The following is a 282,678-nucleotide window of genomic DNA, read 5'->3' as shown; positions in this document are numbered from 1 at the left end:
GATGGGATTCTTCATATTAAATTCTGTGAAAGTGAAAAAATTTTAACGTAGTTTAATTTAATTTAAATTAATTCTGCAAAGGTTATTGGCGCGGGTTCTGTTTTCTGGCTGGACCCCGGTGAACACATACATACACCATGGACCCTGATGTAACGACATCTTTCCCTTATTAGTAAATGGGGGGAGGAAAAAAAGATTTCAGAATTAGCGTCCCCACCATGAGTTCAAATTCCATGAACACATAGGTTAGGATGGCGACAAGTGTGGCCGGCCTTTTCCAAATCATGGTTGGTATTAGTAACCAATTACTGCCAATCACCCTAAAGCTTAAGTGTCTTTAACCAACTTCTGTTATCTCGAAGCTTCTAAAGGTCATGAATCCCAGTGCAGCTTAGCTGAGTCCTCTGTTCAGGGTCTCTCTCCGGGCCACCAAGGTGGTGTCCTGGGCTGTAGTCAGCTCAAAGCTCCACTGGGAAAGCGCCAAGCTCACTCACGTGGTTGTCGGCCGGATTCAGTTCTTCATGGGCTGCTGGACCCACGGCCTTGATTTCCTCACTGCCTGTTGGTGGGAGGGCTCCTCGGCCCATGGGCCCCTCCTAAAGCCGCAGCTGGCTTCAGCAGCGCGCAAGGGAGAGAGGAGAGTCACAGAGTTGGGTTCAAGCAAGATGGAAGTCACAATCCTTGCTCGCCTAATCTCAAAAGTGACATTTTTTCACTTTCGCCATGTTTTATTCATTAGAAGCAAGTCACCGGGTCCAGCCCACACTCAGAGGGAGGGGACTACACAGGGACGTGCGGTAGGCCTACCACATACTTGAACACTTTTAGCATCTTCTCAATAACAAAAACAGTATTTTCAACATTACTTGTCTAATATGGAGATTTTCTAAATCTGTCGGCAAACTCCCACACCCTTTTTTCCCCCACAGACTGCCGTCCAACCTCCCCTGCCCCCACCGAGCTAACGTCCATGCTGTCGTGGCATCTGATTCCCACCTCACCTAGCAGAAAGGCCCAACCTTCGGGGAGGGGCAGGGCAGCCATGTGGGGAGGGGACAACCAGATACTTGCAGAAGCCAGCAAGGCCTGGTCAGAAGTGGCCTCATCTCTCTTGGGTTCAACTCCTCTTTCCTTTTCAGCCCTCTGCACTCCAGCCACACCGGCCTCTTCCCTGGTCTCAGACAGGCCAGACCCTTCGTCCTCCCTGCGAGAGCTTGTGCTCTTGCCTCTCCTGGACGCTAACCTGCCCCAAAGCCTCGCCGGCCTAACCCCCACTGAACCTTCAGCCTCCGCCTGGACGTCATCTCCTTGTGGCGGCCTCCCCTGAGCCTCCATCCCACGCCAGGTCCCCTCCCTGGAGATTTCTGAGGCTGACTCCGTAGAACATTTTCTCCAAGCCCTGGGGGATTTGTTAAGGAGTACAGGTTTGGGAGACCCTGCCCATGGCTGTCACAGGCTCCCACAGCACTTCCTTCTCCATCTCAGTGGGCACGTGGGAGACTGATTAAGTCGTTGCCGGAGAGCCGGGTCCACGTGTGTCTTGTCCAAGCCCAGTGGGGGTGAATGGGGAAGAGAAGGGGCAGGCCAGGGGGAGAAAGGCCAGGCGAGGAGGGAAGCAAAGGAGCACTGATCTCTCCAGGGCAGGTGGGAGGGAAGGAGGCTCAGCTTGGTCCTGGAAGAGGCGGGCCTTGCAGGACATCCGGGTTCCACTGAGAACTTGCAGGGTGCTAGGGGAGAGTCAGGGATCTAAGACAGAGAGGTCTTCCAGAATTCCTGCAGAAAATCAGGATCTTTGGGTTCTTTAGGGTACAGTGTGGGTTGCCCACAGCCCTGAGACTTAGGGTGGCCAGCTTCAGCAAATAAAAATACAGACGTCCCATTAAATTAGAATTTCAGGCAAGCAACAGATAACTTTTTGAGTAGTTCTATCTCGAATAAGACACAAACATCTTGTATTTTATCTGGCACCCCTGCCAAGGTATGAACGGGGTCTGAGGCACTGAGGCTGCGACCTGATTGCTCCAAGGGGTTTCTGGAGAAAAGAACTAATTCTAGGGCTCCCCTCTCCAAATAGGGTCAGACCCCAGCCATACTGCTCAGAAAATGGAAGCAGTCACCATGATTACCACACAACATTAGAAGCAAGCCAAATACCCTTCAAGAAGGGTATTCATGGGGAGCCTGGGTGGCTCAGTGGTTAAGCCTCTGCCTTCGGCTCAGGTCATGATCTCAGGGTCCTGGGATCGAGCCCCACATCGGGCTCTCTGCTCAGCAGGGAGCCTGCTCCCCACCCCCAATCTCTGTCTGCCTCTCTGCCTACTTGTGATCTCTGTCTGTCAAATAAATAAATAAAATCTTTAAAAAAAAAAAAAAAAGAAGAAGAAGAAGAGTATTCGTTTCCTAGGGCTGCTGTAACAAATACCACAACCCGGGTGTCTTAAAATAAGAAAGATTCATTGCCTAACAGCTCTGAAAGCTAGAAATCAAGGTGTTAACAGGGTCATGCTTCCTCTGGGAATCTGGGCAGAATCCTTCCTTGCCTCTTGCTAGCTTCCAGGGATGGCCGTCAATCCTTGGTGCTCCCTGGCTTGTGGCTGCGTCTCACCAGTCTCTGTCTCTGTCATCACATGATGTTCTCCCTGCATCTCTCTTTCTTGTCTTCCTCCTTTTTTTTAAATATATTTTTTAAAGATTTTATTTATTTATTTGACAGAGAAAGAGATCACAAGCAGGCAGAGAGGCAGGCGGGGGGGGGGGAAGCAGGCTCCCTGCTGAACAGAGACCCCCCCCCCCAATGCGGGGCTCCATCCCAGGACCCTGAGATCATGACCTGAGCCTAAGGCAGAGGCTTAACCCACTGAGCCACCCAGGTGCCCCTCCCTCTCTTGTCTTCTTATAAAGATATCAGTCATACTGGAAGAGAGCCCATCCTAATCCAATGGGGCTTCATCAGAACTCAATCCCACCTGCAAAGATCCTATTTTTAAATAAGTTCCCATTCCCAAGTACCGGGGATTAGAACTTCAACATACGTTTTGGGGAGTGAGGGGTCACAATTCCACCCATAACAAAGAGAACAGATAAATTAGGAATCAGAACATGGAAGGAAGTTCATTATGGACTTTTGAGTGTTAAAAAAAAAAAAAAAAACCAAGGCCAAGGGAAAAAGCATACGTCACGTGATCCCCTTCATGATCTTCTACAAAACCTATATTTGAGCCTTTATGTGTGATTATTACTTACGTGTTAACTCATTCAATGAACAGTCACTGGGCACCCACCAGGAATATTGCAGTGAATAAGGCACATCCCACCCCTGCCTTCTGGGAGCCTCCAACTGGGTGTGCAGCTTGATGGAAGGAAACACATCTACCCATTGTTTTTATTTCCAAGTGAGCTTGGAGATGGAGAAGGAAAGATGTTTTCTCTTCAATTTATTTTTTCTGTACTGCTTGAATTTTTATAACAAGCATGTTATTAATTTGTAACTTTCAAAAAAGTGCTTAGCCATGTTTTAATCTGAAAGGTCATCCCTTTGGAAGCTGCTGTCTTCTTGAGCCCAGTGGTTCTAGCACAGTCACAAACCTTGTGGCACCGACTTGTGGGGCTGTCGGACCAGCCATCAAGGCTTTCCCTGGGTGTAGATAAGTGACACCCGGGAGGAGGTCTCTATACAAATTGTCACTCATTTATTCAAATTGTATTGATGAAGAGCGAGATCCTTGGAACTGTATACATTTATTTATGTGCTTATTTTATGTCTGTCTCTCCTACTAGATTCTAAACCCCAAGATGGTGGGGTCACCGCTTTTTTTTTTTTTTTCGGTACAATATTGTATAACCAGCCTCCATCTCAATGTTCAACACATATTAATTAGCTCAATAAAACTGTGCTGAATGAATGAAATAATATCAAAGCTCGGGTTGGCTCCTACCCTTCACCTAGTCTAACCCACTTACTCTATAACTGGCAAAACTGAAGCCCCGAAAAGTCAAGCCACAGAGCAAGTGAGTGGTAGCAACACTTAGAAGAGACTCGCTGCTCTCAACCCAGCCTCTGTCCCTGAAAAACAAAATGTACGCATTTTATAGTGCGATCAAGACATAACCAATTAAGTATAGGGAAGCACTGTCTAATAATTATCAAAATTTTAAACCACTGTTTTCATCTAGCTGTGGCTTTTCCCACTGGGGCTTAGTAGTCAACAGATGTGGGGTATTGCGGGTGCTAGTTAATCACACCCCTCGATTTTCCAAGTTCTGGTCCAATTGAGAAATAGTCACAGGAGACAAGTAGGGATTAAAATGTCAGCTTTATTGCTGGTCCAGATGGATTGGAGGATGTGGCTTGGACCCAAGACCCAAATGCGCTTCCTTTTCCTTCTCCCCTGATTTGACCTTACCCACCCACTCACAGCAGAGCAGCTGGACTATTGAAGTCCTCTCGATCTAGGGCCTGCCCTGGTGCACATCGCCTAGAGGAGGCAGGACCAGAGAGAGCCACATGCCGCTTGCACTTAGGTCAGTCCCAGAGCGAGAGCCAGGAACAGGTTAAGCAATGCACCCTGGATCCTTTTTCCATGCCACGCCAACCCAAGAGGTCACTCCCCCTCTCACACCGGAGGAACCAGGAAGGGGGTGGCGAGAAAGTCGGAAGGTTTCTTCCCAATACTTCCAACGGGATGTAAATTCCTGTTTTATGGGCAGATGAGAGAATGGGGAGAAGAGAAAATTGTCCTCTTTAATGACAGCCTTCAATTCACCCCAATACCTTTTCATAGAACCCAAACACCTCTGTGTTCCAGAAAGCAGTTCTGAGGTTAAAGATGGGGTCAATTGAAAGATGAATTTGCTGGGGGGTTAAAAAAAAAAAAAAGGCACAGAAAATTGAACTTAAATAACAAGGGATACATTTTCCCTATGCAACTGGAAATGCAGAGGTGGGAAGTCCTGGGTTGGTGTGCAGATCCACAGTGCACCCCAGACCAGTGCTCATTCTGCCTTGCGGCTGCACTTTCTTAGCAAGTGAAAGGTCATTCTTGAATGACCTTTGTCCTCGTGCTCACAGGATTTCTACTCCATGTCTAGGCATGCCATCTACATTCCAGGCAGAAGGGAGAGGGCAAAGGGACAGGTGAGTCAGGGATAGACTGGTGACAGTCTCACCTGTCCCTTTTATCAGAAAAATGATCGCTTTCCCGAGAAGCCCTTTCGGTACATGTGTGTTTTCTCATTAGCCTGAACTGTGTCATTTGCCCTACCTTCCTGCAAGAGGACATATGAAATTTAATTTCTAACTGGGCAAAATTGAGTTCTTTCAAATAAAGGAAGACTGAGGTCCAATATTGGATAGCAGAATGACCTGCCACAAAGGTCACCAAGCAATGATGAAAGAAAGCATGGAAAATATTGTCAAAGAACTGCTTCTTTAAAAAATAGAACAGAAACCTGAAGGTGGTGGCTGGCTGAGTTGGTGGAGCACGAGACTCTTGATCCTGAGGTCATGAGTCTGAGTCCCACATTGGATGGAGAGATTGCTTGAATGGATGGGTGGATGGATGGATGGATGATGGGTTGGGTTTATTGAGGAGGGGGCAAACATTCAAGAGAGAGATTATCCCCTGTGCAATAAAAAGATTGGAAATTTAGTTCATTTTACAATTGCATAACCTTGTTGCCTAAACCTAACAAAAAGAAAACATAATTAATTAATTAATTAATACCACATACCAAGCTAACCTGCAGGCTGACAAAAATCCTATGTTTTCCCCTTACTTGGTTTCCCCTGTTTTACTTCACCTCATCCTCAAATAATTTCCTAAGAAAGAGTATATGGCAAGTAAACTTCCTCAGTAAATAAACTTCCTTATCTGTCACCATATGTCTTTGATTTGCTCTGGTGCTTAATAGACAGTTTAGCTGGGTAATGAATTCAAAAGTGAAAGTCACTTTCTTTCAGAATTCTGAAGATCCTGTTCCACTGTCTTCCGTCACCCAGCACTGCTAGTGAGAATCTGGTGCCTTTCTGATTTTCATTCCTTCACAGATTACTTTTTTCTCTCTCTGGAAAATTTTAGGAGATGGCCTTCTCATTTTCCCGAGTATTCAGAAATTTCCAAATCTTGTGTATTCATTATGCAGGGGGCTTGATGAGCTGTGTTATTCTGAAGACTTGAGACTTCTTGGTCTGGGAAATTCTGTTCATTTATTTATTTGAAAATTCTTTCTCCTGATTGCTCCCTTCTCCCTAAAATACTTACTCATCAAATGTGGACTTCCTGCATTTTTTTTTCTCTTATCTATTCTCTAATAAAATTTTGGTTATTTTCCATTATGCTTTATTTTCTGAGCAATTACCTGGACTTTAACTTTCAACATTTCTACTGAACATTAGTTGTGTTTTTCATGTTCTGGGGCCATTATGTTCCCTAATTGTTCTCTTTTCTTAACACTAATGTTTTATAAATTCAGTGCCCTCTTCAATTCTCTTTTTAGCTTCTACCTATAAATTGTTTTTGATTGCCTCAGAGGTCTTATTTTCAGTTTGTTTATCTTTGTCTTTCTTTTTCATATTTCAGCTTTCCTTAAATAGCTTCTGGCTTGTGATTGTCCATTCATATTTAAGAATCAAGCAGTAGAAAATTTTCCTGGAAGCTTTGTGCACATGGGTAAAAAGAGATGAATGGCAGGCTTTGTTTCAGAGTGAGCTGGTCTTTATGCTTTGGGACGTCCAAATGTCAGCCTACAGTGTGCTTTACTGGAGGATACCACTTTCAAATCCAGCTTTCCTAGTCTTCCTCAAACCATTCAATTTCTTTAAAGAAGGCTCTCCATTTTAGGGGGAAGGAGTAATTATTATAGGGGTATGAGGTAGGGCCAAGTATTCTGCATGCTTGGCTGAGCACTTTGCATACAAGGGTCAAGGAAGCTGATTGCCCCATTTCTAGACTTTCAATTAAGCCCCCATCTTCAACCACATATCCCCTTGCCACCCTCCATTGCAACCAGCAATTCCAAGTCCCAAGCTTCTTCAGGCTTCTATGGGCAGCTCAGCCCCCATCTTGGCTGCAGACTCTGCCAAGTGCATTTCAGACTGCAGCTCCCTCTATCCTGCTTCCTTGGTCCCCACTCCTCCATCAAACCACTCCTCCAGAAATGTGCTGAGGTTTCTCTTGTCCACAGGTACCCTTCCCCTAACCCTTTTCTTTGGAAAGGTGCATATGTTTATTATTCTTCTAAGACATTTCTGAAGAAAGAGGAGACCATGTGCGTTTAGCTGACTATCATGGACTAGAAGTCCCATCTGCCTTGTAATGAAGGGTGGTGGGCGTGGGCGTGTGTTCTCTTTCACAATTTTTCATGGATGGACCTCAGCAGACTGTGCAGTCTTCCTAATCAATGACACATTTACAAGAAATTCCAAAATATGCACACACATGGAAGGAAAACTTTTTTTTATTACACAACATTTGAGTGTGTGTTGATTAAAATACATTTTAAATATGAAACTCAAATCAGACACGTCCCTAAAGCACTTCCTCCTCAGAATCCTAAGTTTTGTAGAATATGCTCAAGAAACCACTGGTCTATTAAAAAGAACATGATTATTTGGATTCAGACCAACTTGATTCAGAACGTGGCTCAATCATCTGTTCTCTCCAAATGTTAGTTTCCTCGTCAATACCTACCTCCTTCATTCCTGGGAGGATTTGATGAGATAATACATGAGCAAAGCACCTAGTACAGAACGTGAAGATTGATAGGTGCCCAGCAAATGTTAATTACTCTTCCTCCTTCCCACCTCATGCTGAGCTATTCCCCATGCCTCCCTTTGTTTGCACTATTCCCACTTCTCCACCTCATGAGTGCCTGCTCAGTCTTCAAGGTTCAGCTGAAACATTCCCACATTGACAAGAGTCTTCTCTGACCAGCCAGAAGATTCATTGTTTGCACCTCTGTTGTAGCTCCCATCTCTCTGCTACAGAAATTGCTGTGCACACACCTGTCCCTCTGGTGAAGCATTCCTGAAAGACAGCATCTTGATCTGGTTCTTAAGATTCCTCCCTAGCACCCAATTTGGTAGCTGGGACATAGTAGGCACTCAATAAATGTTTAAATAAATAACTAGTTGAATTGCAACAAACTCCGCTGGATTATGGACAACCTTAAACAACTGCCAGGCGGAGACTCAAAAACCAAGCCGTGACCCAGACAGACAGATTCGAACTTGTCCACGTTGCAAACATCCCGTTCCTTTCTTGCAGGAGTTTCTGAGCTGTTGTCATAAAGACCTGGGCTTTCAACCCTGCCACTAGGCCAAACACAAGTAAACACGTTCAACTCCACGAGACAGAATCTTGGTTTGGCTTGGCCCTTGCCCTGCCCCATGAGACAGAGTCAGGAAGACTAGACAGAGCTCACCTGGATTTATGAGAACCCACTGGGTGGGGATAGGATTTTTCATTCTCAAGAATGACATGTTTTGCTCTGGGGCTGGGCTGAGGCAGGACACTTTCTCTGTCATTCTCTTTACCTTCCCCGGGCAGCATATGGCGGAAGAAAACATCTTGAACCTGGACCTCTCCCTTCTTCTTCCCTCTACCTTCCCCTCCTACCCAGGCAGGGTCAGGCCATTAGTCAGGCAAAACAGAAATGTGACACAATCTGTAAGCAGGACCCTGTTCCAGGGCCTCACACAGAGCCTGGGGATGGAAGAACACGGCCCACACTGGGAGTCGCTGGCCTAATGAAGAACGCAAAGTCCCTACTTTCAAGAAGCCCCCAGTCTAGGGGCGCCTGGGTGGCCCATTCAATTAAGTGTCCCACTGTTGATTTTGGCTCAGGTCATGATTTCAGGGTTGTGAGATGGAGCCCCACATCAAGCTCAGCACTGGGTGTGGAGCCTGCTTAAGATTCTGTCTCTTCAGGGCGCCTGGGTGGCTCAGTCCGTTAAGTGTTCGCCTTAGGCTCAGTTCTTGATCCTAGTGTCCCCAGATGGGCGGGCTCTCTGCTCAGCAGGGAGTCTGTTTCTGCCTCCCCTCCCCCACTCCTGCTCTCTCATTTGCTCTGTATCTCAAGTAAGTGAATAAAATCTTTTGAAACAAAATTATCTCTCTCCTTCTCCCTCTCTTAAAAAAAAAAAAAAAAAAAGCCCCAGTCTAATGGGGTGAGGAGACAAAACATAGCTCCCAGGCTGATGTGGTCACACCCACATTCAGGAAACACCCAGGGCAGAGTGGGAGACAGTGCGCATGCGCACAAGAGTCATCCAAAACCGAGTGGACACCGCACAGGTCGCGGTACTTCCTGTGTCCCTGCCCTGTGCCAAGCATTTGACATATGTATCACTTTCAAGGTCCTCACCGAAGGGGTCCAACCTCCAGCCGTATCATCGTCCACGAAGGCAACCCTAAAAAACAATAATTTCAAAATAACTCAGCTTGTCGATTCAAATGCCTTAAGCCCCACAGAAGGGGTTCCCAGGCCACAGCACTGTCCCTTGCTCTCCCAGCCTCTCCTCCTGCAGACGTCCCTCCTCTCCGAGCCCTGCCCCGACCCTCTTTCCTCTCCATTCCACATCGCATATGCCTCAGGGTTATTCTGACAAGTCGGCACCGTCCTGAGAGGCTGAGGGAGGCAAAGCCATGGAGTAAGCCAAGCGGGATCTGCTCCAACGCGCAGGGAGGAGGGAACGCCTGGGAAGGAACACTCATGCCCTAATAATTTCCACCCTGTCACACACATATTATCGCATCTAAGTCTCACAACCACTTTGTAAGGTCGGAGCTAGCATCTCTGTTCCATAGATGGAAAAACTTGAGGTTAGCAAATAACCTGTGGCCAGCGGCGTGCCACTGCAAAGTGGCAGAATGAGGACGTGCCCCCACTGCGACTGTGGGGCTCCCTTGCCCAGGGACACGTGGTCACTCAAAGCACAAATACCAGTCAGCAGGGTGCCCAGAGTGCAGGAGTTGGGTGAATCAGGACTTTGAGGGAATGTTTGGGGAAGAGCCTTCTCTAGGGTGCGGCAAATTCTTCAAGACCTCAGGCAATGTATGCGTTTGTGTCTGTATGTGTCTGGGAGGCAGGTGAGATGACCAAAGGGAGGTCCCCGCAGCCACGGTCCACTTCTTACAGCTCACGGGGTGGGAGGACATTTCATGCAGAGCCACTCATCCCCGGGAAATGCAGGGAGGACTGTGAGGACACCTCCCACACTGAGGAAGATACGCAGGGATGCTCACTGAGGGGTCAGAGTGGGCCAGGGGGGACTCCTGAGAGTAGAATTCACTCAGGGCATCTTGTCACAGAACGTGGAGACTCCGTCTCTAGAGGCTGGTGGGGCAGGGAGGGTTTTTACAAGCGAGGAAGCTGGGGCCTATCGAAGTTTCATTGCTGCAGAGGACTTGGGGCCCAGCTTCTACCCAGACCTTCTGATCCCACCACACCCTACAGCCAGCCCAGGCCGCCTAGGAGGAGCAGAGGGTTCTACAGCTCACTCCCACGTCCCCAAACCCACCCGAAAACCCTGTAGGTCAGACAGGGCTTTGACACGTCTGTCTTTTCTTTCAGGGGCCGTCAAGTGACTCTGGACGTGGGTTCATTGGGTGGTTTCATGGTTTCTTGCAGGATCTGGAAAGAGAAGGAACTCAGTGAATGGAGGGGTGCAGGGAGTGACGACGGATGGTGTAGGGAGACGGGTGCTGAGCAGGAGCCCATAGGGACCTCTTCCAGCTCTACCCCAACCCAACACCCAGGACGGCCTTCCGTCACTGCCTGGGAGGAGGCAGGAGAACGTTACGCTGCACAGAACCCCTGAGAGGGGGGAGGATGAGCAGGAGGATGGAGCGGGCCAAACAGTTGGGGTGCCTATGCTTTTCTTCAGTGCCCACCCCCCTTCAACTATATTAGCTTTGACTTAACTGGTTTACTCATCCACACTCCCTGGCAGGCCTCTGTTTGAAGAAAGGGTCTGGCGTCCTATCTTCTTGCCTAAGAAAAACTTTGTATAGGGTTTGTTGGCAATCCTTTTCTGTTGCATGTGTTGAAACCAGGAGTCCCCTGTCCATGTAGGAGGAGGGTCCCAGGTGGGGGGCTAGAATGGGCCAGGGCAGTTTTCTCACCTTCGCTGCTCCTGGGTTCCCCCACTGTCGATCTCAGGAGTCTTGAAAATGTGGCTTCTCCTTGAGGTCATCTCCGCCAAACACCTCCCCCCTCAGTATCTGAAACTTCTGAACATCTCTCTCTTTTTAAAGATTTATTTACTTGAGAGAGAGAGAGAGAGCAGGAGGAGGGGCGGGAGAAGGGAGAATCTCAAGCAGACTCCCCACTGGGCACAGAGCCCAAGGCAGGGCTCGATCCCACAACCCGGAGAAACCAAGAATCAGATGCTCAACCAACGGAACCATGCAGGCACCTCTGAATGTCTCTTTTTTTTTACTCCCTGTGGTCCCTCTCTGCCAAATTTCGGTACTATTCCCAAATTTTTTCCTCTGTCTTTCAAGAAGGGAGTTTGTGGGGGATACTGCTGATACTCAAAGACATAGGCTCTGCTTGGGCCCTCAGATGTTCTCACAGCCCTTTATGCCTCCCCCATCCCACAGGGTCTTCTGGACTCACCTGCACATTGACGTCTGTGGAGCTATCTTCCGGCCCCACTACTTGTAGAAGATTCCAGTCGAATGCTTGTTGGCAGTTAATTCCCTTTTCTCTTCATCACCTCTGCACAGCCGTTAAACCCGTTGCCTTCTTGAAAGTCCCACAGCCCCATGATACTCCACCCAAAGATGCAAATACTGGGGAAAAGGGGTGGGGAGCCAGATATCTTATTCTCCCAAGTCCCCCTCTCCCTGTGATCTGAGGAGGTTGAAGAGACATCTAAAGGCAGTAAGACCAGAGCAAGAATTGGAGGGCACGTCAGTCCACAGCTTGCATTGCAAAGACTCCGTCCCTGGCAGGAAGACAGAGAGCTAGGTAGGATAACCTTGAACTCTTAGCCCTGGGGGACAATGGTGGGGCTGCCCCAAGGCCCTGGTGCTGGTCAGCAGAGTTTCTTCTCCCTCTGACCTTCCAGAAGGTAACTCTTCTTCTCCCTTGCAGGTCTGTTTCCTGGTCTAAGAAGGAGGCCCATGAGGCTGGGCAGGAGGTGAATGAGGGAGTGCATGCTTCAGCACCCCCAAGCAGATATAGAAGCCACCCTGAGATCGGAAGCCTGAATATCATGCCATGCATCCCTAGCAGTCCCATAAATCCTGCTCCCTTTCCAGTCACAGCAGGGAGTGGGTCCTGGGGCTTTATGGATGAAATGGGCAGAGTGGGGAAACACCCCGAAGGCTGCAAATGCACCCTACAGCCCAGGCCCCGAGTGCTGCTGGAACCCCCTGACAGTCCAATCCTCAGCACCCAAAGGATAGATGGGCCTCTGGGAGGGAACTCTCCTCAAGGCCTTGCAGGAGCCCCCGTTTCAAAGCAAAGAAACATCCCTGCCCTCAGGGAGCTCCCACTCCAAGGGGAAGACCCAGGCCTGACTTGGAGTAGGAGGCCAGGCTTCCCCGCCCAGACACCCCAGGCCCTTCCACCGCTCCCCCCCCAGGAAAGGGCAGGGCTGAGGGTGGAGACTGTGAGTAAGCAGGTTTGCCAAGGATGGCACTTCCAAGGAAAGTGACTCAGAAGCAGGAAGAGAGTGAGAACTGGGCTAGGCCCTCACCTGGCCTGATGCGTGCAGCTGCCCAAGGCACTTGGGGGGACCCTGTGTCCTCCCCTACCTTCAGGCTCCCCTATTCCCAGGGCCTCCTCAGGGAGGGGTGCCAGGGAGATTCCTGGGGTCAAGACTCCTGCAGATGCTGGCAGGCCGGAGAGGGGACCTTAACAGATCCCTCGCCAGAACCCTGCCCTCTCTCCGCCGGAAGCTCAGACAGCATTTGCAGATAGCACCCACTCTGGGTACCCACTCCCTCTGGGCGTGTGCCTTGGGGCATGTGCTGTCTGAACCTCCTAGAGCACTTTGGACTTTCAACCTAGCTGAGATGCCTCTGGCTTGTCCTTTGAGAAAGACTGAATTACCCAAAGGCAGAGACCAGCCTGACTCTGGCTCAAGGTGCTTAGTACAGAGCAGACTCCCGGTAGGTGTTTAAAAGTGCTGAATGAGTCAATGACTCACCAGGGGCAGTTTTCCTTAAAGCCGTATTTCTCCACTTCATCTCAGAGATGTCACAGCCTCTGAACTGGTCCCCTGGTTTCCTCACTTTGACCACCACCTCCATCCTTCAGCCATAATATAGTCAAAGGATCTTGCAAAACACAGTGTCATTTTACTTCTTCAAACACTGTTGCTTGCCACTACTCTTGGGAGAAATCAAAAATCTCTAACCTGGCCCACAGGGACTGATGCCTGGCTACCTGTCCAGCCTTGTCATTGTAAGCCCCTCATTCTTTGGGACACTGAGTTTCCTTTGGCACGTCAAGTGAACTGCTAGCACTCCTACCTCAGGACCTTTGCATTTACAGTCTCCTCCCTACCAGCTCTTTCTCCGCCTTTATTCCTCTTCACCTGCCTAAATCCTGTCATCTTCAGATCTCAGATGAATTATCTCTTTCATGGGGAAGCCCTTCCTGATGCCCCAATGGAAAGTTCCCCATTACATATCCTCCAGGCAACCTCAGCTTTTCCTTCAGAGTATTTTTCAGTTTGTAATTATGCATTTGCATGGTTATTCCATCAATGTCTATCCACCATCATTGTGTCATTCCTACCCCAAAGACCATCAGCAGCATGTGGTCCAATGCCCAGCCCAACCCAGGGAAGCACCTGACCTAGAAATGCCCTGTACCACAGGGGGATGGAATTCGGGAAGTACCTGAACCAAGAGGTCAGCCCCACCCTGTGCCAAAGCTGTGGGGTGAAGGAACTTGGGGGCGGGGTGTGGAGGTTGCTATGCATACTCACCCCGAAAGGGAAAGCTGCAGAATATTTAGAGAGAGAGATAAGGTGGCCAAAAAGCAGGAAATGAGCTGTGGGGAGCTGTTGGCTGAGGCAGGGCAGTTTAGAATGAAGGCTGCAGATCAAAGCCACAGGAAGTGGGCTGGTTTTTTCAGTAACGGAAGAATCTGATCAAAGCCACACTTTCCTGTCTGGGTGGGGTAGACAATTCATTCACTTATTCATATGTATTTGTACATTACCATTCGGTCATTCGACAAATATTGATGGAGGACCTTTCTCCATGCCAGGCACTGTACTATGCCCTGCAAATACAATGCGGAATGAAAATGGGCCTGGGGCTGCCTGGGTGGCTCAGTTAGTTAGGCATCTGACTCTTGGTTTCCGCTTAGGTCCTGGTCTCAGGGTCGTGAGATGGAGCCCTGCATCGGGCTCCCGCTGGGAGTCTACTTTGAGATTCTCTCTCTCTCTCTCTCTCTCTCTCTCAAATAAATAAATCTTTTTTTTTTTTTTAAGTAGATCCAACCACTATCATCTTGAGTTTACAGGCATTCTGCTTAGTGTCCAGATGAGTTTCAAACTGCGAACCTGTAGTCCATTTAGTGGGTCACAGGCAGCATATTTAAAAATGAAATACAGACTGGAATGGAATGAGACAGGATGGAACAGGATGGAAAGTATCAGCATACCCCACAGAGTAGGGAAAAGCACTGTTTCAGTTATTGATGTATTATGTGAACTGGGTCCCAGCATAAAATGTATTTCCCACTGTGCGTCACAACCAAAAAGTTCAAAAAATCCAGTCTAAACATATTTAAGTAATTCCAGAAGCCTGGAACTCACGTGTCTGCTAGGGAGTGTGCAGAGGTACCCAGAGTGCTGTGGGGGAGTAGAGCAGTAGGACCCTACTGGGCTGGGTTGGGCTGGAGAGGGCGGGACAGGGATGTCTTCCCTGAGCGGGAGTGCGGGTGGGGACGACTTGAGCAGCTTGCTGAGCGATCCCTCGACCTGGCTGTCCTGGTGCTGGAGGCACAGAGGGGAACACACTTGCAGGCCACCTTAAGGCCCACTGAGAGTTGGGGTACTGGTAGGTGGGAAGCCGTGACTCCAACAGGCAGACTCCTGTCCTGTTTCAGTAAACCCATATCTTGGGTTGGGTTCCCTCGGAAGCCGACTCTAGGACAAGAATGAGCATGCAAGTCATTTGCTTGGGAGATGAGCCCAGGAAGCAGTGACAGGAAAATGGAAGTGGCCCAGAGCTGGGCAGGAAGCCCAGACTGGGGGGCCAATGTGAGAACTTCTGGGAGATGGTGAGGGGCAACTTCCTAAGGGGCAGGAGCTGTCCCATACACAGGCCGGGCCACTCCCACTGCAGAGAAAGCCATCTGGGGAGGTTGCAGGGTCACTGTGCCAGAGGGATATGGACAGGGCACTGACCATTTCTGCCAAAGTCATCCTTTACTGCTTCCAGAGCATTCTGTGGTCCGTTAACGCATCTGCATTTGATTTAGGGATTACCCCCAAATCTCTAACTCCACTCCTAACTTTCCCCCTCATTTTCAAGTCTTTATATCAACCAACCATCACCCAGACCTCCCTCTTTAGATGTCCCACGAGCACCTGAAATCATCAAACCCTAAACTTAATTCAGATGAGTCCCCATCCCCACCATCAGACCTACCCCTCCAGTTTCCCTGTCGGGAGGTACGGCACCTCAATTTCCTTGTCACCCAAGCCACAAACATACTCCCTTCTCCCCAACCAACAGACAACAGCCCCTTGGGCCTGCCACTCCCTTGTCCACACCACCACTGACCAGCCTGAGGACGCCTCCCCTCCTTTCAACCAGGTCACATCAGCTCACTGGCTGCCCTCCTCACCCCCATCAGGCCATCCCAGCTCAGCCTTCCAAACACAGAGCCGGTTGTGCCAGTCCCTTGATTAAAATCTCTTGTGCCTCCTCACTGCCCCAAGGACACCTGCTTACACACAAAGGCTTCCATGTGGGACATCACCCCCAGCCCTCCTCATGTCCCCACGCTGTTATTACCATCGCCCAAACTCATCCACTCCAACTACTCAGATAATCCCTAATTCCACCTCGGATACCCGTTCTTCGGCACTCGTACCCCCACTCTCAACCCGGCAGCCTCTACTTTGTCCACCTGGCCAGTGATTTCTCTAGTCTCAACGCAGGCCTGCGTCCTCTGGGGAGCCCCTTCTGGCCTCCCCCCACTGTGCCTACACGCCTTCCTGTAAAGCAAGGCTGTCATGAAATTGTCATGGTTTCTCCGAAGATCTGCCTCCCCCACACCAGACCGTGAGCTCTTTGAGGCCAGGGACGTTATTTCAGCTTTGTTTCCCCAGCACCTGGAGTGTAGACTGTTCCCAGAAAGCCCTCCCTAAACACTGGCCAACCCATCAGGTGACCAGGCTCAGGTGACACTTTCAGACAGTGGCTGAGCTGAAGCCATCAGCACAGGTGACATACACCTCTGAGGACAAGACAGCATAGAGTGGGCCCTCCTCCACCAGCATTGCCTTCCAGAATCCTGTCCACCAGAGCTGGAATTGTTGCCATGCTGGTGAGGCCAGTGTGCACAGAGCCGACCACACTCTCCAGGACCGGAAGTAGGATCAGACCAGCAGACAGGCTTTGAACCCGGCAGAGGAAAAAGTTTCTGTCCCACTGAGTATTACAGACAGCCTTGGACACTTCTCTACCCATGCGGGCCAACTGGTCAGTAAGCATCGGACAATGGATCAGCATGCTACCTGGTGGGTGACTCTGGGCAAGTCCCTCCCCACTCTGTGGGTCTCAATTTCCCTGTCTGTAGAATGGCAACATGCACCAGGTTCTATTCTAGTTCAAAATCATTGGGACTCTGACTGTTATCCCAGCAAGAAACAAGCCTGAGGACCGAGTCGGGTACCCACGACAGGGTGTGGAGAGAACAGTATCTGGGGACGACAGCCTCTGTCCAGCCTCTGGCTTTGCAGCCTGCTCCTCTGGGTGAATCCCTTCACCTTCCTCAGGTGCTTTGTCTATAAAAGAGAATAACGGTCTCCACATCGAAAGATGGCTGTAAGGAGAGACGCCGTGAATCAGTAAAGTGCCTAGAGCAGTGCTCAACCCATAAGTGAAGCCACAGGCTATGCGGGTCCTTTCCCCTGATACTAGACATCACCTGTTAGTGCTGGGTGCGTCCCAGCTCAGCCTCCAGAGCACCAGCCTAGAAAATTCTTCCCTTGTTCGCCTCCTCCCATGTCTGCCTCTCCCCCCACCCCTTATGTGGCTTCCCTCACCCTGAAGCTCAGCTCCTCGCCTCCATCCGGCTGAGGGCCAGAGCGTCCAGGTGAGCTTGGTGAGGCCCAGATGTGACCACCAAGATCCTAAACCAGAGTGGCAGAGCCTGGATTCACCCTGAGTTCTGTGGCCCCCAAGCCCAGAGCTCCCATGCCGGGACAGCAGACCCCCGTGTGACCCAGGCTTGCTGCCCACTCACGGTCCAGCCACCCTCCCTCTGTCCCCAGGTGACCCCGCTGCATTCTTGTGGTTTGCGGTTTGCAGTGGTGGTGGCCGGTGACCAAAGGCTTGGCACCCTCCCACCAGCAAGTGGGGAGGGGGCTCCAGGGGCCAAATTCTTCTTCAAATGAGATTCCCGTGGTTTCCTCAGCTGAGGCGTCTGCGGAGCAGAGAACAAACAATGTGGAATTAAATTTCTCTGGAAAATGGGCTCTGCGAGTGAAGATCTAAGCATCCCTTTGGGCGTGGGGCCGACTTCGCCGGGTGCCAGGCTGGACTCCCACTGCCTTCCAGGCCCAGCAGTTGAGCAATCCTAGCTCCTGAGGCCACACACCCCCTTCCCCCCAGCAGCCTCCCTACCCTGCGTGACCTCAGCACTGTCACCAGAGAAGGCCTCCAGCTTTCCCTGGACTCAGCTGGGGCACCGTGATCCAAGACAGCCGAGAATCCCCCAAACAGGAGGATCCTCCTGGGATGGGTCCACACCAGCTGCAGCTGGGTCTGATGCTGCCACCACGGGGCGGGATTTCAGGATCAGGTTGCAGAGACGAGGGGACGTGGTGAGACTGGCTGTCTCCCTGGGTCCCCAGGCCCCAGCAGTGTATTCTAGAGTGACAGATCCCAAGAGACACAGAGAAGAGGAGAACAAAGAAGCAGAGCCACCAGCTGATTTCCCCAATCCCCTGTCCAATATCATCTTAGATCCTGGCAAAAAAAGCAAAAAAAAAAAAAAAAAAAAAAAAAAAAACACAAACCCTGCAGCCGTGATGTATTCATACAAGGGAACATCCTTTGGCCCTAATAAGGTGTGATGTGCGGATACGTGCTTCAATACGGATGGTTCTTAAACTCATAATGCTACCTGAAAGGAGCCAGTCACAAAGACACATATTGTGTGACTCCCTATATACCAAAGATCCAGAAAAGGTAAATGAATGAAGATGAAATTCAGGTCGGTGGCTGCCAGGGCTTGGGGGAAGAAGGAATGGGGAATGACTGCTTCGTGGGAATAGTGTTTCCTTTTGGGGATGATGAAAGTGTTTTGGAACTAGGCAGAGAGAATGGTTGCACAACGTTGTGAGTGAACTAAGTGTGTCCAATGGTAAGTTTTGTATTATATCTATTTTACCACATTGAAAGGAGAAAAGAAAGGCCCTTTCCCTGGGTCTCCCGTTGCAGAGGGATCCTGCTCTATCTGCCCCCTGTGGAAGGATGGGTCCAGAGATCTAAGTGGATGTATCTACCAGAAAGCCATGGCCTCCCTTCTAGACCACAGTTGATGCACTTGATGTATTTTCTGCCTAAACACCCTGAGATTTCTCCAAGTTCCTTTTCCCTAAGGCAAACTGCACCCTGGGCCCAAGGGGCAGACAAGGGACAGCTGTTTGCCGGGGAGTAGCTGGAATTTAGCTTATCTGGCTGGGCCGTCCAGCCCTTCCGGTGTAGGATGGAGCCAGGAGTGAAAGAGAAGAGGGGTCATACCACAAACCAGGGACTGGGACCCAGGCGCCACCCCTCTCTGGGCAGCTGCCTGCTGGCACCGAATTTTAAGTCATCAGAGAACTATGAATTTGACCCTGGCCTTCAAGGTCATTATGAACATATATATGTCAAGATGGATGGATAGAACATATTTTATTAACAGCGTGTAAGCTTGACTTACGGCTTTTGAATGTTTAGACTCAGCGTGCTTGGGTACCTGTGTTTGTCCTCTATTGCTGTGTAACAAATGAGCACAGACATGGCCGCTTCAAAGAACATCCATTTGTTAACTCACAGCTCCACAGGTCAGGAGTCCAATGGACCTAACTGGGTTCCCTGCTTGAGCTCCTACAAGAACAAAACCAAAGAGTCAGCCGGGCTGGGCTCTCCTCTGGAGGTTCTGGGGAAGAAACTTGGAGGCTCACTCAGAATCCAGTTCCATGGGGTGTAGGACTGAGGTGGTCCCCGTTTTTTTACTGGTTGTCAACTAAGGGCCACTGGAGTCAAATCCTTCTCTATTACTTCCCATTCTGCTATCGGATGGGAAAAAACTCTCTTCTTCTAAAGGACTGGTCTCCTAAGGCCTGGCCCATCTAATTTACCTCCATATTTTAAGACCAACCGACCTAGGACTTCATATATATAAAATCCTTCATAAGGGACCTAGATTAGTATTAGACTGAGTAAGCAGAGAAAGGGATCTTGAGATAGGGCCATCTTAGAAATCTGCCTACCACTGCATCTATCAGGCTTCTTTCTCCAGGCCTTGAAAATGTCAGGGGCCAACTGCTTCAGCCAGGCGGGTCCAGTTCCCTCTACCTCTGGACTTATCTCATGGGAACTCTGCTTAACCCAGAGCAACCACGGCCCACCTCCGTGCTCCAAATGCTAGCCTTGCTCCTCCAAGGACCTGTTGAAATGCCACCTCCTCCATGAAGTCTTCTGTCTGAGCCTCAGGCAGAATTAATCTCTCCCAGGAAGCACTTTGCTGGTACCCCTCCTCCTCTATGGCATGCCCCCACCTGCCTGGGGTTAGAGCTCTGAGTCCTCCTTACCCACTAGCCAGGAGCAACCCATGGCAGGTGTCTCCAGGCATCTGACACTGTACTGCGCCCAGCAGGGATCCAGAGAGATGAACCAAATGTGGTCCCTGCTCTGGAGGAAGCCAAGTCCAGCAGGACCTATCAGCCTAATAATAGTTACCGTGTATAAATGCTTAGTGTGGGGGAATCAGGAATCCTTACACATACCTTTCAAATATCCCAGAAAAATGAGGCTCGGGGACATTGATTAATATTCCCAGAATCACATGGCCCACCAACTGGAGAAACTGTAGAGTCTAACTCCTACACGGTGTTGCCTCACAAGATCCTGTTGAATTCAAGCCCCTCCACTTCTCACCTGGGATCAGACGTGGGGTTAGTCAGGTTGCCGCTGCTGTACCCACTCCAGCATTCCCATGGCTTCACACATAAAAATTCTTTCTCACACAGGTCCAGTGGGTATGGGCTCCGCTCCTCACAGCCTTGCGAGGACCAGGACCCTCCACCCCAGTCTCATGAAGGCCTTAACATCCTCGCCTGGGTCCTCCACATCCAGCCATTGGACAGGCGAGAAAGTGAGCCAAGGTGAGTTTTTCAGGGGTCAGACCAGGCAAAGACAGGGGTTGACATTTCATTAGCCACCTCCCACTGGCCAGAACTCAGTCCAGAGCCCCGTTTCACTGCAGGGGAGGCCAGGAAACGCAGCCACACTATGTGCCCAGGAGGGAAAGGAAATTGAATCTGGGGAACAGACAGCATGGTGTTGCCGAGGAAAACACGCTCTTTGGCCACATGTGGCTCCAGGGATGCGGCGGGGAAAGGGCTGGCCAGGTGCAATCCATGGCAACAGAGCTGAGCACGAGAAGTGAAGACAAGGGTAGGCATGCTGGCAGGGGTTGGTGTAGGGAGGTGTGAGAGCACAGTGTGTCCTTTTACTCACCTACTAGGCTCAGCAGGAAGCCTTGCTCATGCAATGAGCTCACTGGGCACCTAGGGCTATGCAGGATCACACAGCACCCTTCCCCCTCCCCCTCCAGCTGCCTGGGGATCTCTTTGCGGATTGGTTTTATCCAGATCAGGAACCATATAAGGTTCATCTCTCTGGATCTCTGCCGGGCCCGGTACAGTGTCAGATGCCTGGGGCCACGGGCCACGGGTTGATCCTGGCTAGTGGGTAAGGAGGACTCAGAGCTCTAACCCCAGGCAGGTGGGGGCATGCCATAGAGGAGGAGGGGTACCAGCAAAGTGCTTCCTGGGAGAGATTAATTCTGCCTGAGGCTCAGACAGAAGACTTCATGGAGGAGGTGGCATTTCAACAGGTCCTTGGAGGAGCAAGGCTAGCATTTGGAGCACGGAGGTGGGCGGTGGTTGCTCTGGGTTAAGCAGAGTTCCCATGAGATAAGTCTTGAGGTAAAGGGAACTGGAGCCTTCTGGCTTGGGTCACTGCTGTTCCTGGTCAGGGATGGGGCACAGACACCAATGTCCCTAGGAGTGTCCCTCCACCTCCACTCCCCCAGGGAGAATGAGAAGCCCACCCTGGACCCCAAAAGGGTAGGAATTCCTAGAGCCACAGGACCTTGGGCAGTGGGGATGTGGACTGCACAGACCAGCCTGCATGGCTTTCACGTGCCTCTCTTAGGATCAGGGGAGAGCCCTAGTGCACAAGAACCTTAGTTTCAGTCTGACTCTGTCACCACCTGCCATGGGACCCTCAAGTCACCCTTTTCCCTTCTGGTGTCCCTCTCTGAGCCTCAGTGGCACACCATTCCAGCAAGATCCAACCTTCAAAGTAAAACGTATGGGGGTGCCTGGGTGAAGTTATTGTCTGCCTTCAGCTCAGGTCACGATCCCAGGGTCCTGGAATCGAGCCCCTCATTGGGCTCCCTGCTTGGTGGGAAGCCTGCTTTCCCTCTGCCTCTCCCCCTTCTTGTATTCCCTCTCTTGTTCTCTCTCTCTTTGTCAAATAAATAAATTTAATTTAATTCAATTTAAAAACAGAGTAAAACATACCCCTAGGGTAACACAGAAAGATCTGCTCACATATGGGAAGAAGAATTTTAGAATACAAGGTATAGGGGTGTCTGGGTGGCTCAGTGGGTTAAGCCTCTGCCTTCAGCTCAGGTCATGATCCCAAGATCCTGGGTTTGAGCCCCACATCGGGCTCTCTGCTCAGCAGGGAAACTGCTTCTCCTTCTCTCTCTGCTTGCCTCTCTGCCTACTTGTGATCTCTCTCACTCTGTCAAATAAATAAGTAAAATCTTGAAAAAAAAAAAAAAAAGAATATAAGGTATATGCAGTATTCCCATCTAAAAGTAAGAAAGGACTTCGGCCGTCGTAATAGTTAACACACAGATGTTATGTACCCCTTCTTGGCTAATCATATCCCCATGCATCTGTCAGTATCTGGAGAGAGGGGCAGGTGCCCCCTCCAGCCATGACTGGAGAGGGGCACACTCTCTCTGTTGCTCACTTTGCAACAGATTGTAACAGACTGACTCTTACATATGCCCAGTTCAGTGGAATTTGCAGATTGTAATGTCTGATTCAAACTAAATTAGCCATCCTTCAGGAAAAAAGGACAAGTGACCTAAAAAGATTTCTGCAAAGAAACAGCAAGAAAAGAGCAGTGCTTCCCCCTAATCCTAGGACATGATTTCATGTGACATTTCATAAAGAGAAAACAAGGGCTCTCTGTTGAGTGCTGTGGTTGTGGTTTCCAAAAACGCAATCTCTTTCATCAGGATAAAGGTGAACTTTAAACAGTTGTTGAGGAAGTAACTTTTTTGGAAGGAAAATAATATAGAGAGCATTTAGAAATAAAATTTGAAAGCGTTCCCATTGTTGCAAGATTTTGTTGCTGAAAATCTTGTGTGTGCCATGATCTTTCATATTGGCGCCTTAAAAAAAAGGAGTTTTTTTAACTTGCTTAAAAATCTTCCAAATGAAGAGTTTGAGTGGGTTTAAAATCCATTTGCTGGAAGTATTAAAATGCAACATATTCCAATTTCTTTGCAAGAACAACTGATTGACATGAGAGAAGATGGAAATTTGAAAGTCAATTTTGAACAAAACCTTTGCATAATTGGTGGATGGCACTGAAAACTGAAAAATGAATGTCAAGACTTAATGAGCGGAGCCCAAAATGCACCCCACCCATCTGGATCCAGGTATCTCTGTGAGGCCCCCTTTTCAGCTGTGACAGCCTTGAAACCTGAATATTAAATAAACCGAATTTAGTACCATTCAAGTCACTGCTCTACAAAGTGTTAAACCAGGCTTTTCAAAAATAAAGAAGCATCTTCAAAGGCATTGCTCTTGCTGTGAGAACAAAAAAAGGGATTCTACACCATGATTAAATGAAAGGCCATAAACATTACTTTAAAACATGGTTTTTATTTATCACATTTTTTCATTTCTATGTATATGGCTTTATAATATACATGATATAATAATATACATGATATCTGACTTGTACATATATGAATAATGTACATGATGCATTTTGTAATGTCCATAGGTTTATGTAATATACCTACTAACATATATTCATGTATACAGTTCATATGTAAAAAGATCTACGTATATAATTTATAAATTCATAGTTACCAGGGGTGCTTAATATTTCTTACTGATGGGATGTATGAACAGTAAAGTTTGGGTTCAAGGATGTCTGCAGGGCTGGGGACCCCCTCCTCTAGCTCTGGTGTTAGAGACAGCATGGGGCGCCCTCTGTCCTGGGTAGGGGTATTCATAACAAAGATGTTCCTGGACTGGGCCTCACCTGGTCTGCTGGTGGAGTTTCGGGCATACACATTTTGTAGCTAAGGAGCCAGAGGTATGGAAGAGTAAGACCTGAGCCCACCCCACCTTCTGAGGGCTGTCCCTTCATAAGGATCAGAACGCCTACCCCTGCCTGAGAAGGACCTCACTTCTCTCCTCCTCATCCCTCCCACTGTAACAGCGGAAGGAAAACAAAACTATTCTCCTCCTGCTCAGAGGGAATCGGGAGGTCTTGAGAGGGTAACTGTCTTTCCTGGAGCATCACAGCAAATTGGCGATGGAGGCTAGGTGTGAATTCAGGGATCCAGAGGGCCAGGTCCCGCCTTTTACCTGATTTGGCCTCTCTGGACCTTGATGTGGAACCTGATTTTTAGGTACCAAAATTCTAACGATCATCTCTATTTGGGAAGCCCTTCCTGCTCTTAATTTTGGTCTTGCATGCTGCAAATAAAGCCTAGAATGTTCAGGATGCTAACCACTCAGGTCTGTTCTCTGCCCCCACCGTAGCAAACAACATCCCTCCCCAGCATCTTCTGCATCTGTCTTAACCCCGAAAAAGAAAGAGTTCCAGAGAAAAGTGAGGCCTGCCCCTGTGCCATGCTATCCGGGCCCTCAGCACCCCCCTGAAGCAAATACCTTTCTATGGCACAAATATGTTCATGCTATTCCTCCCCTGGTCCTACTCTGCTTCAAAGCATCCCCTCGTATCTCCACTGCCCACAAGAGAACAGCCAGGTGGCTTAGGCCAACCCACATACCCTTCTCCCCCGGCCCAGCATCACCCACTGGCAGGAAGCAGAAACCACACTAGCTAATTTAAGCATCAAGGGATTTCATGTGTTCTGTGCTTACAAAATCATCAGAAAGCCTAGAGGAACAGGCTGCACCTGCGGGAATGGTTCCCAGGAAAACATGAGGCCCCCGCTTAGGAACGGCTCCCTCTGCCCCCTTCAGGAAGGTAAAGAATCAGGGGCTACCCAACGTCTGTTGACCTCAAGAACCATCACCTCACTGATTCAGGATCAGGAAGCTGTTTCAGCAACAACCTCTCCACACCCATAAAGCCCAACCCTGGATGCCAGAAGACAGCAGCCCCAGCATCCCAGTGTCTCCCCAGCCATGCTGGACCGGCCAGCAACAAGCCATATTCCCAAGACCACAAGACTGACACAACCTGTTGTCTAACCAGGACTTCAGAGGCAAAGGAATGTGAAAAATACAGAAAAATGCGTGCTCTGCCTTTTTGAAAATCAATCAACATACTCCATCCCACCCACAAGCTGAAGAAGAAAAATCACACAATCATATCCATGGCTGTATTTCTGTCCCACCCCTTGGGGACACTGACCGTGTCAGGGGGAAGGAGAGGAGCAGAGAGAGGTTGGGAGAGAGGCAAGGTGGCATGGGGACAGCAGCTGAGACTGGAATTGGTGTTCCTAGGACTGGGTTAAGGTGTAGGAAGCAGCCAAATGTCAACAAAAAAGCCGCACCTTCCAAGAAAGACTATGACCTCAGGCACAGGGTCATCAGGGTAGGGGGCCGGTGGCCCTGAAAGACTGCCCTTTGTGCCAGCCCCCAGGGTTAACGGAGAACCCTACAGTCCTGGCCCAGCACCATCAGCTCCCCGTGACCTGCCCTTTCCCTCTCCTCTCCGCCAAACCCCCCTCTCCCTCCCACTCCGCATCCCTGCCCCCCCCCCCCGTCCTGAGCTGCAGCCCCACGAGGGAAGCCGCTGTGTGCCATGCACCCTGGCGTGTCGCTTGCAGCTTGCATCCTCCCCACTTTCTTTGTTCAAAGACACAACTGCTCACCAAGTCACGTGCCCGCCGGGCTGCATGGATGTCCAGAGATGACTTTCAGTGCGGCCATCAGGAGGGAGCACCTTTTTATAACTTTGCCAGCTGGGCTCCCTGGCCTCCTCCCATGACCCTGGCTCATCAGGCCTCCCCAAAGCCACGGGGTGTCAAAAACTTTAAGGCTGGGGTGCCTGGGTGGCTCAGTCAGCTAAGCATCTGATGCTTGGGTTCGGCTCCGGTCAGGATCTCAGGGTTGTAGTAAGATCCCACCACGATGGGGTTTGGCTCAGGGTGGGGTTGGCTTGGGATTGTCTCCCTCTTCCTGTCCCACCCCTTCTGCAACCCCTCCCTCCCCATCCTGCTCACGGGCTCATGCACTCTGTCTCTCTCTTAAATAAATTTTAAAAATCTTAAAAAAAGAAAACTTGAAGGCCAAAAGCCTTGCCATTGAGCATAATGGGGGCACTGAGCAGCCCACCCCCCTATCCCCGAGACCAGCCACTGCTGGGATCACCATGAGTCCCTGAGTTAGAGATTTGGCCAACTCCGTCACTGCAGACCAACCTGCCCAGATCTGGCTCAGCTCTAGCACCAGGGCCTTCCCCTTGCAACACTCTGGGACTAAGGAGAAGGGACGCTTAGACTTCCTGTCTCTCTGCCATCGCCCTCACAGGGAGCTTCTGCCCTGAGGCACAGACCAGACCATGCAAAAGGCTAGCCGTGTGTGAATTAATGAAGTGAAACAAAGCTACACGCCCCTTCTCAAAGTCCTCCGGACACTCAGAGCCTCCTTCCCTTAAGTCAGAAGCCCCATTCCCCTGCGAAGAAAAAAAAAAAGAAAAGAAAAGAAAATGTAAGATCTGTGCCCAGTCTTAGTTCCAGTGGGCCCCTACCCTACGCCTGCTGCAGGGCAACCCACCCCGGACAACACAGGAGGGGGGTGTGGGAAGGGGCTCCTGCCCACTGGCATCCTGCTTTCCTAGGCCAGCGCCTTCACTGTCTGCTTGTTCTGCACCCCGTGGTGCTTTCCCTGGCTAGCACATGGTGGACAGAATGCCCACATCGCCCCTTAGTCCTAACAAGGCCCTGTCCCCATGACAGAGCTTGTCTCTAACAAGCAGGACTCTGCTGACCATGCGGTGCATGGACCTCTCTCCCTGCCACAACACAAGGCAGTTAGGAGGGGTGAGTGGGACAGGCAAACAAGAAGCTTGGGAATCATGTACACACACATACACACACACGCAGGCACACACGCACACAGCCCCAGCAACTGCCAGGGATGGTGCCTGTGCCAGCCCCACCTGAGCTCATCAGCCACAGAAGGGGCGGGCCTGCAGGCTATCAGCCACGTGTAGGGCCTGGAGGGGAAGAGGGAGGGAGGAGAGCCGTCTGCTCTTAAGGCAGGTCTGGAGGTGAACCACACCTCCCCGTACTCCATACCTGGACTTTGAGCAGCCTTGGTCCCAGGCGCCAGGAGTGAACACAGCGATCTGCCTGCCCGGACTCCAGGTATGTGCCTTTCTTCTCCAAAAAGAGAGGGAGATTCAGCACTGAGGCCAACCTGACTCATTTAACCCTTTGTCCTCAGCTTTTCCACCTGTCCTGGGGGCTAGAAGTCAAAGCAGAGAGAAAGGGGAGGAGGCCAGAGATGAAAGAGGTGGTCTCAGGACCACAGACCCTGGAGGTCAGCGCTTTAAGAGAATGAAATCTGTGCCCCTCAGTGCACAGATGAGAGAACCAAGGTCTGGGGGGGCAGGGAGAGGGATTTGAAAGAGGCTTGTCTGAGGTCACAGAGTCTTGGGAAGGGAATGGACGCAGAACCTAGGCCTCCTGCCTCCCAGCACAGAGCCCAGAGCCTGGCCCTGAGTGCTCCCCCTGGCCCCCCTTCACCCCTGCTGGGCCCTTTCCAGGCTGCCAGGAATCCAGGGGTGGGGGCTGTGGCCGGGTTCTATTTCACTGGATCTGGGTGGAGGAGATGAAAACAATCTGAAGGCACTTGTCAAGGATCGGGGGAGGGAGGCAGTGGGGTGGGCTACTGAGGCAAAAATGCTTTTGAGGAGGCTCAGGCTTCACCTTCTGTCCCCTCTCCCTTCCCTGAGCTGGGCTTAAGATAGGAGGGAGAGAGTAAGTCAGTGAAGTGGAAACGGGAGTTTGCCAAGGTTTCAGGATCTCTCTGCCTCCAGAGCCCTTGGGAACAAAGAAAGATATTTGAGTCAATCTGAAGGGAGAATACACGGGAGAGACCTATGAATAAGGCAGAGCTGGCTGGAGCACTCCCATGTACACAGGCAAGTATACACACATACACACACCCCCCCCCCAAGTCTGGAGCCCCAGGGACCCTCCCCTCCACCTTAGAGCAGGAAAGAAAGAGCTAGAGAAGTGGGCTGGTGAGGGTGCCCAGGAAAAAAGGAATGAGACGCAGACTCAGCCCCACACCACTGGTGGTGTGATTCAGAGAGTATTCAAAGGGAGAAGAGCTTGAACAAGAAGCCTGAGTGCTTGCCTTTTGCTCAATCCCAAGCCTGTCCAGGTTTGTCTGGAACCCTCTCTGGGTTCCAGAACACCAGAAGGAGCAGATGTGAAAAGGGTCTTAAATCTATGAAGTAGCGATATAGGGTTAAGAGTTTGGGACTGTGGGGGCGTCTGGGTGGCTCAGTGGATTAAGCCTCTGCTTTCAGCTCAGGTCATGGTCTCAGAGTCCTGGGATCGAGCCCCGCATCGGGCTCTCTGCTCAGTGGGGAGCCTGCTTCCCCCTCCCTCTCTGCCTGCTGCTCTGTCTGCTTGTGCTCTCTCGCTCTCTCTGTCAAATAAATAAATAAAATCTTTAAGAAAAAAAAAAAAAAAAGAGTTTGGGACTGTGGAGCTACAAGCCCAGGTTCAAAGCCACTGGGTTCAAACCCACGTTCCACCAGTGGATTCTTCAGGTTCTGTGACCTTAAGCAAATCCCTGAACCTCTCCAGCACCACAGTAAGAGTACCCTCTGCACAGAACCACTGAGAAAATGTAACAAGTAAACTTAAAGTTGTTATTATTATATCCCCGTCATACGGATGGGACAACTGAGGCCTGTAGAGGAAAGGGTAGCACAATAGCAGTTTCCAGTCAGTAAGCAGGCATTCTAGATTCTGGTCCTGAGTGATGACCCAGGCCCCCAGTGTGCTCTCCAAGTCAGTAACCTCCTCTGTGGGGCCCAGCCAAAAACCCTATAGGATGCACTGAGATCCTGCCCCAGACCCCTTGGAGGATGTGCGGAAAGAGCCACAGCTCCGTGTCCTCAGCTGCCCCCAGGAAGTTGCTCGGAGGCCTAGTCCCTTCCACTGCCATTTATAGACAGGCCAGTGCCCGGGACGCACCGCCCGCTCCAGGTCTCAGCCAAGGAGAGGTCTGGCAACAGAGCCTACAGGAATCATGGGGAACAAGGGAGCCTGGCTTTTCCCATTAACTTAAAATGCAACCTCAGGCAAATCATACGCCCTCTCTGGACCTTAGATATCCCTCTGCATTTGAACCCCATGAGGTATATGGAGTTAGGAATCCAGGTCCCTTCCTCCAGGAAGTCCTCCCTGACCTCTGCACCAGTGCTACAGAGTCTCCTGTTTTGCCCCTCCATGGTAACACTGTTTATAATTGCTCACCTGCTTACTTGTCTGTTTCACTAACTGGCCCACACACAATAGTAGCTATTAAATGTGGGTTCCTGACATCAGGCAGCCTGAGGTCCAGGCCTGCTCTGACACTAGTATGACACAGCATGACGCTTGGGCAAGTTACTAACCTCTCTGTCTCTCCATTCACACATCATAAAATGTAAAATAATAGTATCTACCTCAGAGGGTTGTTAGGAGGAGTTTAAAAGACTTTATGTGTAATATAGGTGCCTAGTAATCATTCAATAAACATTAGCTGGTATTTATTTAATAAAGAAGGCTGTAACAGAGCAGATATTCAGTAACCTTTGTTGAAGCGATTTTATTTGACAGTCACCGGCATAGTGCTTATTAAGTGCCCTGCACCATCCTAAGCACGTTACAAATCTCAACATATTTTATAGTTAAGGAAAACTGAGGCACAGAGAAGTTAATTAACTTGTCCAACATGGCACAGCTAGTAAGTGGTAGAGCCAGAATGCAAACCCAGGCAATCTGGCTCCAATACCCATGTTTTTAATGAATGAATAAACATGCCTTTGCTTGGGGGGAGGAGTGGGAGAAACTTCAACTACCAAAGTTACTCAGTTCCCAACCCTGACCTCTTTCAGATTCTGGGAGCTCCTGGTTGGCAAGTGACATATCTGGGGTGTAAGTGAGGCTGGTTTGAAGCTAGAGGCAAACAGACAGCCACTGCCCCCACCATGTCACAAGTGATGTCCAGCCCCCTACTGGCAGGAGGCCATGCAGTTGGCTTGACTCCCTGTGAAGAACCCAGGAGGACCCTGCACCCAGCACCCAGCCCTGGCCTGCCACCCCAATGTCCTTACTACACCACAGAAGGCTGGGGAGCCCAGGGCCTGATGGCCTCCACGCCTTTCAAGGGGCCCCCCAGCAGGCTCCAGCAGGGCCCAGAAACTGGAGCCAAAGCCAGCCGCCTCCTACAGTCGCCCGCTGAGCAGACCTCGGGGACCCTGGAGGACCTCAACTCCTACATTGACTTCTCACTGGAGAGCCTCAACCAGATGATTCTGGAACTGGACCCCACCTTCCAGCTGCTCCCCCCAGGAACTGGTAGCCCCTGGACTGAGTCCACCCAGAGCACTACCTCAAGGAAAAAGAAAGATGACGCTGAAGCCTTGGGTAAGGATCTGGGACACAGTGCCAGGAGGGGGTGCTTGGGGACCAGACATCATGAGGAAGAAGGACTTTTCTATCAGATCAGAGGAGTAGGAGACAGTGTCCTGTTGGGAGGTGCTGTGCAGCCCTGAACAAGTTACTTAATCACTCTTTTCTTTCCTATATCAAAGAGATATATACAGGCTTCCCTCACTATCCAATGCTATTTTTGTCCCTAAGTTTGGAAAAGTGATGAATGCCTGTTTTATGGGATCTTTCAGGAACTTTAAATAAGCTAATGTGTGTGTATATATATATACACACACATATATATGTATATGTATATATACACATATGTATACATATATACATATATACATATACATATGTGTATATATACATATAAACATATACATATACATATATACATATGTGTGTATATACATATATACGTGTGTGTGTATGTATAAATGTCATACAATGCCATACATGTAAATAAGAGGTCAAGAAATGTGAAGTCCCTGAACCTCACTGTTCTATAGTAGATCTCTTTAAGTCCCAACCTGGGTCCCCTGAAACTTTCATAGGATTGCTCTCTGGGCCCCTGTCCCTTTTTAGGGGTTATCTCTCTGGAGAGCTGGAAGCAGTAGGGTTGGAAAGACACAGAATTCAGTCTGTTTAGGGCAGGACCCTGCTGTGGGTAAGCAGTGGTGTGCTGGTAAAAGTTTAACAACGAGCTCCATGCCGGGGTGCTAAAGGCTCCAGCTGGAAACATCTACCAAATTTCATGGGATAGGCTCTCTCACTGTGGCCAGTCTCAGGCTACCAGCATGATGTCACCAAACGTAGCACTGGAAAGAGATAACCTGTAGACAGCCATTATGGTATATACAGTATTTCTACCAAATAACCTCAGGAGTATAGATCGTACTGGAGCACCTGACTGGCTCAGTCGGAAGAGAGTGTGACTCGTGTGGATCACGAGTTCAAGCCCCATGCTGAGGGTAGAGAATACTTAAATAAATAAAATTCTATTTTTTAAATATTTTATTTATTTATGTATTTATTTATTTGAGGGAGAGTGTGAGCACATGAGGATACAAGGAAAGGGAGGGGCAGAGGGAGAGAATCTCAAGCAGACTCCATGCTGAGCGTAGCTCAGTCTCACGACCCTGAGATCATGACTTGAGCGGAAACCAAGAGTCGGACACTCAACTAACTGAGCCAGCCAGTGCCCCCCAAAAGAAATAAAACTTGAAAAAAAAAAAGAATCCAGGTAATAGCAGCATCTAGTTAAATAACTGGTATATGATGAATTGTATTTATTATTTTTGTTTTTATTGTAAGTTATTTCATTGTAGACTTATGTAATTTAATTTTTAATAACATCTGAGTTTAGAAATCAGCTGGACAAAATCCTAAAAATTTAACAGTCTGCTCTTACGAGCTGGTACAAGTCGACTTCAATACACCACTGCATCCAAGGGAGTCTAGAAATCTCTACATCTGGTGTCAGTTTCTCAAACAAAGGGTTTCAGGTATATTCTGAGGATGAGGATCAAGGAGAAGCCGTCCCAACAGACAGGCTAGAAGACTGAGGTCTCCGGGATTTTAAAGGATCAGCATGGATTAAGGGGTACAATGAGGATCAGTGATAGGGTCCATGAGAATTTCCCCTTACTGAGATCTTATAATATCCAGACTCTACTAAGCACCCTACAGGAGAACATTTAATCCTCCCAACCTATCCCCATGAAATATTTCATCACCATTTTAGAGACGGAAAAAACTGAGGCTGACAGACTTCAATAAGGAGTAAGTCTAGCCTAATCACTGGAGGTGGGCAAACCTTTTTTTTTTTTAAAGATTTTATGTATTTATTTGACGGAGATAACAAACAGGCAGAGAGGAAGGCAGAGAGAGAGAGGAGGAAGCAGGCGTCCTGCTGAGCAGAGAGCCCGATGCAGGGCTCGATCCCAGAACCCTGGGATCATGACCTGAGCCGAAGACAGAGGCTTTAACCCACTGAGCCACCCAAGCACCCCTGAGGTGGGCAAACCTCATACAAGCTAGTGACCTCGCTCCTCTGTTTCATATTCTTCATCAGTAATACAGAGATGAGTTCTTACCTCCATGAGGTTTGCAGGGTTTAAAAGAAATAACACTTGGGTGTTTATCAGAAATCCTGACATGCTGTTAGTCATTATAAATGGTAACTGTTTTCATTAAACACTGGGGTGGCATTTAGGACCCGCCCCAGGGGAAGCTCAGGGACTGGGGTGGAGGTGAGCCCAGCACCCAGGTCCTTTGGTGTCCCCGTTCCCAGTCTCCGCCCTGCCTTCTGCCCCTCCCACTGAGCATTGCCTGCCAGGGCTGTTGAAAGAACCACCTCTACCCCCCAAGATCTTCCTGCCTCTTGAGGCCAGTCACAGGCATGTCTCTGCAGGGAAGGTGGCTTGGGTCTAATTATCACTGGCAGGAGCAAGCTCAGGGCTTTAATGTTCATGCCCCAATGTAGGGGTTCCACACACTCAGGGCCTGCAGGGGCAAGACCAGCCTCTGTGGAACATCCACATGTACGGGGTGGAGATATGAACAACATCCCCTTCCTCCAAGGGGCCAGTGGTCAGTAATCTGTGTCCCCTGATGCTCTGGACACGACCTGCCGTAGTGGGGAGGTGTCCACCTGACTCTGGGTGGCAGAGGGGTTCGGGGGGTGAGCGAGCAGCCAACAGTGGTCAGAGAGCCCTGATGAAGCCCCCCAGTTCTGCCCTAGCATCTTCTGATGCAATAAGAAAATCCTCTCCTCTAACCTCTGCCTGAATGGCAGTGACACCTGGGAATTCACTACATCCTGAGACAGCCGGCGCAGTCAGCAACCCTGACTGCGTTCCTTGTGATACCTAATAGCGCGTCACTGTGATGGGTGGCGCCTGTCCCAGGCATCTGAACCTGCCAAAACCCTCCCCTCAGACCACCACTACCGGTGACAGAGCGCTTGCCAGCCCATGGCAGCGTAACTCGTTCTGGGCACCGTGATGAGCTTTCACTGGGCCAAACATATCCAAATGTGTGGGACGCCCTCCCTTCGCCTCTCATCCTTCCTTCTCTTGGGGTGTCAAAGGGAAGGTGTTCTATAATTGTGGTGCTAGCAGATGTTCCCTGTTTCTCTTTGTCCTCACTTGGCAAAATTAAAAATTAAGCATTGGCGATCCTATGTTTCTCCCTCCCTTAAATATATATAGATAGATTTTGTAGTGCGTGATCTCAGCCTCTGCCTGAGAAGGAAACAGCAGTAGCCTCATTTTACAGAAACCAAAGTGAGGCTCAGGGAGAAGAAGTAATGATCCAGGGTTACACAGCCAGTGGGTCGTAGGTCAGGCCCCAAAGCCTTGGATTTTGGCCTCCAAAGTCTGTGTTCTTGCATTTCTCTCTCTTTTTTGGAGCCAGTTTCCTGCCCTCCGGAGCTTCGAAGAACAGATCTGTTTGGAGGCAGCCTTCAGGCTCCTCTTCTGGGGCTCCCCCTCCCCCAGTGCTCACAAACCTCCCCCAGCTTCCCTGCCCCTGCCTCTTGCTTACCTTCCTTCAGACTGACCCTGGGGGGCTCCCAACCCACAGGGAGAATGGCTATTCCAAGCAAACACCATATCCGTCTCTGCCACTCCCTCCCCTCGCCGTCTTTGGAACAGGCACCCACATTTCATTTTCCAGCAATTTTCCAGCAATTTCTGCCAGGCAAGGCTGTTTGCCAATTCCAAGGGAAGAGTGTTTAATAACTGTCTCTCTGCCCCCCGCCCACGTGCCCCTTCCACCAGCCCAGCCTGGCGCTGGCGCCTACATCCACCCAGCACTGCTGGGACTTGCCCCACGGGCTTGTAAACAGCGGCTGCACCCAGGTGAGGGTGTGCGGGGGCCTCCACCTCCCCTAGCCACATGCACCTCGGGGCAGCAGGGAGAGGTGACTCACAGCTCCAGGACTTCTTCCTTCCTCCCTTCCCACCCTGCTCTGCTTGCTCAGTCCCCCGAGCAAGGCCTTTGGTCAGTGTTGGAACCTGGTAAGCAGGAGGCCCAGAGCTTCACCACGAGGAGATACCCTCCCTCAAAGCAGCCAAGCACCTTTTCAGAACACAAGGCCTTGGGAAAGTATCCTGAGGAGTCCCTTGTCCTGGAAGAGGCCCTCCAAACACAGCACAGGAGCAGCAGTCAGATTCATCCACTCTGGCTGTGTGGCATCGGATCACTCCCTTGACCTTTCTGAGCCTTGATTTCTCATCTATTATATGGAATTCATAATATTTTCTAGTTCAATAGAGTTGTTGTGGGGGTTAAATGAGCTAGTACAGGTAACATGTTTGCAACAGTGCTGGCACACAGCACTCAGTAAATACCAGCCTTAAAAATTATGCAGTAAATGCCAGCCCCATTGCCACATTTCTCTGAGCCTCAGTTTCCTCCTGAGGAATGTTGGCATTGGGCATAAGGGCCGAGAGGATTATGGGTAAAAACACGATGAAGTCCTATAAAAATAGAAGTTGTGCTTGCCAACCTTCCAGAAGAATCCACCCCATTCCAAGACCTCTACTCTTTCAGAACCCACAACACATTGTGCTAAATAGTCTTTTCTTACCCTTGGCAGAGGGACTCCCCTCTTAGCTGGACAGTGTCAACCTCTGGCCAATACTGGCCTCAAAAAGCAAGCAGGCAGGAGGAGTTCTCCAAAGCTCACCATGGGCCAGGATCCAGGCACCATTCATCAGTGTCTTTTATCCTTACCACAACCTCAGGAGGTTAGCTTTAGATTCCCACTTTGCAGATAAGAAAACTGAGGCTCACAGTGTCTAGGAAAGTTACCTGATGCCTCTTGGCGGGAAAGTGCAAAACGAGGACTAACACCCAGGTTTGTCTGATGGCAAAGCCAGGCCTGTTCCTACACCCCTTGGAACAGCATGCCCGGGTCAGCCTGCCAGCACCCCCTCATCTGATGTAATCCTCCACCCCCACCCCAGCCTAAGCAGGCTCAGACAGAAGCAGTAACCGCCAGCAGGCTCTGAGGTCCTACCCAGGAGCGGGCTGGGGCAGGCAGGGATTCCACAGAGTAGGAGGGAGTTGGTTCATGGCCAAAGCCCAAGGGGGATAGGAGGCTGGCAGACAGGGGCTGAAGGTGCAGTTTCCTGCTGACTTTGCCCCAGTTTCCATCCTGGGAAGCCAGAGACAGGACTCGACAGGTCTCTAGGAGGGAAGCTAGGTTGCCCCCATCTTCTCCCACTTTTGCTGGAACAGCACCAAGGACAGTTCCCCTCCCCCAGGTCAAGAGGCGGGGTGTCCATACTCACCATGGGGAAAACCACAGGGTACCCCACTCCAGGGAGGAGCAAGTTCTCAGAACAAGAGCCCTGGGTGCCCACACTGGGGAATAGAAGCAGCATTGGAGTGAGTCACCACCCTGGGCCGTGTTTGATAACCATCAACTGCATACCAGCTAACAGCATGGCCTGGGAGGTCCACAGCTGGATAGTACAGCAAACCCTGGCCTCTGGGAGCCCCTGCTCTAAAGCAGAGTTCTCAGACTCTAAAGTGCTCTCAGATGCCAGGGAGTCTAGCTAAAATGCAGATTCTGCTTCGGTGGGTCTGGGGTAGAAACAGATTCTGCACATCTGACCAGCCCCCAGGTGACATGGCACTGCTGGGCAGGGGGCCCCCGACCTGTGGCTTGGTGCCCAGTGGAATCGGCTGGGGAACTAAACCAGCCTGACGTCTGGGTCCACACTGGAGATTCTGGTCTACTTGCCGCAGAGGGTAGCCTGAGTATCGGGACTTTGAAAAGCTCATCGGGTGATTCTAGTGTGCAAACAAGCATGAAAACCCCTCTGTGCCTTGATTGTAGGCACAGATGTAGAAACAGCCTTCACCAGCCCTGAACAATGGAGCCATCAGAAGATGTGACTGGCACCCTCTATAAGCAGTTCTTTCAACCTGGGGAGGGGGGACATTCACACAGTAAAGGATTTGCTATTTTTAAAGTATTTGCCGTGTGCCAAGAACAGTGCTATGCCACCTGCATTCATCTTGTTTCATCCTTACTTACCAAGAGACTGGATATAGTCAGCCCCGTTCACGGGTGTGAAAGCTGAGGCTCTGGTTGGTGAAGTCGTTTGGCCAAGTGCTCTAATAGTAAGTGGCAGAACCAGATCTGAAACCCAGACCTATCCCAAGCTTGTGTTTATTCCACTGCATCCCCCCACCAGAAGGAGGAATCACAAGGAGGGTGACTTTGGAACTGTGCCTAGAAGGGGGAGCCGGGTGCTAATCCTAACCCAGCAAACTTGTCCTCTCTTGGAGACTTGGTTTCCTCTTCTGCCTAAAGAAGGGGTGACCAGAGGTTCTGGAAGACTCTTCTAGAATTCTTCTTCTGGCAGTCCAGGCTCCTGGGTTTCACCAGTGCTCTGCTCTCTCCCCAGACATAAAGTACATCGAGGTGAGCTCCACCAGATCAAGGGGTCCTGATGGCCCCCAGTGCTGCTCCAACCCATCTGCCACCCCGCCCTTTGGCTCCCCACGCAGTGGTGGCCTCCTCCTTTCCAGAGACATCCCTCGAGAGACCCGAAGCAGCAGCGAGAGCCTCATCTTCTCTGGGAGCCAGGGCAGGGGGCACCAACGCACCCCTCCTCCTTCAGGGGCTCCCTTTTCCCATCCTTCACCCTCTCCCAGCATCTCCATCCCCTGCATGAGGAGCAAGGCCTCGGGCTCCCACGGCTTGGGATCCCCACTGGCGGCTTCTCCGGGCTTGGAGAAGGGGCTGGCCCCACAGCGAGGCAGCCGGATCTCTGTGCTGTCAGCCAGCCCAGTGTCCGATGGCAGCTATGTGTTCGGAAGGTAGGTCGCTCCCACTATAGCTTTGATATTGTCTCTGCAACATACACACTCACACTCAGGCACACACCCTAAAATCCGACAGGCACCCTGTTCTAGCTGAGCAAAATCAAGGTGCACACCCAGAACAAAAGAGTGAATAGTCTCTTTTATGCCATCAGAGCCATTTGGACCTCAAGCTTTCCTTAAGCACTTAAGACGATAACTCAATATACAAAATTGTTGATTTATTCTGACCTCTTCAGTAGGAGAATGGTTACATTCATGAGGCTCACCTGTATCCTTTCCAGCACTCATACAACCAATCTCAAAGGGGATTTTTTTCTCTTCTTTTTTTCTTTTAAAGATTTTATTTATTTATTTGACAGAGAAAGATCACAAGTAGGCAGAAAGGCAGGCAGAGAAAGAAGGGCTTTTTTTAAAAGGTCAAAACACAGGGATGTAAGTAAAATTTGGAGGCCTAGGGTAAACCATTAAGGAAAGAAAAGCCTCCTTCCTTCTTCCCTAGCAGGAGGGAGGCAAGCTTGCCTGGGCATTATTTGTTGCTAGCAAAACCTAGCAGGAAGGAGGGGAAACTGCCCAGTTTGCTGGCCTCACAGTAGAGCTGCACACACACACATACACCCAACCTGCGCATGAGGACCACACCACAGGACCTCTGTCCCCCACACCGACTACAAAGCCGAAGTGCCAAGGCAGTCCTTGGCAAGGAAGCCAGGATTCCACAGCCATGGCCGTTGGCATGGGCCTCCAAGCTCAGAGGAAAGTCTGGCTGGATGCAGAGCTGGCCTCCTCCTCTTCCTCCAGCTGGGGAGTTCCCTCTGCATCCGCCATGGACGTGGTCCAGCCAGCGTGCAGGGCTCTTGCGAATTTCGGGTACTTGTGTGATAGCTCAGTCAGACCTGCCCGGCTGGGAAGGCAGAGGGAATCCAATCCAGCCTAAGCCCACATGACCTGCAGAGGATCAGCTCATTAGCTACTTTAAATGACCAAAGACTCTGCAGTACAGGGACATTTCTGTATCCTTCAGCATCCCTTGGGGATGAGGTGGGCATGTACTTTGCTCTGGGCTGTGGGGGATGGAGTATGCAATACTCGATTTAACCAGAGCTGTGGGCACCCAAATCAATAGATTCCGGAGCCTGGCTCTGGCTCCTGCGTGTCCACTGACACCCTAATACCCTGCCTGTCTGGTGTCTTCCTTGCAGCAGCCAATCCCTCATCCACTCCAGCGTTTCCAGCCATCAGTCATCTTCTAGATCCTTGGAAAGCCCAGCCAGCTCTTCCTCCAGCCTCCACAGCCTGGGCCAAGTGTCCCTGTGTACAAGAGCCAGCGACTCTCAGGTCCCCAGCAATCCCACCCCAAACATGGGCCAACCCAGAACAACTCATTCCCCGCCAGCGGCCAAGGAGCATGCCAGCAGCTGTCCGCCATCCATCACCAACTCCATGGTGGACATACCCATCGTGCTGATCAATGGCTGTCCAGAACCGGGGTCTCCCCCCACCCAGCAGATCCCAGGACACCAGGACTTTGTCCGACCTGGGGCCACTTCTTCCAGCAACTCTTGTCCAGCCACCAGGAGCCACAGCCAGACCCTACCAGATGCCTCTCTCACCACACCCTCGGAGGGTATGTTGTAAACCAGTCCTTCAGCCCTTGTGAGGTTTGGCTTGGGGGCAAAGACAAAGCATCAGTGGGTTTCTTCAACAGCAGGTCCATGTGCTGAATACCTACTGTGTGCCCGGCAGTTTGCCAAAGAGTAGAGAAAGAGATGGACACAGCTTCAAGAGAGACAAATACCAAGGATCACTATAGAGTAGAATAAACACAGAAGTAGAGGTGTCCTAAGTCTTATGGGGCCACAAAGGAAGGGGTGATCTTTTTTTTACTTGGAGTTTTTTTACTCCTTGGAGGAAGCGACATCTGTGTTGGATCTGGAAAAGCGGATCAAATGTCTAGAGCCAGAGCAAGACAGGAGGGGCCTTCCGAGCAGAGGGAACAAGTTCATGGTCATGGAGGTGTAGAAGGACAAGCATGTTCAAGGAATGACTGGAGTGTTGGGTGTGGGATGAACTGGTTGAGAAATCTGGAGCCAGATTGGGAAAGGTCTTGAACACCAAGCTAAAGGATGGATTTTCCCTATTAGACTGCGGGGTGGGGGGTGAGGAGGGGTCTAGCAGGGAGTCTCAAACAGGAAAGTGATGGGGTCAGAGGTATACATTTAATAGATCACCCCAGCAGCTGGCAGTTGACTTGCAGGGCCCGGCCTGGACAGGGAGAGCAGCTTTGTTTTGATTTTCATCATGAAGTGGTCCAGACAAGCTGTAACGGGGGCCTGCACCAGGGCAGGGCAGGGCGGAGGGGAGAAGACAGAGCCAGGAGACCCTCGGGATATGAAAACAGCAGGCTTGATGACTAACCCAAGAGAGGGAGAAAGAGAAGGAGAGTCAGTCCTACCTCTGACGTTCGTGGATGACGAGTACACAGAGAGCCAACGGAGACAATGCATTCCAATTCAGACAGCTAAAAACCACAAAGCAGAAAACACCCTCCTTCCCGTAGTCTGTGACTACAGGCGTCCAAAAAGAACAAAACCAGCCAGAACCCAAAGCAGTAAACACAGAGGCTCAGGCTTAGCACCCGCAGGGTACACGTCTCCAGAGTAGAGCAACCCCCACCACTGGCAGAGCCCCAGGGACACTGTCCCCCATCCCCCGTCGCTCAGCCACAAGCATCAGGGTGACTCCTAGGGGTGTGAGGTTCAGTCTGGCCCGCACTGCCATGCAGGAAGCCATCCATGTCAGTGTAAGCAAAAATGGCAAGACAGGTGTGCCTTTGAATCTGCTCTGATCGTTTTCCCAGGACAAATCATTTGCAGATTTTAGTACTTTTTTTTTTTTTTTTAATAATGAGTTACTCTCAGCTGGCCACAACACATCTTTTCAAGGTGCCAAAATTGAGAACCACTGTTCTCTGCCTTAGGGACCTGGGGAGATGACCATTGTGTCATGGCAGAGAGCACATTTACTTAGTCCGGTGATATTCCCATCCTGGTTTGGTGATGCCCCGGGATATCACTAATTATACCCTGGGGTCTTATCAAATTCCACAAACTGTTCTCAAAACAAAATCCACCCTAATTGCCTAGGCTATTGGAACGTCAAAAACCCTCAGAGACTGCTTAGTACACTCAGTCCCCTCTGGGCTTTAGAAGCAAGACTGTTGTCCCAAATCAGAGTCAGGAATCCTGTCTCCTGACTTCCGCTCAGGCTCATTCAACAAAATCTGCCGCCTTTCTTTCCTCAAACTTTTCTTTCATTTTCTTCTCCAAACTTAATATGCACCCCAAAGACCCTTGTAGGATTCTTAAGGGGGAAGAGAGGGTAAAACCAAACACGATGCTTCTCAGAATCCCTTGTCTCTTCTTTCCATCCGCACCAGACAACACAAGGTTTGAGAAACTGTTTCTCATTAAATTGAGATTTTATCTGTTTGTGATTCATTACCAAGGATACAAGGGGAGACTCCTAGGTCCTAGATGTGCCAAGCCCTGAATTCTTCTGTTGGATTTTGCCTCTTGTAGGCAGATGGAGATACAATGGGGTTGGGATAGGGTAGGATGGGTTGAATGGGACCACTGGGTAGAGGTGGGTGAAGGGTGTCTCAACTCCCCTCTGTCCAGCCTAAAGTGTTCCCCCTCTCTGTCTCCAGGTCCCACCAGGGACATGCAGCCCACCATGAAGTTTGTGATGGACACATCTAAATACTGGTTTAAGCCAAGCATCACCCGGGAACAAGGTAAAAGGAAGTGCTGTGTTTCAAGGGATGAGGGATCCAGGAGTCAAGTCTGGGTCTTGACTTGTATCAGGTAGATGGGGCCCCGGGTCACGGTAGGGGAGGGAATGGCAAATGGTAGATCCAGGGAAGGGGGATATCATGCAAACCTCATGTCCTGAGGAAATAGGGGCTGCAGCAGGAAGGGTGGAGATTAGACAACAGGAAGGACTTCCTGGGAACGCAAGGTGATTCTGTAATGTCTGCTCTATGAAGATTCTATGGGGCTGGGGGACAGGGGGTGTCCCCTGCAGGTGGGGGTGGGTGGCTAACTCTCTCTGACTCAAGGATTGTTCTAGCAATCGAGCTGCTGAGGAAAGAGGAACCCGGGGCTTTCGTCGTGAGGGACAGTTCTTCCTACCGAGGCTCATTTGGCCTTGCCTTGAAGGTCCAGGAGGTCGCTGCTCCTGCCGCGAACCGGTCAGGTATGTACCCACCTCTTTATTCAAGGCCTCGCAGAGGCAAGGGGCTGTGGTAGGTTCTAGTCCTAGCTTCCCCGCTACCTTGCAGCTGGCCCGCAAGGACTCCTGGGAGGAGGGCCCACCTCCGTGCTCTTCCAACTGCCTTCCTGCACCAAGGTTCCGTAAGGAACTCCTTCCACGGCAAGCCTGAGCTTCCTCTGCCTCTGGGAGTCCCCAGATTCCCTGCTCTGCTCTCATGGGGGCAAGAGAAGGGAGTTCCCAGCCCCTCTTCAGGATGCTCTCCTCCGCACCCCACCCCGCTCTCCAGACCAGCCTTATTGTGAGGGAGACTGATGTGGTCATAACGTGTGTGTCCCAGCTTGTCACATGTATGCGAGGGTTTCTCACGTGTGACAGCTTATCGAGGGTATGCCCTGGCTTTTTCCACGTGCATGATAGCTTATCACATATGTGCTGGTTTATCACACTTGTGATAGCTTATCCCATGTTTTCCCGTGGTCTCGCATATGCAACACACATCTCTGGGGCGTCCCTCCTGCCCTGGGATACCTCGCTGGGGAAAGAGGTATAATGAAATGTACTATAATGAAAGTTCATTATAGTACAAGGTACCTAAGTTACAACCCCTCCCCAAGTCCCAGGGTATAGCTCTCATGTAACAAAAGGGTCAGGTAAACGGGGCTCCAAGAGTTAGTTAATGACGGCCTGCCACACCCCCTCCAGAGCAAAGACAAAAACCCCAACTTTGTGCTCTCTACACTATGCCGCTCTGGTTAAATCAGAACGTGAGATCTGGAGCAGGGCTGGTTTTCAAGGAAGCCTTGCCAACAAGCCCAGAGAGGAGGAAACCATGGACTGGTGAAGAAGAGCAGAGGGGTATGGTTTCCCTCCAGGGCCAACCAGCTCCAGTAAGGACCATCTGGTGGAGAATAACAGCCCCTGGGAAGGACTAGGTAGACAGAGAGAGAGATCAGGCTGATGGATTAAGATTTCATCCCAGTAGTTGTTGGGACCATCCCCGGGAGCCCTTGAGACCAAGAGAAAGTTCTCCTAAAAGGAGAACTTGTTCTTCCAAAAGCAGAAGCCTTGGAGCAAACATGTTGGGACCTCCTTTGTGGGAGGCCTTGAAGATAGGGTCCCACCTAGCAGTCCCACCCCGAGGCAGGTGACGAACCAGTTAACCTCTGGGTACACCTGGAGGAGGCGAGTCAGGGAATGAGTGGGTCAGTGTTCGTCGAACACTGGGCTCTGGAACTCCCATCCACATGCACTCTTTCCTCTGTCCTTGTCCAGCTGAGGACAACAGCGACCTTATCCGCCACTTCCTCATCGAGTCTTCTGCCAAAGGGGTGCATCTCAAAGGAGCAGACGAGGAACCCTACTTTGGTGAGCCTCTCCAGCCTGCAGACCTCTGGGGGTGGGGGGCACTCTTCTGCGGTGGGAGACTGGTCTGGGGAAAGCCTTCTCACACAGGGCTATCTGTTTCCTTGCAGGGAGCCTCTCTGCCTTTGTGTGCCAGCATTCCATCATGGCCCTGGCCCTGCCCTGCAAACTCACCATCCCACAGAAAGGTGGGTCTGGGCCCCAAAGAGGCAACACCGGGGCACTAGAAAGACTCCTAGTGGTCACGTCCCACCTTATTTATAGATTAGTGAATTGCCTAGCATCCTCTAGCATCTCCACTTCCTGGCCTGAGAATTTGAGACTGTCGACCTCTGTGAACCTCTGTTTCCTCCTCTATGAAATGCAGACAGCCGTCATCATACTTACTGACTGGATTGGCTGGGGGTTAAAAGAGCTGGTCCAGGCAAGGCTCTTATCCCAGAGTATATATTTGATAAACAGGAGCCTTCTTCGAGAGGATGAAAGAAGCATAAAGCAGCCAGTTTGGAGAGGGCAGGGTTTTTTCCTCCCAGGTCCAGCCTTTACTGGGCGCTCCCTCGTTCACCCGTCCCTTGTCCCTCGCCACAACTGTGTCAAATAGGTGTTGTCCCCATTTCACGGATGAGAAAAGGAGAGCTCGTGGAGCTGAGTAACTTGCCCAAAGACACACAGATCAGACCCCAAACGAAGCTCTGGAAGCCCCATCCAGAGTCCCCAGCCCCGCCATGCCAGCAGCCAGAGTAGATGATCTCTGAGTGTCCAGGAGAAGCAGCTGAGGGGTTCTGGGAGAGGACACAGAGCAGGGGGATCCCCCGGTGTGGGGATGGGGAAAGCCTCCCTACGTTCCACAAAGAAAGGTGTGGGTTTGGGGTGGGCTCTGAAAGAAGGATCAGAGGCATCTGAGGACCCGGTGACGGCCCGGTCCTGGGGCTGGAGGAGTATGGAGGGGAAGGAGGGATCAAAAGGCTTGTAAGTCAGGCCTCTGGGGAGCGGCAAGTGGCCCTGTTTGTCTAATTAGGGTAATCACACCAGGTTTCTCAACGGCTTGCTTCCTGGGGGCGGAGGTGGGAGATGTTCAAAGGGATTCATGTTCCTTCGTTCACTCCACCTCCCCCTCCACCCCCACCCCCACCCCCACCCCCACCCCGCGCCTGTTACTTGCTTTGGCTCAGAATTGGGAGGTGGAGTCTCCTCGGACACTACAGACAGCCGGGCCTCCTGCCTGAAGAAATTTGCAGGTGAGCGGTGTGGGGGAGGCTCCAGGCTTGCCTGTGTCCCCGGAGGGTGCCTCCCAGCACCCCCCACACACATGTGCACGCACAGGTCCACACATGTTCCCACGCCAGCTCTGTTTCTTCGTCCTTAAAGAGGTGCCCCCGCGGTCCTCCCCGTCCCTATAAACCTAGAGGTGAGAGGCTGCAAGCCTGGGGGTGAGGGATGCAGGGCCGGCAAGAGGGGGGGATGGTGGGTTTACACCCCATCCTGGACACACATGGGCACATATGTTATGTGCTGGGCTCTCTAGGGCAGGTTCTGAGGGACCTGCCCTAGAGGAGATCTCTGGGTCCGGGATCCTCTGTGGAGTGTTGGGTCCAAGTCTTGGGGGTTTCAATAGGGGAAAGGTTGCTCCTCTTCACAGCCAGACGCCAGGCACAGATCAGCGCTTGTCTGAGTGCCTCCACCCCATTCTTGTCTTTCACCTTCTCTTGACAATGAACCAGGGCCACAGGGTGGGTGGAGGAGGTGGTGGCAGGGCCAAGCATGCTTCTGGACAGAAGGAAGATTTGCCTGGACATCCCTATACAGAGGGCAACAGCCCCTCCTTTACTCAGCCCCAGAGGGCCAGAGGCCAGAGCAATGCAGAGCAACGTCCGCTGGACTTGGCCTTGAATTTCAGTCACTTCCACAACTCCTGCCTGCCTGCCTGGTGGCTCGGAGGAATCCCTGATTCCTGAACAAGGAAGAGCCCAGACACCTGGCTCTGGGCAGAGGGAGGACCAGGGCTGGGGGAACACTTCCTGCCCCTGCATAGTGGATCCTGGCAAGGCCTGAGCACAGCGTTTACCTCCTACAGGCTGCCATGCCCTGTACCTGACCTCTGTGAGCGTGGAGACCCTGAGCGGAGCCCTGGCCGTGCGGAAGGCCATCTCAACCACCTTTGAGAGGGATGTCCTCCCCACACCCACTGTGGTCCACTTCAAAGTCACTGATCAAGGCATCACCCTGACCGATGTCCAGAGGAAGTAAGGGACTTACTTCCCTTGCCCTGGGGCTGCTGGGAGGGGCAGGGGGATCTGGAGGGGATAGCTGAGATGGCTGTGGATCACTAATGAAGGTACGATCCAGGATCCCGGACTCCATATGGTCGGTGGCTTGCTGAGTGACTCCAGAAAAGTTCTCTGCCCTGTCTGGGCCTCATGCCAATGACCTGCTTCCCCTTCCCCGAAACTGATGGAGATGGAATTTACCAGTATTCGTCGGGCACTGGTTAAATCGGCATCCCCTGATGGAACGACCGCAGAAGGCCAGACTCTGGCTGCCCACTGGGACACAGTGGATGGAATCCCTCCTTCCCAGGGCTCAGGGCTTCCCAGTCTAGCAGGCGCCTGGTCCTGGGCTGGAGGAACAATAGATGAGCAAGACATCATTCGCATCCTCAAGCCGTTAAATGACACCGTGGGCAGAGGGCGGAGAGAGGGCAAAAAACCTAAATACCTAAGACACAAGACAGAGTCATTCCATGAAAAGACAGAAGTTCAGGGCACCTGGATGGCTCAGTCCGTTAAGAGTCTGCCTTTGGGCTCGGATCATGATCTCGGGGTCCTGGGATCCAGCTCTGCGCCGGGCTCCCTGCTCAGCGGGGAGTCTGCTTCTCCCTTTCCCTCTACCCCTCCGCTTGAGTTCTCTCTTTCTCTCTCTCAAATGAATAAAAAAAATTTTTTAAAAAAGGAAGGGCACCTGGGTGGCTCAGTGGGTTAAAGCCTCTGTCTTTGGCTCAGGTCGTGATCTCCGGGTCCTGGGACTGAGCCCCACATCAGGCTCTCTGCTCAGCGGCGAGCCTGCTTCCCCCTCTCTCTCTCTGCCTGCCTCTCTGCCTACTTGTGATCTCTGTCTGTCAAATAAATAAATAAAATCTTTTTTTTTTTTTAAAGAAAAAAGGAAAGAAAAGAGAGAAGTGTAAACATGTGCCCCAGGGCCCAGTCGTGGGAAAGTATGTGCCAGGCTGTAGAGCGGGGCATCTAAACTTTGGGAGAGCTGGAGATGGTGGAGGTAGGACATGGCACTGGGACAAACTCTCACCAGCTGTCCTTCTCTTCCAGGATGTTTTTCCGGCGCCATTACCCCCTCACTACCCTCCGCTTCTGTGGCATGGACCCCGAGCAACGGAAGTAAGTTCAAGGCTGGGCCAAACTCAAAAAGCCATCCAGGGCCCAGCTGCCCACTGAAGTTTCTTGCTGACTCTGGGACTGGGGTCACAGACAAAGCCTGTGAACCTGGAGTGGCCAGGAACAACAGGATGAAGGGAGGGGACCCGGTGGGGCGTGGCCACAGCTGGCCATGATCTCCAGCTGCTCAGCCAGAGTCCTGTGGAGTGCAGAGAAGCCTCAGTACTCATTCCTGTCCATCTTCCTTTCCCACAGGTGGCAAAAGTACTGCAAGCCCTCCTGGTAAGGCCTTCCTGTGCCCTGTGAGTCACCCTGAAAGGTCTCCCTGGGCCAGAAACAGGGACCCAACAAGAGGAGGAACTCGGGGAAGGAGGGAGGCCCTATCCTGACCTTAAGAGAGTCTGTGGTTTTGATGGGGGTGGCACAGGTCCCCAGAGATCCTCCAGTCTGAAGGGGGAGACATGAGCCTGGGAGCCCTTGGTCTTAGGTAGGAGGCACAGGCTCTAATCTCAGGGAGCCTTCACTGATGGGGATGCTGCAGTCTGATGGTCAAAACACATCCTTGCCCTCAGGAAGCTTCTACTCTGATGAGGAATACATAGGTCCTGTCCTGAGGGAGCTCTCAGTGAAAAGAGAGAAACCCAGATCTTGAACTCAGGGATCTCCCAGTCTGACAGAGGAGGCGAGGAGGTCCATCCCACTCTCAGAGGGCTGGGGAAGGGGCAGGGCAGAGCACCGTACTGATCTCACCCCTCCCAGCCTCTCTGAGACCCACCACTTCACTCAGGCTATTTTCTCCCATCAGGATCTTCGGGTTTGTGGCCAAGAGCCAGACAGAGTCACAAGAGAATGTGTGCCACCTGTTTGCGGAGTACGACCCGGTCCAGCCAGCCTCCCAGGTCATCAGCCTCGTGCGTGCCCTGCTGCAGGACACAGAAAGGATGTAGAGGAAGGGGGCTGCCCACGCACCTTCCCGGACATCCCAAGGGGGCTGGAACCCCTGAGCCGGAGCTAATCTATTGGACTGGAGGAGAACGGTACCAAGTGAAATCCTGGAAACGCTATGACCATCAGCAGTGACTTTCATCCAGACCCAGCTGTCTCAGTTTCCTCAACCATAAAAAGAGGCCAATAGACAGGACCAGCTATGCTTCTCAGACTTTGATGAGACCTTAACAAGCTCCCTGCAATTCGGAAGCATGCCCTCATCTGAGGACCCTGCATGGAAACAACCTCTGAGGACGCCTGCCTCCATCAGCTGGGACACTACCGACATAGCACAGAGTTAGAGACCTGCGACTCTCTGTCATGGTGAACAGCAGGTGCTGGGTCAGGACCCATGGGCCCCTCACCCAAGGCTGACCTGGGAGAAATGATATGCAAGGATCGACCGAAGGATGGGTAGATGGACTCTATTCCCCTCCAGATCTGTTCCTTTCCCCATTCCCATAATGGCTTCTTGGGCAGCTGTTCCCAGGACAAAGCAGAATCTGTCTGCCCTGGACTCTTTAGGCCAATGTGGCCATGGTTGTCAGGGCAGCTTAGCAAGGGGGAACTTGTCCCCAAGATCAGAGACCACCCAGCTGCCCTCAAGTTCTTGAGGTCTAACCCCCACCACTGCAAATGAGGACCAGCCCCATCTTTTCTCTCAATTTTTTGGTAAGCAAGTGTTCCCCCGCAGGCGTCACAAAGGCCCTCATGCTGTCTATGTAACCCACAGGAGGCAGGTAGGGGCAGGGAGACCCCCCACACACACACTCTCCGGAGCAGACACAAGGACCAGCTTTCTCTGGTTCTGCCTCAGTTCCAGACCTGCTGATTGCCCCCTACTCTCCAAAACACACACATAGACACACAGACAGGCCCAACAGGAGGGCATCTACCGTCCTTACAGCCACACGGGGGCAGCAGAGAGTCATGAATGCGTGCAGACAGCCAACTCAAGAAGTTCGGAGAAGCTGGGCGGTCTTTCCCCCACCCCCACTTCCATCAAGATTCCCAAGAAGCTGGAATCATTTGTGCAACAGGTCTGGGGTCCTAGGTAAACCATACCGTGAGGATGGAAGAGGAGGCTCAGAGAAGAAGCCCACTTTTGTTCTACAAAGAGCAAGTGCCCGCCCCCTCCCAGCTGTGGGCCCTGCCACCCATCGTTATCATTATCTTTGGCCAAAGTTGGGTCTGACGGATTGTGATTTCAACCCAGGAAACCAAAACAGACTGAGGCTGCCCTGGGCTGGCGCGACTGGCTGAGAGAAGCCCACCCAGTCTGTGCTCAGGAACTGTCCCATCCCTGGAGAGTAGAAAGCACTAGACAGGTTCTCAAGGTCATATTCAGGAGGCGGGCAGAGAGCCCCCCTTTTACCCATGGGTGCCTGTGTAGTTCCCGTGGAGAATAAAGCGTCTGTCTTGGCATAACAATCGGCTCTAAGACATTCAGGGCAGCCCACTCTGAGGTGGAGACCTGAGTGGAGAGGGGACGCGAGATGGCAGGCGGAGGCTGTGTCACAGAGAACACTCCCTCCAACACCCCTGGTCACAGCTATACACTGTGCAGCTATACACTGCACTGGCTTCCCTTCATAAACCATCTCTTCAAACCATTCCGTGCCCCCGCATGGCCCAAAGATGCGGTTTTCTTCCTCATGACTCCCTGCTCGCCTTTCTGCCAGGAAGACAAGTTGAGATCTCCCCCATGTCCCAGAGCTGAGTCTGTGTGGCCCCCCTGTCAGGTTCCAAGTTCTCACTCGGGCTCCCTGAGGGCCAAGGAGAGGCAGGTAAAATACGGGCAGGAGTTGGGAAGAGTTTCGGAACCCAAATGAGCCCTGAGCGACCAGCTCAGCCCTAGAGAAATAGACAATGGCTTCCTCATCCTGCCCTGGGCCTGGGGGTTCTACCACCAGCTTCTGCCAGCCAGCAGTCCAAGTCTTGCCAAGTGGTATAAGAGGGGCCTCAGGAAATCTACTTTCCGAAGAGCCTTAGGAAGGAGAGCTGCTGCTTCTGTTTAAGCCGGGTTCTATGACTCAGTGGCAGGAGCTGCCCTGGAGGGCCTTCAAAGAGACCCTCCCAATGGCCTTGAATGGCTGTTGAGGAGACTTCCTCCCCTCCCACGACCAAACTTGAATTCCGTCCTCCCACCCCAGCCCCCTCGACCTGGCCATGGACCCAGTCCATGGAAGGTAATATCTCTGCTCCATTTACAACAGTTCATCTTTCCTCCAGGAAGATTTAACAAAGAACTTGACTTGGACTTTTGCCGATGGACAGAGCAGCCAGCCCAGCAAGGATATGAGGGGTGGTGTGCAGAGGAGAGGAAAGGACAGCCACCAAGCCTGGAGCCAGGAGGAGAGGAGTCTGCATACCCCAAGATGTTTCTGTTCAGGAAGTCCCAGGCCTTGGAGCCCTTGTTCTAAAGCCTCCCTCCCCAGTACCTTCTAATGTCACCCCTCCCAACTTTGTAGCTCTCCGCAACCCGCTGCCCAGTCCTCCCTCGTCCTCCCCGCCCAGTTTCTCCTCTCCCTCATCTTTCTCCAACTCATTCCTTCTTGACCTTCCTGCCTCAAACCTGTCTTTTCCCTCTTTACAGAAAAACCTTGCTCCCTCTCCCTCTTGTCCCCCGTAATTTCCGCAGGTGGCTGGACCCACAGCAAAGCCTAGCTCGAGTCAATGGGAAGGAACAGGGGCAGCTACCTGCACTGCCAACCATTTTGCAAGCCTCCGATTGCCACCCTCTCTGAGCCCTGCCTCCTTTCTGGCTATAGAGTGACCTCCCCAGAAGGCTGAAACACCCTCACCCCTCTACCAAACCTCACCCCACCCCCTCTTCTGTCTGCCCATCTCTTCTCTTTCATCTTCTGCCTCCTGTCCTGGACTCTCAAGCTATCCAACAGGCCCAGGGCTTAGAGCCAGGACAGGCCTGGGAGGTGAAGGGCCCCCAACCTAGAGATTGGTGCTTTGCTTCATGCAACAAGGGTTTTCTGGCTGGATGCTTTGTTCATGTGAGCCAGGAAAACAGATCAGTACAACAGCTTTCTAACAGAGGTATGTGAGTGCCATGTGGGACTGGCAGGAAAAGTAGAAACAGGGAATGTAAACTTTATCCATTTGGAGGGAATGAGGGCAATGTTCCCAAGGAGGTAATATTCGAGCTGGGTCTTCAAGAATGAAAAGGAGTTTAGCACACAAAGAAGTGAGGAAACCAGCTTTTATTGGGAGACTCTTATGTGCTAAGTGCCATGTGAGTCCCATTATATATGTTTAATCCCAGTTTACTGCGGCTTGGAGGGTTAACTTGCCCATATCCTCCTAGCTGGGAAATGGCAGAGAAATGGGATTCCAGATCTGGGCCCGCGCTGCCTCAGCAGTCTCAGACAAGCTGATGGATGAATTTGTGTGTGAAACACACAGGTATGACACAGTACCATGTTCAGTGTGGCTAAAGTATATGGTACCCAAGGAAATAAGTAACAGAGGAAGGAAAGGGGAGTCTGGAGCCAGATTATCAAGAACCTTGGGTTCTAAGCTGAGAATGTCTAGGGAATGAACACTTGTTAAATGAATGGATGAGTGAGTGAATGAATGAATGAGGTTGAACTCAAGACCCCTCATGCACCGTTGCACAGGTTGTGCAATGCACAATCACACATGGCACCTTCCTTGGATTTCATTCTGTAGGCAATGAGGAGACATCAGAGGCTTTTCAGTCAAGGAGTAAGTGACCAGATTTGTGCTTTAGAAATATGGCTATGGGGGGCAGGAGACAAGACCTGAGGCCTGGGTTGAGGAGAAGTGTGATCAGAAGAGAAAGCTGTGAGAACCTGGAACTTCAGGCCAGGAAAAGAATAAAAGCCTAAGGAGATAGGCTGGGACAGGAGCCTACTTGATCTAGGCCTGGGTCCTGGGTTCTTCAGGCCTGAAGGGCAACATGGGAAAAAGCAAGACCGGGGCCTCCCAGCCCCCCTGGTGTTAGTGTCCTCAGGCACCATAACACAATGCTAAGCGATTTAGACAACAGATACCTAAACTTTGTCCCTGTTCCAGAGCCTGAGGTGACAGCATGGTTGGGTTCTAGTGAGAGCTCTCTTCTCGGCTTGTAGATGCCCACCTTCTCGTGTTTGCACACATGGCCTTTCTTCAGTATGGGCTCCTAGAGAGGGAAATCCCTCTTCTTCTTAACAAGGCCCCAAGCCTCTAGCATTAGGACCCCACCCTTCTGATCTCAGTTGACTTTAATTAATTCCTAAAAATACTATTTCCAGATACAATCACACTGGTTGTTAGGGCTTATGAATTTAGAGGGTCACAATTCAATCCTGCCCCAGCCACATCCCCCACTCCCATAGCTCCCCTGTGCTGGCTGGGCAAGGGCTGTCTTCTTTCTGAATCTTGCCCTTAGAGGCAGCCAGGGCCTTCTTAGTAAGCTTCTGCTTCCTAGAAGGCAGCTCAGTCTTTACCTTTCTGCAATCGGGTCTTATTGAGGAAGTCAAGTGGAGCGTGGCTTGCTGCAGGCCTGGAGGTCAGGGAGGAGAGCCAGGAGGAAGGAAAGGAGAAGGGAGAATGCTACTCACTTCACTCATTCACCAAACATTCACTCATTCACCTCATTCACTCATTCACCAAACATTCACTCATTCACCTCATTCACTCATTCACCAAACATTCACTCATTCACCTCATTCACTCATTCACCAAACATTCACTCTTTCACCTCATTCACTCATTCACCAAACATTCACTCATTCACCTCATTCACTCATTCACCAAACATGTGCTGAACAGGGTAGCATTAGCCATACTGGGGCTGGGCAAGGAATGGAGAAGAGGTCTGCATGTGCCCCACAGATGTTCTATCCTCCACAGCATGAGATGTGACACCCGTGAACACTGAGATGGGACATATCATTTGTCCAGTTCTCACCACTCTCACCTACAAACACACACACACACACACACATCACAACATCCCTCTTCTGCATCAAGAATTAGAAGCCTGGGAGGTCAGGCAGATGTGGGTGGCAGGTCCCCTCTGCCATTGACTAGCTTCATGATTTATCAAGAGTCGGACGCTCAACCAACTGAGCCACTCGGGCGCCCCATCTCATTTAACCTGGACAGCAATACTGTATAAATACTCTTATTTATGCTCATTTGATGGATATGGAACTGTGTAGTAGAAACTAAGTCAGCCTCTTGGGATCCAACCATAATAAGTAGCACACTGAGATTTGAACCCAAGCAATCTGGACCCAAACCCATGGTGATGATGACAATAAGAATGATATTTGGAGTTTGTTGAACCCAAGGTCATCAAGTTCAATCCCCACATACCCCAGGATAGGGCTGTCTGCCTCTCCTCTAGTGTCTCGGCCAAACCCCCCCTCTCAAATCAGGGATTAGGTCCCCCACCCCAGGCTGCTCAGGATATTGACAAAGTCACCCCTCCTCCTTCCTGCCTGGAAAGTGGCACATCTCCCCCTATAATCTCCCACCCAGAATCCCAGAATCTTCCCCCAGGGCCACCTTCCTTCCTCTCCAACTAGAGCCCTTAGTTAACTTCCCCTTTCTGGTATCTGAAGAGTTTCCTATGGAAAGGGTAGGTGCCCAAACATTCCCCCTGCACTCACTAGGAGATGGTGCAAATAGAATATCGCCCTGAGTTCTAATCCACTTCTGCCACCAGCTCTTTTATGGCTTTAGACAAGCCAGTCGCAGACCCCAGTAAGCCTCCATTTCCCATCTGTGTAATGGGTGAACTGGAGAAGAACTTAAAGGCTGCTCCCAGCCCTAGTCTTCTTGATAGTGACCTTTCTCAGCCACCAGGCTGGAGCCATCCTCTCTCCCACCACATGTACCCCCTCTCCAGTGAGATACCGCCTGGCTCTCCCCAAAGCTTCCTGTGTGGTCTTCCCCATCGCTACCCCCCACCCTAGGGCAATGGAATCTGCCTGTGGACAGCCTCTGCTCTCCCCCCCATTCCAGACCTGCCCTCTACTTTGGATTGTGCTGACCCTCCCTTCCTCTGCCAGAGCCCAGAGTCCCCTATAAGGCCACCATCTTCAGAGAACACAAAGGGAGACTAGCCCTTCCCTAGCCTGTGGGCCGGTTCCCCTCATTTGAACCCCAAGAATATAATCCCTTTGCATTTTAAAGGCAAACTTCCCCACTCCTCTCCCAAAAAAAGAAAACTTATCAAAACTTTCAAGGTCCCAGTTTACATTTCTTACATAAACCCTTCTGGGCCTACTGCCTGGGATTTGGGACTCACCCACCCCTAAATTCAAAGTCTCTTTTGGGGAGGGTTTTTGTTTTTACCAAAACCCCTCCCTCATTGCATAGGGCAAGCACTGCCCAGGGCTTTTGGAAGTGGGGGTGGTCACAGTTCCGGGCTGGCCTGGCTTGACCCCTCACACAGCCAGCGATCAGGCCAGGGTCACTGAGCAGTCACATGTCACTTTGAATGGAAAGCCTTGAACTGAGGCTGAGAAATGAAGTTGGGAAACAGCTCGGCCAAAGGCAATTGGACTTTTTTTTTAACTTATGTTTTTTGGGGGGAAAAAAACCTCTATTGTCCGGCTAACCTTCCATGATGCTGGAAAATTAAATTTATTTCCTGAGCAGTCTGGTCCAATTTCCCCTGGGTGGGGACAAGACTGGGCTTCCCTCCCTGCTGTTCCAATTTAGAAGCTCTGGCTGCGCTCAGAAACCGGGACCCTGGAGGGAGGCAGGGACCCTGAGTCTTGGCCCTTCCAGGAAGCACGACCCTCCCCCACCCCACAATCCTTTCCCAGGAAGCCCCCATTCCAGCCCCTGCAGGGTAAGGAAGCTCCTCCCCCAACCCGCCCTGCATTCTCAAGGTCCCAGTGTTCACTGCCATTCTCACTTTCACAGCAACCTGGGTTTGCTGGGCATCCGTCCTGGCCTGTCCCAGACCTACCCCACAATCCATGTGTGCCCCTCTGTGCCCCCCCAGCTTCCTGCCTCTGTCTCCAGTCTCTGCGGGGCAAGCCAGTAGAGGTACAGCTGTAAGGCATTTGTGCTGGCCGCCAGGCTGGGGGGGAGCCATCTGCAGCTGAGGAGCTGCCAGGCCTGCAATGACGAGAACCCTGGGCCCCAGCCCTTCCACCCCAACCACCAACACAGGAACCTCTCTGTCCACCAAGGCCTAGGAGGCCAAGGGGAAGGGGAATGACCTTGAGGCCACTGCAGGAGGCAGTGTACAGACCTAGTCAGCCCTTACTGGGCAACCTGCAGCTGAGCGTCACTGCAGAGGTGGGGGATGGGGTTCTACTCCCAGAGGAGGCTGTTGGATGGTCGGGGGTCAGGGGTCGGGGATGGAGGTCGAGGGCTACCCCCCAAGCCTCGTGACAAATGTGTCCTCTTGTCAGCGCCCCACTGCTGCCCTTCCTGGGCTAACAGAAAAGTTCCCAGGGCAGTAGTGGGCAGAGTAGCAAAGAGGGAAAGGACTCTCTCCTAGCAGGGGCACAGAGAACCCCCAGGTCCCCACTTCCCCTAAACTACACCCACCTCCCTTCCTTGGGTGAGGGGGAAGTTGCATTGAGTGAATGGACTTCTGCGATGCCTCCGGCCACAGCAGACCCATTTGGTTCTCATCAGAGCCGTTTCCCAGATCATAGAGGGCACATGGGGGAGGGAGGCTGGGCACAGGAACCGCCCCCCACTCCAACCCCTCCCCAGAGTGCAGCTCCTGTCCTATTAGATCTCCTTTTACCTCCCAGGTGGGTCTCACACAGCAACTGGAAGACTCGGTGAGACAAATCTTAGGGGGCAACAGTATAGACCCCGGAACTATGTCCATGTTAGAAAGACAGACTACAGAGGAGAGTGGAAAACTGAAGGAAAGAGGGGCCTGGAAAGAGGAAAAGGGGCTGCAAAGAGAGTCAGAGCAAGCAAGGTCCTGGAAACCATGAGGCCCCCACCTGGATCCTATCACAAATGAGGAAGCAGAGGTCCTGAGAAGCAAGTCTAATAGAATCACTTACTGAATTCAGACCCAACCCCTGTTCCTGCATTCTGCCCAGCAGTCTTACTAGGAATTACAATCCCACCTTCAAAAGATGGGAAAACTTTGGCTCATAGAAGTAGAAAGTTCCACCTGCCCAACCTCACCCAGGTGGTAAGCAACCAGGGCCACCGTTTTGTCTTCCCAGCCATCTCTAGACTTGGATCAGGTGGGAGCCCAGTTCTGGAGACATCTACCCACCCCAGCTAGGGAGGTTCCCCAACCCTCACCTAGCCAATCCCAACTTCTGTCTGGGATGTGCAGGATAAAAGCCTGGGGTTGGGGGGGACCTTCCTGGTCATGCCTTGGTGCCAGGGTCCTAGGGTCCTAGTTCTGGCCTGGATGACTTTGGCACTGGGGTCTCAACTTCCCCATCGATAAAATTAGCCAGTATTGTCTAAAACTGGATGGGACAGTGATTCCCCAACCCTCCATTTCTATCATCCTAAACAAACTCAAAGGTTTCCCTTGGCTTGGGTGGTCTTTAGGAAGAAGGTCAATCCCAATTTCAGAATTTAGAGCTGGCAAGGGAGCCAGCTCTAAAGAGAACAAGGGGACCCAGCCAGCCATGGAAGCCGCTAATCTCCATCTCTCCCTGGGGGGACTTCACTGCCGCCTCCACTGAAAGCAATTTGTCATGCCCTGAATTAAGTGATTCCAACAAGGGTTTAATTTCAGTTTAATGGCTCTGTTTTTATGTGTAATTAAATACCATTGCATGGCGAAAATATGTTGTTTGCACTTCTTTAGAGACTGTGTAAGGGCCCAGGAAGCCAATCCCACCGGGTTTCTACTCCCAGGCTCCACCAGCCCCTCCCCTAGTCTGGCTGGAATTGTCCAGGTCTCGGAGAAGGGGGCTGGGGACCTGGGGAGGAGAGGGGGACCGTGAAGGGGAGAAATGGTCCTGGTGGCGCCTGCTCACTCAGTAGAGCATGTTTCTAATTATCCTCAGCACCCCCACTTCTACTCCCTGACCCTAACTCTCTCCAGGCCCTGGGGCCTCAGACATAGAGGGGACAGATCACTCTGACAGTGAAGATCTAATTAGACCCTTGGCTGGCTGAAGTGGTGTCTACGCCCACATGGGTATACCCAAAGGTCTGCCCCATTGTCTCTCCTCCACTTATTGTTCTCATTAACTCTCTCCTCCCCCATGAATATGCTTCCTCCCCATTGATCCTCTCCCCTGACTCACAAACCCACCCTTTCCTCCCCTCTTCCCTGAGAGGACCCCCGGACCCAAAAACTGACCCAATGTCGCAGCTGCCTGCCTGCCTGCCTCCCACATCATCTTGACTTTCTCTTTCTAGGTCAGAGGTGACAGTGCCATAGGGGTCTGGAATGCAGGGGGAGGTTCTCTGGCTGGGAATGTTTCAGGGTCATTTACCACACAGTCATATCCTCTCCAAGGAGGGGGGGCCAAACAGGCACCCCAAGTCCTGCATACCTCATAACATTCCTAGAGCAGCTTGGTACAGCTGAATGTGGCCCAGAGGGCAGAGGGGTTGGGACAAGCAGCCTTTTCCTGGAAGGAGCTAAAGGGATTGCAGTAGCTGGAACCTAGGGGCCTTCGTAGGAGGAGGGGCCAGGAAGCTTGGCCAACTCTCCAGAGATGCCCCCGCCTGAATCCAATTCTGGAGTCAGTCCAAATCTCCCCTTTTTTCTCCCTACTCCCACCCTGCTGGCTTGCCAGTGGAACACCCAGCCCCCAGTCCTCAGCGACAGGAGGGCTTGATCTCAACTAATGAGCTGGGAAATGGAAACCAAATGCCTGAAGTAGATCAGCACCAATGGGCTAAGGGAGCCTGGTGGGGAGCCTCCCACCCGCCTGCTCCAAGCCACAGTGGAGGGGAATAACATTTCTTGGGGAAGCAGAGCAGAGCCCTCAAGGACTTCAGTTTTAAGTGTATCTAGGTAAGTCCCAACAGGACACAAGAGTTTAGTCCTTGCCCCCTCCTCCCTTCCATGTCTGCCAGACATACTGAGGCCCTGTGGCTACTAGAGCGACCATCCAAGGGTATTTGGAGGCCACGGCTGGGCAGGGAGGGGGTGGGGCTAGGTGCAAACTAGACCAGCAATTCTCCTCTGAAGCCTGGTTCTCCCCACTGTGGCACTGCCCAGGACAGTGCACTTCCTCTAGCCTGGGAGTGGTAGAGCGTGCCCACGCCGACACAGAGCTGCCTTGATTTCCTTCTTTTTGGACACCTAGGACCTGACTCCCAGATGGTGGAGGCAAGCGCCAGGCAGTGTTTCCGTGGGATGTGTAATTCCCTCTCCCAAAGTGTGTATCCTCTATTCTTTGATGCTTGCTTAAGCTCCCCACATATCCTGCAGTGGGGACACCTAATGAGTGAAGGCCATGCGTTCATAGTCGGCAGGGAACTACAGACATACTCTGTGAATTTCTCCATTCCCTCCCGCCTCACGTCGCATGCATTCGCAGATTCACACAGCCCACATAAACACGCCCCTCAGATTAGCATCTCCCCTACACACACCCACACCCAGGACACATGCGTTCACATCTCACCTTGTATATTCGCTTCGTGTATTCAGAAGTAGCACTTTGCTGTATTTACACACGTGCATGCACCCACACTCAAACCCACACACACAGGTACCACAAATATGCAGATATAACAAAGGTTCATCCCAGGCCACATAGGCAGCTACTTCCCAAGCAGATCCAGCTCTTTTCGGAGGCCCCCGAAGGAAAAAGGACCTCTTAGTACTCACTACCAATGGTACCAGGGGTAGAGCATTGAGAAGGGGGGCTGGATAAAGAAGGAAAATTTAAAGAGATGCTTTAGGGAAAGAGATACTCTCTCTACATTTATTTGCTTTAAGGACCTAAAGCTTAATTGTCAGCCTACACCTACCTCCCACCCCAACAGGCCTTGGCCTCAGCCCAGGAAGTAGGGGGCTCCATGAACGGGGGTCAGGGGGCCCAGGTCACTTTGTTCTTTAATCTCCTACTGCTGGCAGTGGCTTGCGGTGCCTCAGGGAGACCAGATGGCTGCGGGATGCTGTCACTGAGGCAGAGCTAGAGAGATGAGGATTGCAGGCCCAGATTTAAGATACAGATAGCACAGGGGCCAATTCATCAGGAGCCAGAGAATTTAAAGTCTGAGAGTGCCTCTGGAACTGGAAAGGGGCTAGGAATCCAGAAGACAACCCAACAGGAGGGAACCCCTTCCCCCCACCCCTGCAGAGCACAGCAGACTTGGTGCACAGGATGTTCAGGCTGCCTATGACCACCTGAGAAGGGGCCCCCACCCAGGAGATCAGCGTACACACACACACACAGAGCACAGAAGTGGTGGAGAGGGGTGACCAGAAATCCAGTCATACCACATGGGCACAAATTCTGGGTCTGGCCCCAAGAGCCCCACAGCCTGCCGAACTCAGGACAGCAAAATCAAAGATGCCCCTACTCCCAATCTCTCAGAATCAAATAACGACACAACCACCCCATTAAGGAATCTAGGCAGCGGGAGCTATGGAATATATTGGAGCTTACCCCCTTCCCTCAACTTCAGGGAAGTGCCTCCCCCACTAAATTAATACATCAAATCCAGATGCAAATCCAATCTGCCTGATGCCCTAGGAAATACCCCAGCTTCACACACCATATGATCCCAGAAATAGCTCTGGCCCAGCAGGGCTGTCCTTGCTTGCCTTCCTTCAGAAGCCATTATTTGCCCACCAGGAGTCTGAACACAGACAGTATGACTTTGGGGCCAGGGAAGCTCCCTAGGAGGAGACTGCAGGGAAGAGGAGGGTGAATCGGTTGACTCTGCAATCCTCTTACCATGGAGGATAGGTCTAGGGACCACATGATGACCCACCCCTTCCCACCCCTGGTGCATCTCTGTCTCTAATTATAAATAAATCAACCAAACACAATTGTCTAGATTTTTTTTTGTTTGTTTTGTTCTGTTTTGTTAAAAAAAAAAAAAAAAAAAAAAAAAAAGACAAGACATCATGGCCAACTGGTAGGTCCCTAAGTCTCCTTCCATCCAGTCAAGTCAGAAATGCCTGGAGGATAGGGAGGTACAGGGAGGGAGGCAAAGCCACAGGCAGTGAGCCACTGGAAGGATGGAGTCATCCTGGTGACTTTGTGACTGTGACCACAAACAGGGGAGGAAGCAAGACCCTAGACAAGTCCTTTACCCCCCAGCATGTGTGTCCTCTGTTCCATCTGGCACATGCAGTCCCATTGCGTATCCTTTCCTCCCACTCTGAATATTCAGAAATGGGCCCCACCTCCCCAGCCCTCTATCCCGCATGACTGCTTCTGACCTTCCTCCCTCCCCCACAGCAGGGTCTGGGCAGCCAGGCAACAAACCATGTGACACACCAGACCCAAAGGTGGGCTTGTCTTATAGGTCCTTCCCCGTGGAGGGGCCTGGGGAAGAGAAGAAGGGGAGCCTGGCAGGTTTGAGCTTTCGAAGTGGGTCTGGACTCCTGACCATCGAATCATCTGCCACCCCACACTTTCCCTACGGCCTCTACCCTCTGACTAAATTGAGGGGAAGGACAGTAATAGTACAAGGTACAAAAGTTAAGGTACATGTCTACTTTACTTCTCTGATTCTGGAAATGGGACTTCTCTTCCCCCACAAGCTTGTGCTCAGCTTATAAGAAGTGGCCTCACATGCCCAAATCAAACAAAGTCAGTATAAGAGCCCCCAGGACTAAAAAACTAGAGCTGGCATGTATATGTTGTCAATAAGTGTTTTTAGATGGCTGAATGAATGAATGATTGAATGAATGAATCCAGGATCAATTTGGAGACACACCAGGGCTCCCCGTTACCACTCTTAGACCTCTCTGACTATCTAAGCCCAAAGATACCACTAGGCTTTGGCTCACCCCAAGGGCACACCCATGCACACACACATACACACACAGAGAAAGGGAAACTTCTGGGCCAGAGACAGAGCTAAGACTCAGACCCAGGCTCCAGGTCAGCTCTATAGCCTCTAGGGGCTGGGGGCCGCAGGGGGCACTGAGCCCCCTGCCTCCTGGCAGGGCTCACTCGCGAAAGCTGTCAGCCAACTGGTGGCAGTCCAGCTCCCCTTTTGGCTCCAGACCCCCCGGAAGCTTCACTCCCGTCTTCCGGTCCACACACCAGCACTTGCCGCGCTGCCCATCTAAGGCCGGGTGACACTGCCAAGACAAGGGTGTGAGAGGTCAATTCCCAGGCAGCCTGCCCCCCGTCCCACCCCAGCTCAAGTCAGACAGCTGATCCCAGATGGCCTCTGAGGGCAGAGGCTCTTTCATGAGTTCATGGAGTAGACAGAGCTTGGCCAAGAAATGAAGGTTGTCTCAGGGGCCAGCATTGGTCTAGGGATAAAGGGCTCAAGTGTCAGAATGTTCAGTGGGAAAAAAACTGGGGGAAGAAAACACATAGAACTATACAACACAAAGAGTGAACCCTAAGGTAACTTATGGACCAATTTTAGTTCCTTAATTTGTGGTAGCATATGTACCACACTAAACCAAGACGTTAACAGGAGAAACTGGGGGTGAGGAGTAGATAGGAATCCTGTACTTTCTGCTCGATTTTTCTGTAAACCTAAAACTGCTCTAGAAAATAAAGTCTATTAGCTTTTTTTAATGAGGGAAAAACATTTTTAGAAATTGGTCAAGGATGGGGTGGCCTGGGTGGCTCAGTCAGCTGCGCATCTACTCTTGGTTTTGGCTCAGGTCATGATCTCAGGGTTTGGAGATGGTGCCCTGCGTGGGGTTCCTGAGATTCTCTCTCTCTTTCCCTGTCTCTCTCCCCCTCCCCCTGCACTTGCTTGCACTCTCTCTCAAATAAATAAATAGAATTTTTTTTTTTTTTTTTAATGGGACAAAGATAAAATTGGTGTTGGGATAAAGCTTGCAGGTAGGTTTGGCACTGGTTTGAGAGGCCCTTTTTGGTTCTGCCCTCATAACCTCCTCATGCCATCCTGGGATCTGCAGACCTGGGAGCAGCCCTGCTTTTCCTATCTAGGTGTCTAGCCCACTTTGTGGATCTATCTATAGAGCACAGAGTGGGAGAATGTATGTATCTATGCCCACAAAGAGCTGAAGAAAGACCCAGGCCAGGACTCCCCAGGTCACACCCAGTATAAGGCTCTGCCCAGATGTGCCACCCTGCCAAGTAAGCCCACCTCTTACAGGTCAGAGTTGGGGCTGAGGCAAGCCAACCTTGCCGAATATCCCAGCCTCCTGCGGGCTTATGAGAGGAACCCATGTTCCAAGGGAATGAGGGAGTATGGAGGTTCCTACGTTCATATTTTCTCTCCTGTCCCACTCCTTCCTCTGCTTCCATCCAAAGCTCCCTTTCCCAGCTGTCAGATCTGGCTTTACCTCCATCCTGGCTGTACCCCAGGTGGTTTGGGGGAAAGGGCAGGCTGAATTTCCTCCTTAAATCTTCACGACTGAGCCCCTCCATCCCCAAATGAAACCTGAGACATTCTGTGGCAAAGGAGAACTACTCATAGGACGGAGTACAGTACAGGGAGTGGGAGAGTGCGGGGAGGTAGAGGTTGGCAGGAGTGCTAAGTGGTAGATCCAGAGGTGATGGAAATAACCTTGGATGGGGAGACAGGACAGCTGGTCTGCCGTTAACTCACGCTGTGACTTTGGGCCTCAGTTTCCTCATCTCCAAAATGAGTGTGGTGGGCAAAATAAGCTGAAACTGTAAGGCTGGGGGAGGGTCCAAGGGGTTAGGTGTAGGTGGGAAAGTCTTCCCTTTCCTGAGATCTCCATCCTGGACCATCTCGTGGAGAGACCAGGCATGCCCCAAGAGCTGAAGTCAGGATGGAGCCAGCGGGGATGAAGACCCACCTGCTTCGGGTGGAAGTTGCCATTGCGATCGCAGTTGGGAATGGGGATGATGTAGAGGTCCTCGTGGGTGCGGCTCTGTGAGGCGGCCAGCCGCTCCAGGGCCCGGTGCAGCTCACTCTGGCAGGAGCCCTGGGGCTAGAGGAAGGGAGGATGAAACCGCTTAGCAGAAGGGAGAGAGGCAGGAAGACCAAGGCTGGGGGTCAGATCAGAACTAAAGGCCCAGAAAGGAGGCTCAAGGCCCAGAGGCCAGGCAGGACCCAGGGTTCAGGGGACCCTGGTGGACAGAGCAGGACACTAACGAGAGGATCCTGAGCCAAAGAGCTTCTAAAAAGGAAGGGTGTGATTGGAAGGGACCTTGTAGGGGAAAGTGGCTGTGGAAACCAACAGAGATGGTTGGGAAGGGAATGATTTCTAAGCAGGAGGGATAGCGGACATCATACAATTAACAACTTGGTAAGAGCATGGCATGGATCCATCAGAACCATTCATCAGAAAGGACATTAGCCAACTGTGGGGCAGGGTCTCCAGGCCCCCTGCTGTGGCCAGCGTTAACCCCTTAGTTACTGAAAAAGTCTGCATGGAGAATCCAAGAGAAGAAACACCAGGAAGCTTGGAGCAACCACTATTTTTACACACCAGTACGGAAGTATTTCAGTACTTAACAATTACTTCCACTGCAGCAACATGTAGCACTGATGAACAGGAAAGGAAGTTCAAGGAAAGGAATGAGGATTGTTTGGGTCCTGATGATGCATTCTAGGTGCCTCTTGCACACAGTTTGGCATCCAGTGAACATTTGCTGAATGAACATAATCCAGATCTAGTGGGGAAGGGTGTGCACATGTGCATTTGTAGGTCAGAGGTCCTCACCACAGGCCGAGCTTCCTCCCGGGGCACCCCGATGACCTTCATCTTGCCCCCGCTGGTGCTGCGGTCTCGAATTTTGGCGAAGTGCTTCTGCAGGCACCTGCGGTCGTGGGCGCTGCAGGGACTGAAGCTGTTGTTGGGGTGGTCACCCTCATCCTTGTCTGCAGTCAGGCCGAGATAGGGAGAGGTCAGCACTGGGAAAGGACAGGGCAGCACACCCACCCAGCCTCCCACCTTGCTTTTCTCTTGGGGATCCTCCAGCCTGGTTCTGGGAAAGAATAGGGGACCTTGGAGTTGTGGTGGGGGGGCGGGGAGGGGGATGAAAGCAACACCCTCGTCTCCTCCCCATTCTCCCGGGATTTCCTCAGGAGAATATTCTTCTTAAAGTCCTTGACTTGTCCCTCACCCCACCCAGTCCAGCCCTCAGATGAGTCACCAGCTGCAGCTGCGCAGACAACAGGAGTGTCCCCTGAGCCCTGCAGGGAGGTCTAAGGCAGGCAGGAGCCTCCCCACCAGATCTCACACCCTCCTCCATTCAGCTCCTCCTACCATCCCCCACTCCGTCTGCTCTCTTTTCCTGTCTCCTGTCCTGTTCTTTTCAGCATCTGGCTGAGCCAACCAGGGGATCCTCAGATCTGTTGGCTCTGCTACCCCTCTTCCACATGGCCAAAATCAGAATTTCCGTGAGTGATGAGAAATCTGGCCCCAAAGGCTCTCCCCACTGGCTGAACAGGAGAGAAGAAGCAGGAGTGGGTGTGTATGTCTACATCTGAAAGTGTGAGTCCGTGTGTGTGTGACCCACTGTGTGGCTGCAGGACCAAAAACACCCTCACACCTCCCTTCAGTTCCCCCACCCCAATTTCTTCCGTCCTTAGACTTTGGACTCCATCCGAAGTCCATGTCTATTGCCCAGAGTCAGGGCACTCGGGATGTGGAGATGGGGGTGGTGAGGCTCGACCTGCACACTCTCCCTGGGATCTCCTGAAGACTCTATCTGAACTCAAGAATAACCCGATCCCAAAGTCCCAGAATCCAACCACTATTCCAACCTCCAGACAGCCAAAACCGGGATTCAGGGCTGAGCTGGAGAAAGAGGTTGCAAGACCTCTCTGCAGATCAGAGTCACCTCTAAAATGCTTGGGCTTGGCAGCTTGCTGCTGGCCTGAATGCAAAGCCCCTGCCAGCATTCCAGATGTTGGCAGCCAGACAGAAGGTTACATCTGGTTTGCGTCAGGATTTTTTTCCTGAGGAGTTAGCAGGTTCCTCCACGCATGGCAGCAGTCCCAGAGCTGCCTCTGGGTCAAATGGTATTTTTCCGTCTAGCCAAAGTTAGTTGGGGGGTTAGTTCTCTTTTTATTCTCCTAGTTCTGGCGGTGTGGAGGGAAGCAAGTAGATAAAGGGAAACCAGGCAAGGAGGAATCTAGACTTTCAGAAAGTCTTTGTCAAGATTCCATACCCAAAGGTTATTTATAAAATTGAGTCACCAAGGATGGGAAGGTTTTGTCATGGGTGGAGGGCGGGTTTAGAAAGAATCAAAGGTAAGGAAATAAATGAAGCAGATAGATATACTCTGTCCTTCTGCATATTTAACATCCCAAGAAAGACAGTCCAGAGGGGACTCGTCTACAGAGATGACATCAAGTTCTTAAGGGTCAACCGAGGAGTATCCACTATAGCAAGACCTCCCAGCGATGTGGGCAGTAAAAGATGTGGGTAAATTTCGGAAGACCAGGATTGTCAAGGGAGCCATAAGAAGATGGACCCCAAACCCTTGGTCAGAACCAGAGAAATGATCTGGGATCCAGGCTCTACCCTAAAGACCCTCCCAAGGAAACTTTCTGGCCAAAAGGCCCAGAATAGCCAGCGATCCCTGCCCCTGCATCCACCTTGCACAAAAGCATAAGACTTTTGGAAGGGCTCACAGTGTTGCAGGGGTGTAGGCTGGAGGTAGATAATGGAGAAGAAGAGGAAATGGAAGAAAAAAAAGAATTAGAGCCAAATTTTGAAACAACAGAGGCTGAGCTGAGCTGAGCCATGGACAAAAGCACCACCATTTAACCCAGAAATGACTGGAAGGAATCAAAAGGACTCATGTGCCACAGCCCATGATGCTAATTCAAGCGGCACCCTTGGAACCTGGAAAAGGTTTTGGTCTTTCCTTTAAGCTTGCTTTCTTTTCATGGCCATAAAGGGAAGCACTACTTTGCACAATAACACTTGTTTCTCTTGGTAAGTGGGCAGAATGTTCTCAGGTTCAAGAAGTAAGCAAGAGTTTTCTTAACAAACGGAGGTAGAGAGTCTCCCATCCTGAAAGTGTGGCCCATCAGAGTGGTAAAGGCCTCAAGAACCTAGAGATCTGGAGTAGAAATGTAACCGCAACTAGGCTTTCCAACATTGAGTTTCCATGAGTTGAAGTTCACAAATGACTAACTCTTGGGGGTTATTAATGAATATATGGAATATTTTTTCCCTTAACTTAGGAGGCATGATTAAGGAGAACAACTGTTGGAAGCATCTGGGTAGCTCAGTTGGTTAAGCAGCTGAGCATCTGGCTCTTGGTTTAGGCTTATGTCATGATCTCAGGGTTGTGAGATCAAACCCCAAGTAGGGGTAGGACTCTGCACTCAGCACATAGTCTGTTTGGGGTTTTCTCTTTCTCCCTCTCTCTCTGATTGTGGATGCTGTCTCTTTCTCTCTCTCACTGAAACCTGGAGCTCTATGGGCCATAGGGCAAGGCTGGAAGCATAGCTTATGCTCTTGTGTGGGTAGGGCCCCATGTCACACTAAGGGGGTTATCTGGGAAAGCTAAGCAGGCAGTGTGCCTGGCCTCCCCTTCCTTGGTTTCCCCACTTCTTTGTTGTTGCTAGGCCAACTTCCTTTTTTATTTTTTGAAGAACTGAAGAATCCTACAAGCCTCCAAAATACACATACTTGAGTCCAGATACGCATCCATGCCATACTCGGACCCTTCCTGTCCAAGATCAGACTGCTTCACCCCACCAAAAGGGCACTCCACAGAGGAGATCAGTCCTTCATTAACACCAAGCAGGCCAACTTCCAGCTGTTCTGCCACTCTGCAGATCTGGTCCCGGTCTGTCCCTACCTCGAGTCTAAGCTCAAGGAAGAATACACCAGAGAGGAAGAGTAGCGGCTCACTTACTCTCACAGGCACACAGGTACACAGAGTATATCCGTATCTTCCCACTCAGACACAGACGGGCCAGGATTCAAGAACCACAAACATATACAAACAATCACGTGTCTGGGCACACTGGTCCACACAGGCACACCCACATACACTTGGGCACCTTGACCCTGCCCTGGGCAGAGACACAGAGACTGGGGGCAGGGCACTCTGCCTGCCCCATCGCTTGTTGACTTTCCATTTAATCTGTAACTCTTCCTTTCTCAGCCTTGCTTAGCAGGCGGACTAAGGATCCACCCCAGGATCCACCCCTAGACACTGGGTTTGGGAGGGTGAGGGTCATCGTAACCTTGGGCCTCTGAAAAATGTTAACCTTCCACTCTCCAAAGCTGGCTAAATTCTTGCTACTTCCCCGCTCACTCAGGAATTCCATCCCTCTGGTCGTGCTCACCCAGGTGGAGCCCTCAATCCCTGTGGGCCCCCCCAAAGTCAGACCTAGCCCCCTGAAAGATCTGACTTTCGGACTTCCAGAAGGCTTATTTAGGGGGTGGGACTTCCAAGGTGGGCCAGGTCATCTCTTCCAGCCCCTGCATGGGGCTAGGCCAACAACATGCAACCACAGTGCAAACCTCGGTCTTTGCTCTAGCAACTAGGTGCCCAGAGAGAGAAAAGACTTCACAGCTTTGGCACCAATGGCTGAAAAGTTCATGGTCAAAGCTAGAGGATTTCCTCTTTCTGGAAGCCTGATTCCAACCCCATGATTCCTCCTCAACTCCAGCCCCCATCCCCTTCAAGACACCCAGGGTGAGGCTGTGACGTAGGTGGGCCCAGCCACCCAGACACAGGCGTTTCAGCTCACCCCTCCTACCCTGCAAGAAAGGCTTTTTCTTTCTTCCCCTGGACTCTCTCTAGAGAAACCAAGATCACCCATCCCAAGTACCCAGCCCTTACTTCAAGGTCAAGTTCAGAAGGCGTCCCCTTCACCATCATGCCACGCTGCTTGCCTCAGACTGGAGGAAAGCTGATCTGTTCTTCCCTTGTTTACAGCATCAAAAAGGACCAAGTTCCTCCCCACCCCCCTCAACAACTCTGAATGTCCCCCTACTTTGCTCAGTTGCCCTAATGTCCCTCAAAAATCCCAGCATCAGAGGAGGATTTAAGTTTGGACCAAAATCTTCTCAGCTTCTTCTTCTTCTTCACCATCCTCATCATGGCTCTAACTGATGAAGCTCTTACTCCATGCCAGACACCCCAAGCCTGTGAGGCAGGTCCCGTTGTCATCTCTATTTTACAGATGAGGAAATGCAGCAGCCTGGGTGGAGGGGAAGGAGGACTTATCCCTGCAGCTCCTATGTCTTTAAATGGAAAGACTCCTGATACCCGAGGCACCAATAATTCTGGCTTTGCCAATACTAAAGAAAAAATGTTAAGCAGCCATGCTCCTCCCCCTACCTCCCCCAAGGCACAGAACTTCTGGGAAGGCCCTGTTCCCATGACATGACTGAATTCCCAGTACTGAAGTAAGGGGGACAATATTTGCTGCGTTGACTAAAAATTAACCCAGTCTGTCTGTGCCCTAACCCTGTCCCAGAGAGACCCAAGAGCACAGTTTAGGAGCTCCCCAGTCCAAGCACCGATCTTCGTACTGTCCACTCCCCCAGATTCCATGGGTCAAGGGTCAGTCCACTGATGCAGAATTTTGGACTTCTGACGCACACGTTCCTTCCCACCCCCACCTCCGGGGGCCCGAGCAGTGTTAACCCACAACATTTCCTGGCTCAGAAAGCTGGGACAGGAGGGCTCTGGAGAGGTTAGGGGCAAAGGCTTAAGATAGAAGGAGGACACCTGCTCCTGGGGCACGTAGTAAGCAGCTGGACATAGCAGACCAAGGGAAGGGACATGCCAAGTGATTGTCTGCCCCCAGTCACCTGCTGAAGCTTAGCTCTAAGAGGAAAAGGCAGAAAGAAGAGCCTGATACTCTCTGCCAAACTATTCCCAAGGCAAGAGGGTCCAAGTCTTGGGACCTAGGAGGGACACTGGCCTATTGACAGTGAAAGGTTAGAGAGAATAGTGGGGATAAGGGCTGAGCTCTGGCCATCTTGTCACACCAGAGACCCTGCAGGGCTGTTGCACAACTCTAGGGGGCACCTTTCACATGGTGCAGGGGAAGCTTCTGTGATGACTAGGAGGTGAGAAGGCACGGACACAGCTTGCCGAGTCGGTACCAAGTTTTCCCCAGGGTTCTCCAGGCTTGCCCTTTCCCTCTCCAGATCTTCGCATACCCTGCATGGGTGGAGGACAGGCAAGGAGGGAGGGGGTGGGCATTAGAGACCTGGACCCTGCAATCCCAAGGGGACATAAAGACCAATTCACATGATGTCCACAGGGCAATCACGAACTTCATACCGTTTCCCCCAAAGCCCCTAGGGGATTAGATTTTCCCCCACTACAGGATGAGGTGCTCCTGCTCAGCCGGGGAGGAAGGGGTACTCAAGACCCTCTGAGAGCTCTTTTGTCCTGAGTTCAAGTCAGGGAGAGAGGAGAAGCACCCGTTCTAATCTGGTGCCAGATACATACGCACTGGCCAGTGGAGGATGGAGATATGAAGGAAAAGAGATCCCATTATACTCAGGGAGCCAAGGGTTCAGTCCTCACTCCCAGTCTGGTCTGGTACCAGTTCCGCTCCTCTCCCACTCACACCAGCATCTATGCCCCAGGATCAGTGCCTTATTCCCTCAGGACCACCACCCCCGCCCCCCGGCGCCCCCCGGCCCCCACTTCCCAGATGTGTCGGGTGCCAGGCTGGCATTTCTCCTAGAATGTTTTTTGCTGACCCATCTCTCACTGCCTAAGGACAGGAAGGGCAGAGAGGCCTGAGGCCCAGACCCCTGGGGTCCACCTCCTTCCTGTTTTCCCTGCATCCTGCTTTCCTCCACTAACAAGCTGCAGAGGATTGAGGAAGTGGAACAGTCTGGGACCCGAGGCAGGAAGCTTGGGGCCAGAGTCCCAGCATCCGGACTGCAACAATGGAAGCTTCAAGCACCAGGAAAAGAGACAGACACAGACAGAGGCACAGGGAGAGCAAAACAGTCAGAGAGGGAACAAGAAACAGAGGCAGAGATACAGAAAAGCAGACAGAGAGAATCCAAAAGTAACAGAAAGATAGGAACAAAGACAGAACGAGAAACAGTGACAGAGACACAAAGAGAAAGAGCAACAGAAAGGGGCTGAGGAGAAAGTGAGAGAAGCAGGACAACAAAAGCAGAAAGGGAACAACGTAGAGAAAGAGAAACTGGTAACAGGCAGAAGACATTGAGGAAAAGAGAACCAAGGAGAACTCAGGCATGTTGGTAGTGAAACTAGAGACTGCGAGATGTAGCAGGAAATAACAAAAGAATACGAAAGACTGAGAACGATTAGAAGGAGAAACTGAGAGGCTCACTGAAAAATGGAAAAAGAGAAAGTGTAAGAACGAGTTTAGAGCAAAGGGCCTCCCCCTCTCCCTCTCTCCCACCTCCTCCTCTCCCTCTCTCTCCCCCTCTTTCTCCTTTCTCTACTCCCTATCCCACACCGTTAGGTTCCTACAGCTCTGGGCTGGGAGCCAAGACTTGCTTCTCCTCCGCCACCTCAGATGACACCTGCCAGAGGAGCAAGGTGCCCATATACCAGAGCAGGATGAGGTGCCCAGGCCTGGCAGAGAGACCTCTGTCTTCCCAATACCTCTCAAACAGCTAGGTGAGCTGCCTAGGGGCTTTGGGGAGGGGCAACTCTGATGCCCCCCACCACCAAAGCCCCCCTGATCTGCATGTCCCACTCCACCCCACCCCACCTCAATGTCAAAAGGCTTCTTAGACCCCTTGGGTTTCAAGTGTGGCCAGGATGAGGGACATTCCAGGATCAGGAACAGAAAGCCGCCACCCCTGCCATCGCCATCCTCTAGTTATCTGACCCCAAGCCGCTCACTTGCAGGCTGCTGGCTGGACCAGGTCACTCCTGCAGCAGCAGCCAGGACTACCACCGAGACCTCTCTTCCCAAATAGGCACCCTTGGGAGGTTTGGGATGGAGGGCTGGGACAGTCTTCCTTGCTGGTGGCAACAGGCTGCTAGGGACTCTACAGCAGTTTCCCTGGGTGAGCCTGTCCCATGCCATTCCAGCCCTGCCAGGTACCTGTCTCCTTAACTCACGAAAGATTTTCAAGGGCTTTTCGGACTAGCTTGAAAGGGGAAGGGGTGTCTAGGAGAGGAGAACACCAGGTAGGGCACGCAAGGACAGGGGCACCTTACCAGAGGGCTGCAGGCTTTCCTGGATGGCCTCGATCTCCGCCAGCTCCATGCACACGCCCTGCCCGTGCATCAGCGTGTGCAGGGGCTTCTCCACCCCCCGGGGCGGGTAGCAGCGCAGGCCCGAGCCGCAGCGAGGGGTATACACCCCGCAGGGCATCCCCTTGCCCAGGGCGCAAGTGGCGCAACAGCCGCAGCCAGGCTCCCGCACCAGCTCCTCGCAGCCCACGGGGGGGCGGCAGCGCGCCAGCTTCTCCTCGGAGCAGGGCGGGCAGTGAATGGCTTCGTCGCCCAGGCTCGGCCAGGGCCCGGCGGCCAGCAGCAGCGCGGCCACGAGGCAGAGGGGCAGCATGACCGAGCTAGGACGGGGGCGCGGGCGCGGGGCGCGGGAGCTGAGAACGCGCGCGCAGACTGGCAGCAGGGACCCAGGGAGACAGCGCCTGGCGCGCCTGGAGGACCCGACCCGGAGGGCGCGGGGAGACGGGGCGGCCCCGCGGGCGGACAGGGACGGAGCCAGGGAAGTTAGCAAGCGGACCGGAGGGGAGCGAGCCTGGCCGCCGATGCGCTGCGCCGCATCCTCGGCCGGGCCCAGGCAGCGGGCGGTGGGGCAGGGGGGGCAGGGGTCTGAGCGGCTGCTTGGGACCGGCTCCCCCGGACTTTATACCGGCCCCTGGCCACACCCCCAGAGCCTTCCCAGAGGTGGGGGAGCGGGGGCGCCGGGGGGAGAGGGAGAGGCGGCCGTTAGGGGGAGGGGGCGCTGTCCTGAGTCGCCGCCGCCGCCGCCGCCGCCGCTACAACATCTGAAAGTCCTTTTCTGCTGCAGAAGGAAGCGGAGCAGTTTGGAAGCCGTGGCAGGAGCCGAGAGCGCCTCTGAACCGGAGCCTGGGAGGGGAGAGAAAGGAGAGGAGACGCCAAGGGGCTGCTCTTTGGACCCCTCCTCCGACCTTGGAGGATTCCTCCCCTTCCCCGCCAAGGCGGCTGCAGCCCCACCCCCCGCCCTCCAAGAACGCGACCTCCTAGCCCAGACTCCCGGCTCCGCGATTCAGTCTCTCGGGCCAGAGTCCTTTCCACCACCCCCCCAGTGCTTCCAGTCCCAACCACTGGAGACCAAGTCGGGTGAAGCGGGGAAAGGGAAGCAAGCACCCAACGAGGGACCCAGAAGGGCCTCATGGCCCTAAGAAGTTAGTAAGCTCTCTTCCCACTTGCCCTTCCAACTCCCCGCCCCGGCCGCGCGCGCCCTGTCTCCGCGGGGCTCATCTGGGTCCTGATCTGCTCTACCTTCCTGAGAACTGAATCCACCGAACTCCTGGAGAAGGAGGTGCCCAGCCTCTTCTTCCTCCAGGATGCTTGCTTCTACTGCCCTACTCCTTCGCCAGAGGAGGACTGGCTGGGGAGATTGCCACTCTCAGTGTGCAAACTGTGCATAGCACAACTCCAGGGGGCAACATTTCTCTTGTGGGTATTGTAGGTTTGTGTAGCTGTTAAGACAGTTTTCCAGCAGAGGGCAGTCAAGCATTTCGAGGAAGGGGTGCCTTCTAATTCAGCCAGCATTGTGCGTGGGGCTGGCTAGGCCCTCTGTGATATCCTATTGGTGCCTGTTTCCCTCACCCTTCCCTCAGTCCTGCTGCGATCCAGAGAGACCTGGAGTAACATTTGAGTAGAGACCCATCTCCTAGGTTCTCTCTCGGTCCCGCAGGTACTCACCGGTCCTCCCCCACAAAGGCTTCTCCTGTCCTGGACCTGGTTTCAGGGTAAGAGTGCCTGTCAGGGCACAATCAGTGACACACTATGGACTTTTTTTTTTTTTTTTTTGGCTTGGCTTGGCTTGGCTTGGCTTGGCTTGACTTAGCCTAGAAAGCGGCAAGGCAGCCAAGCCAAGTACAGATCAGAGACTGTTTTCCTGCTTCCTACTTCCTTTCCCAAGGCAGCAGTCTTTCATTTCAGTCTCACAGCCGTTAGGCCCTCTCCTACTTTCTCCAAGTGTAGACTGTCCAGGTGATAGTAGGAAGAGAGGAGCTGGAAGCTGAACTTGCCTGGACAGAACCAAAAAGTTGCAAACTGACGGCACCTACTGGCAATCATCAAGACTGCAGAAGGTCTGGAGAGCTCTGGCAGGGGACAAGATTGTACAATCCTCTCCCTGCCATCTCGCAGACATATTGGGGTCTCTTCTGTCTTGGAGCACAGCAAAGAGAGCCAGGATCCTCATGTCCCTGGGGGAAGCCCAGCTGTCCCTGATTCAGAAAACTTCCCCCAGCCCTATCCCCCTCAATCATCTTGAACCCATTTCTGCCACTAACTTATTGTATGAAGTTGGACACCACTCCTTGGAGTTTGAATGTCCCTAACTGTAAAACAGAGGTAGGTCATCTCCACCTATTCTGCCTCTTAAAGCTCTTATGAGAGTAAAATGGGATCAGAAAGGACAGTTCTGGGGTGCCTGGGTGGCTCAGTGGGTTAAAGCCTCTGCCTTCGGCTCAGGTCATGATCCCAGGGTCCTGGGATCGAGCCCCGCATCGGGCTCTCTGCTCAGCAGGGAGTCTGCTTCCCCCTCTCTCTCTGCCTGCTTCTCTACCTACTTGTGATCTCTGTCTGTCAAATAAATAAATAAAATCTTTAAAAAAAAAAAAAAAGAAGAAAAGAAAGGACAGTTCTGATACCAATGCCAGACTTGCCTCATAGACAGCAAACTTGGGAGAGCTAAAGACACTGGGACACGGAGGAAAGCGTGCAGGAGAGGCTGGACTCAGAGCAAAAAAGTACCTGAGGTGAAGCATGAGTGCAGGTGTGAGAAATCCAGAAAGGTTTCCAGGTGAGACAGGTGCCCAGACCTCTACCCCAGCAACCCCCATCCATCTGCTGGTGCCCACCCACCACCCCACATCACCGTCTGGGATAATTCTAAGGAAGCAGAAAAATAGACATAAGTAGGCCATCCAAGCACCTCCCCATCATTCGTGCAACACATATTTACTGGACAGTGATTTGCGCAGGCTTTGTGCTACATACTGAGGACACAGAGATGACCAAGATCACTCTCTGCCTTCAAGGAGCTCACTGCCTGGTGAGGGGAGACAGGCATATAAATAAAATGAACCTAAGAAGTGTGCAGGTGCCCTGGGAGACATTCGTGTGGGGCACCGTGGGGACCCAGACACATAAGTGGTCAGTTCTACGACCAAGAAATGGAAAAGCTTCACAGAGAAGGTGACTGATGAGCCAACCATCTGCCACACTAGAGTAAAAAGCACTGGTATTAGCATTAGGCTGACCTGGATTCTAATCCCAGCTTTGCCACTGGACTCACTGGGGAATCTGAAACAAGTTACTCTGAGCTCACTGTTCTTACCTGGAAAATGGGGCTTTGTGATAAGAAAGATAAAAGCATAAGGAGGGGAGAGAGAGAAAGACTGGATTGTGCAAATTGTCCAGCCTACGGGGGCACTGAGTGTTTGCTCCTTCCTATCAGCCACCCGGCTGGAAACTAAGGATCTTTGTCGTCCTGCACCCCCCATCCCCAGCCCCGGCGGACTGGAGGCTCTCAGAGGACTAGAGATTTAGTGTCCTCCTTGGGCTTGCTGGTGTCTGGGGATAAGCTACATAAAGGGCACAGGATTTGGAATGAGAAGACCTGGGTTCAAGTTGTAGCACAGCCGCTTAAGGGCTATGTGACCTTGGATACCCACTTAATGTCTGGAAGGGTCATTTCATCCTCTATTTTAAAAAGAGAAAAAAAAATTCTGAATTCAGTTCTTCTGTGTTTTTTACATGCTCCTGAAACAAAGATATAACTTAAAAAATTAACCTGAAAAACATATAATAAAAATAAGAAAAAAAGAGCAAGAGAGAGGTAATTGGGCTTACCCCACAGGATGATTGCAAGAGAAAATGAGACAATGGATAAGAAAGGGTTCTGGAACCCCAGAAATGGGGTACAGAGGCTGCTCATTGATTTTCTCCAAATGATTGCTGCTTCCTTGAGGACTGAGAGCACCTCCAGGAGCCCCCGGAGACAGAAACATCGCCTTTCTTCCCTGTCATCTTTTCCAGCCCATGGCTCTACCAGAAAAGGAACCTGTTTGGGGCACCGGGTGGCTCAGTTGGAAGATCATGCAATTCTTGATTTCGAGGTTGTGAGTTCCAGCCGCACACTGGATTACTAAAAAAGAAAATAAACTTTTTAAAAAGAAAAAGAACCCCTGCCTCCCTCTCGCTTCCTTGTCTGTCCCTAAGCTCCTGCGTACTCAGGATGCCAGGAAGATGCTACGGATGGAGAAGTGAGAATGATCCCCACTCCCCGCCCACTTCTTCCAGCCCACAATCTCCTTGGCTTGTTGCTTAGAGTCTAATTAGGCTCCTTGTTTGTTCAGTTTCAAAACTCTACTGCATTCAGGACGGGCTTCTTAGAGAATTGACAGTCCTGCCTTCAAGCTACCCCCAATCTCATGGGCTTGTCCTATAGAGTGTCTTGTCTGATGGAGTAGGCAAAATATGCATAATAATGAGGGTTAACACTTAATGAGCATGAGTCGTGTGCTAGACGGTTCCAAGTGCTTCACGAGTGCACTTCACAACAATCTCATGAAGTAGGGGCTATCATTATCCCCTTTTTAAGACAGGGAAACTAAGGCACAGAAAGATATGTAACTTACTTAAGTCACACAGCAAGTAAGTCAAAGAACAGGGTTCTGAACCCCACCAGTCCTGCTCCAAAGTTTATATGATAAACCTTTATGTTTCACAGCCTTCTGAAAGAGCTGTCAGAAGTATCCTAAACAAATGCCAAGGGCAAAAGACTACTGTAGAGAGTGCAAGATGGGTGTAGGGGGTCAGAGTGGAGGAGGCGGTAGCAGAGAAATAGACCCCAGGCCTCCCCATACCTTTGGCTTCCCAGCCCTTCCCTGGTTGCCCTGGACTTCCCACAGTGCCCAAACTGAGTAGGGGGCTCAACTCCCCTCCATGTCTGCTGATGTCCAGACCCCAGGGAGAACATCCTTCCCAGTCACTCCAGGTGTGAGCTGAGCAATGGCCCATCAGTACAGCTGCCTCCTTGTGCACCAGGGCCCCATACTTGGAGAGATCAGATCAAGAGAGCTAGAGTCTCCATAGAGACCCCACAGTGCAGAGGGAAATCTGGTTCAGGAGCTAGAGCCTGGGTCCTTTCCTCAGGACATGTGGCTCCAGAAATGAACTCCCAGACAGAGGATGCAGAAGGAACAGGAGAGCCCATCTGTAGTTGGACTGGGCAGGATTCAGTGTCTTATCTCCAATCCAACCAGCTCCACTACTTGCCAGCTTTGTGACCACTTCCCCTTCCTCAGCTTCAGTTTTCCATCTGTAAAATGGGGGAGGGGAATACATTGAATTGGGAACCCCCTTCCAGCTTGGGCAGTTGAGGAATCTAGAACCTCTGGAGTCTTTACACGGTCCTAGACCCCAGGCCAGCATGGCTCCCAACACTCCAGAGTTTGCGCCAAGACAATTGGCACCCGTGGAATCACTTTCTCATTAACTCATCAGCCAAAGCCTGTGTAGGAGGCAAGTCAAGGGAATGATGTTGGGTCCTTTGAGAGTTCTGTCACCGCCCAGAAAGGTGATGAGTTTCACCAAAGGGCACACAGCTAGTAATTAATAAAACCAAGATTTAATATATTTATATTAATATTTTATTAATATGTATTATAAATATATTATATGTAATACATATTTTATATATATATAAATATATTTACTACCTGCTACAGACTTAGTGCCCTGAGCCAGGCTGCCTCTGCTGCCAGAGCATTTCCAGTGAGCCATGGGCTAAGGGCTCAAGGAAGGCGTGAGTGGGAGGAGAGGGAAGTACAACCTGGGAGAATCTATACAGACAACACTTGCAAAAGTACCGATACAGAGGGCACTCTGGGAGGAGGGTGACAGATGTTAGAAAGCCCCCCCCGACAGCTGTTGAATAAAAGAACAGCATACCTGTTTGCCAGGGTGCCTCTTGGCCTGACAGATCAGAAGCCCAGAATCAGAATAGACCCCAGGTTCTTCTCCCACATTCTCTGGAGGGCCACTAGGTCCTGCCTTTTACTCCCCCAACCATGGAGAACAAAGTGTTACCTACCTCTTAGAAAACTCCCAAAAGACTCTACTAAGGGACTGCTGAACCCAGAGTGACCCCTTAAATGGGCTCTAAGCTTACAGAGACCCCACAGACTCCTCTGACTTAGCAAAAACCCCAGAAAGAGGTCCTGGGATCCAGAAAAATCCCCAACATCCATACACACGTGGGCTCATATTCCCCGGCTACACAACTCCTCTTTCTACACCAGCACTCAAAATTCACAAATATCCACTGTCGTGCCTTCTCTCTATTTCCAGACCTCTCTTCTGGCCCCCTCATCCATGCCAAGAGCCAGAATCTCTTCACATCCCTCTTTATGCCTCATCCTTTCTGTCCTACCATCCCTGCCCACTTCATCCCAGCCTTCCTCTTTTCCTTACACAGGAGAACATCCTGACCTGAGGGCCTCCCAAACTTGGTGGGAACCAGGCCTCCCAATCCTACTGGGGAAAGTGGTGAAGGGGCCTCCAGGAAAGGTGAGTGGATCATGAAAGAGGAAGGGGAAAGGAGCAACTGTGGCCTCCATTCCTCATCTGCAAAATGGGAATGATACCTGCCCTCCTAGGGTTGTCAGGACAAGCTTACAGAGTGCTTGCTTTCACCTCATTTAATAAATAGATATGGAAAAACATACTGAGATACCACTTTATAGCCACCAGATTGGTAAAAATTTTAAATACTGACAGTGCCAAGTATGAAATAAGGGACTCTCATATAATGCCAGTAAGAAAACAAAGTTGTACAACTGCTTGAAAGCAACCAACAATTCTACCCTGAGATATATACCCACTAGAAATGTATGTGTGTGTGTGTGTGCGTGTTTGTATTCCAAAACACATATACAGTGGTCATAGCAACATTATTCAGAATAGCCAAACACTGGGATCAACAGTGGAATGGATAAATCTATAGTTGAATAAACTATTGCTCTACCAACAGCATAGAGGAATCACAAAGCAAGCAAAAGATTGCTACTGTAGGATTCTTTCCATAGAATTCAAGAACAGGAAAACTAAGCTATGGTTCAGAAATTACGATAGGGGTTACTTTTGGGGAGAATGGAAGTTACTAGAAAGTGCCTCATAGGGTACAGGTGATGTTTATTATTTTGTTACATAGTATATTTACCATATGAACATTCATTGAGCTAAACATTTCTTATTTCTGCACTCTTCTGTATGTACTTTCATTTTTAACTTTCATTATTTTAAAGATCTTATTTACTTATTTATTTATCTATTTATTTGAAAGAGAGAGAGTGAGAGAGCACAAGCAGGGGAGCAGCAGAGAGAGAGGGATAAGCGGACTCCCCATTGAGCCAGACGAGGGACTCCATCCCAAGATCCGGGAAATTATGACCTGAGCTGAAGGCAGACACTTAATCGACTGAGCCACCCAGGCGCCCTTTAATTTTTTTAAGAAAAAACTTCTTTGTTTATTTTTTTTAAAGACTGCTGGCTTTCAAGTAGCCTGCCTGGACTGGATTCTTGGCAGTAGGTTTAGGCAAAGTTAGCACACCTCTCCGTGCCTCAGAATCCTCAGCTTTCACGTTAACTGACTATTATATAGAGTGGCTATAATGATTAAATGAATGAATCTGTATAAAACACTTACCATAGTGCCTACTATATAGGAAGTACCCAGAAGGTGTTGGTCATTAGCCATGACCAATCAAGTGAGTGAGATGAAGAGCTTGGAGCCAAAATGCCTGCACTGAAACCTGGATTTGCCATTTACCTGCTCTATAACTTTGGCCAAGTGACACCCTCCCTCTTATCCTTAAATACCCTCGGTTGTGAAGGAGGGCTAATGGCAGCCCAGTCTGATAGGGCTGTATGAGAACTTACAGAAACAATGCAGAGAGGCACTTAGCACAGGGCCCGCCACAGAGTAAGGCTCAACCATGCCAGCCATTATTAGTATTATTATCACCATGGTAACCTAGACCCATTGTATAGATGGTCCTCCAGGTAGTAAAAAGACTGGCTTAAGGCCACATGCAATTAAATGTGCTTTGAACCCATTTGTGTCCTGATGGATCCCAGGCTCCAACTGGCACCTCCACACTACCTCCAGAGGCACCATAGCCTTGAAGAATTTTGCCCAAACCCAAATAGCACCTCTTGCTCCTGCTGGCCTGCCCTTTTGCAGCTGAAGCTCTTATCTTCCTAGCCCCAGTTTTCGGGGTTCTGTGCTCCCACAGGCTGTTGTGCCTTCCCTGCCTGCCCAGTTCTAGCAAAAATCTGATCATTCTGGTACCGTCCATTGGAATGCTGGTGATGCAGCCTAGAACCCAGATCTAGCCCCACCTGTGGGAAGAGAGGGTCTCAGAGAGAGCCACATTGCCCACCAGGCCTTCCATGCCAGGGCCCTCTTCTGCTGCAGTCTTTGATTTTCCTTGTCCCCAAAGAGGTAGGGAGAGTCCTATAGATGGCCAGTGAGGACTGGAGAGAACTTGAGGGCAAAGGGACAGGCTGAGTGAGCCCAGAAAGAAGGGCCATCCTGCCTGGAGCCCCTAATTCACATAGCCTCCACCTTGCCTCTCCTGAAACCTGGATTCCTCCCACCCTCACCCACTCAGTCATCACTGTTTCCAGAGGCTTGATGTTTGGAGCCAGTAATCCTCAAGATCTGTGCAATCTGTTCCTCACCCCCACCCAATCTTTATGATCTAAAAAGCAGGAGAAGTTGGGCCCCAAGCCAGGGGAAAGGCAGGCTGCCTGCCATGGAGAATTTTGCCCTCAGGTTAGAGTACACAAGCTGTGAGGCAGAGAGCTCTAGTCTTGCAGTCAAAGCTAGGGGTTCAAATCCCAGCTCCGTCTTTATAAGCCATGTACCATGTGCTTTTCTCTTCACCATGATGATCCTCAATTTCTTCATCTGTAAAAATAGGGATGTCAGTCCCTACTTCACCCTAAAAGGCTATTAAGGAGCATTGGGTGAGGCTACTACCTATGTAAGTGTCAGGATATGTATACCTGAAAACAGGTTACCAATGATTGGTGTCGTTATTGTGACCTTTTTTGATTCTAAGATTCTATGATCCTTTGAGGTGGAAGGATAGAAAGAAGGGAAGAGAATAAGGCCAAGAGAGGAAGGGACTGAATAAGGAGTAGGACACAGAGATGGAAGGCAGAGAAAGATGAGTAGATGTGATGAAATGAAGAACTTGGAGAGATGGGAGAGATTTATAGTTATGAGACCAAAGATTCGCAGTCCAGACTCCCCCTCTCCGTTCATTCATTCCTTCATTCACTCATTCTGCAGCTCCAGGTGACCTCTTCCTCAGATCAGACCCCTGGGGTTAACAAACCAAAGTCAGAGGTAGGGAAGCAGCTAGCTCCTAGGAATGTCTGTCCTCTCCCACTACCCCCACCCTGACTCTCATTAAGGAATGGGACAGGGATCCCAGTGGACAGGGTTCAGAGAACTCATTGTTTGATGGTGTTGGAAAACCCACACATCAGAATTGGTATCGGAATCATAGAAGACTTTCGGGTGGGGCCCAGAAAGAGAGGAGGAACCCCATTTTTTATGGAGACTTTATTACAGACGCATGATTAATTAAATCATTGGCCATTGGTGATTGAACTCAATTTCCAGCACCTCTCCCCTCCTCAGAGGTAGGGTTTTGGAACAGTTCCCACTCTCTGATCCCTGGGGTGGCTCCCTGGCAACCAGCCCCCATCCCCAGGTTACCTAGGGGCTTTCTAAAAGTTGCCTCATTAACATAACAAAAGACACATTCACGGCTCTGATCGCTTCGGAAATTCCAAGCGTTTTAGCTCAGTGCCAGGATCAAAGAAAGACCAACATATTTCTTATCACAACATCACACCTCCCAAGGACATTTTCTGGGATTTATGCCAATTTCAGAACTGTGTAGAAGATGACAGGTCCAGGGGTGCCTGGGTGGCTTAGTCGGTTAACCTATCTTCGATTCAGGCCATGATCCTGGGGGTCCTGAGATCCAGCTCCAGGTCACTTCCTCTCCTTCATTCTTCCTCTTTCTCTCTTTCTCTCAAATGAATAAATTTAAAAAATCTTTTAAAAAAATGTGATCGGTCTAGGTGATCACATTCCCCACCACATTAGGAGACATACTAACTTTTTCACCCCATCCTCCAGGCCAGCTTGTTGCCCCATTGCTGCCACCTGCAGTTATAACTCTCTCTGAGCCTCAGTTTCCCCATCTGTACAATGAGAAGGTTGGTAATCTAAGAGCCAGTTTGAATCTCCTCTCTTCCAAGGAGATCCAACTCTGCTCCTGTCACATATTCTAGATGTGTCTGTTTCGTTAAATCCCCTGAATGTCAGCTAAGTTCCTGTCTGGGTAGGAATTTCAGGAACTCTGGGAACTTTGGGGATGACAGTGGGGGTGGGATAGGGGAACAGAAGGAAGATTGAGAAACTGGACCGACCTAGAAAACTCACTCTCTTCTACCTCTACTACGTGCCCTTCTGTCCCAACAGGGAAAGCAAAGGGAGAGGAGCACCCCAGGACTAGACTCCTGGCTCTACTGATGAGAAGGGGCCTGTGGGGAGCCCAGGACCCCCTAATCCTCCAGGGCCCCCAGCTATCCCCAGCCTCTCAGCACATCCCTGTAGCCCCAGATCAGCCTCACTTTTGAAGGGAGAAGTCAGACCAGAGGTAAAGGGTAGAGGTAAAGGGTGGTGGGAGGTGAGTGGTAAGTAGATGGTGGGGTGGGTGGAAAAACAGGTAGATGGATCGTGGGTGAGAGGGTAAGTGGTGGATGGGGCTAGATGAATGGTACGTAAGTAGAGAAGGTAATGGGTAAATGGTCAATGGATGAGAAATGATAGTGTTCTTTGGGTAGAAGGCTGGTTGAGTCCTTTGAGCCAGGGGCTAGGGTAAAGTTGGCAACGGGAATCTCCAACTGAGAACCCAGATTCCTTCTAAGACATCCTCTATATGTGTGTCCAAGTACTGTAATAGGGCCTTGAACCCAGAATTAATGATTCTGTGGGTGATTCAGTTAATGTCTCTCCCCCAGGATATCTCAAAAATCTCTAAATAATTCCGGGGCCATGGGCACTTTCCCAAGTACACAATCTATTCCATCACAGTTTCTGGCTTGGCCGCATTGCCTTTCCCTACAAGAGTCCCCCACACCCAAAATATACATTGCCAGCTCTGTGGTTCACCACCATCCTTCCTGCCTCTCATTCCAGATGCAAGATAGAATTGAACCTCCTGGTCCCCCTGGTTGCCAAGGGTTTCCAGAACCCCCAGGACCTCAGGACTTCCTTGCCATGAAGACTCCCAGGACCACTGTGGATACCTAGGGACTGGGACTGATGGGCTTGAAGGAACCCCAGGGACCCTGGGCCTTCCTGGACCTGGGGCTACCCTGGCCCTTCAAGGCTGCCAGGCCCAGATGGAGCTCAGGGATCAGTGCGACCCTCTGGGTAAGGATCTCTTCCAGGGGGCACCTGGGTAGTTCAATCAGTTAGGTCTCTGACTCTTGATTTCAGCTTGGGTCATGATCTCAGTGTCATGAGATTGAGCCCCAAGTCAGGCTCTTCACTGGGAGTGGAGCCTACTTGGGATTATCTCTCTCTCCTTCTCCCTCTGCCCCTCCGACCCTATCTCTCTCTCTCTCTTAAAAAAAAAAAAAAAACAGAAAAACAAAAACAAAAAACAAAAAACAGTCTCCTCCAGACCAGCCAACCCAGCCTGGTCCACAGGTGAGAAGAAGTTCCACTCTAAGGGCACCTGGCTGGCAAAGTTAGTAAAGCATATGTCTCTTGATCTCAGGGTTGTGAGTTCAAGCCCCATGTTGGGTGTGGAGCCTACTTAAAGAAAATACCTTCAAATATCCTTTCTTTTATAAAAAATAAAGAAAAAGAAAAAGAAGAGGAGGAGAAAACCCACCCTAGCCCAATTCCTCTATTCCAGGCCTTCCTGCATCCTCCATAAACATTCTTTTTAACTTCTTTCCAGGGATGCTCACTTTTTAGCCAGCTGCCTGCCCTATTGCTATAACTAGAATGTGAGTTATTAGACGTTAACAACTCTGCACTTCTTTCCTCTTCTTCCCTTTATTTCTTTACTCCCTCTGTCCTTTTCTTTAGCAACCCCTCTCCCATCCTTCCCTACACCCTTTCCTATAATAAATGTGCTCACATGGAAAACACAGTGTTCATACATCCTGTGTGGTCTGGGGCTGGCACATGATATATATTCAATTATACTCGTTGATTCACTGACCCTCTACCACTCCTCTGCTTGTATCTCTCTCCCCTTAGGGGTCTTCCCCTAGAGCTAATCATTTGTCTCATCCTATGTCCTTCCCCCCCTTCCTACTACAGAGCTAAAAGGGAAAGAGAGGCTCAATAAGTGGCCCAGTTTTGCCTGGAGAAAGAAACTTGCAGGGGCCTCCTAGAGCCCCAGGTCCAAATGGGAAAAAGGATCCATGCTTAGATGGCTCTTCCTGAGAGAAGAGGCCAGAGCATCCCTCCTTCATGGCTGTTCTTCCTCTTTCTCTTTTACTTCTTTTCCTCCCTGAAGGAATATCCTCATATGCCTCTTAAGTCTCACCTTCCATCATTAATTCTTTTAGCTTTGAGGAGGCAGTGTGTATAGTCAAAAGACTGGGAATTGCATGTAATCTTGGACATGTCACTTCTTATATGTCAGTGAAGCTTATGAAAATATTTTTATTTTCTCTGGATAAATGATTCCAGGTGCCTCCCTTACTTGTTCTTCTCTCATCTGTTTGCTCAAAATTTAAGTCATCGGCAATACTGTGTCATTCCCTCATTCCTTCCCCTGTTCCACCTCTCTCAAAGTGCTCTGACATGACTGGATTCTCTCCTGCCTCTTCCCTGCTGCCCCCAGTACTGCCATGACCACCCGCCCAAGACATACTTTCTGCCTCCTGGTAGCTTCAATTAAGAGAAGTAGGAGAGTATCTGCAGAGACCCCCTGTGACTGCCCTGTCTGTACTACAGACAGAGACTTGGTCTAAAATCTCTGTGTTGAGCTCAGGTTAGACACACGGATGTAGGAGCCCCTCACCTGTCCATACCCCCAGCTCACCCTATCCCTAGAAGTGATATAGGAAGACCAGAACAACCAAGAGAAGGTTTGGAAGTAAGGGGCTTGTGAATGAGGTTGCTTGGACTTTCTCATTACCCACTCCAGTTGGGAGCAGGGTTCATTCAGCCTACTGCAGAATTCTCTTCCTCCCCTTTCACCTCATGGGGATACAGCCTTATTCCGGAACAGTCTCCTCAAGTAGAACTCTTGCAGCTGATCCTTTCTGCCCCCTCTGGGTTTTCATTCCATCAGCTCGCTCACTGAATCTTTGAGTTCAAGGTGCAAAAGCCCTGGCAGCCCAGCTAGTGTCAACAATGGCTACTCAGTCTTCAACTGAATCCCAAAGGGATGGAGCAAACTGTTGGTACAGTGGGTCCCAGGTTCTAGCAGGTAGTAAACAGAAGCATGTGTGGACCTTTCCTTTCACTTTGGGGTTTGACTTTATTAGGCTATCCCTCCAAAGTTGTGCATCCTGCATAAGGGGGTCTGCGGCTGGGTATGCTCCCCCCAGGTGGACAATGATAGTACTGATAGCATTCACAGAGAGTCTTGGGGAGGGGGCATTGAAGAACTAGGTGTTGAGGCTTCCAAAGGGGCAGACAAATCCTTGCCTTCAGAAGAGCTTGTGAGCCAAAGAGGGAGACCTGCAGGTAAACCCACCATGATCAGTATTATGTAACACAGAGAAATGTTCTAGATGCCAAGAAAACAGAGAGGAGCCCAGAGTGGGTGGTTAGGAAGAACTTCAAAGGGAAGTGATGTTGAATCTGTGTCTTGAAAGATAAGTAGAATTTTACAATCTTGGGCGCCTGGATGGCTCAGTTGGTTGGGCAACTGCCTTCAGCTCAGGTTGTGATCCCAGAGTCCCGGGATCGAGTCCCACATCGGGCTCCCAGCTCCATGGGGAGTCTGCTTCTCCCTCTGACCTTCTCCCCTCTCATGCTCTCTCTCACTCTCTCTCTCAAATAAATAAATAAAATATTTAAAAAAAAAAAATTTAAAGCCTTGAGGAAATTACCTAACCCCTCTAATCCTCAGTTTCCTCAGTATAAAGTGTTGGTATAAAGATTAGGGTGGAAATTATGTAGAGTGCTTAATACTGTGTCTAGTACATAATTGGCACTTAGAAAATTTATATGTAATAGGATTTGGTTTTAGGAATTGGCTCTGATAGTGGGGTCTGGCAGGTCTGCTATCTGTAGGCAGACTGGCAACTGGAGACTTACGGAATTTCTCTTCCAGTCCTGAGGCAGAATTCTTTTTTTTTTTTTTTTTTTTTCAGATTTTATTTATTTATTTGACAGAGAGAAATCACAAGTAGGCAGAGAGGCAGGCAGAGAGGGAGGAGGAAGCAGGCTCCCTGCTGAGCAGAGAGCCCTATGTGGGACTCGATCCCAGGACCCTGAGATCATGACCTGAGCCGAAGGCAGCGGCTTAACCCACTGAGCCACCCAAGCGCCCCTCTTTTTTTTTTAGAAGTTTTTTTTCTTAAAGTCACCAGATTTTAAATGCTAATTACACCTACAAAGTAATTTCACTGCAACATCTAGATTAAACTACTAGATGCCATAACCTAACCAAGTTGACATAGAAAATTAACCATCACAGAGGTCATTTCAAGCAGACACTACTCCAGACAGGGACGATGGCACATTTTTCTGCTTGGTTATGTTTTCTGAAAAATCACTCTTTGTTAAACAAGTAAAATATTAATGTTAAATAAGACAATGTTTGAGGGGTGCCTGCGTGGCTCAGTGGGTTAAAGCCTCTGTCTTCAGCTCAGGTCATGATCCCAGGGTTCTGGGATCAAGCCCTGCATCGGGCTCTCTGCTCAGTGGGGAGCTTGCTTCCTCCTTTCTCTCTGCCTACTTGGGATCTCTGTCAAATAAATAAATAAAATCTTTTTTTAAAGAAATAAATAAATAAGACAATGTTTGAATATGATAAACAATTTAGAGCACGATTTATGGAAACAAACTCCTAGGTAAAATCACCCTAACATCTTTTTTTTTATTATTATTTTTATTTATTTATTTGACAGACAGAGATTCCAAGTAGGCAGAGAGGCAGGCAGAGAGAGAGAGGGAAGCAGGCTCCCCACTGAGCGGAGAGCCCGATGCGGGGCTCAATCCCAGGACCCCGAGATCATGACCCAAGCCGAAGGCAGAGGCCCAACCCATTGAGCCGCCCAGGCACCCCTCACCCTAACATCTTAAAGTCAGAAGGATCTTATAGCTCATTGAGTCCAACCCTCACTCTGGAGAGATCTCTCTTACAACATATCTGGAAAGTGGTCATCTAGACTCTTCAGCATTCCAGTGGTAGAAGTTCCTATGTCCTCAGAATGTCCATTCTTGCATAGCTCTAATTGGAAACTTTTTCTTTACATGGTACTTTCTTATATCAACACCTCTCCTATAAATTGTTCCTTTTTATAGGAACAATTTTTTGTCTTACCAAAGACAAATCTTATCCTGGATTTTTCCCATCCTGAAATAGAATACTTCCTTACTTGTCTAAATGTGTATTTACCAGGTCAAAATTCTTTGTTTTAACAAATTTTTAAATTATTTGAATTTCAGTATAATTAACGTAGAGTGTTATATTCGTTTCAAGTATACAATATAGTGATTCGATAATTCTATACATTACTCAGTACTCATCACAATAAGTGTACTCTTAATCTCCTTCCCCTATTTCTTTTTTTTAAAAGAGTTTATTTATTTGACAGACGGAGATCACAAGTGGGCAGAGAGGCAGCCAGAGAGTGAGAGGGAAGCAGGCTCCCCGCTGAGCAGAGAGCCCAATATGGGGCTCAATCCCAGGACCCTGAGATCATGACCTGAGCCGAAGGCAGAGAGGCTTTAACCCACTGAGCCACCCAGGTGCCCCACCTTCCCCTATTTCACCCATCCCCCCACTCACTGCCCCTCTGGTAACCACCAGTTTGTTCTCTATAGTTAAGAGTTTGGTTTTTTGTTGGTCTCTTTCTTTCTTTGTGCTCGCTTCGGCAGCACATATACTAAAATTGTCTCTTTCTTTCTTTGAACATTTGTTTTGTTTCTTAAATTCCACATATGAATGAAATCATAAGGTATTTCTTTCTCTGACTGACTTGTTTCACTTAGCATTATACCCTCTAGATCCATCCATGTTGTTTTAAATGGCAAGATTCCATTCTTTTTTATGGCTGAGTAATATTCCTCTCTCTCTGTGTGTGTGTGTGTGTGTGTGTGTGTGTGTGTGTATACCACCTCTACTTTACCCATTCTTTTATAGATAGTATACTTGGGTTGCTTCCATATTTTGGCTGCAAATAATGCTGCAATAAACATAGGGTACATATATCTTTTCAAATTAGTATTTTTGTATTCTTTGGGTAAATACCCAGTAATGGAATTACTGAATCATATGGCTCTATTTTCAATTTTTTGAGGAGCCTCCATACTGTTTCCTACAGTGGCTACTCCAGTTTGCATTCCTACCAACAGTGCACGAGGGTTCCTTTTTCTTCACATCCTAGGCAACACTTGTTGTTTCTTGTGTTTTCAATTTTAGCTATTCTGACAGGTGTGAGATGATATCTCATAATGGTTTTGATTTGCATTTCCCGGATGATTAGTGATGTTGAGCATCTTTCCGTGTGTCTGTTGGCCATCTGTATGTCTTTTTTGGAGAAATATCTTTTGCCCATTTTTAACTGAATTATTCTGGAGTTTTTTGATGTTCAGTTGTATAAGTTCTTTAAATATTTTGGATATTAACTTCATATCAGATATGTCATTTGCAAATATCTTCTTCCATTTGGTAGATTGTCTTTTTGTTTTGTTTTGTTTTGTTTGTTTCCTTTGCTGTGGAGAATTTTTTTTTTTAATGTAGTCCAGATAGTTTACTTTTGCTTTTGTTTCCCTTTCTTGGGAGACCTATCTAGAAAAATATTGTTATGACCAATGTCAGAGAAAATACTGCTTGTGTTCTCTTCTAGGTTTTTTATATTTCAGGTCTCATATTTAGGTCTTATTTCATTTTGAGTTTACTTTTGTATATTGTGTAACAAAGTGGTCCAGTTTCATTCTTTTACATTTTGCTGTTCCAGTTTTCCCAATAACATTTGTTGAAGAGACTTTTTCCCATTGCATATTCTTGTCTCCTTTTTCATAGATTAATTGACCATGTAATCATGGGTTTATTTCTGGGATTTCTATTCTGATCCATTGATCTATGTGTCTATTTTTTTAAAGGATTCATTCATTTATTTTTGAGAGGGAGAGAGAGCGCATGAGGGCAGAAAAAAATCTTTACACAGACTTCCCACTGAATGTGGAGCCTGATGCAAGGCTTAATTTCATGACCCATGAGGTCATGACCTGAGCCCAAACCAAGAGTCAGATGCCTTTTACTAATTTTCACAATATCATTTCATTCCATGCTGCCAGTTCTTTTCTAACAAAAACAATATGGCAATAATTTTATATACACGCACAGTATTCCTAGAAGTTAGATTACTGAGTCAAAAGGTGTGTACACTTTAAAAAGTTTGATACATACTGTATTGCCAGACTGCTGAGGGATACCCCTGAGTAGACTTACTGGGGACTAATCTCTGGTCTTGAGGTCCTCCCCACTGTAGCCTCCTTTGCTCTCTTCTCAGCTTTGTTTGGTGACCCTCATTGTCCCTTTGCCTGGGGCCATTAATGGTCCAAGAAACAGACCTGCAGTGCCACCAGCAGGGAGAGGCTGAGCTCTATGGGACATTTTGGGCTTTCCTGGCCTCCTCCAACCCAAAGCTGGTATCCCTGGTAAAAATGACTGATTGGACCCTGCCAGTCATTAACCTCAAGGTAAACAGGGCCTGTTGGCCCAGCCCTAACCACCCAGACCTGGGCCAGCCCAGCCTCATTCAGAAATTCCCAGTGAGCTCCAGCCTAACCAGCTCCACCTCCCAAATCCAGAGCCACACTTTCAGCCCAGCCGCATTCATCAGCCAGCTAGAGGGAAGAAATAATGCACTTTCAAGAGGAACTTCCAGGTGGAGGATGGAGACACAGCTCCTTTAGGACCCCTCCCCCGCCCCCTGCTGCTGAGTGGAGAGGCAGAAAACAAAAATACCCATAAGAAAACCAAAAAATATTTATCAAAGGAACTCATCCACATTTGCAAATGTACTCCAAACAACTAAAGGAAGCCTTGGGAAAAAAGGTCTAAGAAGACTCCCTGAACTAGGGGAATTTTGAATTGGTTTTGGAGGAGAGGACTTGGAGAATCAACAAGGAAAGGTGGGAAGGGGAGGGAGTCTTGAAAAGGAGTAGAGTAACTGCTAAAATATTTTGTGCATTTATTATTTGCCAAGCAATACCATAAGCACTTTACACATGTTATCTCCTCTATGTGGGGGTACTCTCATTATCCCCATTTTAGGTAAAGAAATGGAGACACTGTAAGACTGAGTGACTTGTCAAGGTCATACAGCCAGGCAAGTACTGTGGCCAGGAATCTGACTCTAGTGTTTAATGTTGCTCCCAGGAAAGGGTAGGGTTGGGGCAAAGGCAAAGAGTAGCTAGTAAAGTTGGAGGAAGGTAATGAGGATGTGGTAGCTGCTCCCTCAGCCCACCAAAGCCCTTGGAACTGACTCCCAATCCCTTCTTGCCTCCCAGGAGTAGTGGCTAGCAGGCACCTGGAATTCCCTCTTTGTGGACAATACCTCCCAGGCCCACCCATCTCAGACATCCTAGTGGTCCACCAAAAGTCCTGTAGAACACCCTGTGGTAGTCTCTGGAAAGGAGAGGGGCTGACAAACAGCTTGAGTTCAAGAAAGAAGCCCAACTCCACCTCCTACAAGACCATCCTGCTAGAGGGCTGGAAGATTGTCCCAAGTGCTTCCGTATCTCATTTAGCTCTCTGTACTTTTTATTTTTTTTTTTTAAGATTTTATTTGTTATTGGACAGAGAGAGATCACAAGGAGGCAGAGAGGCAGGCAGAGAGAGAGGAGGAAGCAGGCTCCCCACTGAGCAGAGAGCCTGATGCGGGGCTCGATCCCAGCACCTTGGGATCATGACCTGAGCCGAAGGCAGAGGCTTAACCCACTGAGCCACCCAGGCGCCCCTGTACTTTTTATTTTTTTAAGATTTTTGTTTATTTGGGAAAGAGACAGAGAGAGTGAAAGAGAACACAGCAGGATAAGGGGCAGCAAGAGAAGCAGACTCCCTACCGATATGGGAGCCTGATGCTGCTTGCTGGATCCTGGGACTCCAGGACCTGAGCCAAAGGCAAACACTTAACTGAATGAGCCACCCAGGTGCCCCATAGCCCTCTGTACTTTTAATAAAGGATGAAGACATGGGAAAACTGAGGTTCAGGAAGGGTGTTGTTGTTGTGGTGGTGGTGGTGGTGGTGGTTTGGTTTGGTTTTGCTTTACTCAAGCATGTGTGACGCCAGAGTCCTTTTGACTCCACAGTTCTTCTTCTGGGTTTTTGGAACAGAGCCTCACATAATCAGGATCCAGCTCAACAGCAGGGTCCCTGAAAATAGGACTGGAACTGTTTTTTAAATTTCTGTTACCTCATCCCCAGATGAGTCTTACAAGGTACTGCAGGCTGAGATGAGCTACAGGGTAGAGGCCAAGAAAGGCAGAGGCTGGGCTGTCATCCTTGGGAAAGCATGCCCACCTCCCCCTACCATATGGGGTCTCTGTGTTCCAGGAGGCAGAAGGTAGAATAGCTGGTCTCTGTCATGGTCACCTTCTGTTCTGGGGAGACTACGGAGAATGAGAGGCTGCCCTGGAGCCCAGGCATGGCCAGCCTTTTGGATGGGCAGAAGCTACTGGATTGGGTGGGCTTCCCTGCAACTGCTCTGAGACTGTGGGTGATCCTGTGCATTGGAGGTTGCCTATTTGTATCAACACATGTGGTGAGGAGATTGAAATACTTGGAATTACTGGAGGCCAGGTGAAAAAAATCACCCTAGCCCATAGGCTTGACTTCCTGTCACACCACCACCACCACCCCATCCCTCATCCCTCTACCCCCAGCCTCCACACTGGCCCTCTAGGGCAGAGTCGGCAGTAGATATGCTGGGGTGATTTAATAATAGGTTGACCTCTGATTTCTTTTAGAAAGGGGGAAAAAATTAAAACGACAAATTTTCACGCCAGCCTAAGGAAGATTCCTGCTTCCTGATTCTGTTAGTTAGCCTACTACTCTAAACACCTTACATTTATCTAGGGTAATCCTCACACAGTTCTTGGGCACTAAGTTTTGGGTTTGTTTGGGGGGTTTTTTGCTTTGTTTTTAAGATTTATTTGAGAAAGAGCCCAAGAGACAGAAGAGAGCAAGCACAAGGTGGGAGGCGGGAAGGGCAGAGGGAGAGGGAGAAACAGCTACCAGGAAGCCGGAGGAGGAGGCGAGGCTGGATCTCAGGACTCTTGAAATCATGACCTCAGCCAAGGTAGATGCTTAACCCACTGACCCACTGAGCCACCCAGGCGCTCCTGAGGCACTACTGTTTTTTGTTTCTTTTTTCATCAGAGAAAACAAAAGCACCAAAAGCCTGCCTCCATCAAGACCACAGGACTGGCCAATTGCCCCGCAGGGACAGACACTCAGGTAATAACGATTGAAGGTGGTTCAGATGACAGAATTAGCAGTCATTCAAATTGTGCAGTTCTTTTTTCAAGCATCTTGTGGGGGAGGGGTGCATTCTTTTGTCATTTAACATCGTGGATTGACAAGGACAGAATAAACCCACTCGAACATTTATACGGCAGAATTTTAAAAAATTTGAAAAAAAGAAAAAAACTTCGGTCTTTGGCAAGTTCTCGTTCTGGACAGAATTCAGGGAATTCTCGCTTTCTGAGGGAAAAGTTTCTGTCCTAGAATGGCCCCTAAACCCCATCCTCCGCTCCTGAGGCGGGAACTACAAACTCTTCCTTTTGACCGACCAGCTTGGGGCGCCCAACGCCGCTCTGCAGGGGGACTTGAATGCTGCTCTCTATTTTGAGTGGCCCCGCCACATCCTTCTATTATATCCCCAAAGCACAACTGCGGCGCTTCCGTTTCTTCGAAAATAAGTTCTTGGGAGGGAAGGTTGAGGCAGACGCCCGAAATCTGTTCACTTCACCAAATCGCCTGGCTGCCAGTCCAGAAAGCCCGCGCTCAAATTTCCTCAGGAAAATTAAGCTAGGACTCCTGTTTCTCTCTTTAAAAGCCTCAGGACGGGAGACAGTTTATAGATTTCAGCAATTTGAAATAAGCTAGCAGCTCCTGAGGAACCTTCCTTGCACCGGAGCGGGCTTCTCAGAAAACCCTTTTCCGCTAGCATCGCGAGTCTCTTCAGAGCAGTCGGCTCCGAGAGAACAAATAGCCCCCACCTCATTGGCCAGGTTCCCTGTCGGTCTTTCCGCGACGACTCCGAGTGGTGCCTTTTGAAAAGCCTCTAGTCCCGCCTCCCTTGCCTAATTGGTTTGTTCAAACAGTCCCCCGACAACTCAGGCGTTCATTGGTGAATATGAAAAAACAGATACGATTGGTTCTTCGGGACGGAGCCGGTGAGAGAGAGTCAGAGATTGGCTTACTTGGTTTGGGCGGGCTACAGGAAAGTTCAATTGGGACGAGAGGCGTTCTTCTAACCGACGAGCGTCTGTGGAGAAGCGTCTTGCTCCACGGTGGTCTCGAGGGTCCCGCCGGTTTAGTCGCTTGCAGGGTTCTCGAGCCCCCTCACGACCGTCACCATGGAGGTGTCACCATTGCAGGTACAGCTCGCGGAAGGGGCGGGTCGTGGAGCCTCAGCGCGGCCCCGCATCTCTCTGGCTGCCCGCGAAGAATTAGACTCCTGGGCTGTGGTCTGATCGCCGCCGGCTGGGAGCGGGTCTTCCGGGTGGTCCCGGGTCTCCTGGACTCGGTGTGATCGTGAGGAGGATATCCCCCCCCCCGTATGGTGCTAGTAATGAAATATTATCGGCTACAGTGGCTTCTGGGGTGTTGGGTTCTGTTTTACTGTTTCTAGGGCCAGTACTCAACTGGCTTATATTTTAATGGCCCGCGTGTGACTTTAAGCAGCACAGATACGTTCCTACCCTCCGGCGGAAAACGGGATCGAATGCCCCTGACCTTGGAAGGTGCAGAGCATGGCACGTTGTTCCAAGTGAGGAGCCGGCAGGCCCGAGTTACTCAAAATATGTCCTTCCTCTGTTCAAAACGTTACGGTGGCCAAAGAAAGGATTGACTCGATGAGCTCCCAAACTGCTGCTGACTAGAATCTGTTATGTGCCTGGGACATAGCATGCACTCAGTAAATATTTGCGGAATGTCTGAAAGGAGTGTGTGTATTTTATTGATGACATTCAAAACATTCAAGGAAAATAGTTCCATGTTACATGCACTTGATGAGATAATACATGTTTATTCAAACTGACACCTGGGAACTTGGCTACTGTTAGCTTAAATTGCCGTGTTTCAACAAAACGTTGTAAACTCTGCCAATACCTGATAAAAGATTGTGATTGCACATCACTATGTGTGATGACACATAGTGCATAAGCCATTACGGTGGGTGATTTGTTTATAGTTTTTAATATAACCTCCGATTAAATATCCCTTTTTTACAATTTTCCAACATTGCTAGCCTGTAAATGAAAATATGCAAATCAGCAAAACAAAGAAAAATGAAGATGCTAAGAAAAGATTGTCTATTGAAAGAATCTATCAAAAGAAAACCCAACTGGAACATATTTTGCTCCGCCCAGACACCTACATTGGCTCTGTGGAATTAGTGACCCAGGTAAAACCAAGTAATTACATGCAGTTACGAAGTAGTTAAAATGTATGCTTTTCCAGGTTAATTTTCTATATAGTCCACGTACTCTGAATGTCACTGGAACAAGCCTTAAGCTATCATATGTATATTGTAGTATTTAATCCAGAAGACTTTACAGTAATGATGATGACAAAACAGAATAAATAAGGTAAAAGTAACTATATCTCCTTGCCTTATTTCTAGCACATGTGGGTTTACGATGAAGATATTGGCATTAACTATAGGGAAGTCACCTTTGTCCCTGGGTTGTACAAAATCTTTGATGAGATTCTAGGTAAGTAAACTCTTCCACATAAAGATCTACTAGTAAAATCCTTCATAAGAAGTATTATTTCTAGCAAACCCTCTATAACCAGAGCTCCTTTCATTTCAAACAATAGTTGACAAGGTGGAGCAGTTTACTGGTGTCTAGCAAGTTGAATTCTTTCCTAGAAACAGTACTGTGAATAAATGTTAATGCCTTGTTAATCTGACTTTTTTCTTTCTATATCTTAATGTTTTCTTTTTAAATTTAATTTCTTACAAATGTGTATTTTCTTTCAGTCAATGCTGCAGACAACAAACAAAGGGACCCAAAAATGTCTTGTATTAGAGTCACAATTGACCCGTAAGTCTCTTGAATGGTCTTTTGTTTGTTATAGTTCATTGTTACTGTTAGTTGCATTTACTTTGATTTATACTAATATTGGCCTTTTTTTTTTTTTAAAGATTTTATTTATTTATTTATTTGACAGAGAGAGATCACAAGTAGGCAGAGAGGCAGGCAGAGAGAGAGAGGAGGAAGCAGGCTCCCTGCTGAGCAGAGAGCCCGATGCGGGACTCGATCCCAGGACCCTGAGATCATGACCTGAGCTGAAGGCAGTGGCTTAACCCACTGAGCCACCCAGGCGCCCAATATTGGCCTTTTTAAGTAATGAAATTCTCCAAAAGCACAGAAAAGCAGAATGCTAAAATGAACAATCTATGATACCTACCACCTAGATCCAGCAGTTATCAATGCTTTACCATAGTTGCTCCATCTATGTTTTTTGAGTCACTTCGAAATAAATTACAGACATTATAACATATCATCTCTAAATTTTTCGGTAAGCATCTCCAATAATTGTTCAGTCTAATAAGCATTCAGGAGTCTAGAGCTTTTACTTTTTCTCATGATGCTATTCAAATAGTAAACCAGCAGATGGTGATAGAGAATAATTGGATCTAACATTTCTGGTTATAAATGCTGGGTATCCCTTTGTGGGTACGCAGGATGCTTGTATCACCTTTTTATTAGCCTGATCAGTTACGGCGTAAACTATGTTTTAGTTTCTTTGGGAGAAGTGTGTTAATGATGTACTTGAATGCTCCTAAGGGCTTGATATCCTAGTCTAAAAACATGTTGAGCTAGTTTTAGTCTTTTTTTGTAGATAATACTAAGCACTACTTGGAATAAAATCCAGTGTTTTGTCTAGTTATAACTAAACTGTACTATCTTATGAGAATTAACTTAAAATAACTAAAAGAAATAAATCCAAATAAATTTTTAGCTTTTTTTTGGCAAGCAGGGAAGTTTACAATTGGTAATGTTTTTCTCTTTCATATTTGTTTTGCAATGTGCCTTGCTGGGTGAGAAAGCTAAGGGAGCTAGGACAGTTCAGATAGATAATCCTCTGAAAACGGTATAAGAGGGGCACCTGTGTGTCTGACATTTAAGTGTCAGAATCTTGGTTTCAGCTCAGGTCATGATCTCAGGGTTCTGGGATTGAACCTCAAATAGGGCTCCGCCTTCCAAGGAGTCTACTTGAGGAATCTCTCTCCTTCTCCCTCTGCCCCCACCCATCCCACTCAAGCATACATGGTCACTTGCTTGCTCTCAAATAAATAAATCTTGAAAGCAAGCAAGCAAGCATAAATAATTTCCAAATTTTTCCTTTCCATTCGGCATAAATCATTTCCCTTTGTTTATCCTGACATTTTAAAATTTCATATTTTTTCAGCATTATCAGTGTCTGCCCAGGTGTTGGAAAAGGATTAATTTTTTTTCCCCTCTTGGCTTCTATTTCAGGATTATCAGGAACTGAGCATGGTGGGAAAGGTAGTTGATGCTGAATTTCAGAAAATATGTATGAGAAAGAGTCAAAGAAATTGAGACTTGTGAATTTCTGTATTTTAAGGATAATTTAAGTATAAAAAATATCAAGCACTAGTTTACCATCTGTTTTACAATAAAAGTTTCATTCTTCTTTTCTTAGGGAAAATAACTTAATTAGTATATGGAATAATGGGAAAGGTATTCCTGTTGTTGAACACAAAGTTGAGAAGATGTATGTCCCAGCTCTCATCTTTGGACAGCTCCTAACTTCTAGTAACTATGATGATGATGAAAAGAAAGTAACAGGTAGAGTATGGAGGAAAATAACACATTTGTTGCTTAAAAAAAAAAACACATCTTTTAAATGACTATGACATAAATGTTTAAAACACTGAAATAAATCTCTATAATTGATTAGCATTGCCAGTGATAACAAAGTATTTTAAATTTATTTGCTTAGGTGGTCGAAATGGCTATGGAGCCAAACTGTGTAACATATTCAGTACCAAATTTACTGTGGAAACAGCCAGTAGAGAATACAAGAAAATGTTCAAACAGGCAAGTAAATACGTATCTTCTGCCTCAGTTATAACTTGTACTTTAACAATTTATAACAGTTTTCGTGATTGGTTTAACATAATTTATAGGCTGTTAAATCATGGAAAGTTATTCATGAATATACATTAGTTTATTTTTTAGGACTTAGAAATTTGTGTTTAGTTCTAGTTTGTTGTGAATAAACTTGAATTTTTTACTTCCACAGACATGGATGAATAATATGGGGAGAGCTGGTGAGATGGAACTCAAGCCCTTTAATGGTGAAGATTATACATGTATTACATTCCAGCCTGACTTGTCCAAGTTTAAAATGCAAAGCCTAGATAAAGATATTGTTGCACTGATGGTTAGAAGAGCATATGATATTGCTGGATCCACTAAAGATGTCAAAGTCTTTCTCAATGGAAATAAGTTGCCGGTAAGCATTTTCCGGGTGTTAAGGGCCATGAGGGAATTTATATGATCACTATCAGAGGCAAAACTTTTTTTTTTTTCTCCTCCCATATATTTTTTAATCACCTCTCAGATACATTCCTGAAAAGAAAACAGTATGCCACATTTTTTTACTTAACTCTTTTAAACTCACTAAAGGAAATGTCTTTCTCAAACAATCTCCTAAATGAATACTTTTGTGCCCTTTAATGACCATTCTCTTACGCCCATCAGTAAATGTCATTTCATTAGTTTTGAAAAATCCTCGTGGTCTATCATCGAACACTTTTTATAACTTTTTTCTAATACCATAACTCTTAATTCCTGTACAGGTAAAAGGATTTCGTAGCTATGTAGATATGTATTTGAAGGATAAGGTAGATGAAACTGGCAATCCATTGAAAGTTATCCATGAACAAGTAAACCCCAGGTGGGAAGTATGTTTAACAATGAGTGAAAAAGGCTTTCAGCAAATTAGCTTTGTCAACAGCATTGCTACTTCCAAGGTAATTTTACTTTTGTATTAATCATAATTTATCTTTACATAAAAGTGTTATTGTTTTTAATAAATAAAATGAACTTGAATATTTGGCTGCTCTGGCATAAAGAAAGCTAAATTAGATTTTTAAAAATATTTGATCATTATTATAATTTTGAGGGGTCCTGAGCTTTACAGTTTGGTATTTTTCCCTATTAGGGTGGCCGACACGTTGATTACATAGCTGATCAGATTGTGACTAAACTTGTTGATGTCGTGAAGAAGAAGAACAAGGGTGGTGTTGCAGTAAAAGCGCATCAGGTATGGTATTTCAGCACAGTTTTCTTTTTCCAAAGTCAAGCAAGAAGAGAAAGGCTATAAATAAAGCATGAGTTTTTAGCAATTTAGTAATATCAACTTTTCCTGCAGGTGAAAAATCACATGTGGATTTTTGTGAATGCCTTAATTGAGAACCCAACCTTTGACTCTCAGACAAAAGAAAACATGACTTTGCAAGTCAAGAGCTTTGGATCAACATGCCATTTAAGTGAAAAATTCATCAAAGCTGTGAGTACTCGGGCCCCTGGGTAGTTCAGTCTACTGGGAGTCTGCCTCCAGCTCAGGTCATGATCCCCGAGTCCCAGGATTGAGCCCCTCGGCAGGGGGTCTGCTTCTCCCTCTCCCTCTATTCCTCCCCTGCTCATGCTTGCTTTCTCTTTAAAAAGGCTGTAAATACTTACAGGGACATAAGAAATAGAAGCACCTTACTTTATTGTCCATTGCCCTTCTCTGCTCTGCAAAAACCAAGATTCCTCCCGCATGCCTTCTGCCTCTGAAAAGGAAATAGGAAATAGTTTTCACCTCACTGCTCTTACTACAGACTTAATTACCATCCATATGCCTATATTTCCCCATTACATTATCACTATTCAGTTTGGATCACTTCTGAATTCAGCCCATTTCACTGCTTTCCAAACATTGCCTAAAGTTGGTTCCCTGTCAACACTGAATTAGTTCTCTCCATACTCACTGACTTCTACACAAGGACCTTCCCCACCCCACAAAAACAAAATCGTTTCCTGTCTTAGTAAAAGGCCCCAACCAACCTAAGTAGCATAGACAAAGCTGGGAGCTTTCTCTTTACCCCTGCCCCCCCCCCCCCCCCCCCCCGGTAATCCAATCAGTAAGACTCATCTTTTGGATGCCGCAATAGCCTCTCATTGTTACCTCTTTTCTGTATTACTATAATGATTCTTTTTTTTTTTTTTTTTAAAGATTTTTATTTATTTATTTGACAGAGATCACAAGTAGGGAGAGAGGCAGACAGAGAGAGAGAGGAGGAAGCAGGCTCCCTTCTTGAGCAGAGAGCCCGATGTAGGGCTCAATCCCAGGACCCTGAGATCATGACCTGAGCCGAAGGCAGAGGCTTTAACCCACTGAGCCACCCAGGTGCCCCTACCATAATGATTCTTAATGTTCATAACCTTTCAGTCCTTTCTTTGCAATGCTATTAAGTAATCTTTTTGTCTTAAAGCACACATTTTTGTCTTCAGTCTCTTTTTGAAGTCTTTCGGTAACTTCCACTCTTAGAAAAAAAGTCCAGAGGTGTCTGACTGATTCATTTGGTGGAGTAAGTGACTCTTGATCTCAGGGTTGTAAGTTTGAGCCCCATGTTGAGTATAGAGATTACTTAAAAATAAAATCTTTTTTAAAAAAAATGAATTGGGGCACCTGGGTGGCTCAGTGGGTTAAAGCCTCTGCCTTCGGCTTAGGTCATGATCCCAGGGTCCTGGGATCGAGCCCCACATCGGGCTCTCTGCTCAGCAGAGAACCTGCTCCCCCTTCTCTCTGCCTGCCTCCTCTGCCTACTTGTTTGTACTCTCTGTCTGTCAAATAAATAACTTTTAAAAACATTTTTTTTTCTTTTTTAAATGAATCAAGGGCACTGGATGGCTCGGTTGGTTAAGTGTCTGACTTGTGATTTTTGGTTTAGGTCATGATCTCATGGATTGTGAGATGGAGCTGCACATTGGCTCTGTGCTTGGTTGGGAGTCTGCTTAGGATTCTCTTCCCCTGCCCCTCCCCCAACTTGGACACACTCTTTCTCTCTCTCAAATAAATAAATAAATCTTTTTTAAAAAATAAGTCTTTAAAATTAAAAAAAAAAAATGTTTTGGGTGCCTGGGTGGCTGGCTCAAGTCAGTTAAGTGTCTGCCTTTAGCTCAGGTCATGATCACAGAGTCCTGGGATCTAGTCCCGAATTGGGCTCCCTGCTCAGCAGGGAGCCTGCTTCTCCTTCTGCTTCTGCTGTTCCCCCGCTTGTGCTCTCACTCTGTCAAATAAATAAATAAGCTCTTTTTTTAAAAAATGTTTAAATCCAAATTCTTCCATGTGGCCTACAGGACCCTGCCATCTACAACCTCATCTTAGTACCACTTTTTCCTGTGTTGTCTAAGCTTCGATCCTACTGCCTTCAGATTACCCAGAAGCATTTGTACTCTTCTCCCTCCTTAGAGCTTTTCCATGTGGTAATCCTATCTGAAATGCTTCTCACTTAGCTAGCTACTTTAGATCTTCAATGTCATTTCCTCAGGAAAGCCTTTACTTTCTACCCTTCTCTCTAGATATATGTTATCAGATGTAGCATACTTTTATCCATAACACTCATCACACTTGCAATTTCTCATTTTATTTCCACCTTCTTTATTTTTTTTCTTAAAGTCCATGAGGTCAAGGACCATGACCAACTTGTTTTAACCACTAAATCTCCAACATGGATCTCAGTGCCTAACACAATGTAAATATGTAATTAGTAAATATTTACTGAATGAATGAACTCAAGGGAACCAGTTCCCTCAGTTATGATAACCTAAGACAGGAAGACATGTCACCTTTGTCTGAAAAAAAAATATATTTTTTTACCTCTTTTCAAACTTTGAATTACTTTTATAGGAGCTCATCTGTATTCTGTATTTCTGACAGAATTCTTCTTCCCTAACATGAATCTTCTCATTTTCAGGCAATTGGCTGTGGTATAGTGGAAAGCATACTAAACTGGGTGAAGTTTAAGGCCCAAATCCAATTAAACAAGAAGTGTTCAGCTGTAAAACATAACAGAATCAAGGGAATTCCCAAACTTGATGATGCCAATGATGCAGGTACACATTTAATAATGCTTCTAAACTTTTAGTCTTGTTCAGTTATTTGTTTTATTCATTAATAGCATACTGTGGATACTTTCCCCTCAACATGTAATATTCAACAGAATATTTTTACATGGTTAAAAATCAACCAATTACTGTTATCAAACGTTTAGATCATTTCTAATTTTTGGCTGTTATAGTAATGTTGAGATGACTAAGAGTATAAAATAAGGGGGCACCTGGGTGGCTCAGTGGGTTAAACCCTCTGCCTTCGGCTCAGGTCATGATCCCAGGGTCTGGGATCTAGCCCCGAATCAGGCTCTCTGCTCAGTGGGGAGCCTGCTTCCCCCTCTCTGTCTCTGCCTGCCTCTCTGCCTACTTGTGATCTCTGTCTCTCAAATAAATAATTTTTTTTTAAAGAGTATAAAATAAGAATTTGTAGCGATCTGGGGTCTCTGGTTGACTCAGTTGCTTATACAACTAACTCATGATCTCGGCTCAGGTCTTGATCTTGGGTCATGAGTTCAGACCCTGCATTAGGCTCCATGCTGGGTGTGGAGACTATTTAAAAAAAAAATGAAGAAGAAGAATATGTAGGGATCTGTAGTGATCTATTACCTAATATAGGGGAGGAAAAATTTTTCTCAACCCTCTTAGTTCCTGTCTGGGTCTGAAAATTAAACTGACAAAGATCAGTTAATTGATGAAAAACATAGAAATTTATTTAATATAAATTTTACCTGACAGGCCTTTCATAGGGAAATGAATACCCAAAGAAGTGGTTGAACCTGAGTGTTTTTGTTAGGTTCGAGGAAGAGTGGAAAGATATGATAAGGACAAAGTATGAACTAAGTATAGTAAACTGGGGTAAACTCAATGAGGCCTGTTCATTCACATTCTTTTCAGTGTCACTCTGAGAGATAAGAATGTTCCCTTCCTCTGTGGTATATGGAGGACACTTCTCACATGAGGGTCTTGTGACCTACTTCAGGGTAGAAGGCTGGGAGATGAGATCAGAGAGAACTTGCTTCTAGCATTTTCTCAAACTCCCTTAGCTTAAAATATTCAATATGCAAAGTGCTCTGTTTTGAGGTAGTGTGTTCTAAACCCCATTAATAACAAAAATTTTGTTAAGATTTTATTTATTTGATAGAGAGGAATCATAAGCGAGGGAGAAGCAAACTCTCACTGAACAGGGAGCCCAATGCAGGACTCGATCCCAGGACCCTGGGATAATGACCTGAACCAAAGGCAGACGCTTAACGGACTGAGCCACCCAGGCACCCACTATCAAATATTTTTTAACATAATATGATCAAAAGAATGTTCAGCAACAGTATAACTGTCACAAGAAATTAACATAAAAGAGGCGCCTGTCTGGCTTGGTCATTGGAATACGTGACTCTTGGTCTCAGGGTTGTGAGGTTGTGAGTTCAGGCCCCATGTTGGGTGTGGAGATTACTTAAAAATGTTTTGTTTTGGGGCACCTGGGTGGCTCAGTGGGTTAAAGCCTCTGCCTTCGGCTCAGGTTGTGGTCTCAGGGTCCTGGGATAGAGCCCCGCATTGGGTTCTCTCTGCTCAGCGGGGAGCCTGCTTCGCCCCCCACCCCCGCCTGCCTCTCTACTTGTGATCTCTCTCTGTCAAATAAATAAATAAAATCTTTAAAAAGGAAAAATGTTTTGTTTTTGGGGCGCCTGGGTGGCTCAGTGGGTTAAGCCTCTGTCTTCGGCTCAGGTCATGGTCTCAGGGTCCTGGGATCGAGCCCCACATCGGGCTCTCTGCTCAGCAAGAAGCCTGCTTCCCCCCCCCCCCCCCCCCCCCGCCTACCTCTCTGCCTACTTGTGATCTCTCTCTCTTTCTGTCAAATAAATAAATAAAATCTTTTTTAAAAAAATGTTTTGTTTTTGTTTTTGTTTTATTTATGTAAATCATCTCGACACCTATTGTGGGGCTCAAACTCACAATCCCAAGATCAAGAGTCACATACTCCTCCAGCTAAGCCAGCCAGGTGCCCCAATGTTAAATGTTTTTATTTTTTATTTATTCTTTTTTTAAAAGATTTTATTTATTTATTTAACAGAGGGAGGCAGGGGGAATGGGAGAGGGAGAAGCAGGCTTCTGGCTGAGCAGGGAGCCCAAAGTGGGGTTCGATCCCAGGACTTTAGGATCATGACCTGAGCCAAAGGGAGAGGCTAAACCAACTACACCACCCAGGTGCCCCAAAAATGAATTCTTTCAAAAAAAAAAATAGTCTAAGAAACTAGGTTTGTTTTTTGTTTTTTTGTTTTTTTACTATGAACATTAGTTCTAGTATCTATTGTGGTTTTATCACAAAACTATTGATAGCACATTTGAGTTAGTATTTTTGAGGTTGAACTAAATGTGTCAATATTAATTTGTGTATTTTTATTTTAGGGGGTCGAAACTCCAATGAATGTACACTCATCCTGACTGAGGGAGACTCAGCTAAAACTTTGGCTGTTTCAGGACTTGGTGTGGTTGGGAGAGACAAATATGGGGTTTTCCCACTTAGAGGAAAAATACTCAATGTTCGAGAAGCTTCTCATAAACAGGTAGAGCCATCTTTAGAATCTAAATATAGTTTTATAATACAGGATTTCATACTTGTGTTTCATTGCCTCACTGGGCATTTTGAAATATGTTTTAGTTTATTGTTATTATTTTAAGAAATTGGGTACACCGTAGCATATTTTAACAGATCTTTCTGACTAAAATGTAGGCTAATAATAACTGAAAATACTGGAGCTCAAGAAAACCCAAACAATGTAAACTGCCCTATTTCTTTTCAAATTTACAAACAAAACGTTACCTTTTTTGGTATATGTCCATTTCAGATCATGGAAAATGCTGAAATTAACAATATCATCAAGATTGTGGGTCTTCAATACAAGAAAAACTATGAAGATGAAGATTCATTGAAGACTCTTCGTTATGGAAAGATAATGATTATGACAGATCAGGTTAGATTTGCTTTCAAATATTTTAGATTGTTATACTAAACATCTCTTAATCGTTGCATTGCTTTCATGCTGTGGAAGGAAATTACTTAACTTGAAGCTTTATTCATCACATGTGTGTTACATATACAGATTAAGTGAGTGGATTTAAATAGCCTTTTTCTTTTTTTTAATCCCCACAGAAAATTTTTAGAGAAATCACCAGTAGGTCAATCATAATTTTTTTGAGTTTTTAAATAATTCTTTTGTGTTTTGGCTTTCCAAATATTTTTAGGACCAAGATGGTTCCCATATCAAAGGCCTGCTGATTAATTTTATCCATCATAACTGGCCCTCTCTTCTACGGCATCGTTTTCTGGAAGAATTTATCACTCCCATTGTAAAGGTATATTAACTTTTAAATTACCATAATGGATATTTTAAGGCCCCTACTCAATGTTTTATATGCATATAATCCCAGTGATATATGGTAAAGGGGGGACTCAGCAGTGTGCAAAACCACAGCAGCATGTTCTTTACCACAGGTGTCTAAAAACAAACAAGAAATGGCATTCTATAGTCTTCCTGAATTTGAAGAATGGAAGAGTTCTACTCCAAATCATAAAAAATGGAAAGTCAAGTACTACAAAGGTTTGTAGGGAAACCCATCAAGTACTTCTCATTTTGTTATATACCATTATACAAAATTGTATGGAGTAACTTGATATTCTTGGTTGTATAGGTTTGGGCACCAGCACATCAAAAGAAGCTAAAGAATACTTTGCAGATATGAAAAGACATCGTATTCAGTTTAAATATTCTGGTCCTGAAGATGATGCTGCCATTAGCCTGGTCAGTTTGAGTTCTATTTCATAGATATATTCTAGTTTTCTAAATCACTATTATAGTTAGTCAATGGAAACATATAAATTTTTATATAATAAAATGTTTTATAGAATATAGAATGTTTTTAATAAGCATATCATAGAGAAAGGGACCATTTGTTTTAGGAAACTCAGTTTATTGTTTGTTTAGTTTTTATACAACAGATTTTGGGAGACTGTTCGTACTGGTGACATCTTTTTTATCTCCAATGTGTAGGCCTTTAGCAAGAAACAGATAGATGATCGGAAAGAATGGTTAACCCATTTCATGGAGGATAGAAGGCAACGGAAGTTACTTGGCCTTCCTGAGGTAAAAATCTTATACATCTTGACACCTGGGTGGCTCAATCAGTTAGGCATGTCTGACTCTTGATTTTGGCTCAGGTTGTGATCTCAGGGTCATGAAATCTGTGGGGCTCTGTGCTGGAAGCTTGGGATTCTCCCCACCCCCACTCACATACCTGCATGCTTGCACGCGCTCTCTCTCTCTCTCTCAATCTAAAAGAAAACATTTTTATATATCCTACAACACAATGACTGATTGCTCCAGAAGAAAATTTAATAATATGTAACTATATATGAATGTGCTGCTGCATAAATGTATGGGAACTGAAAAATTTAAAAGGCAGTGCAGTTTTTCCAAATTGTGCAGCAATTAAATTTGCTTTATCTTTAAAACCTGTACAATAGGGGCACCTGGGTGACTCAGTGGGTTAAGCCTCTGCCTTTGGCTCAGTTCATGATCTCGGGGTCCTGGGATCTTGCCCTGACTCAGGCTCTTTGCTCAGCAGGAAGCCTGTTTACCCCTCCCCCTCTGCCTGCCTCTCTGAATACTTGTGATCTCTCTCTCTCTGTCAAATAAATAAATAAAATCTTAAAAAAAAAAACCCTGTAAAATATTTCTACATAAATCTGTGTCTTTGAGGGACTTCAGAATTATCATAGAATTGATATGCTGAAAGATTGATTCCTTTGGTGTTAAGCATTGTTAAGATCAATTAACTTTTTAAAATTAGATCATCTAATAACTCTCTTTGGTCCCTCAGGATTACTTGTATGGACAAACTACCACATATCTGACATACAATGACTTCATAAATAAGGAACTTATCCTGTTCTCAAATTCTGATAATGAGAGATCTATCCCATCTATGGTGGATGGTAAGTTCCACTATGTTAGCCTTTTTTTTATCATACATAGAAATCAATGTCCATAAATGATTAAGTTGAGGATACTAATATTTGTACTTCTTCCATTTTGAAGGCTTGAAACCAGGTCAAAGAAAGGTTTTGTTTACCTGTTTCAAACGGAATGACAAGCGAGAGGTGAAGGTTGCCCAGTTAGCTGGGTCAGTGGCTGAGATGTCCTCTTACCATCATGGTGAGGTAAACACACAATCCATACAATCCATAATGTTTCTAGAAAGCATTATAGCAATAATACCTGCAAAATTATTTTCCAAACACATAGTGAGAGTACTTGATGACATGAATACTGGTTCATCCATAGTAGAGGACAATTTGGTGAAATCTGGTAAAATCTGTCAAACTATAAATATGCTTACCTTTGGCTTAACAAATCTATTTCTAAAAATAATATTCCAATAAGGAGACTCATAAGTCTGTAAGGATCTATGTTCAAAGATACATAGTGATGTTTAATATATCTTTGTGATGCCAAAATTTAGACATTAAAAATGTCCATCAACTGGAAAATTGTCATTGATTATGATACATCTATGCCTGGAATCAGTTATATAACTGAAGTAAATCTGTGTACTAACATTGAGAATATCCATAATCTATTGTCAGTGGGGAGAAAAAGAGCCAGAACATTACTTAAACCAAAAACCTAGAAGGGTTTGCTCGAAGTTATTAATTTTGGTTATTTCTGTTGATTAAAAAGGACAACTTCACAATTTTTTGTATTTCTCAGTTGTTTGATTTTATATAATCATATATTCCTTTTTTTAATTTTGGGATTAAATTGTTTTTTGTATTCATTGTATTTTAAAGAACTAGGTTGTCTATAGGTTTCTAGAACTTTAAATGTAATGATTGTCTTGTTTGTTGCTTTCAATCAAAACATAGTGGGCATGTAGTAAATGTTCACACAGCAAACATTTGTCAGATACTTACCATGTACCAGGTATATAAAGAAATCAAATAAGTTCCTTACTTCAAGGTATAATCACAATTTAATCAGCCAACCCACACAACTATCAAAGTGACTCAGCAGGGAACCTCCTTCTCCCTTTGCCTGATGCCCACCCTCTCAGTGACAATAAATAAATAATCTAAAAAAAGAAATGAGTAAAGTATTAGACACAAAAGAGGAAATATTTCATTCTGCTGAGGGTGAAGAGAAGAGCTATGCCTTCAAGGTTGAATAGGACTTGGTAGAAATTATTAGAAGGCAAGAGCCCTAAACTTGGAGCCAGAAGGCTTGAGTTTAGGTATATCTGCCATCTGCCATGTAATTATCTAGGAAGAGTCAATAAACATCTATATCTCATAAAACCTTACAGGATTATAGTGAGGCTTAGTCATAATAATGGATATATATTATTAGAAGCCTACAGCTTAGATTAATTAATCTTTTTCCACCCCCAGATGTCACTAATGATGACCATTATCAATTTGGCTCAGAATTTTGTGGGTAGCAATAATCTGAACCTCTTGCAGCCCATTGGTCAGTTTGGTACTAGGCTGCATGGTGGCAAGGATTCTGCTAGTCCTCGATACATCTTCACAATGCTCAGGTGGGTATGCCTACAATTTCTGGTGAATTCATCAAAAACTAATGATGTACTATATGCTGGCTAACTGAACATAATAAAAATATATATATTGAGGGCGCCTGGGTGGCTCAGTGGGTTAAGCCGCTGCCTTCGGCTCAGGTCATGATCTCAGGGTCCTGGGATCGAGTCCCGCATCGGGTTCTCTGCTCCGCGGGGAGCCTGCTTCTTCCTCTCTCTCTCTCTGCCTGCCTCTCTGCCTACTTGTGATCTCTCTGTGTCAAATGAATAAATAAAATCTTAAAAAAAAAAATATATATATATATATACATATATATATATATATATATTGAACTTTTAAAAAAAATTTCTAGTGAATTGCCATTACCAATTTTGAAGTAATGTGACATTTAGTTGACCAAAAATATAAAAATTCAACTGATCTGGGGTGTCTGGGTGGTTCAGTCAGTTAAGCCTTTGCTTTTGGCTCAGGTCATGATCCCAGGGTCCTGGGATCGAGACCTGCAACTGGCTCTGCTCATCAGGAAGCCTGCTTCTCCCACTCCTACTCCCCCTGCTTGTATTCCCTCTCTTACTGTCCGTCTCTCTCTTTGTCAAATAAATAAATAAAATCTTTTCTTTTTTTAATTCAACTAATCAGAAAATGTACTTTTGATGTAGATTTTACAGTTTTAATTTTTTAAAAACTAACTCCTTAAATTTAATTATGCTACTTCTTATAATAAACAGAACATAAATTCTATTTCAGTTTGATAGCTGTGCCTTTGAATTTCTGAGAAATATTGTTTCCTTTCCAAACTACGTGTTTTTACTTCAATTTCTGATATTTTCTTCACTTTCATTATACAGAGCAGTGGTTCTCAACCAGGGTAGATTTTGCACAACCACCCCATCTCCCAGGAGACCGTAATGTCTGGAGACATTTTTTTATTGTCATGACTAGGGGAGCTGTGCTACATCTAGTGGGCAGCAGCCAGAGCTACTGCTAAACACCCTACAATGCACAGGATAGCTCCCATAACAAAGAATTATCTGGCCCAAAATACCAGTAATGCCCAGGTTGAGAAACCCTGCTGTAGACTTGGGATCAGAGTAAAGCAGAGCTTAATTCTTCCTAAATACCGCAATTGAAATTTTACTCTATGGAAAGTACATTATGAATGGTCAATTTTCTGCGGTCATCTTATTCAAACTTTCAGCAGCATTAACTAGTTAATCACTTCATCCTCCTTGAAACTCTTCTTTATTTGGCCTTTGGCCTCCAAGATACAAAACTGTTGGCTTTCTTCCTTATTTATCATTTTTCCTGGGTCCCTCTCATCTCTCCAGACTCTAACTACTGGCCTGCCCCAAAGCTCCTTCATTTGTTCTCTTTCCACTAGCTATACTCACTTTCCATCCATGGATGATAACCCATCCACCTAGTTTCTTTTTTTCTTTTTTTTTTTTTTTTTTAAGATTTTTATTTATTTGACAGAGATCACAAGTAGACAGAGAGGCAGGCAGAGAGGTTGGGGGAGAATCAGGCTCCCTTCTGAGCAGAGAGCCCAATGTGGGGCTTGATCCCAGGACCCTGGGATGATGACCTGAGCCAAAAGCAAAGGCTTAACCCACTGAGCCACCCAGGCACGCCCCATCCATCTAATTTCAACAGCTCCAATCCTGAATCTCTTATAGCTGACTACCCTCTCAATATTTACTAAGGCACCCCATTTATCTAAAGTACTATAATATACCATCCTGCTTTCTTATGGCAGCCAACTGATATTTTTAAATAGATCATTCTGGTTCAGAACCTTCCAACTTTTTCATTTAGAGTAAAATCTAAAGGACCTACATGATCTATGTGCCCACTCCCCATATCTTTTGACTCCGTCTCATACTGTCTCTGGTCCAAAAACACCTGACCTCTGCCTATATTCAAACATGCCAGTCACACTCTCTCCTCAGGGCTTTTTACTTACTTGTCCCTCTGCTTACAATACTTTTTCCAGATAACCACATGGTGGTTCATCCTCTCAGTTTCTTCACTCTAATGTCATCCTTTCAGAAAGTGTTACCATTCCTTAGCACCTCGAATCATTCAATCACCTCTATTTTTTCTTTTTCCTTAGCATTTACCCCACCTGACAAAATGTATGTGCATTGTCTATCTCCATGTATGTGAGCTCCTTAGAGATTTTATGTCTGCAGTAACTGGCACATACAAAGGGCACAGAAAATACTGTTAAATGATTACAGCCAGCAAGTAAAGCCAAAGTAATTTTCGTGCATAGATATGAGCTAACACATGTCCTTTTCACAAGTTAAGTACAAAGTCAGTGTTTTTATAAAATAACATTCTTTGATTATTTATTTTAGCCCTTTGGCTCGGTTGTTATTTCCACCAAAAGATGATCACACATTGAAGTTTTTATATGATGACAATCAGCGTGTTGAACCTGAGTGGTACATTCCTATTATACCCATGGTGCTGATAAATGGTGCTGAAGGAATTGGTACTGGGTGGTCCTGCAAAATCCCCAACTTTGATATTCGTGAAGTTGTAAATAATATCAGGCGTTTGATGGATGGAGAAGAACCTTTGCCAATGGTAACTATTCTGTGTATATTGGGATCCCTTATTTTCCTCTGGCTTCAATTCAGTAGACTATATAGTCAGAGGACACATAGAAAACTTATTGTTTTAATGTTCATCAGATTTATTTTAATGTTCATCAGATTTATTGTTTAATACTGTTGGGATTTCTGTTTTTAATGTCACATTTTAAAGACCTACTCTTCTTTAAAATACCAATTTAGCTTCCAAGTTACAAGAACTTCAAGGGTACTATCGAAGAACTGGCTCCAAATCAGTACGTGATCAGTGGTGAAGTGGCTATTCTTAATTCCACAACCATTGAAATCTCAGAGCTTCCGATCAGAACATGGACCCAGGTAAGCTACTGTGGATTTCTTCTTCGATTTTTGTGATCAGGGAAACACTTTGTACTACTTGATGTATACTCCTAAGCCTGTATTTTAAAAAGATTATCTCTTTCTTTAGACATATAAAGAACAGGTTCTAGAACCCATGTTGAATGGAACTGAGAAGACTCCACCTCTCATAACAGACTATAGGGAATACCATACAGACACTACGGTGAAGTTTGTTGTGAAAATGACTGAAGAGAAACTGGCAGAGGCAGAGAGAGTGGGACTACACAAAGTTTTCAAACTCCAAACTAGTCTCACATGCAACTCTATGGTATGTCTTATTTTATGAGAGGTGCCCATGTTTCAGTTTATATTAAAGTTTAATATCAGTTTTAAAAGGAAATCCTGGAATACTTTTATGTTTTTGAAGAATAAAGTCTTTTCTCTAAAACCATTAAAGTTTAGCCAATTCATCTGTTCTTGGCTTTATAATCTTGTTTTTCTTTTCTAGGTGCTTTTTGACCATGTAGGATGTTTAAAGAAATATGACACGGTGTTGGATATTCTAAGAGACTTCTTTGAACTCAGGCTTAAATATTATGGATTAAGAAAAGAATGGCTTCTAGGAATGCTTGGTGCTGAATCTGCTAAACTGAACAATCAGGCTCGCTTTATCTTAGAGAAAATAGATGGCAAAATAATCATTGGTATGTTTTTAGATCAATAACTGTACTAAAACTACAATTATGCCAAACTTTACACATTTCTTTTAAATACCTAGTCATTTACAGTTTGGAAAATATAGCTTTCCTTAGATTGAACGTCTTGAGAAATCAAGATTTAGTTGACATGTAGATAGAGAATAGAGAGATAGAAAGGTACCTGTGTAAACTGATCAAGAGAAGAATTATTAAGTCTGAGAGGGGAGAAAAAGTCCAGAAGGAAGATTATAAATGGTTTATATTACAACTAAATTGTGTACTGGAAGACTGAAAGAGTCATGTCTTGGGTTTTTATGTATTTATTTATTTTTAAAGACACTCTAGAAGCAACTAAGTCAGGGTTTAAGTTACCAGGAAGGAAACAGTTTTGATAAAAGCTGGGTTGTAAGGAGGTTTAAAAAAAAAAAACAAAAACTCAACACTGGCCAGTGCTAACTAGGAAGGCTAGGCAACTAACTTATGGGTCATAGTAGCAAGTCCCAAAACATGGCAACATGAATTCCTGGTGATCACAGAATAATTTTCTGGTCGTACACAAAAATGTTTAACTTGATAGTTACATGTTCAAATTCATGAATATTTTTTAACAATACTAGCATAAGCACCCCTTAATTTCTTAGAATTATTGCTTAAGGCAAAGCTAAAATGAGTGATAATGGACATGATTCAAAGAAAACAGAAAGTAAGATTTGTGTCTAGTTTACCAGAATTTAGGGAATAATAGGACTATGCAGTCTTCTTGAGTATAAAAATGTACGGGGCCTACACATGTAATCTGTATCAAATTAATTGATAAAAAATGGTGCTCAGAAATTCATCCCAAAAGACCTTGTAGCTAGTAACTCAATATCCCTCAAAGTGTAATAAATTGACTACAGTAGTCACTGGAAGAAAGGTACTCTAGAAAAAGGGAATGGGTATAACACAGTTGGATTGGTGGCACGAATTATTGCCCAATTAATGTTAAATTTTGAAAAGGGAGCATAATTGAGGTAGAGACTTATCAGAAATAAAGGTTTGATTGCCTCCTGTTCTTTTAAGAATTATAATTAGATCAATTTCATAATGTGATTTGACTGTCCCACTTGTGGTAATTTACATTTTGTCAGTGGAAAAAGACTTCTCTGTAAACCAGGATGTATAGATTTATGCAAGATAAAGTTTAATTTTTAGTTTTAGTCTTTTGAATTCATATGGTAAAACTTACTCCTTTCCTAAAATATTCCTCAAAACCATTATCTCTGTTTACATTTTTTAATAGAAAATAAGCCTAAGAAAGAATTAATTAAAGTTCTGATTCAGAGGGGATATGATTCAGATCCCGTGAAGGCTTGGAAAGAGGCACAGCAAAAGGTAAATTCTCGGTTAGCATGTTCTATATTATCGAAGACTATGTAGAATCTAATGTCTCTGTTTCAAATTTCCTGTTAAAGCTACATTTTAATTTCTCCTCTAGGTACCAGATGAAGAAGAGAATGAAGAGAGTGACAATGAAAATGAAGCTGAAAAGAGTGACTCTGTAAGAGATTCTGGACCAACCTTCAACTACCTTCTTGATATGCCTCTTTGGTATCTCACTAAGGAGAAGAAGGATGAACTGTGCAAGCTGAGAAATGAAAAAGTGAGTTGTTGGTGGAGGGTAACATTGCTCAGTTGTTAAAGTGGTGAAAGTAAAAACTGTGCCTCATGAAAATTTATGCTATTTAACCCATAAATTAACTCTTAATTTTCTGACTCTCTTATGAAGGAGCAAGAGCTAGAAACATTAAAGAGAAAGAGTCCATCAGATTTGTGGAGAGAAGACTTGGCTGCTTTTATTGAAGAGCTGGAGGTATGTAGTTTATAAGTGCTAATGTTAGAGTTTTTATTAGTGAAATAGTACATTCTAACAATATACAATATACAATTCTAACAATATACCTCTTGGTCAAGAAATTTCAAAATTAGGGGTGCGTGGGTGGTTCAGTTAGTTAAACGTCTGCTCAGGTTGTGACCCCAGGGTCCTGGGATCGACCCCCGTCTCTCAAATAAATAAATAAAATCTTTTTACAAAAGGTGTTTTTAAAAACACCTTTTTGGGGGGCGCCTGGGTGGCTCAGTGGGTTAAATCCTCTGCCTTCCGTTTGGGTCATGATCCCAGGGTCCTGGGATCAAGCCCCACATTGGGCACTCTGCTTAGCGGGCAGCCTGCTTGCCCTGCTCTCTGCCTGCCTCTCTGCTTACTTGTGATCTCTCTCTGTCAGATAAATAAATAAGAAATCTTAAAAAAAAAAAAAAAAAAAAAAAAAAAACCTTTTGGGGCGCCTGGGCAGCTCAGTGGGTTAAAGCCTTTGCCTTCGGCTCAGGTCATGATCCCAGGGTTCTGGGATCGAGCCCCACATCAGGCTCTGTGCTCAACAGGGAGCCTGCTTTGCTTCCCCCCTGCCATCTGCCTCTCTGCCTACTTGTGATCTCTGTCTGTCAAATAAATTAATTAAATAAAAATAAATAAATAAAAAATAAATTTATTTTTATTTTTATTTTTTTTTTTTAAAGATTTTATTTATTTATTTGACAGAGAGAGAAATCACAGGTAGGCGGAGAGTCAAGCAGAGAGAGAGAGAGAAGCAGGCTCCCGCTGAGCAAAGAGCCCGATGCGGGGCTCGATCCCAGGACACTGAGATCATGACCTGAGCCGAAGGCAGCGGCTTAATCCACTGAGCCACCCAGGCGCCCCTAAATTTATTTTTAAAAAGACATTTCACGATTAGCAATAGAAAGAATAAGGCATAAGAAAACGTTCCAAGATAACACATAAAAGAACAGATTGTTAGAATAAAGTAAATGATGGCCAGAAGCATACTACTAGAACTTTTTGGACAAAAAGAGAAAAGGGTAGGAGTTGATTTTTGACTAACTGGGAATAGTATGGAATAAGAATATTTACTTAAATATGGAAAAAGACCAACCCAATCTCCCAACTCAATCTAAAATGACAAAGATGTTTACCTTCAGGGCTAGCTCATCAATTTCAAAAGATACTTTGTTATCTAAATCTCACTAATGTTTTGTTTTCTAACATTAAGATTAAAAAAAGCATTTCATAAATTAAGCTAAAATGTTTTACATGCAGTTTTATATTATTACACTTTAGTATGGATGCACAAGTAGAATCCCATCCTTTCACTTCTTTTTTTTTTTTTAATTTATTTACAAATCTTTTTTTTTTTTTTTAAGATTTTATTTATTTATTTGACAGAGATCACAAGTAGGCAGAGAGGCAGGCAGAGAGAGAGAGGAGGAAGCAGGCTCCCCGCGGAGCAGAGAGCCTGATGTGGGACTCGATCCCAGGACCCTGGGATCATGACCTGAGCCAAAGGCAGAGGCTTTAACCCACTGAGCCACCCAGGCACCCTAAATTATTTTCTTAACATATAATGTATTATTTGCCCCAGGGGTATAGGTCTATGAACCGTTATGCTTACACACTCCACAGCGCTCACCATTTCACATACCCTCCCCAATGCCATCCTTTCACTTCTTAATTTGAGTTTACAAATATGTGTATATAAATCTATGCACTTGATCCCTAACACAGTTTCCCCTTTTTATCTTCGGAAAACTTAAATGGTAGAATCAAGAGTAAAACCCAGTCTTCTGTGTCCACACTTATCAAGTGGGCCTTAATTATATATATCTTCAATGGCAATGGCATACTTTGTTGTGGCACAGCTATTCACAGATTTAAGATGTGGGGTGCCTGTTTAGCTCAGTCAGAAGAACATGTAACTCTTGATCTCAGGGTTGTGAGTTCAAAGCCCACACTGGGTATAAAGATTACATATATACATAAATTAAAGAAAAAATTTTATCTTAAAATGTAACAAATTGAAATCAGTTTAACCAGCCTTTTATTCTATTCCTATAAAGTAGCCTAGATTTTATAGTGTCTTTGTTGACTTATAAACTTGCTTTCTCTTATCCCTTTTGTAGGCTGTTGAAACAAAGGAAAAACAAGAAGAACAAATAGGACTTCCTGGGAAAGGGGGGAAAGCAAAGGGGAAAAAAACACAAATGGCTGAAGTTTTGCCTTCTCCGTGTGGGAAAAGAGTCATCCCCCGAGTGACCGTAGAGATGAAAGCAGAGGCAGAAAAGAAAATTAAAAAGAAAATTAAGGTACTACTCTTGAAAAGTTATACATAAATACTTAAGACTTATTTTGGCTTAAAATTAAACAATGATATAAAACTTCTAATCCCATAGTTTGTAGTTAATCCTGTATCTAATCATAACTTTGCTTTCCTATGTGCCTGATTTTTTTAAGATGTTTAAGTATCTTGAAAAAGTCATACCCATACCTTTATTCAGAGCTCTTAACCAAAATTTAAAGAAAAAAATCACTCTTTGACCAGATAAATATTTGTATATTTGACCTTACATTATTCCAAATTATAAGTTACCAGAACTTGACCATCTTTGTCTTGCTCTTTTTTAGAATGAAAACACTGAAGGGAACCCTCCAGAAGACAGTATCGAACCAGAAGGTCTGAAACAAAGGTTGGAGAAAAAACAGAAAAGAGAACCAGGTATGAAAAAATTTTAAGTAAAATGGTATAGAATTGAGATTAAGTTGTGTCTGTTACCAAGTACATTCTACATAGATGTTTAGTAAGTCCTTACTGAGTAACATGATGGAAGGCTATATCTAAAGTTTACTTGAACCTCCCTAATACTGTCCTTGGATATGATTTATGTTAGCAGAGATCATTTTGAGGGGCACTTGGGTGGCTCAGTGGGTTAAGCCTCTGCCTTCATGCCTTCAGCTCAGGTCGTGGTCCTAGCATCCAGGGATCGAGCCCCATATTGGGCTTCCTGCTCGGCGGAAGCCCACTCCCCCTGCTTGTATTCCCTCTCTCGCTGTGTCTCTCTCTGTCAAATAAATAAATAAAATCTTTAAAAAAAAGAGAGACAGAGATCATTTTGAAATAGTTTGTTAATTTGGCAATTTGAGTTTCTTAGTTGGGATCTAAAGAAAACACAGTTTATTAAATTCCACTTTTCTAGCCAACTATAAGGCTCTATATTAATATATAAAGCTTCTTGAGAACAGTGAGCACATCTTAGTCACGTTTGTATTATCCCTAAAGTTGAACAAAATGCCTAGAATATAAGTAGCACTCAGTAAATTAAATAGAATTAAGAATTCTACTAACCATTTGATTATACCTTTACTGAGTATCTACTTTTTTTAATAAGATACTAACATACCAAGTTCATCCACTTAAAGTATACCATTCAGGGGCACCTGGACGGCTCAGTCAATTAAATATTTGCCTTTGGCCCAGGTCATGATCCTATGGTCCTGGGATCAAGTCCCATGTCATGTTCCCTGCTAAGTGGGGAGCCTGCTTCTCCCTCTTTCTTTGCAGCATCCCCTGCTTGTTCTCTCTCTGTCAGATAAATAAAATCTTTTTAAAACAAATAAAGTGTGCCATTCCATCATTTTAGTATACTCAACCCATGAAAAACAAACACTCTACCTGTTTAATGGTCACTCCCCATTGCCTACCAGCTTCCCTTCCTCCTAGACAAATATTAATCTACTTTCTGTCTCTAGATTTACTTTTCTGGACATTTCATAGGAATGAAATCATGTAATAGCTGGTCTTTTTTTCCCTGGTATCTTTCACTTAGCATAATGTCTTAAAGGGTCACCTATGTAGTGACATGTATCAATACTTTGCTCTTTTTTTTTTTTTTTTTTTTTTAAGATTTTATTTATTTATTAATTTGACAGCGATCACAAGTAGGCAGAGGCAGGCAGAGAGAGAGAGAGAGGGAGGCAGGCTCCCCACTGAGCAGAGAGCCCTGCGCAGGGCTCAATCCCAGGACCCCAGGATCACTACCTGAGCCGAAAGCAGAGGCTTCAACCCACTGAGCCACCCAGGTGCCCCTACTTCACTCTTTTTTATCACCAAATAGTTTTTCATAGTATGGATATACCACTTTTTATTTATTTCTTCATTCGTTCATAGGTATTTGGCTTTTTTCCATTTTTTGGCTATTGTGAACACTGCTAGGAATATTTATATACAAGTTTTTATGTGGACTTACTGTTTTTATTTCTTTTGGGTAGATACCTAGGAATGGAATTGTTCTGGGTCGTATGATTTTTTCTATGTTTATCTTTTTGAGGAACTGCCACACTGTTTTTCAGAGCAGCTGCCCCATTTTACATTCCCTCCAGCAATGTATGAGGGTTCATATTCTCCATATCCTCAGCAGCACAGTTAATCCCTTGTCTTTTTTTTTTTTTTTTTTCATTCTAGCCATACTAGTGGATAGGAAGTGGTATCTCATGGTTTTAGTTTGCATTTCCCTATTGGCTAATGATGCTGAGTATCTTCTTATGTGCTTATTGGCTATTCATATTTCTTTGGGAAAATATCTATTTAGACCCTTTGCCCTTTTTTTTTTTTTTTTTAAGATTTTATTTATTTATTTGACATACAGAGATCACAAGTAGGCAGAGAGGCAGGCAGAGAGAGAGAGAGAGAGAGAGAGAGAGGGAAGCAGGCTCCCTGCTGAGCAGAGAGCCCGACGCGGGGCTTGATCCCAGGACCCTGAGATCATGACCTGAGCTGAAGGCAGCAGTTTAACCCACTGAGCCACCCAGGCGCCCCTTTGCCCATGTTTTTAATTGGGTTATTTATCTTTTGTTGTTGAGTTAGTTGTAAGATTTCTTTATGTATTCTAATTTTTTTTAACATTTTTATTTTAATTAGAGAGAAAGCACAGGTATGTAAGGCGGGGAGGAACAGAGGGAAAAGGAAAGAGAGAATCTGAAGCAGACTCCACCCTGAGCACAGAGCCCCACACGGGGCTCAGTCTCATCTCATGACTCCGAGATCATGACCTGAGCCAAAATCAAGAGTTGAAGACTTAACCAACTGAGCCACCCAGACGCCCCTCTTTTTTTTTTTTTTTTTTTTTTTTTTAAGATTTTACTTATTTATTTGACAGAGACACAGAGAGAGAGGGAACACAAGCAGGGGGAGCGAGAGAGGGAAAAACAGGCTTCCCACTGAGCAGGGAGCCCGACGCAGGCCTCGACCCCAGGACTCTGGGATCATGACCTGAGCCAAAGGCAGTCACTTAACGACTGAGCCACCCAGGTGCCCTCTCTTTCTTTTCTTGATAGTGTCCTTTGAACCACAAGTTTTTAATTATGATGCAGTCTAATTTTATCTTTTTTTCCCCTTTTGTTGCTTGTGCTTTTGGTATCATGTCTAATCTTTTTCTGAATCCTAGGTCATGAAGATTTACCCCATGTTTTCTACTAAGAGTTTTAGTTTTAGCTCTTATAGATCTGTGATACATTTTGAATTAATTTTTGGATATGGCATAAGGAAGGAGTCCAACCTCATTCTTTTGTATGTGGATATCCTCTTGTCCCAGCATCATACTGAAAACCTTCTTTCCTATTACATTGTCTTCACCCTTGTCAAAAAATCAATTGCCCATAAATTTTAGAGTTTATGGATTCTCAACTCTATTCCATCGATTGATCTATATGTCTAAACTTGAGTATCTACTTTTAATAGGTAATATGTGCTCAGTTCTGTGGGGCATACAAAGATGAATAAAACTAATGGAAACATCTTAGTATTAAACTAAAGAAATAGTAAAAGTATGCCATACTGTGCAAAGTCATAGACTGACCTTTGAATGCAGCACACCTTTAACTTTGAACCTAGCTAGCAATCTTTTAGCATATAAAACTAATGAATCATTTGAGTATTTTGACCCTTCATGTTCTCATGAGTTTGATTACTCTCAAATAATGTGAGGGCACAAGAAGTGGGAGAGCATGGCTTTTTACCTTCAAGGGGTTAATCAAGAACAGGAAATTAAAGCAGTATATACTAGCCATTGTGGGACTGAGAGAAAGGTGAGATCAGTGTAGGTGCACATCTACATAACTAGAGGTGACAACAATTTATTTATGGAATTGGAAGACCAAACTATAAACTCCACAGGAAGAGGGACTATGTCCGTTTCTCTTCACCACTGTATTCCCAATACTAGCACAGAGCTCAATAAATATTTGAAAGACGGTTGGTTAATAGATGGAGAAGAGTGAGTCAAAGAACATGTAAAGGTGGTTAATTCCTATCTCGCTTCTAGGTACCAAGACAAAGAAGCAAACTACATTGTCATTTAAACCAATCAAGAAAGGAAAGAAGAGAAACCCCTGGTCTGATTCAGAATCAGATATGAGCAGTAATGAAAGTAACTTTGATGTCCCTCCACGAGAGATAGAGCCACGGAGAGCAGCAAGTAAGGAAGAGTGCTGAATGTGCTGAAAGATCTGAGTGGCCAGTGTATTTCAAGGCATTAATCCCAGAAATTGTTATATCTTAGAGCAGTAATTATTTTAAGTTTTTGAAAAATGGACATATCTTTTAGGAGATTAAGCTAAAGCTGGGATCTTCATGAAATGTTTTATCAATCTGTGGATTAAATATTATTTCTGTTACCCTCATATTCTTTGCTCTATGTATGTTTTTTATAGCAAAAACCAAATTCACAGTGGATTTGGATTCAGATGACGATTTCTCGGATTTTGATGAAAAAACTCAAGATGAAGATTTTGTCCCATCATCAGATGTTAGTCCACTTAAGACCAAAGCTTCCCCAAAGTAAGCATCTTCTCTAATATGGATTTTATCATGATTGTTGCCAGTGATCAATGATACTGTCTTTGTTACTTGACACATTTAGAATTGGTTGTCAGGATGTTTTTGGTTTTTTTCTTCCAGACATGCTACCAAAGAACTGAAACCACAGAAAAGTGCCACATCAGGTATGTATTTAAGTAAAAATATAGAAACGTCTGCTTCACTGTGATGCTGGGTTCCTGCTGGGTTCTAATCTGACTACATTATCTAAGTCCTGCCTTAGAAGATAAAAGTGGGTTCTTATTAGCATTACACTGATGGTATTCTTTAGGGTTAGTTCACAGAAAGGGGGTTCTACACTTCATATACTGGAAGTCATCTCGTGCTTACTGTTTACTGTGCTGGGTCCTAGAGGTACAAAAAATAACTGCTGATGAAGAATCCAGAAATTAGATCAAAGTTGTAAGAGTATGTTTTAAATATTCTAGAAGAGTCAGGGACTTGGTGTTTAAATGGAAATTCCGAGCAGGAAACAGATTTTTATGTGTCACTTATATGTACTATTTTCCTTTCCGTTCGAAGTAATGGACGTTGATGCTGATGATGCCAAGGACAGTGTACCACTTCCTCCAGGTTCTCCTGCTGCTGATTTCTCAACTGAAACTGAAATCCTAAACCCTGTTGCTAAAAAGAAGGTGGTGGTGAAGAAGATAGCGGCAAAAAGTGAGCTTCAGTCTTTGACATGGGTTAATATTAGGATTAAGTAGCTGGCTTCCACAAGTCAATTTTAATTTTTTACTCTCAAAAGTTACTATTAATATTGGAGTTAAAAACCTTTTCCAAATGAAAGCAAATATTTAGCTCTTTATAATCAAAATTGGTGGTCAAAAGGTTTAAAATCACCCTGTTTCTCAAAATGCCAGGCATTCTCTAGCTCATTTCTGTGACAGGGACAGAGTTTATAAACAGTGCAAAAGTTTAATGTAAAACATAAACCTATAAAAAAAAATTAGATGCTTAAGAATACTTTGATTCTCTAATGTATTTTCAGCTCTATTAGATTTTTTCTATATTAAATATAAGCAATCAATAGCTTACTAAAGAAAGTTGACAGTGAGAACAATTCGTCTAAGAGTGGCCTCATGATAAATGCCTGTGTTGAATTGCAGGTCAGTCTTCCACCTCCACTAAAGGTGCCAAGAAAGGGGCTGCACCAAAAGGAACTAAAAAGGATCCAGGCTTGAATTCCGATGTGCCTCAAAAGCCTGATCCCCCCAAAACCAAAACTCGCCGCAAAAGGAAACCATCCACTTCTGATGATTCTGACTCTAATTTTGAGAAAATGATTTCTAAAACAGTCACAAACAAGGTATTTATCCTAGCCAGTCCTTTCTCTCTGTAGGTGTTTTTAAAAAATAACCAAGACTTGTTCTTAATAATCTGACACATTTTGGGGTGCACCTAGGTGACTCAGTCGCTAAGTGTCTGCCTTTGACTCAGGTCATGATTCTAGGGTCCTGGAATCAAGCCCCTCATCAGGCTCTCTGCTCGGCAGGAAGACTGCTTCTCCCTCTCCCTCTCCGACTCCCACTCCCCCTGCTTGGGTTCCCTCTCTCACTGTGTCTCTCTCTGTTAAAATAAAGTCTTTAATTTAAAAAAAAAAAAGAATCGATTTAAAAATAAATAATACTAAACTGACACTTTTTAAGAAAATAAATGTAGGGACACTTGGGTGGCTCAGATGGTTAAGTGTCTGCCTTCAGGTCAGACCCTGATCTCAGGGTCCTGGGATCAATCCCTATGTCAGACCCCCTGCTCATTGGGGAGCCTGCTTCCCTCTCCCTCTCTCTCTGCCCCTTCCCCCCACCCGCTCATGCTCTCTCACTCTCTCAAATAAATAAAATCTAAAGAAAAAAAAAGAAGAAAGAAAGAAATATAAATCTCATAATTTATTTAGCTTTTACTAGTTGTAACAAGTTACACTTAAAAACTTGCTGCTTATGGGTCACCTGGGTGACTCAGTCGGTTAAGCATCTGCCTTCAGTTCAGGTCCTAATCCAAGGGTCCTGGGATTGAGTCCCACCATCAGGCTCCTTACTCAGCAGGGAGCTTGCTTCTCTTTCTGCTTGCCACTTGCCCTGATTGTGCTTTCTCTATCTGACAAATAAATAAAAATCTTAAAAATATATATATATACATGTATATATATGTACCACTTAGTCAACGAGAGTTGCCTTAGATCTATTTCTTAGTACTTATTAGAAGGAGAGAAACTCATTGAACTGTAGTCTACTGATATATTTTTTACAATGAAATGTTGCTGTCAAACTAACATTGTGCAAATTACTGGGTCTTCCTCTTCTAGAAATCCAAGGCGGAGAGTGAGGACTTCCATCTGGACTTAGACTCAGCTGTGGCTCCTCGGGCCAAATCAGGACGGGCAAAGAAACCTATAAAGTACCTCGAAGAATCAGATGAAGATGATCTGTTCTAAAACGTGATTATTTTAAGTAATGGTCTTATTGAGCCCAAGACTGGTTTTAGAGTTACCTGAGTCCCTTAATTTCTTCTCCTCTGAATTTTGTTTGGGGAAGGTGGTTTTAATCCAGAACCATCAAAGTGAAGTGTGTCAAGCCCACTATTACTGTCTAAGTAGTGATCACCTCATGGGCATTGTTTTCTTCTCTGCTTTGTCTATGTTTGGAGTGTCTTCTCTTTTGTCTTTAGAATCTGCTTTTAAATTCTTCTGAGCTCTGGAGATAGTTGTGTGGTCACTTCAGCATAATATAGTTTATTGACCACTCATTAAGCTAAAATTCTTATAAATGTCTTCTCTGCCTCCTTTCCTACTCTCAGTAAATATGAGATAGAGCATCATTAATTCTGTTTTACCTTAGTTTTATAGGTAATTTTCCATCAGATAGAACTTTATGGTTCTAGTACAAATAATCCCCACTCAGCCTTTTATGTGCTGAATTTTTGCTCAGGCAATGAGAAATTGCTCATATTCTTCATATCCTTTTGAATACTAGCAGAGGCTGAGGAAAAACAGCCTGGCTGTGTCCATATAATCTCAACACTGTGTCCATATAACCTCAACACAGAGGGTGAAGAAAATTAGTGTTGTGACCATCTCAATTCTTGACTTGTCCCCTCAGGCAGTTTCCAACTTTAAATCTCCCAAAGAGCAAATTTCTAGGGACCATTGGATTGCAAAAAAGTGGGGGGCAACATTCACTCAAAGATCTTATATCATTGCCATCCATACTCAACAGTGAGCGGTTATATCCATTTTGAGAAATCTCCATAATTATCAATTTACAAACTTTGTAAAATATTTCTGCATTTTTACATGTGTGTGACTTGAGTAGTGTTATCAATGTTTTTGTAAATATTTACTATGTTTTTCTATTTCACTTAATTCTAAAAATTTTTTACTTTAATAAAATGTTCTAAACATAGCAACCCATTGTTTGTCTTTTTTTCTCTTGCAGTATACACTTTTCCTTACTCTAAAATACATTCGTCTTTACTTCCCTTTTTTTTTTTTTTTTAAGACTTTGTTTATTTGACAGAGATCACTAATAGAGAAGCAGGCAGAGAGAGAGAGGAAGAAGCAGGCTCCCCACTGAGCAGAGAGCCCAATGAGGGGCTCAATCCCAGGACCCTGGGATCATGACCCGAGCCAGAGGCAGAGGCTTTAACCCTCTGAGCCACCGAGGTGCCCCTTTACTTCCCTTTGAGGGAAGGGAAATTCTGATCATTTGCTGATGTACCTACCTAACAGCCCCTGGCATTAGTCATAGGTCTGAGATAGGCATCATGACCTAATCAAAGCCAGTCAGGTTTTTCCCGGGTTTTTATACATGAGTACAAAGTTCTCCCTCTCCTTCACATCAGAAGGCCTTGGCCCCCCATGAGCAAGTAGTGTCAAATATGTGTGGTTGGTTTTTTTTGTTTTATTTTTTTAATGATCTCTTTAACAATTTTGATAATCAGGACAACTACCTGAGGGTCTCAGTAAATGACATTAGGGCAACTGGACAATCATTTAAAAGAAAGAAATGTTAGGGGCGCCTGGGTGGCTCTGTGGGTTAAAGCCTCTGCCTTTGGCTCAGGTCATGATCCCAGGGCCCTGGGATCAAGCCCTACATAGGGCTCTCTGCTCAGTGGGGAGCCTGCTTCCTCCTCTCTCTCTCTCTCTCTCTCTCTCTCTCTCTGCCTGCCTCTCTGCCTACTTGTGATCTCTGTCTGTCAAAAGAGAAAAAGAAAAAGAAATGTTAGAATGTTAGATAAATCCAATCCCTCACATCTTATACCAAAGTTTAAGTTCAAACAGACAATATTAAAATGTCAAAAACCATTTTAAAAATGTACCAAAAGAAAAGGAATTTTGAGTTACAGAGGGAGATCTTAAACCTAGCCCCACGGGTTGAGAAAGATCTGGAAAAATGAGCGCTCTCATCAGAATCTGGTCCAAAAGGTCTAACTCTGTCCTAACAATTCTCACTTTAAGAAACGTAGTTCAAGAGAAAAATTGGGACATGGGGCACCTCGATGGCTCAGTCGGTTAAGCGCCCTACTCGATTTCACCTCAGGTCATGAGGATGACCCCCATGGCAGACCACACTGGGTGTGGAGCCTGCTTAAGATTCTCTCCTCCCTATAAAAACTTTTTTAAGAAGATATTTGGGACATTTGCAAGTATTGTAAATGCTCAGAAATACAGGAAATCTCAATATCCTAGTCACATAATTTTGCAAAATGTTACCATTAGGGGAGAGAGGGGCACATGGAGTCTGCCTCTCCCTCTCCACGTGTCTCTCCCCCAGTTCATGCTCTCTCTCGCTCTGTCTCTCTCAAATAAAATCTTTTTAAAAATTACATGTACATCTATAATTATCTCAAGAAAAGCCACATACAAAGATGCTCGCTGAAGTCTAGTAAAATTGAAAGTGATCTAAATGTCCAAAAACAAGAGACGTCAGATAACACAATTAGTTTAAACAAATTACGGTACAATGAGGACTATCAGGTACTCCTTAAGAAGATCATGTAGATTACTGATTAACATGAAAAGATACCCTTACTGAGTGAAGAAAGCAGGTTACGAATCAGGTGAAGTCCCTGTCAAGTATGCATTTGTTGACAGAAGGAAAGCATATAAACACTCTTTAGAAAGAAAAAAAGTCCAAGACATTCACCTTTTAAAAGTAGAAGTTTGGGGCATCTGGGTGGCTCTGTTGGTTAAAGGACTGCCTTTGACTCAGGTCTTGATCCCAGGGTCCCGGGATTGAGCCCTGAGTAGGGCTCCCTGCTCAGTGGGGAGCCTGCTTCTCACTCTCCCTCTGCTGCTCTGCCTGCTTGTGCTCTCTCAAACTCTCTCGGTCAAATAAATAAATAAATAAAATCTTTTTTAAAAAAAGGTAGAATTTTGCTCCTGATCAGTAAAGCACTTGCTAAAACTCCAAATGAATACATCTCTTGACTTCATTCCTTAAGCCAACTGACATTCTAGAAGATAAAATTCTAGTGCTAATCAACCTGGTTATGTACATTTAGATCCTTTATAGAATAGCTATTTCCTACACATGAAACACTGCTCAGATAAATAGATATTACATCAGTTAGAATTACAAAAGAACAGTTGTTGAGAAAAGGCGTTCAAAGCTTGCATTCATGGATAAATAATACAATAAGCTTACTAAGCCTTTTAAAACACATTGCATCCCACTGTTTCTGCAGCAAGCCAATTTTTTAAGTGGTTTCTGGCCATTTTGTCCTAAAACCCAAAGACAAAAAAAATTTTTAATTTTATTTATTTGACAGAGATCACAAGTAGGAAGAGAGGCAGGCAGAGAGGGGGGGAGGAGAAGCAGGCCCCCTGCTGAGCAGAGAGCCCGATGTGGGGCTCCACCCAAGGACCCTGAGATCATGACCTGAGCTGAAGGCAGAGGCTTAACCACGGAGCCACCAAGGCACACGACAAAAATTTTTTTAATTCATTAACTTTGGCTTTTAGAGTGATGGATATCTGTTCTGACCTGCCCAGTGTCCCCTTCCTCAATAATTCCACTTTTGGAAAATTATTCTGAAGTCCAAAAAACAAAAAGCTTGTGTCCAAAAGCATTCATTGTAGCATTATATACGCTGGTGAAAAATTGGGAACGGAATAAGTGTCCTACAGTGGAAGAACTGGTTAAACTGGTACACTCTTACCATGTATTACAGTCATCAAAAGTCTTATTTTCCCAGAACATTTAACAACAGGAAAGTCATGTTGGGTAGCAGGGAGAAAAAGATACAAAAACTATCCTGTATAATGTATCAAAACTCATTGGATTATATTATAAAATGGTGCATTTTACTGTGTAGAAACACTCCAATAAAAAGGTAACCTTTAGGGGCGACTGGGTGGCTCAATGGGTTAAATTTTGCTTTCGGCTGGGGTTGTGATCTCAGGGTCCTGATCTCAGAATCCTGGGATCGATCCCCGAATCAGGCTCTCTGCTCAGCAGGGAGCCTACTTACCCCTCTCTCTCTGCCTACTTGTCATCTCTCTCTCAGTCCAACAAATAAATAAAAATCTTAAAAAAAAAAAAAAAAAAAAAAAAAAGGTAACCTTTAGGGGCATCTGGGTGGCTCAGTCCGTTAAGCAGCTGCCTTGGGCTCAGGTCATGATCCTAGGGTCATGGAAACCAGCCCAGCAGTGGGGCTCCCTGCTAGTGGGGAGTCTGCTTCTCCCTCTCCCTCTGTTCCTCCCTCTGCTTGTGCTCTCTACCTTGCTCACTCTCTCAAGTAAAATCTTTAAAAAATAATGAATTTTAAAATGCTAACTTTAGACAGTGTAAGGTTCAAATATAAACCGGGACTTTTCAGACTTGTACTTAAAAATCCATTGAGGTGGGGTGTGGTGCCTGGGTGGCTCAGTCGTTAAGCGTCTGCCTTCAGCTCAGGTCCTGATCCCAGGGTCCTAGGATTGAGCCCCACATCGGGCTCCCAGCTCGGCGGGAAGCCTGCTCCTCCCTCTCCTAGTTCCCCTGTTTGTGTTCCCTCTTTCGCTGTGTCTCTCTCTGTCAGATAAATAAAATCTTAAAAAAAAAAAAAAAAATCCGTTGAGAATCTTGTTGAACTGCACATTCTGATTCAGTAGGTCTGGAATGGAGTCTAAAGTGGCATTTTTTAACAATTTCCCAAGTGATGTCACTGCTGCTGTTTGGAGACCCAACTTGGAAAAGCAAAGGTGTAAACTACATACCAGTGCTTCTCTATGTATGGTCCCTAGAGCAGCAGTATTAGCATGACCTGAGAGCTTGTTAGAAATTCCAATTATCAGGCCCACTCCAGAAATGGGTAACTGGGTAACTTAAAAGCACCTTTTGTTGTTGTTGTTGTTGTTGTTTGTTTTTAAAGATTTTATTTATTTATTTGACAGAGAGAGAGAGATCGAGAGAGGAAACACAAGCAGGGGGAGTGGGAGGAGGAGAAGCAGGCTTCCCGCCAAGCAGGGAGCCCAATGCAGGTCTCTACCCCAGGATCCCGGGGATCATGACCCTGGCAGAAGGCAGATGATTAACAACTGAGTCACCCAGGTGCCCCAAAATCACCTGTTTTAAGAGGGCTCCACTAAGGAGCACCTGGGCGGCTCAGTTGGTTAAGTCTGACTCCTGATCTCAGCTCAGGTCTTGATCTCAGAGTTGTTGAGTTCAAACCCCATGCTGGGCTCCATGCTGCCAGTGGAGAGGAAAGAAGGAAGGAAGAAAGGACGGACGGACTGACTCCATTTAATTCTAATGCAACCTGAAGTTAGAGTCCAACGCTATGTGCATTGAAAGGCCAACGGCAAGTTGCAGCAAAATGTCATGTTTTTCTTTGGAGAATGAGATTTGGGTGATTTATTTTTTTCTCTTTTGCATCTTCCTATAGTTTATAAAAATAGTAAATGTTACATGTCTACTTTCCAAATGAAAATAACCATAATTTTTTCCATGTTATAAAAGTAATATGTGGGTTCCAGTTCTAAGATGATGCTGAAGTTGAACCACTCCAGGAATCAGTCTCATGTGTCTTTCAGTCATGTGAGGCACCATTGCAAATATGAGGAGGATGTGATGGTTAACTGTATGTGTCAACTTGACTGGGTTAAGGGATGCCCAGATAGCTGTGTGTGTCTCTTAGGGTGTCGTCTCCAAAAGAAATTAGCATTTGAGTCAGTTGATTGAGTACAGAACTCCTAACAATGTGGGTGGGCATCATCCAAACCCCGGAGAACCTGAATAGAACTATTCAGGGGGCCGAAGCAGACTTGGGGAAACTGAGTTTCTCTGAATCCCCATCTCTGAATCCCCACCTCAAATAACAGAAGCAGATCTGTGATAGTGAAGCTGAAATTCCCCCTTTCTTGCGTGCAAAGCCAAGGTGGGGAGCGGGTCTTTTAAAAAAAGACTACATTTCCCAGCCTTCCTTGCGGAAGGGCATCCTGGCCAATGGTATGTGAGCATCGGTCACGTGGCAGCTTCAAGGACTTTCCGAGAGAGACGTTTTAGCACTTACTTCTCCCACCTTAATCGCTTCGTGCGCGGCCTGGAGTGCGGCTGACACGACGGTTGAGAACGTGGGCCACAACGTGGGAGGGGTTGGGAGGAGCCTGCATCCCTAAGGACTTTGGAGCACAGCGCTGTCCGGCTCCACTGGACAGCCCACCAGCCTCCTCCTATTAAATGAGAGGGAAACAAGCTTCACCCTTGTTTAAGCCAACTGTTTTTGCGTTTTGCTGTTATAGCCGAACCTAATCTTAGTTACAGAGCCAAGGGAGGAGGTAGCGGATTGGCAGGTCCTCATGGGTGATAAAACCGCAGAGCCTGGGGCACCTGGGTGGCTCAATGGGTTAAGCCTCTGTCTTCCGCTCAGGTCATGGTCTCGGGGGTCCTGGGATGAGCCCCACATCGTGCTCTCTGCTCAGCAGGGAGCCTGCTTCCCTTCCTCTCTGTCTGCTGCTCTGCCTACTTATGATCTCTCTCTCTCTCTCTCTGTTAAAGAAATAAAATCTTTTAAAAAACGAAACAAAAACGCACAGCCGTAGGGTACAGGTATTGGGAGCCACAGACTGAAGGCGGGGGGGTGGGGGGAGAGGAGCGGGGACCACCTGTGAACAGAAGGTCCCTTATCCGGAGGGTTTCCGGGCCGGGAAAGGGTTTGAAGGGTCAGACACTATGCCACGGAACGGGTGGGGGGTGGTGGTAGGGAGGTGCCACCGAGTAATCAGAAAGGAACGCACCCACCGTCTGAGGCCGGTACCTTTCCCACCCATGCCGAGGGGGAAGGAAAGTGAGGGAGGAATTTTGCCATTAACCCGTTGTGGCATTTTCATTTCTACTCAGGACTGGACATTCTGATTACTGATCTTGGACCAAATCGGCCATTTCAGTGATCACAAGCCTTAGAGGAGAGCAGAGTGAGGCTTGCGACCCACCAACTGAGGCTTGCGACCCACCAACGTGATCATGGTCTTGGGGTGCAGATGACCTGCACCCTTTGCAATCCTCCCACCCCCCACCTTTGTTCATTCCCCCTGGCAAATATTTACTGAGCATCTGCCAGGAACTGTCATAGGTGCTGACACAGGGCAGAGAACAGAACACCAGAGCCCTGCCCTCATGGAGCTGACATACTAATGGAGGAGCTGGGTGCCACACAGGATAAACAAATCAAAATAAAAGATACCAGGTATGTTAGGTAGTGACCAGTGCGAAGGAAATAAAGCTGAGAAAGGGGACAGGAAGGAAGGGGTTAATTCCAGCGAGGGCTGCTAGGGAAGGCCTCACTAAAAGGCAACACTTCTGTGAAGACTAAAAACTGTCGGAGGGGCAACAGGGAGGAGGAAATACAATTGTGTCTTGATGATGTCACTTACTGGGTACGACCGTGCTGTGGCAGCACGTGTGTCCGTGTGTGACAGAATGGGAACTGGCTCCACAGCCCCACAGGCTAGGGCGAGGTGCCTGGGACAGGGATTGAGTGGGACCCCGTGCAGGTTGGGCCTCTTAGCCCGGCTCCCGATCTTGAGTACGGCCAAGAATGGGGCCATGTGTCACCAGCCCTGGACAGCATCAGTGACACCTCCTCTCTGGCTGGACAACGCTATCTGAGAAGGAGGTTGGGCCCCAGAGATTGCAGAGTCTCCCGTGTCTGGCCCTGTGGCATCAGGGGCTGGGGACAGCGCAGGGTGACCATGCGCCTACCCCACCCAAGCCCACCACCACCTCTGCCATTTTCCACTCCCGACAGGCAGACGGTCTGCTGGGGTTTTTCCAGGCTGGGCCAGTGGCCTGACCCAGCAGGGGCCATGCGGACAGGGCAGGGACCATTCCTGGACAGTCAGGAAAGATGAGGTGTGTCTCTGAGCCCCCATGGCTGGGGCTGGGGGTTGGGGGTCGGGGAACAGCTTTGCCAGGAACAGGCAGAGGTCAGGGTTGGGAAAGTCAGCCATGCCTCCCACCCCACATCCTGTTTTTGAAATGTGGGGCCCTAGCATGAGCTTTCCTTTGGACTTTGTCCAAGGCAGTGTCTCCCCACCCAGGCCCACTCCCAGAGGAACTGTGCATGACGGTGGGCAGGGTTCCCCGGCACATCCATCATTAGCCTAGGGGTTTTCCAGGCTGGGCTGAGCCCCTGGGCCAGTGTGAGTGAAGGGCACATTGCCCACCCCTTCCTGAAATCAGGCCAGGGGGTCCCTGTCAACACATGGAAAACTATACAGGCTCCCGTGGCTGAAGGGAAGAAGAAACGTGGAGGAGGAGAGTCTTGGCCTCCCCACTCAGAACCGGGCAGGCATGGTCCACTGAGGCCCAACAAAAGCCCTGGGGTCGTCAGGCCCTGGGAAACCAAGCAGGCCAGAGGGAAAGCAGTTCCATGATGGGCTCAAGTGCCTGGGCTCCCAAGCCGTCAAGCCCGGCATGGGACAGGGACCAGCTACTTATGTGCTGTGTGACTGTGCAAGTGGCTGAGACCCTCCCGGTCTCAGCTTCCCTCCCATCAGGGTAGTCAAGAGGACTAAATGAGCTAATCTGTGTGATGGGCTCAGTGTAGTGCCTGGTCAAGACGAGGTGCCCAGGGGGAGGGGAATGGTGTGTGCGTTGGGCAGATTCCTAGAAAGGCCTACAGGGAACGAAAAAAGTGTCTCAGCCTGGAGGTGTCCCCTCCTTGGCCACTCAGGTCCACCATGAGTCATCCTAACTCTTCTAAGGGACAGCTTCTCCTGCCACCTACAGTCACAGGATGTGATTCAGAGCCTTCTAGGAGAAATCTATTTATTTTTCCCATTATAAAATAACACGCTTATTGTAATAAATCTGGAAATTATAGAAAAGCAGAAAAAAAGCAAAAGCTTTTATTTAACCACCAATGCTGATCACTCTTGATGCCTTAATGGTTTCCATATGGCACTTTTTTCCAGGCACAGGTTTTCTTTGTTCTCCGTAATATGACTAGGACCTTAGCTTTAAGACATAGAGCTAGAAGGAAACTTGGGGGTCACATGGCCCAGCGTCTTCAGCTGACAAGCCAGGAGACTGGCCCAGAAGAGCTCAGCGACTTGTCCAAAGCCAGCAGTGACAAGAGCTGTTGCCCCCAACTCAACACCAAACTTCTCTCCATCTTCTGAAGGAGCCAGTCCGTTGATAGTGCATCTAGGCCTTCCAATTTGAGGGAGTCTGTTCCATGGGCTTCCATAAAGCACCCCCACCCAAAAGCGGTTGGTTAACCCCCTCCCCCATTCCCAGGACACACAGCAGTGGGATGGGGGTAGGAGTGGGTTAGGGAGAAAGGGAGGGCTGGCAAAGCCCAGCAAGGGGCATGGCCCTGTGTCTGTTCCCAAGGGTGGAGCCAGGCAGCAGGGCCACCCTGTCCCTTTAAGAGAAGGGGGAGAGCAAGCCCCTCTCAGCCACTCTGTCCTGTCATCCATCCTGGCCAAATCCAAAAGGGAAAATGAAAGAGGGCCTGGGAGGAACAAGTCCCAGCCATCCCCCAGGATCCCTCCCTCAGCTCTAATACCTCAGCTCCAGCTCCAGGGTGAGTGGGGTCAGGTGAGGGTCTGGGGGGCTGTGGGACCTGTGCGGGTGTGTGTGTGTTGGAGGAGGTTCTCAGGAGATATGGGAGGCTGGAAGTTGAGGGACACCAGGGAGGAGATGGAGAGGGCTGGGCCCCTATTCCTGCCACTCTGCGGTGGGATGGCTGGGGACCCCTAGAACAAAGGATAGAGTTAAGGAAGTGGGACTACTTTTGTGTCCACCCCACAATCCTGAGAGGAGTTCACTGCAATAAGAAGGGTAAGAAATGGTGAGCAGAGGAAGCAGGTGCGGTCCCTCTGGATCGGCTGGCTCCCGCCTCTCCCAGGGGCACCAACTCGGGTCTGGAGTCCTGGGCTGGAGGCCCCACGGTTGCCCACGGAATGCATCCTGGAACCCATAAGGTCACGCCTGGGTTTCTACTTCTACAATGCAGTGGGTGGCTGCCCTTCCTGAAGTCCAAGTTCATTCTCTACAGATCTGGACTCTGGAGGAACATACGGTCCAACCAAGCAGGCCCCTGGGTGTCTGGCTAGAGCGCCAGGGAGGGGCTTCTCCCCGATACCTGCTGGTCCCAAGGGAAAGCGCACCTACAATGGAGAATCTCCTGACCTCTCCTGCCCAGCCCCTGCTGACTCCCTAGTTCCCACAAAATCCCAGCTAAACCCAGGCCTCGCTGAGCCCCCAGGTTAGAGGAGGGCTCGCGGATCACTCCGCACCGGCTGGCTGGGGGGAGGCCGACCCGCCGCTGACGGCCGCCCCCGCGTCCGTCCGCAGCGCCATGGGGGAGTGGGCGTTCCTGGGCTCGCTGCTGGACGCCGTGCAGCTGCAGTCGCCGCTCGTGGGCCGCCTGTGGCTGGTGGTCATGCTGATCTTCCGCATCCTGGTGCTGGCCACGGTGGGCGGCGCCGTGTTCGAGGACGAGCAGGAGGAGTTCGTGTGCAACACGCTGCAGCCGGGCTGCCGCCAGACGTGCTACGACCGCGCCTTCCCCGTCTCCCACTACCGCTTCTGGCTCTTCCACATCCTGCTACTCTCGGCGCCGCCCGTGCTCTTCGTCATCTACTCGGTGCACCTGGCCGGCAAGGAGGCGGGCGGCGCGGACGCGGGGCCCGGACTCCGGCCCCCGCCGCGCCGCCGCTGCTACCTGCTGAGCGTGGCGCTGCGCCTGCTGGCCGAGCTGGCCTTCCTGGCGGGCCAGGCGCTGCTCTACGGCTTCCGCGTGGCCCCGCACTTCGCGTGCGCCGGCCCGCCGTGCCCGCACACCGTGGACTGCTTCGTGAGCCGGCCCACCGAGAAGACCGTCTTCGTGCTCTTCTACTTCGCCGTGGGGCTGCTCTCGGCGCTGCTCAGCGTGGCCGAGCTGGGCCACCTGCTCTGGAAGGGCCGCCCGCGCGCCGGGCGCTGTCGCCAGGGGGCCGAGCGCGACGGCCGCCGCCACCGAGCGCACGAGGAGGCGCAGCAGCTGCTCCCGCCGCCGCCGCCGCCGCCGCCGCCGCTGCCCCCGATCCCGCCCTCCCGCCGCCCGCGCCCCGACGACCCCAGCGACCCGCCCGCCTACGCGCACCCGGGCCCCGCCGGCGACAGCGAGGGCGGCAGCGGCCGCAGCAAGGCGTCTCTGGCCACCGTCCGCCAGGACCTGGCCATCTAGAGGCAGGCGGCACAGGGCGCTGCCCGAGCCCTTCCCGGGGGCTGTCGGTGGTGCGGGGGCCCGGGGCAGGAACGGAGGCCCCGGACCGAGAGAAAGCGCCCCAGAGGACATAGTAGAGAGGGAAGTGGAGGTTCGGGTGGTGCCCAGAAAAAGTCGTGGTGACACCAGCTTCCCGCGGGCCTCTCGGCGTTCACACTAGGGTGTGGCCCCTGTGCGGGCTCTCTCTGTGCGTGCGCACATGTACACCTCTGTCTAGTGTGAGCTGCCTGTGCGCGCATGCGTTTATCCTGTGTGAGCTGTGTGTGTACGAGTGTGTGGGCACGGGTGCGTCCTGTGTGGGCTCGCTGTGTGCGCGTGTGTGTGCCCATGTGGGTTCCGCGTATATACAGGCATCTGTGTGCCCTGGGTGACTGCATGTGAGAGAGAGAGAGAGAGAGAGCTGATAAGGTGCCAGCAACAGCCACGGTGGCTCCCTCCTTACCTTCGGGGGCATTGCAGGAAGTTCTCCCCTCTTGATGGAGCCCACACAGGGAGAAGAGAGGTGCCCCTTCACCCTGGGCAGGCCTCCCTGCGGCTGGGCTGGTGGGTACCACCCACATCCTCCCGGGGTGGCCTGGGCACTGTGGCCAAGGCCTCCCTTTGTTGCAAGTAGAGTGGGGGTGGACAGTAGGGTCGGGGGGGGGGGGGGGGCAGGGCTCTGTCCTAGCTTCCCTCCCTACCCCTGCTGCTATTCCCCAAGTCCATAAACATGCCCAAGTTCCTTCCCTCATGGAAAGACATCTGCCCCCAAACGTGCTCCGCCCCCGCATTTCCCTGCAGCCACCACCGTCTTCCCTCCTGGGGAGATACAAGAGTTATGTAGTGGCTGCCTCTTGTCCCCCTCCTGTTTCTTCTCCACTCCCATCTGTCTTCCTCCCTTGCCCCTGCAGGGGGGTTGTTCTCCCTAAGATCACCCAGGACCTACGTGACCTTCAGGGGCCCCCATCTGACCCTGCCCTGGCCTTTATCCAACCCTCCTTGAGCAGGCCACCCCCACCTACCCTACCCTGCCTGATCTCCTAGTCCACCTGCTCACGCCCTCAGGGACTCCCTGTCATCAGGGTAAGGCCAGCACCGGAAAGAGACTTCTGGAGTCTCACCCTGTCCTGTTCTGCCCCAGCCCCAGTTTGCGGGCTTCCCACGGTATCTGTGCTCCAAACCGTACTGCGTCTTCTCTTCTTGCCAGGCACAGTGACCCATCTCCTTCCAGAAGTTTGATCGTGCTGTTTCTTGGCCTGGTGCAACCTGCCTTCCACCCTAGCTAATACCTACCTTTTGGTCTCATTTGGGAACAAACAGGTCCCTTCCCTCACAGCGCCTGCCCCCAAGGTGCAGCTAGATGCCTGTGGCACCCCTACTTCCCCAGGCAGAGCACGCCTGCTGGATGGCATCACTGCCCCCCATCAGCCCAGAGGAGATGCTTAGTAAATCTGCGTTCATGAGGAGCTGAAGGTGTCCCCGAGGCCCCAGGGCTTACCTGTGCCCATGGTGTGCAACAGCATTTCTCTGATGATGGCCAGGTATGTGTGCAAAACCTGGGCCACGAAAAAACTCAGATGTGGACTTCCAGCTGTTTTCCAGGTGTACTCATTCAAGAAATATTTGTTGAGCACATACTCTACACCATACAATGTTCAAGATCAGCACTGTTCCGTACACATAGGATGTGAGCCACATGTGTAATTTAAAATTTTCCATCAGCTACTTAAAAAAAGTAAAAGGAAACAGATGAAATTAATTTTAATGACATATTTTCTTTAACCCATTGTGTCCAAAATGTTATTTCAACACATCGTCAATATAAAAAAAAATTAAAGAGCTGTTTATTCTTTCTTTGTACCAAGCCTTTGAAATCTAGTGCGTATTTTATGCTCAGAGCACATCTCAATATGGACCAACCACATTTCTTTAAAAGATTTTATCTATCTATTTGAGAGATTGAGACAGAAAGAGCATGAGTGGGGAGGAGAGGGAGAAGCAGGCTCCCTGCTCAGGAGCCAGCTGCGGGACTCGATCCCAGGAGCTTGGGATTACGACCAGAGCAGAAGGCTGATGCCCAGCCTACTGAGCCACCCAGGTGCCCCTGGGCCAGCCATATTTTTAAGACTCGGTCACCACATGTGGCTAGGGACTGCTATATTGAACAGAGCAGATCCAGATGTTGGGTGAATAAAACCTGCCTTCACAAAGCTTCCATTCTGGTGGGAAGGCAGGCAATAGAATATATGCCAGGTATCACTCAGAGTAAGGTGAGAGAGTTACTATTGCTGGAGAGTGACATGGACCAGAGTGCAGCAAAGAGCTAGCCATGAAGCTGGCCCCAGGAAGAGCATTCTGGGTGGAGGGAATGGCAAGTGCAAAGGCCCTGAGGCAGGAATACACTGGGGGTGTTAGAGGCTAGCAAAGAGGTCCATGTGGCTAGAGTGGAGTAAGGGATCGGGGGGGGGGTCACCAGCACCTCAAATGTAACCCCAACTGCCTTAGTTCCCCCTCTCAGTGCTGCTGTCTCCATCCACCCTGACCATCTCCACCCACTACAGCGAGAGCCTGTCTCCTGCCCGCCTCCTGCCCGCCTCCAATGTCCTGTCAATCACCTGGTCCTCCCATTTTGCTACCTAACCATTTCCTCCCTTTACCCACTCTCACCCCTTCAGAGGCTGCCCAGAGTCAGCCCTGACATCGGTGGCCTGGAGTGCTCCCACAGCTTCTGCCCTGTTTCCTGCAATTCCAATCCGAATAGCTCACTCGCTGGCTTGAAATCCTTCACTCCCATCGCCCACAGGGTCAAGTCCAGCTCCTGAACCAGCCCTGGACTGAGCCCACCCCAGCCTCTTCAACTTAACTTCTTCTAGCATTCCAACCAAAATAGTTAAAGCAGAGAGAGAGCTGGTGATGCTGTTTCTTTTCTTTTCTTTTTTCCTCTTTCATTCTTTCTCCTTTCTTTTCTCTTCTCTCTCTCTCTCTCTCTCTCTCTCTTTTTTTTAAGGCTTTGTTTATAGGAGCATGGGTGGCTCAGTTGGTTAAGCTACTGCCTTCGACTCTAGCCATGATCCTGGAGTCGAGAGATTGAGACCCGCATTGGGCTCCCTGCTTGGTGGGGAGTCTGCTTCTCTCTCTGACCCTCATTCTCTCTCAAATAAACACATAAAATCTTAAAAAAAAAAAAGAAATATTTTATGTATTTATTTGGCAGAGAGAGCGAGAGAGCACAAGCAGGGGGAGCAGCAGAGGGAGAGGGAGAAGCAGGCTTCCCGCTGAGCAAGGAGCCGGATGCAGTGCTCGATCCCAGGACCCTGGGATCATGACCTAAGCCAGAGGCAGACACTTAACCATCTGAGTCACCCAAGGTGCCCCAGCTGACAGTTTCTGATCGCATGAAGCTTTATCCCCTCTGGCTAACTCTTCCCCTTACACTCTCAGAAGGCTGGTAGGGAGCACCTCTTCCAGGAAGCCTTCTGAAACTTGCCCCAGGCCTGGTTAAATGACCAGTGCTCTCATAGGCTCAAGACTTAGTCACTGCTTTCCCCAGGTTGTACCCCAGTCACCATCCTTGGGTCAGTCTCTTCTGTGGAGGAGGGGCGCCAGACCCAGCGCAAAGCACATGTCACACCATGGTCGAGAAATTGCTCAGCGGCGATGAGCTGTGAGCCACCGAGGGCAACCTCAAGCCCCAGGGTCAAAGGTACTACCCCGGGGTGGGGGGCACTCTTTAAATAATGAACCACTGCTCTAGTCGCCACAGTGAGGGTGGCCTTCTCAGCATTTGGTAGGCAGACGCTAGAAATGCCAAGATGCCCTCCTGCAATACAGAATTATCACGCGTGGGGGCGCCCGTGGCTCAGTCAGAGGAGCATGGGCCGAACTTGGGATAGTGAGTTCAAGCTGCACAGTAGGTGCAGAGCTAAAAAAAAAAAAAAAAAAAAAGGAATCGTCACACATGACTTTAGAATGTTCAACTGGACAGTCACAAAGGGAAAACCCTCTCCATAATTACCTGAGCATAAAACCTGATTCTGTTCTACATGTAAAATATTAGGGTTTTGTTTGGGGATTTTGCGGGGTGGGGGGTCAGGTGGCATCGTCAGCTTTTATTTCAACATTCACCCAGATTCCTTAAGTTTCCTGGGTTTCTTGTACAGAATGGCTTCCAACCTTCTCACTTGTTTTATTTAATTTTATTTATTTATTTGACAGAGAGAGAGATCACAAGTAGGCAGAGGCAGGTAGAGAGAGGAGGAAGCCGGCTCCCTGCTGAGCAGAGAGCCAGATGTGGGGCTCCATCCCAGTACACTGGGATCCTGACCTGAGCTGAAGGCAGGGGCTTTAACCCACTGAGCCACCCAGGCGCCCTCCTTCTCACTTATTTTAGATGCCAATGCATTAATTAAAAAGTAGAAATAATCATGGGACCCTGTCCTTACTGCCACGCAGCTGTGTGCATTAACACGCTGAAATTCAGTCCTTTCCCTCCGTTTCTCCTTTAGACTACAGTGTGATAGCATAGCGATTTTTGTAAAGCACGTGGGTAGGTATGTTATGTTAAATTCCGGTCAGATACATAAACAAAATGTTAGAAAAAAATTGCTGGAGGAAGAGAACTCCTGTCCCTACGCGCACTCAGGTCAGCCAGGTGGCGAAATAAGTGAGGCGCTGCCGCCACCTGGTGGCTGAAATAGAAATGGCAGGTAGACCCCTGCGGAAGGAGCTCTTCCTGCCCAGAAAATCTCTCTTCCTTGCCCAGGAGCCCTGCCAACCCACCCCAGACACAGCCTCCACTGCCACCTCCCTGGAGTCCTTAGGCCTCAGTGCTTGATGCTTCTTTGGGGGCATCAGGGTTCCAGGAAAGACCTCTTGCTGAGAGGTGGAAGCCCTGAGTACTGGGCCGCCATCTGCGACTAATTCGCTCTGTGACCCTGGGCAAGGGCACTACCCTCTCTGGGCCTTGATGTGTAGTGGGAAGGGTGGATTTTGATGCCACTACAGGCCTGCCACACTTGATCCTCTCAGCCTCTCAAATTCCCTTGCAACTTGTCTTCTGTGCCTCCTGCCTACAGAGTGACCTCGGGAGTGGGCCAGGGAGGGCAGGACTGTCCTTGAAGGCACAGGGATGGACGGGCTGGCCTTCTAAGCTGACATCCCAATCCCATGTTCTTGTTAGTTTGCCAAGGGCTACCGATCCGGGTACCCATGCCAACTGCCTCTCCTGAAGGGCAAGTCCAGAATAGAACTCTGCCACTTAGTGACCCCCAGACTAATAATCTCTGGCTTCCAAGGGCTCAGGACTCTCTGAAGGCAGACACTGGCTTCCTCCCTCGGACCAAGCTTCCCAGAGAGCTGGGGCTGGCTTTCTCCCTCAGAATGGGGATTCCTGAAGGTGGGAACAGTTTCTCCTCTCCCCTTCCCACCTCCAGACTGGAGTTTTCTGACACGGGCTATATAGACCCCTAGACAGAGGGCTTCCCAAAAACAGGCCTATTTTGTTCCACCGAAGACCCCAGCACAGCAAGGCAGGTCCCAAAGGCAGCTTGGCCCCCGGGGCTCATACCTGACCCCCCAACCCCAGATACCTGCCCACTCAGCGGGAGAAGGCAGCAAGGCAGTGAGACTCTGAGACATGTGTAGAATAAATAGAACTTTATTCTTTATCCAGTAGATCTCAGTGGAAAGTCCAACAGTAACAGGTGCACCAGCGGGCTCTGAGGGGATGAGACCCCAACCCCGGGGCAAGGAGGGCAGGGCAGAACCAGCTCCCTCAGCCTGGGGGTGCAGGGGGTGAGGGGAGGGAACCCCCTGTAGGCCCGTCCTGCGGGGCAAGGAGGGGGCACGGGGATGGGGTGGGGAGCAGTGGGAGGGGCAGGCCAGGGAAACGGAGGAACTCAGGCCAAGTGTGTCTGTTGGCCCATCGGTCCACTGTGTGTGTGTGTGTGTGTGTGTGTGTGTGTGTGTGTGTGTGTGTGTGTCTGGGGACCTTGTGGGCAGTGCTGGTGGCTGTGAGGCTGGGGGACAGGGGCAGCTTGAACTCCCTGGCCAGCCCCTTCACAGTGGGGGCTGGAGGGCTTGGATGGTGTTAGCCCCGATGGAGAGGCAGCTCTGCCAAGGCCACAGGACTGAGAAACACACACAAGCACACAAGTATGTTCTGAGGGCCCCCTTCCTCTGCCCCCTGCCCCGTCTCTCATGGCGGGCCCCCTCCTTCTGGGGGCGGCCTGAAACTGTCCACGCCCAGTGGTTAGGCAGAGGGAGAAGGGGAGGGCAGACCTCGGAAAGTTAGTACTTCACAGTTTTAAAGAGAAAACTGAGGAGAAAAAGGCTGGGGAGGAGGGCCAGGGGGTGCAGGGACGTGGAGAGAGAGTGGGAGCCCCTTCTGAGCCGCTCCCCTCCCCCAAGACCCACCCACCTCCAGCTCTGGATCCAGCTCCCCCCAATACACAGCACAGATTCCTTCAGTATAAATGTGCTTAAAATGAAAATTCTTATTAAAAAAATCAAAACCAAAAAAAAAAAAAATTAAAATAAAAACAAAACCAGCAAGAATTAATACCTGGGGGTTGGTATGGCAGGGTATGTACAGGGGAAACCCCCCACCCCTGGCCCGCCCCCTCTGTCACCAACCGAGGCAGGGGGGGCTTCCCGACCGGGGGGCAATGGCTTGCGGGTTCTGAGTATGGGGAAGCCAGGTCCTGGCATTTGCTGGTGATGAAGATGTGGCGAGGGGGGCAGAGGGCTGTCTTGATGAACACGAGGCCCCCAGGCTCCATCCTGAGGCCCAGGACCAGGGGTCCTCACTCAGTTCACGACCTTGCCCCTGATGTCAGCCCAGGAGGCAGGAGCAGGCAGTCCAATGCCCGGGCCTCCCTCTGAAGAGTCGCCGCCTCCTCCCTCCTGTCCCCGAGGAAAGAGAGGACAGGTGGGGGGGCAGGGCTGGTGGGGGTCGCATGGTTGGTAGAAAGGCAAAGAAAAGCCAGGGCGCGGGGTGAGGGCTGTGTCCACGGGGCACGGGCAGTCACGGGGAGTGGGTGGCCGGGCTGCTTCTGTTCGAGCTGGGACTGAGGCTGGGGCTACAGCTGCCGGGTGGGGGGGCCAGGCCACCCCCATCCCGACCCCCGCCCCCTGGCTGTCCGCTCAGAGTGTCCAGGCCCTCCGAGTTCTCCAGCATTTCCTGGATGAGAGGTGGCATGGAGCCCGGGATCTCCATCTTCAGAGTGATCACCCGCTCAGCCCCTGGCAGGAAGGAGGAGCAGAGGTCAGCCCGTGGGCCCCCAGCCTCACGAAGCTCCAGGAAGGAGGGTGTGGGGCTGGAAAGGCTGGTCCGACTCATATCAGCATCCGCTATGGACTGAACTCAGGGCTCGGTTCTCCGACATAAGCCGGCTCTCTCGGGTCCCTGGGTCTAGGGGGCAGCCGTGGTTCCAAATCCAGGCTCTGGGGTCAGACTGCCAAGGGTTGACCCAGGGCCCTTCCTGCATACTCTGTGTTATGGGTTCTCCTACGGACACCTCCAACACAACTGTGTAAACACCATCACGATCCCCATCCCTCAGGTGGGAAACTGACGCTGAGTTGTGAAGGGACCTGCTCAACACACGCTGCAGAGCCAAGCCCTCAACTACCAGGCAAAGGCGACGTGCCCCCCTCAGAGCTCCCAGGCAGGAGGAGGTCACCGGGCCCCGGGGAAGGGGCATCACCTTGGGCACAAAGACATGGGCTGTTGGCTCCCACGTGGGTGGCCTGACTCTGGGCACGGGCAGGGGGTCCGGGGCCAGGTGTTCGGTCCGGCTCTGGCATACACACAGGGCACGAGCCTCACCCTTAGCACTGATGCTTCGCAGGTCTGTGATCTTCATCAGCATCTTGGGGAACATGTGGGGGCGGCTGGGCCTCCGTTTCCGCACATAGACCTTCAGCGCCTCCAGCAGCGGCTCCTGAAGCATGTCCACCCTGTCTGGCTGCTCCAGGTCCTGCCGGTCTGAGGAAGCAGGAAGCAGGTGCCCCTTGAGCAGCAGCCCGGGCAAGCAAGGCACAGGGCTGCACTCCCAGCCTAAGCCACTAGGGTGCGCGCTGGGCCTGGCCACGGGCTGAGGATCTCTGAGGCTGGGACCTCCCCCCATCCAGTGCAGTGGTTGGGGTCTGTGTGCTGTGAGAAAGGCCCTAAGAGGCCCTTAAATGGGAGCAGAGAGGAACTGGGGTAAGGGTCATCCGCAGCCCTCTCGCAGCCCAATTCATAGGGGCGAGACCTCTGAACACAGGCGGTGCTGTCCTCAGGCAAACGGAGGATGCCCAGGGAGGTCTCACTCCCGTTAAGGATACCAACTCAGTATATCAAAGCTCTTAACAATCAAATAATCAGAGCAGCCAACAATGACCGGGCCTTGCTGTAGGCAAACTGTGCCTCACTTATTGCCCTCTTGGTCCCCCCATCAACTTTATGAGGTGGAGACCCTTACTGCCCCATTTTAAAGAAATAGGGACTCAGTGAAGTTCGGCAACCTGCTCGAGGTCACAAGCTGGCCAGGATTTGAACCTGGGTGGCCTGACCCTCAAGCCCGCACTCTTAAGCCCCCCAGAAGGGGCACAGCCCACCAACAGGGAAGCAGACATCAGGCGTCTGCCTCTACTCCCTTGTTGTGTGGCAGCCGACCAGGCCCTGCCCCGCTCTGCATTCTCTGTTCATCCCTTTGAGAGGGGCCTGATCGAGGCCAAGGTCCCCTTCTGATCTGACCCTGGGCTTCTCCCTGGCAGAGACTCCGGGGGCCACCCCAACCCCCGGGCCTGGCCCCCCAGCCCCGGCCCCCCTGCCCACCTCCACAGATGAGACAGATGGCACTGAGAAGCCCAGTCTCAGCATCATCCATCTCCAGGGGCAGCAGCTGGTTGGCGAAGGCGAAGACCAGGTCCGTGAGGGGGCCGAAGCCGGCATTGTGCATCTGGGTCCGGTTCAAGGTCAGCCCATCGGAAAAGGTCATGGTGTCCTGCTCGGGCGTGTACCGCGTGCAGATCCGCAGGATCTGGGTGCAGAGGGTGCACGGGTTCAGGGACTCGCCCCACCTCCCCAGCACTTCCAGTACCAGCGGCCCCATGGGATCACCAGGCAGGCGGCCAGACCAGTGCTGTCCCATAGAACCTTCTGCAATAATGGAAACGGTCTATGTCTACACAGCAATCAAACAGCAGCCATCGGCCAGCAGAGCCATTGGGCCCTGGAAATGTGGTTAGTGCAGCTGAGGAACTGAACTAAATTTACTCTTAAGTTAAACTCAAAGAGCCACACACAGCAAGCAGCTACTGTCCCGTGCACACAGATCTAGATCACCTAGAGGGAAACTAGAATTTTCAGAAGGCAAGGACCATAGCAGATTTGGGTCTCCAGTCCAGGCCTGGGTACACAGCAGAACTCCATGAAATGTGTACCAGCTTCAACCATTTCAAACCCTGATTCAGGTCTGAAACTCCTGCATCTAGAACATGGGAATAGCGGGCTCCCCAGAAATGCCACACCCTGCTCCTCCCGTCCCACCCCTACCAGGAAGCTGCAGCCTTGTCACCTTGCAGGTTCCCTGCCCTGGAAGTGGCCAAGAGGGGACAGGTGGGCTGAGCCCACCAGGGAAGTCAAGGAAAGTCCTTCCAGCCTTGACTTTGGCAGTTCCCACCAAGCACACCCAGCCTTTGGCCTGGTCACCCTCTGCCCCACCAAATGCCCTGCAGTCCCCGGAATCCAGCTGCTCTCACGCCCTCCGGCCTGTCATACCCTGTTCCTGTTAGGGCCGTCTCACATCCCCCTTCTATACAACCCACGGTGTCCCCTCCTCTGGGATGCCTGCCTGGGGCCCCGCAGCTGTGGCTCTCTCTCACACAAGGGACAGCCCGCCCCCATCTCCGGCCAGCACTCAGCACGGTTTGGTAACCTCTGTTTACGTATCTGCTGCCTCCACCCACAGAAGCTTCTCGAGAGAGGGGCCAGCGCTGTGTTCACCTCCGTTTCCTGACACTTAGCTCAAGGCCCGGCCACACAGGGTCCTAGGTGAATCTTTATTAGACGGAAGAGGCGGGCAGATGGGCAGCAGGGCGAAAGGCTGAATGGAAGGATGGGGTGAGCGTGGATGGATGTGTGTGGGGGTGAACGGGTGAGGCAGTGTACATCCAGATGCGGAGGGGCTGAGGGAACAGGCAGTCACGTGGGGGAAAGGAAGGGTGGACATTTGGGTGGTGGGCACTTGGACAGATCGATTCCAGATGTGTGTTTGGGGAAGGAGGCTATCTGAATGCCAGGAACTCCTCCAAGGACTCGGGGGCAGTGGCCGGGGGGGCGGGGTGCAGACCCTCACCAGGATGTCCAGGCAGGCAGCCTTGAGGAGGGTGATCTGGTCAGCAATGGTGAGGGTGGTGAAGCCGGGCAGTTGCTTGGCGAACTCCACAGTCTTAATGATGCACTTGGTGGAGAGTTCACTGAACTTGTCCCAGAGGTCAATGTCCAGAGAGACACGTTGCTCTGAGCTGTTGTTCTGGGAGGACAGGGCAGAGTGAGGGCCTTCTCCTCATGTGCCCCTTCTCGGCCTGGCTCTGCCGCCCCCACAGGCCCGCCCTCCACCCTCTTTGCTTCCTGAGAGCTCCCTCATCAGGAAGCAGAAGGAGGAGGGAGAAGCAGGGAAAGGACCCAGAAGCCCGGGCAGGGGTGAGGAGGGGGAGATGGGCCCGGTGGAACGGGGTGCATCCCCCTCCCCGCCCCACCAGGCCGGGGGGAACCATACCGTAGTGTATTTGCCCAGCTGGCAGAGGGCAGGGAAGGTTTCCTGGTGCGCTTTGCGCACCTTCTCGATGAGCTCCCCGACCTCAGGCGTCAGCGTGTAGCTCTCGGAGCACTCGGGCTTGGGCGCCTCCTTCTTCTTCTTGTTTCTGTCGTTCCTCACAGCTGTGGAGGGCAGAGGCCAGGGTTACAGCAGGTGCGGCGGCCCACCCCCACCCGAGCTCCTCCCGCAGACGGGCCGCTGCGGCTGCCAAGGACGTCACCCGGCTGGGCCTCGCGCACGCGCGCAGGAATGCACACGCGGGAGTACACGTGTGAGTGCGCACACAGGAGGGCACGGGCAGGTAAGGTGTCTGCGCACGGCCCACCCCTCCATGCCCAGCCAACCCCAATGCTGAATCTGGCCCCAGCACGTCACAACTGCACGCACGCATGCTCGCGCGCGCACACACACACGCACACACACACACACACACACACACACACACACACACCCCTTGGCCGGCCCACGTCAGCTGAACCCCACACATCTACACAAGCCCACACTCCAGGAGCACGGGTGTCCACGGCTGAGAGCAAGTGTGCAGGGGGGCCTACCTCTGTGCTCTGCCTCCCCTGCCCCCCACCCCGACTCCCTCTGCAGCCGTCTCTCTGGGGGTCCCTGGGACTGGCTCAGAGCAGCTCCCCAGCCTGAAAGTAGGGGGCCAGGCGGGAGAATCTCTCGGCCCATTAGCTAAGGGAGCTGACGAATCACCAGGGGCACAGAGCGGCACACACCACTCGGCTTTAAAGAAGCGATGGGGTCGTTACCAGCCGATTATCCCAGACACACAATCACTCACGGGGCCAGTGGTGGCGGCTGCTGACGCTGGAGGAAGACAGGGTGGGGGTGGGGGGCCTGGGGAGGGGGCAGCGGGTGGGGGTGGGGGGAGCCGGCATAATTTGGAGATCACTCATGTCGATTCTGCAAATTCAATAAAGTGCAAGGGAGAAGGGGGTGAGGGAGAGGGAGAGTGGGGGGGATAATTTGGGAAGAGAAAATTGCAGCTGTGACAAGACGTTTATCATTCGGAAGCTTTAATTCTATTGAAATGGCAGCTGCTCAGCTCCGGGGCACAGAGCAGCCGGAGAGGAGATGGAGGGAGGGAACGCGGGAGTCGGTGGTGGGAGGGAACGAGGTCCCCACCCTGGTCCCTCTGCGCTAAAAAGCTCGGGGAGTGGAAGGCGGCAGAAGCAATGGGGAGGAGGTGGCACTGGGCCCTGAAGGGAAGGGTCCCAAGTTGACACCCACTCAACAGCACTTCCTGGGCGCCAGACCCCGCGTCCTTCGCCTCCCGTGGCAGGAGGCAGCAGGCTGCTGCAGGGCCCCTCTGCTCCCGTCTGGGACTCCTCGTGTCTCCCCACATCCCCTCCCCACCTCCCTCTTCCACTGCCCTCCCCACAAAGGGCTAGGGGGTCCTGCAGCCCCCCTCCCCCACCCCATCCCCCAAGGCTCAGGCTCCATGGCAACGGCCACGCAGACAAGGAGGCGTCTGTCAGCGTCATTTATCTCTGACATCATCAATCACCGGTCACCACGGCAACACCCATGATTCAACACAAGAGGGTCTCCCTGTCCAGCCCTCCCTTCCTCCCTCCCTCCATCGGGCCTCAGCTGAGCCCAAACTGGAAACCCCCAGTTCCTCTGGGATCTAAGAAGTCCCAATTCTCTCTTCCAACTCTAGGTCCCTGGCTTCACCAGACAATGGCTTTCAGATCCCTGTGCCAGCAGCACCCACCGCCACACACACACACACACACACACACACACACACACACAGCACCTAGCACCCCCCAGTGCAAGCCTCCCCCAAGAGGCATGATCCAGGGGCCCTCAGGTATGCCCTGAGTCCCACCTCAAAGCCAAGCAGGACCTGGAAGCGGACACCACATGCACACACGTGTGCAAGCACACACAGCCAACAGCATGCCAACACACAGATGTATAGTTGGCAACACACATGGACAGACAGGTCCTCGCAGATACACACAAACCATCCTTAACCATAAGCCTGCATACCACGCAGCGGGCTCCATGGCACCCCCATCCCCATGAGCCCAACCCCACGTCCCTACATCCCCCGCCTCTGAGGAGCGCATCAGGCGCTGCCTTGCACCCGGCAGCCCCCCGGCCCGGGGCACTCACACTCCTTGGACATGCCCACTTCAAAGCACTTCTGCAGTCGGCAATACTGGCAGCGGTTCCGGGTCACCTTGTTGATGATGCAGTTCTTGTCCCGGTGACACGTGTACACCATGTTCTTCTGGATGCTGCGGCGGAAGAAGCCCTGGGTGCAGAGGAAAAGGAGCCGGGTCAGCCACACCCGTGGTTGTGTCCCAGCCACACCACGGGAGCAGGGCTGGCCTGGAGCCTCAGCCTTGGAGGCAGGGGGCCAGGCCAGCTGCTGTCTCAAGCCTTTGGCCTTCACCCACCTGGGCAGGCCTGACAAGCTGAAGAAAACAGTCCACCTACAAGGACAGCCCCCTCCGAAAATGCCAGTGCCGGCCTCAACACGGCAGGCGGACAGCCGTCTTCCCACAACCTATTATTGCCACCATTCTGGCTTCCTCCCTCCGGGGGCAAAGGACCTCAGGGCTGCTAGTGAATCAGGGAGAGGGGCAGATGGGACTCGATGGGAGAGAGGCAGGGCTCTAGAACCCACATCCCCGGGCTCAGAGCACAGGAGGAAGAGGCCACAGAAGGCCATACACAGGCCAGCCAGAGAGGTGGAGAGGCACACATGATCTGGAGTAAGGCAGCAGGACATACGTTCACCAACCCAGCAGACGGGCACTGTAACAGGCTGATCTGGGCTGGTCAGGGTCTACACACAGGCCGACCAGAGACAAACTGGGAACAACCAGATAGGACAGGTAGACCCAAAGAGTCCAAAGCCTTGTGCTTGGCCTTGGTCTCCACCCCACACCTGGGGAGAGCTACTCCCCGCTGAGGGGCAGCCCGTTGAAGCTGAGCCCCGAAGCTGAGCAGCTTCTGCGCCCCAATCCCCAGGGCAGACACCGACAACAGAGGCTCGGGCATTGGGGAAAAGGGAAGAAGCCAGGCCCACAGCTGCTGGGAAGGTGGCAGCCATGTCCGTTCCCTGGAGTCTAACACAGGCCCGGGGAAACCCCGTCAGACACTGGGGATCCCACAGCCCGGGCACCTGAAGGAGAGGCCAATCAGGGCGCCTGCTCCTAACCACCTCTGCCAGGCAGCCATGGTGAGGCTCAGGCAGGGCCATCGGGGGCAGGCCTCCTGGGTCCCTAGCCAAGAGCCAGTTGGCAGCCAGCTCACTATGACAACCCGGGTAGCAAGCAGGAGCAGGGCGGGTGCCTGCCCTGCCCGCCAGAGGATGGAGTTGGGGAGAGGGGCTCCAGCAGAAGGGGACCTCTGGTTTGGGGGTCCCTGGTCATCTAATGCAGCCTTCCTCTCCTCCACGGCTCTGCCACCGTCTGCAGGGAAGGAAGCCAGAGCAGCAGTTTCTGAGACATCCCCCCAGCAAAGGGCATGCTGCAGGACGAGGCAGTGGGGACATCCCATTTATCTCATCAGGCCTGTCCTTCCCAGTGACCCTGTCAACTCACCTTGCAGCCCTCACAGGCGCTGACCCCATAGTGGTAGCCTGAGGATTTGTCCTGGCAGACAAAGCAAGGCTTGTAGATGCGGGGGAGAGGGGGCGGCGAGGGAGGGCTGGGCACTATCTCTTCCGAACTGCTGCTCTGGGTCTCGATGGCTAGAGAGAGAAGAGGGGAGGGGCGGTTAGAGACCCAGGCCACCATCCCTAACACAGCACCCACCCTGCCTCACAAGCTCCCCGAAGAGCCTCCCAGCCTCACCACCGCTACCAGGACTCTCTCAGTCTGGGGCAGGGACAGTCTCCGGAAAGCTGGGACTTCTCAGCCAGACTTGGACAATGAGCTGCCAACGAAGCTTCCAGCACCCCATCACTCCTGCCTACTCCCCCAGGACCCCACCTTCAAAACCAGAAAGATCAGAGGATAAACCATCAGATTTGCATGCAGACAGGACTAGGCATGGGGACTGGGGGAGGAGCCGGCCTGGCTTTCCAGCCCCTGCCCCACAGGGTAGCCTGGCCCCATCTCCCCCGAGTTAGGAAGGAGTTAAGGTCTAATGAGGAGGGAGGGAAGAGGACACAAGCTGGGGGCAGAGGAAACTGGGGTCAACAGGATATTCAAAGCGGCCACTCCCCCACCCCCTCTGCTTCCGCTCCCTGCCCCCCCCACCAGTAGCCACAGCCCCTCCTCCACCTAAACAAACCCCTGGCTAGGGACCCAAGGCAGGGTGTGCAAATAAGATTCGAAAAGGTTGTAGCAGAGCAGATTCCCCTTAGATAAGCAGGGGGACCCCTGGAGACAGGGAGTAGAGTCCCTCTGAGCCCCGGAAGCCCACGGCTCTGGGTGCCCCGTCTGGGGGGAAGCAGCATGACAAAGGGGGGTCTGTTTCTATCAATGCTCTGTCTGTCTGCCCTCAATACTATGTCCGGGTTACTACCCTCCTCCCCTCCTGTTATTCAGCTCCAAGAGGGCAGCCAAGAGGGGTGACCCAGCCAACAGGGGCAGCCCCAACTAGCCAAATCCTCCCCACTGCCTGGCCCCCTGCCCATCACCCCAGGCAGAACAGAGCTGGGCTGGGTGGGGGCTGACTGTGCCCAAAGCCAGGGGAACTGGGGTATATCATGCTGGATGAGAACTAGGACTGAGGCAATCCCAGATGCCCAAGGTACCACCCGGCAGTGTCCAGAGGCCTTTGACAAATCTACTCGTCCAGAGCCAAGGAGGGGCAAGGATTTCTCCCTGAGCAGGAAGATCCCAGCCTCCCTCATACCCCAGAACCCTACCCACTCTCCCCCCAAAACCCCAGCACACAAGCTTCTGGAATTCAGAGAGTCTCAGAATTCCTGGTCCAAGCACCTGATAAGCCACGAATCACATAGCCCCCAAGTGCAGGCACAGAGAAAAGCAGCAGCTAGACGGAGGGGTGGGGGTGGGGGTTGGCTGCATACGACCCCCCTCCCCCTTACCTGCAGACACACCAGGAACTGCCAGGCAATGATGACAGGGAACCAGGCCAATAACCTTGGCAGGGCCTTCCTGGCTCTCAGTGGGCCCGGGCACCAATTCCCTCGTCAGCCTGGCTGACCAGCACCGCTGTGGCCCTGTGCCCCCCACCCCCGTCTCTACTCAGAGACCAGCCTACAGCAGAAGATAGTGGATGCCTAGACCCCCACCAGTCCACAGCCTCTTCACTGACCTCCCCTGGCCCTCTGCTTCTCCCCAACTCTAAACTACCCTGGCCAGGCTCTTCCCCCACTTCACCCTCCCTGAGGCCAGACAAGCAAATCAGACAGGAGAGAGGCCTGAGAACAGCTGCTGGGGGGTGGGGTGGGGTTGGGGGGCCTGGGTGAGGCCAGGAGGCAGAAGGGTGAGCGACAAAGGCGGCCTTTGTTGTGCTAACTTTTTCCAAGACGTAAAAGGAGTAACAATAGACAATCCAGACTGGTGGGGGGGGGGGGGTCAAGGACAAGGGGGTGTGGGGGGACCATGGCCTAGAATCCCAGCCAGCGTTCCAATAAGCAGAGGATGAAGGCACTGACCTCCCTCCCCTGCCCTCCCCAACCGCCCTTTGCCCGGGCCCACCCCTCCAATCCCCCACCTCTAAAATGGATAGGCGGAGCTTTGGGGTACAGAGTGGGGCAGATGGAGGGGAGGGCATGAGGAGACCCACAGGATTACTGGGACGAGGGACAGACAGCTCCAAGAACAGAAACTGACTAAAGGGGCAAAGACCCATAGAAATTTGGAGCTAAGGCAAAGTCCAGAGGGTGTTCATAGAACTTAATGCATGTGCTTTTTAAAATGGTTTTTGGCAGGATGAGGGGAGATGAGCTGAGGTGGGAGCTAGTCTGGGCTGTGAGGCTTCCTTTCAGCCCATCCCACCGCAGCTGACCACCTCTGAGGCTCTAGGGTGCTCCGCACTCCCCCCCTCTCCAGCACATCCCCACCTGTCACCCAGGTAACAGCCCAGAGGTTTCGCCCTGTGCCCTTTGAACCCAGAGCCCTGGCCCAGTTCCCACCTACCCAGGCGGCCAGCCAGCAGCCTAGGGAAGCCCAGGGCACTCTGGGCCCCCTATAGCCTCTGCAGTGGTTGGGATTCAGCCTTAACCCTGCACACCCGACCTCTGGGGGAAGGACTGTCAGGGCTTGGCCCCTCCCTGCTCACCTCCCAGCCCGAGAGGCCCCAGCCCACAAATCTTTCGTCTTCCTGCAGAAGGAGGAGGCTGCAGGGGCACCACACCTACTCGGCTCCAAGTCCCAGCACCCTGCGGAGGGCTGGAACCAGCCCAGGAAGCCGGGCGTCCCCTCCTGCCAGCGGGGCCAGGTTCCCCTCCCCCGGCCTCTGGCGGGCAGGGGGCAGGAGTCAGGGGGCAGGAGGCACGGGCGCTCCGGATTCCCCATGCCCCAGAGCCATTCGAGGCCTCACACAAGAGGCCAGTTTCCTGGAGGAGATCAGCAGGAAATCAGCCGGGCCCCCGGCCAGCGGCTCCCCTCCCAATCCAGCTGGCGCCCGCTCCTCCTCAGCTCCCCTCACAGGCCCTGGGGAAGGGGTGGGGAGGGGGCGCGGGGGCCCCCCCAACCGCCCTTCCTCCCCCCACACCCCGCCCAGGGGCAGGGTGGGGTAGCTCTGGGAGTAGCAGCGGAAGGAGGCCCCTAGCCCAGCGCCCCGATAAGCATCTCTCCCCTCCCCCCACCACGAGCATCCACGTGCTTCACATTCTTGGACGTCTGGGAGCGGGTGGAGGCGTGAGCGGTGAGATTGGTGGGGGACAGATGGGGAGCCACATCCTGTGGACCCCCCCATCCTCCGGTGCCCCCAAAGGGGGGCTCTGGGGAAGGAGGCAAAATTCCCAGGGCCCTACAGGATTGAAAGGGTCTCCACCCAAAGCACCCCCCACCCCAAGCCTGCTGTCTCTTCCCACCTTTGGCGCAGGTGGTGGGAGGCAGGGGAGGATCTGGGTGAGAGAGCCGGAGGCCTCCTATCCCCACAGGACCTCCACATACAGCAAGGGGTTCCAAGGCAGGGGTGGTGATCCCCTGTACACTAGACAGGGTCAAGGACCCCTGGGGCCAGCAGCCTCCAGGTCCTTCCTGTGCCTCAGAACAACTCCCACACCCACCACTCCCAGCCCCCAGTCTTGGGGCTGAGCCCCACTGGCATGCCAATGACATACACACACACACACCTACACTGGCAACTAGGGGAGCAGGGGAGCCCAGACCTCTAGCTCTACCCAACTCCAGACAGAGCGTGGGAAACAGGCCTCCACTTCCCCATCACCAGCCTCACCAAACCCAAGGCCTGCTGGACTCCATACTCCTCCTCTACCAGTTTGGGGCCAGGGAGAGCTGAGCTGCCCCCATGCAATGAAGGAAGAGAAAGGGTTGGAGCCCAGGGTCTCTGATTCCAGCTTTCCCCCAGTCCTCTGGCAAAGGCGGCCAACGTGGTGACAGGGGTGACTATGGCAGCTGTGCCCCCAACGATTACACTGGGGAGAAACACCTTCCTCCAGGTCTGGAGGGTGGGAAGAAGGGTCCTGGTTTCACACCTCTGACCTCTCTCTCCCCTTCGGCTAAAGTCAGTCGACACACACCCCTCCCTCTTTGCCTCCCACGGTCTGAGTCTGCAGCCTCCCGGCCACTGGGCCCCAGAGGCAAAGGTCAAGGGGCAGGACAATAGGAAAGGCTGGGGATGAGGTGGCTCTGGGAGGGGCAGTGGTGGGGTGTCTCTCCACTCCAGGTCTCCCTCTTCCTAGACCAAAGAGGCTGGGGGTTACCCTTCAACCTTCTCCAATCTGTCAGGCCTCCAGGGACCCATCCCACCACTTCTCCCTGGCAGGCAGGAGGGAGGCAGCCGGCAGAGAAAGGGAAGAAACCCAACCCAGGTAACAACAGCCCCTAGCGCCGGCTCCCTCCCACTCAGGTACACTACCTCACAGCTGGGTTCAAACACACCCAGGTGTGCACTCCAGGCGCTCACAGCTCCCGGGGGTGCACAGAGCCCCTCCCTTCCAGAGGAGCCCGAACCCAGATGGAGGACAGCAGGAGGGTGAGGAGGCTCCCAGGACTGACTCCAGGGTTCTCCTCAGCGCCGCTCTTAGGGACAACCCAGTGCCTGCCCCTATCCCTAAGCGTAAACAGGGTAACAAAAGGACACAGCTGGAGTGGCAGGGGATGCTCCCCTCACTTCCAGAGCAGCCCAGACCCACAACAAAACAAACTCCTCCCCCAGAGAGCAAACCCGATTAGGATTAGGAGGGCGATCCTTCCCCCCCACAGCAGCCGCGCTCCTCCTCCCATTCCTGGGACAGAAATATCCAAGATGCCAGCCAGGTGTCCAGGGCCAGAGCAACCCTCCTATGGACAGGTGCCCCTCCGCAGGATGGAAGGATTGGTTAGGGCGGCAGACGGGTGTCAGATGAAGCTGCCCCTTCCTGCCACACCACACTGCCAACACCAAAGACATCGAGTGGTCCCCTGACACCGACTCTAATGACACAAGGGCAAGGGCTGGGGGCAGCAGCTGTTGCACAGGAGGGAGCTCTCCCCCAGGCTTCCACGGGTGGGATCTGGGAAGGAGGCCCCTCCTCCTCCGAGCAGATAAACCCACAGACCCGGCCTTTACCGCACCCTGCAGGGTGGAAGAAAGGACCACTCTGCGCTGAAGCCACTGGATTCCAAGCAAGAAGATACAAACTGGGGGCCAGGGGCTTCACTTCCCCTGCCAGAAGTAGCAGGCCAGATGAACAAACGTTTCCTGAAGGGAGAACCCCCCAAAGTTCCTCAGCCCTGATGTAAGGAGAAAGAGCGCCCAAGGCTCCTCGGTAGGGTCCAACTGTCCAGCAAGGGCACCCGAGTTCCAGCAAGAGAGACGGGAAACTGAAGAGTAGACACAAGCGCCATCCCCCACGCCCCAGGCCCGCATCCCCGGTGGGAGTGGAAGCTCCACTGCCCACCCTCAGCCCCAGCTCCTACAATGGGAGAGAGGAGGCCGGTACCTACAGTGGTTTGAGCCATTCCAAAGCGGAGTCCGGAGCGGGGTGGAGTAGGGACCAGGGGCGGGGAGCCCCTTCTCCGGGAGCAAACAGGCCCGGTTCTGGTTATAAAAATCCACCACAAGGAAGGGATTGGGGGTGGGGGTGAGCCCCCCCACTTCCACACTCTCGTACATCTTCCCCGCGAAGACAAGAGGTCCGGGCGGGGAAGTCATGCGCGCCGCCTCCCTCACTCAGTCGGCGGCGCCATCCGCGGGGAGCAGCTGGGGGCGAGGGGCACGTCCCCCCCCCACCCCCCAGCCCCGACAGGCGACCCGAGCTCGGGGGCCGCCCGTCGCCCGAAGTCCCTGTTCAAAGTCGGCCGGCCGCTCCGCCAGTCGCAGGCGAACAGCGGGGAAGTTGTGTGTGGGGGGAGGAGGGGGTCCCTCGGCTCCCCCACCCCGGGAACGTCCGGCCGAGGCCCGGGAACTCAGCGGCTCCACCTCGAGGGGGATCCCGTCTCGAGTCGCATGCTGTCCGAGGCAGAGTCCCGCGGCTCCCCAAGTGCGCCGGCCAGGGGCGGGATCGGCGCGGGGTGGGGGCGCGGGGGGGCACGCCGGGCACTTCCTCCTCCCCGCCGGGGCTCCCGGGCTTCTCCGGGGCGAGGATTCCGGGTGGGGGTGGGGACCCCGCGCGGCTCCGCCTCCGCCAGGTCCCGGGCAGCCGGCCGACGCTGGGTCTCCGAGGTGCGCGCCGCTGCCCCCCGCCCCAAGCCTGCGCGCCCCCTCCCCGGCAGCCCCACCCCCTTCCCTCCGCCCCGTCCCGTCCAGGCACCGCCCCTGACTTAACCCTTGTAGTGCGGGACCGCCTGCGGCCGGCGAAACGCAGGGGACTGACTGGAAGAGGCGTGCTGGGGCGGGCGGGTGGGGGGAGCCTGGGAAGGGGGAGGAGAGAAGGAGGGGACTCACAGGGGAAAATGCTCCAGAGGAGTACGCAGAGGACGGACGGAGGCAGGGTACGCGGAGAGGTGGGGGCTGCACGTAGAGGCAGGGACGGGAGAGGGGCGGGAGTCTCCCCCATCCCGGTTCCGGCTCCCAGCCTCCCCTGTGGTTTGGTCAGTCCACGGCCCGGCGCCGGTGGAGGAGAGGTGATGGGGCGGGGAGGAGGAGGTGGTCCCGGTGTCCTCCCCCAACAAACCCCCCACCCGGCCCGGGCCTCATTTGCCTAATGCAATGCGGCTGAACTCTCGCTGAACTCGCCTGGCGGCGCCTCACCTCCGGGTGACCCACCCACCGCTGCCCGTGACATCACCCGCTCGCCAGCCCGCCCTCGGGGCTCCCCCGCCGGCCCCCGCCCCCCCCCGGGCAGGGTGAGCGCCCCCGGAGTCGCGGAGAGTGGCCGCAGGACGCAAAAGACCAGGGTGCGCGGGGCCAAGTGTTTGCGCCATGAACACGGCGTGCTGGGTGTCCCGGGTGTGACATTGTGCAGCTCAGGCGCTGTGAAAGGGTTGAGACACCCGGCTTGTGTCATTGTCTGTGACATCATGTGTGACTCCGGCCGCCCGCTCGTCAGAACCCGACGCGGCAGCGCGGATGCTTTGGCACAAACGCGTGCAGAGGGGGCTCTCCACCCCCAAGATCTGCGTGCTTCCGGCGAGCAAAACCCCGCCCAGGGTGTCTCCCAGCCGCGGAACCAGGATCGGCCCCCCACCGCGCAGTCCAACCTGAGAGCGCTTAAAGGAGGGGGTGGCGCTTTCCAGCTGACCACTTCCTCCCGGAAGCCCTCGGGATGCCTGTTTCAGTAGAAGAAAGGCTTAGGTTGGGAAGGCCCAGGAAAGAGGGGGATATCCCTAGAGGAGAGGGTATCCTGTCACTCCCACTGACCCTGCAGCAGAGCTCCCTCTCTCTAAAAGGGGATAGGAACTGACAGGCTTCCCCAAGGATATTCCTCTAGAAGCCAGGTTCTTAACCCCTTTTGTCATTTAATCCTTGAGCAACTCCCAAGAGGTAAATGGGCGTTATTCCTATTTACACATAAAGAAACTAAGGTCTCCGCAAAGCTAGGTGGGTTGTCCCAAGTTCACACTGCTAATAAAAGGTAACCTGAGTATTTGAACTTTCTGCTGCCAAAGCCCATATTCCCACCATGCCAGCCTGACTCAGAAGAAGTATTTTCTGAACCTCTCCTATGTGGATACCGTGGTAAGCCTGTTCTTGCAGACCTTATGGAGCAACAGCCATTAAACATATAATCGTAAATATATATGTAAATATAATTGCAAACTGAGGTAACTGGTATTATGAAACAACTATAATATGCTTTGAAGAAGAATTAATGTAGGTACCTAATTTTAGGTTGAAGACTCAGGGAGGACCTCAAGGCAGAGACCTGAAAAAAGAGTAGAAGCTTAGAAGTTAGGCAAAATGTAAGAAGGAATGTGGTCCCAGTAAAGGAAAGAGCCTGTGCAAGGGCCCTGGGGTTAGAGATTGGGCGGGTGGGAAGGGGGTCGTTCAAGGTATTGACATAAGACTAAGGTAGTGGGAACTTAAAATTCAAGAGGAAAACATATGCAAGACCAGGCTGGAGAGGTGGGCTGAGGCCAGACCAGGTGGCCTTGTTGGCCTTAATATGACTTTGGGATTTTATCCTAAATGCAAGGAGAAGCCACAGGAAGCTTCCAGGCACAGGAGAAGCAAGATCTGATTTACAGTGGTATAAGATCTTTCGAGCAGCTGTGTGAAAAACGACTTGTAGAAGGGCAAGAGAGACCAGTTAGTAGCTGCTACAATGGTCCAGGCAGCACAAAAGGGCAGGGGGAGGCAGCAAAGATGACTGGTGTTTGGCTTGTGGCAAAGTTCCCAAGACTGCTAAGTAGAGATGTCTACTGGCCCGGTGGACAGGTGGGCTGTAGGAGTCCCAAGTGAGGTCTCACCTAAGTGTAGTCTGGGCTGCAGACGGAACACTGGAGTCTGGGACACATGTGCAAGACTTGGCAGTGGATGAGTGCCGGGGAAGAGGGCAGACTGCTGCCACGGCCCTTGGTATCTCTCCACGGCCCTTGGTAGCTCCCGGGCACCAGTTATGTGTGAGGCTCTGTGTTCACTGCTGCGAGGTACTAAGGGATCTGAGACTGTCCCTACGATCAAAAACCAGATAACTGAGGAAAAGATCTCCCAAATGATTACAGCTCACAGCAGGAGCTAGGTGGGAAGAAGTCACTCCATGGTAGAGAGATGAGTGTTGGAAGAAAAAGAGAAATAAGGATCCACAGGCATTCAAAGGTGCAAGTGTGTCGTGAGGAAGGGGGAATGGCTGTGAAGGTTTCTGGGAAGAGGCAGCATTCAGGATGTTCCTTAAAGGGTGGATAGGCTTTCTAAAGCTGGAGAAGGGGGAGATACCTGTTCTGGGCAGTGAGAGAAGAGAGGGCGTAGGAAGGCTCTGCTGGCTGAGGAAGAACGCCATCAGCTGGCTGCAGGCCTGAGGCCCCATCCTCCTCTGCTGCTCCTTTGTCACATTCCCCACCACTCCCCCAGGGCTGTGTGTTTAGCAGGCCCTTAGTAGGTGTGGGCTGAACTGGCCCCCACTTCTGCCAGGTCCCTTCCTGTCCCCAGCCCTAACTGGAGGGCATGACAAACAGGAAATCAGGACTCCTGGAGCCAGCCAGACACTGGGTCCCAGTACAGGGTGGCCATCCCCCAGGATAGTGCCTGGCTCCACCCACCTGGGCATTGAGGCTCTTGCAGGATAGCTGAAGCTCACCAGGGTTCTCATCAGCCAGCAGGTCAACATGGCCTCAGAGCAACTCAGCCAGGAACGCATTCAGAGTCTTGCTTTAAAGGGGAGGCTACAGACTCAGAGAGAGGATGGGTGACCTGCCCAAGGCCGCACAGGAACAGCTATCCTTTTTAAGACTTCTGCCCGTGGTGCCTTGGTCTGTGGGCTGGGTGAGGTTCCCGGCAACCCAGAAATCAAAACGGGGAGGGGAGGGCCTCTACCGCTGACCTAGCCGAGGCTGATCTAGTCGGCCTACCTGGGGAGACCCAGCTCCACTGGCTGTGCCTGACTCCAGGGAGAAGGAGGAGGAAGGAGGTAGTGTGGGCACCGCCCCCGAGTGATTTGGAGAAGGGAAACGCTTCCTCTTTCCACAGATGCTACCCCCTAAAGGGTAGTCCTGGCCTGCACTCGCACATCTCTATGGGCACACAGGCCATGGCGAGGGGTGGACCCAATGTCTCACGTCCTGGCCAGTCCAAGAGGACAGGCTTCCTTCCCGGAGTCCTGCCAGAGGGAGTCCATGCATCATCAGTGCTACCAGATAAAAGGGGAAGGGCCCCATTTTCACTCAAAACCCCATCCACCAGTCATTTGGCTGACTCTGCATCTCAGACCCCAGGAAAGTTGTCACTGGCAATACCCTGTCTCCCTGAGCTGTCCCTCTTATCATCCAGGGCACAGTGAAGAGGAGAGACGGATGGCAGAGACTAAGGGAAGGGAGTGGCAGAGGAGCGGAAGGGAGGGGCACACCTCCCTTTCTCCAGGCACACACACTACCAATATGTGGACAGAAAGGGGCTCCCATCTTGGACTCCTCTACTGACTGCTTCCAACTTCCCTGCCCCCACCCCACAAATCGAAACAAAATAAGAACTGTGGCTTTTACACTCTGTTCCTACAGTGTGTGAGTGTGTGTGGGGGGGTGCCTCCTGAGCTCTACAAACTCCTGTACGCTGCAGAGGCCGATTTGGGGGTGGGGATGGGTGTGAACAGATTGCATCCGCAATTTCCAGGACAGGATGGAGATCTGGCCCAGGCCTCTCTTAGCGCTCTTTCCCTCCAACCTTCAGGATCCAAAACACAGAGGAGGGGGCGTGGCTTGGCTGCCTTACCCGCGCCCCCTACTGGGGGAAGGCAGGAGGTCCTTGGGCAGGAGTGGACCTCAGCCATGAGGGAGGAGGCTTCAATTTTGGCACTGGCCACCAACCCCCCACCAAGGAGTACCCCCCACAATACCCTCCTGCAGCTGCCTATCTGGATGATGGAAAACAGGTTCGGCTTAACCGCTCACTTAACGCAGTCTCTTCACCTCCAGCCACGCTGTTTCCTCGTGTGAATGGGAATAAGGACCCTCTCCCAGCATCACAGGGATTAAGGCTTGGGAAACTGAGATAAAGCTGGGACACACAGTAGGTGCTGCACAATGTCAGCATCCCATTCTCTCCCACTCCTACCTAGAAGGGGCCCGAGTCCCTTTTCACTGTACACAATGACACAGGAAGGATTCAGCAAGCAAGAGACAGAGCGAAGGGCCTGACATTAGTGATCTTGCCAATCTCGGCATTTGAGGGAGGTTCTGGTAATATCCCTGTTGTACAGACCAGGAATCACGCTCAAGAGAGGTTATCCTATGTAGGAAGTGGCAAAGCCCGAACTCCAGCTACCCTGCCTACTCCCCAGCCCACGTGCAAGGCCGGGAGTAAGCAACCAAAAACACAGGTCAGTTTCCCCTCCAGGCTAGAATGGTGATAAGAGAGACCCTCACCTCCCCAAATACACAGCACAATCCATAGACCTCCTGCTTTAGAGACTCTACACCCTGAGTCACCGCCCCCTCCAGCACACAGACAAACAGACACCCCCTCTCCAGCTCTGGATCTGATTCTCCCAAAAAACACTCAACCCTTTGACCTTCTCACCCCATACATACAAACCATTAACCCCCTTTCCCAACACACACTCAGCCTTGACCCCCTTGGCCCCCCCACATACCCCTAAAACACACACAACCCTGACCCTCCCCACAATGCACACAGAATCCCAACCCTCCACAGTAAATACTAGTCCTCAGAGATCAAGCCCCAGGGGCTCTGGGAAGGTGGGGAGGGAATCCTATACCATCTCTCAGGCCTCCCACTCTGGCTCCCAGACTGGAGTAGGACAAATACCCACCCCTCCCCACAGTGACCTGGACCTGTCATTCCACAGACCACCACATCTCTGAAAGGGATACCCAGGATACCCAAGGTCCAGCCTCCTCCACACATGGGAAGAGGGATAGGAAATGGGCGATTATCCAAACACCTCTGTTGGTGGGAAGTGGGAGGAAAGGGCCTCATCTGGAAGGTTTCCTACAAAAAGGGTGGCCATTGCTCTGTGCATGTATGGGAGCCACCTAGGCCTCCCAGGAACTGCCTGACCCCTGGCACCAGCCCCTAGGCAGGGAGAGCAGGGTAATGAGGCTGCCTCCATCTCCAACACGTGAATTTTGATCTGTCATGCTTCGCTGCCCAGGACTGAGGAGCTTGGGTCACCAGGCCACCCAGTCCCGCACAAAAAGGAGGAGATGCCTGGCTCCCTGAGGCCCATGGCCTCCTCTGGTCACAGAGAAGGAGCAGCTCAAGGAGAAGCTCAGAAGCTGAGGTTCTGGCTAGGAAGAGAAGTTGTTTACTAGGAAGAGGGGAGGGGTAGGGAAACCCACACACTCACAGGGGGAGGGGGCAGGAAAGGGGCATTGCCTAACCTGGGTGGGGAAAGCCAGAGAAGGCTCCGCTTGCCCGAAATGGGAGTACCCCACCCTAGGGAGAAAAGGTTACCAGGGTGGGAAGTGGAGGACCCGGAAACCCTCCCCACCTCTAAGAAAGAGGAAGAAGCTTGCAACATTTAGAGGAGGGCATGGCATCTGCTCATCTGACACAGGGTGGGCAAGAGCCCAGGCCACACCCTGCGTCCCTCCAACTCTGAGCAGTGCCCGGGGCTCTGTTCCCATCACCTGGGGAAGCTCAACTTATCCACAGGTACCAGGTCATAAGGCCCCGACTTCTCCCACCCTGGCAGGAAGCAGACGTTTCAGTTACCCCCACCAAGAATACAAATTCCAGTCCCTGTAGACACACGGACCCACAGACATGCCCACCCATTCCCCAGCAGCTCTGAACCCAGAGACTGGCCTTCCCTGCCCCCTAGCACAAGACTGGAAGACCAGACCAGAATCAGAGGTCCCCGACTTCCCGGTCACTGTGCCATGCGCCCCTGCTGTGTGAGGGTGGAGGAGAGGGAGCACGGAAGATGCTGTGTGAATGGCATGACAGTGGGAACGGCGGCACCTGCCTGCCCCAGGTCCCAGGTCATAAAGGGGGAGGCACAGACACGGAGCCCCTGTTCCGGCAGCCGGTGGGGCCTGGGAGGGAGGGGCTGTGGCACAGCCAGAGGAGGAGGTCCAGGAAGCGGTGGTGGCAGTGGGCAGACGGCCAGTGCGGGCAGCGAGGCGCCCGGCCAGGGCCTGCCCCAGGGACAGAGAGACTCCCTGGCTCCGGGGAGAGAGTGCTGCCCCCACACTGAGAAGGGGACACTGACCCAGCCCAGCCGGGCGCCCAGGGCAGTGGTGCCAGGCAGCCTGCCAGCGGCTGTGGGAGGGGCAGTGGGTGCCCGGGGCAGGGTGTTCAGTCCCTGCCCGCCAGGAGAGGTGGGACACGTCTCCCAGGTCAGCAGCTGACTGGCCAGCGGCTGTCCATGGCCCATTCTGCAGCTTCCAACCCCTCCTGCTCCAGGCCAGGCCCGGGCTCCCTCCCCCACCACCCCCCCAGCCCTGGCCTGGTGCCCAGCCGGGCCCTGGGGGCCAGAGTTACTGTAAGCGGCCTGGCAGGCCCAAGGCCTGGACTCTGCCAGCTGGCCAGAGCTGCTGCCGCCTCCCACTACCTGGCTCGGCCAGCCGAGGAAGGGTACTGAGACCCCCGTCCTGCCAGCAGGCGACCCCCATGGCAGAGGGTGGAGTCACAGAGGAAACACAGGCCCTGCCAAGAGCCTGCAGGCCAGTGCGATGCCGCCGGAGTCCAGGCCCAGCGCCCCCTCCTGGGACACAGTGAGGTCGCCAGGCAGCTGTGGGCGGAGCTGGCAGGGGGAGGGAGTGGGGGGTCCCGCCGCCCTGGCCCGCTGCTCCTTCAAGCCCTTTCCCTCACAGGCACTGGCTGGGGTGGGGCGGAGGTGGGGTGCCACTCTCACTAGAGTTGCCATTTCCACCAAATGTCGAGAGGTTTGTTTACCCGCCTCCGGCCTCTGTGTCCAGTCCTTGGAGCTATTTATAAGGCCCTCAACAGCATGGCTCAGGAGAGGGAACCAGGAGCCCCGAGCAACAGCATTATTGCTGCCCTCCCTCTACTGCCCCCAACACCAGACAGGACCACTGCGATCAGCCTACAAGCCTTTCATCCTTGAGCCCCCTGTCCTCTGCCCCCCCCCCCCCCCCGCCCCACCACACACACTAATGATGGTCCTCCTCATCCGGAGAAGGTGACACTGGCAGAGGCCCAGCCCCGAAACCTGCTGCCCTCCACAATGCCCCCCCACCGAGCCTCCCGCCACCCCACTTACTGGCTGGGGACGGTGTGCTATAGCCGCTAACTGGGAGCTGGTGCTGGAGAGTGGTCAGAGCGCCTGGCGGGGAGAGGCCGCCCAGCATAGGCGGGAAGAAGAAGGCGTAGGGGGGCACCGGGTAGCCATTGAGGTGCCCTCCCCCAGGTGTTGGGCAGGAACTGCTGTTGCTGGCCATGCCAAGCAGCCACAGTCAGAAGGGCAGGCAGACAGTCTGGCAGGAGGCTCTGGCGGGCTTCAGGCTGCCCCTCCTCGGGGCATGGGGCCTGGGCCCAGAGGGGTTTGGGTGGTTGGCCCACCCCCCCCTTCTGTCCTGGAGCTGCTGTCCAAGGCCAGCAGGCTAATCTCAGCCTCCTGGATCCCCCCCTCAAGCTGGGGGCCGGGTGGGTTGGGGGATGTCCCAAGAGCTGGTCCTTTGGTCAAGCAGTTCTGTGAGCTGGCACTTTTCTGGGAAGGTCCAGAGCTGGCCTTCAGGACACTGAAGAGGATGCCTCTCCTGGATGGGCCCTGGCTAGGCAGCTGGGGGGGCCATGTCCTGTGGCACTGCAGAAAAAGAAAAGACAGGTGAGTGGGCACCGAGGAGTGGGTACTTGGGCATTCCCCGTGGAGCTCCCCAACCTGGGCGGCCGGAGATTTTCCCGTGGCACCCGGCTGAGCAGACAGCTGGCACTATGCCTGGCTGGCAGAGACAGCTTGGGAGCAGGGCCCAGACACTGCTGGGGGTGGTAGGACAGCACAGCCAGGCTGGGGAGACGAGGATAGGGCCCAGAGCCACAAAGGGCCTCTCACCCACAGTCCTGAGGGGAAAGGTCAGGGTCTGCCACCCCAGAGGATCCTTGTAGCAGAGGCAGGCAGCTGCCCCCCTCCCCCCAGCATGGGTTACCTGAGGTCAAGATGCAAAGAACCCTGTGCTTGGGGTGGTGGGGTGGGGAGGAAAAGCCGCTTCCCTAAAGCATTGGCACTTCTCAGAAAAATGACTCCTAGGCCAGGGGGCCCCTGTTATACCACTTCCCCCCAAAATCCAAGCCCTAGCACCCCAGACGTGTTTGTCCCACAGGCCCAGGGAGGAGGCCCGCTGCCATACACACAAATAGGGAAATGGGAACCCAGGACTCCTGGGTGTCACCTCTGATGCTTACCAGCAGGGTGGGCCACCCGTGGGCAGGCCATCAGGAGGGCAGTGACTGCCCAGAGAGGATGCCCCCTACCCCTAGCAAATGAAGGGGTCGGGGGGACTGATCAAAGCTCACCCACACAGGGCGCCTGGGTGGCTCAGTGGGTTAAGCCGCTGCCTTCGGCTCAGGTCATGATCTCAAGATTCTGGGATCGAGTCCCACATCAGGCTCTCTGCTCAGCGGAGAGCCTGCGTCCCTCTCTCTCTGCCTGCCTCTCCGTCTACTTGTGATTTCTCTCTGTCAAATAAATAAATAAAATCTTTAAAAAAACAAACAAACAAACAAAAAAGCTCACCCACACAAGGGGACCTGGGAGGGCTCAGTTGGTTAAACCTCTACCTTGGGCTCAGGTCATGATCTCAGGCTCCTGGGATCGAGCCCCACATCAGACTCTATGCTCATCGGGGAGCCTGCTCCTTCCTCTGCACCACCCTCCCCCCAGCTTGTGCTCTCTCTCTCTCAAATAAATAAATGAATAAATATCTTTTTTTAAAAAGTTTAAAAAAACAGTTCACCACACACGGTCTGCAGAAACCACATTCCTGGATGGGGTGGGAAGTGGGTACAAGATGAAGGACCAGATGGCCCCCCCCAACAGTGTGGACACAGATCCGTACCTGTCTGAACAGCTGGGACCCGAGGACATGCAGTGATAGCACCGTGGGGCAGAGACAGAGATGAACCCGGAGATCCCAGGACCCAGTGAGACAGGGAGGCGGCAGCAAGAGCAGAGAGAAAAGGGAAAAGAGAAGCATCCACAAGAGGGTGCTTCAAATCAAACCCTCTTGGGGCACAGGATATCCATACACAAATACCTGTGCATGAATGTATTTCTATATGAATGCAGGTACACACACATATGGCATATACACAGCATTATATATATGTGAAAACCCTAGATGAAAGACCAAAGCAAAGAGACAGACAGAAAGAAGCACAGCCATTAAAAACCACAGTGAGGGGCTTCTGGGTGGCTCAGTGGGTTAAGCCTCTGCCTTCGGCTGAGGTCATGGTCTCAGGGTCCTGGGATCAATCAAGCCCCGCATCAAGCTCTCTGCTCAGCCGGGAGCCTGCTTCCCCCCCCTCTCTGCCTGCTGCTCTGCCTACTTGTGGTCTCTCTCTGTCAAATTAGTAAATAAAATCGTTTAAAAATAAATCAATAAATAAAACCACAGTGAGATACCACTTCATATCCACTAAGGTGGCTATAATCAAAAAGACTAATAACGAGGGAGGAATTGGAACCCTCCTCCAAGGCTGGAGGGAATATGAAATAGGACAACTGCTTTGGGCAACAGTGTGACAGTTCCTCCAAAAGTTAAACAGTTACCCTAGGATCCAGCCTGTTCCCTTCCCAGGTATCTACCCAAGAAGAGATATAAAAACAAGTTCACACAGAAACTTGTACATGGATTTTCATACCAGTATTACTCATAAAATGGCCAACAAGTAGACCCAACCCAAATATCTATTAACTAATGGGTAAAGGGAATGTTGTGCAGCCATATGGAAGCTTATTCTGTCACAGAAAGGAATGTGGTACCGAGATACACTACTACAACATGGGTACACCTTAAAAACCTTATGCTAGTTCTAGAGGGCCACATACTGATGATTCCATTTATATGAAATGTCCAAGGTAAGCATATCTGTGAAGACAGAGAGTAGACTGCGGTTGCCAGGGGCTAGGACGTAGGTCTACAGGAAACGGGAGGTGACTGCTGAGAGCTAGGGGGGCTCTTTTGGGAGCGCTGACAATTTTCTAAAATGGACTGTGGTGACAGTCGCACAAGCAGTGCATATACAAAAACCACTGAATTGTACACTTTAGTGGCTGGATTTTATGGTATGTGAATTACATTTCAATAAAGCTCTGGCTCTGTCAGCAGAGCATGCCAACTCTTGATGTCTGGGTCTTGAGTTTGAGCCCCGTGTTGGCAGTAGAGTTTACTTAAAAATAAAAAATAAATATTAAAAAAAGAAGAAAGGAAGGGAAAAGGAAAGAGAAAAAAGGAAAAACGGGGTCCCGAAGAACCAAACTAAGGACTGCCTCTGTGTCCAACCCGTAACCTTCCTCCTCCCTCTCCACTCCCCTCCCCCTGCCCAAGCTCAGGCCATGCCAGGTCCGAAGCCCCAGGCTTCAGGCTCTGACCTGGAGTCCAGGGGACAAGCACACAGCCAGAGTTTGGCCAAGCACCATGCCTAGGATGGAGGAGTTCCTGCCAAGGCCACTGTGGACAAGGCCAGGACTTCTGGGCCCAGCTGGGCCATGCTGAGGGAGGGGGAGGTAGGGACAGGTACTTGCTAGGGAAGGGGGCAGCTCCCCCAGAAGTGAACCATAATGTCTCTCTCCTTACTCCTGAATGAGGTGCCCCTTTCCCTCCCCAGGCCCCTGCTGATTCCCTCCCAGGCTGAGAAGGCTGACGTCAGAGGAACAGGGGCCCCACCCATCGGGCCAGCTGCCACCCCAGCCCCCCCCACCCCGGTGGGGCCCCACACAACGGGAACTCTCGAGCTGAGGGATCCAGGCTGAAGGGAAGGAGGGGTTGGCTGAGCCTCATCAGCGTTGACAGTCGGACACACACACACACACACACACACACACACACACTTGCAGAAACACACACACGTAGGTCTATGGAAACGTGTCCGGGTGGGCAAGAGCATGCTTGCGTGTCCCAGCCTGTGTGTGTGCGGGCACGCACACGAGGAGAGAAAACCTGGAGATACCATCTCTCCACACCTGGCTTTAGCACACAATGAACATGGTTCAGGGGTTGTGTGCACGGCCCCAGGACACACCTCCCGACAGACACACGACCACCGCCCCACAGCTTCCCAAGCTGCACATTCCCTGGCCCTCCCACAGCCAGGCCTGGCCTCTGTATCTGCCTCCCTGAGGGCCCAGCCCCAAACACACACACTGAGGGGCACCCCCTGACAAACACTCGGGCGGGGTTCACGTCAAACAGGGGCCTGCCTCCCTGAGGTAAGGTCCAGGAGGCTGACGTCCAGAATGCCATTCACTCCAGACCCCAGGCCTCCTGACCCAGCTTTTGGGGGCAAAGGGTGGATTCTGTCAGTCCTGTCTGGACCCCTGGCATTCCAGCCTGACCCCCAGAGGAGAGAGAACTAGAGAGGACTAACACCTCAACTCTGCCCGTGAGGAGTCAGACATTGGACCGAGCCTCAAACCCCCCGCCTCCAAACCCACACCCCAAGGAGATACTGAAATGCCTCCCGAACCCCATCAGAGCCTCACTATCCTTAATCCAGCTCAGCCTGCAAACTCTGGTACAGAGTAACTCAGCTCCCCGGGTAGGGCCTTGAGCCATGGGAGGAGGTAAAGTCAGAGAAATGGGCCAAGAGCCAGGCTGGCCAGGGAACAGGGATGGGCGAGGTCAGGCACGATGGGGCAGGGGCAAAGAGCACAGGCCCTGATTCATCTCTCTGGAGCCATGACCCTTGGGGAGGTACCTGGGCCCCAGCACCCTGCACCCAGGGGGAGAGAAGACACTGTCAGAGAATCAAAACCAGCACCAAAGAAAAGGAAAACAAACTACCCACATCCAACCTCCACCCTATACCTGCCAGCTTCATGGCCCATGGGTACCCTCCTGCAAGGGAGAGAAAACCACAGGCCCACACCTCCAATACGCTGTCTCGCCTGGGCACAGCAGAAGGTGGTGGGAGCGGGAGGGCCCACCACCAGCCATGCACCCAGTCCACTGCAGCCTCCCTCACTCCCAAAAGGTGCCAGGATACCTTCTCCACTGTCAGGCATCCCCAGCTGCCCAGTCCTTATGACCCTAGACTCACATCCCCAGAGAAGAAGGCAAGAGCTGACCGAGCCATGAAGATGGTAGAGCAAGAGGTCTGAAGGGTCAAATCTCAGCTCTGCCACTCTGGGTGACCATAAGCATGTCACTTAACCTCTTAAAGTACCTGTTTACTTGCTTGTGAGCTTCACCCCTCAACAACCGGGGACCGGGGGTGTGGTTTCAGACAGACAAGTCTGGAAAGCACATAGCACAGCACTGGGCATACAGGAGGTACTAGGGAACGGAGCCTGTCCCCACACCTCTCACCAGCCCTGGTGCTTCCCTGGACCATGTGTCCGCTCTCCCTTTCCTCTCCCCAGCCACGGCTGGTGTCTGTGGACAGGCCCCGGACAGAGAGTTACCCATTTTGCAGGGTCTGCTTCCCCCCAGACTGAGGACAGGGATGTGGGTGGAGGCCCAACCGCAACACTTTCCCAAATTCCCTTCTTTCATTTCACAAACCAAAAAAGGGAAACCTTTGGATTTGGGGAGGAGAGGAGGGGCAGAGAAACAGACTATTTTCTTTCCTATCCCCAGGAAGAGGAGCCAGGGGTCCCCAAGTCCCACTAGCCCAGCCTCCCTTCTTCATTTATTCCCTCCTCTCCACTCCCCAGGCTCCCCTGCAACACTGGCTCCCAAGGAACAGAAGGCAGGCAGTCCCAGAGAGGCTGACAGACGGGGATCAGGACCGGGGAACTTAAAAGAAGGGGAGACAGGGGCTTTCCTAAACATTCTAGACAGTCAGTGAATCATAGGCAAATGACACCCAAAGTTCAGCTCAACTTGGGTGGGGGCAAAGGGATACACAGAACGTGAGCCCTGGTAAAAACAAAGACCTGCCCCTTAGGACCCCCTACCCTACCAGGAGCTGGCAGGGCAGGGTAGGATGGGGGCAGATTTCAAACCAGAAGAGTGGGCTGGAACTATTTATAAACTTTCCAGGAAAACACACACACACACACACACACACAGCCACAGTTCTCCCCTCCTCCAAGTTCTTCAGATCTTCAGCAAGGTTTGGGGAACAGTGATGACCCCTATTCCTTCTTTCCCTTTTCCAAAGTTTCCTCTGTCCGAGGTATTCACCTCTCTCTTCCCCCACAAGCCCATAGTCTGGCCACTCTGGTCCTCTGTTTACCTTTTGCTCACCAGGGTCCCAGCTGCAGAGAGCCAGCAAGGCCAGCCCCACCTGGAAAGAGATCAGCACCCCAGGGGGGCCTGAGTAGGATCACCTGGATGATACTAGAACAGGTACAGAGCACCTCTTCCCTACCAGACCCGTGGGACCCCAGGCCTCCCTCACTGGAGCTAGCACTTGTTTGAAAACCTGCCCCAAACCTGTGCAGGCCCAGAGCCCATCCTCAGAGGGGGTTCAGGGAAGGCTGAAGTCTAGCATCTTCCTCTGGAGGCTGTCACTGGCCAATTGCCTCGAGATGCAGCACTCAGCCCCAGGAGAATGCATCTGATGTCTCCTCAGTGGGCCTGGCCCAGGGTTCTGCCCCAGCTACCCAGGGTCACCAGACCTGCACATGCCCACAGGCTCGGCAGCAACTGAACACGAAGCAGAAAGGGCGAATGGAAGAGCCCAAGCCCAGGACAGACCAGGTTCTGGGAGAAGGAAAGGCTAGTCTCAGAGGGCACGATGGCGCCTCCAATGCCTGTGTTCCCCGGGGAATGCACCCCAGAGCGCCCAGGAAACGTGCTCAGGACCTCCGAAGATCAGGGTGCTGAGGGGCCTCCCAGAACCCACTGGGTCTTCTTTCGGAGCAGGGAGTAGGTGAAAGGGCAGGGGGCAGCCCAGGCCTCAGGGAGAGGGAGCAACCTACGGGGAAGGAAGAAAACAGGAAGAGGAAGAGATGAGCCTGCTGAAGCCACAGCCAGACCACAGGAGTTTGTGGACCAAACAAAGGCACCTCTGTCTGGGTGGGGGACCAAAGGGGCACAGACAAAGGGGACCCCCCAGCTTGGAAACCACCGTTCCTAGACCCAGTCTGGCATGGGGCTTTCCCCACCCTCCCCTTGACAACTGCCCCCTCACCATTCGTCTGCCCACTCTGCCATGCAGGAAGCACAGCTCTCTCACAACAGGAGCACGGAGCTCCCACAGAGTGGGAGTGCGTGTGTGTGTGTGTGTGTGTGTGTGTGTGCGCGCGCGCGCGCGCGTGTGTGTGCTCGGCAACCCCACCACCACCACCACGCTCATCCCCTCAGCCTGCCCTAAAGCTGAGACTGCGAGATTCTGAATCCCACGGCAGACAGTCAGCAGGACACCGCACTACCAGCCCCCTCCCAGCACCTCTCCCTGGGGACCCAGACTGCAGGGAAGCTGGAAACGCCCCCCTCCCTCCTGCCTCAGGATATCCTTTTGGCTCTGACCCCAGACCAGGCCTGAGTCAGACTGTACCCCGCCCCACACCCCCCCCATCCATCGACCCCCCAGGAACTTCCTCCTCTACACCCACCTACCAGTTGGGGGTTAGAACTAGGGGGAATCTCTTCTCCTCTCCATCCCTGGCTGAAGAGGGAAGCCCACAGGGGGTGGGAAAAATGGGTCACAAAGTCTCGTGGCCTTCCCCTTAAAGCACAGGGCGCCTGCACGCCCAGACAGAAGCTGGGCGTACAGGCTGTGTGCAGGGGTGAGAATGGTAGGCCACCACCCCCACCTCTCCACCACCGAAAACACACACACAACTTGCTCAGAGCCTCCTCCCACTCCAGCCTGAACCCCAAGAAATCACAGAAGCTCCCTGAGGAAGGCAGTTTCCATGAGAACACAAGATGGGAGAAGCTTCCAGGGGTAAAAAGAGATAGGGAGCAGAGGTTACTCAAACGTCTGTGAAACATCTTTAAGGGAACATGACCCAGGCTGGAGGGGACAGGGTCTGCACAATGGGTCAGACTCACAGTCAGCCACAGTTAAGCACAGCCTGACACGGTCACACTCTCCCCAACACTCGGTCTAAGTAGGTGGTTGTGACTCCTTCCCACAGATAGACGTCTGGGGGGCCCTGGGGGATCTGGGGCATCAGAGACCACACACACTCAGCCTGAAACAGCCCCCAGGGCAGGCCCCCCCCAAGTCCCCCCAACAACTATGGGTCTGGGGGGAGGGGCAGCTCCCTCCCCACAAGAACCAGGGTAGTGCCCACGGCAGCCATCTCCATGGTAACCAACAACAAACATCCCGGGAACCACAGTGGGACAGGAAGTGACAGGCACGTGACAGGAAGACATTTTTTTCAGTGTGGGGGGGTGATAATGATTGTTAGCAGCCCCTGGAGAATCAGCTGTCCCCTAAGCTTCCCCCACTCAGAGCGGGAGGGAAGGGGGCCAACCAGGAGGGTGGCCACCCCCTTCCGCAGGGTTGACATGCCCTCCCTCCCAGCCTGCCACTCACGGTTCTCCCCCTGGCTCCCCCTCCCCTCCACTTCCTGCCGTGACTAGAGATCAGAGAACTCCCCACCGCAGCTTCCCCTTCTCAAGTCTCGATTCCTGGGCTGGAGGTTTCACTGTGGGCCAAGGGACAGAAGGAAGGAGGGCTGGGGATCTGCGGTAGGACCCAGGGGACAGAGGCTCTGGGGGAGGGGCCAGGAGGGAGCCACGCCTAGGTAGGTGTGTACACAGAGGCCCACAGCGAGTGGGTCATAGTGACACACAGGCCGGGCACGGTGACATGCAGAGACTGCCTGACCTCAAGCAGCTCTAGGGGGAGGGGAGCAGAGCCACTGGATCCAGCCTGTGCGCCCCACTCCAGCTCTGTCCTGAGCCTCCGGGTTCATCTCAGGCAGCTGCTGGCCGCCAGACAGGCGAGATCCCAACTGTACCCAGCCCCCGCCGCCTCTCCCCTGCCTTTTGTGCTGAGGAATCCCCCCTCCCTGCTCCAAGGTGCCCGCCCAGACGAGGGCACCTTGGCGGAAGGTGGGGGGAATGGAACCTCCCTCCACCCCCCCTCCCCTTCTCTGCAGATGTCCCAGACTATATTTAGCCCAAACTGGGCGGCTAGCCAGACCCAGACTCCCCACTGGTCGGGAGCTGAGCTCCCAGTTTTTATGCAATTAAAACATTAACAGAGAACCACCCCCATCCACAACCCCCATGCCCCCCAGCCCTCCCAGAGCAGCAGAGCTCAGTTAACTTAAACAAGGCCAGCCCAGCTCTGCAGCCAGAGAATGGGGTAGGGGGGTCACTGGGCAAACAGCAATAAACTCATTCCTCTGCCCACAACTCAGGCCCTGCCCCCACAGGCAGGACTGGGACATCATCCATGAGATCAGGTTGACACTTGGGGGGGCAGGCTTTCCTTGTTCCGGGGCCGGAAGGGAAAAGCATATCCAGTGCAGGGGGCGGGGGTGCCTGGTTGCAGAAATTCCACCTGTCATTTGTAGCCCCCTCCATGGCCAGCTCCAGTTACAGGGCTGGGGGTTGGCAACAGGTGCTGGCCAGCCTGGCAGCAGTCTAATCCCCCACCCGCTCCCCAGGGCTGACAGTGGTGTCTGGAGGTCCCAGCAGGGGCAAGGCAGGCAGGATGCTGGGTGGGAGAAGGAGGCATGACTGCCAGGCAGGTGGAGGCGGCGGCAGCCCAAGGCCCTTCTGTAAGACCCGGCTCCCTAGATTCTGTGACGTTTGTCAGTGGGTCTGGAGAAGGCAGGGAAACCAGAGTTCTCTAGCACCTAGTTCATTTCCCCATGATGCCAGGCGGGCGGGCTAGAGTGTGGGAGGTCTGTCTGCCTGCCTCTTCCTCCTCCTCCTCTCCAAATTCCAGGAACAGGCAAGGGAGGCTCCAGTTGCGGAGAGAGAGGGAGAGCAAGCAGGCGGTCCCAGCTGGGGGGGGGGGGGGGCGGGGACTGGAGCGGGAGGCAAGATCCAGACGAGCAAGAGACACCCACACCCGAGCCAGACCCAGACGGGGGACAGAAACACCGCTGCTGACACATTCTCACACTCTGGGCCTGGTCCCCGCATGCCGCCCACCCTGTAGGGACACCCAGACACTCTCAGCCAATCCTGCCAATCCCCAGAACACTCCCTGGACACACACAGAGATCCAGGCCCTCGCCCCCACCCTCCATCCCCCTACAAACCGTGTGGGCTCTAGACAGCAGCCAGAGGGTGGAGAGGGGAATGGAGGGAAGGCAGCAGGCATCAGAGGGGATGCGCAGCCAAAGCCCTGGGAGCTAGGGTATCAGTTGCCACAGTCCTTTCCCAAAACCCAGTAAGTCAAAACTACCCTGGCCGTCTTGTCTGGGACCCTGCCAGCTTCCCACTCTCCCCAAACCACTGCCACCAGAAAGGGCTATGGGGCACTGGGCAAGCAGAGATTACCACGTTCATTCTTCACAGGGACAGGATTACCTTCCCCAGATGCCTACCACCCTAGATCCAGGACACTGCTCCTAAACAGACCTCCAGAAAGGCCGAATACAGCCACCCCTCAGCCCAGCCCAGGTCGGGTCCTGCCTTGCCCCAGCCCATACCACCCAAAGGACAGGGAACTGGGCACTGAGCTTTTGTATTCTGGAGCATGACCCACCCTCAAGTCGCACAGCTCTGAGAACTACCCCACTAAAGAACCTGGAATCTAAGCAAGAAGTGGGTTGGGGGAAAGGTCCGTGGGGGCGGGGGTGCAAAGCTAGCTTCTAAGACCAAAGGATTTAGGGGAGGTAATTAACTAGGGTCTGGGTCAATGCCCCGAAAACAGATTTGAAGGGCCACTCAGACCGTGTCCTCTCCCCCACACCAGACGAGGTAGCAGGAACCACGTCATGGCACATGTGGGTGACTGTGCCCAGTGGGGGAGGCACAGGGGTGATCAGGAGGGGGCTGCCCACGGCTAGCTTCCTGCCAGGCTGCCACATGGTTGGGAGTAGGAGGTGGACCAGAAAAGTGTCCCAGAATGGTAGCAGGGGCATTTAGGGTCAAACAAAGGATGGAAATTTAGGACTTATAGGAGGAGATGGCCAGGAGTCAGCCATTCCAAACCCAGGGTCTTCTCAGAACTGCTACTTCATCCATACTGCCCTCACCAGTCTGTTGGGGAAATTCCTGCCGTGACCATTTCATGCACGTTCACTCACACCCTCAAGCTCCAAAGCTAAGATCCTCAGCTCCCAAGGGCCTAATGCAGTCTGACTCTAGCGACCGCTCCATCTCAGGACCAACATGACCCAGACTCCCAAGCAAACTGATGTCCTAGCCCCTCCCAGTGCACTAAGATCTTTCATAGCGCAAACTCCCTGACCTCCCCCTCACCAACTTCCTCCAGCTCCAAATACTCTTTCTCTTGTTCTTCCCCCAGACTCATCTCCACCCCCCACAGGGGAAGCCCCAAGGTGCCAAGCCATCTCCACTCCAATCTGGGGCTTCCCCGACCCAGCCTCCCCATCAAGCACAAGGCCCTGGAGGAGAGTTTGGGGCTTGAGCCCACTTTGTAGCAAGACCTGGCGTCCTTACTGAATTACTTCCCTAGAGCGACCCTGCAGGGTGACCACTGCAGTCAGGGAAGGGGACAAGAGTCACCCCTGAATCTCCCACCCAGGCAAGTGGAGGAGGGATGGCGGCCAGGAGCAAAGCTCCAGGGCGGGGTAGTGTTGTCAGGAACAAGACCCTCTAAGAACATATACATACACACATGTGCACACAGCCCGAAGACAGAAAGCAATGTGGCAAAAGAGAAGGGAGCTGGCCCCAAGTGAGTGTGGAGGGTACCCCACCATGCCAGCACATTGGAACCCTATCCAAGAGAGGATGGACAGAGGCAGAAAATTTTCTCCGAAGGCTTCGGGTCTTTTTCTATCTGATTTTCACAGGAGTTGGTCCTCATCCCCAGCCTAGCACACTGGTGGCCTGCCCCCCTTCCCACTGAGCAGCCTGACAATAGGGCAGTGCCCAGAGAAGAGGGAGGGCTCAGCCAAGCTGATTTCTCCAGCGCCCCCCCTTCCACATACACATCTGGCTAGCAGCTTCCCCTCCTCGTGGGTGGCACTAGGTCCCATACACCCTCAGCAAAGCAAAGACAAGCAGTCCACTCCGTCCTCCCCTCACCCCAAAAAGCTTCCACAACCCCACACTAGCAACAGACCCAGAGACCTGCCTCGCCTGACTGCATTGACTCCGCACCCAATTCAGTCGGCTCCCTCACTCCACGGGGGACACCAGCTGAGCGGGCCCCGCCCCCCAGCCGGCTGCTCCGGTGGGGGTGGGCCTCCGGGCTGATTCTCCCCAAACCACAGGGCAGCTCAGATAACAGGAGGGAAAGGAGGGGGCTAGTCCGTTGGGCATCCGATCTCTCCCCAAACAGGTTTGAAAGTCTTTTTGTTTTGTTTGTTTTTGAAGAGAAAAAAGAGAGGGAGTAGGAGTTCCCAGCGGCGGTTTTGCCACAGCTCGGGCGCCGGGGACACGCGCGGCAGACGGCCCCAGATGCCCCACGGCTGCGCGCGAACACTCCGGCGCAGACATACGCACAGTCTGGGCTCCCCCACCCTGGGCTCCGCCGCCGCGGAGTAGGAAGCCCAGGAAACCCCGGGTTCCCCTCGGAACCCGCCCGGCACCGGATCCCCGCCCGCAGCTCCTATCTGGGGCAGGCCACCCGGCTCCGAAGCCGGCGGGAGACGCGGCTCTCCAAAATCCCCGGGGCAGAGGTTACCTCACAGCGGGAGGAAGCAATCCGTCCAGGGCGCCCGCGGGCTCGGCGTCTGCCCTGACCCTGCGCCTCAGTGCTGCTAAGCGTCAGGGGTACGGGGTCCCGGGAGAGGAGCCGTCTGGGGGGCCGAGGCTCAGGGGCGCGGGGCGAAGGCAGCGGCCATGGCGAGTCACGTGCGGAGGCTGAAACTTTACCCGGAGCCCCAGACTGGGTGGGGGGGGGGGGCGGAGGGTGCAGAGCAGGAGGGGAGGCCCTCTCCCCCCCAGGCCCGCCTCCGCCCGCCCACTGACCTATCACCAGCTAGGGGCGGGCCCACAGGATCACGCCCTCCCTTAACAGAACCAGGGAAGGGCGAGTCTTAAAGGAGCCGTGCCTGGTAGAAGGCCGGACCGTGGGAATCTGGGAGAATTCCCTCCCTCTACCCCAAAAGGAGAGATTCAGTACTAAGAGAAGTTCTGCGGAAAGAATGGAAAGAGGGCTCTGTAGAGAAAGGACAGCAGTGTGTGGTGTCGCAATCCCCTGCCCCCAACCACACACACCCACACTCGCTGGGGCACAGATCACACACACACACGCCCCACGCTTAAGCCAGGGAAGGCGGTATAATATGGAAGTTAATACACTGATTCTGGCCCCGGTTATCAAGCCCCTGACTCCCATAGTTATAATCCTCCAGGGATCAGTTGGAACTGAGAGTTGTGCGACCTTGTGTAAGTCCCTTCCTTTCTCTGAATCTTAATTTTCTCATCTGCAAAAAAAGGAAGTGCAAGAGTAAGTAGACCTCCCTCGAGTAATAACTCCTCTCCTCTTCCCCCTAACACCTCGCCAGCTCAAGCGGGTCGCAGGAACTCGGGCCCAACCCAATCCCCAGCGTCTCGGCGCCATGTACCCTTCCCCAAAAAGGGCAAGGACCCTCGGATCTTCCAAGAGGCTAGCAGGGGGCGCTCGGGAGCACCCTTCCCGTGCTAGAGGACTATCAGACTCAAGCGTCTCTCTTGTGGCCCCAGCTGGAGGAGCCAGGAAAGCTCACGCTCCGGTTCTAGGGGGCCAGGATCTAATCCCTCTCCATCCGCAGGGACCCCAGTCCCCAACACAGCCACAGGCCGCCTCGGAGCCTGCCACTGCGTTTGGAAGGATCATGTCCCCACCTCTAGCAGCCTCCTGGGAGATGAAATCAGAATCACTAAGGAACAACCCCCCCCCCAGAAGTGACCACAAGTCCCCCCACAGGACTTCCCACTGGAAGGGGAAGTGTCACACTCCCAGGCCTCCACCCCAGTGAGGAGACTCTCAGCCTGATCCGGCTGGCAGAGCTCTCAAAGCCACCGGCCTGACGGTCCCCGCTGTACAGACTAGGAACCGGAGGTGGGAAGACGGGAGCGGACACGGGGGTTCCGTCCACTATCGCACTGGCTGCACAGCTGGGTGCAGAAGTGGGGTATCTGACTGCCTCCCTCCTGCTTTAGCTCCTCCCCGCGTTGGTAGGTAGGACAAGCAGGGTCGTTGGGACGCTCTGCTCTGAGGCCCGGCACAGGGAAAGGGTGCCCAGGCAGCGCTTCCCTAAGCCCCTTCCCGCCTTCCAGGCCCGGCTGTCTCTCGCTCTCCTCTGGATTTCCGTCCACCGGTGCGAACCGCCCGCCCAGCCCCTCCCGTCCTGTCCCGTCCAGATCCATCCGCAAACATGCGCTCAGCGGGCAGGAATGCGCCAATGGCTCCCAGATGTGGACGCCGACGCTTAACCCCTTCCCCCCCAGCGCTCCTCCCCCCGGCAACCAGGCCTTCCAGCCTGAGCCTAACCAGCAGCAGGGGGCGTCATCCGGGTGAGAGACCAGCCTTGGAGGGGACTCTGCACCAGCCACCCCTCGCCCGCACTGGCTCTTCCTGCCCCAGATTACACCAGTATCCCTTCCAGCTAAGGTTAGAGGGAAAGGACCACGAACACAAAAATGCAAGTATGCATAAACACAGGTAGGCTGCCTCCCGAAAAGGGCAGCCCTCACATACACCGGCCAGCGCAGAGGAGTCACATACACCCGTGTGCACGAGATTCAGATGTGTAAATGCACACGCAGGACACCCATATATGCACACCCATGTGCATGTTCAGAGCACACATGTATACACCCCCACGTGCACACGCAGGGCACACGTGTATCCACATTTTTTTGTAGAACCGAACAAGCCCATAAAAGATGCATTTGTGCACACACAAGGTCACAGAGCAGAGTGTGGGGCACACTCCTGAACAGACAGAGCAGTAGGGCCATGTGCTGATGAAGGAAGAAATTCATGCCCCCACACGCCCATTCCCCATGGGGGGGGCCAGACCCTCAGATACCCACAGGTATAAGCACACAGCCCACCGGCCTTTGGGGCACCAACCCCCTGCTCAGGGGACCCAGTGTCTAGCCCTACCCTGGCTAGACTCCAGGAAACAGGAGAGGTTCCCAGGTGGGAGGCCAGGAGTCCCCAATCTGCAGCCGCTGAACTCCAGCTGTGCCGGACCCACAGCAGGGTCCCCACCTCCAACCTGCAGAGACCCTCACACAGAAGGGGAGAAAAGTGCAGGTGGCAGCAGAAGGCCAGGAGACCGAGAAAAGCCACAGGCCCACAGGCTCCTCTTTAGGAAAGACACACTTTCTTGGGGCCTGCCTTTCCCCTCCCACACACAGAAGGCAATGGGCTGGGGAAGGAGCCTGAGCCACTGTTTTCCCAAGACAGGGATCCTTCTCCAAACTAGAGGAAACCCAAGGGAGCATCCAGGAGCCAAAGGAGATACAAAATAGCCCTGCGACCCCCCAGGAGGGTCCACACCTCCAGCAAAACAAGGCCTCCCTCTCACAGCCTCTGGGGAACTCTTAAAGAACAGCAGCCCTGGTAGCTTGAAGAGAGGACGGGAAGCACTGCCCTCCAAGGACCCCCCGGGTGCAGGCGGGGTGGGAGACGTCTGCTGGCACCTGCCCAGTGCCTGACTTCTCATCCCCTCCCTGGCTGCCCTCCAAACCCCTCAGTCCAAGGGGAGCTCCTTCCACAAGCATGCTCCTGCCCTGCAGTCCTGAAGGGTCACTGGGGGCAGGAACCCTGTTGCCACTGTGCAGATTAGGAGGCTGAGGTGCAGAAAGGAAACTGCCTCACCCAAGGTCATCCAGCTTGCCAGCAGCAGAGCTGAAATTCTGACCCACCGTCCCCTCCTCGGCCGCCCCCGCTCTGCTCCAAATCCAACATCTCCACGCAGCTCCCTGCTGCCTCCTGCCCTGTCCTTTACCCTCTCCAGAGAGCACATGGGACAAACACCATCCTGGCACCACGATGCAGGGCTGTGGGTGGGGCCGGGACATGCCAGAGACAGATCAGAGGAGACACCGGGGGCTACACACATGCCCCCCCAAACCCCACCCCAAGCATGGTGCCCACCTGCCCAGCAGGCATGGCCGGGTGACTCAGCTGCATCCGGGGGAGATGCCAGGGCAGTGACTCACCTACCGAGAAGAGCTGAGCCTGGCACCTTGCCAGCCCCAGGACAGAAGTGACTTAGTCACCAAGACTGTGATGCCCAGCAGGCACAGCCCAGGGATGGCGGACGGGGGCAGGCCGTGTCCTCCACGGCTACTTGCGCCCCCTGGTGAAGAACAGGCATCCCAGGACAAGCTGGGGCTGTGCTCGCCCCCGGCCCCCCCCATCACCGCCCACCCCCAGCTCACCAGGCCCTGTTCCAGTGCAGACAAGTTTTGTGAGACCCCTGGGCTGCCCTGCCCCCCTGCGGCCTGCCCCCTGCCCGTCACTCACCACCCACTCGCCCACCGGCCCCACCTCCTCCTGCCACCCAAGTTGTACCCAGGCCCCTGCGGCTCCTTTAACATGTCCTGGCAGCACCACCAACCCCCACAGCCCCCTCTACCCCCAGCGCGTGCGCGCATGCACACACACACACACACACACGCACACGCACATATGCACACACACACACACACACACACACGCACTCACACACACTTCTGCCAGCCCTGCTTCTGCCAGCAGCTGCTGAAGCTGTTGAACAGGAGGGGACTCGGGAGGGTGGGGTGCAGGGATTGGGTTACCAGAGGCTGCCGGGGTGGGCTGTCACCCAATCCCTCCCCAGCTAGTCCTCCCTGGGCACTGCCTCCTTCACCCACCTGCTTCCCCCCACCTCTGGCTGGCAGCCTACTCCCTGTTAAGCCCCTCCACCCCCACCCCACCCAGGCTAGAAAATAAATGTTCGAGAGTTATTTGTCATGCTAAGGCCAGCCCAGTCTAGGAGAGAAAGAGAATAAGAGGGACAGAGACAGAGATGGACAGAAAGGGTCATTCCTGCGCTCCATGCTCCAGCCGCAACCACTAGGTGTGGAGGTCGGAGCTGGAAAGGGACTGAGTAACTCGCCAAGTCCCAGGAGAGTTGGGGGGGGGGCCCAAGGGGAGTCGACAGGCTGAACAACCTCAATCCATTTGCGCTATTGATTTCTCACACACTGCAGCAGGCCTGATGGGGGGGGGCATGATAAATCAGCCCCCCAGAGACAGAGAGACTGAGTGGAGAGAGGGGGAGGGGCTCCTGCACCCCGGTTAGTGGCCCATCTCCCTGGCTTGGTGGGGAGGGGGCGGGCAACAGAGGACTAGGAGCCGCCTAGTGGCAGGAGGCAGGGTGGGGGAGGGCGTGTTGGATTCAAGCCCACCTGGAACACCTCCTTCCAGCTGCATCTGACGCTGACTGGAAGAAAGAAGGTGGGGGGACAGAAGCACCACATCTGGTTCCGTAGACAGAGCCCTGAACAACTCCAGGGGGCGCCACTCCCAGCAGAGTCTGTGTGCAACATACCGGCCCTGGGGATGAGGCTGAGGCAAGAGACTGTATTCTGATGGACCATAATTCACTGAACTTTCTCCTCCTGAAGTTCAGCCAACGGCCCCTGCCCCCAGGACTTGGAGGAGGGTTCACTTCTGACTGGAAGCCTGTGGTAATCTACCCCCTCTCCTGCCTGCTCCCCTCCTTTGTTGGGGGCATTGGCAAATAACCAGAAGGATCTAGGTGGGGCAGGATGGGGCCTCTGGAGACCCTGCAAAGCTGAATCCTAGTCCTTGGTCTGTCCTCAACTCATCCCAGGACTGTGGACAAATCCAGGCCCTCTCTGGGTCTCTAAGACGGAATGAGACCGGACGGCCCTTCCCTAAGGTGTCTCCAAGCCCAAGCTCATCAGCCTGTGAGCCTGTTTGGAAGACGCCCAGCACCTGGATTCACACCAGTGGCCACAGGCCACCTAAACAAACCCCAACATTGACCTCCTTCCAGCCTGGACACAGGCTCTCTCCACATGGTGGAGATTTATAAGCAAACCAAGCTGGGGCTTACCAGAGACCCTGCATAAACAAGCAGAGGGAAAGAGACCAGTAGGGGAGGGAGGCACAACCAGGTGCGGCAAGGGACCCTGATGGGAGAAAATCCGGCGCAAGGGGTCTGGGTTGGGGCCCCAGTGCAGCCCAATGACTGGCGGAGTGTCCTACGGTAAGTGACATCTCCCTGTGTAGGCCTGTTTGCCTCTGTTTGCCTCCCTGTGTAGGCCTCTGTAAGGGGGCGGGATTGTCTAGGTGGTCTCTAAAACCCCTTTGGGTTCTAAGTCTAGTAGGACAGAGATCCCCAAGAGGGGGGTCCCCAGGATTCCCCTACCCAGCCAGGCCCATCTACATGGGTCAGGACCCTCTCAGCAAGGCCCTGCCCCAGGCCAACGCGCCTCTCTGCCTTGTCTGCTGCCCCTCTGGCTCTTCCTCACTCCTCCGCCTGCCTGCTCACCCTCACCTTGGCCAGCCCCTCTGCTGCCCCGTGCTTTTCTGCACGTCCCTCCTGCCAGGGGACAGACCAACTAAAAATAGTCCCTGCAGCCTTTCTCGCCCACAGCTGCCCAAAGTGCAGGAAATGAGGGGGGCAGGGAGGCCCGTGGCCTGCTCTCCCCCCACAAACTCCCAGCTCCACACCAAGTCCAGCACTCCAGCCTGGGGCTCGTGCCAACTTGGCCATCTCAGGGGCATCCCACACCCCTTCCCTAGGGGGAGGCCTGCCCATAAGTGCCGACAATCCTAGAGCTGTCCCTGCCCTCCAAGAGGAGGAGAGAGGAGGCAAGCAGTCTAGAGGGAAACCTTCCCAATGTCTGACAAATCAGTGCCAACCACATTGTGGGCACCGCGAGGGCAGGGCCTGGCTCCGCTGACTGGTCTTTTGAGGGCAGAAGGAATTGGCATGGGGAAGTTTGTGCTGGTTTCCTTCATCTTGGCCCAGCTGGAGAGAAGACAAAATAGCGCCCCCAGCCTCAATTATGCTAATCCCCTGCTCCCCAAAATGTGTGGGTACAGAGGGGTTTCAATGGCCACCCCCAGATACCATGGGGGAAAAGAAGCTAAAAAGAAGAGCAGAAGATCTTGGCTGCCCACATGCAAAGATGGAAGCCTGGAGGCGAGAACCGGCTGTGCCTGCCAGGCAGGGCATGTGCTGCCCCCCAGCTGAGTCAGAGGCGAGAAGGGAGGAGCCGGGGTGCTGTGGCGCCCCCACCCCAGCCCACCTGGGATTCTTGATACCTCCCAGCCCAGGGAGAAGGCCCTCCCCACGCAGGAGGAAGGAAACCAGCTTAGCGACTCTCTGGAGGCCTGCAGGGCAGCCCTGCACCAGGAGGCAGGCGGGAAACCCAGGAGTCCTGGCTCCCAGCCCAGAGAGTGAGTGAGAGAAATACCTTGGAGGGGAGGAAACAGCCCACAGTGAGGCAGACACACAGTGCCCCCAGCAGCTGCCAGATGTGACCCGTAAGGGGGAACTGGCCAAAGGGGCTGGGTGGGGAAAGTGAACACATTTCCCAACAAGAGGAGAGAAGAAAGTGGGGTCATGGGGATGGGGGAGGGGGCAGGACAAGCCTGGCTCTCACCTGCTGTCCTCTCCTCCAGGTCACAGTCAGAGATAGTGACATGAGGGCCACCAAAGATCAAAGAGGTCCGGGGTTTCCCCTTCCCCTACTCTTCATTCCTAGCCTCCTCTGGCACCCTTTCCCCGGGGCCAAGCCAAGCCAGGAGTCCACGGGGCCCAAGGTGGTGCCTGGGATGCCCGGACAGTGCCAGGGGCAGCCCTTGTGCCATCCTCCCACTGGCTTCCCTCCCGCCTGCTCTCAGCCGTCACACAGATCTCAGCTGTCCAATCCGATTAGGGCCCCTGTCCAGTGAGCCGGACAAGGAGGCCACTGGGCAGGGGAGAGACAGGGACAAGGACGCTGAGCAGGGATGGCAGAAGGAAGGTGGAGACAGGGCTCAGGGGAGGTGTGGAGCCCCAGAGGAAGAAAAGCCTGGTGGAGAGCTCTGTCCTCTCTGACCACAGGCTCTCTGGTGACAGTTACCCCCTGCATTAGGGTAATTCCACAGCCCTGGGGGCAACGGCCTGCCTGGTTCTGCCTTCCCACAGATGGGCAAGGATGGGGGGAAGGAAAGCCAAGGCAGGGAGACTGACCTAGATTTAGGAAAAGAATCTTGTCTTAGAACCCCCACTGCCCCCTCATAACTACCATTTGCACCTAGCTGTCTGATACATTGTCTTACGGGGTCTTTAGAGAGGTGTCCCTATCAGGCCAGTGGGGCCTGCTACTGATCGCTGTGTTAAGTGTTTACAAATGAAGAAGCTAAGTCTGCTGTCTTCCTGGTGTTGGCCTCACTGAAATAAATTCTTTTCTTGTCTCACCAAAACAGCAAAAACAAGAAAACAAAAGAAAAGGGAGAGAAAGGAAGGAAGGAAGAAAGGGAGGAAAGATGAAAGAGAGAAAGAAAGAACAAACTAAGCCGTTAGTGTAAATCACACACCCGCTCACACTCAGAAGCTCTGCTTCCTGGGTCAAGAGCAGAATTAAGTCTGAAGTCACTCCCTTATCCACCCTTTCCTCCAAAACCAACCCTTAGGGGACCTGGGAAGTCATGGAGAAGAGCAAAGCACACCCCACACCTCAACGGAGTTACCAGATGGGGACAAGCCGCCCACTCCACCAGACACAGAGCTAGAGGGGTTCCCCCAAAGCGTGACCAGTCTTTCCTATCACTCTCTTCCTCAGTCAGCTACGCTCAGAGGCGATACACACATTCACACAGTTACTCAGACAAGTCATACGGCCCTCCTGCAAACCCACTAAACCAGAATGAGATGCCCTAGATCTTCAGAGAGCAGGCTTTGTCAGCCCCCGACTGGAGGGAAAAATCAGCCGCTGTAAACAGTGGGTGCCATTCAGCCCTTTCCCAGAGAGCCTGCAGGCGCGCAGGAGCTTGGGGGTAACACCAGGAGCCTGAGACTCTGGAAGGCAAGGCATCCAGGGAACTGGCACGGTGGGGTGGCCTCCCTGATCTGGTCTACACCCCCTTCCCCAGCCATCTGGGCTGAGCCTGTTCTGGCCTGGGCCACACTCTGGGACTTCTCCCCTTCCGTGCATACAGCCACCTTTTATGCAAAGCTTATAGATCTTAAAACCACATCGTCTAAACACACACACAAACACACACACACACACACACTGGGGTGAGGGGCTTGTCTTTGCAATAGGTGCTGAGGTCGTGGCAGGGATGGGGTTCTAAGCTGAAAGAACTTTCCCTAGAGGAACAGGTCACCAAAAACCACTCACAACCTCCACTACCCTCCAGCAAAGCCTTTAGCCCCCCAAGTGTAAGAGGAGCCTGGAAAGGGGCATTCGTTCCCCTACAAGGTGAGTACGGATCTGGGGGCAGGGGCGGGATGTGGGGGGTGCTTAAGTCCCGAGCTCTGGGGCACAGGAGACCAGGAGGAAGCGCCGGAGAAATCCCCCAGGGAGGCTCAGGTCCCTCTCCCGCTCCCTCCGCTACCGCCCCGACACTGCCAGTTCTCCCGTCGAGGTGAGGTGGGGGAAGGGGCATTAAGCAACGCTGCAAAGGAGGGTGCAAGGGCGTGGGGCCTGGGCAGACCTTCCCTCGACTTTCCATTCTTAGCCTCAGATCGGGCAGTGCCTGGGGGGAGTGCAGGAACGGCGCTGTGGGGCGCGGGGGCTCCGAGCTCTCAGACACCCCACTGTTCCCAGGCCCCCACCTCCCAGGACCACAGTGAGCAGTGGGGGAGGAGGGATGGGGAAAGCCTGAACTGGCGAGAGGGAAACGACCAGATCAGCAGCGGGAAAGCCCGGCGGAAGGCGGCCCAGGGGGAATCGGGAAGGGGTGTGCGCGGTCCTACCTGCTCAGGTGCGTGCTGGCAGGGGGGCGATGGGGTTCCCAGGAGAACCGGGGAAGCCCTCTCAGCTCGGTTCAGGATTCCCCCCTGCTTCTGGGTTAGGCTGCTGCAAGAAGCACGGGTTCCCGTTGGGTCCTAAAGCCCACTCACCAAACAGTAGGCTCTCCCCGCCCTCTTCCACCAGCCCTGACTGGGTCAGCGGGTGCAGAGCTGACTGATGGGGCAGAAGGAACTCACTGGGAGAAAGCCGGCGGTGTGAGTCACGGGCTGGGGACCAGAACAGTCCTCAGTCTCAAATACACAGCACGGGGAATGACTTTAGCCAAGGATAGGATAATATTTGACAGGAGGAAAAAGGCATTTCTTCCTGCCCATCCCCAGCGGATGATTTGGGCTTTGGTGCTGAAGATGGGGGTTAAGATTCCCTTAGCACTCTTGCTAAGCCACCTAGCCATTGAGAATTTGGGGGTAGAGGCATTCATTTTGGACAGGTGCTCGCTCCTGTCCGCCCCCTCATAGACATAGCCTGGTCTCTGGATCTCCCTCCCACTATTCCTAAATACCTAGGAGGCCACCCAGGGGAGGAGGAGGAGGAGGGGGATTCCCCCCACCCCCCAGCAAATAACAGGGCGGCAAAACATGGATAGCAGTTGAGACCGGTCGAGTTTCATACCCTGGCAGGGGTGTGTGTGGACCTGGGAGTGTGCCGAGGTGGGCAGACATGCACATACAGGTGAGAGTGTGAACAGGTAGAGCTGGGGGACCTTGAGTTACACCCATCACTAGAAAGAGCAATTGTCAGTGGAAGAAAAATTCAGAACCTAGGGATCAGCTAGGGCCCTAGTGCCGCTACCCAGCCGTGAATAGGATCCTGAAACTTTACCAGAGTGAATACGGTAAAGAAAGAGAATATTTTCCCAGGTACCATTTGGGGGTAAATCTAGGGGGTTAGGGGGCAGAGGGGCCTCTTAGCACAATTAGATCAACTTCAAGGCTACAGACCCAGTTTAGGATAGGTGAGCTTCTCAGCGGCTCCAAAGGAGGTACAGGGGTTTGGGTCTGGTGGGCCAGAGAAAGGTGGGTGGGAGGTGATGGGAGGTCTGCAGAGGGCTGGAGTGAGATTTTGCAAGGAGAGTTGCACAGATCTCCAGCAGCAGCAGAGCAGGGCAAGTGTCTTGGGGTGAAGGGCCAGGGGAAATCAGGGACTGATTCCCGAGGCCAGGGCGAAAGCATGGCCTCTTCCTAGAAGGGGAGAGGGCAGCTGCGTCGCATCTACCTCTTTCTCCATCTTTCAGGGAGAACTGAGGAAAGGAGCTAGACAGGAAGGATGGAGGCCCCAGGGTGGAGTCCATGGGGTGAGCTCAGGTCAAGCCTTTCTCCCTAACGTGCCTCAGTTCCCTCCCAGCTGTTAACCAGGGCTCTTGGTTCTTCCCAGGCAGTTAATGAGTGTTTACAAAAGAACTTGGAGATCCTCAGATCTCAGCTGGGCCGCCACTACAGTTGTAAAGCCCAATAAGGGCCCAGTGTTATTTGGAGAGGGGAGGAGTAGGCAACAGGGAAACAGACTACTCTCTTCAAACTGAGGATAAAACCGAGCTCACAGAGTAGCACAAGCTTCAGCTGCCACAGGATATCCTGGTGCCCAGGGATGGAGGTCACGCACCCCAGTACCTCCAACCACCACCAAGGGCCAGCCTCCAGCTAACTGCAGGCAGAACCCAGACTAGCAGCTGGTCTTCATTAATTCTGGCTTTTTTTCACCCCCCACGACGAACCCATGGCTTCTACAGGCCTAGGCTAGAGGGGGCTGCCCTAGCCCGACCTTGCAGCTGACTCGGGGGTGGGGGGGGTGGGGGGCACCAACCAAAGGCCAAGTTACCAGCTGAAAATAAAGTAGAAGCAAGATTCCCTTTCCCCATTGGGAGCAAGGAGAGAGGAAAGAAAGGAGTGTGGGGGTGAGAGGGTGGAGGTGGGGGAATTTAGGGCAAACAGCAGGCAGTGAAGTCAGCTGGATTGAGGCCCAGAAACCCCCACACCCTGGGGCCAAGTCTTACTCCAGCTTTGCTTTCAGCTTGAGTCTTGGCTAGGCCCCAAACTAGGGAAGGCCCTGGCTGCCCCTTTCCGCCTCCCTACCCCCACCCTTATTAAATACACATTTTATCTCTCAGCATCTTCATTATCTTAACTGAAGGAGACAAGCAGTGGATGGCGGCAGCGGAGAGCGTCGGGAGAGGGGGGCTGTGTGGGGAGCAGGCGCACCCTTGTTATAAAGTGCTGATCTGGCTCTTTCAGGCAGTGTGGGAAACAGAGGAGGGATCAAAGAGAGGGAGGCTGATTCAGAACTCAATTAGAGCTTTTTAAAAAAGGAGCTGGCTCTCTCCTTTAGCCAGTCTTCAGACAGCCTCTACCCAGGCCTCTTGCACCCAATTAGCTTCTACTGCCAGTGCCTTGGGGCTGGGGTTGAAAATCAAGGGAGGCCAGAGGGCACACCTTCTCCCCCTACAGATCGCACTTCTGAGTAGAGGGAGACCTGCACTGTTTGCAGCTTTCCAAGAGAATGTTATCAGAGGGCACTTTGCACTTTCAGGAGGAACCCGAGATCACAACTTTCCTCCAGAGTTGAAAGGTGGGACACCAAAGGCGTATTCCTCTCCAATCCCTTGCCAAGTAGAGACACAGCTTCTGGCCCATCCCCAGGAACACTAGGAACCTCCAGACAGGCCCCCATCTTCTGAGCCCGTAGGTAGGACTAGGACTCTCTCCCCAAACCCAAGGCTTCCTGGAAGCAACATGGAAGTTGCCTCAAGCAAAATGCCAAGACATCAGAAGGAACGATGGGTACCATGGGTACGCATCTGTGAGGCCAATAAACGCTCTGCAATGTGTCAAGACACATCTTGTAGGATGCAGCGTCCTTCCTTTACAGGCGCCCCGCTCCACCTCCGTGCAGAGACACCAGCAATGTGTGCCTCCGGAATAAAACCGACCTGGAGATGGAGGGAAAGGGACTGCCTTCCTCGGTTCATTTGTCCGTTCATTCAACATTGTTTACTGAATACCTCCCAGGTCCCGGACACTGTCCTAAGTGCTGGGGACAGACACAAATGTAAGTAACATCTCAAACTTGGCTCTTTCTTTTGGTCTCCGTCGGTAGTCAAGGCAACACCTCTCAATAGATATTTTTGAAAATCCCCAAGATGTAGCTCCATCTTCCCTTCCAGGTCTCATTGGTAGATCTTAAAAGGGCACTTAATAAAGGCAGGGAGCAATGGATTGGGGGGGCGGGTAGCAAATAGAACTCTGCCAACATTTTTGATCTCTGGGAAGCCTGGACCTCACACACTCTTGCCAGTTAGTTAACTAGCCACAGGCAAGTCTTCACTGAGCCAGAAATGTCAGTAGCAGCTCTGGGGTTGAAACTCACACCAAAATTTTACTGTGTCTATGTTCTTTCCATGGCAATACCGGCTAAAACTCTATGGAAGTTTCATCTGCTTCTTTCAAGAAAAATAAATCAAGATATAGACATATATCCCACCACCTTCAAGAGGAAGAAAGTGGGTCAGCATCTTTGCCTCTACTCTGTGTGAAAACCGGCTACAATCCTGGCAGAAACTAGTAACCACAAGCCCAGCCCATCCCTCTAAAAATCCCACTACCTTCCCATAGCTCTCAGCTTCAGTGAGAAAAGCCAGCAAGAAAAGGACTTTTCTTCCTCTTCTGTCTGCTCCCCGGCTGTCTGAATTACACTTAAGACTTCACTGACAAACATACATCAGCTTTTGCTCCCACAAGGGCAGCGGAAGCCAAGCAGGGACTCTAAGTCGGCTTCACGCATCATTGACAGAACCAACCCTGTTCCAATTGCTGAAGTCTTAAGAGCAGCAATGACCTAGAAATTGACAGTGGGGGGAGAACTGAAGGAAAGGAAACCAACAACCCAGTAGAGAGAAAACCCTATTTCCAAATACCAGGGGAAAGGGAGAGAAAAGAGGTAGAGGGGAAAGAAATTTGGCCCTTTCGAATCTGTAAATGCGATCTTGGCTCTGAGCCATGGAGGATACACATAGCAGCCCCACTGCGAGTCAAGCCATGTTCCTGACTCAAGCCCTACAGTTAAGAGGAAGGCGCCAAGCCTCAAACACAACGAGGTGGGGAGGCCGCTCCTTTCTGGGCAGGATCCTACTGTGGACACAGAACAGACAGCAGCTGCCCACAGTGTGGAAACAAACTGTAAAGCAGTCACGTCTCTTAAGGCTGCAGCATCCAATAAAATGTAATTTAAATCAAGCCCCGCATCTGTTCTCAATCCCATTCAGTCTCTGCTTTCCATCAGCCTTCGGACAATCTTTGCAATTATGCTTGTTAACCCTTGTAGCCCCAGACACTCTTGGGCTTCTAGGTATGGACTGTTTTCCACTCAAAAGTGACCCTCAGGGGGAGTGAGTGCTCTTAGTCAAGGTGACAGGGTGAGAACATTCAGACTCAGACCTTGGACTAGGCTGCAGACTCTGCTCTGCCACACCCACTGGAGGGTGGTGTCCATTTCAGAGGGCTCTCTCTGTGTGTCCTTCTATCCCATACCATCTGCTGCGGTCCAGATCACATTGCAAGCATACAGTGGGCAGCATGAATGAAACAGTGGCCAACAGATCATTTGTACAATATCAAGTTCCTAAACTCAAGACACATCAGAGAGGCCAGAGCTCAGGGAGCGGCACAGACTTGGCCACTGGCTCTCGGACATTTCCTATCACACATGGTTTGCACTCCAAGCATCTGCTTGAGTCCTAAAAGTATAGCTATCTCCCCAAAGGATCAGACTTAAGTTTTCTTCCACTTCCCTCAAAACTACCCCAACCCCACTGCCTGCACATTCAAGGCTGTTAGTGTTATAATGGTGCCCTCTGGTGTCCCCGCCACAAATTACCATTGAATGCCACTGGAAACCAAACCCAGAAAAGGGGAGACTTGAGTAGCCATATGGATTAATTTATCTATTAAGACTGGAAAAATCTGAGGTTTAGATGAAAAATCCAAACCCAAATGAAGGCATCTGGAAACAAGTGGCTTCATCTGAGGGCAGCTAAGACTGTGGGACAGTCTGGGGGAAATTTTCACATTGTTTGCTGAAAGTTTGAGCTCTCTTGAAATGTGCATGCTTATAAAGACAAAGAATGCAACTTGGAAATAAATATATTCACAGACCGTACAGTTACATTCCCTTTACCATCCCCACAACCTTTGGGAGTGCCCAAGAAACTCAGTGAGTCTTTAAAATGTCGCAATGTGGAAGTATGTGCAACATGAACACAGTATACTCCAAAAAAAAAGAAATTCTTTGATCAAAGTGTCCTCCAGATCTCCATGTAGACTTGCTTATTTCCCTGGAACGTCCTTTTTCATTCTTCTTACTCTAGCCCCAAAGTTCTATAAAACACACCAATGTCTGAAGAAACTAAGAGGTAAATGGTCCTCCATATAAGAGGCATAGTCCACCATATAAATCCTATATGCTGTAATACAAGCATACTGGTTAGAGACACACAAGATGTGGATGTAGTGAATATAATTAAAAAGAGTCTACTTGGTGGATTTTTAATGCATAAAAATAAGACCAAAAATTATTACTCTGTGTTAATAATATTCATCAACATACAGATTAAAATTTATCAGTTTCCCATTAAAAAAGGTCGTATTTCGGGGCACCTAGATAGCTCAGTCAGAAGAGCATGCAACTTTTGTTTGAGCCCCATGCTGGGTGTAGAGATTATTTAAGAGAAAATAAAATGAAAAAAATAAAAATTAAAAAAAAAAGGTCATATTAGTTTTCAGGCCTGAATGGATAAAGTACTAAAATGAAGATTCCAGAGCTCTCTAAATGCCAGTGGGATACTTCTGGGTAGCATATTAGTAGAAAAGAAAAGAATTTAAGGCAATCCAGTAGCTAAGATATTTCCAATTAAAGCTTTGTCTTTTAGAGCATGCTCTACTTCCTGCTCCTCAATCTTCAAAGACACCTGGAAAGAAGAGAAAAAGACTTTTCACGTGGAGAACTCACAAAAGCCAAGTTTGTATTATGTAAACTTCTATCATGTTGAACTTTCGTCCCAAGAGGCAAGCAAGTTAAATACTGCTTTTTCAATGGCCTGCAGAAAAGACCTCCTTCATTCCAGCCCCATCCTCAACAGATCTTGAACTCTATCTAACAAAAAACAAATTGTTGACCTAACTGTGGTCATGCTTAAATCTTTAACAAAAACAGATAAGCTCTCCAAAACAGGACAATTAAAAAAGCATTATCAAAGAGGCAGTTAGTTGTACCTTTGTGAAGCGGGTTTCCTTGTTCTTCTTTAATCCTAAAATGCCCCTGGCTTCCAAGAGCCCTGAAAGTGACAAACACTCTGACTGGTCCACAGCTGCCACCTGCTGTTTACGACAGACGTTACTATAGGCTTCATATAACTGGGAGAAACAAGGGAGAATACAAAAGTTGTTTAAAACTTCTATCTCTTGTAACCTTGTAGACTCTCTCTCTTTTTTTTTTTTTTTAAGATTTTATTTATTTATTTGACAGAGATTACAAGTAGGCAGAGAGGCAGGTTGGCCGGGGGGGCGGGGAGAGCAGGCTCCCCGCTGAGCAGACAGCCCAATGTGGGGGCTCGATCTTGGGACCCTGGGGTCATGACCTGAGCCAAAGGCCGAGGCTTTAACCCACCGAGCTACCCACATGCCCCAACCTTGTAGACTCTTAAAAATGTGAATTTGCATTTGTAAAAGTTATCTGAATACAACAATTTCCCCTCTTCTCAATAAAACCATTGAAGGATTCTGTAGATATTGCCAAAACCTAAGGCAGGAGAGGAGCTTTATGTATTTCACAGGGAGAGGTAGAAATGAAGGGGAGGAGATGAATAGAAAATTCTCAACCACAACCCAAGGGAAATAAAATCAGTTGCCTTTTATATGGGACTGGCATTTATTCTTACTGTTAAAAACCACTTTTAGGGGCGCCTGGGTGGCTCAGTGGGTTGAGCCGCTGCCTTCGGCTCGGGTCATGATCTCAGGGTCCTGGGATTGAGTCCTGCATCGGGCTCTCTGCTCAGCAGGGAGCCTGCTTCCCTCTCTCTCTCTGCCTGCCTCTCCGTCTACTTGTGATTTCTCTTTGTCAAAAAAAAAAAAAAAAAAAAAAAAACTAAAAAAAAAAAAACACTTTTAATTCCTATCAGCTGGAGCATAATAATAGGCCCTTTGGACAATATCTGCTCCACCAAGCATTCTTGTCTCCACCCCAGCTCCATCTGCTGGGATTCTCAACTCACCTTCCCCAGAGTGACCTCTTTGATTTTCAGCTGCCGGGTCAAGAGCAGCAAAGAGCAGACCAAGATCTTCTGCTGAAGAGGGAAGGAATCTTGTGTTCCTTCTTTGCTCAAACTCATTCTGTTACCATCAACTTCTGAGATGACTTGGGATATGTGAATAAGACCAACCTGCTTGGGAACCAGTGACTCAGAGGGTGATTTGCCTAAAAAGTAAATAAATCAGGCTTCATTAGATTTTTTTAAGTATTGTGTACATCAAGACAGATGATGCTAAGTCTTAGTGGAAGGCGATTCAAGCACGGTCGTGTGGTGCCAAAGCAGAGGTTCCACCTCTATAACTAGAAACCAAAGGATGGGAGACAGTGCTATCTATCTTCAGAAAGATGATGACTTGGAAAATAGGGCTATCCTTTTTCTGGGCAGAATGGTAGGCTATTTTGTCCTGTAGAATGCAATTTAATGTCAGAGAGACAAAATCCACCTCATGAAAGAAGGAGGACTAGACAGAGGACGACTGTATTCTGCCTTGGAAATTCTCAGTATCTTGAAGACGAAAAGTACAGAACCTTGAAGCAAAGAGGAGTGTTCCTGGTCATCAAGAAAGGAAAAAAAGTGAAATGAGTGACTAAGCGTGGACAGAAAAGTGAATCCTACATAAGTCCTCTAGATAGCTTCTCCAAATGACCTTTGAGGTTCGGTTCACTTGCCTAAGACATCCACAACAGAGCAACACTTGAGAAAATGTCACTGGATATCTTAGCAGATAGCACCATCTCAGAGGCCAGAGGCTGGGGAACTGCCAGCTAAGATGCCTAGGACTATGGCCTCATTGTTTGGAGATGCAGGAATTGCAAGACAGAGGAGGGATTTGCTCTGTAACAACTTTTGCCTCAATTACTTCCTCAGACCTTGAGCAGTTGCCCCAAAGCAATCTGCTTCTATTTCATTACCATAACCAGGATGCTGCAAAGAACTAATGGGAGTGGGAAAACTAGAGACCACTGACCACCAATCTTAAAGCTGAAAGGAATTTCCTTCTTGCTCCCTACCCAAAACAATCCCAACTAGTAATCATCTATTCAGCTTTTGTTTGAATATCTTCAAAGCTAGGGAACCTGCCTATGTGTCAAGGAAGCCCAGTTAGTGCTATGTATTAGAAAGTGCCATCCTGGGGTGCCTGGGTGGCTCGGTCAGTTAAGGGTCTACTCTTCATTTGGGCTCAGGGTTGTGAGATCAAGCCCTGAAGTGTGGAGCCTGCCTAAGATTCTCTCTCTCTTCCTCTGCTTCCCCCCACTGGTGGACTCCCTCTCTCCCCTTCTCTTAAAAAAAAAAAAAAAGTGTCTTCTTGTATTTAATTGAAGTCAGACTCCGTATAGCTTTCTAGAACCATCCAAATCTAATAACACATACCAGAGGTCAAAAGATAGGAATTAAGTTAGTCTAATAATTTATGCCAGAAACTTACAACTTCCTTTAGCTACGTGTGTGCCAGCTGCGCTCACAGGAACACTGACAACCCTAAATGTCACTGGTAGGAGAAACGGGAATAATCTGAAAAGTTAAAGAGAAACGAGTATCTCATCTTTACACTGGTATATATTACCTACCATCAGCCTAAGCAGTCAGTTTGGCTGCTTCTGAAATATTTTTATTAATTTTCTTTCAACAAATTGATAAGAAAGAAAAGAAAGGAAGGTAGAAAGAAAAGAAGAGAGAAAATGTTTTCTGTGGAACTGTAGTCCTAGAAACAATTTTGATAACTCTGAACCAGTGCAGGAGTGAAAGAGGAAAGAAACAATCAAATCAGACTGTCCTGTTTCTAAAGATTAACACTGGATATTAAATACTGAAAAGATATGTAGTTCATGGCCATTTTACATCTGCCATGACTAAGAGAACAAGGCTAACAGAAAGGAAAATCATTTTGTCTTTTTTTTTTTTAAGATTTTATTTATTTATCAGAGAGAGAGAGCGAGAGCGAGCACAGGCAGACAGAGTGGAAGGCAGAGTCAGAGGGAGAAGCAGATTCCCCACTGAGCAAGGAGCCCGATGTGGGACTCGATCCCAGGACGCCGGGATCATGACCTGAGCCGAAGGCAGCTGCTTAACCAACTGAGCCACCCAGGAGTCCCCATTTTGTCATTTTTTAACAGCTTACTATAGCAACATCATCTTCATACCTCCACCCTCCTGGACTTGGCTAAAGGCTTGAGATATCCCAAGTTGAACCGGATTCTTTCACTGTCTGACTCTTATTTACTTTCCTCTCACCTATTTCAAGACCTAAAGTGAACTCAGCGGAAGAACCCAGAGAGAAGCTGATCAAGCCTTACTGTCCACAATTTTCATTTTGAGAGCTTAGAAAGAAAACTTACTATGATCCAGCCTTTTATGTAACACCCTGGGGAACTTGTTTCCAGCCTGCATGGACTATAGGACAGAGAGGCCAGACCGAAATAAAGTAGATGAAAATGACAAAAAACACAGACATACAGAAAAAGGGTAAGTATGGATTTAACTACATTCATTTCGTCTTTCTACCTCTTTTCTCAGAAAAGTTAAGCTTCCAATTATAAAGGAAGACGGGAAAGTGATAAACTACTTACATTCAGACAGCGGTTTGAGGACAGTCTGGCTTTTGACATCCGACTCTACAATTTCAATAGCTCTCCTATAAAAAAAGTATTTCTAAAATTAATTTATGCTGGGCCAAACCAAACACCACACCAAACCACCAAGCTGAAAAAAGACACGTTTTATAATTTTAAAGCCCCCAAACAAAACTAGGTTATGTCTCAGCTAAAGGGGACTTGGTTGCCTTGAAACAATTCACAGACCTGGGAATCTGAGAAACTTTCAGTACTATATGGTTTCCTCTTATAGATGCCAAGTAGGTCATCATACATTAAGCCAATAATAACATTTTGAAGGAGGAAAAAAATGTCATGGACAGCAGAGAGGCTATGTGGGTGGGTGACTGCCTACAGAGAGAGCCAGTACCACCCATACACACTGGACCTAAAAGGGGAGTCCTCAGTTCTATATACATATGATATGTGTAGGCTAAACCACACCAGCCTACATGACCATTGCTCATAGCTACAGTCTTTACTCAAGTAGTTTGCTGACTAGGAGAAACTTTCAAACCCAGGATCATGCCGTCTAGCAATAGGAAGAGCTTCCTCTCCCACTGCTGTCTCCAAAGCACTTTGCCCACAGGAAGCCATAAGCCAGACCTGGATCTTTTGCATGGCAGTAGGGGGAGGTTGGACCAGCGGGCCAGCACAGCAAGTATCATTTTAATGGACCCAGTGTCCCTACTGGGAAGGAAGAGATTTCATCAGTCAGCACAGAGGCTTTCCCCAGCAGGAGGGGCAGAGGATGGGAAGGGGGAGAGAGAGGGCTGGAGTACAAGTGTGGGGGACCACCAACCGGAGGAAGGGGTGCTCACAAAAGCAAAGGAAGGAAAAAAAGTCTAAAGGCAAAGATGGTTCAGGTCCATAAATAAACCTGCTTGAGATCAGCTAATGGAAAAGTAAACTGGAGTCTTTTTTAATACAAATGTAATTAACCAATCTATAATCACCACAGGGAGTGCCAGCAACATCTCATTTGTTTCTCCCTCTGTAGGTAATGGACTGATAATGTTTCAGACATTAACACGGTGGAAATGCAGAGCTCCCCACTGAGAAACAAGTCCTCCTTTCTGAGTGTAAAAAGTGGCAGAATGCAGCCTCTTAAGCCACATTCACTTGAGTTACATGAGACAATTAACAGCATTTCTTTTTTTAATAAAAGCAGCCAACAGTGCCATAACTCACCTGCAAACATCTAGCGCCTTTCGAACATCTCCTGAAAGAGCAGAGACTTTTCGGGCACAGAACTGAATTGCAGCATTGTCCAGAACCTGAACTCCAGACACCTTTGGACAAGACATAGGAGATGACAGCATGAACTATAAGATTCCCCCTTTACTGTAATTCAGGTCCCAGACATAAATATTTTCACATTAAGTCTAAACTCGACTGGCCACTCTTTAGGGTCTAAGAGATGACTTTTCTGCTCATAAATAAATGGAAATTTCACACATTTAAACATTTTGTAGGCATGTGGTAGAGGCTCATGAATGGGGAAAAAAAGCAACCAGATATTAGCAAAACTAAACTAAAATCTATTTGGTCATTTTCCTTTTTTTAAAAAAGATTTTATTTATTTATTTGGTAGGTCACAAGTAGGCAGAGAGAGAGAGGAGGAAGCAGGCTCCCTGCTAAGCAGAGAGCCCGATGAGGGGCTTGAGCCCAGGACCCTGGGATCATGACCCGAGCTGAAGGCAGCGGCTTAAAACCACTGAGCCACCCAGGCAACCCTATTTGGTCATTTTCAAAAGAAAGCTTTTTCACGGGGCCTATTGTTACAGGCCATTATAAAAGTATTGAGGGGCACCTGGCTGGTGCAGTAAGAAGATTTTTTTTTTCTTTTTAGAGATTTATTTATTTATTTGACAGACAGAGATCACAAGTAGGCAGAGAGGCAGGCAGAGAGAGAGGAAGGGAAGCAGGCTCCCTGCTGAGCAGAGAGAGCCTGATCGGGGCTTGATCCCAACACCCTGGAAACATGACCTGAGCCGAAGGCAGACGTTTTAACCCACTAAGCCACCCAGGCACTCCGACCCTGCGACTCTTGATCTTGCAGTTGTGAGTTTGCACCCCACATTGGGTTTGAGATTACTAAAAATAAACTTAAATTAAAAAAAAAAAAGAAAAAAATTGAGTGATTCCTCTCTTTAAAAAAAGGAAAAAACAAACAAACAAAAAAAGATTTATTTATTTATTTGAGAGCACCTAGGTGTCAAAGGAGGTGGGCAGAGAGGAGCAGAGGGAGAGGGACAAGCCGACTCCTCGCTGAGTGCGGAGCCTGACACGGAGCTCTGTAGGGGGCTGGATCTCAAGGACCGAAGATGGTGACCTGAGCTGAAATCAAGAGTCAGAGGCTTAAACGATTGAGTCACCCAGGTGCCACCCTTCCCCTTTTAAAAGGAGGCTCCCTGTTCATTGTGGAACCCACCGTGGGGCTTGAACTCACAACTCTTGAGATCAACAGCCGAGCTGAAATTGAGTGGCGTACTCAATTTCAATTTCAAGTGGGTCAGTGACTGACCCACCCAGGTGCCCCTCTTCTCTTATTTTTACTCCAACCCTGAGGCATCCAATAAATGGAGCCTTGGATGGAAATTCATATAAAAATGTTCTCATGTTGGCCCACAGGATCTCCCTGCTGAGGGAAGCAATCAAAGCAAAGAAAAAAAAAATTTTTTTTTTTAGTAGGCTCTATGTCCAGTGTGGAGCCCAACGTGGAGCATGAACTGTTAGGTTTCCCCACCAGAGGTGATCCAAGGGACACATAATGTGGTACAATGGGTGGCACTTACCAGATCAAGCCGATCCTGCAAGATAGTGGCTATCTGGTTTTTGGTATAAGGTGGGAAGTTCAACAGCCGAGGTTTACATTTTTCTCTGGCTTGAAGCCTCGGCAGAATTCTGTCCGTGAGATCCAGGGTGTTAGCGATACCTGAGGAGAAGGTAAATACTATCAACCATCATGGTCAAATCATCTCAAAGGAAAATTAAACGCTTTGAAAGCTAAATACAATTTCCAGTTATAATCCCGCATTCCAACTGTGCTTCCCACTCACCACCCCACCCCCACACTTATTAGGTAAGATGTACGTAGTCATTCGAGAATGCTCTTTCCAAGTTAGGTTTAGAATTGTTCACTGATAAGCAGGACCAGACACTCCAAAAATCAACTGTCTCTGAAATGAAGTATTATCTCAATTCCATTCAGACTTAACAAAGTTGATTTTAGTTGAAAACTACTGTTATTTTATAATAACTTTTTTCATTTTGATAAGAAAGCAGAAAGTTGGCTTAAGATAAAATAGGTGATAAGTAAGATGAAGCGATTAAAAAAAGAATTCTTTAGACCCATCGACATTAGCAATGGAGCACTAACCAATCAGCACCAATCGAGAGTTGCTTAGCCATGGCCATTCGAAGAGTGTGTACAATACATCCTGCCCTTTGCTGTCTAGCTGATCCACCTCGTCCAGCACCAACACACTAAATATAAAGAGAAACAATTAGTATCTACGTTGACCTCCTTAACTCTCGCATCTGTTAGATCTGGGCCGACTCCAGGTCACATTCCTACAGCTGACACCAGTTTGAAGGTCATCATCTGTCCTCTCTGCAGTCACTGTTACAATGATACCCCCACCATGACACAGAAGTAATATACAGGTTTTTCAAGCAATTAGCCTAAGAACACTTTTTCCAACTTAAAATCAGAATGTGTATTTTTCCTCTCTTCTTTCCCTTTAAGCATATGAAACTATCTGTACAGTCAACACAGGAAATGTTCTTTTCTCATACAAACGGATACATTCAAGAGACTAGAATGTGAGTTTGTGGGCAGCAGACCTTGCAGATTTTCACAGAATAACATGCAGCGAAGCACTACTTACATCATGGGGGCCTTCTCTGCAGTCATATGGTATTCTAGTTTCTTCATCATGTCCTTCCCAGCTGGCCTGGATACTTCTTCCTGACATATCTCCTGAGCAATAGCTGGGAATACAGCCTGGGCACTCCTCAAGGACATGCAATTCAGCATGATAGTTTTAAAGCCTTTCAGTTCCTTCTAGAAAAATGCAAACATGAGAGATATTTTGCCTTCAAATAAAGGTTTTGTTTTTTGGGGTTTTTTTTTTAAGATTTTATTTATTTATTTGACAGAGAGAGATCACAAGTAGGCAGAGGCAGGCAGAGAGGAGGAAGCAGGCTCCTCGTCGAGCAGAGAGCCCAATGTGGGGCTCGATCCCAGGACCCTGGGGTCATGACCTGCGCTGAAGGCAGAGGCTTTAACCCACTGAGCCACCCAGGTGCCCCCAGATAAAGGTTTGATGGAACCTGAAGTGTCTTTGAGGAGTTAACAGCATATAAGAGAATAAGCTCTATTTTCATTTAGAAAGATTTGGACAAAGAAACTAAAAACATCTTATTTGAGGGGAGACTTCAATCCCCTAAGCACATCCACCTTTCTTAACCCTTCATAACCAAGTGTCATTTTAGCAAGAGCAGCATATTTCAGACTCTCAGTGTACCTTAAGGTCTTGCAGAATTCGGCTTAAGCAGGCAGTTTTTCCAGTTCCAGGAGCACCAGAAAGATAAAGACTTCCAGCTTTTTTCCCACAGATGTGCTCCCTCAGGAAATTCCTGATGACATTCATCTCCTTTTCCCTGGAAGGCAGCCGATCCGGGACAGCTGTATTCAGGACCAGCTTTGCTTGCTGGTAGCAAGTGCCTGTATCAGATGTGAAAGGACAATTAGATACAACAGAGGTGACCGAGAAGATCCACTGGGTTTCATCTGGAGTCACCAGCCTTGTTTTCAAGGCTGCATTAATGGTTGCCATATAAGAACGAACCTTCTTGCTTGAACAGTCTCACACATGCAGATTCTTTCTCCAGTGGACATCTCTGCTCAGAATTTGTTGTGATCTCTTGATCTTTTCTGCCTGACGAACGGATTTTGTTTTGGTGAGCTCTGGTTTGTTCCTTTTTGCTAGGAGACTTCATTGTCAGCTGATTGTCAAATACCAATCTGCGCCCCTTAGGTGAACGGGAGCAAGGGGGGCCATTCTCTTTCTTGCCTTGCTTTGGTGGAGAACAGGGTGGTAAATGGGGAGTGTTGCACAGATTGTCATCACCTGAAATACATTAAAATCAAAACATGGTAATTCAGAGTAGAGGACAGTAAAAGGACTTGCAAAGATCTCTGCTTTTCCCAGAAAGAAGCAAGTTTCTTCGTCTCTTCCTTCTTTTATTTATTTGAAAGAAAGAACACAGAGGGGAGAAGGAGAGGGAGAAGCAGCCATGTGGGGCTCAATACTAGGAGCCTGGGATCATGACCTGAGCAGAGGGCAGACTTTTAACTGACTGAGGCACCCAGGTCCCTCAAGAGGCAAATTTCTATAGTTAAAACCACCAAAACAGAAGGCCTCTCCTCAAGAAGCAAACATTGGCCACCAGATGGCACCACTGAATCTTACAACTATTTGGGAGAAAGCAAAGGTTTTTTTTTTTTTAATTTTAAAAATTTTTTTTTATTTTTTAAAAGATTTTATTTATTTATTTGACAGACAGAGATCACAAGTAGGCAGAGAGGCAGGCAGAGAGAGAGGAGGAAGCAGGTTCCCCACTGAGCAGAGAGCCTGATGCGGGGCTGGATCCCAGGACCCTGAGATCATGACCTGAGCTGAAGGCAGAGGCTTTAACCCACTGAGCCACCCAGGCGCCCCAGCAAAGGGGTTTTTAGTGGGATAAAAATTCTAAGATTGTTCTAAGAGTGTTTTTCTCAATCTTGGACCAAATAATTCTTATTGGAGGCTGTCCTGTCCATTGTAAAATGTTTGGCAGGACACCTGGCCTTTATCCATTATGCCAGTAGCACTCCCTCAGTTGTGACAACCAAAAATGTCTCTGGTACTGCCACATCACCCTTCATTAAAAACGAATGATCTGGGCACCTGGGTGGCTCAGCTGGTTAAGCATCTGCCTTTAGCTCAGGTCATGATCCCAGGTCCTAGGATTGAGTCCCCACTGAGCTCCCTGCTCAGGGGACAGTCTGCTTCTCCCTCTGTCCCTCACCCCTGCTTATTATTATTCTTTCTCTCTCTCGTAAAAATAAATAAAATCTTTAAAAACAAAAACAAATGATCTAAAGCAAAAAAGGATTACCAACCAGTGATTTTTTTTTTTTAAGGATTTTATTTATTTACTTGACAGACAGAAAGATCATAAGTAGGCAGAGAGGCAGGCCTCAAGAGAGGGTGAAGCAGGCTCCCTGCTGAGCAGAGAGCCCAATGCGGGGCTCAATCCCAGGACCCCGAGATCATGACCTGAGCTGAAGGCAGAGGCTTAACCCACTGAGCCACCCAGGCGCCCCTACCAACCAGTGTTCTAAAACAAGAATATCACCTGCTTCTCTTAATTTCACCACTAACGAGGTGAAAGCTTCAAAATACTAGATAGCTAACTGCAAAGTCACAATACTGACAACTAAGTTCAAAATTAAGGAACTGAACACCAGAACTGTAAAGCAATTCAGAAGGTAATCTCAACAAGTCGCTTAACTCTGAAGTTCAGTAAATGAACACAGCAATCATTCTGAAAATAACCAAGGTGAACAAAGTGGTCTTAAATGAACTTAGGAAGCTGCTTCAAAGGACGAGGCATCTTATTTTTGAGGAAAGAGAGGTCAATATCTACAAGTCAAAAAGTTGTTCATATATACAATGGATATCTTACCGAGACGTTTTCTGGGGCTTAGAGGCAGAATTTTTACAGAATGGCGTGTGGCCTGGAGACTGGTCAGTTCTAGTTTAGTGTCTCCAGAGATTTTAGCTTTGTCCAATGTCCGAGACACCTTCTTTTTTGGAAAACTGATTGTAGCCTGTGACTGGGATCGGGTTTGAGGCATGATGGCAACACGGCTGGGTACAAAAGAGAGAACAGGACAGCCAGTCAATATCTAAGAGGACAGAAAAATAGCGAACAAGGAATTTATACCAATGATCAACATTTCATAAATAAATTATAAACATATTTTAGCATTCAGTTCTGCTTCACAGCCAAATCTGAGCAATAATAACAAACACTTGTCTACCTACTATGTGGATGACTGTTGTTATAAGCATTTTCTTTTATTCTTTTTTTTTTTTTTTAAGGAGTCTCTGCACTGAACGTGGGGCTCGAACTCACGACCCCAAGATCATGAGTGGCACACTCTACCAAATGATTCAGGCCCGCGCCCCTTAGGCACTGAATCATTTAAGTTTTAAGACAACCCTGGAAGTTGGCACTCTTACTATCCTTACTTTACTGATGAGAAAACTCAAGAGGCACAGAGACCCAAAGTCATAGCAAACCAGGTTTTCTGGCTCCAGAGCTCAAGTTCTTAACCACTTGAGTGATGCAATAAGTTTAATAAAAGTTTAATAAAAGTTTAAAAATCTTTTTAAATGCAGTAAGTTTAATAAAAGTTTTAAAATATTTTTTAAAAATATTTTATTTATTTATTTGACAGAGAGATCACAAGTAGGCAGAGAGAGAGAGGAGGAAGCAGGCTCCCCGCTGAGCGGAAAGCCCGATGTGGGGCTGATCCCAGGACCCTGGGATCATGACCTGAGCTGAAGGCAGAAGCTTTAACCCACTGAGCCATCCAGGCGCCCCTAATAAGTTTATCTTAACAGATTTCTACAGTACTTCTAATTCCCTCACTCCAGGCACGGGGTGTGTCTTTATCACCAGCTTAGCCCAGCACCCGGCCACATTTACAGTCTTCCCTCCGCCTGGCACTCGGTCCCCACCCCACACCCTCTCAACCCCACCCAGGAACATCTCCCTCCTACAACATTCAGCCCCTTTATTCCACGCACGACTGCCAGCCTATTCCTTTCCCTTACCCCGACCTCAGACCTCCCGCGATCTGAGCTCTTCCCTCACTTCACCTCGAACCTCAAGGGAGGCTGCGGCCCTAGCCATCGCCCCTCTCCCAACTCCGCTGCCTTCCAGACCCTAAGCCTCCCTAAGCAATCATCTGCTTTCCACCCCACAAGGCAGAGTCACCTCAGTGCCTGCTCTTCCTCACGTCTCTCGCACAGGGCTTCAGGGATTCTTCAGTCAAGCTCCCGAAAAAACTACACACCAGCAGCAGTAAAGCCAAACCGCGCTCGCGCCAAATCTGCAAAGCCTCAGCTTTACTACCTCCCGCCAAAGGCCGACCAGGCTTCTGATTGGCTGTCGCTACAGCACTGCGCGCCTTGGCCACCGCCCCCTCCTTCGCGTCCAATCCAGTCGGAAGGACCACAACCAATAAGAGAGCCCCAGGTCTCCGAGCCCTTGTGAAACCACGCCCACCGAGTAAGAGGGAGTCTACATCCGGGGCCCCACGGAAAGACGCAAGGTTGCAGTGGGAGCGATTCTGGGTAAAGCGAACGAGGATCACCGCAAAGGGCAGTGGGAGATGTAGTCTCAGCTGCACGCAACTCTGTTTCCACGCCCTTCTTTCCATTGAGGGGGCGGAGGTGTGGTTGCCTTTTTTGGCCGAACGTATCCATTTGTATTACCCTAATGGGATACGTATTAAGTGAGCTACCATATAACACCTATCATTTGGGAGGCGGTTCTGGGTGCCGGGCAGAATATTAGGCATTATTTACCTAATGTTCAAGCCTGCAAAACACAAAGCCAGCGTGAAGAGGGTTAGAGGTCTCAGCAACTTCCTGGCGGTGGGGAGCCTAGGACCCAGATTTCCTAATACCCAATTTTTTTTGTCAAGTTCTACACATAAATACACTACCCTTGATCACAGTAGCTCCCTGATTTGTGTTTCAAACGTAAGAAATAGGGGCAGGTCTTTGCTTTTGTTAAAAATAAAAATAATATTCTGTGCACCTTATCATTAATTCCATTAATCCACACATTGTGGGGAGTTGAGAGAATTATGGCCTCTTAATTTTAAAACCTTGTTTTATGGCTAAACACTAGGGTTTCAGGGCCAGGGAAGACTGCTATAGAAGAAGAGGCAAGCTGAGCTTTTAATGAAAAATATAAATTAGAACGGTAATTTACAGGCCAGCCTCCAAAGCTAATAACCTAGCTAAGCCTCAGGTTCCCTCGAAGGCCAAAATCCAATTCTAGGGGATGGCAAGCATTTATCTTTCATCCTTCAGTTTCAAATGAAATAGAACAATGAAGCTGAGAAACAGGAAAACAATGCTATTACAATCACCAGTTAATTGTAGCTAGTTCATACAGGAGCAAATACTGAGTGTTCAAGTGTTATGCCAGGCACAGAGCTCAAGTATTCTACTTATTCCACCTCATTCTCACAAGCACTGAATTAAGTTGGTATTATCATTTTGCAAATGAGGAAACTGAAATAGAGGGGTTGACTAAATTTGCCCAAGGTCACACAACCAGCAAGTGGAAGAGCTGGCATTTGAACTTGGGAAGTCTGACAGCAGCTCAAACACTTGACCACTTTAAACATAGGTGGAAGTATTAGACAGACACAGGTCCTAAATAGGAAGCCTTCTGTACACTTCTAAATAGGAAGAGATAGGGGCTCCTGCCTGGCTCAGTCAGAAGAGCATCCGACTCTTGATCTTGGGGTTGTGTGTTTGAGCATCATATGGAGTATAGAGATCACTTAAATAAGTAAAGCTTTAAAAATAAATAAATAGGAAGAGACATTAAGGGAACACATTTTGGGAAGGTTCTCTTGGAGCTGAAATCTGCAGTAGAGATCAGCATTCACAGTCGTGAATGGGAAGAATGTTCCCAGAGAATGGAGGTTTTTAGACCAGATGACATTTCTGAGCTCTTAATAGAGCAACAGAACCCAGGAAGCAATCTTTACTGTTCATGTATTTTGATAATCTGGGCACCTAAAAACCATCCTTAATAACTTGAAGTGGTAACATGTGTCCAGCCAGCTTTTAAGGGATAGTGGTGAAAACCTCCCTTGGTTACAGTGGGCTAGAGGAAGCCCAGGAAGCAATGAGTACTTAGTATTCATCCTGGAGCCTATGAAAGAAAACACTCACCAGAAGAAAAGGACCGGTCCAAGGTAAGCCTACAGGATTAGATGACCACTGTGGAAGCAGGCAGAGAATCACAGGAGGTCTGGATTGAAGGGTGGCTACCAGGTTACCTACACAATGCTCTCCCTTTCTGATACTACAGGAACACGCTGCACATGACACCGGACTGTCTTGCTTCTTGGCCTCTGTCCTTGCTGTTCCCTCTGTCTGGAATGCCACACTCCATCCACCTTCCCTGGCTAACTGCCATTAAGCCTTTTAATAACCTACATAGGTTTCTCTTGGTGGCTGTCCTAAAGTGTTCTACTAGACTCTCAGCTCCTTGGAGGCAAAGACCAGTCCTATTCATCTTCAAATAACAGATGCTTGGGGCACAGAGTGAATTTGGCAATAAATGCTTGCTGCAGGAATGGAGAGGACATCCCTGCCAAATGAATTTCCACCTTTCCCATGAACACTTTGTGGTTGGATAGCATATAGTCTTTTAAATCTCACACCCCTAAACCTAGGAGTGGAAAATGAATTTGATGACGTGTAAAAGCGATCCAGACTGGGCTCCAATGATGTCAGATGTGAAGCGTTTCTCTGTAGTTATCCTCTGGGGTGGTTAGGATCCTGAGGCTGACATTTTAGTTCTCTTACCTCTGTCTGCAGAGTAACAGGAAGTCAGAGACAGGCCCCATCCTTGTAGCGAGTCACAGTTTGTGGCTGTGCTGGGCCAGGAAATACTTAAAACAGGAACATTCACAGTAAGCAGCTGTGTCTCAGTAATAATGAGACTAGTGTCCTTATCACCTGCTAACTGATACACAGTATCATGAGGGAAGGAATCAAATCACAATGGAAGGGCCTGTCCAATATACTTTTGTGTATGTGTGCACACATGCATGCACACACACACACATGAATAGCAGTATCACCCCAACAGGACAGAGAAACCTTACAGGTTTAGGAAATTGAGGGTCATTCAGGCAAGCTCCTTTTGAGGGCTAAAGTCACAGGAGGAACAATTAAATCAATAAATAGGTAGTTTATTAATCATATTAATAACAATGATGGGTCAAATAATCAGGGATTCAGCCAATCTGGGAAGTATGGATGAAAATGAAAGGAGGCCTTTTCCCCCCTCCCTCTCATAAGTTTTTATATCTAAATTACGTGAAAGTGATTCATACACACACCCATTATGAATCAGTATGGGAAATAATTTCAAAATCTTTCCTAGCGATGAAAGCGCAAGGTGAGCTCATTAAGTCTTGGTGGTGATTATGTCAGCTGACCACAGTAAGCAGAGAATGTCTGGTTCATTTTTCACACCCCAAGTCGAAGTTCAAGAAAGCCAGCCAAGATTGCAACGTAAAAAGCAGGGAAGAAAAAAAGCCAACACCCGCAATAACAATAGACACATACAGTCCATCTGCTGTCCCCACCCTTTTCTTCCATACCTCAGTGGGACAACCTGCCATGCAACACAAGTAGAAAGAATCCTAAGAGATGTGAGGAGAGGACACAAGGCCAGAGCGCATCCTGGGTCCCCTGAAATCATGGGCATCGGGAAGGTAAGATGGCAAACGTATAAATGATGACCAGAACTACCAGAGTCACCCAGGTGAGCATGGGTAACAAGAACTGTGATATTCAAAATATAGCAGGAATGGAGGAGGGAAGAACCCTGGGAAGCTGCAGATGCTTCTGCCCAAGTCAGTGTAGCTACCTTCTTAGAGGTTCTAGAGTCAAACCACCACACTCAACAGAAGCAACAAATGTTCTCCGCTCCCTATGCCACCACTGGAGGCAGTGTTCCAGACAAGAGTACACAGTTTTCAGGTGTTTGTTTTTGTTTTTAAGCAAGGTTTAATTAAACTGCACGGCTTCCAGAAGAAAGAAGTGTACCAAAGAATCCAACCTGAGACCAGATTATACATTGTAGAGGGGTGGGGGGTGGGGGGGAGGAATCACTGCTTATTAGGAGGGAGCACTGCAATTGGAATATATCTCCAAAATAAATCATACAATAAATTATTTTTTAAAAGAAAATAAACTGATCCACATGCAAAGATGGACACACACACACACACACACACACACACTGCGCACAACACTCTAGTCTTTTATTCAGTGTTGACTAGCACTTCCATGCTGGTCCCGTGGGAAAGGACAAAGGTTAGACATAAGAAAAGAAGGCTTGGCCCCTCTGCCACCAGTGGAATGAGATTTAAGACAATTCGAGAGGAAACCCACTAAGGTGTTAGAAACAAGAGTAGAAGGAAATAGTTATCAAGGAGGATTTTAATTGCTTCAAAGAGAGAGAGGAAGAAAGCACAGAAATCTAACACAAGTAAAGGCACAATGACCGTGGAGTTGAATGGAACCAAATCCTTCCTTCAGCTTAACAATTATCCTTCAAATTTTTTTATGTGTTTGGAAGGTGGCTGTAGTTTTGTTTCATTTTGCTTTTAAGAGATGAGTCTTGAAGGCAGAGTTGTAATGCCTTCCATTCCCTAAATCAGGGTGGCTTACAGAAAGCCACCTTGACCACATTGCCAGGGACTGAGATTCAGTAGGGAAAGAAAGGCTACAACTGGAATGTGAAGAATTGGATTTGCAGTTGACTGTAGATTGGGTTTCCAGAAGGACAGACAGCTCAGTGTAGTGCCATCAAAGGGCCTCAGATGCCCTATACTCCACCCCCAGAGCATTGCAGAAGGAAAGGACCCTGGAGTCACATTTTTCCCCCACTCCCATAAGCACTCAGCCTACAGATTATTTCAAGTGATCAGGAGAATTAAAACACACCCCAACCCTGAGTTGCTCTGTAGCAAGTCTATTTACAATTTTTCTCACCTCTCCCTGGAGGTAAATCTGGATTTCAAGTTGGGAAGCTGTGGGGTGAGGGGATGCCCCCAGTGCAATGGCCAGTGGCTAGTCTCCTTGTGTTGGCCAGTTGGGAGGGCTGGGATGCATTTCTGGAGACAAGTAGTCTCACATCCATCAGGTGGGGTAGCCCTAAGCACCCTCACTCTGGGAGCCCAGGCCGTGAGGATGATGGGGCTCTGCAGCTGGAGGAAATCCCCCAAACCAGAAGAACCCAGAAAAACCACACCTGGAATATCAAAATGATTTGATCCAAGTTTGGTGACCAAAGAAGAGGGGGGAAGAGGGGCATATAGCTCGTTTAAAAACCCGGAAGCCACTGCTCTGCTTCCCAGAAAGGGTGGAAAGAAATTAAGTTTTTCCCACTAGAGAAAAACATAAAACCAAACCCACCCAGAGGCTTATAACACAGCTTCCTGATGCTTAGTTGGGCAATGTCTCTTCCTTCTGGGAGGGAATTAAGGGGGTTAAGGGGACTGGGCAAGAGTCTCAACATGAGACCACCCCATCTCCCACTGAAGAGACAGCACTCCCACAAGCAGGTAAGAAGAGCAGGCTAAAAGGTGAGAAGTTTTAGTGCTCTTGCAGCCAGCCCACCTTAAATCTATAGTACAAGCTTTTTACAACATACAAAATAGATCGATAACTATGAGGATCACATTCCCATTCTTCAATAGTAAATATACATGATAATAAATCTGTTATTAACAGAGGGACAATAAGGCAAAGACATTTAAATAGGTACTGTGCCATCAACATGCTCTCAAGAAGAAAATCCCTCTGATTAGATCTAGGCCCAGGCATTTTTTTCATGAGGCCAAGAAAATTAGAATACTATCAATACCTATGTGACACAGTCCAAATGCTGGGGAGTAGGAGAGGCAGCAGGTCACAGAGGAGGAACATATCAGCCCCAATGAAAAGCTGGGGTTTGGCTTTTACTTGTGATACTTATTTTGAAGCTCTATGTCTGAGTAAAGGGGGAAAAAAGGATATACTTTGATAATATTATACAAAAGGCATCAACTCCCATTTCAAAAACAAATGGGAGGACTTCACAGTCCAAGTTCAGTAACTGGTCAGCATCTCCCCTGGAACTCTGCTGCAGGGTTAATTCTTGTATTCTTTTTCCCTCCACTCACGTCCTGTCTCAGCACTACTGGCTTCAGAATGCTGGGGATACTGCTGAGAGACAACTGTTAACAGATTTGAAAATAAAAACGATAAAGAGAATGATTAGAAAAGGTTTGGGGACAGACTTCATCATGGTTTGTCCCAAGAGTCAATGTAGTCCAGGGAACGGCAAAGGATAGCAGACCCTGAATAAAGAACCCAAGCTGAGAGCTCTCCCACCTGCATGGGAAGACTTGGGTTTCTCTGGGCACCATGCACAGATCCTTAGTCTGTGATCCAACAGACTGAAGAGGTCCCAAAGGTAATTTAAGCCTGTGATGTACCTGGTGAAAATTTTTATTTGGCTTTCCCCATCCACTTCAAGGAATAGCCTTGGCTCCTCCCCTGCTCTCACTCCAAGCTTTGAGCAATCTCTGCACTCAGCAAGAGTTGTAGCAAACCAAACCATCCATATGTAGAGCCCAGGAGCTCCATCCTGCTGTGAGAGAATGGTGAAGTCCCATCCCATTATACAAGCTCAGTTTCTACCTAGACTGGGGCCCTCTATTTCCCCTGTGTCCTTGAACTAGGACCTGGAAGACGAAAAAACATATTGCTGGCTGCCAAGGAAGATCAACTGGACTGAGGCACACTTCACCAAAGTCTTTGTGCTTCCTGGCACAGAGGAATCTGACTGTCCCCATAACCTTCCTCACCCTTCTCTATTCTGCTATATTAACCCCTGCAGTCTTGCAAAGGGAAGAGTAGTGGAGAAAGGAACAGAAGTACCTGCTAAATCAGATGGGCTGTGAACTTTGGAACAAATGGGCCTTAAAGTCCTTCATAACCCACAGAGTTGACCCTTCCACGAGGTGCTTCACCTTCCCTTGTCATCCCGGGGCACCCAACAGGGGCTAAAGTCTCTGAGCAGGCCCCCAGGGCCAGTCAGAAAAGACTTTATTGGTGTCAAGGCCAACACTCTATTTTTCCATCTCCCACTGCAGGTTTTTGGGAGTTTGTGAATCTGTAATGAATCAAAGTGACTTGTCTCTTGAGGGGATGGGCAGTGCAGAGAGGAATAACAGCCCTCAGCCTCAGCACCCTGAGGAAACAGGCAAATGGGCAGGGAGTCCCAGAGGGCACAAATGGCTCCTGGCCCCTTTGCTGCAGAGAAACTGACTAGCTCTAAAAGGATCCCCAGTTTATTTCACCCTCTTTTTATTAGATGTTTAGTTCAACTGATTAGTATTTAGTGTTTATAATATCCAACTTCTCCCTGGGTTGGTGGCATGGGGTGGGGTGAGAGCAAAACCAAAATACCCCTAAACAGAAAGCAGACCCATTTCTTTGCCTTTTCTTCAAACTTGACCTTTAAAACAGATCACTTCTCTGCAAATTCCTTTCCTGTTTCACTAAAAATGCCCACCCCCCCAGAAGTCCTGGCCATGCCAGCCTCCTAAATGAGGAAAAATAGTACAACGGCCACGCTTCCCCCACAGTGGGTAGGAGAAAGTAGGAGTACAATTCTCCACCCTGCCCCAACAATGAGTTCATTCATCATAACAAGGCACCTTTCCCCAAGAGGAAGGCAGGAAACATGGAAGCGTTTTCCTCATCTGGCTAGCAGGGCTTGCAAGAGGAGGGATGGATGCAGGGTTTGAGACCCTACTGTCAATATAAAGAGTCCAATCACCAAGTCTAGAGACGAGATGCATAGATGGAGGTGAGTGGGGAGGACGCTTGGTGTCTAGAGATGGGTTGCACTGGAGAAACACTTCAGGAGCTCTCATGCAGGTTTCAGGGGAATGGAAGGGACCATCTGAGCAGAGGAGAGGGTCCATCCTTTTCCTGAGGAACAGGACCAAGCCAGGCTTCACCTGAGAATGGGCGGCAGAGGTGGGGCTCCACGGGCAGCTGAAAAATATAAAAATAAAAACCACATTCATAAGGTCAACCACCAAACCCTGAATAACCTGAACATTCCTGACATGAGAGACAGGTTCTTTAAGCTAACCTTTAAAATTTAGGGACTGGTTCTGTTGTTCCCTTGTTTTCTTAAGAAAATGCAGATGAGGAGAAACAAATTTAAATCTAAGAAAAAATGACCAATTCTACTTCCTACAGAATTATGGAAAAACTTTCATTGACTACTCTTCTCACCTCGGTTTGTTTTGCTGGGATATATTCTCTGAAAGTGTTTATATTCTTCTGGCGCAGGAAAGTCTTCTACTGGATGGAAAGAATACTTTGACTCAAAATCATCTGGGAAAGGAACAGAATATTAAGTCAAATCCTCCTTTCTTGTGCTCCCACATATTTTGTACCACTTCTGACCTCCACCCCTTGCTGATCTCCCTCGAATTCTGATGGACCACAAGGGCCTGCCTGGCCCATAACTGAGGTTCCTGAGGCCAGCAACAGCATCTTTCTATGCACTTTGCATGCACAGAGGATATGCTCAGAGGCTCTTTACATTAAGGAATGAGTCTTTGAATTAGTCCTGTAAATCTTTCCACCAAAAATCAGGCACTTAACAGGAAAGGAGCCCAGCTGTTTGCACGGGAAGAGAAGGAAATACAGTTCTGTTTCAGTTAAAAACCATCTTAGAGGCTGTCACCATGGGAAACCAACTGAACTGAATCCACAGATTGGTAGACATTAACTTAAAATGGGAATTTCTGTCACCAGCTTAGTGAGAGATCTGACCAGATAATTCCCCTAGGGCCCAGGTTACCCTCATTTAGCACTACCACAGAGCTGGAACAGCCATCTCATGGCCTCCGCTCCCTCTTTCCCTGGCCCCTCTAGAAGAAGGCTCAGATTTTTCAAATGGTATAGCTCAAACACATTCCAAAAACCCTGGTCCACCAGTTAGGAACAGAATGAGACTGGGGGCGGAGAAGAGGCAATGATTCAAGAATCTAGAGTGTCAGGTTTGAAGGAGACTGTACAGATCTTTCTAGGGATCCTTAACAGAGGATCTGAGGAAACCCTATGGACAACCTTTGCTTGGGGCTCCATCTTAGGATCAATGAATCAGAATCTCTAAAGTGAGGCTGGAGACTCATTTATGACCTTGGAAAAGTTAAATCTGATACACTCCTGATCTCACCAACCTCCTCATTTCACAGATGAGGGAAGTGAGGCCCAGAGAAGTGAAGTAACTTCCTCAAAGGAGCACTGCTAGATCGTGGCTCTGTATTATTAATGTTGTGTACCACGGGTTTTTGTTGTTGTTGTTTTAAAGGTCCAGAAAGGCCCTCTCCTTCCTAAGAAGATACATCATTCCTGTCTGAATAATCCTGAAAAGGATAGTCTCTGACCTCAAAGCTAACCACAAATGACCCTTGGGGAGCAAGAGAGTAGCTTTGGGGCTATTAGCACAACACCTACCGATTTTACTTCCAACTCGTCTAAAGCAATCATACCTAGAATTCATATCAGGCAAGGGAAGTCAATGGAGGGGACCCAGAAGTCTGAGGGACAGTGAGGAGAGAAACTGTTGTGAACAAAGGATACCCAGTGACCATTCCTGCTCTAGAGTGGCCACTGGAATTAGTGAAGTCACCACAAGAACTATGAGACTGAAACAGCGATTACTGTTACCCAGCTATTACTCACCCAAGAAAGATCGGACAGTGGTAATAGAATCTCTGTGGCCATTCCTCAGGGGTGGTGGAGGAGGAGGGGGTGGCCCAGCTGGCGTCCTTGAGGGAGGAGGTGGGGGCTTTCCTCGGCTCAAGGGTTCTGACCCATGCATTCGGTACGGTGGGGGGGGAGGGGGAGCATCCCTGGCACCATTTCGGATCATGGGTGGCGGGGGTGGAGGAGCTGCAAGGAAAATCCAAAGCAGTTAGGCTGAGATACAGAGATGGTGAGGGATGGGGGAATTTGAGAGATGTATGCTAGGAGTGCCTTGGCGCCTTCCCATGGAGCCGGGCTCTGGGAGCCTCTAGGCAGCATGTCAGGTATCCAATTCACCCTCCTCTCACTCCTATTCAACAGCGGGAACATTCTTCCAGATCCCAAAGTCCAGAATAAATGTGTGACCCTTTTCATTTTCCGTGACAAGTCAATCAAGAATTCCGCCTGCTCTTGATCTTTTCCCTGCCTTCCTCCACAATCCTAGTTCAAGGCTTTCTCATATTTAGCCTGTTCCACTGCACAAAGCTTCCCAAATGTTCTCTCTCATCTCTTGCCATTCCAATCCATCTGCATACCAACTCACTAATCTCCTCCAAAATACTTGCTCAAACTTTTCCATTTCCTTTATCATGAAGTTTCAAATCCTTGGCTTCTACCCCAACTGTGCCACACCCCATCATCCTCCTTTCTTACACAGCAATTTACCATGCCAGGCAGCCTGATCTCACCTTCTCCTCTTCCTTGCTTGATTCCCTAGGCTGAGAATCCCACTGTCGCCGCTGTTATCTCTCTACTACACTATCATACTGTATCATAATTTTTCATGTTATGTGTCTCTTCCCCAGCACACTAAGTCAGGGCAGTGTCCAGTCATCCGACTTCCCAAGCTCAGCCAAACGTACAGCACGCTGCAGGCACACCATCATGTGCTGGCTAAACTAAACCATATATGCTTTGCTCTTGTGACTCCCCCAAAAGACGCGGAAATGCCATCCCTCTTCCCTCACTACCAAGCCCTACCTCTCCTTTAAGATTCGACTCAAGCCCATCTTTTCCAGGCTTTCCTAAAGCAATGCACTCTATTCTAATCCCCTCCTTTTTTATTCTCCAACAGCATTTAGAGGCTGTGTCACTTATTCTAGCACGTAGTAGTACTGACTAAAATGAGTGATTCTCAAAATATGTATAGTAGGTTCATCTGCAAAAGTTGCGTATCTCCAATGATAGGCTCATTGCTCAAAAAAAACTGGGAATGCCTCTTCGGGAATTGCCTCCAAACCCAGTTTCTTTTTTTTTTTTTTTTTTTTTTTTTTAAAGATTTTATTTTTTTTTTTATTTATTTGACAGAGGGAGATCACAAGTAGACAGAGAGGCAGGCAGAGAGAGAGAGGGAAGCAGGCCCTCTGCTGAGCAGAGAGCCCGATGCGGGACTCGATCCCAGGACCCCGAGATCATGACCTGAGCCGAAGGCAGCGGCTTAACCACTGAGCCACCCAGGCGCCCCAAACCCAGTTTCTAACCAGACAGACCCATAAATATTATATGATGTTCACATCTCATTTCTTTTTTTATTTCATTATTATTATTTTAAAGATTTTATTTATTTATTTGACAGAGATCGTAAGCAGGGGGAGAGAGAGGGGGGAAAAAAGGCTTCCTGCTGAGCAGAGAACCTAATCCAGGACTTGATCCCAGGACCCTGAGATCATGACCTGAGCCCAAGGCAGAGGCTTAACCCACTGAGCCACCCAGGTGCCCCTTTTAAAAAAATTTTTAAAAGATTTTCTTCCGGGGCGCCTGGGTGACTCTGTGGGTTAAAGCCTCTGCCTTCGGCTCAGGTCATGATCCCAGGGTCCTGGGATCGAGCCCCGCATCCGGCTCTCTGCTCAGCGGGGAGCCTGCTTCCCCTCTCTCTGCCTACTTGTGATCTCTGTCTGTCAAATAAATAAATAAAATCTTTAAAAAAAAAAAAAAGATTTTCTCCCTCTCTCCCTCACATCTTTCTTTTTTTATTATTTATTTATTTACTAAGATTTTATTTACTTATTTGACAGAGAGAGACACAGCGAGAGAGGGAACACAGCAGAGGGAATGGGAGAGGGAGAAGCAGGCTTCCCGCTGAGCAGAAAGTCTGACATGGGGCTCGATCCCAGGACCCCAGGATCATAACCTGAGCCAGAGGCAGACGCTTAACAACTGAACCACCCAGGTGTGCCTCTTTTTAATTTTTTTAAAAGATTTTTTTTTTTTTTAAAGATTTTATTTATTTATTTGACAGAGAGAGATCACAAGTAGGCAGAGAGGCAGGCAGAGAGAGAGAGGAGGAAGCAGACTCCCTGCTGAGCAGAGAGCCCGATGCGGGACTCGATCCCAGGACCCTGAGATCATGACCTGAGCCGAAGGCAGCGGCTTAACCCACTGAGCCACCCAGGCGCCCTTTTTTAAAAGATTTTTAAAGATTTAAAAGATTTAAAGATTTTTTAAAAGATTTTCCCTCTGTTTTACAAGAGTGCATGCACACATGTGCGCTGGCTTGGGGGAGGAGCAGAGGGAGAGGGACAAGCGGACTCTGTTGAGCATGGAGCCCAACATGGGGCTTGATTCACGGCTCCAAGATCATGACCTGAGCCGAAACCAAGAATCAGATGGCCAACTGACCGAATCACCCAGGTGCCCTTCATATCTTACTTCTGAGGTCACATAACCATCAATAAAAATATTCATACTTACATCTGACTCCACATTTCAAAAATAAAATTCACACCTAAAGGCCCATTTAAAAATGTGGCATGCTGGGTGGGTCAGTCAGTTAAGCATCTGCCTTCAGCTCAGGTAATAATCCCAGGGTTCTGGGACCACGCCCTGAATCAGGCTCCCTGCTCCCTCTCCCCATGCCCCTGCTTACGCACTCTCTCTCTCAAATAAATCAATGAAATCTTAAAAAAAAAAAAGACAAAATGCACCACCAAGTAGAAGGCAACATCAAAAACGTGTCTGAAGATATGGCAACGTCACTGGAATAGGTTCTAAGTAAGGTGTTTGTAATTATGTTCTATTCTTTTCATTAACTAACAAAAAGAGCAGCCACCATTTGTTTGATTTCTGTTATATTCCAGGCCTGGTCCCAGGCACTTTATAGGCATTACACTTTAAAAATTCTCCCGCCACTCCCACAAAGTATGTGGTATTATTCCTACTTCACAAATGAGGAAACTGGGACTCAGGGTGTTTATATGAGGTCACAGATCTAACAGACTCAGCACACTTCTGCTCTTTCCACTATGCCCACACTGTTTTTCATAACTATCCCAAGTACTATATTAACTTCCCCCCAAATGTATAACCCACAGACGGAAGTTTGTGGTACCAATGCCATGTCCCATAAGTAGCTGTTTCCTAAATAATACAGGAGAGACTAGTTGCCTTAACAGACAACACTGGTTTAGTGATAAAGAGTGCATCATCTATCACCTTCTTCTTCTTTTTATAAGTATACTCTACACCCATTGTGGGGCTTGAATCCATAACCCTGAGATCAAGAGTCACATGCTCTACTGACTGAGCCAGCGAGGCACCCAAGAGTGTATCTTCTTTTTTTTCTTTTTTTTTTTTTTAAGGTTTTTATTCACTTATAGGACAGAGAGAGAGAACATGAGAGGAGAGAAAGTCAGAGGGAGACGCAGACTCACGGTGGAGCTGGAAGTCCAATGCGGGACTCGATCCAAGACTCTGGGATCATGACCTGAGCCAAAGGCAGTTGCCTAACCAACTGAGCCACCCAGGCCCCCAAGAGTGTATCTTCTTATTCCTCCTAAATTACTGCTGGAACTTCTGTAGAGTGACCACAGTTATGAATGAAACAGTAATGGGATGATTTATGTAGACAAGGGGATCAGCACTGTAGGCCCAGTAAATGTTAGTTTTTGGTTCCCCTAAGATGCACTCTGAATGTCTCCCTCACTCTTTTCAAGGTTTAAGTATGAACAGGTGTTATTGGAAGCAGTAACTTCACAGATCTCCAAACCTTGATTTCATCCCAAATCTTCCCAAACCAAAGCTCTTTTAGGTCACCTTCTAAATATTTCCCTAAAACCCCGATTTCTCAGGACCCTCAGAGTCTGTATCTATTCTAGGGGAGGGCCAGGGATTATAAGACAGCCAGGGTTAGCTAGGCTCAAAAGGATAGCAGCTTGGGGCGCCTGGGTGGCTCAGTGGGTTGGGCTGCTGCCTTCAGCTCAGGTCATGATCCCAGGGTTTTGGGATTGAGTTCCGCATCGGGCTCTCTGCTCAGCGGGGAGCCTGCTTCCCTCTCTCTCTGCCTGCCTCTCCATCTACTTGTGATTTCTCTCTGTCAAATAAATAAATAAATAAAATCTTTAAAAAAAAAAAAAAAAAAGGATACCAGCTAGACACTGGACAGGTGGCAGTGATTAGAGCCAAACCAGACTGGCCAAATAGAGCAGGACCAAGAGCAACCTGCTTGCTCCTTCGCAGCCCTCCCCCAGGGATGCTCGTCCCAAGGTTCTGCCATCTCCAGTAAGTTTCTGGGCTCTTTGTCACATACAGTTTTAAGACCGTTTCAGGTGACAGAGCTGGAACCCAAGGACCATAAGAAAGAAGCAGTTTGTAAAAGAAACCTGGGGTGGGAGATCACCTTTTGTAAACCTAGGTAAACCCAATTTTGAGCATGTAATATTGATTCCTTAAAAAATAATAATAATAAAATAAAAAAATCCCTTAAAAATAGTGTTTTTTAGGGTGCCTGGGTGGCTCAGTAGGTTAAACCGCTGCCTTCTGCTCAGGTCATGATCTCAGGGGCCCGCATCGGGCTCTCTGCTCAGCAGGGAGCCTGCTTCCCTCTCTCTCTCTCTGCCTGCCTCTCTGTCTACTTGTGATCTCTCTCTGTCAAATAAATAAATAAAATCTTTAAAAAAAAATAGTGTTTTTTACTCTGCAAAGAAAAAATTCAGAAAACCTACGGACCAATAAAATTGGTCCCTGAGCACCTTGGGAAGACAAAAGACTCCACACTTTTTCAAATATAAATACTTAATATAGAAACAAAAGTATATTATCATGTAACATTGTTATAATATGGTTTAATAAGAGATAATCCATGAACTACATGGAAACCCTTGCATAAAACCACTAACAGTTATCAGCATACTACAGTTTACAAAGCACTTTCATACATACTTTTATTTACAGCCACAACTGAAGATTCTACGAACACATGAGGAAAACAAACTCAGAGAATCAGAGCTATCTGCCCAAAGTCAGAGAGCTAATACTGACAAGGTCTCTGATTTAAATATCTCAGTTTTCTCTCAGTGCTATCACTCTAAGAACTGCTGCTACTTACAAGCCCCATATAAGGCCTACAGCTTAGTTTAAAATAATAATAATAATAATTATTATTTAGTTAAAGAAAAATAGGGGTGCCTGGATGGCTCAGTGGGTTAAGCGTCTGCCTTTGGCTCAGGTCATAATCCCAGGATCCTGGGATCGAGCCCTGCATCGGGCTCTCTGCTCGGCGGGGAGCCTGATTCCCCTTCTCTATCTGCCTACTTGTGATCTCTGTCAAATAAATAAATAAACTACTCAGTTAAACCCACAGAAATTACATTTTCCCCCCACTTCTATTCCTTGGATAGGGTTAGAAAGATATGGGTTCTGCTTTGATAAAGAGTCTTTAAAAAAAAAAATCCTTGGGATGCCTGGGTGGCTCAGTTGGTTAAGTGTCTGCCTTTGGTTCAGATTATGATCCTGGAGTCCTGGGATCAAGCCCAGGACTGGTCTCTTTCCTTAGCAGGGAGTCTGCTTCTCCCTCTGCCTGCCACTCCCCCTGCTTGTGCTCTTGCTCTGACAAATGAAAAAATAAATCTTAAAAAAAAAAAAGGGGGGGGGTCCTGGGTGGCTCAGTGGGTTAAAGCCTCTGCCTTCGGCTCAGGTCATGATCTCAGGGTCCTAGGATTGAGCCCCACATCGGGCTCTCTGCTCAGCAGGGAGCCTGCCTTCCCCCTCTCTCTCTGCCTACCTCCCTGCCTACTTGTGATTTCTGTCAAATAAATAAATAAAATCTTAAAAAAAAAATCCCTAAGTTAAATAATTTTTAACCTAAACTTTATAGAAGCAAAGGCCACCTTAGGGCTAGGGTTCTTATGGCTAAAGCCAGGGAGAAAAGGGCTCAGGAAAGTACCATGTTACCTGACGACTGCTGTATGCTGAACTGCCAGCTCCGAGAATACGAATCCTCATGTACTTCACCAAGCAGCAGCGCAGGTTAATGGGCTTTCAATATGTGCTTCCTACTGACTTAATTTCTTAATGATTCAAACCTGCAAGAACTATTTAAAAGCTCAAAAGCCATTTGTAGAGGATGTGGCTCAAAGTTCAATGATACAAGAGGCCATGGGAGCCAAAATTCCTGGGTCTAAGAATGTTCCAGAGAGCTTCAGGTCTCTCTCTCTACCTTCAGTCACGCTATTTTGTAAAGACTACACAACCTCTTCTACTTTTTTAGAGCTCCTTATTCCCCTCTTCACCCAGTTTAGGCTCATGGTCCACTGTTAAAATCACTCCCTGACCTACACCCTTAGCTCCCCTGCCCCACTCTTCCTTAGTGACCCATTCGTCTAAAAAAGGTAACCCTGGTTAAATACCATGCTGTCCCTACTCAGCACCCTGCAAACATATAAACATAAATTGCAGTACCTGCAAACAGACACATACAGAACAGACACTGTGCAAATCTCACTTTGAGCATACGGCTCCTAATCCTGAGAGGACCTTTCGTGCTGTTGGTTAGCCCAGCACACCTCCCCACCCTCTTCACTCTCCCACACTCCCCAAGGACCACTTCTTGCCCCTCTTCTTTCCTCCCCTCATTAATAGATGTCCTTGCTTTCTATTTCACCAATAAGAAACAAACCAGCAGAGGTACCTGGGTGGCTCAGTTGGTTAAGCACCTGCCTTTGGCTCAGGTCATAATCCCAGGGTCCTAGGATAGAGCCCCATGTCCAGGCTCCCTGTTCAGCAGGGACCCTGCTTCTCCCTCTGCCCTTCCCCCCCTGCTTGTTCTCTCTCTCTCTGTCTCAAATGAATAAATATAGGGAGGAAGGAAGGCTGGAAGGAAAGAAGGAAGGGAGGGAGGGAGGGGAAAGAAAAGAAAAGAAAAAAACGAAGAAACTTTGCACATGCTCCTACCACTATGCCCACATGCACCTATGCCTAGGCACTCTGCCTTCCCTCCTGTTACCATGGAAGAACTACCTCTCTTCTTATCTAAGGTCAACCCCTTACCTAGGAATAATATTCCATTCCTTTTAGCCTTCTAGGGACTATAACTCAGGCAATTTCCCCCCTTTATATTGTATCATTTCCTCAGTGTACAAAGAGATGCTGAAATATCTCCCATCTTGGAGAGGAGGGATCCCAACCCTCAATCCCACATTCTCCTGCAGCACCCATTCATCTGCACCCCCATCCCCGCTCCCCTTTAAGTAAACTCAGAGACTTCTACGTTGCTATCCCAATTCCTCTCCTCCTATCCCCAAGTTCCCAAACACATGTCAATTAGACTTTCACCCTCATCCTCCACCACTCCACTGAAACTACCAAAAGGATATCATGTTGTTTGGGGGTTCCCCTAAAGGACTCCATGTTGCTAAGATCACTGTCATTCTGAGTTTTCAGTCCTGGAGAGAGCTGATCACTCGATCTTGGCATCCTTCCAGCATGCTTATTTTCTTTCTTCCTCACTAGGGGCTCTTGGCTTCCCCTGCTTGCTACTCCATTTCTCTGAGCTCTAATATAAAGGCCTCAACCTCTTCTCTACCTAGACTGACTCCCTAGGTGAGCTCATCCAGCATACAGTCTTTAGTATCAAATTTCTCTAGCCCAGACTTTTCTCCTCAACTTCAGGGTCTGACAGACATCCAAAAGAAAATAATGAATTGGTGTCTGGCTAACAGGTATGTCAAACTTGACTTGTTTCAAAGCAAACACCTGTCTTCTCCCAAACCTGCTGCGGTCCTACCTATTTGCCTGGTTGACTGCAACAGCCTCCTACGTGGTCTCCCTTGCCACCTCTGTCCCTGTGCAGTCTGTTTTCAACATAGGAGTTTGTCATCCTTTGATTTTTTTTTAAAAGATCTTATTTATTTATTTGACAGAGAGAGAGAGAGTACAAGCAGGGGGGGCAGCAGAGGGAGATAGAGTCCAGTGGGGCTCAATCCCAGGACGCTGGCATCATGACCTGAGCCAAACGCAGACGCTTAACTAACTGAGCCACCCAGGCACCCCAAGTTTGTCATCCTTTTAAGAGCTACGCAAAGCTTCTTTCAACGCCTCCAGTGGCTCAGCATCTAAGTAAATGCCAATCTTGACAAAGTCCTACAGTGTTCTCCTCTGGAAATCTAGCTTCCTGACTTCCATTTCCTGCCACTCTTCCCCCCTCACTCATTCCAGTCCTGCTGTCCCAGTCTCAGGGCTTTTGTATTTGCTGGTCCAAATGTCTACAATAGCTATTTTCCGAGATAACTGCTTAGCCCACCCGGACACTCTCTTCAAGTCTTCCCTGATTGTTACCTTATCAGTCAGTCGGGCCTTCCCTAACCCTCCTCTCACCCCACCCCTGCAACAGAAAATACCACCACTACCCTCCACACCCCTGTATATCCTGTTCCTCTCTGCTCTGGATTTCTCTAAAGCATCTACATACTATGTCTTTATCTATATATCTATACCTACATCTGCATTATTTGCTTGACTGTCCAAAGAACAGGACTCTACTGTCTTTTCTATTGATTGCTGTTTCCTTAAAAACAGAGTGTGACACACAAAAAGGCAATCAGTAAACCTGCTGAATGAATAAGTGAATTCTTCCCTTCAATTGCGGAAGGCAGGCTTTGGAGAAAAGCCTGAGAAGATAAACTCAATTCTTAAGAGGGAAAAAAGGTGCTTCCAGGCACTTACCTGCTCCCCGACTGGGAGGGTCCCGGGCTGGGGGAGGTGGTCTATTACTCTGTAGTGACGGAGAGGCTGAGGAGGGTGGAGGAGGGGCTAGGCCTCTGACAGGCCCTGGTGTCTTCCTATGCAAAGAATTGTGTCTCTGTGGCAGCTCAGGGGCTGACTCATTAGTGGGACTGGAGGGTCCATTGGGGACCCCGGGAGGCTGGCGGTAAGGAGGAGGAGGAGGAGCCAGAGACTGGCCACTTGGTCCCGTCCTGATATTCACAGGGGAAGGAGGTGGTTTGACTGGGGGTGGAGCAGGAGGTCCCTCGCGACCAGGGTGCAGCCTTTGTCCAGGTGTGGGCGGCAAGGGTTTCTCTCTGTTGTAGGCTGGGGCTTTGCTGCTGTGCACAGGCAGAGGTGTTGGGGGTGCGTTGGCACGCCGCCCCGGGGGTGGTGGAGGAGGGGCAGAGGAGCTGTGCTTCATGCCTGTACTGCTGGTGGTATTAGGCCGAGAGAGGTCCGGTAACGAGGGTCTCTGCATCCGGGGCAGTTCCGGGAGTGAGGCTCGGCTGCTGTCTGTATCATCTTGGGGGCGCCCGCTGGCTGTAGACACTGGTGGCCTTGGGGCAGCAGCTCGAGAACTGGGGATTTGTAGGGCTGGCTTACCAGCTAGGTTCTCTACAAATACACCAGACAGCACTCAATCAACAGAGCTAGATACATGTTAGTACCTCTGCTTCACCCAGCCTCTTTAGTGTAACCTGCATGGTAGCAGGTTAAATGCCTGTAGAGTTCTGGATTTTACTCTGGTTTTAGGCTCAGGGCCCACTGACAAATACTGCCAATACAAGTTGAACACATTTTTACTTAATCCCTCAGCTTTGGCTTTATTCTGCTCTGTAACTCCTTCCCTGCTTCCACTTCTTCCTCCCACCTCTACCAGATACCTTAACCCTAGATGACTCACTTGGGACTAGTCAGAAATTAACACACTTGGAAAATAGCCTAAGAAAGTACTGATCAGATACCTGAAACATCCTTGGCTCCCACAGGTCGGAGCTTCGGCACTCCCCCTTGGAAGAGACCTCCCTTGGGCTGCAGGGCAGCTGCTCCAGAGCCATAACCACCACTGTTTCCTTTCGGTTCTGGAAAGCATACCATTAGGGTTTTCACTTCACATGCTGGGAGCTGGTGACCAAGTCAATCCTGAGGAGAAACCCTTCCTCTACTTGGGCTTTAATTTCTAAACATACCAATCTTGCTTTTGCATTTAAAAAAAAAAAAAGAAAGAAAGAAAGCAAGAAAAGGCTAGGCCTCTCAGCTCCACATCTTCACGTGGAGATAAAACCCTTCACTGTGATGAAACAGAAAAAAACAAAAGCAACAAGGAGCCACACTTCCCTTATTTAGAAAATGCAAAGAGAAAACCAGGATCAAGACACCTTCATCAGAGTTCTCTGGGCTCTCCTCTCCAAAACCCAGACGGTAAGGGGGCCAGGGACTTAGGGATCCAGGTATGAGCAAACTCTCCAGAGGCCTAACAGAATGGACACTTGTGGCAATTATAAAATCTTCACTAGCTTCAGCTTAGAGGTTTAGTAACATGATGGTCTTCTCAGAGAACAGCCAAGGATGTGCTCTAATGAGAGCACTAGTTACAGCAGGAGTTGGGAATCTTCCCCCAGAGAATACATCCCAAAGGTCAAAAAGAAACCTCTAAGGTATTCAAAGAAAACTTTCCTAAAGGACAAAATTTTCCCACTCAGGGCCCAACAATAAAAATGACAGGCCAGCCAAGTCTCCAAGTCAGTCCCTGGTGGCCCACTAGGAAATGAAGGTCAGACTCACTCTCAAGGATGGGAGCACTCCGATCATTAATGTTGGTCACTTTCTTCAGCTTGGTCCCTTTGCAGATGTCCTGTAAAAGGGCACCTCGATTCCGCTGTTCATCTCTACTCAGCTTGGGCTGCTCTATGTTTGCCTAGAGGAAGAGGGGAGAAGGTAACTATTCATCCTAAATAGTTCCCTTTACCAGGAGCTTGGGATTAATACCTTAAACCAAGCTGGATTTCATTAATGCCCCTCTAACCTAATCAGATCCTGCACCAAGTATCAGTACCAATGTGTGCTCTCATTCTTCTTCGTCCTTTTTTTGTTGTGCCTTTTGTGAAGGGTTCAGGTCCCTCTCCTAGTCCACAGCTTCTGAAAGGCCTTACCTGGAGCACCTGGGTGGCTCAGTCAGTTAAAGGTCCAACTCCTGCTTTCAATTCAGATCATGATCTTGGGATCATGAGCTCAAGCCCTACATCAGGCCCTGGGTGTGGAGCGTGCTTGGGATTTTCTCTCTCCCTCCCCACACTCCCCACCCACCCACCCCGACTCTCTTTAAAAAAAAGCTGGGGGGGGGGGCCTTAACTAATAGTTACTGAGTACCTGTGTGCTGGGCTTCTGTGTTAGAAGCTTTACATGTGTGAAGGCAAACACTGACTGAGTCCCTGTTGGCCTCAGGCTGCATATTACTTCCATTATCTCATTTAAATCTTGAAATATTTTTATCAAAGAGGTATTATTATCATTACCCATTTGGAAAGTGCAAATAGTTGAACAGTGTCCTGAGGCCATGCACCCAGTAAATAGTAAAGCAAGGACCCAACCCAGACAGTTGACTCTAAAATGGCTACCTTATCCCAACTAACAGACCTCATTGCTTCCCTATTACTTTATCTCCCAAGCAATGTTACAAAGTAGACCATATTGGGGCACATGAGTGGCTCAGTGGCTTAGATGTCCGAGTCCTGGTTTCAGCTCAGGTCATGATCTCGAGGTTGTGAGATCAAGCCCCGTGGCATGCTCCACACTCAGTGTAGAGTCTGCTTGTCCCTCTTCCTCTGCGCCTCCTCCTGCTTGCATGCACAAACTCTTACTCAAATAAATAAGTAAATAAAAATATTTTAAAATTAAGTAAAATAAAAGAAAATAACCCATATTATCCTCATTCCAAAGATGAGGAAATGAAGGTTTCGAAAACTTAATGTCACATGATTAGTAAATGCAGAGCTGTTCTGATTGTGTCAAAGCCCATGCCTTTCCCACTTACCCTATGGTCTCTTCCAACATCATATTTCTTTTTGAGTTCTTCGCCCTCCACCTACCTCTTAAATGCCTATCCTCAGCCTCCATCTAAATCTCCCTGAGCAAGCTCAACCAGTCACAGGGTTTGAATACTGCTGAAAAACCCAAGTATCTCCAATCTTTACATCTCGTCGCCACTCCTGGCCCTGGGTTTCACACCCCTATGTGCCAATGTCTACAGGACATCTCTAAGTGAATATCCCACATGTACTGAAAATGTAACACATCATACCATATACCTTACACAATTTTTAAATGTAGAGGTTTTTAAATTAACCACAGTGGAATTTTTTGGAAACCATTAAAAAATGATCTTAAAATCCATCTGGAAGATTAAGTATAGTAGAAAAACTAAGAGAATGGAACTAGTACCACCCAAAAGCTAGGACCAACTACAACAGGAGCGCAGGGACAGACAGCTAGATAAATGGAATAAAATACAAAGTTCATAAACAAACCTACATCTATATAAGAAATAATAAAAATGAGGGTGCTTGGGTGGTTTAGTCAGTGAAGCATCTGCCTTTGCCTCAGGCCATGATCCCGGGGTCCTGGGATCAAGGCCTGTGTCAGGCTCCCTGCTCAATAGGGAGTCTGCTTCTCCCTCTCCCTCTGACCCTCCCCTCTGCCTATGTTGTCACTAGTTCTCTCTCTCTCTCCCTTTCAAATGAATAAATTTTAAAAAATCTTAAAAAGAAGAGAAAGAAATAATAAAAGTATTTCAGCAGTACAGAAGGCACAGATCATTAAATATAAGCTACCGGGGCGCCTAGGTGGCTCGGTGGGTTAAAGCCTCTGCCTTTGGCTCAGGATGATCTCAAGGTCCTGGGATCGAGCCCCGCATCCAGCTCTCTGCTCAGTGGGGAGCCTGCTTCCCTCTCTCTCTCTTTGCCTGCCTCTCTGCCTACTTGTGATCTGTCTCTCTAATAAATAAATAAAATCTTTAAAAAAATAAAATAACTTCTTCCCATTTCAAAAAAATAAATAAATATAAGCTACCAATAACAACTGGCTAAGTGTGGAGAAAAAACAAGTTAAATCCCTACCTTATAGCTTACTCTCAAATTCTAGTTGAGTTATAAAATGTAAATATCAAAAAAAAAAAACAAAAAACAAAAAAAACAAAGAAGTAACCAAATGAAAAAAGCAAGTAAGGTAAAGGACATGACAACTAAAATATAGGGAAAGACTCGAAGACTTGTTTATTTTAAGTTATTTACTTAGGAATATAATAAGCAGATGACAAACTAGAAGGAAAAAATCATCTGACACACAAAGGCAGTGTCCTAACTCTATACAGCATTAACATAAAGATGACTTATAAATCTACAGGATAATAACCAAAGGATATAAACACTGTGTAAAAGAAATCCTCAAGCCAGAAAATATGGAAAAAAAATTAAAAATGCAGGCTAAAACACAGTATCATTATTTACCAATGAAACTGGCTAAAGTTAGAACTGTAACAGGAGACTGCTTAGCTTCATGAAGGCAGGGTCCACTGACAATTGTATGCTGCCTAGCACACGGGGGGGTATTCAAAAAAATGTGTAGAATACATAACTGTCTTATGGTGGTCATAAGGATTTAAGGGAACAGGTACTCTTTTGTATTATCCAGAGGAAGTTAAATAGTATGATCTTTCCAGAAAGAAGTTTATGTATCAAACACCCTTTTCCTCCTTCCACTTTTTCTTTTTCTTTTGAGAGAGACCCTGGTGAGGGGCAGAAGGATAGTGAGAGAAGGTATCTTAAGCAGGCTCCACACCAAATGCAGAGCCCGACACGGGGCTGTATCTTACCACCCTGAGATCATGACCTGAGCTGAAACCAAGAGATGGATGCTTAACTGACTGGTCCACCCAGGCGTCCCTTGTATCAAACTTTAAAAAGTCTACACAAGAATTCTATCTAGGGGGGCGCCTGGGTGGCTCAGTGGGTTAAAGCCTCTGCCTTCGGCTCAGGTCATGATCCCAGCGTCCTGGGATCGAGCCCCACATCGGGCTCTCTGCTCAGCAGGGAGCCTGCTTCCTCCTCTCTCTCTGCCTGCCTCTCTGCTTACTTGTAATCTCTGTCAAATAAATAAATAAAATCTTTAAAAAAAAAAAAAAAAAAAAGAATTCTATCTAGGAATTAACTTTAAGAAAACAACTAGAAAAGTACACAAAGATGTTATTTATTTATTTTTTTTTAAAGATTTTATTTATTTAGTTGACAGAGAGATCACAAGTAGGCAAAGAGGCAGGCAGAGAGAGAGATGGGGAAGCAGGCTCCCTGCCAAGCAGAGAGCCCGACGCGGGACTTGATCCCAGGACCCTGGGACCATGACTCGAGCCAAAGGCAGAAGCTTAATCCACTGAGCCACCCAGGTGCCCCACAAAGATGTTATTAATAGCATAAAACTATCTAAAAATAATATAAAAGTTCAATCAAAAGGAATACTGATGGCACAAGCACAGAAGGGAATGCCAGTTAAGCTCTTAAAGATGTGCAAGTTAAGTGTCTTTAGATAGCAAATGTTTGACACAATCAAGTAAAAAAAATTACAAACAAAACATTTAACAAGATTAAAGCAGAACCTATCTCACAGGGTAGTTCTGAAAATTAAATGAAACAACACTTTTCAAGAACTTAGCACAGTGCCTGGTGCTCAATAAGCAGTAGTTGTACCGAAAGAAAAAAAGGTACATACATACCAAATGTTTCCAGAAGGATATATGCTAATATCAACCAAATGTTTCCAGAAGGATATATGCTAATATCAACGAAAGTTAATTTGGGGTAATAATTCTTTTTTTTTTTTTTTTAAAGATTTTACTTTTTTGACAGAGAGAGAGATAGCAAGAGAGGAAACACAAGCAGGGGGAGTGGGAGAGGGAGAAGCAGTCCTCCTGCCGAGCAGGGAGCCTCATGCAGGGCTTGATCCCAGGACCCTGGGGTCATGACCTGAACTGAAGACAGATGCTTAACTACTGAGCCACCCAAGTGCCCCTTGGGTAGTAATTCTTTATATTTATTTTTCTAGTTTTCCTATAATAAATATGTAAAACATAAAATGTTAACAAAGATTAATTATTAATAGCTTAATATTTTCTATTTTTATTGGCATTCTCTAATCTTTGCCACATTTTTAGTACAGTAAAAAAATTTTAATATCACTAACCATTTAATGATGTAAGAAGCCATTCACGATGTATTAATGACTAAGCAGATTAGAACTCATAACATAGCAGCGCTGGAGATAGGGGGAGGGGGAGAAAAAAAATCAGTAGGTACATATGGCACAGCCTCCTTTTTATAAAAAGTAGGAGATAGAAGGAAGGAAGGAGGAGGGGCGCCTGGGTGGCTTTGTCATTAAGTGTCTGCCTTCAGCTCAGGTCACGATCTCAGGGTCCTGGGATGGAGCCCAGCATCAGGCTCCCTGCTTGGCCGGAAGCCTGCTTCTCCCTCTCCCACTCCTCCTGCTGTTCACTCTCTTGCTGTGTCTCTGTCAAATAAATAAATTAGGTAAATAAAACCTTAAAAAAAAAAAAAAAAGGAAGAAGGGAGGAGAAGGATATACACAAAACTACTATGAATGGCTGGATTACAGATAATTGCTCCTTTATGCTTACCCACAGTTCATAAAGCTCTTTTTTTTTTTTTTAAAGTAAATTCTATGCCCACTGCGGGACTCAAACTCACAACTTTGAGATCACGAGTCCCATGCTCTACAGAATGAGCCAGACAGGTGCCCCAACCATAGTTCATAAATTTCTTGAAATATATTACTTTTGCAAAGAGAAAATTATTAAAACATTACTCAACATCTCTAAAATTGAGTTCACATCCTCCTCCACAAACCTCGCCTTGTAAATGGCACCATCATTCAATCTCCCAAACTACAGTTGTTCCAACCTCCTTCCTCTTCCTTGCATCAGTCACTAACTCTGTAAGATTTTACTTTCTAAGTGTCTCTTGTAGACATCTCTCCCATCCTTACGGCTTTAGGGCAAACTCTCAGATTTTCAGCTGTAACAGGCTTCTATCTGCGAGTCTTGACTTCCCTGCCTCCAGCCTCAACCCCAAACCACTTCCACACTGTGAAGGATGACCTTTCTAACACACACCCTATCAGGTGACTCCTGCTGCTGAAAGTACACTATCTTCTCATCACTGTCTGGAGGAAAAGCCAAAACCCTCAGCCTTAGCCTCTGGCTTCATCTCCCACCAGGCCCCTCAAGCAATGATCCAATCCTGGGTATGCTTTCCCACAAATCAGCACCCTTTCATTCTACTTCCTCAATACCAAGTGCCTGCCCTCGGTCTTCTCCTTCTGGCTAAACACTACTCATAGTTTAAAACTCTGCTCAAGTATCACTTCACAGCTCGAAGATTTCTCTGACTGCCTCCAATCCCTCCAGACAGTACTGAGCCATGCTTCTTTGTGGCCTCATTTATTTCTGCAAAGCATGGAATTTCCCTGTTGACTTGTCTATCTCGCCCATTGTGCTGGAAGCCTTTGAAGGCCAAAACTGTCTCATTTCTGGGCAATGATACTACAGATTATTTTTATTTGCTTCTTTTTCTTATCTGCATGTTTTGCCTCTCTTTAATTATATAAATAAAGCTTATTGGGAAAGACTCGAGAAATATAGAAATTTAGAGTAAAATTATTTGGATTTTCTTTCCTTTTCTTTTTTTTTTTTTTTAAGATTTTAATTATTTGACAGAGAGATCACAAGTAAGGCAGAGAGAGAGGAAGGGAAGCAGGCTCCTCGCTGAGCAGAGAGCCCAACACAGGGCTCGATCCCAGGACCCTGAGATCATGACCCGAGCCGAAGGCAGAGGCTTTAAACCACTGAGCCACCCAGGTGCCCCAATTATCTGGATTTTCTAAGTTATATGCCTAATCAAGTCTCTGATACTCAGTAAGCCCCAACAAAAGGTTACGGAGTAAATGACTAAGACAGCATGATGCAGGGCATCATCAGAAGAGATCCATGGATATATTTTGGGTCCTTGAATCCCACTATAACCAAAGCAGCTCTGCTTTTATCTACTGCACTTATTGGACTTCCATATAAAATTTCATCCAGAAAGGGGGTTCATATATATCCTCAAACAAAATGTCTAAAAATAGGAACTTAGAGAAAAAACCAAGTTGGCAGACCTGAAGTTCTAAAATAAATTAGCTAGGCAAGTTGCTTTTCCTCTGTAAGACAGTACTTCTCATCTGTTAAGTAACAATCCCCCCGCCAAGGTATTCATTCCCTAAAGTTCCTTTCACTTCTAAATTTTACAAAACTGAATAAAGCAGGGGCATCTGGTTGGTTCAGTCAGTAAAGCATGCATCTCTTGATCTTGGGGTGTGAGTTCAAGCCCCGCTTGGGTGTAGAGACTACTTAAAAATAGAATCTTAAGGGGAATCTGGGTGGCTCAGTTGTTAAGCGTCTGCCTTTGGTTCAGGTCATGATCCCAGGGTCCTGTGACTGAGTCCAGCATCAGGCTCCTTGTTCAGAGGGGAACATGCTTCTCCCTCTCCCACTCCCCCTGCTTGTGTTCCTTCTCTCGCTCTCTGTCAAATAAATAAATAAAATCTTTTAAAACAAACAAATAAATAAATAAATAAAATCTTAAGGGGTCCCTGGGTGGCTCAGTCAGTTAATTGCCCAGTTTAATTTTGGCTCAGGGTCACAAGACCGAGCCCTGTGTCAGGCTCTGTGCTCACAACATAGTTTGCTTAAGATTCTCTGCCTCCATCTGCCCCTCCCCCTACTCTCTCTCTCACAAACAAATAAATAAAATCTTAAATAAATAAATAAATAAATAAATAATGAAGTAAAATCTTAAAATGATAATAATAATAATAATAGAACGATAAAGCACCCAGGTTGCTTCTTGCTCATGTGACACCAGATGTCACAATCCACATATAGTAAAAGTGGTTGCCTCCTTGGTTCAGAAACCACACTGCTTTTCCCTCCCATTATTAAACCTTTAAGTCTTCTTAATAGTATTTTCCAGAAACTCCTTTTTTCGATGGGCTGGTAGACTTCATAGACTTGGCTTTAGGATGAACTGGTTTGGAGGAGAAGAGAAGATGAAATAGTAGCAAGAAACAACCACTAGGATTTGCCATCCCTTTCCTCAATGATGCCAGAGAAATGCTGTACTGACCTTTATAGAACAAATAGTTTTAGGGGCAAAAGACTAGACATCAGACTACTATGATGTAACCTGAACAAATCTCCATTTAGACTGAATCAGACCAAGAAAACAAGATAAGCCATTAAAATCCCAAGAGGCCCTCTCAGAAATCAGAACTAGTTAATGAAGAGAGACTTTACTTATTCTCTGTTTCTATACCACATATCTTTGAGTACAGTATGTCTTACACCAGGAAACCCTATGTATCCATTAAGGTTTTGAGATACCCAGGTGCGAAGACTACATACCTGATTAAAAGTGGGAGGTGGAGGAGGACCAGGGGGCGGTGGAGGGGGTGGAGGAATTGGCATCCTTGCCCTGCTCGCAGTTGGCACTGCTTTCTCTCCGTTTCACTTTGCAGCTTTAGGTCACTCATATACCTGCAAATGAAATGGAAATTCAATGAGAACTCTGCCATCAGAGACACCCAGGAGAATTAGAAGACTGGGCATGACATGAAGGAGAAACTCATCCCCTAGTTCCTCTGTGATAGTAGTCTAGGGCTTGGTGAACTTTTTCTGTAAGTGGCCAGATAATAAATATTAATACTGGGGCACCAGAGGGGCTCAGTCTGACTCTGGATTTTGGCTCAGGTCATGAACTCAGGGTTGTGAAATCAAGCCCCACATCAGACTCTGTGCTGGGTGTGGAGCATGCTTAAGGTTCTTTCTCTCCCTCTGCGCCTCTCCCTCCCCCCCTAAAAAAATTAATATTTTAAGCTTTACAGGCCATATACAGTCTCTGTCACATTTTATTCTTTGATTTGTTTTGACATTTTAAAAAATTATTTTAAAAATGTCAAAACAAATCAAAGAATAAATCAAAGAATAAGCTTTATTTTTGAAAGTAGTTTCAGGTTCACAGCAAAACTTAGCAGAAAAGTGCAAAAAGATACCCATATGTACTCCTGTTGCCCCTGCACAAACACATACACAGTCTCTCCCACTATCTACATCCTGGGGTTGGACATTTGATACAATCGCTACCTCATTACCACCCAAAGTCCATAGTTTACATTAGGGCTTACTCTTGCCAACCTCTATTTTGTATGTTTGGACAAATGTATAATGACAACTAAATGTTGTAGCGTCATACAGAATAGCTTCACTGCCCTAAAATATCTATGCTCTGCCTATTTATCCCTCCTTTCCCCACTGATCCTTTTTACTGTCCCCATAGTTTCCTCTTTTCCAGAATGTCGCATAGTTGGAATCATATAATATGCAGCCTTTTTCAGATTGGTTTCTTTCAATGAAAGTTTAAGTTTCCTCCATGCCTTTTCGGGGCGTGACAGCTCCTTTTTTTTTTAAGTGCTGAGTAATATTCCATTGTCTGGAGGTACAACAGTTTATTTATCCATTCACCTACTGAAGGACATCTTGGTTGCTTCCAAGTTTTAACAATTATGAATAATGCTGTTAAAAATACTCCTGTGCAGGGGCACCTGGGTGGGTCAGTGGGTTAAAGCCTCTGCCTTCGGCTCAGGTCTTGATCCCAGGGTCCTGGGATCGAGCCCCGCATCGGGCTCTCTGCTCAGCGGGGAGCCTGCTTCCATTCCTCTCTCTCTGCCTGCCTCTCTGCCTACATGTGATCTCTGTCTGTCGAATAAATAAATAAAAATCTTTAAAAAAAAAAAAAAATACTCCTGTGCAGGTTTTTGTGGGAACATAAATTTTGGCCCAACTGAGTAAGTACCATTGATGGTACTTATTGCCAGATCCTATGGTAAGAGTTACATTGTATAATAAGCTGTCAAACTGTCTTCCAAGTGGTTGTAAGGTTTTGCATTCCCACCAGCAATGAAAGAGAGTTCCTGCCGCTGCACATCCTTGCCAGCATTTGGTGTTGTCAGTGTTGTAAAATTTGACCATTCTAGTAGGTCTGTAGTAGTGCAATCTCACTGTTTTAATTTTTTAATTCTCTGATGACATATGAAGTTGAACTTCTTTTCATATGCTTACTTCCCATCTGTATATTTTCTTCAGTGAGGTGTCTGTTTAGGTATTTTGCAGTTTTCAATATGACTGTCTTCTTATTGTTGAGTTTTAAGAATTCTTTGTCTGTTTTGGATAACAATCCTTTATCACCTGTGTCTTTTGCAAATATCTTCTCCCAATGCATGGCCCGTCTTCTCATTCTCTGGATTTTTACATTTTAAAACTACATTTTTACATTTTAAAAATGTAAAACCATTCATAGTTCATGGGCATTATAAAAACAAACCATGGACCAGAGCTGACTTGTGGGCCATAGTTTACTGACTCCCAGTATAGTCACATCCTTGGAATCTGATCAGAGTATAAATACCATGTGAGAATTTAGCTACTTATCAGGCCACACACACACACACACACACACACACACAAAACAAAACAAAAAAACAACTATAGCTGTCCTCCTGTTACAGTCTGTAAGTGATCCTCACTTTACAAATGAGACTAAAACCAGGGAACTCTCTTGCCCTAAGACATTAAAGTAGGGGGCAAAAATAAAACTAAATGTCAAGAACAATTAATTCATCCAAAAAGCTATTCCAAGGGAATCCCACTTCTTAACACCCCTATCCCCCTCAAAAAATCAAAGCCAAAATAACATTATCACTGGGAATGCAACTTACAGATGACAAGAAAGGTTCAAGACAGGATAATCAACTTCACAAATTAATCCAGGGAAGAACTGCTTCCAAGCAAGGTGATTAATGAGATTAGGACACAGGAAATCTCACAGGTAGCCCCTAGCACAAATGAAAGACCATGTGTACCAAGCCAAGCCTAAAAGATGGAACCGGCATTGCAATCCACTGAGGAAGTTTGGTTCTGAACAAAATTTCCCTGTGAATAAAGGAGTACCCACTTTAACATTTCCCTCAATGCTCCCAAAACCATTTAAACACTTTCTCAATGATGAACGGAAAGGGCAAATATTCCAAAGGTTCTAAAAACCAAGAACCTTTAGAGGCAGGTAGAATTTGATCAGAAACACAACTGTGAGACCTTCACAATCCCAACCTTTCCAATAATAATACCACTATAAGCTGGGTGCCCAACAGTGCTTTTTGCTCCAATCACAAAGAACTGGACAACAGACTTCGGACAACTAGACTTTGGCTAGATGGTTCCCATGGGGAATGATGTCTGAACTCACTTCACAAATTGAGCAGCTGACCATCCTTTAAGGGAAATACCTCCCGATGTCTGGTTTCAAAGCTAAGTTTAGTTTTTCTTTGCCAGGGATCTAACACACTAGACTTTAAAAACTGATCAAAATAGGAGCACCTGGGTGGCTCAGTCAGTTAAGTGTCTGCCTTTGACTCAGGTCATGATCTCAGGGTCCTGGGATAGAGCCATGCTTCCCCCCACCCCCCACCCCATTGACGCTTCTCCCACCTCATGGTCTTTCTCTCTCTCAAATAAATAAAATCTTAAGAAAGAAAAAAAACTGGGGTGCCTGGGTGGGTTAAAGCCTCTGCCTTTGGCTCAGGTCACGATCCCAGGGTCCTGGGATCCAGCCCCACATTGGGCTCTCTGCTCAGCGGGGAGCCTGCTTCCCCCTCTCTCTCTGCCTGCTTCTCTGCCTACTTGTAAACTGTCTGTCAAATAAATAAATAAATAAATAAATCTTTAAAAAAAAAAAAAAAGAAAGGAAAAAAACTGATCAAAATAGTAAATCTTCATGATCGATCTATAATGGAGGAGCACGCAAATTTAAAATAAAAGGAAGATAAAGAGAAAAATAAAAAACTTTATTCTTTTTGAATTCTCTGGGCTCATTCTGACAGTTACACCAAAGCACCTTTTTAAAATGCTAGCAGAGGGGCACGCGGGTAGCTCAGTCGTTCAAGCACCTGACTTCAGCTCAGGTCATGATCAGGGTCCTGAGATGGAGACCTTTGTTCCATGCTCAGCGGGCAATCTGCTTATCCCTTTCCCTCTCCCCCTTCTCTACCTCTTGTGTGCTCTTTAAATCTTTAAAAATAAATAAATAAATAAATAAATAATAGCAGAAAACAATAGGAAAAATAATAATCTATCCAGAAACAAACATTTTCAACTAATTCCAGTCACCTCAGTTCCTGTCTTTTCTGAGTTTCCAGTACTACCTACCTTTGCCATTGCCAGGACTGAAACCGTTTCCAAAAATGACTAGGAAGAGATTCAGGTAAGTCCCTAATTCTTTTTTTATCCACGGGTGATCCAACCTATATGCTACAAAGTACGAAATCACTTAGTGGAACAACCTTATGCCTAACAGTGAACACCGTTAATAAGGCAAAACAGTGGGCGCCTGGGTGGCTCAGTGGGTTAAGCCGCTGCCTTCGGCTCAGGTCATGATCTCAGGGTCCTGGGATCGAGTCCCGCATGGGGCTCTCTGCTCAGCAGGGAGTCTGCTTCCTCCTCTCTCTCTCTCTGCCTGCCTCTCTGCCTACTTGTGATCTCTCTCTGTCAAATAAATAAATAAAATCTTAAAAAAATAAATAAATAAGGCAAAACAGTAATTCTCTAGCAAAGCAAATCTTTTTTTTTTTAAAGCAATCCACTGGAAAAGTCCACTAATATATTACAGTTACAGATGCCTTCTTAAAGTAGGCTCAATTCAAAATCTAATTTCAAAACAGATGCACTAAAACAAACAAACAAACAAACAAAAAACACAAAACCCACCATTAATGGACAGGCTTTCATGCTAACAACCAGCAGTGCTTCTCAAAGGCTGCATGAGTGACATGCTCCTATTGGTGACACTGTGTACACGATGATACATGGTAGAGGATCTACGGTAGAGGATCACTGCTTCCCATTTTACAGGCAAGGACACTAAAGCTCCAGGTGCAGTGCAATTGCATGCATGCACACTAGAGAAGAGAATGATCTACCGACACCGCCCAAGATCATTCTGGAGTAAACTGCAGAATAAGGACTCAAATCTAGAACTTGTGATCCCCTGCTATTTCACTAATCACCACAAAAAAAATTTGTGATGGAAATTGGTTTGGTATAGCAATTTCCTACTATTTTCACCAAATGAAAATTCAACCCACCCCAAATTTTTATTTTATTAGTAGAATATAAACAGCTCTGTATTTCCCAAGAGCAGCCCAACTTCAGTAAATTTACATTAATACAACATTCCTTCTGCTGCAAATCCCCAAAACCTTTATTCAAACCAATTTAATATTGATACAGTCACTAATCCAAAGCAGAGGGTCTGCTTTGAAAACTACTTTTAGTTAAAAACAAGCAAACCAAAAACACTCATAAAGTTTTATAAAAGAATGACTTTTTTTTTTTTTAAGTAGCCTCTGTGGTCAGCATGGAGTCCAATGCAGGGCTTGACCTCACAACTCTGAGATCAAGACCTGAGCTGAGATCAAGAGTCGGACACATAACCAACTGAGCCACCCAGGTACCCCACAGAATGACAAATTTTGTGACCGACTACTTTTAATCAAAGGACAAATTCAGGCTTTCAGGAAGCACTGTGTACTGCAATTTTTAAAAAGTAACATTTCTGAGATTAAACCTAAGAAGAAAGAAAAGGGTTCTTCACAGAATTTAAATCTTTCCTTTTTGATCTTTTAAATTAGAACTACAAACCTCACCATCTGTGTTCTTCAGAGACCTTGATTTTCAGAAATATTGTGAGGCTGCCTCTAGCTCAGCAACACATCAATTCCTATTCCCCTCTTAAGCCCTTCTATCGTAGAAACCATGATGGAATAAGGTTTTCACATCCTCAGGAGTCAGTTTCTTTGAAAGCAAGATCAGAGAGCATTATTTCATATCTTCCTAATGTCAAATTTATCACAGAATTCAGAGACGTCTTCATAAAACTCAAGCAATGCACTTTCAAAAAGCACTCTCTTCTATTCCTCAAAAGACAAAACCTATTTTTCTATTCAATTTCCTAACATTTCATTCCAAATATGTATTCCCACATTTTAAGAACAGGAGACTTCCCAAGTACAAAGATGTTGACCTTTCACATTTGATAAATGAAGAATCCAATTTAGTTGTTGTTTTTCTCATGTATTTAAAATTATCTCAAAAGTATTCTAATTACCACTACCATTTGGGGCCTTTATTCAAATGGCATTCTGCTATTATAAAACTCAAGTTTCAATTGCAAGTTATTTTTTAAAAGAAAAAAAATTTTTAAATTCTAAATCTAAATGCTATTTACTTTCATGCTAAGAGACCTTAGGTAACAGTACTTTCCTTTCATCTTAACTTTGATTACCAAGTAAATTAGTTTTTGTACTGAAGTACCCAATAAAATCCCATAGGGGAGAAAAAAAAACTGACTTAAAAAGCAGGCTCTCTCCCTCAGCAAAGTCTCAAGGGCTTTAGTTTTACCTTACAAGAATCAGTTATATGAATACGAATTTGGTGAAAATAGTAGGAAATTGCTATACCAAACCAATCAAAAGAAAATTCTCTCTCAGGGCACCTGGGTGGCTGAGTGGGTTAAGGCCTCTGCCTTTGGCTCGGGTCATGATCTCAGGGTCCTGGAATCGAGCCCCGCATCAGGCTCTCTGCTCAGGAGGGAGGCCGCTTCCTCCTCTCTCTCTCTCTGCCTGCCTCTTTGCCTACTTGTCATCTGTCATCTAAAGATAAATAAAATCTTTAAAAAAAAAAAAATGCTTCCTCTTTCTTTCCCTTAAAAAAAAAAAGAAAGAAAAGAAAATTCTCTCTCTTTCTTTTTCTTTTCTTTTTTTTCTTTTTTTAAGTACTCTCTATGCCCAACATGGGGCTCAAACTCATGACCCAGAGATGAAGATTCACAAGCTCTACTGACTCAGCCAGCTAGGTTAGGTGCCCCTTCTTTTTCTTTTTCTTTCCTTTTTTTTTTTCCTCATCTTAGGATTTAATTTATTTATCTTAGAGAGGGAGAAAGAGCAAGCATGAATGGAGGAGGAAGAGAAAGGAAGAAGCAGACTCCCTGATGAACAGAGAGCCTGATGTGGGGCTCAATCCCAGGATGCTGGGATCATGACCTGAGCTAAAGGTAGATGCTTAACTGACTGAGCCACCAAGGCACCCCTCTCTCCTTTCTGAAATACATGTTCAATTCTTTATTTTTTATTTTTTAAGATTTTATTTTTAAGTAATCTCTATACCCAACATGGGCTCAAGCTCATAATGCCAAGATCAAAAGTCACAGGCTCCACCAACTGAGCCAACCAGGTGCCCCCACGTTCAAGTCTTTAATATCCTATTAAACCTCCCCCCAATATAAAGAAACAGAGAAGGGCACCTGGCTGGCTCAGCTGATTCAACATTTGCCTTCAGCTCAGGTTGTGATTCTGGGATCCTGGGACAGAGGCCCGCCCCAGGCTCCCTGCTCAGTGCAGTCTGCTTCTCCCTCTCTCTCTGCCTTCCGCTCCCCCTACTGGTGCTCTGTCTCTTTCAAATAAATAAATTTAAAGTAGAGAGAGATAGATGAAAGAGGCATTTCAAGATCCTCTCTGAAAGACCAATAACTCTGCCTACGCTTCTCTCCAGGTAATCTAGAGAAGACTTCTGTCTTTAAGAGGAAAGATTCTAGGGTGCCTGGGTGGCTCAGTGGGTTAAGCCACTGCCTTCGGCTCAGGTCATGATCTCAGGGTCTGGGGATCGAGTCCCACATCGGGCTCTCTGCTCAGCAGGGAGCCTGCTTCCTCCTCTCTCTCTCTGCCTGCCTCTCTGCCTACTTGTGATCTCTCTCTGTCAAATAAATAAATAAAATCTTTAAAAAAAAAAAAAAAGAGGAAAGATTCTAGACATTCCCCTCAATGGAATTCTTATTCAACAGTTCAAATCAAAATAAACCTAATAGTATCAGAGACAGAACATAAATGTTTAGGAGAAATGGAAAGCCAGTTGCTCTGGAACAAAGAAAGTCACGGTGCAAAATGGGGTTTTTGTTTGGAGTACTTAATCCCAGACAGAAAGAACTTTAATACAGCCTTGCCTAATGTGGCTTCAATAATTCAGGTAGGTGGGGTGGCAAACTTTCCAAGCATAAACATTAAAACCCATTAATGAATCAAATGTTCATAACCAAACAACAAACCCTAAAAATATTCACATCAAACAAGTTCGAAGGGTGCCTAGATGGCTCAGTCGTTAAGCGTCTGCCTTCGGCTCAGGTCATGATCCCAGGGTCCTAGGATCAAGCCCTGCATCCGGCTCCCTGCTCAGCGGGAACCTGCTTCTCCCTCTCTCACTCCTCACTCTCTCACTCACACAAGGAGAACACACTCCTGTGTTCCCTCTCTCACTGTGTCGCTGTCAAATAAATAAGTAAAATTTTAAAAAGAAAAAAGAAAACTATTTCCCTGTCTCTAAACCATTAAAAAAAAATAATAATAAGTTCAAAATGAGGTGTATCTGCCTGGGTGGCTGAGTTTAAGGGTCTGTCTTGGGCTCAGGTCATGATCCCAGTGTCCTGGAACTGATCCCCACATCGGGCTCGTCGCTCATCAGGGAAGCCTGCTTCTCCCTCTGCCTGCTGCTCCCCCTGCTTGTGTGTGCATGTATTCTCTCTTTGACAAATACCTAAAATTTAAAAAAAAAAAAAAAGAAAGAAAAAGAGGAAAGGAAGAAACAAGGAGGCTATGTGCTTGGTTTAGTGCTCCAAAAGTTTTTAACTTGCTGAATTCATTCATTCATGAATTTATTTATCATCCAGTGAATATTTATTGAGCACCATCACTTAATCCACTCAATAAGTATTTTCTTAAGCACGCTCTAGGTTCAAAGCAATGTTCTATAACAATGGTTCTAAGAGGAATGATTCTGTCTCCCAAAAGACATTTGGCAACGTCTAGAGACATTTTTGATTATCATGACTAGGGGGTGCTACTGGCATTTAATGAATAGAAAACATTCTATAATGCATAGGACAGCCCCCCACAAAAAAGTATCATCTCATCTCATTAATGCTGAGATTGATAAACCCAGTTCTAGAGGCTGAACAAGTTTCTACAATCTTGGAGCTTACATTCTAGTGGAAGAAATAAACAAGGAAACAAAATCTTGCATCTCAATTACTGATAAAAAGAATGGAAAAACGGGTGCCTGGGTGGCTCAGTGGGTTAAAGCCTCTGCCTTCTGCTCAGGTCATGATCCCAGTGTCCTGGGATCGAGCCCAGCATCGGGCCCTCTGCTTGGCGGGAAGCCTGGTTCCTCCACTCTGTCTCTCTCTGCCTGCCTCTCTGCCTACTTGTGATCTCTCTCTGTCAAATAAATAAATAAAATCATAAAAAAAAAAAAAAGAATGAAAAAAAAGAATCATGAAGGGTGAAAGTAGGAGTATGGAGGAGTGCTCTTTTTTTTTTTTTTTTTTAAGATTTTATTTATTTGACAGGGAGAGACAGTGAGAGAGGGAACACAAGCAGGGGCAGTGCAGTGGGAGAGAGAGAGAGAGGCAGGCTTCCTGCTGAGCAGGGAGCCCAGTTCAGGCAGGGCTTGATTCCAGGATCATGACCTGAGCCTAGGGCAGACACTTAACGACTGAGCCACCCAGCTGAGCCAGGAGTGTTCTCTTAGATAGGGTTGCAGGGAGGGGGCTGGCTCTTCACAAAGAAATCTCTCCATGAGTAAAGCAACCCCTATGAAGATTTGGGGGAAGAGCACTCCAAGAAGAATTAAAAAACAGCCAGTAAAAAGCCTGAGATGGGAACAAGCTTGACATGTCAGAGAACTAGTAAGAAAGCCAAGGTAGCTAAAACAGAGTACAGAAAAGAGTGGTAGAAGATGAACTCTGAGACCTTACAGGCCATGCTCCAAACCCCTTAAAAGTAGTATCCTTCCCCATCCAATATGCCTATACGAAAGAAGTTTAAACCCATTAACAGTTCCACGCCCAAAGTAAACAAGTTCAATCAGTTATCTCATTCATCCCACAGACTGTCATTGATGACTTGGTTTAAGCACAGCTAGGGACCTAGATACTAACCGGAAGCCTTCCAGGTTAAAAAATCATCTGATGATAATGTCTGCCTGCTGACCTGCCCTTCAATTTTGCTCCTGAAAAGCAGTACAGCATGGCGAGTTAGGAGTTCATTACCACAGTAAACACAATGGCATCCAGTTCCCAAACCAAAGAACCCAACATGGGAGAAGTGCCAGGAGCTACCTAAGAGTATTCACATGCCACTCGAGGAGACTAACAAACAGCAGGAGCCAAACAGGTTCCTATAATTACGTGGGAACTGATGTCAACACAGAATTATGAACATGCCTTTATGTGTTCTAGGAAAGAATATAGTGGAGGATTTCCACTAAAGCATTTTAGTTTTCTACATAAAAAGAAACAGACTACAATAACTTTCATGTTACAGGTATCTCATCACCCTTTCCTCAACCCATGCAAAAAAACCTTTATATAGTTTAAAAATAATTCACAGCCCTCTTCTCTCAATGGAAAAGGTGCTACCTTCCCCCTTGAAATTCAATTCACTCAAACCTCTGGTGAAATACATTTCTGTCATGCATAGATGGAATTAATTAAAACTCCAAGGTTACTCCACGAAGGGGAAAGAATCATTTTTCCAACTGCAGGCATTTTCCATCATGGAAATTCAACTACGCAGCAAATCTGACTGACCCAAAACAAGTGATTAAAAAAAAAAAAAATCACATATGCACCATGAATATTTAAACTGATAATCCTACAACTCCTACAACTAAGCCTGAATGTTTTACTCTCCACATCAATAACTTCTCACTGTTAAAATCAGCACACAACCCTGAAAGAGAAAAAGAGGTAGAATAAAGATATGTAACTGTACAATGAAATTCTTTCAATATTATTTCTCTAATAAGAAACATAAGCATACATCCCAACGATACAGCTTTTCCTCCTAATGTGACACTTTCCTCTTGACCTAGATTTGTTTAAAATCCTAGAAACAGGGGTGCCTGGGTGCTTAGTTGGTTAAAGCCTCTGTCTTTGGCTCAGGTCATGATCCCGGGGTCCTGGGATGGAGCCCCACATTGGGCTCTCTGCTCAGCGGGGAGCCTGCTTCCTCCTCTCTCTGCCTGCCTCTCTGCCTACTTGTGATCTCTCTCTGTCAAATAAATAAAGTCTTAAAAAAATAATAAAAAATTAAATTAAATTAAATAGGTGATCATTTTAAAAAAACAAAACAAAACAAAAAAATCTCGTGGGTAGCTCAGTTGGTTAAGTGCCTGTCTTTGGCTTGGATCATGATCCCACGGTCCTGGGATCAAAGTCCCACATTGAGCTCCCTCTTCAGTGGGCATCTGCTTCTATCTCTTCCTCTGTGCTTGCTCTCTTTCTCTCTCAAGTAAATAAATATAATCTTTAAAATAAATAAATAGGGTGCCTGGGTGGCTCAGTCAGTTAAGTGTCTGCCTTCGGCTCAGGTCATGATCCTAGCATCCTGGGACTGAGCCCTGCACTGGGCTCCCTGCTCAGCAGGGAGCCTGCTTCTCCCTCTCCCTCTGCTGCTTCCCCTACTTGTGCTCTCTGCCTGTCTCAGTCAAATAAATAAATAAAAAATAAACAAACATATAAATAAAGCCCTAAAAACATAAACTCAGAAGTCTACTTATTCACATACTACTTGATGTAGTAAATATGAGAAACCATGGGTTATTCCCAAATACCCAGGAGCCATGTCCTCACATCTAAAATGATGACAAATCAATGAGAAGTCTACTCTTATGTTCAATTAAATAACCACAGCTGCAAAGAATGGCTTCTTTAAAAAGATGGCTACAGATTAACTAATGCAAAGAGTAACTGTAAATTAACTGTCTGAAAATCATCCTAAACAGAGATCAGGGAATGACCTCACCAAACATCACCAGCCCTTATTACACCCCTCTAAGCAAAAAGAAAATCCTGTTAACCTGAAAACACTAAAGTATTGGAAAGGTGGGGAAAGGTGTACAGAAACAGTCAACTGCAGTAAATCAGTAACAGTTCAAAGGAATACTTCATAACATGGAGAGTAATCAATACTCTGTGAGACAGTAACACTTTAGATTTCGCACTGTTTTTGTGACTTCATTCACCAAAACTGTTTCAAAGGAACTTGCAAAAACATATTAAGAGCTGTTTCTATGGAGCTGTTTGCCTTGGAATGGAAATCAGCTCTATGTCAGAGCCAACATGACTTCCTCAGGCTACATTTTAGCTAGTAACAGCCACAAGATTTCCAAGAACTAAGAACTAGGAGCCTACACTTGACCTCTACAACATTATAAGACATGTACTATTTGGTTCCTGACTGCCACACAACACAAAGCAACCAAGGAGAAACTGCGAACAACTCATTTCCAGATGCCTTACAGACGGGTAGTAAGAGGTACACCATTCTGCTTTTCCGGGCCTTAGGGATCCATAATACAAAAAGGAGAAGAGAATGTGCCCTTTCATATTATGGAAGTTAAAAACAAACTTCAAATCACACCTTTAATATCTCCAAAAATGATGCTGCATAAATCCAAGGCAGATAATTAGTACAACTGTTTTCAAAGCCTGAGTCAATTTTCCACTTCACAAAAAAAAATTTAACAGATTCTTGGATTTGGACGGTGAAATGATGCAGAGAGTATACTGCTCAATGTTCATAACTAATATTTCCTCCCCACCCACACAGGCCAGGAACGAAGCAACCACACAATGGGTCTAGAAATGGTGGCTACAAAAAAAAAAAAGAAGTCACATAAGGCCAACGTTATTACCATCAGCCAGCATTTAACCAGAGAATAGGGCAGTTAATCAGATGAAGGACACACACTCTAACTTAGAAATCCAGACCAAAGCCAGACAGACTAAAACACAATCTGAATACAAAAGCAATATTAGTTGAAGCCTGAGGAGTTTGCCTCAGAGACTTGGGAGCAATAAAGGTTTAGAAAACCCTTCTAAAACAGAGTTTCCAAACTTGCCTGAAGATAAGACACATCTTAGGGCATCTCCTTAAAACACACACGCTTGCCTGGGCCCTAATCCAGAACTACTAAAATCAGAAATCTTCCAGCAGAGAGACCTGTATATTCAACAAGCACCTTAAGTAATTCTTTGGTGTTAGGGAAGTCTGAAAAACATTGTTCTGAAGGAGTATTAGTACTCAATTACACCGAGGCTACTGTGACTGAATGGAGAGCAGCAAGAAAAAGCTGATGATTGGTTAAACATAAATGTGTGGCAGGCATTTATCAGTGTTCCCTCATGAAACACCATTAAAATGACAGCAAAGGGAGGTTTTTAAAGGCATAAGCCTTAAAAAGGAAAGAAAGAGAGAGAAAAAAAGAAAAAGAAACAAAGAAGGAGGGAGGGAGGGGGAAAAGGATGCAACGGCAGAAAGATGTCAACAAAATTTTGGAAAGCTGGAAGGCACATGCACTGGTGACAAGTAACCTCACAGAAAGGAAAAAATTAAATGCTTCCAGCACAAAGTAAATTCCCACCACAGAAACTCAGAAAAAACTCAGAAACTGAAGGCACCTGGTACCTCTGAACAAAGGGTGGTTGGAGGGGCTAAAACAGGAGAACTGATGGAAGTTTATATAAGAAAGAGATCCCCTCTTCCCCTTGCCCATGCTGCCAGGCAGAGGACCTCTAACCAAGTGAGCAGTTACAGCCTAGGGCAGGAGTACCATACTGAAAATAGGGAGATCGAGTAATGTCTATCTACTCACTGATGAGACCTCTTCCCTCCCCAGCTCTGTTCCCCCACTTGGCTCCAAAACTCCTGCTGCTGGGCTTGTCTTCTCTAGGCAGGAGACTGGAGGAGTCCTCTCCAGGGAGAATGACCAGCTGCCAGTACACCCTACAGTGATGCCTACCACTTGATGAGCCAGGGCTCCACACTCAGAGCTTATGAGTGCCTCATTCCTAAAAGTAAACCGCCAAAAATTACCAGACATTTGAAGAAAATCTCTAGGGACGCCTGGGTGGCTCAGTTGGTTGGACGACTGCCTTCGGCTCAGGTTATGATCCTGGAGTCCCGGGATCGAGTCCCACATCGGACTCCCAGCTCCATGGGGAGTCTGCTTCTCTCTCTGACCTTCTCCTCGTTCATGCTCTCTCTCACTGTCTCTCTCTCAAGTAAATAAATAAAATCTTAAAAAAAAAAAAATGAAGAAAATCTCTAACAGGAAAGACAGGAATCAAAGTAAACAAACAATTTCTAACAACGTGTAAAAATCTTAAAGTTCTGAGAACAAAAAGAGCTCCTGGAAATTTAAAACATCGATAGCAAATATTAAAAGTACAACAGAAGAGCTAGAAGAAAAAGCTCAGAATATGTGAAAACGGAATGAGGGGGGAAAAAAAAGGACAAAATCATGAGGGGGAAAAAAACAAAATCAAGAGGACCAGTGTAGGAATTTCACCATCTGGATAACAAGGGTTCCCAGAAAGACAAAGGAGAGAACCATCAAAAAAATACATTATCAAAAATATAATACAAGAAAATCAAAATAAGCTTCAGACTAAAAGGCCCACTGAATGCCAAGCCGGATGAATTTTAGAATAGTCACACGAAAGTACACAGTCACATATCATTCTATTTCAGAATACCTGGGGTAAAGACAACACCCTAAAATCTTTCAAAGAAAAAACAAATTCCATACAAAGAATCCAGAATCAGAATAAAATCAGACTTCACAATACAACTATTAAAAGTTAGAAGACCACAAAACGAGGCTTAAAATTTCCAAAGAAATGCCATCACCAATATAACATTTTATATCTAGTCAAACGTCCAACCAGCATGCAGGCAAAACATGCAAGGCCCCCCAAAATGCACCCCCTCCAATGGAACCTTTTCATAAAGCCTCCCAAAGAAGCTCCATTGAAGTATTTGTACTGAAAAGATTTATACTTTTGTCGAGTTTAGGGATGAATTAGTGATTGATAATAAATCAAGCAGAAGGAAGGAAGAAAAAAAAGAATAAGAAAGAATGATTATTTAAAAGAAAAATATATAAGGAAATACAGTATAATCACTGTATAATCACAGTACAGACAGATACTGTATTGGATGTTAATTTTTCTTCTTTAGGCTACATTTATCTCTACCCCCCTTCTGGCTCATGGGGGACAGAAGGGGAGACCGAAAACCTGGAAAACTACATTTCCCAGAATGCTGTGTCAATGAGGTTGTGGTTTAAATTTCATCAGTACAGAGTCACTCACTCAAGACCTAGAAGATGTAAGAAAGGTATGTGCCATTATCGCTCTTCTAGCAGCTATAAGCAAATGCGTGGTCTCTAGCAGATGACAGATACGTGGTTTTGCAAGTTTCCAATATTCTACATATTGCCTACTTTGGTATTTAAGACAGCCAAGACTACATTTTTTTTTTTTAAGATTTTATTTTATTTATTTGACAGAGACAGACACACAGTGAGAGAGGGAACACAAACAGGGCGACTGGGAGAGGGAGAAGCAGGCTTCCTGCTGAGTAGGGATTCCGACTCGGGGCTTGATCCCAGGATGCTGGGATCATGACCTGAGCCGAAGGCAGACGCTTAACTGACTGAGCCACCCAGGCGCCTGGACAGCCAAGATTATTTATACCAGCAGTTTCTTAGAATCCCCGCAAGGTGGTGTTCCCATGACCTTCCAATAATTTTGTCAGCATCTAATATCCTCTTTGAAATATCAAGAATGGTTTGTTTTGGGCACCTGGGTGGCTCAGTGGGTTGAGCCTCTGCCTGAGGCCTCTGCCTCAGGTCATGATCTCAGGGTCCTGGGATCAAGTCCCACAATGGGCTCTCTGCTCCGCAGGCAGCGTGGTTCCTACTCTCTCTCTGCCTGCCTCTCTGCCTACTTGCGATCTCTCTGTCAAAAAAATAAATAAAATCTTAAAAAAAAAAAATAATGGTTTGTTTTTCTGACTGAACTCTGATATATAATATAAAAACAGGGGCGCCTGGCTGGCTCAGTGAGTTAAAGCCTCTGCCTTCAGCTCAGGTCATGATCCCAGGGTCCTGGGATCGAGCCCCGTATCGGGCTCTCTGTTCCGTGGGGAGCCTGCTTCCTCCTCTCTCTCTCTGCCTGCCTCTCTGCCTACTTGTGATCTCTGTCAAATAAATAAATAAAATATTTAAAAAATAAAAAAATAAAAATGAAAACATACAAAATGTTGATTTAATCAAAACTGTGATGGATCTGTATTAGGAGGACAGCAGGAAGGGTTGAGGGTAGGGTTGAGCGTAAGCATGCAAAAATCAGGCGCACCTGGCCGGATCAGTTGGTAAAGCATGTGACTATTGATCTCAGGGTTGAGTCTGAGCCTCACAGTGGGTGTAGAGATTACTTAAAAATAAAAAAATCTTTGTGGCACCTGGTGGCTCTGTCAGGAACCCTCTCTTGATTTCAGCTTGAGTCATGATCTCACGGGTCATGGGATCAAGCCCTGTGTTGAGCTCCACACCCAATATGGAGTCTGCTTCTCCCACTCTCCCTCTGCCCTTCCCCCCTGACTTGCACATAAAAAATAAATAGATATATTAATCTTTATTAAAAAATCTTTTAAAAAAATGCCAAATCATCTTCCATAGTAGAAATTCAACAGATAATACCTAAGACTGGAAAGACCAAGAAATAACAGTATAAGCATAACTGTATAAGTATAGTATAAGCATACTATGTAAAAATATGGAAATAATATGCATCAGAAAAATAAAGTACTAAAAGTAACGGGACAATTAAGGAAAGATGGAGCAGCTATTTTTTTCTCTTAATCAGTCTCCTAGTACTATTGACTGTTTAAATTATGTATTCTTACTGTGAAAATTAAAAATCCAAACATTTAATTACTAAAACCCCAAAAATCCTAACACTGTATAAGCAAAACCAAACCTCAGACTGACCACAATTCCAAAACATAATGTCTGTACTGGATCTGTTACCAGTGTAACTAAGAACAGCAGAAAATCCCAAACCAACCAAAATAATTAAAAGGCCATTATGCTTAATTCTGAAAACTGCGCCTCCAATTCAACTCTAACTCTAATGAAAGCAGGGTGCCTAATGTGACCTCAATCTCTGCCACAGCCTGGTGTCACCTAACAACATTCACCACCACAGAGTTTACTCTACCACATGTCAGATATGTGAGGAACTTCCAGGCCACTATAACAAATTGTGACCAAAATTAACTTCAAACGTAGGCACAAAAACAGAGAGACAGGCCTTAAAATCAATTACCTTAGCTCCTTTTTTAGGTTTTGTTTTCAATTTAACACAACTAACTGAAAAACAAAAACAACCAACATCTGTGGTCAAAATATCTTTAGAAGGGGGCACCTGGATGGCTCATTGGATTGTGCCTTTGCCTTCGGCCAGGACATCCTAGGATCGAGCCCCACATTGGGCTCTCTGCTCAGCAGGGAGCAGGGAGCCTGCTTGCCCCTCTCTCTCTGCGTGCCTCTCTGCCTACTTGTGATCTCTCTGTCAAATAAATAAAATCTTTTAAAAAAAAATCTTTAGAAGTTCTAAGAAATCATTTGTTTTAAAGAAACTGTTAATTAGATTACAAGGCTGCTTACAAGGGAGGCTGAAACCGAGTTAATGATGACAAAAAACAGCTCTTCTCACTGTAGCACAGCCAGGTCTTAAGTGACCAGGCCTCAGCTTCCATGTGCCAGCCTTCATTCCGCACATCCCAAACAGACAAGTGGAAAAGCCTATACGGACAAGTCAGAAGTAAGGCAAATCCAGTGATGACAGTCTCCATTAGAAAAGTCCTGAAAGAAAACTTAAACAGATGCTCCATAAAACGTTGATCCAGACTTCACATGGAGAGAAGTGTCACACCTCATTTCAAAGATAATATATTAAGTCCCAATTCACCACAGATAATCTAATAACAAAGCTGTCACTTTCATTGTCGAGGAGTCTCTTCTCCTGCTCTAATGCCCTTAAGCCAGCAGATACAAAGACGCTTCTTGCTGAAATGCTAGAAAAATTTGCACATTTTCATTCCTTGCTCACTAGTGTTGGGCTGCTGAACCAAGATTCTACTTTAAGTTATGAAAACAGGGCAAGCTGATCCAATTACACAAGAAAGGTACTAAATCGAACAGGGCTATCTGGGCTTTGAGCAAGAGTACTGTGATTTCTGAACAAAAGTCAATGCACTTGTAGATAAAAATGTTTTCATATATTCAGAGTTATAATGGCCTTTGGACTACTGATTCATTTGCATGCCCAACAAGAGTTATGCATCATGTTAAGACATATGGCCTAGATGACGAGTACAACAGAGTATTATAGTCACCAGTTCATAAAGAGAACATCTGTGCTCTCTCTGTAGCCGTATGAGGCTTACAAAAAACAGTCAATATTCTCAAGATGTAAATAGGTTTTCTCTTCCTAAATAGCAGGTCTGGCAAACTAACCATCTCATCATCCCCCCATAATCTGACAAGATTGGGTGTGGTCAGGGTAGTATAGCCACAGACTCATCATCCCCCAGAATCTCAGAGTGGTTCCCCAATAATCACTAACCTCCAAACCAATTTCGAAGATTCTTTTTTTTTTTTTTTTTTTTTCGAAGATTCTTAAAATTTTAAGATTTAACCCAGCCATGCAAATTTAATTTGCTGGACCTAGAAGAAACCTTGGGGCACCTGGGTTAAAGTGGTTAAACCCACTTGAGGCAGTGGGTCAAAAAGCCTCTGCTTTCAGCTCAGGTCATGATCCCAGGATCAAGCCCTGCATCAGGCTCTCCACTCAGTGGGGAGCCTGCTTCCCCCGCCGCCCTGCCTGCCTCTCTGCCTACTTGGGATCGCTGTCAAATAAATAAATAAAATCTTCAAAAATAAATAAAATAGCCTTTATTCAAAAAAGTTCTTTCCTCCCCCTCCATTTATTTTATTTTTAATTAATATATAATGTATTATTGGTTTCAGAGGCACAGGTGACTCATCAGTCTAACACAATTCACAGCGCTCACCATAGCACATACCCTCCCCAATGTCCATTACCTAACCACCCCAAAAAAGTTCTTAAAAATGTTCCATTGTGGGGCACCTGGGTGGCTCAGTGGGTTAAGTCACTGCCTTCGGCTCGGGTCATGATTTCAGGGTCCTGGGATCAAGCCCCACATCAGGCTCTCTGCTCAGTGGGGAGCTTGCTTCCCCCTGCATGTCTGCCTACCTGTGATCTCTCTCTCTCTGTCAAATAAAATCTTAAGAAAAAAAGTTCCATTGTACAGGCATCAGATTTATGATACTGATGATTTCAGAATTAACACTAGTAAACTAGTATCTGTGAAAAGACCTGACAAAAAATATCCCTCCTACAAACCATTAGAGACTCTTAATCTCACGAAACAAACTAAGGGTTGCTGGAGGGGAGGGAGGTGGGAGGATGGAATGGCTGGGTGATGGACAATGGGGAGGGTATGCGTTGTGGTGAGCGTTGTGTATTGAGTAAGACTAATGAAACACAGACATGTGCCCCTAAAACCAGTAACACATTATATGTTAAGATTAAAAAAAAAAAAATCTCTCCTGTAAAGACTGGTTCAAATTTCACTGTTATTTACATGGTTTTTTTGGAGACCTCACAACCCTGAAGCCTTACCTCCTACCTCTCTACTTCTCGCTCCCCAAGCTCCAGACACACTGGTACTTACTTCCTTCAATTCTTCAAAATAGCCATGTTCTTTCCCTCCTCTGGACCTTCACCTATGCCATGCTCTCCATCTGCAACACTCTTTGGTCTGCCCCCCTTACTTTAGGTTTCTGCCTTAAATGTCAATTCCTTAAGGACATTCCCTCATTGCCCTGTTCCTCAATCAGCCTCGTTAGGCTTCCCATTAGCTGTTTCCACAGGATTTACAGCAGCAGTAATTAATTATTGTTTAATGGACGTCTTCCCCACCAGACCATACAGCTGCACGAGTGCAAGGGCTGAGTCAGTTCTGCTCACTGATGAAGCACAATGCTTGTCACAAAGTAGAACTCAAAAATTCTTGGCAAATAAATGAGTAACAGGGCTAAAAACACATCAGCTTTGGCAATTCTACTTATAATTTACCCTACAGATACAGTCACTCATGCTAAGGGCCAAATATATATGGTCATTCACTGGAGCATAATTGGTAATAGTATAAGACTGGAAATATTTAAAATGTCTACCAATAGGGACGCCTGGGTGGCTCAGTTGGTTGGACGACTGCCTTCGGCTCAGGTCATGATCCTGGAGTCCCGGGATCGAGTCCCACATCGGACTCCCAGCTCCATGGGGAGTCTGCTTCTCTCTCTGACCTTCTCCTCGCTCATGCTCTCTCACTGTCTCTCTCTCAAATAAATAAATAAAATCTTTAAAAAAAAAAATAATAAAAATAAAATGTCTACCAATATAGGGCAGGTGCCAAAATCTCCTTACTGCTTATATGGAATGACTGTCAAAGCAAGTTTTTAAAAAATGCAGGTAGTACTAACAGTATGCTACATTTGTTTATAAGAAAAAGCAAAAAATGTGTACACACACACATATACATACTTTATATGAACATATTAGCTCTGGAAAAGATCTTAAGAAACTGAACACATCAGCTGTCCCTAAGAAGACAAACCGGACTGATGAATACACAAGCAGAAAAGATGGACTATTCAGTATGCTTTCTTTAACTTTCAAATTCTGAACCATGTAAATGTATTATCCACTTAAAAAATAAAATTTGCCAGGGGGACCTTGGCTGGCTCAGTTGGTTAATCTCAGGGGCACGAGTTTAAGCCCACGTTGGGTATAGACATTACTAAAAATAAAATTAAGCTTTTTGTACAATAAATAAATAAAATTTGCTGAAGATAGTCCTATCCTTATTTCTAAGACAGTGATGGAGTTTAAATGACGTTGCGATCCCACCTGCTAGCTGAGCACCGACTAGGAGGGGGAAATAGACAGAAGGAAAACTCACTTATCCACAAATCTCAGATAACCTGTCCCATACTAGATACCACTTCAGAAGAAAATTTCCACCTTTTTTTTGCAACTAATTGTCCCAATCTGGACATATGGAGAATGTTTTCATAGTCAGAGGGGATTACTGGGAGAAAAAAATGGCTTATTGAATTCAGCATTTTTATAAGCTTAGAAAGTAGGTCGATGAATTGTACTGAAGAAGTATCATAAACACTGACTAAAACTAAATTATTTTCAGAGAGAGCCTCAAAATCTAAATGGAGCTTAATCTGAATCCACAAAGTTCAAAAAACTAAAAATTTATTTGAAAACCAATTGTAAGAAAGGTGAGGAAATCAATATACATTCCTCAGATAGACAGACTTGCCAAACTTCAAGACATTCTTCAGTAAAGAAATATCTGAGACAAGATTAAACACAACTCCAAATAATCCTGTTTGTTACCACAGTCAAAGCCCTGGATCAGAGTCAAAACCTTTGGATCTGAACCTGTTAGTTTCCCAAACCCGAATATGGAGAACAGAATACTCTGGGCTAACGATGGCAGGAGGAAGCTGAATCCAGAGCCTCCAGAGAGATTTGTTTTGGGGTTATCTCCAATGTTACAAGGGCCACTGCAAGAAATAATCTTCATAATCCATCCCAAGACCTACTGGAGACAAAGTTATCTTCAACTAATTATCCCTTAAAAACCAAAAATTTGGGACGCCTGGGTGGCTCAGTTGGTTAAGCAGCTGCCTTCGGCTCAGGTCATGATCCCAGCGTCCTGGGATCGAGTCCCACGTAGGGCTCCTTGCTCAGCAGGGAGCCTGCTTCTCCCTCTGCCTCTGCCTGCCATTCTGTCTGCCTGTGCTCTCTCTCTCCCCCTCTCTCTCTCTGATAAATAAATAAAATCTTAAAAAAAAATTTTTTTTTAAATAAAAACCAAAAATTTATTAAGTAGAACACACTGAAAAGGCATTTACTAAGTAGAACCAAGTACTTAGTAGAGCCATTCTAAATTCTCATAACTTTGCCATGTTATATGGCAAATTAGGAGCCAATTCCTGCCTTTCAAATTTGATAACTTACTTGCCTCCAAATGCTCTTTCTGCATGTTAAGCCAAAATCTTAAGAGATCTAAGACTGACACAGACACTAGCAAATGAATCACCTGTTTTCCCTACTAACACTTTTTCTCCATAAAGTTTTCTTTTCTTAAAATAGGCTCGATACCCAGCACAGAGCCCAACACAAGGCTAGAACTCACAATCCTGAGATTAAAAGTTGGATACTTAACTGACTGAGCCACCTAGGTACCCATCTCCGTAAAGTTCTATTCAGCATTTCAAAATACCCCCTCTACAGGGCACCTGGACCACTCAGCCAGTTAAGTGTTCGACTCTTGATTTTGGCTCAGCTCATGATCTCAAGCCTGTGAGCCCTGCATTGGGTCTGGAGCTCTGTGTGAAGCCTGCTTGATTTTCTCCCTCTGCCCCTCCCCACTCAGGTATACTCTCTCTCTAAAAATAAAAAACACAATAAAATACCCCTCTATAATACTACCAATAAGTGCTCATGAGTTTAGCCTGTGGCTCCCTAGGCTAAAAGGCTTGGGAGTGAGAGTGGAACAAAAAAAAGTGGGAAATTCTTTCTTTCTCTTTTCCTCAATGCTGTGGACTTTGAAAGCTAGGCAAAGGCAAGGACTCTGCATTTAATCAGCAGATGAATAAGAAACAGGTTTGAATTTAGAAAAAGCATAAAGGGGTGCAAGAACACTCAGAAAAGAGTACTGCCTCTATTCCCTTGCACAGCAGCCCTCAGGATCTGCCAAAGAACCTCATTTTGACATGGAACACCCCATCTACTCTAATCCGGGGCATATCCCTCAAGAGACAGTCGGTCAACCGGAACTCTGCCAACTTCTGCTCCAGAGCTGTGTGGAGAACATTAGCAACAAGAGACTACTTTGAGAAGGAGATCAACAATCACACTCGAGAAGAAAAGAAGTTATTTGGCAAAGGGAAGCATGTTGCCAAAATGTTAGTCACAGCTTAAGGTCCCAGTTTGTGTCTCTCCAACTATTCTTTGCTCTGACAGAATTCATTCTCTTGCCCAGAAAACCCGGCTCAGCTTGTCACCCTCCCTATTTGAAGCAGTCAAGAATCCTTTCACTTTGGAGGTATCAAACTGTGACAGAGACAACATGTCCAGCAGAGGCTAAAAAGGAGGGGGGAAATAGTAATTTGCCATTTTCCACCTAGGACTGGCTCAAATAGATCAATGGAAAAACCTGACAGGATAGGAAAAATGGAAAATCCTATGTTAAAGAAGTAGGCTAAGCCAAAACCCTGCCCAGACCTCTGAGCCCCCATAACTTATTTCCAAACCCTCTGAAAAATAAACCAAAAAGAGATCTTGTGGCTGAATAACAGCAAAATATTAAGCAGGTTTTTACCCCCAAATAAGTATATAGTACATATTCTATAGCCTGAAGCCCTTCCTGCTCTTGCTGGGGTTAGGAGGAAGACTAGGGATTGTTCAAACAGTCTGAACCAGCGGCCCATGATTTACAGAATCACTTCAGAGCAAGAGAAAAACAGACTCAAGTACACTACGTTACTCTCCCAAAGAAGAGGTCAAGAAAGAACATCTGACAAATTTCTCTTCAAGAGGAACAGGACTTCTCTCTTCCCTCTTAAAAGCCATTAATAAAACTTGGAAAATCCACTGTTCTCACCACCTTCCACCTTCCCCTGCATTTCCCCTTTGTGCTGACATCACATAACTAATCAGTACCAACTGAAGTAAACACTACTCTCATATCAAGTATGAGGTAGAACTGGAAACTGCCCCCTCCTAAGCAAATCCACGTCAGATCTCAGATATGCCAAGACTTTCAGGAACACTTCTTCTAAGCTAAATTAAATAAGTCCACCTACGGGCAAAGTGTTTAGAATACTATGCCTAAAGAGAAAGTTGGAATGGTCAAGATTTCAAAATATTAACAATAAAGAAGCTAGGGAGCCTGGGTGGCTCAGTGGGTTAAGCCTCTGCCTTTGGTTTGGGTCATGATCTCACGGTCCTGGGATCGAGCCCAGCATTGGGCTCTCTGCTCAGTGGGGAGCCTGCTCCCCCGCCATCCCTGTCTCTCTCCTGCCTCTCTGCCTACTTGTGATCTCAGTCAAATAAATAAATAAAATCTTAAAAAAAAAAATAATAAAGAAGCTAAAACTATCCACAAACACACTGCTCCCCACCACCTGGCAATGAGGCCAATGTGCCTGGGCCAAAGAAAAAGAATTAGAATATGTAGAATATGATTTTTCAGTGTCTTGAATATGATTTTTCTAGAATACAATTTTTCAGTGAATATGTCTAGAATATGATTATTCAGTGACTTCTCAGGGTTCATGAGAAAAGTTAGTGTTTGGCAAAAGTAAAATAAAACACTGCATTCTCTCACATCAATCAAAAGTAAAATCAAACACTGCATTCTCTCACATCAATCAACCTCATTCAGCGCCAGCTCTAACTTGCCTATCTCCATCTGAATGAGAGTCAATACAATGTAACATAATAATATGAAATTTGGGGCTACTAAAAGTTGACTTTGAGAAAAGTTACAAAACTGAACATGTATCAAATCAAAAATCATCTAGAGATGCCTGGGTGGCTCAGTTGTTAAGCGTCTGCCTTCCGCTCAGGTCATGATTCCAGGGTCCTGGGATCGAGCCCCACATTGGGCTCCTTGCTCGGCGGGGGGCCTGCTTCTCCCTCTCTCACTCCCCCTGCTTGTGTTCCCTCTCTCACTGTGTCTCTCTAACAAATAAATAAGTAAAATCTTTTTTAAAAAAATCAAAAATCACCTATTCCCTGGCAGAACATATGCAGCAAGACTGAGTAGAAGAAATTGAGAAACACATGTCTTCTAGATATCAATACGTCAATCATATTCTCAAAGATTACTTCTTTGCAACCACTTCAAAGATCCCATTTAGTTAACACAATCTTTTAGAGGCAGAAAGGAACCAATCCTGTCTTTCAAAGGGGGGAAAAAAAGAGAGAGAGAGACAGTTTAATGACTTGCCTCAAAGTTACTCAGTAAATCCATAGATATGCTAGAACAGTCCTTATTCCCTGAGGTTCTCTTTTGGTTTGTAAGAGGAGAAAAAGGTTAGTAAAAACTTTCAGTAAGTCATCCAAAAAACAGTAAGGCAAAAATAACACCATGAAGAAGCTGGTGGCTCCTGGGGGTGGGGGTGGGGGGAGGGAGTCCAAAGCAGTAACAGATTGTTCAAATCCCTTTAAAAATATGAATTCCAGCACACCAGCTTCCTCCAGCTCCTCACCCGTGTGTTCTAAGAATTTTCCTCTTGATCAGTAACTCAACACCACACACTGCCCACCTCGAAGACTTGAAGATATCCATCTGCCCTCACTTCACACCACTCCAATTTGAACCCTCAACTCTAGGCTGCTCCCGTGAGCAACTCAGCACTTCTCAATCCAACCTTTAACTCAACTCTGATTCCTTCTCAACCAACGGCTCTCTGGATTCCCTCAACGGTAAGCAGTTTCCCCGAATCATCCTCTGAGCCATTGGTTTTCACTCAACTCAATCCCCAAAATGTCACAGGGGCCTCCTCACTCAGAGCACCCTGTTAATTACCTGTCCACAACAGGTCCTCCCTCCCCATCTCCCTTTTTGCGCACGGTCACTTGTCCCTCACTCTTGAGTTGCCGTCTTACTCACCTTACCCAACCCTTCAGAATCCCTTATTTCCTGTCTTTCAATAACCTTTCTTCCCATTTTCAGTCAGGACTCGCCCCACACCAATTCCCGACCACTCCTCCCCACTTAGATACCCCAAGCCCTACTCCAGGCTCTTCAGACCCAGCCCCCCTTCCATTCACCCTTCAGACCCCGCCCCCTAGGACCCCTCGCTCCCTCAGGCCCCTCCCCCAATATACCCTCTCTCTTCAAGCCCCGCCCCAATCCCCCCTCCCGCGGCTCTCCCTCCCACTCAGGTCCACAGATCACCTCAGCGACGTACCCAGCCTCCTCTGCCTCTTTCCGACCTAGCCGCAGCAGCCCCGGGAGCGAATCCTCCTCCACCTCCGCTCCGGCTTCGTCCCGTCCTGCTCGCTCCCCGGCAATCTCCCTCTCTCGCCGCCGCCGCCCCTTTTGCCAACCCGGAAATGGATCTGCTCCCACCGTCCCCAGCGTCCGCGAACAAAATGGAGGCGGGGGAGCGAGGAGGAGGGAGCCGGGAGCGAAGAGAACTACACGCATGCGCTCCTTGGGAAGCCCGCCCCCTGCCGGCGCTCGTAAAGGCGGAAGCCGTAAGGCAGCCGCCATCTTGGGAAGGTCGCTAGGATTCCGCCTGCCTTTTAATAGCGGGGTTTACAACTTGGGCTGCAATTGGAGTCATCGGCGAAGACTTAAACAGATATTGAAGCCTAGAGATTCTGATTTAATTGGTCTGGGGTGTGGCCTACGCATCGAGTCTTTTAAAATTGCGCAGGTGTAGCTAACGTGTTGCGAGAATGAGCTAGAGTCCTGAACATACCTTTCCCGTCTTTATTTTACCGCGCGCACGCGCGCGCACACACCCACCCGGTAAAAGTCCTTCCCTAATTTAGAGTCAACGAAGGACCCGCCTCAGCCAACCCTGCAAGGCCCAGTAGTCAAGCTCCTGTTGTCATAGCAACAGAGAGACAGGCCCTTGCTAACATGTCATCCTTAACGTCATCTTAGACACCTGATCCTAACACCCGTCTCTTCCGCGGGCCGGGGGGTTGGGGGGAGGTTGGGGGGTGCTGGGGGGGGGTTCCCTAGCTCCCAGGGCTGGGGGATGGTACTGCTGACTCCTCCAGCTGCTTGGGTTCGGGAGAGGAATACTGTGCCCTCCCTGCTGTTAACTCCTTCCAGCTGAATAAGGATCTCTCCCTAGTCCACTCACAAAAGCTCTTTTCCACTATAGCTAACCCCATTGCCTTATATCCTCAAAATGCTCTTTGCGTCCCTCTGTCATCCTTCCTTGAGTTGAATATAAAGTAAGGGACACGATTGGGATTTTTAGTTTTCACTGCTCACTAGCTGTGTGCCCTTGGGCTTCAGCTGCACTATCTGTAAAATGGGGCATAGTGCCTCTCTCAGCTGTTTCATAGAGTTATTGGAGGGCTCAAATCAAGTAAAAATTGCGAAGACGTGATAACTGATAAGGTGTTTTATTTTCTTTTTCCTTCTGTTCTGCCATGAGTAGTGCTGGGCAGCATCCACTAGTCAGTGTCACAGCGTTCATTGAGAACCTGCTGTGGGCTAGGCACCATCAGATGGTTACAAAGGTGACTAAGAGCCTATCTTCTCAGGGCACTCTCTGTGTGGTGGGCAGACTGGCATGTAAACAGCTAGCTGAGATACAAGTCAGCATGTAATTAGTGCCATGGGGACATATGTGCTGTGAGAGGTCAAAGAGGGAGTGATTAACTCCTGCGGAAGAATGGGAGAAGGTTTCGTAAGTGGTTTTGAACTGGTCCTTGAAGGATGAGTAGAATTTTATTACCAAAGAAGGCAGGGAACACATTCCAGGCATAGGGATCAGTGGGTGCGAAGGTAAAGATTTTCAGGTATGCAGTCCTGCGTGTCTAAAGGTGGGTTGATTGGATCAGGGAGATGGTAGACCCAAACTCCCAGTTCTTCAACTTCATGTACATCATGTCTCCTCCTTGCTCACCATATACCGTGTGGATCTGCTTTCTTTCTTTTTTTTTTTCTTCTTAAGATTTTATTTATTTATTTGACAGAGAGAGAGATCACAGTAGGCAGGCAGGGGGGGGTGGGGAGAAGCAGGCTCTCCGCAGAGCAGAGAGCCCGATGAGGGGCTCGATCCTAGGAGCCTGAGATCATGACCCAGGCTGAAGGCAGAGGTCCAGCCCACTGAGCCACCCAGGTGCCCCGTGGACCTGGTTTCTATCACTGCAATGTACCAAGTGGCTCCTCAAGGCCTTTGTACTGGCTCTCCTCTGCCCCTTTCTTATAAGACTTCATTCAGATGTCCCGTCCTCAGAGGCATTCCCTGCCCACTGTAGCTTGTGTCAGCTCCCCCCGCCCTTCTCTATAACATCACTCTATGGTAAAGGCAACCACAGAGGTAGAATACAGGGACATCTCACCTGAGGAACTAGGTGAGAGCTTCATGAAGAAAAGTGACATTTAAGTGAGGCCTGATGGGAGAATAAGAATTGGGCAGAGGCAGAAGACAGAGAAAAACATTCCAGAGCAGAGGGAAGGTAGAATCATGGCACATTCCAAAAACTGAAAGCATTTTGATGTGCTAGAGCTCTAGCTAGAACTTATGAGATAGGGAAAATTATCAGAAATTAGGTCAACGAAGTCATCGTAACATCTGACATTTAATTAACATCATGTTACTATGTAACATTGGTATAACTTCACATGTCATAACTCATTTAATCCTCATAATAACTTTCTGAGGTAAGTAGTATTCCCCCCAATCTTACAAATGAAGAAACGGAGACACAGCATGATTAACCATCCTTCCCAAAGTCACATACCTTGTAAAAAAGAACTGTCTCCAGAGTCTGCTGTTAATGCCCATACCAAATGACCCTGCATTGTCGTTTGTGATGTGATTTCCCAAAATGGCGAAAGACTTGGCCAAGTTCTGAACAACACAAAACAACACAGTGGTTGTATTCATTAAAAAGAGAGGTTATAGGGGCGCCTGGGTGGCTCAGTGGGTTAAGCCGCTGCTTTCGGCTCAGGTCATGATCTCAGGGTCCTGGGATCGAGTCCCGCATCGGGCTCTCTGCTCAGCAGGGAGCCTGCTTCCTCCTCTCTCTCTCTGCCGGCCTCTCTGCCTACTTGTGATCTCTCTCTGTCAAATAAATAAATAAAATCTTTAAAAAAAAAAAAAAAAAAGAGAGGTTATATTAAGTTTGTGCAAAAAATATTCCATGCTTGTAGTTTGCCTTTTCGATAATAGGACCTGGGAGACCTCCCAATAAACAACAAAAGAATAATATTGAAAAACATCTTAAATGCTTTGATGAAAGACTAAGGAATGATGGCAAAACAAAGTAAACAAAGCAAAACACTGAGGCAGGTTTTTGCTGAGGACATTTGCCTGACCAGGTGAACCTGAACTTTTGTCAGTGTCTCCTGGAAAAAGGAAACACTTCAGAACCTCCTCATCCGGGAAGTTTTAACAAAAGATTCTCCGTCCTAAAGATGGGACCCCCAAAGGAATACAGGGCTCTATTTCTGGTAAGGGTGAATCAGAAATAAGCCTGTCCCCTCCTTCCTTGGGAATAGTGTTAATGGAGATATAGATTATAGGCTTAGGAAGGTGTTGTTTTTTTTTTTTTAATACATGAATTTTTCACATGGAGTGTCCAAACAGACATTGAAAGCCATGTGGAGGGGTGCCTGGGTGGCTCAGTGGGTTAAAGCCTCTGCCTTCAGCTCAGGTCATGATCTCAGGGTGCTGGGATCGAGCCCCGCATCAGGCTCTCTGCTCAGCAGGGAGTCTGCTTCCCTTCCTCTTTCTTTGCCTGCCTCTCTGCCTACTTGTGATCTCTCTCTGTCAAATGAATAAATAAACTCTTTAAAAAAAAAAAAATGAAAGCCACGTGGAGCCCAGGATCTTGGTTGCATGGATCCTTCCCTTGCATTGCGGCACTCTCACATCCCTGATTCCTGCTTACCGGAAGCCTAATATACTGCACATCCTTATCATGGTGATAAACAAAAAAGCTTCCACAAATTTCCAGAATGCCCCCATGAAAAACCACTGCCCCAAGGCACACTCTCAAGTTCACAGGAGCCAATTTGTGAAGCACTTTATTATCTGTTGTGAAAAGTTCAATTTTATCTTCCAGGTGAGAGGGAAACCATTGAAAGAATGGAGAGAAGTGCCATGACCCCCTTTGCCTTCTAGAAAAATCCCTCTGCAGGATGGAGGATAGATTAGATGGGGCCAGACTGGAGGCAGAAGCACCTGTTGGGAGGCTGCTGTGGACATCTAAGTGAGAGATGATGGCTGCCTGTGCTGAGTAGCAGCTGGGCACCAGCTGGACACAAAGGCTTTGGAGGCAAGACTTCCTGTCTCCAGAGCCAAAGTGCTCAAGTTTCAGGTCTCCCCACTCCTGAACAGGATGACACTTTGAGCAAGTTACTCAACCTCTATCACCCTCAGGCTTCTCATCTATGAAATGGAGATAAGACTGGGTGGAATGTGTCCAAAGTGTGTACATACTTGGAAAGCACCCATTAATCTTAGCCATGATCATTATTAGGTATGAGCAGTAGAGATGGAGAGAAATAATTCTAGAGATATTTAAGAAGTGGAATGGAATGTGAGGGCCAAGGACAGGGAAGAGCCAAAGATGACTCCCAAGCTTCTGGCTAACCTCCTATGTGCACGTGGTACTGACACTTAGCTGCTTAGCTTGGAGTGACCAGGGCTGTGAATGAGCCTGAGGAGCCTGGTGAGGAGGGAGGGAAGAGAAGTCCAGTAGGCCGCCGCATGTTTGGGGCTGGAAGTTAGAAGAGAAATCCTAGCAATCTGGGACTCCTAAACTGGAGTAGCTACTCTCCAAAGATGGCCCTTACACTCAGAACTCCTTGTAGTCATTGAGTCTGGGCTGACCTGTGACAGCAGGAGTCCTGCTGTACCAGGTCCAGGACCAAGCTTTAAGAAGACCCAGCAGCGGGGCACCTGGGTGGCTCAGTGGGTTAAAGCCTCTGCCTTCGGCTCAGGTCATGATCCCAGGGTCCTGGGATCGAGCCCTGCATCAGGCTCTCTGCTCAGCAGGGAGCCTGCTTCCTCCTCTCTCTCTGCCTGCCTCTCTGCCTGCTTGTGATCTCTCTGTCAAATAAATAAATAAATAAAATCTTTAAAAAAAAGAAGAAGAAGACCCAGCAGCTTCCACTCTCATGTGCGAAATCAGCTCCTCTGCTACAGAGATCATCTGGAGAGAAAAGATTTGACATGGAGACAGAGAGGTCCAGACATGCCAGCATTCCAGTCGTTGCCACCAGAGTGTGAAACAGGCGAACCAGCTGTCAATGGATGTTCCAGCTCCAGTTACCTTCTGACTTCAGCCACATGAGACACCCCAAATAAGACAGCAGAACTGTCCAACCAAGCCCCCATCAACCTGGAGGATCATGAGAAGTTATAAAACAGTGGTTGTTTTAGGCCACTAAGTTTAGAATAGTCAGTTAGGCAGTGATAGATCCCTGAACAGAATGAAATGGATGAACTCTAAGCCCAGGTGTAGAGTGAGATGAGAAGAGAGCTTAAGACAGAGCGAAGGCACCCCACGTGCCAGGACCAAGCTGAGGGAGAAGGCTCGCAAGGGAGATGGAGATAAACGGGATGGAGGGAAATCCTGTCATACTAGAGCATACTGTCCTAGAAGCGGTGATAAGTGCGCAGGCAGGAAGAGTGGTCAAAAATATCAAATGCCAGCAAAAGAACGATTAGATAAGTGTGGTAACGTGGGTGTCAGTGACCTTGACAAGAACAGTTTCATTGAGTCCTGAGGGCGGGCCACGGATGCAGTGTATTGAAGAATGGAAAAGCAACAAAACCAAACTGGAGTTCTGATTTTTGTTTCTGTTTTCTTTTGTTTGTTTGGTTGGTTTTTTTGTTTTGGGTTTTGTCTGTTTGTTTGTTTGTTTGTTTGTTTGTTTTTAAGAATTACACCTTTTGTGGCTCCTGGGTGGCTCAGTGGGTTAAAACCTCTGCCTTCAGCTCAGGTCATGATCCCAGGGTCCTGGGATCAAGCCCCACATCAGGCTCTCTGCTCAGCGGGGAGCCTGCTTCCCTTCCTCTCTCTCTGCCTGCCTCTTTGCCTACCTGTGATTTCTGTCTGTCAAGTAAATAAATAAAATCTTTTTTAAAATAAAAATAAAAATAATTACATGTATTTACCTGGGTGAATCTCACAAGCATAATGTTGAGGGGGGAAAGTTGCTGAACTATACCTGGAAGGACAGTATTTATATAAAATTTTAAAAGGTGCGAATATTAAAAACTCTTAAAACTCAGGAATAAAAAGACAACCGAATTAAGCAATAGGTACAGGATCTTGAAGTGGATTAACAGTGCCCCCCACCACCAATTCACACTCACCTGGAGCCTCAGAAGTTGACCTTCCTTGGAGATAAGGTCTTTGCAGATAAAATTAGTTAAGTTGAAGTCAAGGGGACCAAGAGGAGGTGGAGGGGATTAGAGTGGGCCCTAAATCCAATGACTAGTGTCCTTACAAGAAGGGGAGAGGACTCAGACACACACCCACACCGGGGAGGACACCATGTGAAGACAGAGACAGAGATTGCAGGGATGTGTGTACAAGGCAAGCAAATAAAGTTCACATAACTGGAAACCATTTTACTCACTTTAAAGTAGACAGGTGGGGGCACCTAGGTGGCTCAGTGGGTTAAAACCTCTGTCTTCGGCTGAGGTCATGATCTCAGGGTCCTGGGATCAAGTCCCGCATCAGGCTCTCGGCTTAGCAAGGAGCCTGCTTCCTCCTCTCTCTCTCTGCCTGCCTCTCTGCCTACTTGTGATCTCTGTCTGTCAAATAAATAAATAAAATCTTTAAAAAAAAATTACATGATGCATTTAAAAATAACTTTCTAACAGGAATGAATGATTGGGATAAACAGGATATTTGCAACATGCAAAAATCACTACATACTTACAACAAAGAGAGAGAACAAATGTATCGTTTTCATGGAGAGATCTGGCAAGATCTGGCAATCCCTCCCTGACAAACTCAGCCTTCACTAACGCAAGCCAACCTGGAACTATTTGCAGCCTGATATAATGCTATTAACAGCATCACCTATGTTCTCCTCTAAAATATTTAAACCCTAGAAAACCCTGAGAACGAAATATGCTGTCCAATTTCGGAGCCGCTAGCCACATATAGCTATTGAACAATTAAAATGTGACTAGTCCTGGGGTGCCTGGGTGGCTCAGTGGGTTAAAGCCTCTGCCTTCGGCTCAGGTCAGAATCCCAGAGTCCTGGGATCGAGCCCTGAATCAGGCTCTCTGCTTGGCAAGGAGCCTGCTTCCTCCTCTCTCTCTGCATGCCTCTCTGCCTCTTGTGATCTTTGTCTGTCAAATAAATAAATAAAATCTTTAAAAAATTAAAAAAAAAAAATGACTAGTCCAAATTGACATATGTTGCAAGTATAAAATGAACACTAGGTTTCAAAGACTTACTACAAAGAGAGTGAAAGATCTCATTAGTATTTTTTATATCAATTACATGTTGAAATAATATTTTGTATGCATTGAATTAAATAGAATATATTATTAAAATTAATTCATCTGTTTCTTCTTGCTTTTTTTTTTTTTTAAAGATTTTAGTTATTTGACTAAAAGAGAGACAGCGAGACAGGAAACACAAGCAGGGGGAGTGGGAAAGAGAGAAGCAGGCTCGATCCCAGGACCCTGAGATCATGACCCGAGCCAAAGGCAGATGCTTAACAACTGAGCCACCCAGGCGCTCCTCTTCTTGCTTTTTAAGTGTGACTATTAGAAAAATGTAAATTATGGGTGCCTGGATGGCTCAGAGGGTTAAGCCTCTGCCTTCAGCTCAGGTCATGGTCCCAGGGTCCTGGGATTGAGCCCCACATCGGCGGGGAGCCTGCTTCCCCCTCTCTCTCTGCCTTCCTCTCTGCCTACTTGTGATCTCTGTCTCTGTCAAATAAATAAAATCTTAAAAAAAAGAAAAGAAAAGAAAAGAAAAATATAAATTACACTAGGGGAGATGAAAGTACAAGTGAACAAGAGCGTGGGGGAAACAATCAGACAATGGGACATTTTACAAGACATTTCTCCTAGACTTCAAAAAGTCAATGTTGTTGGGGGAAAAAAAGAAAGCAAAGGAGCTACTTTAGATTAAAAGAGACAAAAGAAATGTAAGAACCCAATGTAAAGCATGAGCCCTAATTGGATCAGGATTTCTTTCCTTTTTTTTTTAAGATGTAATTTTTAAAAAAACATATTTTATTTATTTATTTGACAGAGAGATCACAAGTAGGCAGAGAGGCAGAGAGAGAGAAAGGAAGCAGGCTCCGTGTGGAGCAGAGAGCCTGACGCGGGACTCGATCCCAGCGCCCTGAGATCATGACCTGAGCCGAAGGCAGAGGCTTAACTCACTGAGCCACCCAGGCGCCCCAAGATGTAATTTTTAAAAAAGTAATCTCTAGCCCCGATATGAGGCTTGAAGTCAAGACCTCAAGATCAAGGCAAAAGTCACATCTCTACTGACTGAGCCAGCCAGGTGCCCCTCTTCTTTTAACTTTTTAAAAAGATATTTTAAAAAAAAGATATTTTTGAGACAACCAGGGAAAATCAAATAAGATATTAGGTGAAATTGTAGAATTCCTACTGACTTTCTTAGGTGTGATAATGCTGTAGTGGATATGTAGGAACTTGTTCTTATCCTTCGGAGGTTCTCACTGAGGCTTTTAGCAGTGAAATTATAATAATGTTTGTAACTTACTTTCAAATAGCTTAGCATAAGAAAAAGTGTGTGTGTGTGTGTGTGTGTGTGTGTGTATGCAAGGAGAGAAAAGGGAGAAAAAGAGGGAATCAACAAAAGCAATTTAGCAAAATGGTAATTATAGAATCTAGAAAGTTTTAAGGATATTCACTGTCCTAATCTTTAAACTTTTCTGTGTTTGAGTTGATTCATGATGAAAAGTTGGGGAAACAAGACAAAATAAAAAAGAATGAAAGGGCAATGAGGACGTGGAGACAATCTTTTCCAGAAGTTTGGCCTTGAATGGGAAGTGAGAGAGGAGACAGTAGCTGGAGCAGGCATGTAGGGTCAAGGAAAGTGTTTTTAAAAATGGGGAATTGAAAAAAAAAATGGGGAATTGAAGGCACCTGGGTGGTTCAGTTGTTAAGCAGCTGCCTTCAGCTCAGGTCATGATCCCAGGGTCCTGAGATCAAGCCCCACATTGGGCTCCCTGCTTGAAGTGAAGCCTGCTTCTCCCTCTCCTGTCCCCCCCTGCTTGTGTTCCCTCTCTCTGTGTCTCTCTCTGTCAAATAAATAAAATCTTTTTTTTTTTTTTTTAAATGGGGGAATTGAGAAGGTTTAAATGCTAAATGGGAAAGAGCCAGCAGAAAGAGGAGAATGAGGGGCGCCTGGGTTGCTCAGTCAGTTGAGCGTCTGCCTTTGGCTCAAGTCATGATGGGTCCTGGAATGGAGCCCCACCTTGGGCTCCCTGCTCGGCGGGCAACCTGCTTCTTCCTCTCCCTGTCTATGGCTCTGCCAACTTGCGCACTCTCCATGTTAAATAAATAAATAAATAAATAAATAAATAAATAAATAAATAAATAGAATGAAAGATACAAATGGGAAGTCAGGGATGGTCGAACTTCTGACTCCTGCCTGCAGATAAACCATAAGAGAGATTCACTATTCCCCCAAGAAATACTCTACCCTCCTCCCTATCCCCAAGTGTGAAGAGAACATAGTCTTGGTGGTGACACCTAGTGGATTCAAGGGGTACTGCTTAAATTCTTCACTCTCCTCTCTGCACACCTGATCAGGAGGGCATCTGATTATGTTGGTCCTCTGACCAGTCCAAATCATTTTCACCCTTTTCGTTGCTAGACCAGCCTGGGCTGTGCGAGGCTACTGAGTGAGTTCATCCTCTACCCACACAGCCCACAGCCCTTGACCCCGTCTTGCGTCTTGGCCATTCTCCATGCAGGGAGGCAGAATTCAGACAGAGTGGTGGAAGGGAACAGAAAGAACAGTCTCCCCACCCCACCCCCCAGCTATAGTCAGGTGGCCACTGCAGTCTGGTAAGCACAAGGTAGACATTTCTTAGTTATTCAAACTGTGGGGATTGTGCAGATCTTAAACCGTGGGCTCTGGAGTCAGAATAACTGGGTTCAAATTCTTGCTAGATATGAGACTTGGCCTCTCTGTGGCTCTAATGAGAAATTCCTCGTGACCTCAGTTCTCATCTGGAAAGTGAGACTGAGAGAGCCAACCTCTTCGTTAGGAAGACGAAATGAAAGAACGCACACAAAAGCAAGCATAGTGAATGGTAAAAGACACCTTTTCAAATGTAATTCTCATCATCACCCCTGAAAGGGAGCAGATGACTGATGGGTCTGAAAATGGCCAAGATGGGGATAAGGAGAAAAACTCATACCGCTTTCCCTACCCTCCCTGGGGTAAAGGAGCAGGGACAAAAGGGACTGGCCCCTGTGAACCTGGCCAGGGCATAGAGTCCTCCAGAGTGAGACCAGCACCCTGTGAGGAGAACAGAACCTGTCCAACCTCCACACATCTGACTCCTCTGGTGATCAGTTCACAGGGCAGGGACAGCTCCCAGTGCCTCCCAGTACCTCATCCCTGACTTCCCACTTCCCCACTTTGGCCGTCAAAACTGCTTTAAGTCCTGGGTCATCTCTTTCAAGAAGCTTTCTTTTCCTGTCCCCCTCCCCTATCCCCAAACCAGTTGTGAATCTCTTTGCCTCCATTCCTAGAGCACTTGTCCTCTTGTGCCTTGTGTGCTCTTTTTTTTTTTTTTTAAAGATTTTATTTATTAATTTGACAGAGAGAAATCACAAGTAGACGGAGAGGCAGCCAGAGAGAGAGAGAGAGGGAAGCAGGCTCTCCGCTGAGCAGAGAGCCCGATGCGGAACTCGATCCCAGGACTCTGAGATCATGACCTGAGCCGAAGGCAGCGGCTTAATCCACTGAGCCACCCAGGCACCCAATGTGCCTTGTGTGCTCTTACAGCTCCTACTTCAACCAACCTAATTTATTCACTCAGCAAACATGTATTGAGTGCCTTCTTTGCGCCAGGTACTGTCTAGGCTCTGGATAGTGAACAAGCATAGACCTAAGCGCTAAAATTCTTGTAGAAGCAGAGGCATGAAGAAAATACACGGAGGCTCTCTTCAGAGCTACAGAGAGGCCAAGTCTCATATCTAGCAAAAATTTCAGCCTGGGGTGCCTGGGTGGCTCAGTAGGTTACGCCTCTGCCTTTAGCTCAGGTCATGATCTCGGGGTCCTGAGATCGAGCCCCACATCAGGCTTTCTGCTCAGTGGGGAGCCTGCTTCCCCCCTCTCTCTGTCTGCCTCTCTGTCTACTTGTGATCCCTCTCTCTCTCTCAAATAAATAAATAAAATCTTTAAAAAAAAAAAAAAGAATTTGAGCCCAGTTACATCAGGGGTTGATGAGAGCCTTGAAGACAATACAGGAGGCAGGGAACAGAGAGGAAGGGGTGGGCAAGGTGGGGTCAGCGTGGTCAGGGAAAGCTCAGGAAAGAGAAAGGTGTTTCCCTGAGAGAGGAATGGGAGTCAATGTGGCAGCTGGAGGGCGAGTGAGAGGAGAGGGGTGGGGGGGGCCAGAGAGGGAAGATTTTGATTTTTAACGTGTTATCGGAAACAGGAGTGTTATGATCAGAATTATTTTAGTTGAGATATAAGATACATACAGTGAAATGTATAAATTTCACAACTCAGTGAAAACACACACACACACACACACACACACACACACACACACACACACAACCATCCCTAGGTCAATATCTAGAACATTTTTATCAGGGTGCCTGGTTGGCTCAGTCATTAAGCATCTGCCTTCGGCTCAGGTCATGATTCCAGGGTCCTGGGATCGAGCCTTACATTGGGCTCCCTGCTTGGCAAGAAGGCTGCTTCTCCCTCTCCCACTCCCCCTGCTTGTGTTCCCTCTTCCGCTGTGTCTCTCTCTGTCAAATAAATAATCTTTTTTCTTTAAAAAAAGAACATTTTTATCACTTCATGCCCCTTCCTAGTCAATAGTCCCCATCCCCATCAAGTAATCCCTATTTTTACTTCTCTCCCTATAGATTAATTTTGTCTGCTCTTGAACTTCTCTTAAATAGAATCCTACAATTTGTAGTATCATGTGTCTGGCTTTTTTTTTTTTTTTAACTCAATATTATGTCTGTGAGCTTCATTCACACCAGTAGCATTTGTTCTTTGTTATTGCTATGTAGTATTCCACTGTGAGAAGATAGCACACTCCACTTATCCATTCACCTGTTGAAGAACCTCTGAGCTTTTTCCGGTTTCACTGTCCTTAATGAAAGTGCGCTGATCACTGTCGTCCAGGTCTCTCGGTACACACAAGCACTGATTTCTCTTGGGAGTGGAAATTCTGGGTCATAGGTTAGGTGTACATTCAGTTTTGGTAGACACTGCCAAGCAGGTTTCCAAAGTGATTGTATCAATTCACACTCCCCCCAGTGGCCTATAATGGTCCTAGTTGCTCCACATTCTCAGGGATATTGGTATTGCCACTGTTTTGTTTTGTTTTTTTAAGATTTATTTATTTATTTGACAGAGAGAGAGACAGTGAGACAGGGGACACAACCTGGGGGAGTGGGAGAGGGAGAAGCAGGCTTCCCGCTGAGCCGGAAGCCTGATGCGGGGCTCAATTCCAGGACCCCGGGATCATGACCTGAGCCGAAGGCAGACGCTTAACGATTGAGCCACCCAGGCGCCCCAGTTTTTATTTTTTAAAAAAGATTTTGTCAGAGAAAGAGCAAGGGGAGGGGCTGAGAGAGAGGCAGAGGAAGAAGCAGGCTCTGAGCTGAGCAAAGAGCCTGATGTGGGGCTGGATCCCAGGACTCCAGGATCACGACCTGAGCCGAAGGCAGACGCTTAACCGACTGAGCCACCCAGGCGTCCCTCACTGTTTCTAGTTTTAGCCATTCATGATCTGATTCGGGTTTTTAACAGAGCAACCTGGCTACGGTGTGAGAACCAAGTGGAGGGATGAGGTTCGAGCTGGACAGAGGAAGCTGAGACACCAGGTGGGAGACCAGGGTGGTCATCCAGGGGAGAATGGCAAGTGGTTTGCACCAGGGGGGTCACAGAGGAGTCACAGAGAAGTGGACCAATCAGAATATGTTCTGGAATTGCAGCCAGCAGGACAGGCCGATGAGATGAGGGAGGGCTGAGAGGGAGGTGTGGAGGGGCAAGTGCTGCATTCTTGCCTTGAAACCCTGGGTGGATGGGAGGACCATCTCCTGAGATGCAGAAGACAGGGAGTAACAGGTGTGTGACGTGGGAAGATGAGGGCTCCTGTGTGGCTTTTTGAATATGTATCATCTCCTGAAGCTTAGGTTCTCCTTAGGGCCGAACACTAGGCTCTAGCTGCTCTCCATCTTAGTGTAAGTGGTAGACATTGGTTGTGTGAATAGTGCACACTGTCTGAGTAGTGGCTGGTGGGATGTGCACGCTGCCTGCAGTGACATATCTCAGGGGCCCAGTTCTGTCCCCTCGCTCGCCTGTGACTTGTCCCTTTTGCTAGGACTTCCCAGCTTCCACCTTCTGCCTTGACGGCTTTAGCATTTAACGAGCTCACGTGCCCGTGGCACCTGTCTGTGTCCCAGACACCATGCGACCAGTCTCATGAGGTTGGCACCTTTCCCTCTCATCCACACTTCCAGTCATTGCAGAGCAGCCTGCGGAGGGACCCAGTGCACTGAGAGGGGGGGTCCCTCTTCCCTCCCCTCACCCCCTGCCCTAGCCTCAGAGGAACAGAATGGAGAACAGCAAGCAGCTTGATTCATAGACTTTATCAGCTTTTTCTCCACCCAGCAGTTTCTGCAGACAACCGAGCCTGTTTGCGGTCCACACGGTTCACGCTGGCAAAGCTGGAGAGCAGTGGGGCAGGCATCAAGGCTAGGGGCGGGCAGCAGATGAGGCTGGACCAGTGGACCCCAGCGCTTGAGAAGAGGAGGCTGCCAAGCAGGCTCAGGAGGAAAGGTGGCCTCAGGGAGAGGAGGGCACGTGGACAGCTGCAGGGAGGAAGTAGGGCAGGGGGCGGGCTGTGGTCACTGTCTGGGGGGGCGGTATAGACGAGGCGGGACACAGTGCCTGTGTCTGTGAGGCTGGGGGTAGGGAGCCCATATACACTGTTTTGTGGCAGGAACCAGACAGACCGCTGTATAAAAGGGACTGTACAACATAACCTATGATACAATGTTTACATATGATACAAGGCTCTTCCCCTCTTTGAGTTTTAAAAAATAAATTTACAATTCCAGAGCTTTTGGTAAAAAATATGTACACCCTCAGAGCAGGAGCAGCAGCTGCTTTTGCTGTTGCCGCCGCTGCCTCTTCAGAAGGGAAAGAGGTGGTGTCAGAAGGGGGTGGGGGGCGAGGCTGTGCCCGGAAACCTCTCCCAGTAGCTCCCAGGAGCTCTGGGCCCCTCTGCCCTGGAGGCCCCCGTGGGAGAGGGTGGGGGGACAGAGAGGTACGAAAGGCATCAACACAGTCTGGTTTTGCCTTGACAGCCTTGGCCATTCCCTCTGCTCTCACTCCCGGGCGCTGCCAGCCCAGGTACAGGGGTCTACCTCACCCCAGCTCTGATGGGGAGGACCAGGAGGAGTCAAGACAGGAAGAAGGATAAAGATCATGTGGTTGGTGTCCCGCCGAAGTGCCAGAAGGGAGATGACAGCTCCCTTCTTAGCAGCAGACTCCCCGAAAGCAGGAGTGTGGGCAGCAGAACCCCCGGCTCCTGATGGCGCCACGTCCCACCCTGCAATGCGGAGGAAGCGTCCAGTAGGCAGCCAAGGCCTGTGTTTCCCTGAGCATCTCTTACCCTCTCATTGGAGCCCACCCAGAGACCCTGGGGAGGCCTGAGTGGGGGACACACAAGAGCTGACGGGATGCCCCCTGCCCCGTGAACGGCTTTGCCCACAGGCTTGGGCATGCAGGGCACCCAAAGGAGCTGAGCAGGGAGTGGTGGGGGTGGGGAGAGCACCCCCATATCATTGCGGGGCCCAGTACACCAGGGCAGCACCAAACAGAAGGACCCCTCCGTACAAAACACCCTCCCGCAGTTACCGGATATAATCCTGCTTCTTCAAGGGGACAGGCGCACACAGGCACAGACACAAGGGCGATATGATATTCCAGTGGGGTACATCAGGGGTCCCGGCTCTGACCAGGGAGAGGGCAGACCAGGCTGGAGAGGAAGGCTGCCAACCCCTCCCACGATTCTGTTCTGTGAGACAGGAGGGTGGGCCGCTTTCCTGCCTGCTTGGGAGGAGGTTGAAAACTCCATCTCTGGACCGGACCTCGATGGGAAGGGACAGAGGAAGGAGCTCTCTGCCCCCTTCCCTGCGAGGGAAGAAACCAGCCAAGTGGGGTGTGGGCTGGAAGGAGCAAGGGAGAGAGGATTTCAGCAAGGTGGACAGGCTTCTGAGTCCAGGGGTAAGTCCATCTGACTCTTCCCTGAGGGGCAAGAAGTTGCCCCAGCGGAAAGGTGTCAGGGGTGGGTTGGGACATCGTGCAAAGTGCTTGAGTGCCAGGTGCCCGAGGACCTCGGCGGAGCGCCCACCGGAACCTCTGTTCTCACTGACTATTGGCCTCTAGCTTGTAGGAGAGCTCAAAGAGGAGGTTCTGGTTGTCGATGACCTGGAACTGGCGCACATAGGCCTTGGTCTGCAGGTGATGGGGCGACGCCTCCATATCCAGGCCTGGGGGTGTGACAAGAGAAAAGCATTCAGGCTCCCAGCCTCCCACCCACCCACCGCGTTCTCGCTCTCCCTCTCTCCACGCATGCTGGCCAGAGGAGAGGGGTGTGAATTGGGACAGGTGCTGGGCAGGAGGGCTCCGGGGAAGGCTAAGGAGAGAGGGTGGAGAGCTGACAAGTTTAAGGAAATCAAGAAGTGAGCAGGGATTCCTCCCAGATCCCTCCCGCTCAGGCAGAGCTCTCCCCAGGAGGCTGTTAGAAGCCCGGTACTCACAGAGGGGCCGGCTCCGGTATTTGCGGACTGTCCTCACTTTTTCAGCCACTGAATGCTGGGAGATGACAAGGAATGAGCCCTAAAAAGGGCTCAGAAAGAGGCTCCCCCCTCTAATACTCCCCCTGCTGTGTTCTGCTCCAGCTCTGCTGCTTTGACCCTGCTCCCTCCAGGATCTGATCCTGGAGGGTCTCAGAAGAACCAAAGGAGCGGTATAACCGGCTGGTGGGGAGAGAAAGAGGTGCGCGCACCCGCGCGCGCGTACACACACACACACACACACACACACCCGCCCCATCCCTCCCCAGCTGCCTATCAGCTTTGCCACCCGTGGGCGGGTTGCCACGGCAATGCCACCAGGGACAGTCAGGAGTCTGTCAGGCAAGCTGGGCACTAAGGAGAAAGGCTGCTGTCTTTAGGGGGTTGCCAGGAGAGGGGGAAGGATGCCAGCCTCCGCGCCCAGGCCACGGTCAGCAGTGCCACTCACCAGCTTCTCGATGTTCACCAAACCATCAACAAGGGTCTTACTCCCCTCGTGCAGGAAAGTCAGGTCTAGGGAATGGAAAAGAAGCCCATGTGAGGAAGAAGGAGGTCCAAAGGGCCTTTCCCCTCCCCTACAACCTCTCACTAGGGGGCTCCTCTCCAGGTGGGCACTCAGAGTTGAGTGCCAGGGGTTGAGAGCCAGAACTGGGGCATGGAGAGTGTGGCCAGAAGGGCACAGGAGTGACTCTCACCTTTGAGGATCAGAGGCACGAAGGGAATCACAGGAGGTTTCATCTTGGAGATCACTTCTCGGTAGCTTTTGTGGTTCCTGCAGGGGTCCTGATGTTCAGGGAAGAGAGGTAAAGGGGCAGATAGTGCACATTAAAGATGTCCCCTACTCCCTCATCCTCCTGCCCTAGATCCATCTCTGATCAGAGAGCGTACATATGGGTGTCTAGCTGGGGATGAAGTAGGGAAGAGGCTTGACCCTTCTCCCTCCTCAGGAAAAGGGGGTAGCAATCCTCCCACCCCTTCCCTCCCACTATGGGGGTGGGGGGCAGTCTCAGGCACTAAAAACCTTGAAGGGAAGCTTGAGGAAACAGGTTTATGGGGACAGAGGGCCTCTGGGGTACAAGTCCAGGGGCAGATAAAAGAGCTGAACCCACTCACTGTCAGGTTCTCAAATTTGCGGAACAAGTTCTTGAATTTCCCTGGCAGCTTCTGTAGAGAGTTTGAAGGAAGGAGAGGAAATGTCAGAGTGGAGCTCCTTGGGTTTCACGGCAGCTCTGGCTAATCCCCCGGAGTCAGAGGGGGAAAGGGCCTGGCTGTCTTGCAGGGGGCTGGCCAGCTGGTGGGTGGGGAAATAGAGTCAGCCCTTGATGCAGTCCCGGGAGCTTGAAGAGCCCACGGGAACGAATTACACCGGGGAATTCGAGTCTCTGCTTAGGTATACGCCATGCGCGAGGGGACTCGCTGAGTGCTGGCTGCAATCCAGGGTCCAACCCTGCCATCTGGCCTGGGCTGCATGCCCCACTCGGGCGGGGATTCCGGCTTTTTACTATTTCGCACAGGACAGGGTCCGTTAGCCAAACTGAGCGTCCGCCCGGGGGCTGGACCTGCCAGAAGAGGGCGCCTCCCTCCGCTCGGCACAAAGGCTCCCTACCCGCCAGGAGCGGCCGCTTGGGTGAACCCCGGAGGCCAAGGACGCCCGCCGCAGCCCCCCGCCCCAGCCGGGCCAGCACAGGCAGGAGGAGAGGAAAGGGCAGCCGTGTCATCACCTCCCAGGTGAGCCGCAGGCGGCTAACTGCAGCGTTGTCCAGTCCCATGACCACGGCGTAGAAGGACAGCAGGTCCTGGTTCTGCTTGCAGCTGCGTGGGGTGGGAGGCGGAGTCAGCGAGTGCTGCGGGGGCGAGGGGGCCCTCCGCGCCCGCCCCCCCACCCGCCGTCCGCCGGCAGCACTCACATGGCCGCGATCTTGAGGAACTTCTTGAGCAGCTGCGCGCGCTTGCCCGGGGCCTCGCAGAGCAGCACCTCGGTGGCCACCCAGTGCGTGACCTCGCTGCAACGCTGCAGCAGCAGCTCCAGGTTGGCCGTCTCCCGGCGGCCGCGCTCCCCATGGAACACATAGTCCACGAATTCCAGCTGCACCCACGGTGGGCGTGGTGGAGGGCCGCCGGCGAGGGGGCGGAGGGGGGGATGTAGGGAGGTGGGGGGGATGTAAGTGGCCCGGTGGCCACAGGGCGGAGGGAAGGGCCGAAGGGCAGGGGCGGGAGGGTGGCAAATGGAAGAAAACGGGGACAAGACAGGTTGCAACAGAGATGGGGAGCAGGGAGCAACATTAATAATACTCTCCTATCCCCTGAGCACTTACTAGGTGCCAGGTCCTTGAACCATCTGATAGACATTATTGTGACTGCCTTATTATCTTTGTTTAATAGAGAATAGCTTAAAGAGAGTGACCATGGATCAGGTTCTATGTAAGACCCACCTTACTAAGGGGATCTCTCTCTCTTTGCTGTTTTGTTTTGTTTTGTTTTGTTTTCCCAGATTGGGGACATAAGGCTCAGAGAGTCTGGGGTGAGTTGGGGTGAACTGCCCAAGGGCACCCTGCCTGCCAGTCTTCTAACCCCAAGTTCAGCTGCACAGCCTGCCGGTCTCCAGAACCCCCACAATGGCACATTTCTCCCTCCAGCCCCCCAGCCCAGCACTAGTTACAGTCCCCACCTCATGCACACATCGGAACAGCTCCCAGTGGAAGGCAGTAAGGTGGTTGGCAACGTCCTCCGGCTCCACTCGGTGGATCTCTGTGTCCCCAGGGGAGACCTGGATCTCCTCTGGGAGGGGCATCTGGTGGCAGGCAGGGGCATAGGGGCTGGACTCCACTCTGGGCTTGTGAGGTTCTGCCCATAGCCCCTCTGGGCCCTGGCTCCCAGCCAAGGCTTTGGGACGGAGTTCTTACCAGGGCCTCATAGCTGTCCCGCGTGCAGGCGAACAGGTGGCTGTTGATGCCCAGTGTGGTGAAGACACAGTCTTCAGTCGGCTGGAGAAGGACCTTCTCTGCAGGAGAACGAGCTGCTCTGCCTCGGCCCCGGCCACCTGCACCCTCACACACCCCAGCCACTGTCGCCATCCCACCTGGAAACTCCTAACCCTGCACAGACACATTCTAGACTAATGGGACTCGTGTTAGGTTACCATCAGTTTATGCCATATTTACCTGACATTTTTCAAATAATGAATTCTCTTGCAGTCATAAGCTCTTTTTTAGACCCAATATTCTTCCACAGTTCTCTCATTCTATCAGCTGGGGGACACCAGGACTTTTCCCCCCCTTGCCTCAAAGGAAGAGAAGGTTCTGGCTACATTGCAGGCTTCCTGCCTTCCCATAGAAGTCGGAGGCCCACCCTGTGTTTTTAGCCTCAAAAACAGCATCCTCAGATGGTCTGGGGGGTTGAAGAACCAGATCCCAAAGTGAGGAAAGGCGAGCACCAGAATCCGAATCCAAGTGTCTTGGACCAGTGCTTTCCAAACTTCAATATGCATAGGGATCACCTCGGAATCTGGTTAAAATGCTCATTCTGAATCGGTGGGTCTGGAGCAGGGTCTGAGGTACTGCACTTTTAATAAACTCCCAGGTCGGTGGTGCTCATGTGACTGGTCCCAGAACCACACTTCCAGAAGCCAGGGCCTAGAGTTCGGCCGCACCCCCGCCCCAGAGCACCGGGCTTTTGAGTTTCTCCTCTCCTGCTGGCCCCCACCACCACCCAGCCCAGCTCTTCCCAAGCCTCACCTCCGGAGGAGGCCACAGCCACCAGGATGAGGGAGTCCTCACGCCCAGCAGGCTCCTCTGAGTACTGCAATTTCTCTGTCACAGAGCCCAGGATGTCCTGCACAGACGCCGAGAGGCGGCTGCGGATGGTCACGTAAGAGTGGTCAGGCATGTAGACCCGGCAGAAGACTGGGCAGAGACAGGGAGGTGGCTTGGCATAAGAAGGCAGAAGGGCAGCACAGACACAGCCCCCTCAGCGCATGTCGGTTTCCCAGCCCATCTCACCCCTAACCTTCAGTCAGCTGGCTTCTGAGCAAGAGGCTGTCAAAAGGACAGGTTCCACTCCACCAGGAGACTCCGCTGAAGGTGCCCTAAAACCCAGACGCCCCAGAGGGCCCTCTGAGCCGCTCCAGAAGCTCTGCCCCGCTTGACGCCCACACTCACTCTCATCAGAGCCCCGGAAGGCCACTCGGGTCTGCAGGCAGGAGTCGATCCGGCGGAAGTGACGGAAGAGTGGCTTCACTTGCTTGCTGGGTGGCTGGCTTTCCTCTGGGATCCTGGCATGGACACAGCTGGGCGTCAGGAAGTCCTGTCACGCATATGGAGCGCCAGGCAGGCAACATCAAGCAAGGGATTATCAGAATTGAGTCAAGGATGCAGCAGCACCAGGTTCAGAAAGTGGTAAAAGAGGTCAGAAGGGAGACAGTGACCAGCATGGGACGACTGTCCAAGTGACCCAGATCATATGCCACCTCTTCCGTGAATTCTCTGATCCACCCCACCCACCAGGAAAGGTCATTTGTTGGCATCAACTGCTGTAAGACACGGGGCTAATATTTGTTCATGTGTGTGTATCTTATCTCTTCTGCAAGACTGAGAGCTTTTGAGGGCTGGGCTTACTTTTTCTTGGATTTTTTTTTTCCCCACCCTCCAGGCCTAGCACACTACTTGGCACATGGTAGGCGTAGGTCATCCTCTGTTTCCTGAATTTTGCCTTCAAGGACTTTACAGCCTGGGAGGAAGACAAACATGGATGCAGCTACTTCTAACACGAGACAGGAGGTGTTAGGTGATATAACAAGGGTACAAGCAGAGTTCTGTTGGCAAGAGGGAGGGGGAACTTTCATCAGGAAGATGTTTTTGACCGTGGTCTTGAAGGACAACAGAAAGAGAAGTGAGTACAGGGTGGTCCTTCTTGGGTGAACCATGTAAATGATGGCAAGAAATTAGAATTGGGAATGCCCAGGAGTTCAGGGAATGGTGGGGTGTATAGCGAGTGTCATGGGGGCTGGGGGATGTGGGAGATGAGGCAGGAAGCATTGGCAGAAAGACGGGGGTGTTGAATGCTTGCAAGGGTGTTACAATTTGAGGGCGCCTGGGTGGCTCAGTCGCTAAGCGTCCACCTTTGGCTTGGGTCATGATCCCAGGGTCCTGGGATCAAGCCCCACATCTGGCTCCCTGTTCTACGGGAGAGCCTGCTTCTTCATCTCCCACTCCCTGTCTCTCTCTCTGTCAAATAAATAAATAAAATCTTAAAAATAAAAGGGGGGGGTTGTTGCAATTTTGTCTTGTGGGCAATAGGGAACCCTGGATGTTTTTGGAATAGGAGCGTGATGTTGTCAAACTGGAAAGATCTCTCTGGTGTCAGCATAAGGAGAGGATGCAAGACCATGAGCTGAAGCCCTGAGCAGGAGGCTGTGGCAATAATCCAGGTGAGAGCTAATGAGGTCGAAACAAGGGTTGCACTGGTGGGAATGGAGAGGAGAGAGACTGAAATGGTCAGAGGGATGGATGGATGGACAGACAGATGGACAAAGTGGAGTCCTGAAGCTGACTCACATTGGCTCATGAGAAGAGATTGTGAAATTTGGGGAGATTCTGCCTCTAGGTTTTAAAATAGCCATATAAAATATAAAGAAATGTTTTATGAACATCTACCCAAATTATCACCCCAAAGGTAGCATCCTGTTTTACTACATTTTGCTATTATCTATGCTCTTTTTAAAGATTTTATTTATTATTTGACAGAGACACAGCAAGAGAAGGAACACAAGCAGGGGGAGTGGGAGAGTGAGAGCAAGCGAGAGACAGAGAGAAGCAGGCTTCTCGCTGAGCAGGGAGTCTGATGCGGGGCTCGATCCCAGGGCCCTGAGATCATGACCCAAGCTGAAGGCAGATGCTTAACAACTGAACCACCAGGTGCCCTGCTCTTATCTATCAGTGTTATTTTCCTCTCGTGTATTTGTATGCTGAAAATACTGTGGAATGGCCCGCCACTGCACATTTCTTCCCAAGTTCACATTCAGTATTCACATTCACATGTCAGTGCTGGAAATCAGCCAGCGAGAGAATTTACATCATGGGAATCAGCAAAAGCTACAAATAGGGGCTCTCCCCCCCCCAAAGAGCTGGTTGTTAAATATGTCCCCATTCACCATTGGATTAACAAAGAGAGGGGTGGGAGAATGGACAAGACAGTGACTGGAGGCTGTGCTCTGTGCTACCCTCTAGCAAGAGAAAGCTGCTGAAATAAAACCACACTGGAGCCAAAAGGCCAGAGGCAGTCCCCGCGACAGAGGAACATGGGGGACTTCTGTCCTATCCCCTCCCCCAACCTGTTCCCCTCACTTTAGCTCCACTGTTTCCACAAGCTGGTGCAGCCTCAATGTGTCCTCTCGGAGGTCCTGGTAAAGGGACTCATCCTTCATAATCAGCAGGTACAGATCCTGGGGAGCAGAGGAGAGAGAAGGTGAAGGCAGCGGTCTCATCCCAAGCTTCGCTATTGGCAAGGGCTGGGGCAGCATCTCCACGTCTTTAAACATAGAGGAACCATATAAACTGAGGTCCACTGGCATCTTCTCCTTCCAGGTACCCAGCTTGAGGAGTATGGCTCCTTCACAGGAGTCCCCTTCTAATAGCCTGCTCACCCGCCTTCTCTTCCCAGGCCCACCTTGATGATGCGGCCGGCCCCCTCTTCCTCCTGCAGCAGCCCCTGGTATGTGTCCAGGAAATGAAGGAGCATGGCTAGACAAGCCTGCTTCCGGCCCAGCCCCTCGGGGCCCTCCATGCCTCCTGCCCAAACAAAACTGACCCCTTAGTTAAGAAAAATCCCTGGGCAGGCAGACCAGAAGAAACTGGGAAGGGAGATGAGAAGTAGTGGGTGGTTAAACCCCCCCCCCAAATATTCTCTAATCTGGGGCCAGGGACAAGGGAGGTGCAGGGGTCCCTGGAGACAAGACCCCTTTATGTCCCAGCCTGGGCTTTTGCTCAGAGTAGGTAGGGATGGCCCCCACTTGACCATGTCCATCTGACAGCATCCTGCCTGTTTGAATTTCACTTGGAGAGATCCCTCTGGGACCCACCCAACCCCTGACCAGCCCAAAGCCTGGAGCCGATAAAGGCCAGGGGGGCTTACCACAAACCTGACCATACCTCAGTGTAAGGTCTAGTGTTTCTAAGAGAGCCTATGGTATTCTACTCAGTGGCCTGACATGTACAATTAGATCCTAAAATAACTCAGTGAGAGGCCCTGTGCTTACATGAGACCCTACAAAGAGCCTGGCCAGTGGCCTGCCTCTAGCAGACCCCACTGAAGCACAGCCTTGACCTGATGTTTACATTGGACCCTATAATAACCCACTTGCAACCAGATGTTTAGAGCAACAGTTCAGTGGGGAGAGGGCTCTCTTAATAGAATAATAACACCTTATGTTGGCCCAAGGCTCTGCAGTCTCCAGAGCGCTCCCACATCTACTATCAGATTCATCTCCCCAGCAGCCCCATAGGGAGGCAGGCAGGTGCTGTTTACCCCCTTTTTACAGAAGAGGAAACTGAAGCCCCAGGAGGTTAGGTGGTCTGCCCAAGGTCACACAGCGGGTGAGTAAAACCCCTGGAATTGAAACCCAGGTGTGTTTCCTAGGGAAGCGCTGAGGACCCTATCACAGGTCGGGTAGGGGGAGTGGCTTCCTCCTGACCTCCCCTATTGCAAGCTCCATAAAAGGATATTACTGGTGTAGCTCCTGCAGAAATTTCTCCGTGGGGAGGAAGAGAGAATGGGTGAGGACGATGTCATCCAGCAGGATATCTGTAGAGATCAATTGGTGCCACTGATGTCAGGCGGGCACTTCCAGGACCCGACTGGACACTCCCTACCGGCCCCCTCTTGCCTCCTAGACTGAGTTCTCCTTTGCGAGTCTGGAGCCCCAGCCACCTGCCCCGTCATGCTCTGCACAAGCGCGTGCACACACACGTGTGAAGGTTCTGGGCAGCCGCTGCGGGGGTGGGGTTGGCAGCTGCCAAGGCAGCTGGAGGGAAGGAGGGGGCGCCCTTTGATGGCCACGCCCACTACTCTTCAATGTATGTGGGAAACTGGTCAGATAATATGGCAAGCTTGAGATCTGCCCCCAAAAAGAGGTCGAACACAGAAGTGTCTCTAGACAACCAACTTCCAAACACAGAGGTTAGGGTCAGTGGTGTGTGTGTGTGTGTGTGTGTGTGTGTGTGTGTGTATGTCTGTATCCCTCCTCCCCTCCCTATTCCCTACATAACAGCTCTGAGTTCCAACTGGGCAGGTGAGAACCAGCCCCATTAAAAAGGAGAGGGAGTGACTGCCATCTCTTTGATCCCAAAAGCCTTTAAATAGAAGCCCTGTGTCCTCTGGATGCCCAGAGATGGAAGGGTTAATGATGGAAGGGTGGAGGGGAGTGGCTCTCACAACTCTTTTCCCCTCCACTCCCCCATCTGGGCCTGGCTCAGCCAGTCAGCCAGGTACAAGGTCGCCCTGACTTGCAGCCAGCCCTGGGGTGGGGCAGGGCAGCCTGACACACGAAGACAGGCAGGGAGCAGGGAGGGAGCCAGGAGCCAGGTGTCCTGACCAGGACAGGTTAGGGCCAGGTCCCCAGGCACTGCCCCAGGACAAAACCAAGGCTTCTGACGTCCCTTGGCTCCCTGGCATTTGGTTCTAGTCATGAAAGTAGAGGAGGAGAACCAACACCAGATCCTCTACCTGAACTGTTGCAGTTCACCAATGAGAAACTGAGGCCCAGAGCTGAGAGGCACCTGCCTGGAGCCAGAGTAGGAACCCAGACTCCTGAGTCTTTGTTCTTTTCTCAGTATGCCCTGGGCAAGCTGCGTGTCAGGGTAGAGCACAGTGGTGAGATTGGGCTACTTAGATGTTTGCAAGCCTTGGACTGGTTTGAGGATAACTTCTATAAGTCCCCTCCTCCCACACACTCTGGGAGGAAGCCAAGATGGTTTGAGAACATTGGTTATACTGGAGAATATCAGAGTGGCATGTTAAGGTGATCCTCATTTACCCTGGAACTGGTTTGAGGTTCCCCAAAGCAGTTACTTTGCAGATCTAGCTTGCCAGCCCAGGTAATAGGGTGGCGAGCAGTTCAAGAGTCCTTCCCCATGAGAGACCAGGCAGAGTGTATGGCACCAGGTCCCTCTGGAAGGGGAAGGACACGTTCTCCCTTTCCTCTTTGCCTCGCTACCCTGCTATGTTCTTAAAGTGAGTCTGAGAGCCCCAGCCGTGACCCCTGGCTCCAAAGGTGGTGATGAGGTATAGGGCTGCCCAATATCCTTCCCATCTATCTCATGGGAGATCGGAGCCAGAGCAAAGGAAGAGGAACACGGGGCAGAGTGGGGGAGATGGTGCTATGGGGGCTACAGTTTGGCGTCTGTCTCTTCCAAGCCAGGCTCTGGTCCAAGGCACAGCCTCCCCAGGGAATGTGTCATAGAGACACAGGGTGTGTGGTGTAGGCGGGAAGTTATGGTTAGGAGAGCTGTGTGTGTCTGATATTTTTCTAATTAAATCCAAAAGGTGTCAGCTCCCCAGGGCAACGACAGCTGAGCCAAGAAGAGGACCCAGGTCTTGAGGAAAATCTAGGGGAGCAGTGTCCTATTCCATAAGCCTAGGTCCAGGCTCCCCGCAGAGGTCTAAGAGCAAAGTGTGAAACCCCCATCTTTGGGCCCTCAAGCAGGGATCCCCTCCCCAGACCTTGCTGGGCTTAATGAAATGCAGAGAGGCAGACCTAAAGACCCGTCATCGCTCTTCTACCTCCACCACTAACCAGCAGTTTGGGGCCTCAGTTTCCTCACAGTCCCCTTAGTAGGGGTGCTGGTGGGGAGTGGTGAAATAGCAACATCATTTAGGGAATACGTTTCTCAGGGTGTGGCTATTATTTTTTAAAAGAGGCCTGTGCTGAGGCCTGCCTTGGGAAGGGCAGGAGTTGGAGGGGCTCAGAACACCCCCTCCCCGGGGATGCTGCAGGGTCCTAATGTCTGTCTCTGTCCAGCCACCTCTCCCCTGACAAACAACTTCTGCACCAGCCCCCAACTAGAACACCTCCTTCCCCACAAGCTGCTAAGGACAATGCATCCCTTTGCCCGAGCCCAAAAGGCAGCTTGGGCCCTGAGCCTGCCTGGCACTGCCCCACTGAGGGGGCCAGTCCTGTGCTCTGGAGCTTCTAGACAGAATCAGGGACTCCTAGAAGGTCTTTCGGGTCTTGGAAAGCACCTCTTGGGGTGGGGGTTGGGGGGTGGAGCTGGGTCTGCCCTGGGCAGCTTCCATCTTAGTGTTTCAGGCCTTAATTTGGGGCCACCGAAGAAGGAGGTAGTCAACATCAGGGACCCATGAGAATCTGTGGGTAAAATAGCCAGAAGGGAAGGGTGGCTTAAGGAGAGGAAGAGGTTCAGCTTCTCCAGCTGGTGGGTGAGGCTGCTACACGGAGGAAGGTGGCACTGCCGCCTCCCTTCTGCATAAGGGTCTGTTCCCCTCCCAGGCCGCTGCCCCACTTCAGCTGACCGCTCAACCCCACACCGAGGCTCCCGGAAGAGCGCCCCCACCCCACCCCCCACTGTCCAAGGGCAAGGAAGAGGAACCCTGTGGCAGCCCTCTACTCCGGGATGGATGGGCCTTACCTGAGGCGGCGCTGTCCCTGGTGGCCCCTCCGGCGAGCCGCTCCAGCACCCGGTTCAGAAGATGCTCCGGCCGCTCGGGGGCGCCCAGGGGGGCCCAGGGCGGGGAAGTCAGGGGCTCACCCGGGGACAGCTCGTCAGAGGAGTACGAGGAAGGGGAGCGCAGGGGCCCCCCTCCCCCGAGCGGCCCGGGCCCCGGCACCTCCTCCAGCTGTAGCCAACAGGGCCCCCCGCTGCCAAGCTCCTCCGCGACCCCCGCCGGCTCTCCCCCTTCCTCTTCAGGGGGCGGCTCCAGCCCCGGCTCGGCTGGGGGCTCTCGGAGGAAAGCGGGGAGCAGCAGGCGAGACACGCTCTGACGCCGCTGCAGCGGCCGCAGTCCCCCGGTTGGACCGCCGCCCCCGCCAGGTCCCCCGCCCCCGCCAGGGCCGCCGCAGCTTCCCGGACCCCCGCCGGGACCTCCCGCCACCGTTCGCCCCGCCAGCTGCGACGTCTGCTTCTTCAAAAATTTCTCCAACGGCTTCATGCCCCCCCCCCGCCCCTCTCCTCGGGGCCGCCGGGGGACCCAGGTGTCCCAGGCGCGGGCGGGGGGGGGCGGGGACACGATGCTCAGAGCCGGAGGGGCAGAGCGGAGGGCTGTGCCAGGCGCCGGACTGGGGGCCAGAGGTGCCCGAGGCTCGCTGGCCGGGGTCCAGTGGCCAGTGGCCCGGGGAGGTGCCAGACGGAAAGAGTGCTCGCTTTTAGTGGCCCCCCATGTCGGTCGCAGCCGGCACGCGGCGCGGAGGGCGGACAGGCTGCGGGGCCAGTGCCCCGGGCTCTGCGCTCCTGGGCCGGGCTGCGGCGGCAGAGACAGCGGGCGGAGCGCAAGGCTGAGAGAGGACGCGGCGGCGGCGGCGGCTGCGGCGGCGGCGGCGGCGGCGGCGGCGGCAGCAGCGGCGGCGGCGGCGGCTGCGCTCCTGGCCCGGGGGAAGGTGGCAGAATTGAGACCGCGCCCCCTCCTCCAGTCTCCGCCCAGTCCCCGCCCCTGCCCTTTCTGGACCCGCCTCCTGGGCCGCGCGAGGCTTGAACTTGGGCGCTGGGGCTGGCCTCGAGGGAAATAGTAAGGGGTTGAATGGGATTGGCTTCGGGGCAGACGCAGGAATTAAGGGCAAAGGTGATGCAGTGATTTACCAAAGGAGAGTGAGTCCTGGCTTGGGGGCTAACAGGGGCTCTTAAGTATCATTTCAAAGAAGTAGGGCAGGTATGTGGCCTGCACAGCTTGGGCTTACCTGTACCCAGGTGAGGCTTATGAAGATTGCTGATTGGGTGTCCATCACTCTCAACCCCAACAGTATGGTCTGTTGCCATATTTGTGGTCTTTATGTTCCTTCTATAAGAAGGGCTGGAAAGGCTTGGGGTAGATTGGCATTGGCACTGGGGGCGGTGCCCATCTGCCCTTTCTGGTAGGGCACAATAGGTGGTGAGGGCCTGGCTTGCGAGAGGCAGGTACTGGCAGGCAGGTAGGAGCCAGGCAGGGAGCAGCAGGTTGTGGCAGGTCTAGTTGGGCTGAGAAGAGACAGGAGGCAGTGGGGAGGAGATGAGGAGTACAAGGGCACCTGAGCCCAACTGGCAGCAGGGGAGGGCAGGGTCATGGAGATG

At 49.0% G+C, this 282,678-nt stretch overlaps 8 protein-coding genes across 24 annotated transcripts; 3 read left to right on the top strand and 5 right to left on the bottom strand.

The window, feature by feature from the left end:
• The first annotated feature begins 26,838 nt into the window (after window positions 1-26,838).
• On the top strand, window positions 26,839-49,137 carry TNS4 (tensin 4). The gene is made up of 13 exons (XM_032320239.1): window positions 26,839-27,078; window positions 29,832-30,363; window positions 36,798-37,212; window positions 38,418-38,842; window positions 40,925-41,011; window positions 41,347-41,472; window positions 42,763-42,855; window positions 42,963-43,040; window positions 44,025-44,090; window positions 44,927-45,095; window positions 46,173-46,241; window positions 46,494-46,520; window positions 47,044-49,137. The coding sequence occupies exons 2-13, from the start codon at window positions 29,925-29,927 to the stop codon at window positions 47,183-47,185; spliced, it is 2,136 nt and encodes a 711-aa protein (XP_032176130.1). The 5' UTR covers window positions 26,839-27,078; window positions 29,832-29,924; the 3' UTR covers window positions 47,186-49,137.
• Window positions 49,138-59,202: 10,065 nt separating this feature from the next.
• Window positions 59,203-71,769, bottom strand: IGFBP4 (insulin like growth factor binding protein 4). Its single transcript, XM_032320240.1, has 5 exons — window positions 71,669-71,769; window positions 70,394-71,272; window positions 62,968-63,125; window positions 62,098-62,232; window positions 59,203-60,426 (listed from the first exon to the last, which is right to left on the bottom strand). The coding sequence occupies exons 2-5, from the start codon at window positions 70,740-70,742 to the stop codon at window positions 60,292-60,294; spliced, it is 777 nt and encodes a 258-aa protein (XP_032176131.1). The 5' UTR covers window positions 70,743-71,272; window positions 71,669-71,769; the 3' UTR covers window positions 59,203-60,291.
• Window positions 71,770-92,136: 20,367 nt separating this feature from the next.
• On the top strand, window positions 92,137-122,409 carry TOP2A (DNA topoisomerase II alpha). 2 transcript variants are annotated; one of them, XM_032321325.1, is made up of 35 exons: window positions 92,137-92,309; window positions 93,182-93,337; window positions 93,557-93,647; window positions 93,917-93,980; window positions 95,608-95,753; window positions 95,908-96,005; window positions 96,211-96,423; window positions 96,770-96,943; window positions 97,135-97,236; window positions 97,345-97,482; window positions 99,935-100,073; window positions 102,474-102,631; window positions 102,914-103,039; window positions 103,311-103,421; window positions 103,561-103,666; window positions 103,758-103,867; window positions 104,117-104,209; window positions 104,946-105,060; window positions 105,164-105,285; window positions 106,513-106,661; window positions 109,020-109,251; window positions 109,461-109,595; window positions 109,705-109,905; window positions 110,086-110,281; window positions 111,558-111,649; window positions 111,753-111,917; window positions 112,044-112,127; window positions 114,269-114,451; window positions 114,771-114,861; window positions 118,463-118,615; window positions 118,851-118,977; window positions 119,098-119,141; window positions 119,539-119,679; window positions 120,126-120,325; window positions 121,322-122,409. In XM_032321325.1, the coding sequence occupies exons 1-35, from the start codon at window positions 92,289-92,291 to the stop codon at window positions 121,448-121,450; spliced, it is 4,605 nt and encodes a 1,534-aa protein (XP_032177216.1). In that variant the 5' UTR covers window positions 92,137-92,288; the 3' UTR covers window positions 121,451-122,409. The 2 variants fall into 2 exon arrangements, with proteins under 2 accessions (XP_032177216.1, XP_032177215.1); XM_032321324.1 differs by having other exon boundaries at window positions 119,512-119,679.
• An 8,480-nt stretch (window positions 122,410-130,889) lies between these two features.
• On the top strand, window positions 130,890-134,160 carry GJD3 (gap junction protein delta 3). 2 transcript variants are annotated; one of them, XM_032322223.1, is made up of 2 exons: window positions 130,890-131,025; window positions 131,799-134,160. In XM_032322223.1, exon 2 carries the CDS (start codon window positions 131,803-131,805, stop codon window positions 132,670-132,672), a length of 870 nt encoding a protein of 289 aa, XP_032178114.1. In that variant the 5' UTR covers window positions 130,890-131,025; window positions 131,799-131,802; the 3' UTR covers window positions 132,673-134,160. The 2 variants fall into 2 exon arrangements, with proteins under 2 accessions (XP_032178114.1, XP_032178115.1); XM_032322224.1 differs by having other exon boundaries at window positions 130,890-131,039.
• Window positions 134,161-138,330: 4,170 nt separating this feature from the next.
• Window positions 138,331-182,876, bottom strand: RARA (retinoic acid receptor alpha). 10 transcript variants are annotated; one of them, XM_032322489.1, is made up of 9 exons: window positions 182,767-182,876; window positions 160,906-161,448; window positions 147,077-147,225; window positions 145,638-145,779; window positions 143,457-143,617; window positions 143,034-143,210; window positions 141,512-141,716; window positions 140,519-140,677; window positions 138,331-139,932 (listed from the first exon to the last, which is right to left on the bottom strand). In XM_032322489.1, the coding sequence occupies exons 2-9, from the start codon at window positions 161,081-161,083 to the stop codon at window positions 139,715-139,717; spliced, it is 1,389 nt and encodes a 462-aa protein (XP_032178380.1). In that variant the 5' UTR covers window positions 161,084-161,448; window positions 182,767-182,876; the 3' UTR covers window positions 138,331-139,714. The 10 variants fall into 10 exon arrangements, with proteins under 10 accessions (XP_032178380.1, XP_032178379.1, XP_032178383.1 ...); XM_032322488.1 differs by lacking the exon at window positions 182,767-182,876 and adding an exon at window positions 173,544-173,766; XM_032322492.1 differs by lacking the exons at window positions 160,906-161,448; window positions 182,767-182,876 and adding exons at window positions 147,329-147,466; window positions 152,570-152,643.
• Window positions 182,877-188,390: 5,514 nt separating this feature from the next.
• CDC6 (cell division cycle 6) lies at window positions 188,391-203,685 on the bottom strand. The gene is made up of 12 exons (XM_032322486.1): window positions 200,774-203,685; window positions 199,454-199,638; window positions 197,572-197,853; window positions 197,248-197,447; window positions 196,609-196,784; window positions 196,098-196,204; window positions 195,514-195,653; window positions 193,907-194,007; window positions 192,692-192,756; window positions 190,086-190,288; window positions 189,088-189,228; window positions 188,391-188,783 (listed from the first exon to the last, which is right to left on the bottom strand). The coding sequence occupies exons 2-12, from the start codon at window positions 199,623-199,625 to the stop codon at window positions 188,694-188,696; spliced, it is 1,677 nt and encodes a 558-aa protein (XP_032178377.1). The 5' UTR covers window positions 199,626-199,638; window positions 200,774-203,685; the 3' UTR covers window positions 188,391-188,693.
• An 82-nt stretch (window positions 203,686-203,767) lies between these two features.
• WIPF2 (WAS/WASL interacting protein family member 2) lies at window positions 203,768-254,817 on the bottom strand. 5 transcript variants are annotated; one of them, XM_032322499.1, is made up of 9 exons: window positions 254,603-254,816; window positions 241,188-241,314; window positions 228,908-229,039; window positions 221,188-221,320; window positions 220,368-220,484; window positions 219,361-220,017; window positions 210,361-210,570; window positions 208,900-209,001; window positions 203,768-208,653 (listed from the first exon to the last, which is right to left on the bottom strand). In XM_032322499.1, exons 3-9 carry the CDS (start codon window positions 228,968-228,970, stop codon window positions 208,613-208,615), a joined length of 1,323 nt encoding a protein of 440 aa, XP_032178390.1. In that variant the 5' UTR covers window positions 228,971-229,039; window positions 241,188-241,314; window positions 254,603-254,816; the 3' UTR covers window positions 203,768-208,612. The 5 variants fall into 5 exon arrangements, with proteins under 5 accessions (XP_032178390.1, XP_032178391.1, XP_032178388.1 ...); XM_032322500.1 differs by lacking the exon at window positions 241,188-241,314 and adding an exon at window positions 234,254-234,406; XM_032322497.1 differs by lacking the exon at window positions 241,188-241,314.
• A 12,425-nt stretch (window positions 254,818-267,242) lies between these two features.
• RAPGEFL1 (Rap guanine nucleotide exchange factor like 1) lies at window positions 267,243-281,980 on the bottom strand. Of its 2 annotated transcripts, none has more exons than XM_032321725.1 (15): window positions 281,047-281,980; window positions 278,128-278,206; window positions 277,073-277,208; window positions 276,751-276,848; window positions 274,567-274,679; window positions 274,144-274,311; window positions 273,313-273,449; window positions 273,078-273,200; window positions 272,317-272,495; window positions 272,131-272,221; window positions 271,523-271,573; window positions 271,105-271,192; window positions 270,858-270,922; window positions 270,374-270,428; window positions 267,243-270,103 (listed from the first exon to the last, which is right to left on the bottom strand). In XM_032321725.1, exons 1-15 carry the CDS (start codon window positions 281,564-281,566, stop codon window positions 269,979-269,981), a joined length of 2,028 nt encoding a protein of 675 aa, XP_032177616.1. In that variant the 5' UTR covers window positions 281,567-281,980; the 3' UTR covers window positions 267,243-269,978. The 2 variants fall into 2 exon arrangements, with proteins under 2 accessions (XP_032177616.1, XP_032177617.1); XM_032321726.1 differs by having other exon boundaries at window positions 273,313-273,410; window positions 281,047-281,979.
• Window positions 281,981-282,678: the final 698 nt, after the last annotated feature.

Source organism: Mustela erminea, chromosome 18 (genome assembly GCF_009829155.1).
Source record: "Mustela erminea isolate mMusErm1 chromosome 18, mMusErm1.Pri, whole genome shotgun sequence".
Lineage (NCBI taxonomy): Eukaryota > Metazoa > Chordata > Mammalia > Carnivora > Mustelidae > Mustela > Mustela erminea.
This window is presented reverse-complemented; position numbering and strand designations above follow the sequence as displayed.

Bases quoted from the DNA above. Each gene is read 5' to 3' on its own strand.
- CDC6 (XM_032322486.1), bottom strand. From the start codon at position 199,625: ATGCCTCAAACCCGATCCCAGTCACAGGCTACAATCAGTTTTCCAAAA. The intron at 196,205-196,608 runs GTAAGTAGTGCT...CTTTATATTTAG, and splicing joins GCAGAGAAGGCCCCCATGAT to TGTGTTGGTGCTGGACGAGG. The intron at 192,757-193,906 runs GTGAGTTATGGC...CTTTTTTTATAG, and splicing joins AAGGCGCTAGATGTTTGCAG to GAGAGCTATTGAAATTGTAG.
- WIPF2 (XM_032322499.1), bottom strand. From the start codon at position 228,970: ATGCCAATTCCTCCACCCCCTCCACCGCCCCCTGGTCCTCCTCCACCT. The intron at 221,321-228,907 runs GTATGTAGTCTT...CTCTTCCTCTAG, and splicing joins CACCTCCCACTTTTAATCAG to GCAAACATAGAGCAGCCCAA. The intron at 220,485-221,187 runs GTGAGTCTGACC...TATGCTTTCCAG, and splicing joins GAGTGCTCCCATCCTTGAGA to AACCGAAAGGAAACAGTGGT.
- TNS4 (XM_032320239.1), top strand. From the start codon at position 29,925: ATGTCACAAGTGATGTCCAGCCCCCTACTGGCAGGAGGCCATGCAGTT. The intron at 43,041-44,024 runs GTGGGTCTGGGC...GCTTTGGCTCAG, and splicing joins ACTCACCATCCCACAGAAAG to AATTGGGAGGTGGAGTCTCC. The intron at 45,096-46,172 runs GTAAGGGACTTA...CTTCTCTTCCAG, and splicing joins CTGACCGATGTCCAGAGGAA to GATGTTTTTCCGGCGCCATT.
- GJD3 (XM_032322223.1), top strand. From the start codon at position 131,803: ATGGGGGAGTGGGCGTTCCTGGGCTCGCTGCTGGACGCCGTGCAGCTG.
- RAPGEFL1 (XM_032321725.1), bottom strand. From the start codon at position 281,566: ATGAAGCCGTTGGAGAAATTTTTGAAGAAGCAGACGTCGCAGCTGGCG. The intron at 273,201-273,312 runs GTAAGAACTCCG...GCCTGCCACCAG, and splicing joins GGGACAGCTATGAGGCCCTG to ATGCCCCTCCCAGAGGAGAT. The intron at 271,574-272,130 runs GTGATGACACGG...AACTCTCTACAG, and splicing joins GCCTGCGGCTCACCTGGGAG to AAGCTGCCAGGGAAATTCAA.
- IGFBP4 (XM_032320240.1), bottom strand. From the start codon at position 70,742: ATGCTGCCCCTCTGCCTCGTGGCCGCGCTGCTGCTGGCCGCCGGGCCC. The intron at 62,233-62,967 runs GTGAGGACCTCT...CCCTTCCTCTAG, and splicing joins GGGAGGAAGCTCGGCCTGTG to CCCCAGGGCTCCTGCCAGAG. The intron at 60,427-62,097 runs GTGGGTCTTCAT...TTGTCTTGGCAG, and splicing joins GCAACTTCCACCCGAAGCAG to TGTCACCCGGCCTTAGATGG.
- TOP2A (XM_032321324.1), top strand. From the start codon at position 92,289: ATGGAGGTGTCACCATTGCAG. The intron at 93,338-93,556 runs GTAAAACCAAGT...CCTTATTTCTAG, and splicing joins CTGTGGAATTAGTGACCCAG to CACATGTGGGTTTACGATGA. The intron at 112,128-114,268 runs GTATGTAGTTTA...TCCCTTTTGTAG, and splicing joins CTTTTATTGAAGAGCTGGAG to GCTGTTGAAACAAAGGAAAA.
- RARA (XM_032322487.1), bottom strand. From the start codon at position 152,777: ATGACTTCCCCGCCCGGACCTCTTGTCTTCGCGGGGAAGATGTACGAG. The intron at 140,678-141,511 runs GTGGGCAGGGGG...CTGCTTCCTCAG, and splicing joins CATCTGTCTCATCTGTGGAG to ACCGGCAGGACCTGGAGCAG. The intron at 139,933-140,518 runs GTGAGGCTCGTG...CCTTCCTGCCAG, and splicing joins GCGAAGCATCAGTGCTAAGG to GGGCTGAGCGGGTGATCACT.